Here is a 242,240-nt window from a genome sequence, read left to right on the forward strand (position 1 = left end):
AATAACTGCCTCACTATTATGTGGAGCTAAGGGGCCAAGCTAGAATTTGAATGTGCATCTTCTCATAAGATAACCAATAGTCTTTTTGTTACACAATAGTTGTCTCCTTATCCCCTATTTCCAACCACAGAGAGCCTTGGATATCAACTAAAATTTTTTTTTTACTAATTCAAATAGTTATTTTATTTACTTTTTAAAGTAGAAGGAAATATCCTCTTAAACTAGTTTTGTCATGATTAGTCTCATATGTTAAACAGATAAGGAATATTACATTAGATATAATGGAAAATAATTTATGCAATCCATGAATCAAATTGATAAAATATACAGTGGCCAGTTAACAGGTTGAGATGGAAAGAATGAATTGCTTTGTTTGCTTTTGGACAAACTTATTTCATAGTGAGGAAAATTAAATAAAAAGAGAGAGCAATTTAAAATAATATTCCTGATTATCATGCAGGAAAAGGTCTTAAATCATGCAATGTATTTTAAGAGTTAAATATTTTTCTTGTTCTTACACTTTTGCATAAGGAATTAGTGATCTAATACTACTAAGATTTTTTTTGATAAAACAAAAAATTTCAATCTTAATGATAGAGTTGATTAAAGTGACCCAGTCAACAATATTATCTGACATTTGTTTTACACTTATTAAGGCTAGGATTTGTGTTAAAGTACTAATGCAAGTCATAGCAAGCCTGAAGAGTTTGCCTTATTAGTTTCATTCTTGTTCAGAGACTTAGGGAGAGCAGTAACTTGCATGAGGTCAAAAATCATAAAGCGGCAGAGTTGGATTTTGAATGCAAGTTATTAGATATCAAACTTTATATTCTGAACCTCTATGCTCTACTCTGTTTATAATTACAAGCACAGTGCCTAGTACACAGTCAGTGTTCAATAAATAGTTTGTTGTTTAATGTCTTTTATATGAGTTAACCTATGTGACTCAGTTAGGAATGATTTCGTATGGCAATTCTTTCTTATTTAATTAACCAATTGGTTGCTCATAAAATTGAGTACAACAGCTGAAATATAATTTTGAACGTAATGTTATGATTTGAAAAATGTTATTTCCTAGCAAGCATATCCATAAAATTATTTTAGTGGGATCCATTGACACTCTTGAACTGGTATGGCCCATATGAACTGGAACTACGTATTCCTGTAAATAAAATCAGATAAGAGAAAAGAGAACTAAGGGCATAAAAAGAACAGAATCCAGAAAATTTCATTTCTGTGATTGTGCATGTAGGCTAATTTCTCCTGTGGTAGTAAACATCAGTGGTTCTTGCTCAAACTATGAGGACTGCAGACTGAAGGAAGGACTCTTCGGACACGCAAAGACCCAGGAGGCTCTAACTTCTTGTTGCTGCATAGCTCCCCCATCACAACATCATGGGAAGAGGGAAATAAAGACAATTTATATTCCTATGTCCTGTGTTTCAGCTTGTAATCGACACTCATCATTTCTACTTATAGTCCATTGGCCCAAATTGGTCATGTGATGCTGTATAACTATCAAGGCACTGGGAAATTAATTGGAGGAAGCACCTAACATTCAGAGGGCCAAGCAGAGCTTATCTAGTCATGTTTTTCAAAATGTGCCTCTTTGACCCCTGGGTTCTCAGAGGTGTGTAATGAGTTCTGCAAACAATAAAGTGTTGAGTTAAATTTATCATCTTTTATTTATTTATTTATTTTTGGTTGGGAGATCTATAAATTAATAGATCATGGAAAGAAAAGTTTTCCAGCTGAAAGAAACTGGAATTTTACTCACTTGTTCCACTTTTTCGTCTTTGAAGAATCATTCACTTAAACTGTCTCACCCGGAGGGTTGTCTTCACTAGCCACTGAACATCCTTCAAAGGCACATAACATGACATTATTCCAGGTTGGATTTCAGCTTCTTGAGTAGTAATATCAAGATGTTAGTCTAATATTTCTACTTATGCATTATGATTCTAAACGTGTTTATTTTCAGCAACAACAATAACAAAAATCAGAGGAGAGCTTGCATGCATTGTGAAGCAAGCACCACATTCTTTCTTTTAGGTCCTGTTTTTAGAATTCTTCCCAAAATTTCAAGCCCTGGAAGACAAAGCTTAAACTAAGACCATTCGCTATTTAAGTAGTTCTTGTTTATGTCAAAAGAGAAAATCCATACATCTTCCTCACCCTATGGACATTTTGGGTCTCTAATTACCAGGGTGATTTTTGTAAAGGAATAAGGTAGAACACTGCTCCAAAAAGAGCCAAATGCTATTAACAGGTAAGGCATGCTATAATATAGCATTAGAATTTATAACTTTTGTTCGATATTTACATTTATGTGCCCTTTACTGAAAAGACGTATTTTTATAAGATATTTTTCTTGAACCAGTGAATGGCCTCCTCCCACATCTGCTAGGTTTCATTCTAGGCCAGTCTGTGCACAGTTCTCACAAAGGAGTGGGCGGGGCTTCTGGGAAAAAAAAGCTGAGGATGAGAGAAACTGTAATGCACACCAGAAGTCCTTTTCCTCTTCCGATTGTAATGTAGGCTCTACAAAAATTGGCTACTCCTCTTCAGAGAGTTAAAAGGGAACCAAGAGTGTGGATTATGATGACATAAAAGGTACTCTCTCTCGGTGGTAACATTTTTTTTTTTTTTAGGAAAGATGCAATGCTGTTTAGTGTTAGGAAGACATGTTCTAGAGCCAGACTCCCTGGGTTCATCTGGCCTCTGCCACTTACTAGCTGTGTAACCTCGAGTAAATTGCCTAGTCTCTCCAAGCTCCATTTCTCTCATTTGTAAAATGGGGATAGTAATAGAAACAAATTCAATGCACTGGATTATTTTGGAAATAAAATAAGTGGATAAATAAAATGGGATTAGCAAAATTCTGGGCACATAGTAATTACTCAAGTGATAAAAGGTCATACTATTGGTTTCTAGAAAGTAGTAGGCATTTTGTCAAGAAAACACATAGTTTATACAAGTTCTATTCTTGTCAGTAACAATTTATAGCTATTTATTAAAATACCAAAAACTAAAATTTTAAAACAGAACTGTTTTTTTTTTTTAAATTATCCAACCCTAATATTAATGAAGAAAGATGGAAACATTTAGTCAAAAAACATTTTTGAAATAAAAGATACTGTGCTAAGGAAAGCCAGGTGTCCTGGTCCACTCCCATCTGCAGACTCCTGGGCTACTTCATCAACAGGTGTGTGGTCCCTGAGCAGAAGGCTCACCTGCACCTCATTTATGGGTGCTGTCCGGAGTCCTCCACAGGTGCAAAACACAAAGCCAGAATTCGACTTAGGAAGTTAAACTGTGAAGGATTACTCCCTGCTATGATCTGAATGTTTGCATCCACTGCTCCCTGAGCCCCCAGCCCCCAAATTCGTATGTCCAAATCTTAACTCCTAAAGTTGATGGTATTAGGAGGGGGGCCTTTGAGAGATAATTAGGTCATGAGGGTGGAGGTAACCTAAGCCGGATCAGGTGGAGGGAGAAGGAAGTGGAGGCAGAAGAAAGCTGATAAGTAGAAATAGTCAGTTGGGGAAACAGGCTTCCTGTGAAGCCGAAAAATAAGCGTAGTGGGAATAAATGAATGAGAGAGCTGGGACAGTAGGTGGCTTTGGCCAGAGGATAGACTGTCTTGATTTAAAATTTCAGAGGACAAGCAGTTAGGGGTGGAGTGACAATGTTTAAGTGTGGCCATGTGAGGGATCTCAAATTTCTGGTTAGGTGAAGAAACAGAATTCTGAATGTAGTTTTGATTATATTTTAATACAAATGTGAGATCACCTCTATGCAGAGCACCCTTGTGGAGGCAGCTATTGTGGCACATGTGATAACAAAAATCAACCTTCTTTTTCATTGTTCAAAGACATGGACACAGATTATAGCTTCATTTTTATTTGGTAGTCTGGAACAGAAAAGTTCATGTATTTACTGACAGAATTGCAGAACTAAACGGTGGTGCATTCTTTTTTAAAGCAAAAACTTGTCGGGTAGCACTCATCTTTACCGAGCAGTAACAAGGAGATAAACACTAGCCCAGAGTGTTTGCAAATTCAACCTAAGTGTATATAATATGCAAATACAGCGTTTCACTGTGGGCCTCAACTGCTTAGGAGGACACACCTTCCCTGAGGACACGCCTGCCTTATTTAGCGGAACCTGTCAGGCAGATTACAGCCTATAACTCTCACATCTGCTATGGACTTCTTACACTTTCTTCAGCCCCTTCAGTCTCCAGACCTCTATGCCTGATAAGCTAAGCTACAAGCTGCTAGCTAAGCTTCAAAATCATTGTATTAGTCTGGAAGAGTTAATGTACTCTAAAGTACTTAATTTTCTCCTAGGGAGTCATCTGCTTGTTGGTAGGAAATAGATGACTAAGCAATCATTATCAACCTCACGAGATAATTCTAGCAGGGGAGCAAATAATCCAGGGGACAACAAGCACTACACAGCTTACTTATTGTGAAATAAAAGAGACAAGTAGCATTTTATCGAATATTAGAGGACACATCATGATATCACTGATCATTCTGTTATTATTGCTATATATTTCCCCTGAATAATGACAGAATTTCTTTTCTGGATTTCATAGTAAATATTCTAGGCATAAGTCTTAAGTAACTGAGCCAAATGTTATTTGTCTTGACATATCTGTATTTCTATCCATTAATAAAAATATCTCTTGAACTATAATTACAAACACCTTGAGTCAAAAGAGTGCTTTTACCTTCATTAAAATACAAATCAGTGCATCAATGAAAATACATTTACTGAATATGCCTTATAAAGAAAGTGCCATCCTAGACGTGGTAGAGTGTGGAAATCAGTGTAGGACATGATCTCTGTCTTCTTAGATCTTAGAAAGCTAATTATTTTACTCATACTTTTAGGATTAAACATGTTTACAATAATGAATTAAATTAGTAGAATTTAATAATTCCAATTGCTAGTTAAGAATCATATTGAGAAAAACAGACACTTTCTAGAAATCACTATTCAATATATTTTTAGAGTCTAGTCTTTTTCAAAATAGAAATTTAAATATATTGCCATCATGGTGAATTAATATACAGTTTTCATTCAAATGACATTACTTCTATTTAGTTTTGATGCAGTTTTGAATGAACCAAATTCCACCTTCTTAAGAAATGCCTCTTCCTGATCATTTAAACATCTTCTATGAACCATGTAGTCAGTGAGAGTGATGTCAGATTCTTGGTCTACTCTTGAGACCACATATATAAGTGCCATTTGGACATTTTCTTGAACCAAATACTAAAACGAGGGTCAGCAGCATGTTTTAGTCAAGCTCAGGTCTAGGTGCTGCCAGGCTAGTGGATAAGGGGCAGTCACTCCTCCAGAAGGCCCTGGCCCTCCTCAGCCCCAGAAGATCTCAGTTTTCTTTGTTTATATTCAATTCGGCATTGTCCTTCTGGCTGCTGGACACCCACCAAATGGAGAGAACTCTAAAAGGAGAAATGCAGAAGGAATATAGAAATTACAGACAAAAGTCGATAGTTTTAGACCTAAAGTTTATTCAATTATAATGATCCCTAAAAGGTACGGAGTTTATATTTGGAAGACTGGAAGTGTTTGCTTGATGAGTTTCACATCAGCAAACATCAATTTGAGCCTTCTATTCAAGGAACAGAAAAGAAGGGAATCCCTAACTCTTATAGCAATTCCTTCACCGTTTCATATGCCCCGAGGCTACGGGCCTGCCACCCGCCCTTCATCTTTGTTTGGCTAAAGAGGATACCACATATAAGGCTCTTTCTACATTTCTGGGGCCAAATTGTGACACCTCATTTATAATTGGATTAGATCTTTATGCCACATATTATAGATGTTTGAAAAGCAACATGGTGTTGGTGAAATGAACCACCATTATACGGTACTTAAGATCGTAATTTCCAAAAGGGTATTTTGCAGATTCTATTCTGATTTCTTTCTTCCTAGTCATGAACAACAACAACAAAATGAATGTGTGTGGAAGTGAAGGGAGGTCAATTTATTGCAAATAAAATGAAGAGGCTGTTGAGGCTTGGGGAGCTTAAAAAAGAAAAAAACAACAACCTGTTCTGCCAGCATTGAGGGTTGAGGGGGAGATGGGAAGTGAGGAAAGAGAAGGTTGATTCAATTTTAGAACATCAGTCACCTTTAAATGCAACAGGCCACAGAATGGGCTCCTGAGCAAGGAGAGTCTTAGGGGAATTAAAAGAATGAGGGCAGGGTTTCCATGGACACCTAGAAACTGCAGCCACAATTTTGTGTCTATGAAAAGGTGTGCATTTTTCTAGAAGTAGAATCCTTAGGTATTATGAGAATTTCTAAGGATCCATAGCTGCATCCCCGCTCCCCCGACAAAGTGAAACAGAATAAAGCCAACCAACCAAGTAAAACCCCCATTGTGTTAGCAAAAATGTGTTTGTTTTTGCAAGAGAATTGAAGTTGGTATTGTTATGAATGTTCATAGTAAAACAGCTCCCATTGCAGCATCAAGACCCTGCTGCCCAATCATGGATCTTGGAGAGCTTTGTAATGTTTCCTTATTGTTTGTTCTTAATGGGACAAAACCGAAATTCAGTTAATTTCTTACTATTCTCTGAGGTAAAATAAAACACTAGGATGTTGCAAAATTAAACTAGGGATTCTCACATTTGATTTTTTGCTACGATGACCAGTATATTGCTTTCGGGAAGCTGATTTCCAAGTCCAATGATCTCCCTGCATGTGACAAAAGAGTGTTCAGAACGTGCCCTGGCAACCCATCTCCTCTCATAACCTACAAGAGCTTGGTAATTTGAAGGGGATTTACTGCAGTTTTTGATAACCTCATTTGACAACTTAGTAAAACAAGCCCAATAATTAAATAATTTTAATTGATCTTTCTCTTTCAGAATAAGAATTATGTAATGAAATACCCTTTGAGATCCTGAGAATTAACTTGCACTTGTACTTTTGACAAACTGAGATATCATTTCTTCAAAAAATGTCCTTAGTAGTATCAAAACAGAAATAGGATGTATGTAGACTAGTACAACAAATACAACTAATACAATTCTTAGCAAGGAAGAAAGTGTTGATAAAAATCCTGCCTAAAATTCTAGTCAAAATTACTGATCTCCAGGGTTAGGTGTCACATGGTTTTGATAAATGTCATCCTCCTGATCTGAAAAGGCATTTCTGTGTCCTCTTGCTGGTGGAGAAAATAGTTGAATGCTGAGTCAGTCCTAGGCAAAATTGTGACATCTAACTCAGGGAACAAGAACTAGTATTTGATGTCCGTAAAGCATGACCCTGATCTTCATTTTGCCAACGAAACTATACTCGGCTGAGAACATTTGTGAAGGGTATTTCCCTTTCATTGTAGGATTTTGAGAGCTCTTCATGATTTAGTTACTTGTACTTAAAATAGAACTGTGAAAGGAATCAAAGTGCTGAAAAATGCATATTTGTGAGTAGTACAATATTGTCTGTGTCACTTATGTGCTTCCATAATTTCTATTGAAAAGTCACCCAGGAGTTTTATTTGTCCCTCCATACATTAGCCTTATTATATCAAGTGTAAATCAAAGCACTGTGCATGAAATTCTATGTGAATAGTCCTGAGATTGAAATACTTAATTTTGAGCTTCACTCTCAATTCAAATAGCACCTTTTATCCAGTTTCCAAAATGACCTCCAAACATTTGGAATTAAATTAAACTTCCCCCTTTTTTCTAGGACAGTGGTCCTCAAAGTATGGTATCCATACCGGTAGCATCAGCAGCACCAGAATTTGTTAGAAATGCAAATTCTTGAGCCTCTCTCCAGACCTATAGGATCAGGAAATCTAGGGGTGGGGCCAGTATTTTGTGCTCTAACAAGGTGCACAGGTGATTCTAATGCTCTCATCCATTTGAGAGCCATTGGTCTAGGAGAACAAAACTACAGAAACACAGAAGAGCTAAATTGTTAGAAAATTCAATGGTCAGAGGTCAAAAAAGGTCATGGCCTTTTCATTTTTCTTCACGGTGTTTTTGTTGGGTTAATTTTCTTCTATTTTATTGCTCTCCAAATGGACCAAGAGCTATGACTTGCCTCCAAAACTGATGGTCCACTTTTGGACCTCCAGACATACCTTTCTAGGGAAACAAGCCCAACATCAAGGCCATGTTTATTTAACCAGAAAAACGGTTTAAAATTGGTAAATTAATAGAAGAGCTCCTAACACTAAGGAGTGGAAACACTGCTAGCAAGTCCTGGTCTGTGATCAAAGGGCACATAGATTAGATCTGGAATTAAGGGAGTATTTTCTCACTGGTTCAATGTAAGGCACCTGTTAAGATCAGGCCTAAGTGATGTAATCAGTAGCACATCCCTAGTAATTAAAATCAAGAAGTTAAAGTTTATATCAAATTTGAATGTCATACTTTTCAAAATTCTGAAAACACTTACCTGTTTTGGCAATGGGTCTAGAAGTCTACAGTCATAATAATAAAATAATAAAATAATACATGTTTCAATCTCTAACAGAGCAAACCACCTGAAAGAAAAATACAAAATCTTTACTGGGTTGTGAAAGATGCATAAATATCTACCAATAGAGAATATCTAGAAAGTAAACATATTTCAGAGCAAATATGCTCTTCTTTACAATATAAATATTTACTATTAAAAGGATAGAGTAAGGAAGAACTTACTCTTTTCTTTTATAGGCACACCTCATTTAACTGCATTTTACAGATGTTGAGTTTTTTACAAATTGAAGGTAAGGCCCTCCACCAGCAAAAAGATTACGACTCACTATGTTGTGATGGTCTGGAACTGAACTTGCAATATCTCTGAGGTATGTCTGTATAAAACTGTCTACTCATTAGGTAGTTGAGATGATCACATTGCTTAAAAATGTATGTAACATGCTTAGCCAGTAAAAGTACTTAACTCTCTTAGGTTTAGATCTGTGCTTTCCAATATGATAACCATTAGCTACATGTGGTTATTTATATTTTAAAAAAATTAAAATTAAACAAAAAAGTTCAGTTCCTCAGTTGTGTTAGCCATATTTCAAGTGCTCAATAGCCATATGTGGTTACTGGATAACTTACTGGACATATTTATAACATTTCCATGATCTCAGAAATTCCATTGGATAGTCTTGTCTGATCTAGACTCTTATTGCCCACTGGAAATTATTGCCTAAATGTTCAATAGGCACCTCGAACTCCCCATAAATTATGTACCTGTTCTACTGCATTAGTTTACCACCTACTTCCTAAGACACATACAAATACAAACTAAAAAACTGAGAAAAATATAAATGGAATTCTGCTATTTTTTTTCAACCTAGTGGATTGTTTTGAGCTCCCCTCAGGGTATGTAAACCATTTAGAGGTCATAGCCCTTAATGAATATAATTAGTCCCACAGGTTAGAAAACTGGAAGTCACCAGAGACTCAATCCTCTCCATCACCCTCCATAACCAATTAGGCACTGAGACTGTCTGTTGTATCTTCTAAATACTTCTCCAGTCCCTCTCCTTATTCCTTTACCTCCAGTGCCTCTGCTACTCCCTATGGTTCTTCATCATTTATTTCCTGAATTATTGAATTAGTTTAGCTTTCAGATTGGTCTCTCTCCTTCCACTTTGACTCCCTCCACTCTATCCTTCACTCTACCACTTAAGTGAACTTCCTAAAACATAAATTGATCACTGTATTCTCATGCTACACACACACACACACACACACACACACACACACACACGGTCAATGCTTCTCATTTCCTTCCAAATACAATACAAGAATAGAGACAGCCCTTGAAGATCTTCCCTCTAGCTATTTCCCCAATAGTTCCTCTTTGAAACCCATGTCTTGTCACATCGTATACTCCCATGTTCCCTGAATGGTGATGCTCTCTATTCCAAACTCTTTGTCTGAGGCTCAATCTTCTCTGGAGGCACTCCTGATCACTTGCTTCTGGACTGAGGTGCCCTTCTTTTCCACTTCTGGGGCTCCTTGTGTACATCTCAGCCATAGCATCTATTGAATTATGATTGCTTATTAGCTATTTCTCTCACAGAAGAGGAATTGCATTGTTGGCCTTAGCACAGTGCATAGCACACTACTGGTACCTAATAAAGTTAACTGAATAAATGAATACATGATGGAAGGTCATGCCTTTTATAAAGCAGATTCAATTCTTTGCCTTTTTCAGTCTTCTTTGTGTTTCTGTGGCACTTTACACATCCCTCAACTCAGCGGTCCCCAACCTTTTAGGTACCAGGACTGATGCTCCTATGAGAATCTAATGCTAGATGATCTGAGGTGGAGCTTAAGCAGTGATGCTAGTGCTGGGGAGCGGCTGCAAATACAGAAGAAGCTTCACTAGCTCTATGGCTGCTCATCTCACAACAGGCCACAGACCAAGTACCAGTCTGTAGCCTGGGGGGTTGGGGACCCCTGTCTCAACTGATGTCCTTATCCTACAATCCTTCTATAACCTACTATATTACAATTAATCGTTTGCCTGTCTGTCTTCATTTATATACTGTAATCTTCACAAAAAGCAGGAACTATGTCTTATTTATCTTTGAATCCTCAATGTTCATTGATTGAATGAGTGAATGAATATAAATGATCTAATATTCATATATTAGATAATTAGGTTTGTTTCCCACTGGTATTCTTGAAGCATCTTGGCTATATTCTATTTCAACTGAAAACTGGAACACAAGGGTGTTGTTATAACCCACTTGGATCAATTCTTCATGACTATTTATGATGCAAATTGAACCCTACTTGCTTGTAAATGCTAAAGATAATTTATTCCAACAGAATTTACCTGGCTATGAAATCGAACACACCTAATCTTAACTGATTCAGTTCAAATTAAGCAGCAATTCCAAGAAAAAGTAATTTCGCTAATTTGTGTACAGGTACAGAATTTCTCATACCTAAATTTTTGTCAATCTTTTTTACAGATTAGAACTTCCACTTCTGGCCAGGGTAGAGTAATAGAAGTCAATGTTATCCTTCTGCTTTAAATAATTCAGAAATTGGGCAAGATTCACAGTGTTGGGTGGAAATCTCAAAAAAAAAAAAAAAATGAGGTGAGCTCTATGCCTGCTCCAGTTTACAGCCTATAGCAGTTTCCAGGTAACAGTGCAAAGAGAGAGCCCACACAGACCTGATAGTCTCACTTAATTAAGTAAATACAGATCAAGGTTCAGACAAGTTAAAGAGGAATAAATGTCAGAGAAGAGGGAATTTCACAAGAGTGCTCCAGAGAGCTACACAGGGGGTTCTCTGGGTATTTGGCTGAGTACTGATTTCTGCACGTGGGAGAAGAAACTACTGAGGCTGGAGAAGGAAGATGAAAAAGAAAGCTAAAGAGCACTAGGCTGCTGGATAATGCCCAGAGGTCACATAAGACATGGAAGTCTGTGTTCTCACAAGATAGAGTGGAAAGATCTTTCAATACATGGACCATTGGATAGAATCCTTAAAAGGGTATTGCCTTAGTATGAAATTATAGCATCTTAAATTAAATGCCACCCTGCATTTACTTTAATAAAGCCAAGAAAAATAAAGCCTAAAGCTAAACGAATATAGTAAAATCTAGTACCCATAACACTTAAAATTTATGTTTTATATCTCTTAAAAAATTACCAGGCCTGAAGAAGCAGGAAAATATGACACATAAGCAAGAGAAAACTCATTCAAAAGAAACAGAACCAGAAATGATAGATATTGGAAATACTAATTAAATATACTCCGCATGTTCAAAAAGGTAGAAGCTGGATGAATTTCTAGCAATAAAAAATATATATCTTCAAAAATAATATACTGGGATTAACAGAAGATAAGACACTGCAAAAGAAAAGATAGTGAAACTTAACAAACAATGGAAAATAGCCCAAATTATGAACATAGATTAAAAAGATTGAAAAAAAAAAAAAAAGAAATGAACAGAGTATCAGTGACCTATAAAATAATGTTAAGCAGTCTAATATATATGTAATTTAGAGATGCAGTGGGAGGGGGAGAAAAAATATTCGAAAAATAATATCTGTGACATTTCAAATTTGTGAAAATTGTAATTTACAGATCCAAGATGCTCAATGAATCCCAAGGAGAATAAATATAAGGAAAACCATGCCAGGGCAAATCGCAATCGAATTACTAAAAATAAAAGTAATAAAGAAAAAATCTTAAAAGCAGAAAAAAGCACATTAAATAAAGAAGAACAAAATTAAAAATGATCACAGGCTTCTCATCAGAAAACACTAGAGCCAGAAAGAAGACAACAGACCGACATTTTTAAAGTGTTGAAAGAAAAAAAAAAAACTGTCAGGGTATGAAGAAAAAGTACCAGTATTGTTCTTTATAATAATGCACTACCATGAGAGAGGCCAGTCTGGATAATTTGGGGGTAAATATTTAATTCCCTTTTTATGGGTTTAGATACCATCTTGAAAAAATAATTGTTTTGAGGAGATATGTGAGAGAGAAAGGAGAGGTAGTGAACTGACAGTCAACCGTTCAGTACAGAATATGAAGAATAAACATTTGGACATATCTTAAGGGAACTGGACATGGTGTGCCATCACGAACAATTTTTGAAAAGCTCAAGTCCCAAGGACAACTGTGAACAGTACTGCTGAAAGTCCCCGGTGTTATTCTATACTCATACTTTGAGAAATGTACTAATGGAGGAAGGAAGATGAATCCTGGAGTGAAATTAACTCCTTTGGGAAGGGGCGAGGCTCAAATAAGAATGTCTGCTCTGGGGCTATTTTGCAAAAGAGAAAAGCACATCCCCATGTACAGGAGTAAACATTTAGGAATAGGGAAATTTCTGTTAAGTGCTCAACTTAAATACTTTTCTCCTAGACTACAGAAAAAGAAATATTTTATGTAAAATTTTAATATTTCTCTGCCATGCTGTCATTTTTGGTACCTCAAAAATTTAGTCAAATCTTATGCACTTACACTGTCTTATGTAATAATTCAGTAAAAAATAGAGAGATGATAAAATGACAGGAAATGTGATGAGCTTTACTTTCGCCCCTCTGTTGGAGATGGGGTGAAAGAAATAGCACCCCGTCTTCAGTGAGGAGCTGGGAGTGTCGTAAAAATTTTAGAATATCAAGGGTCAAATTCTGAGTGGACAACTAGAGTATGGATGTAAGACACCTGCCTTTCCTCTCTACTCTCCCTGGAAGAGGGTGACATTTATGGAATAGCAAACTGACACTTAGGTTACACACTAATAAGATCATTCATTCATTCAATATTGAGTATATAAACATAATAAGATCTCCTTTCATTACTTCATTCAATATTTATTGAGTATCTTTATGTGTTGTATACTCTTCCAAGTGCTAAAGTTACAGCAGTAAATGGAAACATGCATGTTCTCTTGCTCTTTTCAATGCTAGTAGAGAGGCAGTAAGCAGGCAGTAAATGAGTAAATGAGAAATGCATTTATCAAGAAAGAGAATAAGTATAGAATAATATAAATATTATATTTATATAAATATAATATAAATAAGACAAGAGAAAGAGAAAAGGAGTGATGGAAGAATGGGCTAAAATATTTTAGATAAAGAAGGTCTCTCTGATGAAGTGACATTTTATACAGTTTTCAAGTGTACAATTTAATAATATATCATCTGTATATTGCATTGTACATTCACTATCCTATGTTCAATCTCCTGTCACCACATATTTGACCCCATTTTCCTTTATCTACCTGTTATTTTTAATTTCTTATATCACTTGTTATTTTCTACTTTATTCTATGGTGATTTGTGTACTTGTTTGTCTATTAGATCATAAGCTTTGAAAGGCAGAGCCCATATTGACTCATCTGTGTACACCAAAAAGTATATTAAAATTGTTCAACAAAAATATGGAGTACAACTGAGAGACCTAAAGGCTATAATTTTTACAAAGCAGACTTAGAAAATATAGCACATATGGAAATAGGACCTGAATTGCTCAAAAAGCTATGGAATTTAGTGTGTGTACATGCTAGAATATGTGCACATAGGTGTGGGTGTTCGGAAGACTTTATCGCTTCTCTGGGGAGTAAATTTCTAAAAGAATATTTAACTGGAACTTAAATTCCTAAAAGTGAGAGAGTGCACCGTATAAATATTTGGGTACAGTATTCCATGCAGAGGAATTAAAAGGAGCAAAAATCCAGAGGAAAGAGAATGAGGAACAATGAGTACAGAAGCTAGAAGTCTGATTAGAAAACCAGTATGACTTTCCAGATAATATAAAGTGGAGACTTGGACCAGGAGGGTAGAAACAGCCATGAGCCATGGTCAGAGTCTGGATATACTCTGTAGAACGGGCTGATGCTTGGCATTACAGATGTGAAAGACATAGAGTCAAGGATGACTACAAGTTTTTGACCTGAGGATATGCAAAGATACAGCTGGTATTTACATCAACACTAGAAAAGACTGAAGGAAGAGCAGGTTGAGGAATTGTCTTCCGGATCTCACTTTTGGACCTGTTGAGGAGAGCTTGTTATAGACCAATACCTTGGAGATATTCAGTGGAGATGCTGCATAGAAGCTGGGTAAATGAGCTTGGTGTTTAGGAGAAATTCATTCGGGGATGAACATTTAAGGGCTACAAATATAGAATCATCATTATTCAGACAATTATTTAAAGCCATGGGACAGGATGATATCACATAGGGTGTGAGTAACAGATCTGAAGAGAGGGTCCTGGGATACACCAAAATTCGGAGGTCAGGAAGGAGAGGGAGATGAGCAAAGGAGATGAATAGCCAGAGGGATAGGAAAACAACAAGAGAGTGATGTCTCCAAGGCTCTGTGAAAAAAGTGTTTCATGGAAGGCATGAGCCCCCTATCATATGAAAGGGGCCAAGAGTACCAACACGTGAAAGTAGACATTAAAGTTCCCACTTAAATAAACTAACCAAGTACTTAGCTCCATTCCTAGAAGTAAATCAGATGAGATTACTCCTTCAGATAACTAAGCTGACATTTTGTGTTCAGTAGAATAAGCAGTGACTATCCAATATTCAGTGTTTACCTGGCAGCACTAGGACAATACTGGCTAAATTTACATTTATGAATGATAAAAGTTTTATGGTTTCCACTTTATTCAAACAAATCCTATTTTCTTATCACTTCTTTTAGCACTTCTCTAGCTCGACCTTGCTACGTCCCAGGGCCCAGAGCACTTCACGGAGCTCACACCCTTGGGGTAAAGGACCCCGGCACTCTTCTTCTCAAGTCCCTAGTGGCAAGGCACCGCACAATCAATACAGACAACAAGCAAATTGATGCGGCAGGGTGGGGGCAGCTCCAGTGGAGAAGGCACCTAGGCAGAGGGAGAACCTGTTCCAAGGCACAGACTTAGAAGTGGCCCTCGAACAGCTAGGGGCCTGCAAGTCGTTTACTCCCTGCAGAAGGTGAGGTGATGAGAGGTAGAGATGGACAGAGCAAGAGGAGCTGGTTCGGGCAATAGACAGTGAAGGGACTTTGATCCTGAAAAGTGCTTGCAGACCTAGTGAATAAATTGTACATATTGAAATATACCTGTGTGTGAGAATGAAGTTTCTTTAAGCATTATTGTACATAGGAGGCCCCCAATAAGTACTTCCTCGATCATGCAAATGAGTATTGTAAATGAGACCAAAGTTTTGAAGTGATTGACCAGTATAAATTTAAACATTTTAGAAATAATATGTATATTTTGATATAAGAATTAGAAATACTGTTTATCCATTCATTAAACTAGTTGTCCACTAGAATCTGTAAGAAAGCATTTCTTTAACTAACTCTATGTCTTGTGATGTTCTTAAAAATTACAAAACTGCATTTCCCTTAAGTAAAACTATAATTCAGGCTTTTGACACATTTATATTATATATCAGTGAGGCTTTAACATTTTTCTTCTTTTATTTTATGGTGTTAACCTAGTTTAGTAGTTAAATTAATGAGTTATAAAATAGTATTAATATTGATTTCGCATTCTAAACATTTTGATATTCTAGTTAAAAATGAATAATATGGCTAATAAAATAATACTTGCTAAAAATCTTATTTTCTCTCAATCGAAATGGCAAAATTACCTCAATTATCCACTAAATAAAGTTAATTGTTTTGCAATGGCAAAAAAACTAATTGTGTTTTCAAGCCTTTATCATGTTACCGAATTTTGTTCAATGTCTAAATCTGAAAGGCTAACATATACGTACTTGTACTGTGAAAAGTTTTTTTATGCCAAAGAAATGGGCTTCATAGATTTCTATTTTTATAAAAGTTCCTCAGAAGTAAGCTGAGCTATGTTCATGTTCGGATTGTTTTCTTAATACTACTTTTGATGTCAAAACAGTGAAAATAATGAAGCTTATAATTTATAACAGATTTATTTTTTACGCTTACAAGAACAACATTACACATCTACAAATACAGCTCATTAAAATATTAACATGTTGAAAATTCCTTAAATACTTAGTACTTGTGGATTTTCCCCACTTGTAAATAAATGTTAAGGGAACGTACGCAGGTACTGAGAACGCAAAGTCTGGCAGAACACAGACTCTAGTCTCACTCTGCTAGTAATGTCACATTGCTAATAATGCACGTGGAGTGATGCAGAAGGTAACAACATAAGATAAAGGTGGAAACAAGACGGCTACGGAAATTTGGAGTCTGTAGAGAGCACTCTGACTTGAAATAATCAATGTTGACTTTATGTGGAGAGAAACTTGAATTAGACCTTGACGGAAGGACAGGCTTCAAATAAGTAGACGTGTTTAATGAAGGTATTCCTGACTCAGCAGATCGTGTGAGCAAGGGGAGGAATGGACACTTTAGTTAGGAGATAGAGAGTAGACCCTTTGGGGAGAGTGTTCAAGAGGTTTGGAAAGGTACAACTGGCATCAGATTTTGGAGAGCCTGGAGTTCTAGGTTAATGAGTTTGGTCTGCAGGCAGTCATGCCAGAGTCTTAACATGAGAATGACACTCAGAGATAATAATTTAAGAAAAATTAATCTATATGTAGTAAGATAGATTGGAAAAAGAGGTAATAGAGCCAGGGAGAAAGGTTAGGAAACTATGACATCACCTAATGCAAAGGCACAAATGCCTGGTTTAGGAGGTAGGAATGGACGTGGAAAGCCAAGAAGAGGGAGGAGTAAAGGGTGACTCTAAAAGTCCAAGCGTCTAGGAGAACTGTGATGCAGTGAAAAGAAACAGAGAGTACTAAAGGAACGAGAGGATTAGGGGAGATTAATGATTTTAACTTTAGATGTCTTGATTTTGAGACTGAATCCCTCTCCTGAAGTCACCGAGGGCAATGCCAGCACGGGCTGGAAAACTGCCACTGTTGCCAGGAGCAGGGGCTCCAAAGTGTATCTGCTACCAGCTGCAGCTTATGAAAATAGAATGATCTCGCCCTGGAATTCAGAGAAGGCAGCATACAGACATACTTTCACAGGCATCCTTCACTGAAGTATGGCTATCCAAGTTAAAGGGGAAATACTTTTCCCACAACCTCATCCCCCTAAGAAATCTTTTGGGTAAATATAATCAATTTTGTGGCAGGAGACAAAATAGTCTAGACCAGTGGTTCTCACTTTAGCATCAGAATCACATGAAGGGCTTGTTAAAACACAGATTACTGGGCCCACTGCTAAAGTTTTTGATTCAGTGGACCTGGGGACGGACCCAAGAATTTGCATTTTTTTCAAGTTTCCAGATAATGTTACTAGTGTTGGTCTGGGGTGAGATTTTTAAGAATCATTGATGTAGAGGACCTTGACAAGGAGAGAAGTGAAAAAAATAAGTTATAAGATAATAGTTTATCAAACCTTTTAGTTTTAGCACACAAAATTAAAATTAGAAAGAATATTTTAGCTATACCTGAAACTATGGCTAGGGTACCAAACTTTTGATTGGGAATGATGGTGCGGGCATAATCTGATCGACTGATTAGGTAAATGCTGATATTAAATAAGGCAGGGGGTACCCAGAATAACATGGGAAATTAAGAATGGAATAAGGGTAAGTTAGAAGAGAATGTAAAGAAGAAAACACAAGAGAAAGAGAAGGTAAGAGGAGAATATTTAGAAGGGAGAAAGGAGGTAAGAAAGTAGATTAGAGAGTAAAATGGAAAGGACTGGGGAACCTCAGCCTTTCTTAATCTGAGATATTGTTTTCTATTTTATTGGGAAGATTAGAACTGACTCCTAGTGGGAGGGCAGCTCTGAGATCACTGTTTTTCAGAATTTCAGCCAGCACTGTTCCAGTGGTGATGCTACAGCTACTCCTCCTGGAAATGAAGCTTCTGTATGTATGAGCTATGAGCTAGAAATGTGGATATTTCTTTTTAAGCCTTCCTATTCAAGAAAAGAGCAAAGAATATAATTGACATAAGATCACGTATTCACCAAAGAGAAATGATCTCCTTGTATATTTTAAATTCCAGACCTTCCAAGAAAAATTTAAGAAGTGACATTTACTTTTGTTTTGTGATGTACTCAAAGTAAATGAAACCCAGCACCTTTACAAAGCACAAGGTATTAGACAGCTGTTAACTGATGTGGTTTGTATATGTTAATACATTATTTTATAGAATTTAATAAATCTTGAGAGAAAACTTTTTTTTTTAAAGGAAATTATATTGTGTGAGATGCTTTTGGTAGCAAGTGACAGAAAACCCACTAAAGACTGATTTCTGTATTGAAGGGAAAGCATTGCTAAATGTATCTGAAAAATCTAGAGATGGTGTTAGTCTCAGGTGGAGATCACCCCAGCAGCTTGCTGATATTATCAGGAAGACAGTTTGCCCCTACAACTCTGCTATATGGTACCAGCTTAATCCTCATACTGTCTGCATTTGTAGTCTCCAGACAGCTGTCAACAGTTTCTAGGACCAGGTCCTTCCTTATTCATATCCTACAGGGAATGGCTATTTTTGACCCAGAAGTCTCAACAGAAACCTAGTTAGTTAATCATACTGCTTAAAACGTATGCCAAGACCTAAATCAGTCATTATAAAAAGGGACGAAGGGGATAGGGATGGGATGTGAGGACTGGCTTAGGGAACTTCCGGTCCTCCGCTGATACAGCACAGAGAGTGGAATCAACAGTTATGGGAAATATTGTGATATGGTCTGATTTTAATCTCAGTCCCCTTTTCCTCAGAACTAAACCCTCTTTCTGCAGACACTTATTCAAGAGCAGTCACTGAGTTTGATGAGGAAAGAAAGCCCATCATAAAAAAGGCCAGGGGTGGGAGGAGATTCCCAGTCCAAAGTCTCCTTTCTTTCTCTCCGTATTGAAATCCTGTCCAGGTATTGTGTGCACCGTAGAGGGGCTGGAGATTTATTTTATAAACAAAGGAAAAGAGCTTTTTCTGAAATTTTTCTCAGAAATGAACATGTTTATTTTAGAAGCACTTTGGCCTATCAAAGTATCAAAAATCACTCTTGAATTGCTTTTTCTGTTCTTGACAGACTTAAAATCTTAGCCTTATAATGAAGTGTCAAAATGAAATGACTGAGAGAGTAATGATGGCAATTTTGCCAGTGGTTTCTGTGCTCCTTTGCATGAGTCACTGCTTCTTAGTAAAGCAGAAAGAAGAGAGAAGCATGGCAAAAATTAATAAAGAGCTCTGGCTGCCTGGCTCAGAGTCTTGGAATGAACCACATGAACCCTGCCCACCCTCGTCCTAACCCTATTATTTTCCCTCTAGGACATGTGCCCACCATGGTGAAAACATTAGGAAACAATTATGTAAGTAAATACAGTTCATGCAATTCTATTTAACAACTGGAGTTGAGGGGCTGCATTTGTTTATGTAACAAATTCCTCAGAATAAACCAAATTTGCAACTTTTCATGAAATCTATAGGGATCTGGTTGGCTCACTCCTCAAAAGGGATCAGCTATCTGTAAGTATAAAAGGGAGAAGAGCTAATTACAGTACTTCCCAAATACAAGATTGTGCAGAGGTATTTTATTGAATAAGGCACAATGATTAGATTACCTTTTCTTTAAAATAAACATACAGAAACAACTGTGCTCAGGGCCTCACAAACCCCAGTATATGGTTGCTTTGCTACCATGAACATGTTCTTTCTTCTATACTGTTTACTGATTATTCTCATCTAGGCCCTGAAGCTCCTCCCAATGCCCCTTCCTCTGAACTCCTATGGCAATTATAATGTACATGAATCGTCTGGCAGTTCTCATGTGCCATCTTATGCTGTTAAGTAGGGCTTGTTTTTCATGTTCCTACATCTCATCTCCCCAAATACATTATATGCAATTTAGGAATGTTACATGTCTCTGAATAGCCTTGGTGTTCAATAAAGTGACTTGAGGGAATGGACTTTTTCATCTCTTATTTTGTTTTCCAAGGTAACTCATAGAGCCCTACTTTGACATACAATATACCCTCAATATATTTATTAAATGAAATAATAATCATATTAATAGTAGGTGCTCAAGAGATATTTATTAGGTCAAATAACACTACTGCTAATCTATTAGCAGGACCTATGTTGGAATTATTTTTCCAATAGTTGTGTAATTCAAGACAAGTCCATGACTTTGTGACCTAGTACTGCTCTAAGATACATGTGAGACTCAAACACACAAAAAGGTGTAAATCACAGTTTCTATTCCCAAGGAATCCACGTTTCATTTCCACATCTCAAATACTGCAGCCTTACTCTTCTGCAGCCTCTTCTTATCCAAGCATGTCTTGTAAGCGGGTCAGTCTTGCCAACAATCAGAGTGATTGTTTTACACTGGAATTTAATCTCTATCAATTAGCACAGTGATACAGCCAACCAGGCATCCTCTTGCATGGATGGGAACCAAGGAAAATCAAGGTTGTTGGCTTTGGTGTACATTTCAGTGGGTGGGTCTAGTAAGTATATCCTTTTCTGATAAGATCATCAACTCTCAGAGACACCCATACAACACTAGAAATCCCCTGTCCTATTCCTCCATTTCAATTCATGGTTTAGGAGAATGTCCACGATAGTGCAACTGTTCATTTTGTATGCTACTATTGCTGAAGAAGTCTGGTATTTCATGCTGCTTTCTCCTGTTTGTTTTTATACAAAACTACCACTCCTCTAGCAATAGAATCATGGGATGGGACGCATTTCCTTGCTATGTGTACCCAGGAGCTTCCCAGCTCCAAGGAAGTGTCTCGCAAGGGGTTCTTCCTTCAAATGTACTTTCAGAACTCCCCTCCCACTATCCTGAGGAGGAACTACGCTTCTTTCACTTGGATTTTTATTTGGAAGCTGGTGAAAGCACCTAGTGCTTATTTTGCAAATTCAGCAAAATCTTCCGTGTTCGCTTGTGAGAAGGACTCTTATGCTGCCTCAGTGGCCTGGTGACAGCTGAGAGGCCATAAGACTATGTTCATGACGAACTTTGATCATCAGCTAGTTTATAGGCAACTTTCTCTGACTCACTTGAGTATTTGATACATGAGAAAATAAATTGGCTTCTGGTACATAAGCTAAGAATGGGCACAATTATCCTGAGGATTGTGCTAAGGATTTGTGGTATTAAGTGTTTAGTACAAAGATCTATGTTAGTATACATGGTCTAAATAAAGTCATATGTTTTTCTGAACAATTTTGCTTGTCTGTCTTTAAAAAAGATGTGTTTCATGGGTTGGCTGTTTAAAATAAGTAACAGAAAAATTAAGGGCTTTTAAAGACAGCAACTCAATAGAAAACTACACTAAGGAGGTTTTTTGAAAAAAAAATTAAGTCATATTTATTCAACATCATGTTTAACCTATAGATTTTGGTTATATGATATATATTTTTCTATACCTCAGACTCAAAAGTTTCCAAAGGAAAACTTCACATTTCCCCCTAAACTTGCTGTTGTTCCTGATTTCTCTACTAGTACCGTCTCTTCCAGTCACCTAGAATCAAAGCCACAGTCTTTCTCAAACCCTTCCTTTCAATGAATCCCCATTTCCACTCATTTTCCAAATCTGGAAAATCCCTTTCGCATGGAATTTTAGCATAACCATATATACATATTAGTCTTACCCCATCACAGTCCATTATACCCAAACCCTTTTAACACTTCACTACCTTGTGAGCTGTGTAACAGCTCCCAAATCAGGTATGAAGGAGTATTCCCAATTGGGCCAATGTACCTTTTCAGTCTTTCTTCCTGCTACCACTAGTAAAGCCATATGCCCTTAACTTACATGCCCCTATGGTTAATGACCCTTTGATCACCGTTTCCTCAGTTTGAAGTTCGTCCAACTCATCCGAGGCCACTTTCTCCAGAAAATCTTCTAAGATCACCCTGACCAGATCTACCCTCTCTTGAATCACCACAGTGTGACTCATCCTGCATTCCTTGCACTTAAATAAGACATCATCTTTTGGGGAGCTGAGAACATGTCTTACTCTTGTCTGAAGCTTTTGCAGTACCCAGGACACAGTAAGAGCTCAGTATATTAAAAAATGTACAGTTTCTGTATAAACAAGATACCATTGATCAAGCTGCAATGTCACGGTTCCCTCTATTTTATCCATTACTCTCAAGCTCAAGCAAATGTCTGTCAGCTTCAAAAGATATCACAGTAATTTCATAACAGCTCCTCTTAGAAATAAGAGTCATCCATTGACCACTGGCGCAAACTACAATGCTTCACTGCTAAGCATTTCAGTCTTTGGTTTAAAATATCTCTAGGTCAGTTTCAAAGATGATCACAATAAATTCTGTAGTTCCAATTGGAAATATATGCAAAAGAACCTAAAAAAGTACTATCCGTTCTTTTTAGAAGAGCTACTCTTACAATATTGGTACTTAATAGATGACAAAAACAATAAATGTGTTATTAGTTTTAGAACTGCTTCTCTAAAGTAAAAATCATGTAAAAGGCAGGTCTTTTGGGGTTTTGCTATTACTGTTGTTTTTGTTTGCTATACTATGCCCCTAAAATATCTGACACTCAATTACAATGTTCAACTTTGGAATTTTCTCATGGGGATGTCAGCATGCTTTCATCTCTAAACAATAAATCTTTCAATTAAAACTGCCTTAAAAATAATTAACATTTATTTTGTATACTATATATTATATTTCATTATTATCAATATAAATAAAAACATTTATTTATATAGCTCCTTAAAACAGATGATTCAGTGATACCAAATGATACACATGGGCCAAGTTCATTCCAAAGTTTCTGCTTGAATAAATAAACATTAAGTATCTCTCATTAAACGGTGAACACTTGCCCTAGAACAGGGCATCACACTGAAGAGAAGTCCTCAGTGGCTGATTAACTTAGCTATAAAAGGTACCAAAGGAAGGTTTTTATAGAATCAAATGAACCCAATAAACAAAACCACCTAGTAAGCTGCTGCTATGTTCCAAGCTAAAGATATTCTCTAATCCCAACAAATGCCCATGCTAATTTTATAGTTAAAGAAATATTACACTATTATTTTTATCTTTAAAAAAGGTAAAATTCAAACCACTTTGAATTATCCTTATAGATAAGCTGAGCATTTGTAACATAAGCCCTGCTTTCACCTGGCAGCTAGAATTGTAATATTTTGTTCTCATGAGGTCTCCTATCAAAGCCCCTTTAGACATTCACATGTATACAATGCACGATACCACTGCCCAACCTAACAAAATGTGGTCTCCTGGTTTTCCCTGTAGTTTGATAGTAAAGAAAAGAAAGAGTAAGCCAAAGCTTTCCCCCTTTGCGCCATCATCTTTCCATAGACTTTCTGGATAAACGTGGCCCAGCTGTCTCACTGACCTTCCCGGACATTGGTACTTCCCGCTTCCAAATGCCATGAAGCTGTCCAAGAAAACATGCTTCTCTAAATTTGCCTTTTTCCAGCGTTCCTGTGGGAAGAAAACATTTTTTTTTTTTTTTCCAAATCGGTCTTATATAAATAAGCTCAACTTTATTTCTCCAGGCTAAAAATGACCTTGTACAGCTAATCCTTGCATATAAAGTTGCAGAGTTGTTGGTAATTTTTCCCAACCTGTTATTAATATCAGCCACGGTTATGTTTTTGGAACGTGAATAAATAAAAAAAAGTTTAAAAAGAATTCTGTTAAGTGGTAAATTTAAATGACAATGTAAATCAACCACAGAATTGACCTTAGAGAGGAAGAATATTTACAATAAGGCCTCATGCTCCATCATAGAGCTGCCCTCGGTAATAAATTTAGTATTAAGATGCTGAGAGCCCTGCCACTGGAGAAAGTCTGGGATGCAAAATGAATACATCTGGATGCCATTTTTGACAGTTTTACCTAAAGGCACAGAACAGACTAAATAACCTCTTAAAATTCTGTTCAGCCCTGTAACTCCTCAATTCTAAGAAACAGCAAAACACAGTCTTAATTTGCTTTATTTTTAGTTTTTATACTCCTTGGAAACCAATAACAGGAACAATTGCCTGAAGAACGTGATATAAATCTTCTATCAGAATCAAGCATATTTACTTTTAACATGCCCTGCTGGTTTCAGCTAAAAATTTATTTTAAAGTTGGTGAAGCTTATTCCAAAAACATTTCTATCTGGCTTGTAAATGTTATGTCATCAATATTGCAAATTCAATCTGTACTTTGTAGTCTTAGTTACTAGAGAACTTTGGCTATTTAAATGACACGGTCCTAGTTAATTTATGAATTCATACTCCTGGCATAAAGAGAAATTAAAATCAAAGGACAATATATATTGAAAGAAAGAACTTACAGGTTTGAATGATTCAGGTTCAGGAAAATACTTTGGATTCCTATGTAGCCAAAATGGAGATAACATCAACAAGTCACCGGAAGGCACAGTATAATTCTAGGATAGAAAAGTTGGTTCCAAGTCATTTTTTTGAAATCTACTTTAAAGAGAGTTTGGGTCATTAAAAATAATGCTACAATTATATTGTGGAGAAGCCATATACATTTTATAATAATGGCAAAAAAAAAAAATCTCTTTCCTGGATGGATAGTTTCTATTTTGCAACTTAGAGCAATGACTGATTTTTAATTCAGATGATTAGTTACATGTACATATAAATCAGATTACGCAAGGGGGAAAATATTAGATAAATGTGAAGATTTTAGAAACTGGTATGAGTGCACTCCAATGCAGTTTTTGATGTTCAGTATTAGGGATTGTGGCAAATGTCCTCGATAATGGAAACCACAGTGGGTCTCCAAGCTGGAGCAGAAAGATCTAAGTCTGAGACAGGACACTGGCCAGGGGCAGCAGGCATCCTGTCCCTGGAGACACTCATGATGGTGTCACGGCAAGGACAGTAAATTCTTTGTTTGTTTGCTTTTTCGCTCTAGCAGCAGCTGCTAAGGGAGAAAGAATATGAAGACAACTGGTTCAGAAGACGTAGGACGAAGCAAGTGTTGTGTATTTGGCTTTATGTTTGAGGATAAGCAGTGTGATTCTACAAATAGCAGAGTCTGCATGATTTTTCTCCATTCATGTTATAATAGGTTTTCGTGATATATAACCTAGAACTAAAAACCATTTCATAAACTTGCCCTTACATCACCATGCTCAGAAACCATAGGACAAAGAGTTCTCCCATGGCGTATGATCACTAGATAGCTACCAGCTGCACAGAGGTGAAGCCCTTTTCTTAGTAACTCCCATCTCCACTCATCAGAAGTCATATCCATTTTAACTGCATAATTTTGAACTGTCCTCAGGACACTTGCAAAACACTAGCCGCATATATCTAGAATTAGCACCTTAAAATTAAAAACATGTCTTTTTACGGTAGCAGGGAGTGGAGTATGGGGAAGGAGGAGTCATCATTTTTTAACCCGGGAGAACCCCTGTTAGCTCCAATGGGAGATGAGTATTGTTTGAGTGGTAATTTCAGTACCAGGAGAACTGGAGAGAGTCAGATCGAAACCTGGGAAGCTAGTGATGCTTTTGCTGGTGCCCTCTTACTTATGAGATCCAAATCCTGTGTATTGGTTCTACCTCTTACTTATGAGATCCAAATCCTGTGTATTGGTTCTACCTCTGCTGGAAATGAAGCTAGAGAGGTCATGACTGATTCTGAAACCAGCTGGAGAGAGTCCTGATATGTCTGGGGCAGGGCAGGAGGCAACCCTGGGACAGGCCTCCAGTCAGGACAACTGCTGCCCTTCGCTTTCTTCCCCATACTCCTCTTTAGTGGTTGTTGACCTATGATTATGACTTGGAGGTTACTGACTGCTATAGCTTACAAAGTGGGCTAGCAAAGAAAGACTTCTAATGGAGCCTCTGTAACAGCATTAACATTAGCAACAAGGAGGAGAACAGAAAGACATTCCTGCTGCAGCAGCAAATGCTAGGCTGACGAACAGTGTAAAGGAATTTGAAGGCTAGTTGTATCAAAGGAACCCTCTGAACAAAACAGACATGATCATGTCCAATGGAAACAGTCCCTGAAAATGTCTACATGACAGATGAGGAGAAAGATTAAGAGGGGACAAACTAGTCATAGGACCAGAACATGGATCATTAGTAAAGGTAAGTCACACAACACAAACTCTGGGTTGCAACTGCATCTCTCAGGTAGACAGAATTGAACCTGGCCAGCTTACTTCACAGAGATACTATGAGTCCAAATTAACTTCATCTGCTAGTCCAGAGAAGAAGCATTCTTGAAGAGGGAAGGTATGGTAGGACTCTCTGCTGTAACTCAAGAAGGATGCTGAGAGCAAAGTGGGTATAAGGAATGGTGAATCTTGAAGAGAAAGGAGGAGTCCTATAAAGGCAAAGCATCTACAAGAGAAGGTCCAAAGCACAAAGCATTTCTCCTAGTACTTTAAAAATGAAAGAGTATATTCTTTTATGTGATTAAAACATATCTCTATAAAATTTTTGAAAAATTCAGAAAAATAAAAAAAAAACTAGAAAACAACCGGAGTGCTGATAACAAAGACAGTCATCAATCGGCTAGACTTACTTCTCTTCAGTACTTTTACCTAGTAAGTTTAGTTTTTGTTGGTGTTAATGTGTTTTTAAATATAGTTTATATTCTATCAAATAATTTTTTAATCTTATTTTGTTCACTTAATATTATAGCATGATATTTTTAAATTTTATATTGTATACTCATGAATAATTTTCTCTCCAATGGATAATGAGTCTTTCATTGGTTAGATTAAACATGATTAATTTTATCATTATCTTTTTTCTTTAATAAATAATGCCATCACAAGCATTTTCTTCCACAAAGCATTTTTCATGTAAATCTTTTGACATAGATGTTCAGGAAACATAAGATATAAGTATTTTTAAGGCTATTAATACATGTTACTCAATTTTTACTTCAAATTTTGTAGTAAAATATGTTTGTAACTACAATATTTGAGAGTGTCAATTTCATTGCCCTCTTAACTGCTAACCTGATATTTTTAGTTGGTTATGTGTTTGTTGTATGTACATTTTTTATGTTATTTTCTTTTATAAACTTTTTGTGCTCATCATCTATCCTCATTAATCTATGTAATATTAGTACATTACTTATTAATCTGTGAATCCTTTAAACATTAAAATTATTTACCCTTGTGTTGTACACACTGACATTTATTCTTAATTTTTGGTTTACACTTAATTTTGAGGTATACTTAAAATAATAAGACATGTTAAATTGTGATATGATACATTCAAAGTTGTTTATTGGCTTTGTGGTTTTATTGATTAATCCTAAACTTAGAGAGCCCTCTTCTCTCTACAGTAGTGGCTGTCAAAGGTGGTTTAGGGACTTCTGGGAGTCCCCAACACTTTTTCAGAGGATCTGTCAGGTCAAACATCATTTCTGGGGAAAAGACACATTCAAAGTGTAGGATAGATAGACCAAAGGATTTTAATGGAGCTGAGTACAAAAAACTCACTGATATATTTTCAGATAGCAACAAACTTTTTAAAAAGTACCACTGCTGAATTTTCATGTAGCATCAAGGAATAGCCACAAATATCTGAAAAAATCTGAAAAATATATTGAAATACCCTTTCTTTTTCTGGCTACATGTCTAAATGAGGCTGGATTTTCTTCATTGCCATCAATGAAAAGAATTTATCTCAATAGCTTGATTGCAGGCACATGTGTTGTAATCAGATATCTTCTATCAGCAATGCATTAGATTTGCTAAAATTTAAAATGATGCTATTCTATTTTTTTTGAAAATAGTTATGTTTTATAAAACCATGCTATTAATTTAACGTGATAGGTTTCTTATTCTTTTTAAGTGAATTACTAAATATTTTAATAATTTATTTCAGCTTTAGTTTCTAATACAGTAAGTATTGATAAATACAACTCCCATAGACAAAAGCTCTTTGGGGTCCTCAATAATTTTGAAAAGTATAAAGAAATCCTAAGATCAAAAAAAAAAAAAAAAAAAGTACCCACTTTTAGCCAGTATGGCTAACTCATATAGTAATCTCTTCCCTCTTCATTGACTTATGAGAATTCATTTACACTTTAAATTCTTATGCACAAGGGGTTTTGTTTCTTTGTCATCTATCCAGTCTGTTCTATTGACCTGAACATCTGGTCTGACACTACTATCATGCTATTTTAATTGCTGTAGTTTTATAATATGGTTTAATACCTAGAGAAGCTAATTAACATTCCTTAACTATTCATATTTTTAGTACTTCCTTATTTATTCTTTCCTGAGTATTCTTGCAGATTAATTTATAGTAAAAATATGAAACTTTGAAAAGAGTACAGGTAGAAGTTTATGAGTTTTTGAAAGGTGGCATAATAAAAAGAAAGGAGTGGAGTAAATAAAAGAAAACAGGGAGTGTTTGTCCATTTTTAATTTATTCCAAAAAATATAGAAAAGCTGTAGTTATGGGAGCAAAAATAAACAATGATGCCCTGTTCAGACAACACTACAGAAGAACAGTGGGAGAATATTTCTAGCATTCATAGCAAGAAAGCTTGACCAGTTGTCCAATAGGAGAAAAAATATGAACCTCTGGCGAACCCACATAAAATGTTTTCCATAATCCAAATTCCTGGGAACATGTTAGCATGTTCAGCAAAGACATTCCACCTGTTTTAGAAAATACATGAAGCTTAAATGGACCAAGTTAAGTGAATTTATACTATAGAAATAATTAGCAATGAACACAAATATTTAGCTTTATGGAAGTTCATCTTTATGCTGTTTATAATAGTGAAAAAATGAAAGCCACATACATATTCAAGAATAGGGAACTGATTTAAAAATGTATATTATGTCCATGTATTAGATTATTATGCTGCAATTCAAACTTTAAAAGCAGGTTATGAAAAAATTAGATTAGTATGACCTCGACTGAATTTTTAAAAATGCACACACTACAGGAAAAAAACATCTGAAATTATAATAATATCAATGTGTTTACAGTAGGTACCTCTGAATTGTGAGAGGATAAGCAATTTTTAATTTCTTATTTCAGCTTCTTTATATTGTCTCCTCTTTTTTTTTTTAAATTACCATGTATTATTTATATAGTAAGAAGAAAACTGTGCAGGTTATTTTTTTTTTTAAAGTTGAAGTCTCATCTCCACAGGGAGAAATTCACAGTGATTAATTTGGGCCTCTCAAGATGAAAAGCTGTGTTTATAAAAGAAATAATAAGTATAGGAAACATGGTAGCTTTTACAAATATTAAGAAAATACTGTGAAAAATAGTGAAAGGAAGTGCCGGAACATTCTTGGAAGATGGCGGCCTGAGCACATGTGTCTGTGGTTGCTCCACCACGAAGGCAGCCATCACCAGCTAGTAGGGCTTGGAAGGAGACTGAACAGATCTGAGCCTCATGTCCTCTAGGAAGAAAGTATGAATGTGAAGAATTGGATGGAAGAGACTATTTATATTTTAAAATAATTTATTGATTCATTTTGGATATCTATTATTTTTAATTAAAAAAATTTTACTGGGAATCTGTATATGTTGCACCTATAAAATAGTTCAGTTTTGTTAGAGGATTATATGTTGTGAATCATAGATACACTTATACTCTTGGACAAGTAATCCACTACTGAAATAAAATTCGAGAATAATTATTGAAAAAGAAAATGTACTCTGCACAAAATGCAAATAATTACCACATTAAAATAACCACAAAAGAAAACAACAGGCAATAATTAAATATTTACATTATCAAATCTATGGATTATTTTGTGGGTATCAAAATAAACATGAAAACACTCTAGATACATGAAAGCGAAGAATAATGCTATAAACATTTTTTAAATGACAGATTTACACTATGATGAAACATAGATCAATGTATTAATGTCATAAAGGATAACACGGGATAGTTGTAGTACGGTTAAGGAGGTTGTGGGGTTGTACATGCATGTATGCATGTGTGTGTGTTTGAGCATGGATATGTGTGCATGTATGCATGTGTGTGTGTTTGAGCATGGATGTTTCCTTTGGTAATGTTGTTGAAATAAGTAAAATTAATTTTGAAAAACTATATGATGTTAATAGCCCCAACAAAAGTTACAATATCCTGTAGTGGAACAAAATCCTGACAAAGATATAAGGTTAAAAGCTCCCTCAGAGCTACTTGCTTAAAGATAGAGAAGGGCTTCAGCGGGTGTACAAGGTAGTGGAATATAGAGAGTGACTGAATCAGTACCAATGTTGAAGCCTGACCAGCAAACAAGTGAGTCGCATAGAAATTTTATAGTGAAAAACATTTGTGCCAATACCTTATGGTAAAATAAAAATATAAGGAAGAAGGAAATCAACTGAGTTATTGAAAACAAAAATGAAATAAGCAGGAAACTAACATCTGCCCTGTAGAAAACTCCTACTGTTAGAAGGGGGACAAAGTGGGGTACATAAGATAGGCTTCAGGTGGCAGTACAGTAAAAGATAAAGAAAAAAAGGGTGACTGCAGTGTGGCAAGAGATCCATAAGGACAAAGTAGTATTTATTTGAAGGAAATAGTATAGGGTAAAACTAGAATCAAGCAGAGAAAGATAAATGAGCAGCATAAGAATATGCTGCAGAAGCCAAAAGGAGCACAATTTTGGAAGAAGTGCATTATATTGGCTGGAAAGTGGGGTGTGCATAAAAGTTCTTGGTTTGTGTCTGGGAAGAAAATCTATTTATGTGACAAATTAAAACTTTCTTATTAAATTATGCTGTAATGATCTCATATATTTAGCAAAATGAAAGAGGGGAAGCCAGGTGTTAGGTCTGAGATGAGGGGGTACAGAGCAGCCATATATGTATCATGGCAGGCAAAACGAATTGGTTAAAGAAGCACAAGATGGAATGTGTGGAACCCACGAAAACCATGCTGAAACGCATAAGAGAGAGAATAAATTCAAAAGCATTTATTCTACAGAAATTCAGATACGGGGATCCTTATGGTTTTTTTCCCTCCCTGTTTTGGTCATGGGCATAGTTAGAGATGAAACAGAAACTTTATATTTCAGGGTAAAAAATAACTTGAAGAATTAGACCAGAAAAAGGAAAGGAGAGAAAAAGAAAAAAATTAGGAGGAAAAAGAGGAAACTATACTGCTGATTTTATTGACTGGTTTTCATAATAATGTAGTAGGAAGAGAGGAAGAAAGAAGAGAAATGAGACGGGGGAGGGTGGAGGAGAGAGGAAAGAAGAAAAAAAGGCATATGAGTGTTTATGAGAAGGGGATAGGACAGGCATAAAACACCTTTTAAGAGATTGTCATGGCATAGAAAACAGACAAGCCAGTGCCCCTCCCTGAAAAAAATGTAATGAGAGCTACATTATTAGCAGAACAAATCAAACAATGTATAAAAAGAATTATACACCATAATCATTTGAGATTTACTCCAGGTATGAAAGGCTGGTTCAACACTCGAAAATCAGTAAATGCAATCCACCACATCGACAGTTAAAAAAGAAAAAGCGTATGATTCTATCAATTGACGTAGAAAAAACACAGACAAAATCCAACACCCATCCATTATAAAATTCTCAGCTAATCAGAAATAGAGGGAAATTTTCTCAACTTGGTAAGGAGCATCTACAAAAAGCCTATAGCTAACTTCATACTTCATGGCGAAAGGCTAAATGTTTTCCCCTTAAATCAGAAACAAGGCTAGGATATCTGCTGTCACTACTATTATTAACCATAGTACTGGAAGTTAGAGCCAGTGCAATAAGGCAAAAAGAAGAAATAAAAGGCATACAGATAGGAAAGGAAGAAATTACAATAGTGTCTATATAGAAACTCCCCAGTAATCTACAAAAACACTCCTAGGACCAATAAATGAGTTTAGCAAAGTTGCAGATACAAGGTCAACACAAAAACCAACTATATTTCTACAAACAAGTGATGTACAATTGGGAACAAAAACTTTTTAAAAAAACACTTACGAAAGCTTCAAACTAACTGAAATATTTAGATATAAATCTAACAAAACATGTATAGGATATGCATGTTTAAAATAATCATTAAGACAGCAATTGGCAGATAAACTACTGTTTTGTAATTCAGGTAATTATCTACTAGCCAGAATATAAATGAAGCTCAATAAAAGTTTGATAAAAACTATAATAATATTCTGAATAATAAATATATTGTTCTATTTAATTGTACCAAGTTGTTTGACTATTTCCTCTCCAAGCATATTCTTTTATACTCCTGAAGTAATTAAGAATTTGATTATTTAAAAGCAAAAATGGTTAAAATCCATCCCACTAAAATTAAATGCTACATTTTATGTAAAATCAGTTAAACTAACAATGTCTTCCCTGAGTTCAGCAAGTTGCAACTTTTATAAAACTTGAATTTTTTTTTGTCTCTTTTGTGTTGTACTAAATTTTTCTGGTTTGAATTCAGAAATCTAAAGCTGTGTACTAAAAAAGCCCACAAGAGTGGAGGGCTGACTAAATGTGACCTATGTAAATAATGCAGACTTAAATCAAATCATTCTGAAAAAATATTTTGTTCTGCCTGATTGATTCCTCAGATATTAAACTGGAGTTCTGCCATGTGCACATACCTTTCATGGTATGCTTAAGAATTTTCTCCTACTTTACTGGTGGAAAAGACCTCTCCCCCTCATTCAGTCACTGATCGCTAATATCAGTTGTTATTATTCATGACGTTCCTACCTTCTGTTCCCACATCTGTAATCTGTGACCTGAAACTTTCTTCCAGTTATCCTAAAGAACTTTCCTCACACATGAATTCCTCAACCTAGGACTGCTCAGGAACACTTGGTTGGTTCAGCACAGAAGAAACTATCCAATCCACCTGCTTGATTGAAATAGGATTATATTAATTCCAATACAGAATTACATAGCCAAAATGATTATTAGAGGATTGTGTCATAGCTAATAAAATAGTCACCAGGGGACAAATATCTACACTAACAAAATGTTGCTTCACAACTCTTATCAGTATCCTGTTTCAGGGTCATTTCGTGCTTAACGGAACTTAAGGAATTACCTAATAATATACGGGCAAAATATACACTTAAAACCAAACCAAAGCTCACCAAAATTTTAACTGGTTTCAGCACTTTTCTAGTAATGGCACCAGGGGCTCTTAAACGAGTGGTTTCCAAAATACACCATCTAATTAGAGAGAGTTTCTTCAAGTCATCCTCAGACACTTTAATCTTATCTTTACCTGTAAAGAGAATTAAAAAAGAAAATGAACTTAAAGAGGCTAGAAAGTGATTTTAGATAAGCTCATCAATATAGGTTAGACACTGCCTCTGACAACTAGTGTTAGTATTACTATTAGTTTTTGCATACCAAGTTTAACTTATTGCCTTTTTTAAAAAAACCTTTTAAAAAAAGTATGGCATAAAAAACTAAACCAATGTTGATTACTGTAACATAATAGATTGGTATCCATCCTTGGTTCTCACAGTTCTCTCTCTATCAAATGACTAAGTCCTGGTCAGAAAGGTGTACAATTTTTACTGATTTCATTCTTTCTCATCCAAATTCTCATTCCACTTAAGGAAACAGCAATAAAAGATTGACATCAAAAACAAAAAGTAAAAGATCTGAGAAGCCGCCTGGCTTACTTCTTCTATCTCTTCCCTGCTGATTCATTTTCAATTTTGCTCTTGTTTTCTTTTTTAATCATACATTTCAGAAGGCCCCCTAAAATGATAAGAAAAGGGGTGATGAGGCACATGTATTTGATCTGGAATGATGATTCTTCTGAACATAGGTGCATCAAAGATTCCTAATGTAACATGAATACCTCAGCTAATACTTAGACTAAAAGCACCTGAAAAAAAAAATTAGGATTTTTATAACCACAAATACGGTGAGGGCTTTCAGTCGAATTAGACAGTTTGGTTAATGGCATTTCAAGTAAAATGTTTGCATTCTAAATATTACTTTAAACAAGTTCAGCTTTCTATTTGTTTTTGACCCATATTTATTTAATAAAAGTCAACAACATTGTCAGTTTAATTAAGTCGACTTTCTTATTTGCTTCCCAACTGTCTTGGGAATGAGCGGGTGAAGAATGGAATGTAGGGACTCCATCCATGTCTCTCTTTGACTCTGGATGAGGCTTGTTCTGAAGCAAAACTATTTTTTAGGAGAAGGCTGGGTGTGTGCTTCCTGGGAAACTCTGTCAGTACGTGTGGAATTCCTGGGGAGTCAGAAAAAATGTCTTTGGTTAATGGAGTCTGGGAATCAGGGTATTTGAACTCTGGTTCTACTAATGCTCATAGGGGTGTCAATACACCCCATTAAACTTGAGAAATTCTTGAGCACAAAGCCGGGAGCTGAGTTAGGCTCTACCAGGGCTACAATAATTAAGGCATTCTTGCAATATACTCAGTCTAGCAGGAGGTAAGAAACGAGTACATAGTTAAGTGGTATACCACACACGCAAGGAAACTATTCTGGGAGAGGTAAGATATTCTGAGATACTTAAAGCAGAGAGAGTTCATATCCAACTAAAGATAAAGCAAAATATTCTGTAAGTACCTTTCTCTAAAACTACAAATATAATGAGTTCCTTGCATATAGTAAGCCACAGTAAATATATATGAACTAACGAATTGTCCAACTTCAACATGGGGAAATGAACGAGTGGATATTTTAGGCAAACAGAAGAAGAAGAGCAAGGCTCTGAAAAAGTTTGGGCATGAGTAATAATGAAGTTTCTGACATCCTCTTAGAAAAACAATAGATTTCTAAAAGAGTTCTTATTAGACAAATGAATTATAAAGTACAAAATATTTTGTTTTATATAATATAGAAACAAAAGCTTGTTTTGAGTTGAAAATAATATTTAAAATCTGTTATAACCTACAAATGTATGAGAGATGTAGACTATATTTGGAAAACAAATGTTTTGATAAAATATTTTTAGTTTCTCAAATCCAAGCATGACGTGGGAAAAATAAGGTAGCATTCTTGAAGTAGACAAGAAAAAGAAAAGGGAATATGCTAAGTTTTTAAACATCTTTAGGTTAAAGACCTTTCTTATTATAACTCTTAGAAATGGCTCTGTACTCATACTGTGCATATTTCAATGCACATCTGTGATTTGTTCTTCCAGCATTTTGACTCTAAAATTAGAAGGCTCCACTTGGAAGAATGCCAAGGTAATCATCAAAAGGGCTAGAGCCTAATGTCAACCAGGATCAGTATAGAAGACATCTAGGAAGGAAACTATGGGTGTTCTGGGGTAAAATTAAGAAATTATGTGTTTAACTCATAGCATAAATGCAATAAAAGTCAAATCGAATCTCAGGATATTTGTAACCAAATAAAAGATGATTCTTATGTTCGGAAATAGCAAGAAATATTTCTAAAATATATATAGTTTGGGGATACCACAGGCATGATGGCATGCATAACACAGTAACTGTAAATTATATTTGTTCATAATGTACAATAGATTAAAATTCTATTATTTTGCCATTTATTTACTCAATAGAAATTTGCTTCATATCACTTATGTGCTAGCCCAAGCATGGGTACTGTAAGAGACAGGAAGAGAATAATACTAATTTATTGACCCTCTAATGTCACAAATACTTTGGACCACACTATTTATTTCTCATAACTACCTGTCAGCTATAGAGCCTCAGAGAGGTTACCGTGTTGGAGCAGACAAACTCGAAAGTGTCAGAGCCGTCTACAAACCTACATCTACATTGAAAAGCCTTACCCTTGTTCACTGTTCCTATCGCCTCCCCTAAGAGGAGAAAGGAATGAGAAAGACAGTTATTGCCTTAAAGGAGCTTGGATGCAAGGACACGAAATGAAAATCCAGATATAAATAACCATAATATAAGTTTCATAAGAGAGGATTCAAGTGTCAGTGGTGTTCATCTCCTCTCACCTAGGGCTAGAATTTCAGTTAAGCCTGGAAGAATGAGTGAGACTTATCCAGGCAGAAGGAAAAATAACTTAAATACCAAAATTAATCATAAAAATAAAAAAATAAGATTTCTTAGACTTAAAGAAAATACACACAAATCAAAGAGAATCACCAAAGTAAGTCCTTCTTTGAGAAATAGCTCCTATGGTTCCTTAATATTTAAGCCCCTTCTCCTTATGCGCGCACATGAGTGCGCGCGCGCGCGCGCGCACACACACACACACACACACACACACACACACACGCACACACAGTAAATAAATCAATTCTGTTTCTATAGTCCTAGAGTAAAATTACATGAAGATTTAACTAAGAATTTGGGGGCAATAATTAGTGTTTTGACAGAAAAGAAGGAAAACGGTAGGTTATTCGTTGAGTCATTCAGACCTTTTGAGATAGAATTCTGAGGAGACTGAATTAGAAGGTGAAGTTGCACAGTGGGGTTGAAAACTGAGGAGGCCCTGTGCTTGCCCACAGATGAAAGACAGGGGTATATAGTACCAAGGGGCACATGGAAAGATGAAGAGATGCAAATAATAAACTCTGTGAAATTTAATGAGTGCATTCCCACACATTCCATCATTTCTTTCTTTCTAAAAGCATGGATTCTCAGTTCTCTTTTTTGTTCTATGCTGTGAAGTAAGCTTTCTTTCACAGAGGTTGCCTTTTCTTATTTGTAGATCAGTTTCTTTAAAATATTTAGAATTAAAATATTTGTAAACAGTCATAGTACACATGAAGAACAAATCTGGGATAAAAATGCATAACCAAGTTTGAAAATAAAAAACGGAGTAAATAAAAAATATTTACTTCCCAAATTTTATAATAATTTATTTTAAAAGTAAAATCAAATAATAAAAGTTAGTGTTTAAATTGTTATTAAGGAAATTATGTAATAGCTTTGAAAAAAAATACAGCATTTCTATGACTTCTAATCAAAGATAATGAAACAGTGACATCAATTGCTGACAGAGAATAAGGGCAAAAAACTAGTTTTCAGGCATATATTCTCAACCACAGACCTTAAGTACCTGAAAAACAAAATCAGTTTTTAGAGAACAAAGTTAAAGAGAAATAGTAGATAAAAATTTATAGTATGACAGAGGGGAATAAAGGAGTACCTTACGTTCTTCCCTTTATTTCAAGAATTTAAAAAAATTTTGGTATTTTAAGTAATGTTCAACAATTCAGTTAAAAAAAAAAAATTATACCTTAACTTCATTCCAGGAATATTTTCAACATTGCTGTTTTCTTCTCAGAAGAAATCTATATTCACTGAAAAATGTTAGCACATCTCAAGTAAGAGGAATTGAGTGGCTAAAATGCCTTGAAGTAGATCATACAATTTACAATAGGTTTTATATCTCAAATGACCCTATAACAGTTATTTATAAGTAGTGAGAGTGTGCTGGTTACAGATTTCTGAAAATTTTCAGTGAGATGAAGATTTGTTTGTTTATTTGTCTCCCAAATGAGAAAAGCAAAAAACTCCTTTCTACAATTATTCTCTTAAATTTGAAAAGAAATACAGTGAAAATGATCTTTGATTATTACAAAAGAACATCAATTTTAAATTTCGATGAAAAGCCCCAATGATTTTTCCCTCCTTCAAAATGTATTTCTCTCTCTCCCTGAGTGCTAAGAGGTAGTGAGAGAAATGCCTAGAACAACAGTAAACCAGAATTCTGAAAGAGAGTAGCAGAGAGAGGAAGAGAAGAAATGCCTCAAGAATTAGTGAGTAAATAAGATTGCAGAGATAGGTTAATTAAGTAAGGGACAGATCTGAGGTACTTAATTATTCTAAATAATAAGACACAGATTTTTCCTAATGTGGCAAATTATATTTTAGGCCTGGACCTTCTCTATTGATATCAGTAGGTCACAGATTAAAAAGATTTAAAAGTATGTCAAGAAAGGGAGAGGTCGTTTTGCTTTGACGAAAGGAGAGAGTGATGGAGAGGTTACTGGGTAGTGAGGCCTGAGGAATAAACAGGGCTTTGCTTGTGTAGGAAAAGTTGAACTTTGTAAAAATGCAGCCTACCATGAAAGAGTCCTTCTTACTCTCCTCTTTCTCTCCTCCCTACATTCTTGCCTTTTTCCTTTTCCCTCTTGCAAAATGCCCAGATCTTTCTGCATATAGCAGAGGGTGACTCTGGATTTACTGCCTCTGAAGGCAGAATGGGAATTTATTGGGCACCTAAAATAATTAGGGAGGAAATGCAATTTTTTGAGAGAGAGGGAAGGGGATGGAGGGTGGGGAGGGGAGGGGAGGGGAGGGGAGGGGAGAGGAGAGGAGAGGAGAGGAGAGGAGAGGAGAGGAGAGGAGAGGAGAGGAGAGGAGAGGAGAGAAGGAAAGGGAAATTAAAGAGTAGAATGAGTCCCTGTTAGTTAGTTATGTCCTGCTGCCTCATTCAGATATCTCACAAAACCTCTGGAATGTGAAGGGGTTGATAGGAGGCCCACACAGGCAAGCTCCAGAGTTGAGAACACATAGGTGAAAGATATTTCCACCCTTCTTGAAAACACAATGTTCGCCCCTACCATATCAAGCAAATTGTAAACTTACTATGCTGAGAACCTTCAAAAACTCAAATTTCGAAAACAATATTTTGTGTTATCTCCCCAATATTTCTTTAATAGAGAAAACAGATGTACCCTTTGGGGTTTTTTTCTTACAAAATATTAACTTCCTTTCTTACTGGACATGTACATTATTGTACAAGTTCTGTGAGACAAAATTCTGTGAGAAAGATATTAAGTTAAATTTATAGAAAATTCAAGAGCGAGATGAGAGTAGATGAAAGATTATAAGTATATGACAGCCTATGAAGTTAAAGCCTTTTTAGTTCACTGTTGTTTCCTATGAATTTTTTATAGGTAGAATCTCTCCAATGAATGCAGGTTTCTAGAATATTAATTCATTGCAAATGTTGACAGTTTAGGAATTTTTGCCTCAAGAATGCGAAACGGAATGGAACAGTTACTTTTTTCCTTTTATTTTTTTTAGTTTTGAAATAAGACTGATTTTGCTTTTTGTTGGCAAAAGGTGAACAAATAAGGATCGTATTGATCAACTGTGTTTCCTGTGCCAACTATGTTCTCTTTTGTTAAAAGCAGCGTTATAATCAGCTTTATGATACGGTAGGGCAAACCTGGCCTTACGAGTTTATAGTTCTAATAATTTCGATGTCTAATCACATCTATTCTTCAAAAAATGTTTAAGTAATTTAGTTAATTTCCCCTGCCCCCCAAACTGGAATTCTCATTATAATTAAATGTATATTAATTTTAAAAGTGTTGGCATTTTCCTGATATTAAACCTTCCCATACAGAAAATGATACGCTTTTTTATGTTGCTTTTTAAAAAATACATGTTTTCATAAAATGTTATAATTCTTCCACACGATTGTATCCCAACTGAATTTCTCTAGGCAAGAGAAATACCCGTTAGATGACTAGAAAGGGCAGATGTAAACAGTGAGGAAGGCTTAAAAAGAAGCTTAAGGTATTTGTGGTGGAGACAGACTGGGGAAAGCAAAGAATAAGCCTGGGGATTTCCCACAGACTCCGAATATGGGTATTAGGGGTTTAAGGATCATAGCTGCAGGCTAGCAAGCCACATCTTCAACCCTTCCCCTTTAAACACTAGCTTCTTCCAAATACCTCACATATTTCTGAGCTGCCAGCTCTGGTTCTTCTGACTTTCCAAGGGGTGGATTTGGCTTTTTGGCATTAGAAGGATTTAGAAAAAAAAATTTTATTATCAAAGACACATATTCCTATTGTTGGGAAAGGCAGTCCCTGGTGCACAGTCTTTCAACCCGACTCAATCACATGAAAATGAGCCTTCGGCCTGGAACACTTCCTTACCAGGAGATAAAGCACCACCTACACTATGGGGCCCGGTTTATCATCTTGTATGGGAATATCTTTCTTTGTTTCAAGCACAGTGAGTACTCTTTTGCCTCTGCTTCAAGTGTGTGCAGCATATGGTACCTGACCAATTCCACTGTAATAGCTGTCCTCTAATGGGAGGGAACAGGCTTTCTTTCATTGCGGCACGTGAGTACAACATTGTTCCATCCAGAGTTTCACTGCATTGTGTTTTCCTTGGCAACTCTGTTGCCCAGATGCAGTGACAGAAGTATTTGGAGTCCTCCCCCGGGACTGATATCCAGTGCCTGGTACTCTGCCTGACACTTATTGATAAATTATAAGCAATAATCTTTTACAGATAGACTCTGCTCAGCTGCTTCAGTTTGGCCTTCCTAACTACAGAGTAAGTATGAAAGAGGCAGTGATAACTGTGGATTAAGAAAGATACCAAGGACTGCAATATTGCTCGGAACAGGTTATTAAGACCGATGGAAGACAAGAAGTTAAGAATCGACGGACTGACCCTCCCCACTCGTTCTTCCATCTGTACATGCAGCTATAAAAATATAAGAATCTTGTTCTATCATTTCGAGAAAAGTTTAATGCTACTATATCAAGTCAACAATGTTAGACTGTCTTCTGAACAAATAATACCTCACGCTACTTTCAGAAATACTTCTTTCATATATTAAAAAGAGGTATAAATTTCTCTATTTACAGGAATACAAATTAAGACTGCTTTATAATCATGACACTTTTTAAAGAAATAAAGAACATAAGACTATATTTATAATAAAAGATGAGATATTAACTAAACCAATCAACAATGGGAAGATAATAAAATGTAAAATAAATTTTGATCTAGAAATATCCTTTATTTATAAAATCTGCATAATGATTCCAAATTTGGATTGTGCTCTCTGGAGAGCTGTTGGCCCACCTTAAAGACCTTAACCTCAGTAGTTTCTAAAGAGGAAAACGTAATCCCAATGGCTGAATAATTCTCCAATAGAATGCTCAGAAAAAAGAAATGCATATGAATGAAAAATGTAGAGGATGAATCAAGCAGATTAACAGTACTGCGCTGGGGTGAAACAAGAAGCGCCAGCATAGGACCTTCTCCAAGCTTATAAATTTCAACAGGGATATCAAATAATCTACAGCTATCAAAGGTATCTTTTCTCTCTTGTTGAAACTAGGCAATAAAGGAGGAGAGAGTGATTTCACACAAAATCTCCCAAGACATACCTCAGGGTTAAAGGCAGAAAGTGGTGGTGGAAATGTGGCCTCCTGGGAAATCTCTCATGGGCTAGATATCATACATGCAAGCTCTACCTCGCTCTCTGTGTCTAGGGTAGTGGATTAGAGAGTAACAAGTTATCATTCTCAAATGACACCATCTTGGTCTTTAAGGCCAAGCAGAAAAGAATATAAGAAAAGAATCATTTCAGATGAAATCTACATTCGTAAATACTTTCTTAAGTAATCTATGTATGCTCTTCAAGGTTGGTGAATAAGAAGTAATTTGTGAGAAGCTCCAGCATAATTTAATGTTTTCTGCATCCATTCCAGGATTTTAAAAGCTGGGCAACCAAAGGAAATTGAGACTATGTGAGAACTTTCCTGTACAATATGCTATCGCCTCTAAAATCTCCATATTAGGTTCATATTGTCAAGCAACCAGTGGGAGTGGAGAGAATTTTTTTTAATAAAATAACTTTCCTCTGTTCATAACTCCATTGGAGTACCCTTGGCTCTGCTACTTGATCTCTTTAAATATTTTGGTGAACATACAGTGAGTGCAAAGAATCTATCACAGCCACAACTCTGGCTCTCAGCCATCAAGTCCCCGCAGGCTAAAATGGAGTAATGAGAGTGAGCTTCTTCTGATGGCTGGAGTGACTCGGGTCTTTGATATGCCATAATGGAGTCCTCCAAAAATGTTATTGGTTGGCAAGATGGTACTTGGAACACACCCAAGTGGACAGAAGTTACATACAAGTTGTAATATGGGTAAAAAAGAACATCAGCATAGGATCTGAGCTTCACTTATACTTGTTTTTAATTACAAACAGAGACAGAATCTTTTCTTATTAGCATATGGTGAGTACAGCCATCTGAGTCAATGTTACCACGTAATAGCACCTGGCTGTTTGACTGTGTTGGTATGTCCCCAGTCAGAATTGTTATTAAATCAGAACAGAGTGGTACCAAAAACATTATTGGTTGGTTCTGAGTAAATTTTCTCTTTTATCCAAAATCACACAATTAGGAAGTAACGGAATTGAAACTCATGAATCAAATTTCTAACTCTAACCTAATGATAATAATGCACAAATCATGACTTTCTGTAAGTATGAATCGATTCTACGCACGTGCATTTCTATTACCTAGCTTGATTCACTGTAATTAACAGAAAAAGGTTCATTATTCTTTTTTTTTAAATATCTGCACAATAAAACCGGATGGCCAAAAAAATATTGTGCTGTATATGCTACCCTACATTAAAAAGAATAGGTGGACAGGGCCAAATACAACCAATTAAAAAATTCAAGTGCATTTCTATTTGTTTTTAAGACACAATGACCTTCTGCTGGTGGTAGATACTCACAGTGAGACCTTGAATTAGAAAAGAACATTACTTTAAAACACAGCCTAAACAGGACCCAAATGTTAATGCCTGGGAGTGCTTTATGTCAGTCACCCATGTATAACTATTTATGTTGTGTTTATTAGTCTTTTACAATCTAGTAATCCTTTAGCACTTATGTTGAAAAAACAAAGTATAAAAAAGCTAAAAATTCAAGAAGCAACTAAATATGTACTCCTATATTTTAACTAAAATTAAAAAGATAAATAAATCATAATGGTAGGTTAATGAAATACTACGTAGACAAATTAAAATGTAGATATGTAAATAAATAAAATAGAATGTCATAACATATAGTTTGATGTTAAAATAAAAATCTACATAACTTAATTTTCCTCTTCAGCTCTACGGATACAGCAATGTTCACTGTATTAAGAATAGATCAAACCCTGTAAGAAAAGGAAGAGGTTTAGAAAAAAACATCTCTTTATCAAAACACAAAAAACAAAGTCTGACTGAACTATCAGTGTGGATTTTTCAATAAACAGAACATAGGTATTTCATAATTATTGCACTGTTTATTAAAATTGTCCATAGTTCATACAATGATGAAGTTTCATGAGAAAGATAAAGAGAGGTCACTGTACTTGGTCTGCTTTCATAGAGTCTGCAAGTAAGAGGTCACCTCGCCTAGGAATAAGAAAGGGACATATGTATATACATACACGGATATACAGATACAAAAATACACAGTTATATTTATAAAATGTATTCATATTTATAAAAATATATTTATATAGTAATATAATATATATACTTATTTCTTATACTCACATATATAAAAATATATATTATATTATCTATACACACATTGATATTTGTCAGTTTTGGCTATGCAATATCTGAACCATGTGCTTCAAGAGAAGCTTGCTACCATCACAGAGAGGAAAAACTCCAGAGACTTGCTTTCCTTGCCTCCTTTGATGATAGGACATTACCATAAAAACAAGACTTTGTCAGTCAGATCTACCAACCCAAATTTTGAATCAAGAGTTAGTGATGAAAAGAAATAGAGACCAAAATAATTTTTCCCTGGCAGCAACTGCAGTGTTTGCATGACGACGTGTCTGGGGACCCGGCTTCATTCAGCATCCTGTGCCAGTCAGTGGCCACGATGTGTTTGGCATCAGTGGCAGTGTTGTACTGGCCATGCCAGGTCTGCATCCTGATCTGGAGCATTATTTCAGGCCATGCATCACCCATGCCTGGTTGTCCACCCCTCCCAGAAGTTCTGTGAACTGCCTACCAAACTTTTAATACATTCGGTTTCTGATTAAATCAGCCGTAGCTGGGTTCTGCTGCTGCCTCTAAGAAGCCTTGCTCATAAATTACACAATGAGTAATGTGGGAAAAAAGTATAAGGGCCAAAGTCCAGTGGTTGAGAAAGTGAAGGAGCCACAGCAGGGGAAGGGGCACAACCTCCAATGGTAATAGGAGGGGCCGGATGAGGGAGAGAGGAAACATCTATACAGATTTTCTGCTGTGATCAACGTGCAGTGAATGTACTTTTTACATATGAAACACCTATGGGGGCAGAAGGGAAGTCGGAAAGCCATGAACTTAGCGTTTCTTGTGTGATGATGGAACCTAGGAAGGACCAGGGCATATGCTTGTCATTAGAAGAAAGGAAAAGTCTCAGTGAGGATGCAAGCCATTACACTTTCTCTTTACATATCCTCTCTAAATATGTTATATCAAGTTATTTAGAAATGTGCTCATATTCTTCTCTGGAAAAAAATGCCACAGAAATGCTACCAACGGTGATGATCCCAGAGAATTCTGTGAGAACAGTGAGGCTGCACCTGCGTACTTGACTCCAACCAAGACATTTGCTTGTCTAACTCCTAATCAGAGGGTAGTCAAAGGTAGTTAGATAGTCACTCTGCACACAAAGGCAGGTCAGAACATCAAGGCCATGGAATCAGGCTCGGGCATATGAATATTACTCCAGGAATATTTTTGGAGTTACAGATGTTATGTAACTAGAGCTGTGGTTAGGAAGCTTAGTAAGGAAGCAACTCGGAATGGAATTAAGCTGGAAATTGGATCTAAACATCTTTGAGTAAAATTTTGAAACCAAGGAGATTTGCTAATTTGTATTATCGACTCTACAGTTAGACAAACTGGTTCAAATCATAGTTTTACCATTTACCAGCTGTGTGGTCTCGAGAAACTTATCTAATTGGTACTTTACTTTCTTTGTGTTTAAAAAAAGGGTAAATAATATCATTTAGAAGGGATGATTGAAGTTAATAAGAAAAGCACTTAGAATACAGCCTGGTACTTAGTAAGAGCTATCCGAGTGTTAGCTATTCTCATTGCTATTATTTTTATCCCCTAGGATAATATTAGCCATAAATCACCTCATGCTATATTTCTGCTGTACTTGAGTACCACTGCAAGACAACTAGTTTAAATAAAAGTAATTCACTTACTGCTGTAAACATTCTAGAAAACTATATTATTTCAAAAAATGATGATGACTAATATTTGGAAGCAGAAAGCTTGAAGTCATAAGAGTTACTAATTTCATGATATGGAAAGATTAAAAATTTCATACAACTGATGTAATTATATCAATTTTGGTCCTAGCTGAGATTTATAAAACACACACTGTGCTATCTACTTTATATTTGCTATACCCTCCTAACAAACCCATGAGACAGGCTTTCTTATTTTGCCATTATACCAAAGAAAAAACTGGCTTAAAGAATTTGGTAACTTGAATAAGAATATACCATTAGTAAGTGTCCCAGACTGAATTTGAACCCAGAAAATCAGATCTCAGCTCTTGTACTGTGTTTTCTGAGGTTATAACAGGCTATTGAAATAATGTATCATAAGTTAAAAGTAAAAAAAAAAAAATGACTAACTTCCAGAAATTGTACCCCAAAAGTCTGTAACAAACCAGATTTTCTTTATCAGATTCTCAGTGATTTGAGAATATACATTTCAGCCAAGATTAAAATCTAAAATAAAATCTTAGGCTAGAAAATGCTTTAGAGTTCAAAACCCTAGGGAAATGCTAGCATTCATTATTATTCATATGAATTCTTGGGTTTGCAACTACTCGGTGTCTCAAATTACCGATCAAATATTGGCTGAGACTAGGGTCTGGTAACTCAAAAATTACATTCAGAAAATATCTGTTGAGTAATTTTTTGGTTCTAGGCAGCTGGAGATACTATAGAGCCCAAGACAGATGTTGTTCCTGTTGCTGGAGAGATTAAGTTCTGGTAAATGAGGCAGAGGATAAGTAAATAAATATACTAAATATACTAATAAACAAATAATCATTTTGAAGGGAGTTAAGAGTGAGACAAGCCAGAGAATCACTAAAGGCAGGGTTAGGGAAAGTGAATTTAGATAGGGTAAGCCTAAAAGACCTATCTGAAGAAATAACATTTGAGCTGACTAAAAGATGAACAAGAAGAAGGAAAAGGTTCCAGGCACAAAAAAACTTACAGAATTCACCAGCAGGTACACATCTCCAAAGAAACAATGTAAATACTCCTCTTTCTCTCCTAACATCTTCTGTATACTTTCAAATCTGCTTTCATTGTTATGAGAAAGCACTTCATGAGCTTCCTTGAGAGCATCACGCACCACACCTGACTCATCTTCACAGCCCTGGTACTTCACACAATGCCTTGACATAGTGGGCACTCAAACTATGTTTGAGGGTCAAGTAAATGAATAGATGAATGCAGGGTTAACCCACATGAATCTGGAAGGTTTCCTAAAAGAAATTTAAAAACTTAGGTTCGGGATGATATCAGCAAAAATGGCATAGAAAGTAAGGAATCCAAAACTTGCCTCTTTAATACTAATGAGAAAACCGGTAAAAATGGTCAAAATCAATTTTTTCAGAACTCTGAAAATTAACCAAAGGCTTGTAGCAATTTGGGAGTGTTTATCTAAAAAAAAAAAAAAAAAAAAAATTGGATAGCTATAGCTCCACAGTAACTTTGAAAACCAATAGCCTGCAATCATAGAGAAAACCAGCCACTGGAGCGGCTAGAACAGGGTTGGAACTACCTTATTCTTAGAAAATTCTCATTAGCCGGTTTGTTTGGCAGCTCCATGAAAAATCCCACGGCAAGACTGTCTATCTGACCTGACCTGGAGCTTCTCAGTGGAAAAAGTCTTTTCCTCAGGGGTTTCGGTTAAAAAATTTTAACGGTAATTGTTTAACTTTGCAGCTACCTGAGGCAATAGATAACATTTGAGATAAACAATAGGTAAACAAAAAATATTAAAATAAAGAGCTAGGAAATGAGATGTCCTAAGGGCTTTGAAGAGATCTAGTGCATTGCTGAAAATATTGAAGGCCATGGACTTATTAATGTAGACGTGAAATTTTTCTCAACAAAATACTAGCAAATTGAATCCAGCAATATATAAAAATTATACTTTATTGGATTATACATCATGACTAAGTAGAGTTTATCCCAGGAATACAAGGATAGTTCAACATCTGAAAATCAATTAATGTGAAATATCACAATATAAAATAAAACATTACGTTAATTGAAAGAACCCAGACATAAAAGACCAGGTATTTAACAGTAGCTTCTATCCTTACACTCATTTTATAAGAAAGTTGGGCAAATGCTTGTGATGGGTTCTAAGGGTGAGTTTTGGGGCCAGAGAGATGCATTGTTAGAAATTCATTGAGGACTTCTCCAGAAAGGAAATGGTGATTTTGTGATAGAAAAGAGCATAAAAATGGGAAAACTGCCATATTGAGTCAGATTCTTCTTCAACACACTTTAATGTTTAAGGATCCTTTGTATGGGCACACGAATATCTTCCTTAATATCAACCTCCAAAAGTGGTCTCCTCTTACATCTATATTACTGAACTGTATAAATTGATCTGAACTGTTTTTATATAAATATGGCAAAAATTGTTTTACATTTATTTTTATAAATTGTTTTCAATTCTACAAGAGTCATAAACTGAAAGCGCTGAATATAGTAGAGCTACTGCACTCATACTTCTATTTGAAGGAACAATTCTCTGCCAGAGGAGGACAATAGGTTACAAAAATAAAGCAGAATTGGGAGAAAGGGGGAAGGTTTTATCTTTCTCCATTAAAACTGTGTTCAAGAGTTCAAGATTCATGCATTGTAGACATTTAGATTAATCCAATACTTGTATTGTGGCCTTGGGGTCAGATAGGTTTCCCACATTACCTCCACCATGACCCTCTGCACCTTTTTGCTTCCTAAAGACCAGGAATTTGGAGAGCCTTAAGTCAGGAGAAGGCTTTGGTAAGGAAATAGTAAAGGAGAATTTGTGACAATCAAGAAGTTATTTTTTGATTGACCATAAAGTAATTTGTAGACATGCAGGCATGCACATTTCCATTAGCTTTGTAGACGTAAGCTCCGTAAAGGCAAGCGGTCTTCTCTTATATTCACCATTGTATCTCCAAATCTAATTTGTTAACACTGTTGGTACTCAATGATTCTAATGCTCACCACATTTCTATGAGATGAGATCCAGTATCTGCTGATTCATACTCAAGGCTCATAGGTAATGTGGCTCAGATATTCATGTTGGTCAAGCCAATTTGCCTTTTGGTTTAATACAGTAAGAACCAGTCAAAAGTAAATTAAAAATTCCAAATAAAATATTTTCAGCAATGATGGAGAGGAGAGGTAACTGTTAATTGGCATTGGACCTTTTGTCCTATTATACTGTTTTCTTGCAAAAAAACCAAGTCATTTCTTATTCTTTTTATATCAGAATATACAATTTGACATACTAACATTCTTTTTTTTACTCTATTCCAAAAACAAGTCAAATTACACTGAATAAACAAGTAATTTAACAGTCTTCATTCAAGCTTATTCATGTTTTTTAAAACAGATGACAGCTGAACAGCTCAAATTTGATCCGAAGAAGTGAAAGGCAGCAATCCCTAACTGCAGTTCTAACCTCTGAAATCTCTAACTGTAACTTTGAAAATAATTCCATTTGTGATAAAATGTTACCTGATTTCCGTACTTAGTAATTACTGTTATGTAATATATGCATTATGCACCATATTATTTTTATAAAATTTGGAAAACCTTGAATTCCAAAACTGTGGACTTGTAGCTCAATTGAAGTAAGGAGCCAAGAAATTAGAAGAAAAAGCTCTGCAGATTATGCGGGGAAGTTAGGCAAATCACCACCTCTCTAGCATTTATTTCATCATTCGGAAAATAAGGGAGTTAGGCTAGATGACCTCTAAAATCCTTGACAGTAATTAAATTCTAGGATTCTGCCTGATCAATTTATATTCTGAAACACATAACAAATTACATTTAATTTTAGACCATGTTAAATTTCTACAAAATGATGGGCGCTTCCCTTTGCCCGTGATGTGTGACTCATATTATTAGATGTCTCTTCGATTATATAATTTAATTCAATTTTAGTACCTGCTGTGCCGAACACAGATGATATGCCTTCCATAATGGTCCTGTGGATGTTGGGATGAGAGAGGACAAATCCAAGTGTCCAAAACGCAATCTTAAGAAGAAAAACATGTCAAAAAATACAACCTTCTTTGAAAGTGAACAATAGCAAACTTAGCATTAGCCATCAACTGTTAAAAGAAGGGAAACGTTTAAATTTAACTTAATAGTATGTTAGTAAAGAGCAGTTTTGAAAACAACTAGATTTTACGAACAAAAGCGATGTTATTTATCTCTAAGAGGTCCAATTTATAATTTTATTCTGTCACTACAATTTCACTAATTGTTTACATACATTAAACTATCTTTACTAAAAAATGGGAAAAATGGGATAATTTTTACTAATATACAATATAAAATATTGTATAGGCATACATTAAATATTTAGAAACAACAAATTGCACTTAAGAATATTAATCTAAATCCAACATTTTATAAGATTTAATTACCTTTAAATACAAATGAATTAGAAAATCATGTATTCTGCAAATGAAGCATGGTAATTAAGCCCCCAAAACTATACCTAAAATCTCATAAACTAAAATTTGAAAGTACTCAATATAAAAAATAGCGTTATATCACACCCTATGGAACACAGGGTGCTTTCAGGTTTATAGGGTGTGAATGATGTATGCTTGCAAATTCTCTCTCTACACCAAACAAAAGTATTTCAGATCTTCCCTCAGTGTAGTATTATAAAATAAAATTATACTGCTACACATCTCAAAATTTAGCTTTCCACTAATTCAGGTAAATGTTTTCACTTCTATTTTTAGGTTACACAAGAAAAGAAACCCATATAAAATCATTAAAAGAAGCTTGGATTTCCCTTTCATTTTTTTTCGGTAAATATGTATTGTGAAAGAAATTTCACCTAGTAAAACGAGTTCTGAAATGACTACTAACTACGACAATAACCACTTTGTATAATTTAAGTCTCTTTGTCTCTTTTGTGAAGTAATTTAGGTACCTTAAAATAATCCCAATACTCCCCTCTGTGGTCAAAAGAGGAAGAGCAATTATCTGAAAGGGAAGTGTTCTCACCAAGCCAAATTCTGCTTGTTTTCCCCTCTGTGACATTAAACTGATAGTGCAAGGATAAATGTGGTAAACCAAGGCCACTACAATCCTGCTTTCTGTGGAGTTTTTCATATTACGAAAGAATTACCCTAGAGATCTTTTGTGTTTTTTTTTTTTTTTTTTTTTTACAGAAATAAGATGCTCAGAGAGCTCTCTTCTGTATCTCCACTTAGGCCATTTTTACTATTATATATAGATGGAAATGCTGAACTATGGTATTTAATTAATAATCACTCCATACTCAATTCTTCTTTCTAAAGAGTCAGAGATCATGTTGGTGGGGGGCCAGGGGGCGGGGAGCAAAAATCTTAGTAGTACACCAATATTTTAGTTACACAAAAGAGAGATTTGGAGTTTTGTGTGCTTAATTAGAGTTTGAGAGGCCCACTAAAATTGGGTAATATTTACTCTTATAGAAAACATAAAGAATTTAAACTTTAAATTGCTGTACAATGGTGCTAGCTCTTATTTTTAACGCCTCTTTTCTTAACAGATTTCACTTCTAAAAATCTATATTATTTTTGACTTTAGAAAACCAAATATATTTTTAAAATAAAAGGCATATAAAATAGAATAAAAAACAAAAAGTTTATATACATTACTGAATCAACAAACAGAAATGAGTGACCTTGAGGTCTTTGTACAACCACATTTGAAAAAGGAGTTAAAAACTGCTCCTAAAGGTACCAATTAATATTTTGCCAAAGGTGTCGGTCAAGTCCATGGTGAAGGCTAGGCAAAAAAGAGAAGAGCCACCTGGCTCACTGAACTTCAGAAGTAGCCACTAGAAAGCCTTTCCATTGTTTTGGAGAGGCGATAAGGAACAAAGGTGATCAGGGACAGAGAGGAAAGTTCTGCCTTGCTGTGTCATAGAAAAGATGAATTGAGTATGTTCTTCTGCATCACTTAGTACTCCATTCAAAAAAAGATTTAACAAGTATTGATGGAATCTATAACATGTCAGGTAGTCTTCTACAAATCGTGGTAAACACAACTTTGTGTAAGACATAATTCCTGCCCAAAGAGCTTCCACATCTAGTTGCGGATATGAGATATACTCAGGAGGAAAAAATATGCTAAATGTAGAGGGAATGGGAAGCACAGACAATAAATGCTGTGAGAGTTGAGGGTGGGATGGGATCGGGGCGGGTAACCATTGAAAGTGTTTAGAGAGCTTCAGAGAAGCAAATAAGAAAAGAAAATTGTCAGGTTTGACACTAGACTTGCAAAAGTGTTCTTGAAATGTTAACTTGCCAATAAGAAATTTCTAGGAACTTGGAAATGGTTTCCCTGTAGACGTAATTTCATAAATCATGGTTAATATCTTGGGCCAGTCCACCAAAGCTCACCTAGGCCATAACGGAGCTCCCTAGTGCCCTGTACTAAGCCCATATGAAGTCTGAGCTCTGAGTTCCATGGGCCTTGAAGCAGAACACAGAGTAGGAGAGAAGCTAAGAATATGATCTGGGTACCAAGAAAGGTCAGGCCCCACCACCTACACCTCTGGCAGGATTTTTAGTGGCTTTCTTGGCAGCAAAGGGAAATCATAGAAATCAGGACAGCAGTGGCCACTCTCACCCTGGGACATTTCAGTGGTCAAGTTTTGGAAGCCAGGCTGTTCATTATTAATGCACTATGGAAAATAATGATTGATTGAAACCATGGCTTTACTTTTTGTAAGAGAAGAAAGCTGACATTTATTAAGCACCTATTTTGTGCCAGGGACTGTTAGCCACTTTCCATTTATTACCAATATAATCCTTACAACTATGAGGTACATAGTAAACCTATGTTATAGATGAGAACACTGAGGATCAGAGAAGTTAAATAATTAGCCCACTGTCACTCAGCACTAGGATTTGGCTTGACCTAAAGCCTTTCCAGGGTCCCTGCCCACACATTAGCTGCCTCTTGGAAGTGTCAACAAGAACCAGTGAGATGGAACTTTCACTAATCATCAGATACTTCCTGTCTGAAATTAATGATTTAAATCCTTTCAGACCAGTGCCAGGAACGAATTCCAAAGAATTGACTTCCCCTGTGTCAGATAAATGGGGCTTTGTGTTCCTTTCTTCCGGGGACCTTTCTAATGAAATCTTGAAAATTAATTCTGTGACAGGAATGGCGACTTTGTTGCTGCTTTGGGAGTTGTTTTGATGTTTGCTTTTTAATTTTGCTATAGCTCAATTCATTTCCAAGACAACTATGTAAGGAAAAATCAGAAGTTAATATTAGTGGCACGTAAAGAAGAGAAGAGGATTAGTTAGACTATTTTTCCTTGCCCATGCCAGATGAAATACACATTCTAGTGGTTGACACACATTAAAGAGAACAGAATTTCTATTTTTGTTCTTTACCCAGTAAGTTTTAAAACAGGTTAAAGGAAACTACATTATTGGTATTTAGGAAACTTTAAACCCTGATCTTCATAAGAGGAATGAGAAATAAATAATATGTAAAACATTTTCTCTTTGTTAGAAGAAAAAGAAGAAAAATGACTACATCTATCATTAGAAATGGTTTGCACGTTCCTGTTTAGTAGAAAACAAATATATAAAAAAGGTTACCCTTTAATTTCTCAGATAATACAAGTGCAGCTTAGGCTAATGTGAAATCTTCCTGACACAGGAAACCGTGCGCATCGAACACGAAGTGGCAGACAAATCTCGTGACTTTAATCTAGTTGAGAACAGCTTTAAAAAGAAACAGTTAAAAAGTCTCCGCTATCTTTAGTAGTATTCTGGTTCCAGTGTCACCAGCTCCACTCATGGGGAAGCTTACGGGACAGAACATCAAGCAATACAAATGAGAATGGTGCACAGAAAGAGAAGAATACGGGGGAGACAAATAACTGATACTCATCAGGTAACAGCTAAGTTTGTCTCAAATCCTCACAACCACCTTGTAGAGAAATGAGAGTTATTATTAATAAGTACCCAAGTCTTAGGACCACGCTAGGAGTTTCATTATCCCATTTTTACTGATAAGGAAATGGAGGCTCCGAGTTTAAATTATCTTCATGAGATTCTATAGCTATGACTGGAGATATCTGGATTCAAGCCCAATTCTATCTGAAACTATCCATTTACCTACTCTCTCCCCCAATAAAAGTTAAGGGTCAAGCCTTATTCATCTTGGCAGCACCAATACTGAAAACATTGCCTGACAGAGAAAGTATTCCATAAGCAAGTATTGTCATAACTGACCCCAAAGTACAAGCTTTTCCCTTAGCCCATGATATGCTGCATTTCAGAGACAGAATTAACTTCAGATCGCTGCTTTGCCTCCTCTGTGATCTTACCAGATTTCATTATGCATCACTTTTGTGTTTCTATCTTACAAACAATTCCATTAGTCTTTTTCTACCCCCATAATGAGTGAAAAGACTGAAAAAAAAAAAGAAAAAAAGAAAAATGAAGAAAAAAATTAAAAGTTCATAGACAGACATGTAACTCTTACTTTACTAATATACTTACAGGGACAGCATTGGACAAAGAAGCCCAAAGTAGTAGAAGCCCATAATTCGGACTTTCCTCATTTGTTTCCGTCTCTATCACATTCAGCAAATCCTGCATTAATGTCTGTTTAAAAGAAATAAATATTTTCGAACCATAGCTATGTGACAAAGACTGATGTTAATAAACGAAAGACCATGCGTTTTTCTTTAATCTGAAAGAGATTATTTCTGCCACTCCTAGGTTTGCAGTTTGAGTAGTGTTAAGACATTTACATAGTTCTCATATAGTAATTAGGAGTAGGCACTCTGGAGCTCAACTCCTTACTGCATTGGTTCAAAGCTTGCCTTAGCTTTTTTGTTTTTTTTTTAAGACTTTATTTGTTTAGGTTTACAATAAAATTGAGAGGAAAGCACAGAGCTATACGATATAACCTTACCCCCAATACATGCATAACCTTCTCCATTATTAACATCACTCAGCAGAATAGTACATTTTTCACCCAGGACGAACCCACATTGACACATCATAATTACCTAAAGTCCACGGTTTACCTGAGGCTTTACTCTTCATATTGAACACTCTATGGGTCTGGACAAATGCATAATGACATATATCTATCATTATAATTCAGTCACATACTGAAGGACATCTTGGTTGCTTCCAAATTTCGCCAATTACGAATAAAGCTGTTATAAGCACTGTTTTTGCTGCATGCCAAAATTTGGTAGATAGTGTTTTCATTTTCATTTATTTCAAAATATTTTTAATTTCTCTTAAGATTTCATCTTTGACTCGTGTATTATTTAATCTCCAAGTGCGTTGTTTAATCGCCATATGTTTTGGGATTTTTCTTTCTGTTACTAATTTCTAGGCTAGTCACATTGTGGTCTGAAAGTAGATATTATATAATTCCCAGTCTTTTAAATTGTTAAGGTGTATTTTATGGCCAAGAATGAATAGGCAGAGCAAAATGGATTTTTCAGGGCAGAGAAAATACTCTGCATGGTATTGCTTAGAAGGAAATTTATAGCATTGAAGTACATATTAGAGAATAAGAAAGATCTAAAATCAATAATCTAAGTACCTTAGGAAATTGAAATAGAAGCAAATTAAACCCAAAGTAAGCAGAGGAAAAAGAAATAATAAAAATTTGAGCAGAAATCAATGAAACTGAAACAGAAAATCAATAGAAAAAAAATCAATAAAATCAAAAGCTGGTTCTTTAAAAAGATCAATAAAATCAATAACCCTTTAGCCAGGCTAAGTGGAAAAAAAAAAGAAAAAACAGATTGGTAGTATCGGAAATTAAAGACAGGACATCATTACAGAGCCCATGACAATTTAAAAGATAAAAAAACACTGTGGATAAATCTGCCCATAAATGTGATAGTCTAGATAAAAGGAACCTCTTCCATGAAAGACACAATCTGCCAAAACTCTCACGAGAAGAAACAGATGATCTAAATAGGCTCATATCTATTAAAGAAATTGAATCAATAATTAATAACTTTACCAAACAGAAAGTACCAGGTCCAGAGGGGTTCACTGGTAAATTCTCTAAAATCTCTTCTAGAGGAAAGAAATAGAGAACTTCCAACCCTATTCTATGAGGCCAGCATTACCCTAATTCCAAAGCCAATGGCACTGAAAGAAAACTACAGACCGCTCTCTCTCTCATAAACTTGGATGTAAAAATTCTCAACAAAATATTTATCATGTATTTGCCTGTTGGTCTTTCCAGTCTTGGGGGTTGTGGTTTGCCCTGTATCTTCTCTCTTTTATGGTTGTTGATTTTTCAGTCTGTTCAGCTTTTTACTTGTTAGGATGAAGTGGTGACTTCTAAGAGTCTTACATGTGGGACTGAAACCTGGCTAAGTTATTTAAGAACTGGGTGACCAGTTTTGTTAAGAACTGAGAACTTAAAGCTCTCAGTGTCTCAGTTTCCTTATCTATAAAACGATCATAATTGGTACCAACCTCATAGGATTGTTTTGAGAATTAAGTGAGCTACTTAAAACAAAACTTGGTACATATTACCAATGACAAATGTTATCTTTTTTTTTTTTCCTTTAATAAACCTCTACTCTTAGAAACATGCAAGCAATGCAGAAAAACAGATCTCTGGAGCATTCAGTAGAAAACCCTACCCTTGTCTACCATGCAGATTCTCAGCCTACACACAATGGGAGAGAAAACTGCCACTATACTATACTGCCCCATTAGAGACAAAATCCTTAACTCCTGTGGATTAAAAATTAAGAGAATTGCTTTGCACCGTAATGTAGTAGTTTTGTTGCCGATCCTGTAATACAGAAAACAACTATTAAATCACTATCAAAGAAAATTAATGATAAGAGATTGTTGCTGTTACTTACTCAGGCATGTAATATTTCAAAAGTGATTAACCACTTTAATCCCAGCTTTCTGGTTTTAATAATCCCCATTTTTCTGGGTATGAAAGTTGTTATGAAAAATAAATGATTTATGAATTTGTGAAATGTGTAACACTATCCCTGGCATGGAGTAAGCACCCCATAAATGTTAGCGCTGTCTTATGTTATTGTTTTTGTAATAATAGACTAACAGAATTGAAAATAGTTCAAGTATAAATTTCATTTAAAGCTGGTTTCTAATTCATACTTATAAAGTAAACTGTTACGACAGAGTTTATACCTCATGAAAAACCCTATAGATGTATTTCATTCTTTTGCTATATCATTCTGTAAATAAAAATACTAGTTTAATAAATATATGTAGAATAACATGAAAGAAATCATCACATTTGATGTTTATGATGTGACAAAACATATGTCTAATATTTTTTTTAAAAACCCAAAATGAAAAACTTCTTTCAGTATTCTGTTCAACTAGGCCACTGAAATCCATGTAGTAGAAGACAACAGAATCCTTTTTTTATTTAGCATACATTTTTTTAAAATGTGGGTATAAAACCATAAGTTCAGTGTGAACACTGCTGGAGGGAAACAGAAGCAAAATGCACAAAAATGAAGTTAAACTGCTCATGAACGTTCACATTGGATTGTCCCAAAGTCTTAAATACTAATCCAGCTTCAGCAAAGTTCAAAATGTGTTTTATTCAAATAGAGAGTCAGAGCACCTATGATTAAAAATGGCTCATTTTTTCAGGGTAAGAAAATAGATGCTACTGTAGAAGTATCGCTGGTAGGGAGTTGTAGCTGGGGCATTAAAAACCTTTTTCTTAGGCTCATAGTTTACAGATCTTAGTACAGCTTTTATACACATGTGGCTTTATCCCTAAGTCCTGGAAAATAATACAAATGAAAATACATGCCTGTCAGAGTTTGTGAAATAGAATCATTAGTTTGTGAAATAGAATCATTAGCTGAAATATAGTTTGTTAATGACGGCCTCCTGGTATCACTTTTTATTCCCTTTATTTAGGGGGAAGATACCTAAATAGTCACACATTCTTTTTCCTCGGGCTATCTTCCTCTGCAGTGTTGAGCCGAATTGTTTATAACTCTCACTATAGTAATGAAAAACAAACCAAATCTTTTGATGCCATCTTTAAATACTAAAAGATCTGAAGTGATATATTTTTAAACGATAATAACAATGATAAAGTTTCAGGTGGTCCTTACTAAGTTCTAAGTGCTTTACAAACATTAACTCATTTAATCTCCATCACTCTATGAGGTAAGTGACCCAAACAAGCCAAAAGATTAGGAATCGGGCCCAAGATTATACTATACTGATGACTCGATTTGAGGCCAGACAGTCCAGACCAAATGAACTCCAGTCTCTGGTTCTCTCTGGAAAATCAGATCATTATCAAAAACCCCCAGAGATTTTAATGAGCAACCAGGGCTGAGAACCATTCATTAGCAAGTATTGGAACCATCTGCAGGTTGCTTGGCTCCGCCCCAGAGTTTCTGACTGTATGGTTTCCAGGGGATGCCAATACAGTCAGTCTGGGGACCACCCCTTAAAGAACCACATATGTAGGACACTTAAGACTCTGACTCCTAGTGCCTAGCTTTTTAAATTATACCATACTACCTCCTTGCATGTGAAGAGAGAAACTATTGGCATCAAGAATGAAGTCCACTTTGTAGTGAAGAGGAATTTTCCACTCAAATGGTTAACCTTGTAATCAGCTCTCTGTTCTGCTTCTGTAGACATGCTTGCCACATAAGCCGAAGGACAGGGTGACCTCAAGATCAATTGAAGACTCACCCTCCCCTTTGCTTGTTCTGACTAGATAACAGATATATTGCCTGCCTGAAAACCTCATGTTCTATAACTGCCTGTAGCCCATAGCAACTCCCGCGGTGCATGGTTTCTCGCAAGTCTGATTTTTCTGCAACAGTAGTGCTTTATTATCCTTGCCTAATTGACCATAACCCCCACTGTCACTGTTGACATAGGCAATTGTACAATATATAAATAAAGAACTTCAGAACTTTGAGGCCTCAGGCATTTCTTATAGAGAACAGGATTAATACCTATCTCACTGTTGTGATGATGTAATAATAAAATAATGCACGTAAGTATGTCTAATACCAGTGCTTGGCACAAAAATTGTATCTAATTAATCTCATGGTTTTTAACAAAATATACTTTTAACAATTACAGCTTATTACTATCTTCAAGTCATATATTTTATCAGGAAAAAAAAAAAGCTAAGGTATACTTACCATGGAATTATCTTTTTCAGATTTATATGTTTTTATATCTGGAATGTTTTTCTCAAAAAATGCTAGAAGCCATCTTTTGGATTTTGACCAGTTTCTAAAGGAGAAAAAAATATGTGTATATATTAATTTGAAAGTACTTTTGGAGTAACAGGTAACACTATAAAGAGGAAATGTCTATGGAATTACAATCATTTCTCCAAGTTTCGTTTTCATTTTCAGCTAGAATTTCATAAGAGGTCTACCTTCACTTATTAGTTCACAGGAAAATGGTACAGGGGCAAGGCAGCCACACTTTAGTGTCTTTTGCTGATGAATGTTTGAATTCTTATAGGATTGGCATATATAAGAAAAGAGGGCCCACAATCTCTTGGTGTACTTTTACTCTGGCTGGTTGTTAGTTACAGAAGGATGAAAAACTAGCATGGGATCGATTGCTGGGTTAAGCCAGGTAAACCAAACTGGCTATTATCTTTTTAATATTCTCTGACCATTAACCATGTGGACCAACTGCCAAGAAATCAAAAAATCATGAGTTACTCAGCATTCAAGCCATTTTGTACACAACTATCTGAGCTAACTTTGAGAAATGCATTTGACCACACCCACTTTTGTCTCAGAGAGAATTAGGACATCTGATTCTGAGACTAGCCACCCTTGATTTAACACAAATCCAAACTGTAGTAATGAATGTGACAAGGATGTAAATTGGATAAAAGGCCTCAAGATAAATTCATTTCATTCTCATATTTATATTCTCTCCCACCCCCACCCTCTCTTTTTTGCTCCTCAAATTTTTTTTTTTTACAAAAAGGAAAACATGCATATCTCTTCTCCTGTTCCTCCCTCAATTAACACACATACCAAAAATAATCTGGTCCTAAGGAACAGTCCTCTCTCTTCACTTAAACTGCCATTATATCTACTTAGAACAGGGAAATGAGAGATGTATGAATTGCTGAGAGGAACTTGGTCTACGAATTAATTATAGGAAACAACTACCTTAGAAGACATTCTGGCATCTGGGACCCATGCTCAAAACCTTCATCATAAACTTGAAAATACTGATGGAACTCCATGATTTTCCTCTTGTTTGTGGGAAACAAACCTTTTTTAAAGAGTATATTCACACTGACTGGATAAAGGAGATGCCTACAAAGAGAGAAACACATAAAAAGTCAGACCAAATGTTCAAAGAAGAATATAAAATCAGAATACAAGAGAAAACATTATTTAATAGCTATTTCTAAGGGGTAGATAACATGACAAAATCTTTTGGGGAAAATCACTCTTAAGAGGTTTCAATATTTGCCTATTCTCAAAATGACTAAGGGGTAACTGAAATTATAGTATTTATCAAGTTTTACTATAAGTGAATAAAATGATTACTGTGGCATACTCAAGTTAAAAAAAATCAATGATTGTTAATATACCCCAGATTAGTAACACTGAATACTGTTATTTCATTTTTATTTGCCATCTTTTTCTCTCCAGAAAATTTTCAGGATCTTCTTTCCCCAAAATTTCAAAAATATCTGAGAATTTTCTGCTTTTTTTTTGTAGGTACTGGGCAAGCTAAGAGTTTGGCTGATTGGTTGTCTTTTTCTTTTTTCTCTTTTTGGATTGCTAACAAAATATTAAATGTTGTTCTGTTTTATGAATCTAAACTGTTAAATCCTGCCTTCGGCACCCCAGTATCCCACTGAGGTGGAAAAGTGCCTAAGGTAACTTCAATTTCCCACATCACCTTATGCACGTGAGGAATTTTTCTCATGGCTCCCACACCCAGCCCTTACCTTTGCCAGAAACCTTCATAACATGGCTTACATGTGCTACCTGGCTCCCTCTGCCACCCTTTCCTATCTCATCTGTCTCTCATCTCAGTATCTCCCCTCTAAGAGGACTCTGCGCTAAGGGCCACACTGACTTTGCCTCAGCCAAACTTTCGTGTCTCACAAACATCTCCTGGATGCTTGTCATCTACTTGTTGATTCTATCCTCTCCCTTGTTCTCTCAATATCCACTTGGAATAATCATAAATTGCACTGAATGTCTCATCAAAATTATGATGGATGCATGACAATTGTAAGACGTATATCTCTATGTGTGTGTGTGTGTGTGTGTGTGTGTGTGTATACATATATATATGTACATATACATATACACATACAATTGTATGGAATGACTAATAAAGAAATGACTGCAAATGTATTAAAATGTATTGGTTTATTTGTCCACCATAAAATTATAGAGCTAAATTGCAACCTGACCATTAATTAGAATTTAAAATATTAACATAATCTCTCAATTGCCTAGTTAGGTGCATTTCATTAATAGACCAAATAATTTTTGAAGTCCAATGTATAGGCTTCAATGTTTTTTATTCCAAAAGAGTAAGATGAAATAATAGTTATGTATCTATTTACCTTACTAAGTTGTTCAGGTCTATTGTCCCATGAGTGCCTAAATTCTCCAGTTGTTCATGTAATTCTTCAGTCAGTTGTCCAGCAAATTGACATAGGTTGAAAGTCCCTAGTTTCCCTTTCATCATGATATAAAGTTTCTCATGCAGTGCAAAAAAGATATTCTTTGGGATTGATGCTATAAACAGAGAAAACCATTTTCAAAAGAAGCAATGATTCTTTGCAGCAAAGAATGAAGCAACATACTTTTCTACTACTTTTGGTTAGTAGGGAATACAGCCAAAGTTCATCAGATATATAAAATAACCTTCTGTGAATAAAACTAGATGAATATTCAATGTATGCTGTGAGATAATAAAAGTCTGTAGGGTAATTTAAAGGATGATCTATAAGGCCTCTGGGAAACACAAATCTAGTGATCTTATTTCCATATTTAAAACCTTTCATTGGCTTCCTATCCTTAACAAAGTTTACAAAGCTTTCTTCCAACTTCCTATCTCTCTAATGACATGTCCAGTCCTCCCAACCTCTAAATGTATATTTCAGGTATGTTGAAAACACATACTTTTATAGTTCCCAGTATTTTTATGAGCTGTTCTATCTGCTCAGAATGTTCTGCTTGACCAATCTTACCCCACCCCGACACACGCACACTTACAAGCCCTAAATGTCTCCTGCTAATTTCTACTTCTTCTTCAAGCATCTTCTTGAATATTACTTCTACCAGGAGGCATTTCCTAACCTTATTAATAGTATCAGCCCCACTATTGTTTTTATATTAGTGTTCATGATTCCTCCCTTCCTCAATATACACTCCTGGCTGTGTTGGCGTAGTGAACGTGTTAGTATTTTTTACTCATTCTTCCTTTACATTCTTCTTTAATACTGTTTAATTTCTTCAAAGTGACTTCTTCAAAAAATAATTTTAAAATTTTCTATTTCATCATCCTTTTATGTATAGGTAACATTTTATGTAGGTTCATTAATAATTTTTAGATACTCTGGAGCATTTATCCTTTCTGTATCAGGGGACTATATGAGAAGAATGAGAAGATGTCTCAATAGTAAATGTTAACATATTTTTTTGTTGTTGTTAAATAGAAATGTTTAAACATGAAAATCTCCAGGGAAAGGACAAGTATAAACACTGATAAATTCCACACACCTGATACGTGAGTAAGTTGGTATATTTTTCTGAAGGGATATGTAGCCTTACAGATCAAGAGACTTCAAAATATTTATATTCTTTGACCTGGAATTCCACAGTCCAAATATCAAGAAGTACTAAATAGTGAAAAATTTAACCCACACATTGTGATTTTCAAGCAAGCAAGAAGAAAAAATAATCATGCTACTGATCACTGACAGCTTTTAAAATGTTTTTTTTTTGTCTTAATTTCAATAAAATGCATGAGAGTCTATATGAAAGAAACCTAAGAAAGTAGCAAAGGGAAGCAAAGAGAAAAAAGCCATAGACAATAGAAGCAAGCACAGATATTGTGAAAACAAAAAAGAAAGAAAGAAAAAAAACAACCGGGCTCAAAAGGAAGCAGCTCTGTATTCTTACAAGGACAAATGGCCTCAGCATGCATGTTTGTGGCCTGGGAAGAAATACAAGCGGTCACACTGGAAGCATGCTGACCAGTATAATCTGACAGTCTCTGAGGAAAGAGAACTGGCGGCAGGGCACCCACATACCTTAATAGCCTATGGAATATGTCAGGAAATGCCACTAGTAAAGGGCTTACTAAGCAGAGGAATTCTACTTTCAGGGAGCAGAGTAGCAACATGTGATCAAGCCAAGAGCTACAGCCTGTAGAACATTGTACACACAGTAGCAGAACAGTTAGTGGCATCTTGGGAGCTGTAACAATACAGATTCCAAATATTTTCCACAGAAAACTTCAGTGAGGTAACCTCATCTCTAATATGTCTAATTAAGGTCTAAACGTATTAGGCTGACAATATTTTGTTTTTCAGTGACTGAACTCATTATATACTCTTTTCTCCGTCCACTCCTACTCTAAAGAATAAAATAATGGGGACTTACCATTTTTGATAAAAGAGTGAGGATTGAATTGTTACCTAAAGCTACTCTTGGATTCCAATGTTGTATTTCAAATGAACTATCTGAAAATATTCTTTACCTGTACGATAGACGGGATTTTGCACTGCTAGTTCAAAATTTACTTCTTTGGATTTTAGAAACACATTAATTCCCTCTTCTTCAGTAACAAAGGTCATTCGGGTTCCCATAGCAAAGACTGTAAATATTGGTCCATACTGAAAAAAACATAAAATACAGATGACATAAGTAAGCAATTCTGATAAATAAGTTATAGGGCCATGAGTTATGTTCAAGACAGTGTTTCTCAAGAATCTCAATGGTGAAGTTATAGTTAAGAAAAACATTATCATTATGTATAGTAATTAATTCTAAATTTTGACTGATTTAGCCAACTATAAATTATGTAAATCCTAATTTATTCTGTTCTAATACTTAACCTTCCTTTTGATTGTTATTATTTACTTGTATCCTCTTTTCTCGTAATGTGAATAATAATTAGAAATTATTAGAAATTATATCAAACTGTGATATTTGAACATTGTTTTCAAGATTTAGTAGGTTACAAGCAACCTATTGCTCAACTTTATTCAAGAAAAAGATACAAAATTGCTGACTGCTTTTACCATAAATCAGGTCATTCAACAATGTCTTGCAATCCTAAAAAGTTCTCTAATGTGCTTCTCATTTTCCAAAATGATTATTTCACCTGTACAATTTGCCTAACCCTCTCCGATGTGAGATAGTGTTTCTGGTCTATAGGTCACTGGGACAATGGAAGCAATCAAGTAAGAGCACTCTCAACTTCTCACCACCAAATCTTACAAGGTACACACATTTGCACCCATTCTTCATGCTTCCCCTTTGGTTAACAGGTGGAGGGTCCTGCCTTGTGCAATGCCAAGAGTCCTTTACTTCTGTTACAGATTCCACACTCTCTTACCTTCTCTTTGTTCTACATTTATGCCTCTTTCTCCTACATTATAAGTTTTGCCCTGTCTGTTAGATCACTCTTAGTTGCCTATAAACATAGTCTAGTGGGGGGCTTAATTTCAGGGAGTCCATGACTTTGTTGGGGTAAAAATATATCATCATTTTCATTGACCTCTAATTGTAATTTAGCATTTTATTCTATTATGAATATAGACAATTCAGCACGATCATATCCATGAATCAATGATCAAAAGAACCCATTATTCGAATCAACTATATTTTCTTAGATTCTGTGTCAATTGGCATCCATCCATCACAGAGGCAACTATATATTAGCTGCATTTTCTTTTTGTTGATGCTTTGGCATTGACTGCCCTACTACCAGGGCTAGCCAATTATTAAAGACAGCAAAGGGCTCGCCCAGCCAGGAGCACACTTTTCATAGGCAAAACAATCAATCTACCCCCAACTACCTCCTTACCTAATTCTCAAGCACCAAGCCAATATTTCTGTGGCCCTAAATCATCCCAGGGCCATATATCAGGCAATGAGAGACCACCCATATGGCCCAAAGCCCTCAGGAATTATTCAAATTAGCCAATCCTAAATTGTTTACTCTGCCCTCTCTTGCCTTTCTTGAGGAAACCCCAATAAAGGCTCTGACCTAGGCTTTTTCCTATCTTCTGATTCCTGACTGACACTGGCACTTTCTTCTGTGGCTTTGCATGGCATGCAGTGACCCTCTCAGACCTATGAGTATAGTAAACTTCTTCCTTCCATGCTTCATTTTCATTTCCCACGTGGCCACAGTGACTTTACCATACCACATTCAAGATATACATTCTTAAAACAATGACCTGTATTTTTATGTCCCATTACAGCTATTATAATTACCTCTAAATACCACTTATGCTCATCACTAATTCACTATTACAATAATTTCTAGGCCTGCCATGAAATGGCACAAGATCATTCCCAAGACACACATTTGGGCACTATCAGGCCACTGTGGGCTCAATAATCTCAAGCTACCAAATAGTGAAGTCTCGCTTTCTTTCACTAGTGATCCAGACATCTACAGTGCTTTCCAATATTCCTTCTCTACAATTGTTTGTCAATACTTAGAAAAAGATGAGTAGTTTTCATTGTTTGTTAAAGTTTTGCCTAAATAAGAATTCTGAACTTTCCATGAGAAAAGTGTCCTTTTGTAACACATATAGGCACTCAGGCCACAGTGTAGAACAGCCAAGTTCAAACATACTAAATGATTGAGATAACTGCTGACAAGTGGTATTTAAAGTAATTTATTGCAGGATGGCTGCACAGTGCAAATGATTGTGTGAAGTGTTATAAATTCTCTAACAATGGGCTTTTTGTTTTATTTGCTTTCCTTTTGTTCTCATTTTTTGTGCAATGTTAGCACTCTGAATGTTATGATATAAAGGCAAGCATATGCACTATGTCGTGGAAGTGGTGCTTGTATTTTTTCCTTAAGCTTTTTATTTTGAGATAACTGGAGACTAACATGCAATTCTAAGAACTAATACAGAGAGATCCCATGTACCCATTACTCTGTTACCCCTAGTGTTAACACCTGGCAAAGCTATAGTTTATCATCATAATTAAGTTATTGACAGATACAGTAAAGATACAGAACATTTCCATTACCACAAAGATACCACATATTTCCCTTTTATAGCCACAACCATTTTGTTTTCACCTCCACCTCCTCCTTAATCCGTCAACTACTAATTTCTTCTCCATTACTGTGATATTGAATTTCAAGAATGTTGTATAAATAGAATCATATAGTATGTAAACCTTTGGGATTGGCTTTTTTTCTCATGACATTATTCACTTGAGATCTATTCAGATTGTCGTATGTATGAACAGTTCATTCCTTTATATTCTGAGTAATATTTCATGGTGGGGATAAACAGACCATAGTCTGTTTAAACATTGTTGAAGGACATTTGTGTTCTTTTATGTTGCAGGCTATTACACATAAAGTTTCTGTAAACATTCACGTGTGGGTTTTTATGTGAACATAAGTTTTCATTTGTCTAGTGTAAGTGCCCAGAAGTATAATTGCTGGGTCATATCAACCACCATTTCCATCAACAATTTTACTGTTTTACATTTCACATTTCCTTTAACAATATATGAATGATCTGGTTTCTCGGTATCCTTACTAGCATTTGGGTATTGTCACTATTTTCTACTTAGTCATTTTAATAAGTGTAGTGATTTTTATTTGTGGTTTTTATTTGGCTATCCCTAATTGCAAATGATGTTAAACATTTTTTCATGTGTTCATTTGCCATCCATATATGCTTTTGGGTAAATTGTGTGTTCATGACATTTGCACATTTTTAAATTGGATTGTGTTTTTTCTTTAATTTTGAGTGTTGAGAGTTCTTTATATATTCTTGTTACTAGTCCTTTGTTGGATATGTGGCTTGCAAAGATTTTCTCTCAGTCTATAAATTGTCTTTTCACTCTCTTAACTGGGGACTTTCATGTTTTAATATTTCTATTTAACAAATAAAATGTTAATATTTACTCTTGAGCCAGCCTCCCATTCCTCTCACGTATTCCCCTACCATAGAAAAGATGAATATGCCAGGGCATCTAAAACTTATTTTTAATTGACCTATGTAAAATGTAAACTATACATAATATGATGAAATACAAATTTAAAAAGATAGAATTGTGTCTTTTAGTAGCAGCAGCTATTGAAGAAAGGCAATGAGAGCTCAAGTCTGAAAGTTATTTTTTTGAAAAAGTTACTTTGAAGAAAATAAAACAAAATTAAAGAAAATATAAAGAAATAAAGAGTTTTTTAAAAAAACGCACTCATGCTCTCACTACCCCAACTCAACCAAGAGTATATTGTGGAAGGAGCATGAACAAGAATATAAAGCAAATAGTGAGGCTAAAGCTATTCATGGGGTTAAGAAGCCAGGCAGCTGTTTTTCATTGTATATAACGAGAATATAAATCCGTTTAAAGAAAACTGTTTTTTAAAGAAGATGGACTTCCAATTTTGGTAGTGATACTGTAGGAACATCTTTCTGAATTGTTTCACTTTTTTTCCTGGAAACCACACAAAACCACAAAGAGAATGAAACGAATACATGGACAAGCAACAAACTACTCTTAACAATAAGAAAACCAACTACAAAAGTGTGGTCTATGGCACCTGAAACCAGCAGAACTGCCAATGGAAGCTCTCACAGTGTAGTGGGGAAATATGAGAAATGTGCAAGGGATTCAATAATGGAAATGCTCAGAAATGCATACGCTAAGATAGGAGAAGGCAATAAATAGAGTTGGAACCATTGTGAGATGGACTAAAATAAACAGGCCATGGATATTGGAGGCGGTAGCAAAAGCTCACACAGAAACTATTCAGAGGGGTTCTAAAAGAACCACCTTCACAAAGTGAAGGGAACACCTGAAAAGATAGGATTTGGGTCTCTTAGTAGCAGCAACTATTGAAAGAAAGTAGTGAGAGCTGAAGCATGAAAGATTAGATCTGGAAAAGCAGAGGACCCATGGATGCACGGAGGCACTATTTTTTCACTGCAGCAAGAGAGGATGGAAAACTTAAGTTGAGAAACCTGGAAGAACTACCCCAAACACAAACCTCCTGTTGACAGCTGGTCCAAGACAACTCAACTTCTTAAAATATAGTTAAACAAGTGGGAAAAATTTAGCACTATAAGAAAAATTCTTTAAAAAAAAAAAAAAAAAAGAAGTGAACTTCCTGATAAAGAAACTGACTAAAAATATTTTGCCAAAGAGTACATGGAACTTGCAGTGCAAAATGATTGTTGTGAATTTAAAAAATTAATGTAATAATTGCAGCTGTAAAGAAAACAAACAAAGGAGAAATATAAGAAACTATACAAGAAACAGCTAGACAAGAGAGAAAATGGGGAAACAAAGGAACTCAGGAAATGAAGAGACAATAAAGACATTTCTAAATAAAAGACATGAAGCACAAGGGAGAAGCACCCCACACACAAAAAAAGGAGTCTATGGAAAAGAGCGTATAGAAATATGAAAAATGAAAAATATAAAGTTGAAATAAATATGTGAAAGATGAAAAGAATTGCAGGGGAAATGACAGCTATACAAGACAGGCAAAAGAGACTCCAACTGCTTAATTCAACATCTTCATTTGGATGTCGACATCTCCAACTCCTACATATCTAAAGCTAAACCCCCCTTTCAATGAGTTCTTGCAATCTCGTCCATCTCACTTGATGGCATTCTAGTTTTCAGGCCAAATTTCTTGAAATCGCCTTTGAACTTTTTCATTCTTTTACACACCATATTAAATATGCCAGTAAATCTTGTTTGTTCCACCTTCGAAATATATCCAGCCATTTCTCAGATTTCCACTGCTATCACCATTGTCCAAGCCACCATGATCTCAAGCTTGAATTATTGCAATAACCTTCAAATTACCTTCTTTCTTTTACCCTTGTGTCCATGTTTTTAACAGAGCAGCCAAAATGACCATTTAAAATTTAAAGCAGACCACATCATTACTCAAAACACTCAAGTTTTGCCATTTCACTTTAAATTACAAATGCGTTTACACTTTGAATCTGATAATTTACAGATATACCTGCACGTGCAGGAATGACATTTGTTGCTACATTATTTATAATAGGAAAATAAGAGAAACAAACCATGTCCACCATTAAATGACTGTATAAGTGAACTAGGGTTCAGGGGATACACTGCAGCTTTTAAAACAAATGCAAATGCTTATGCTTCAGTGTACAAAGTGGTAGAACCAGGTGAGCCAAAGATCTCACTGGTAACTAGGAAAATATGCATAAATTACGAAGATCATATTTTTAAAGGTATCAGAGAATTAGGGAAACAATAAGAACTAAGTGGACTAAAACTCTGCAAAAAAGAAAATTGTGCAACAGTGAATAAACAATAGGTCACTATTTACTTCCATGGTGGTATCTATGAAATCTGGGTATAGGGGTGAAGGTCAGGACTGAAATAGGCACCTTAAAAAAAAAAAATCTATAGCTAACATTATACTTAGTATTGAACACATTTCACCTAAGATTAGGAAAAAGACAAGCTTGTCTACTTTCACCATTTCTATTCTACAATACATTAGCGGTCCCACTGATCGTAATAACACAAGAAAAATAAATAAAAGACATAAAGATAGGAGGTGGGGGAAGTAAATAAATTTCTCTTTGCAGGACATAGTGTTTATGTATAAAACTCTAAGAAATCTACAAAATAACCACTAGAACTAAAAAGTGAATTTGGCAGGGTCAGAAGATACAAATTTAATACACACACACAAAAAATGTATTTTTTGTGTGCCAGCAAGATACAATTAGAAAACAAAAGTGAACACAATTTTAACTATGATAGCCTCAAAAATATAAAATACATAAGAAAAAAATTAACAATCACGGTCAGGACCACATCTCAAAAAACTACACAATATTTCTGAAAGAAATTAAATAGCTAAATAAATAGAGAGCTAAACAGCAAGCATTCATACATTAGAAGACTTAATATTGTTAAAAAGTGTGTTCTCCCCCAATTTTTCTATAGATTCAACAAATTTCCCAAATTCTAAAATTTATGTTCAAATTCAAATTCAAATAACTCTTGGATGTCAAGGCAATTACAAAAAAAAAAAAATGTGGACAACTTTTACCAGCTGATTTAAAAAACTACAGTATTTTAGATGGCAAAGTTAACAAAGGGGTGGCATATAAATCAGTGGAACAGGATAGAAAAAGTAGAAATAAATCTACACATGTATGGTCAACTAAATTATGAAAAGCTGTAAAGGCAATACAATGAGGAAGGGAAAGTCTTTCAAGAAAGGATACTGGAACAATTGGACATCTAGACAGGGAAAAAATGAACCTCACTCCTTACTTACACCATACAAAAAAATTAATTCAAAGTGGATCACAGACCTAAATGTAAAATGCAAAACTATAAACTTTTACGAAGAAAACATAGAATAATCTTTGTGACCTTGCTTGACCTTCTTGGACAAATTTGTAAAAATGTTCCCTAAAAATTAACAAAATTGTATGCCTAAGGAAGACTGGAAGACAAAGGAGAATTTCCTTTAAAGATACTATTTTGCATCTATCAGACAGGCAAGAATTACAGTTCCCAGTGTGGGCCAGGATATGAGGAGCTAGGCAATCTGCTACATTCAAAGAAAAAGTGTTTATTGTTACGTCCTTGTGCAAGGGTAGCACAATAATATAAACAACTTAAATGTTCATGTTCTTTGGACACTTCCACTTTTCAGAATTTACTCTGGGGAAACAATCAGATAAGTGGAAAAAGCACAACCACACAGTACATCCACATACACACAAGAATGTTCATTGAAGCATTGGTTGAAATAAAGGAAAAAATGTGGCAGTATCTTATATACTATTTTTGCAAGATATACTATATTTAAAAAATATTTTAAGGACAAAAACGTCTACTATGACTACTAATCTTAGAGTGCAGTGAAAATGGATTTCATCACCATTAAATAACACTAGCTGAAATTACAGCGCCAGCTAAATTTGTTAAGACCAAGTTTGCAAACAATTTTTAGAACTACCTCGTGTTAACAACGATTTGGATAAGAATTTCTTACAGGTCTTCATAAATTGAAATTAATTGCATTATATTTCTTTCCCAATTATTGCAAGCGTTTAGTTAATATGCATACACAGGATTTTTTAACCATGATGAGGTAGTTAGCATTTATAATCTTTGCTTCCAAAAAGTCAGTTAGTTGCAAGCTGCTTTATATTTCATAACTGATAAAAATCTATCTCTTTTGAAAAACCTTGCATAAGACATAGTTGTTGGCTGTTAGTTGAGAAATTTATAAAGGACAAGATCGTTTAATTGAGGCAGCAGGTATGTTCCCTGTGTTCTAACATTACACTCGAGATCCGATGAAAGAAAATAAGGGAAACATTACCTTCTTCGGAAACCCCAAAAGCTAAGACCACATACCTTGATCCTTGCCTTCTCTATAAATTCTAGAGGGGCTTTCCCAAATTCAAATCCAGCTCCAATCCAAGGAATCCAGCCCCTTATGCACGGGGGTCCACGCAAGTTCTTCCACTGAAGTAATAACAAAAAAGCAATGCAACCTAGGATTATAATCACGGTTGGGAAAATTAGTTCCATGTTTTTGTCCAGCGTCTTGGAGAATCAGAGAAGGAAAGTCCTGCTGCCGTAGCACTTGTTCCTTCCCACTGGAATAGGGAGCAATCACCGGACCTCTCAATCTTTCTGCGGCAACTTTCGTAGCTTCCTCGGCCTTCTAATTGCAGTCTCCTTTTCCCGCCCCAATTTTTAGGTGACTTTTGCAACATCGCTCCCTCCCACCGCTAAATCTCTTTCAAGTCTTGGCCAACCGGAACAGAATGCAGGAGCTGGAGGCAGTGGGCGAGTGGGCGGGGGGAAGCCTGGGAAAGGGCTCGCGCTGTTGCCATAGCGGCTGAGGGCGGTGGCTCTGCGGGCACCTTGCTCGCAGCCAATCAGAGAATGCGACCTGAGAGGCGCGTAGCACGAAGGACTACATTTCCCAGAATTCTCGTGGGTTCGCGTTGTTTTTCAGCTCTCAGTCCGCTGGCCCTCTCAAGCGTGAGGCTACTAGGAAGGCTGAGGGTTCGCAGGCCCGCCTGGCCGAGCCGAGGGAGGGACATGGTGTCCGCCGCGCCATTCGTCAGTTGAAGAGGGGCCGCCCTGGCAGGGTGGCAGGCCAGCCGCGGCGCGGGGCGCCGGCCAGAAGGGTTGCATTGTCGTCCTGTCCTGCTGCTGAATGTCGGTCCCAGAGGATGAAGAGAGGCTTTTGCCGCTCGCCCAGAGATGGCCCCGAGCGAGCAAGTTCCTACTGTCCGGTTGCGCGGCTACCGTGGCAGAGCTAGGTACCCGAGCGCCCACCCCTGGGCCTCTCCGGCGAGTGGCTGAGGCGCCGCGCCGGGTGGTGGTTGCGGGGGCGGGGAGTGGTCGTGCGGAAGGGACTCGGAGATGGCTAGGTTCCCCGCTCTGTGCGCACGCGAGGTTGCGCCCTCTTTTCCACACGTGTCCGGCGGATGTGGGAGCGACCCGGCAAGGCCAGGTTCGTGAGGAGGAGGGATTGGAGGTCACTAAGGTCTTTGCCTCCCAATTTCTTCGTCAGAGGTGTGCCATTGTGCCTGAACGTGTACTTTTAGAAGCTTAATGAGCTGCCATTCCTCAATGGGAGCGATTTTTTCTTTAGTGAGGATGCTGTTTTTAAAAACTCAGTCTACGTTTCATCCTTATTGAAATAATCTCTGTGATGTATATTCTTACAGAGCCTCACTATATCATTGTCTTTAGGGTCCAAATTGTGGACCCAACTTGTGGGACCCATCGTTTATTGAACATCTATCTACTCACCATCTTCCAGCTGACCTCTTTGAGCTTAATTCATCTATACTGTGTTTGCCTTGCAGGATTATGAGCAGTCAGTAATATATAAATGCTAACTCCAAGGCAGGGCAACCATTAATTGTGACATTATTATGATTACTGGAGATATAGTTTAAAGACCCAGCCCTGACCTTCTTACAGGCTGGGAGATTGCAGAGACACATTTATATTGGTGCTTATTATAATGAAGGTATTATTAAGTATCTTAAGAGTATAGAGATGGGCAGTTACATCTCCATGACCAAGTCAGACAAAACGTAAGAGGATGATAATGACCTTGCATGAGCAGGTAGTGTTTCTTCCAAGGGTTTTGTGAGTAGAGTGCCAATGTGTTCCTTGGGAAGCCTTCACTGTGCATTTTAAGATTACTCTTTCATTTTCTTGTCCACTTAAAACAAACAGCAACAGCTCTGATGTGTTATTTATAAATGTTTGTCCTGTTCTAAAATGAATTTATTTTGTATTTCAAGCAGAGCCAGCCCTTTGTGCTCCTCCATTCTTGCCCTTTGGGCCCTCTGATTTTTTTTCTCTCTCTCCTCACAAATCTGAGAATTTTTTTTTTCATTGTTTTTACTGAAATACAATTGACCAACTTTAAAAAAAAAAAAGCAGATTGCTGAATGATTAGGTATATTTCCAGTTTTGTTTTTTAAACCTTGATGTTTCCCCCTGTGACCAATGGCTTTTGTAAAGGAAAATATCTTCTGTTAAAAATTTGTAGAGAATTGTTTGGGGTTGGGATGGGAAGTGGGGAAATCAGAATATGAGATGATTTTGAGTGCAAAACAAGTTAGGATCAGAACCTGAAGCATTATTTAAGTAACTAGCAAGAAAATCAAAATTATTTTGAGAAGTATAACCTGTGCTAATATAGAGACTTCTATATCTTATGACTTCAGGTTTCATATTTCAATAAATCATTGCTTGAATTCTCTGTATGTAAACTACTTCTGTTTTAGGGAAAAACTATCAGCAAGATATTTACATTTACAAAGACCTGTGGTAAGATTTACTATTCTCTTCCAGTCACTGTTTTCCCTTGGAAAAAGGGTAGCTATTGTTTTGTATGAGTTGGTAGTCATTGAAAAGACTTATGTAATGTCAGTAATGTTCATGAACTTATCTGAACCTGGTTATTTCAATTATTCGGGACATTGTGTGTATTGTTAGGAACTAGATCTTCCTAATGTGGTCCTGTTTCAAAGTAAAAGGTCTATCTCTAAAATGTAAACAGTAGAAAAAAATTTTCTAGTACAGTTGATACTTGTAAAGAGGCCATGCATAAAACTTATCAGTGCAGGAAAAACAATATATGCCTTAATTGAAAAAAATTGAGCATGCCACCTTGTATATAAATGATGACATTATAAACTCTATATTGCATCTTCTATATCTCAAACATCCGGTCAACAATTCATCTGCATGTGAACATCACCCATGAAACTATAGAATTCAGCTCCATCCAGCATTTATTAATAACCTACCTAGTATAAATAGCACAGTATTCTAAAAGTCACATTGGATCTTAATCATGGTTGCAGTTAAGAGGACACCACAGAATATGGATACCTGAAATTATTCCCATTAGAAAGAAAGCAAAAATTATGGACAAAAGTAGATTTTAGACTGAAATTTCTGAATAAAAGGAACCCTAAAGTTGTCACTTTTTTTCCCCTGGTGATCTGGGGGTACTCTGGGACAGTGATTAATGAATTTGGGAGTACATAAGTATCAACTGATTTCTGACTCCCCCAACCCCCATCAACCTACTAAGAATCCATCGGCCATGGGGCTAGGAAATTAGCAGCTCTTGATAATATCCCTAGCTGAGTCTGATGCATTCTAAAATTTGAGAACCACTAATCTTGTGGTGACTAAAATATTAGTCTTATGATTTTAGAATTTTAGAATTTTTGTTTCTCTGAATATTGTGGGTTTCCCCCTCGTTTTGTTTCTTTGTTGTTGTTGTTAGCAACTTTTCCCCTGGATCTCACAAAAACTCGACTCCAAATGCAAGGAGAAGCTGCCCTTGCACGATTGGGAGGCAGTGCAAGAGAATCTGCTCCCTATAGGGGCATGGTGCGCACAGCCCTAGGGATTGTCCAAGAGGAAGGCTTTCTAAAGCTTTGGCAAGGAGTGACACCCGCCATTTACAGACACGTAGGTATTTATCTTGATTCTGGCTGGTAAGTTTGTTATGAGTTCTGAGTTTGTCTCCTCTGCTTTTCTGTTTAGCTGTATCCAAAAAGCAGTTAGTTTTTTCTACTAAAATGATAGATGAATATATAGTCTCTTAAGAAGAAGAAAACTAACTACCAATTGTAATTAAGGAATTATTGCCTTAAATTTTTAGAAATGCATACAGAAGTATTTAGGAATGAACTTTCTTGATGTCTGTAATGTACTTTAAAATATTAAGCAAAAGCAATGAAGCAAATATGGCAAAAATGTTAGCAATTGATAAATATCAAGTATAGATATAGAGGCAGTTATATTATTTTCTCTACTTTTTTGTGTGTTTGAAATTTTTTCTAATTTTAAGTTTAAGAAAGAAAAAAAACCTGATATTTTTCTCCACTTCAAAAATATAAAATTTAAATTTTTTATTTTTTTTGAAAATTAAAATACAATGCCAAATCCAGTCTCTGTCCCATCCGTTAGAGAGTAGGATACTCTGAAAGAGAACAAGGATGACTGTCTAATGCAACTCTGTCCCATCCGTTAGAGAGTAGGATACTCTGAAAGAGAACAAGGATGACTGTCTAATGCAACTTTGGCGATAAAGTAAATGCAAAGCAGGTGATTTTTTTGTTTCAGTTCCCCAGGATACCTAACTAGTTTTGTAGGCCTTTGGTTACTCTTAAAGAAAAATAGTTGTAACTACACTACAGCAAATGAGAATACTTTTTTGCTCTGCATCCCAAGTGGCACTCACAAAGATAGGAGTTGCTAAGTTTTCAGCCCTCTGCGTAGGAGAACATAAACTTGGCTTCAAAAGGTAGGACAGGTGTGGCATTTTTCTCCTTTACATTCATAGTGTTTCCACAAATATGAAGGAATTCTTGGTCAGAAAACTTTTAAGTACTAATATTTACTGTCTTATTTTTAAAACTTCGGTTCTTTAGATGAGGACGTTAGAGTGTATTCATCAAGAACTGTCTAGAAGTATTGTTTTAGTACTCAGTGTTTTTGGATATATTAAAATACTTCATCAAACTTCTTAAAAATAAAGAAAACCTCTCTATATGAATATCATGTAGTTATTTTAATAATTTTTATTTCTCACCTTTTTAAAACGTTTTCTATTTGTGAATTTCACTTCTTTTTGTGTTTTGTTGACCACCATATCTAATTTTACCATTAAGATTAACTTCATATGTTTGACATTTGACTGAAAAATTACCATACTATAATAAATTATTCAGTGAAGTTATATATGTTTATTAAATGGAAATGCCTGCTATGAAGCTCTCTTCTAGGGCATATGGAGTAATGAAAACTTACCTTGAAAAGCTCATGGTCTGATGGAAAGAAAGTCAAGTTAATCTCTAATTAATATGATAAATGCCATGTTAGATGTATGCCTGAGTAGTTCTTGTGCAAAGGAAAAGACAGCACTTCCTGGAAAAGTAGTTCTCTTAATTGAGTCTTGAAAGACTAGGAGGAGTTAGCAAAGCAGAGAAGGGAGAATCCATTCAAGAAAGATCAGACAGCATGTGAGAAGGCCTATGGCTGAAAAAAGCACACCACATGCAGAGAAACTTCAAGAAGTACATGTGTCAGAAGCATAGGGTATAGGAGAGAAAGACACAGCTAGAGAGATCGGCTAGGCCAGGTCAGAATGCTCTCTCGTTTTATTAAACATAGCTGAGTTTACCTTTTTAATCTGTTTGACACAGTGTATTCTGGAGGTCGAATGGTCACATATGAACATCTTCGTGAAGTTGTGTTTGGCAAAAGTGAAGATAAGCATTATCCCCTTTGGTAAGTTTTGTTTTGAAAATATATGCTATTTTCCTTAAGGCTTTAATGTTTATCCATTAGATTTGTATAAATTGTGCATTTATACCAAAATTGCCTCATGTTAAAGGCTTAAAATAATATTTACAATATAAATTCAAATGATCGAGCATTTATTGAACATATATGCAAACACACAAGTACATATGTATATAAAAATTGTCTATATATGTTATTAATATTTTAATATTAGGAGAATTCTTATAGAATTCTTTATTCCTTTTTATACTGAGAAATCCTGGGCTTTAGAGCCATATGGAGATGAGCTCGAGTCAAATTCCTGATTTACTACTATGTAACCTAGGTAAAGCACTTCACCTTTTATATCTTCAGTTTTCTCAGATGTAGAAGTAATACCTACCATCAGGTATCTGTTTTTGTAGGATTAGATGCGATGATGAATACAAAGTATATATCACTTACAACATTTATATCAGAAACAAAGGTTATATAAATAATATAAATCTTTGTTAGAGCTACATAGAACTGTAAATCTAAAAATATATAAAGAACACAAAGGAAAAATAGGGAGTTCATAAAAGAAGAAATACAAGTGTTCATTAAACATGTAAATCTTCAAACTCACAAGTAATCATGGAAATTAATTAAAACTTTTAACTATTAAACTGTTAATGGGAATGTAAGTTACTATAGCCCTTTGAAGCATAAAGTACCTGTTAATTTTTATTTTTTTATTTTTTTATTTTTTTTGCCTACAGCATCTGGTATGCATAAGTGGTCTTCTAGCCAAGTACTAACCAGGCCTAACCCCGCTTAGCTTCCGAGATCAGACGAGATCGGGTGTGTTCAGGGTGGCATGGCTGTTGACTTAAAATTTTTAAATTTTTAAATTTGTAATTCTTTGACTCTTTCTTTATGATTATAATTCAGAAATACTTTTACCTGGGCATAAAGCTATACATATACACAGATATTGGCTATAGCAGTGTTGATAACAAATTTTTTAAAATTTAACTAATTTGAAAGTAGTTAGATAAATTACAACATATACAGAGAAACATAGCTTTGATAGAATAAGGAAAGTTTTATATGACTAACATATAAAGATATCTATAATATATTTTCTGGGTTAAAAAAATCCAAGTTACAACGATAAGGGCAATAAGCAAAATTTCACCTTCCAGGCAAAATCTCTTGGCCTTGTTTTTGAAAAATAGTAATGTACTAAGCTATACAAATTGTTTTCCCAGAGTTAATGATGGAATAGATTGCATTTGTAATTCCCTCCAGAAAGGAAAGGAATGAGTAGTTCAAAGAAAATACTTTACTATGAAGTCAACTCTCATGGTATCTATCAGTTCATAGAGAGCTGCTTCATTTTAAAAAACAATCTCATGATATCTTTTGACCCGGTCAGAACAATTCTGTTAGTAGGTATTTATTGAAAGATTATGATATGCCAGTCTTATACTTAATATGGAGGCTGGAGTAATGAAAGACATATCCCTGTCACCATTGATCTCACTGTAATAGAGACAGATGCCTAAAGAATTAGAATTATGTAGCAATTACAGAGGAGATAGTGGTTATGTGATTCGCAAAGAGAATTCTTTGTGCTCATTACTGTGAGGAGAAACAACATTCTCTCAGGTCGTGAGTGTAGATTAATACAAGTTCTGTGGAAGACAGTTTGATAGGACCTATCAGTGTCATGTAAATGTTCACATTTCTCAGTGAAAAGTTACTCTGGGCCATAAAGTTGAATGCTTTTAAACTTTTTTTTTTTCTAATGAGGCAGCTCTCTATGAACTGATATGAGATAGCTTTCAAGATATACTCTTAGGAAAAAAAGCAAAGTGCAGGATAGTATGCAACCTGGCATTCTACATGTATGCTTTTAAAAAGTAATACATGTATGTTTGTGTGCACAGACTGTCAGTTGTAACTTAGTGATAAGACTGTGGGCTCTATACTCAGGTAGCCTGGAATTACATCTGGGTTGTACCACTCAGTTGTCTGATTGGAGCTTTTGTTTAACCGCCGTATGCCTATTTCCTCATCTATAAAGAGGAAATACAGTAAAAATACAGTAGTAATAATGTCATAGGGTTGATATGAGAATTAGATGAGGTTTTTAAAAATGCTTAGAAAACTGCCTGACATAATAAGCATTCATTAAATGCATCCTTGTTATCTCTAGAAAGGCCTAAGAAACTAGTAATTGTGGTTGCCTTAGAGGAAGAGGAGGGGAAAGGGGGTTAGGGACCTTTTTTTACTCTAACCCCATTTGAACCTTTTCAAATATTGTTTTGGAATAAAAGGGGGAAAAAATGCCCTTTCCCTCCGAGACTAAGTAATCTAGATAAAAGATAACTGGGGCCTGGCCTGAAACAAGAACAGCTGAAATGGAAAGAAGAGGAGAGATTCAAAGCCTGTTTAAGTATTATAGCCTAGCCTTGATCACTGTTGGTTCTGGAAGGTGAGGAGAAAGAAGAATCTAGGGAAAGAGTTTCTTCAAAAAGAGAAAAGTTTTTACCCCTCACTCCCTGCCCAATATAGTAATTTGTAAAATTCGACTTACCAGTCTTTGTCTGCTAGACTGATTACATCTATGCTGCTTTTATTCTGTGGTCAGAATTGAACTGCAATTAAATTATTAGTTCAGATGTTTATATCTCTGAAGTAACTGCCATTCCTTTGACTTTCAGGCCATGTAAGGCCTCTGAAATTTCAGATTTGAATTTCAACTCCTTGGAGTCCTTTAACCTTTCCATCTCTAAACAAATGAGCCATCTTCTGTGATTTGTTTGGGTCTCTTCCTCACTTTGTCTTAAATCTCATGCATGGGCTGTACCAGCTTGTTCTTATTAACTGCAAAATTTGTGACATTAGTAATAGCCTTTAAAAATGTATCTGCTTTTCTAATTAGGAAATCAGTGATTGGAGGGATGATGGCTGGTGTGGTTGGCCAATTTTTAGCCAACCCAACTGACCTAGTGAAGGTCCAGATGCAAATGGAAGGAAAACGGAAACTCGAAGGAAAACCATTGCGGTAAGTTCTCCAGTCAACTGATACCTTTCCTTTCCCCTATGTCACCGTCATATTTTGAACATTTACTTAATGGATGTATGCATTTTTATAATTCAGCATTTGGTGAAGACATTAATTCTAACTCTTTTAATTTGAAAGTTGTATTCATTAAGAGGAGAGCTAAGATGAACCTTTTCTCTGTGATATGGTATGCATGTTTTTTTTTTTTTTATCAGATTATGTGCTCCTTTTCCCAGCCAAGACTGCTTGATATAAAGAATTTGATCATTGTAATTTTCCTTGGTGTGAATTTCAATTTTGTCATTGGGCCTTGGTGTTGTGGAAGTCACTAAACATTTCTAGTCTCTGTTTCTTTGTCTTTAGAAGAGGCCATCTCAAAAGGTTTGCAAGATAGACTGCCAGGCTCATAAGGTACCCAAAAGCTTGGTTTCTTTCCTTTTCTATCCAGGAGAAGGGAAATAGCAAGGTTCATCTTGCAAATTGTTCTCACTTCCCTCTCTATTCCTGCTTCTCCTGTTTTCCCACGTTTAAGTAAGTTTTAAAATTATGCCTCTGTGATATTAAAAACTCCTCTGTATTGGCATATATCATCAAAGTCTGCCTTCTTTCAAAGGGCTTCATGAGCAACAACTTTTAAGAATACGACTTAGCCAGTTACAGCAGGAAAGGGGTACAATTGTGAAGACACATAGACTCCTCCCAGGAGGAAAAGTACAGGGTGCTTTGTGCTGAGTTTGTAGGGGTCTGTTCCTCTGAAGACTGCATGTCTGCGGCTGAGCCAGAGATGAAGGAGGATTTGGGGCTTCTTTTGGGAGTTCACCGCTGACCACTGCTCTTCACCCTGCTACTCTTCTACCTGACTCAGAAAATGAGGTTTGGGCTGCAGCAGTCCAGGCTTCCCTTAAGCCTTTCAAACAGGGAAAGAGCACACATCACAGAGGAGAAAAGGGAACCATTCCGAATTAACCAAGTATTCAACAGAATCCTAGGGCCTATTTTGTCATTTTGTAACAATGTGTAATTACTAAGTAGCAGAGATGTATTGTTGCCTTCGTTGGATACAGAGAGCTATGAGGATTCTGGGATATCTGAATTTTTAACTTATTGCCTCAGTATTTTCCCTCACTCTGTCTCTAATGTCAGAAATTTTTGGTTTGCTGTAATAAAAATCATTGACTGTCATTGTAAAGAACATGAACTTTGGGATCAGACAACCTGGGATTCAAATCGTCTTTAACATATTTTAGCTCTGTAACTCTTATCAAATTCCTTAGCCTCTTTAAGGCTCAGTTTCCTCAGATGTAATTGGAATGTAATTTGGAATAATAATATACACATCATAGAGTTTTCAGCAATAAAATACCTCTTATCTATGTTAAAGAAGTCTGGTGTTCAATAAGTGCATGATAAATTTTAGCTGCATTGACCATCATTAATAGGCATAACTTCCCATGTAGCACAATAGCAATTATTCATGACCAATAAATATGTCATATGATCTCTTTGAGCAAACAGGGTAATACCTGAGTAAAAGCTACACAACTAGTAAGTGGTAGAAGTAGCATTTGACTCCAGGTATTCCTAACTACATAAAATCCAGACTTTTATATCAGAGGTTTGCAAATTTGGTTTATGGTTCAGCACCACTATTTTAATCTGTGTACAGAAAAATGAGCAAAATAAGGATAAGATAGTAAATTTTCATAAAGGCAAAAGTGTTCAGTTTTAAAATTTCTCATGATAAAGCTGTCCTTCCTATTTTTTGATCTAAAAATATCATCTCTTTTATGAGATTATGTGGGGATCAATTTTTTTAATGTTACTTAGTGAAATGACAAAATTTTTAGGTCTCCCACCAAGTAAAATGAACCCAGAGGTCTGATAACCACTGTTCCCTCCGATAATTAATTTGTGCACGGATGCTATAAAGTATCAAGAAGAATTTTAATCTGTTCAAAAATATGAGAAGAATATGACACAGTTTATAAAGATTTCCACAAAAAATATTTAATTAAATGTTGGCCATTTTTCTGAAGGATTATTGTTTATCTAGAAATTAGATTTTTGTGGATTGCTTAATAATTTCTAACAATTCTGGATAATTATTTCTAATAATTAAGATGTTATTTTACTCAAAATCATAACAGCTATAGGTGAAGCTTACCCAATTGCATTCTGTACATAGGAATGCATAGTTTTTACATTTCATTATTATCTCCTTTAGATATCGTGGTGTACATCATGCATTTGCAAAAATCTTAGCTGAAGGAGGAATACGTGGGCTTTGGGCAGGCTGGGTACCCAATATACAAAGAGCAGCGCTGGTGAATATGGGAGGTAATGGAAACTTTATTGATTTCTGAGAAGCCTAATTATCTTAATCATTATAAGTACTCACATTAGGGAAAATGAAAACCTTTCATTATTTTTAATAACATATATTGGCAGTAGTCTTTTATGTTGTCACATCATATTTGAGTAATTTCCCTAGAGCATTTTAACTCTTTTTCTACAGTGATGTGTGAAGGATTTCCACAAATAATTCAGTTGCGACAGTAATGAGACCAAACTATTTCTCAGGTCTCATCTCCACCTCACACCTTCTTTTAAGATTCAAAAGAAATTCATTGTCAAATAAATAAACATTTAAGCCTTCTTTTTCTTTCTGATCCCAGATTTAACCACTTATGATACAGTGAAACACTACTTGGTATTGAATACACCACTCGAGGACAATATCATGACTCACAGTTTATCTAGGTAAGTGATTGTTTTAGTTTTAGGCTCTATTTTTTTTCCCTCTCTATCACCATTTCTTTCATATTTGGCACACATTCTAACTTTTTATCTCTTTTGATTAGGAATCTAGTGATAACACACTTAGAGAAAGGTGATACATTAATAGAGAACAATTTTCTTAAAGTTCGTTGAAATTAAAATAGGAAGATAGAGACAAAGTTGTAGAATGTTGCAGATTAAACCTCCCCAAATATTTGTACCTTGGTGAGACCCTCCCAGGGTCACATTCTGATAGTGGATTCTCCAACTCAATTCAGTAAATATTTGAGGATCTTTTATGTTAAAAAGATACTGTGCAGGGCCTTGTAACTGGTACAAAAGTTTACCAAGTCATAAAAAAAGACAGTTATAAAAACAGTGGACAGTAAATGCTGAAAAAAAGTGACTAGTTATTGTAGAGTTCAGAGAAAGGAGAAGACAAACCACTTGGAAGGGCCTACAAAGAAGGTAGAATTAGATATATGTTTTGAAGGACTGTTTGTGGCTCTTGACAGAGATAGGAAGATGAGCATTTCAGGCAGGAATTGTATGTGCTTTAATCTCTTTACAACACAATTTCAAATATCCATTAGAGTGAATTGTTTTATAGATGTCTAGTATCTTTAACATTATAGTGATTTTATTTAGCTTCCGATCTTGTTTGCACACCCTAGAACCCATTATGCTATTTAGACTACCCCAAAAGTGTATTAATAGTGTCAAACCAGTGATATTTGGAGATATATAGATATAGATGTAATTATGCTGAATTCAGATTCACCTTAACTTAATATTCCTAGAGTGGTTTTCTGTCATCCCTCCTTTTTAAAAATAAGTATTATCTTAGCGTTGCTAGGGCAATACTTTTGTATGTCTTTGCTCACTGTTATTCCCATTCCAAATTCCCACTGAGGGGTGATCACAGTCTGCACTGTACTTTTTCTATCCAATAGTCTAGCCTTCTCTTTCATAGAGAAAACTAAGGATCTTAGCCCTTCTTCCATTTTTACCTCCATCCCAATAAACATTTATTATATCTATAGTCACTCTTACCTTCTTTCCGCCACTGTCCTTGTGTGTGCTGTTCTGCGTGTGAGACATTCTTTCCCAGTCACTACTTGTCAAGTCATCAGGTGAAACTTTCTTATCTTTCAAGATGCTTATCTGTTCCATTGTTATGCTCTACTCTAGGAACAGGTTATATTCAAGTCTGCTTGAAATTCCGACAGTGATACCTGTTTGTCATTGTCTTTCTACCCAAATGGTCTTTGCAATCCCACACTTTGAACCTACAATTCATGAATTTCTTAGCAGGTGTAAGTCTGCGTAATGTACACTACTCCACTTCACAGATATGTCTTTTTTAGAAAGACTTAAGATTTCCATCAGTATATATTCCAGTCCTAATCTGAAATAACTTACCCTTATTCTTCTCTAATTCAGTTTTTGAGAAAATGAAATGATTGGTATTTGGTTCATTTTCGAGCTCCACCCACTGGATTAGGTCTTTAAATAGGTTGGTATATGTGGTATTATGAGGTAGCTCAGAAGTTGCTAACTATGAACTCTTAATTAGGTACAGAGTGCTATGTGATCTTAAAGTTCAGGATGCTGTGTCACAGAATGTAGTGAATGCTCATGGAGGCTTGAAGGGGTTTGCAGCTATACAGAGCGCTTTATACAAGCTGTCAACATCTGAAGAAAAGGGAGTTTGATATGAAGAAGAATGATAGGAATGGTGTAAGCACCGAACTATGCAATTAAACGTGGTGAAAATGGTATCTTGTATGCTATGTATGTTTTAGTAAATTTTAAAAAATGGTGTGACTAAAATGAAGTCCTGGGGTAAGGCAGGAACAGTAGAAAACTATGGCCAGGATTTTAGTGAGATTGGAAGGCAGGTGGCAAGGTGTGTTAATAAAGGAAGCAAAGAAAAGTTGAGGAGTTGAATTAATGGTTGGAAAATTATATAGAACAAGAAGACCAGGATAATCCCCTTTTTTAAATCTTGAGACTGTTGAGAGGTAAAACTGCAAAAGGTCAGTCCACACTATATGAAGATTATACATAAGCATGATTATTTAGTTGATCCTGAAGAGTATTGCTGATTCTGATACAGTGCTGATGGAATATTTTAAACTAGTCTTGTAGAGAGCCATTAGGTCTCCTGGAGACAACAAAAGATTTGCCAGTTACTCTCTGTCCATTACCTCTTTAGCTGTGTCCTGAGCCTTATTTTGGGGTATTACTAGCAAGGAATGATAAATGTCAATAGCAGCAATGGCAACACCCATTACAAGTAGCTTGGCAAAATTGATGTCCCTGTTACTGCTGTGTCTTCTCACCTTGACTCTAGATGCCATCTTACTTGAGGCGTTTTAAATACATTATTTGCTCTCTTTTTTCAATATTTATTTAAATTAATATTATTTAAATAAGATTTAAATAAATAATCTCTAATAATCTCTAATATTTATTTTTTTAAAAAGTCTAGCCAGATCATACTATGGCCTCAAAATAATTTGATAAGAAGAGAATGAGGCCGTTGGCAGCTGTGTCCTAAAGTCTCTATGTGACAAGTAGGGTCCACAGTTGCCGAAGGGGGTCCTTGATGTGGTTAATACGCAGGTAAAAAAAAAAATCCTCTAATAATCAATTATAAGGGCTACCCACCTTTTAAAAAGAGTTTATTAATATTACACTCTGATAGAAATAGTTTCCACTCTTGCCACGTGGGTATAGCTGAGTTGGCAACCAGCATCTCTGAAGTAAATGAACAAGTCAGAATGTACTGTTTCCTTCCAGTCTATCAAGCAAAGAGGGAGAAGCTGTGTATCTGTTTTTTTACCCTGCATCTTTTCTGTTCCTTACCTTTTGATTAGTTTTGTGTGTTTTTTTTGATAAATAGCTTTAGAATTTAGGTGAATTTTGTGTTAGTTGAGATGTTTTTATGTGAAAATATGAAGGTATGTTAAAATCAGTGATATTGAACTTTGAGTTTCAAAGAAGCTGAACAAATAGGAAATAATGTAAAAAGAGCATTAGTTTGTATTATTAGAATATATGTGGCAAAACAATACATTCTTTCTGTACAGGTAATGCCTGTCATGTGGACAGAGACCCAAGAAAAGTTATATGCATAGTTGGGTCATTTGCTAGAACATGTAAATAGGTTATATGGGTTCCCTCTCTTGAATTCAAGTAGTTCTAGAGTGATTTTTCCTTTGAATTTTAAATCCTGACCTGAAAGAGGTAGAGTCTAGGTACTTTCTGATATGACAATTTAGAGTAAGAGAGTATGAAGATTCCTAATGCAACTTCAACTTTCCTACCACAGAGCCTTTAGAGATTTCAAAAGCCTTGGCACAGAATTCAGTGGTCGTTATCTTTGTGAGGTATTTGATATGCCAGAAGAACATAAAAGCTTTATGCAATTTTTCTTTCTAGCTTTCCATTAGCCAAACTTAAGCTCTTCTTTAGCCTCTCATGGCCCCAGCTTCTGGCACTTAGACCTTCTTCTGTTTTCCATGATTCAGGTTGACCACCCCTTTTCTCATCACATGCCTTTCTCCTGAAAAAGTTTAAAGAAGTTAATGAGTTTTCTGTTTATGGGATTTTGATCACGTTCCCATATTGCTTCTCTCATGCCTACATAATGAACTGCTAGTGGTTTTTAAACCTTTCAGTTATTCTTTTACGCACTCTCGATTTACTCTGCAGTAGGCTGACCACATCCATTTTGTCTCTTTTGTGTAATGAACAAGATGCTTTTTTCAAGAAAGTGATTAGCCTTGTTGGGTAAAGAAAGGGGGATGAGCAAAAACTCATCAGACTCTGTACCTGAGCATAGATTGAAAGAAGAACAGGAATTTTCAGTTATCTGGGGCATAGGACATTCCAAATGAAAATTAAAAGCACAGAGGTGTTAGCATGGTATATAGAGAACTACACTTAGTTGTATTGTTAGAGCATAATGGGAAAAGAGAGAATATCTAAAATAAAATCAAACTCCTTAAATAGCCTTCATGGGCTGATCTCTGCCTATTTTAGTCTTTCATCTGGCTAGACTCTCACTCTTCAGGATACTGCAGCCATGTTGGTTGCTTTCTGTGTCTTAAACACACCAAGAGTATTCCGAATTCAAGGCTTTTACTGTGCTCTTTCTTCTGCTTGCAATACTCTTTCTCCAGTTCTTCACATAGATGCTTCCTTCTTGCCAGGTGTCAGTTCTGCTGTCACCCCAAAAGACTATTACTGCCTGTCACTAAGTTACTCCCTATCACATTACTCCATTTTATTTTTTTCATACCACTTATCGGCATCTGAAATTACTCATTTCTCCTCTACTTCTGCCCAAATAGAGTGTGAATGCCTTGAGGACAGGATCTTATCTGTCTTGTTCTCCTTCTAGAAGAGTACCTGCCACCAGTAGGTGTTCAATGTATATTTATTGACTGATATTCTTTTGTTTTTCTTTTTATCTACCTCTTTAATGAATTAATTTAACACCAATTTTAAGCTAAAAGAGCATTATTATAAAGAATATTATAGTAATAATATATTGTGTTCTATTCTTTTTAAATATTAAATTCCCTTTTCTTAAAATTGAGCAACTGCTACATATTCTCTTTCAATTTCACTTATTTGTATCTATAGTTTATGTTCTGGACTGGTAGCTTCTATTCTGGGAACACCAGCTGATGTCATCAAAAGCCGAATAATGAATCAACCACGAGATAAGCAAGGAAGGTAGATAGAAAGTCTTCAGTGTCTGTGTGTCTGAATGTCTATAATAACATTTTCTTTAAAGATGTTTCCCCTACTTATTCTTAATAGAAATGTATTTATGTGTTTATGTGTTCAACCAGGAAATTATTTTTATACAATTACCTGCACTGTGCCATTGGGGAAATAAGCTAATTTAACAATCATTATTTAGTCACAAGATATTTATTGTGACTTTATTGTTTTCAAAGAGTTTTGAAAACATACTCTGCTGGGAACTTAAAGTATTTTCTTCAGAAGCTCATGACTTACATAATATGGAAAATTTGATTTGATATAAAACAGCGTGTTCTCTCTGGAAGCAATCAGGTAGAGTGAATTCTGAGCATAAGACCAAGGGTGGGATAAATCAGAAGAGTCAACCTTGAAAATATCTTTAAACTCAAAAGAGATGATATATAATGTCATTTCGTTCATTGTTTCTTTATAATGTTGATGAGATAAAATAGGAACTTAACTCTTGTTTATATCAATTAGCCTATGGTACAATTGGTTTCATTATATACATCGTTTTGCATAAAGTTGCAGAACCTATCGATGACATTGAGAACTTACTGTATATAGAACCACAAATATTATTTGTCCTAAACTAGCAGAAAATATTTAATTTATACTAAGTTTCTTTCGGCTATTTTTTTAATTAATATTTTATTTATACATCTGTTTACACACAAGAAATTTAACAAAATTGTCTTCTTTCCTTTTTAGGGGACTTTTGTATAAATCATCAACTGACTGCTTGATTCAGGCTGTTCAAGGAGAAGGGTTCATGAGTCTGTACAAAGGCTTTTTACCATCTTGGCTGCGAATGGTAAAGTTAGGTCTTTCCTTCTTCTGTTTTTGTTTGTACTGAAGTTACTTTTAATATGTAAATACTTTCCCTTTTCTCTTCCGGTTTTTGGCATGGCCTTGTTCCCAAACCTCATTTCTGTCTTTCTTTTTTATATTTCTTCCTGTTTTCTTTTTACCTCTCCTCAGAGTTCTATCACCTTCTTTGGTAGATTAAGGTAAAGTAATTCACTTACATCCAAAAGTGAATAAGGTGACATTCTGTTATTATGAAGCCAATAGATAGATTTTCTGCATGCAATGTGAGGCTTTTAGTAGTCCATTTAGCCAAAATATCATAATTTTGGACAGGTATACAGGTTATATACTAGAGACCATTCCTATGAAAATGTTACTGTTTCAAACAAAATTTGTTACTTTGATGGCAAATGTCACATTACACATTAATATTTATTACCACAAAGCTCTGCTTAGTAAGAAAGCATTATGTCATTTTTATTTGGTTTGGATGTTTTTACTGAAGTGAACTAAGATGTAGAATTAAATATTTAAGCAAAATAAAACAAAGTACTCAAGTATTTTGTAAGTTAAAAAATATTTTTTAAAAATGAATGAGTTGTGGGTTTAGAAATTCAAACAATGAATACCTTATACAATATAATATAATATTAGTTGAGAACCTACACCATGCAGTGTTGTACTCAGTGTCTGTCTTGGTGCTAAAGCTTCTAGTCTAGGTGAGGACACACATTGAATAAGAAACTCGAAGTGATGACTAGGAGGGGTAATGTGCATGGTAATGTGGAAATACATAGCAAGTGAGTACAGTCTAGGCTGAGAAATTAAGAAAATCTTCTTGAAAAACAGACTTTTGAATTGAGATTTGAAGAATGAGTATGACTAGCCTCATAAAAAGGGTAGAAAAGAACATTCTTGGTAGAAGGAATAGTTGGAATGGACAGAGAACATAATGAATTCGAGGAAACGAAGGAAGCCCAGCAGGCAGGCCAAACAGAAACATAGACGAGAACAGCACAGGGTGAGGTCAGAGAGAGACAGAGACCAGATCAGGAAGGGCCATATGACCCATAACAGTGAGGGCCCTGATATATTTGGAGAACTACAGAAAATTCATTATGGCTGGAGAATAAATAGGGCCTCAGAGTGGGGCACTGGAGAGAATTGTAGAGAAATACTTAAGGACTTATTTGAGAAGGACCCGGTGAGCCAAGTTTCATAGTTCACATGTAACCCTATGGTTAGCAAACAGCTGCTTAAACATGGGAACGATATGCTAAGATTTGTTTGGGGACAAGATTACTTGGCAGCAATATAGAAGATACATTGAAAGCTAAGATACAAGAAAGGAGGTTTTGACAGTGGTCTAGCCAGGAGATGATTGTAGATATGGAGAGAAGATAAATTCTAGGGACATTGATGGTTAACTCCACAGGACTTAGTAACTGATATAGAATGTGAGAGAGAAAAAGAAGGAAATGTGACTTAGGTTTCTAGTATGGGTGACTATTATATATGGATGGGTGAAACTATTGATGAAAAACAAAATCAGGGTCAGGAGGAGTGAGGGGCAGGGAGAATATCCAAAGACGAAAGAATACTGAGACCACTTAATTGACCCATTTTCTTTTACATGAGACCTAGGAAGTATAGATTACAAAAAAATATGAGTATTTAATGTGTAACAACTACGAGACTAAGCTCTTTACACATGTAAATTATTGTTTATAATCTTACAAAAACCTCATAAAACAGAGTGTTATCTTATTTTTCAGATGAGAAAACCATGGCTTAAAGTATAAGAAACTTAAGTTCATATATCTAGTATATGGCAGAGCTAAGAATTAACTACAGATCTGTTCAACTCTAAATTCATATTCCTAAATAATGCAGTATACTGAGTTTCTCAAGACCCTACAGCTATAGAAGTTTTAAAAGAAAAGAGTGTGTAGTGATGGAGAGATATTACCAGAGAAAGGCTGGGTAACAACCAGAGATCATTGCCTTATTGATTTGCCATAGTGCATGATCCTGACTTTAGAAACCTGACTCATGAGCATTTCCAAGTAAATTGGCCTTACAAATACAGATTCATTTCAGCTGAACTCATTGAAATTGATAAGCAGACCTCTGTATCACCTCATTCACACTGAGAAACACACTTGGCAAGTGATCCAAATGCTGAAGTCCTCTGGACAGAATTCTTCTAAATTTGAGCTATATGGGGAACCAAGTTTAATCAGAAGGTTGCTTGCTGAACACAGAAAAATAACAGGAAGAGCTTATTTGAAAAATTAATACTTAAGAATATTAAACCAAGAGCCCTTATGTGTCTAGCTCCACAGCAATAGGCATATGCTTGGCTCACTTCATTTGTGGTTACAAGAATATGGTATCATCACAGCTTCACATTCTTTATTTTGTACAAGTCTTCATAGATTTAAGTCACCAAGATGTGATCTCCACTAGTAAACTCTCAGTCTACCAATATAACATGCTTAATATTTCCAAACGTATATGATACACATATTATTTTATAAACTCTCTAACCAAATATGGTTTACATTCTAATTGCTTAACCCTATTTCTATAGATTGATTGAGTTTCTCTCTGGTCAATATTACCCATCACCTATAAACCACACCAGATAGGAACTGGATTCAAGACACTGTTTCTCTGATAGTTGCTTATGGTGTTTACTCTGTGATTTCCCCCTGTGTGTTTAGCATTTAAATCTTCTGTTGATGAATAACTCTCATCTCTTTATATATAATTCCCTTTGGTACAGTTATACCTTCATTCAAGTTAGTTAAGTGTTTTTGAGCTGGAAGTTCTTTTCTCTCTTTGATATGAATTTTTATATCCATTTTGTGATATAGCAGGTGTTGGTTTTGTGACCTAACTCCCAGAGGATAACCTTTCATCTTCACTTTGAAGTTCTTAAGTACCTCCTTCTCATGGTCTATATACAAACGACATGTAGAGGAGCCCAGCCTAGGATTCAGGCATGCTGAGTTCGAGCCTTTTAGCCAGTAATGTTCAGTAAAAAGAACCCTGGGATGGAAGCCAGAAGCCCACGGTCTAGATCCACAACATATAAAAGGCTTTTGATTGTTAAGCCTCAATGTCCTCATTCATCAAAAAAGGGATATCAATACCTTTCTTTTCTACTGTAAATTGTTCGGAGAAATCTGTGAGAAATATAAGACATGAAAAATGCTTTATAAGTTATAAAGTAAGTACTTTCAAAGGCAAAATACCAAAATGTTTATTTTCAGCCTAGGTGTATTCAAAATGACTTCGTCATTCAAAGATGTGTATGCATATATGTAGAATATTAATAATTTATTTGAAATATGCACTAACTTCTTTGATTAATCTTTCAGACCCCTTGGTCACTGGTGTTCTGGCTTACTTATGAAAAAATCAGAGAGATGAGTGGAGTCAGTCCATTTTAAGCCCTTAAAGATACATTGTTCAGTATCGTTGAAATATGGGCATCTACAACACCACCCCCCTATTATTTCTACCTCTTTAGGAAGACACCTTACTCTACAGAGACTGTGATTTATAGGGGGCAGCACTTTATTTTTCTCTGGAAACCCAAGTTCTCTTTGACTCCTCTCTATATTCAAAAGTAATCTGGTTGGATCACACATGGCCACCTGATTAGACCCAGCAGAGCACTTTCTAAAGAAGAATGGAATCCTGACCACTTACCTTGAGAGATCTGACCTTTGAGATGTTATTCTATGATGAAGAGCCTGCTTAGAGGAGAAGTAACTGAAGGGAGACAGCATCTCAGACCTGAAGTAGACAATAGGAATGGGGAAGACTACATGCATACATGCATGCATGCATACATACATACATACATAATTGCAAAATAGTGACTAAGAAATATACTTAATCTATTATGTCAGTATTTTCAGTTGAAATTTGATAATTCAATTTTCTGTTTAAGTGCACATACTGTAAATTAAAGACAGGTGAATGAAAATTTATGAATAAACATTTTGAATTTTCCTAGTGTTGAAGGAAGTTAATGTATCTTTTATTCCCAGGTGGATGAAAAAAAATTAAATTGAGATGATGTTTGGATTTCAAGGAAAGCTGCTTTCTGTCAGTGCTGTTAGTTAGAGTTATGTTAATTGGTTAGCATTCTACTGCACGTTCTAAGGACTTCCTGACAGCTACAGACTTTGAATCTTGGTGAAAACAAACAGTATTTACTTTATTATATATCCTGTTACAACTTGGATTTATTGCTAGCTCTCAAGAATCGTCAATATATTAAAAATGTAACTTGCCAAATTAAAGTTCAGGTGGATAGATCTTTTTTATAAAGCAACTTCTGTTATAAGGTTTTTAGTGGCATTTTAAAAGCAAAGCTGAGATGAAGTCATCCTTTCTTTCTCATCTTCTTTCCTAACACTGAGAGAGAGAGAGAACTCTGAAATCATACTAAAGCTGTTTCTAGCCTGAATCTTATTCAGTTTGGCAAAGCTTCCTGCCTAAAAAATAATAAGTATAAACTGCCCATGGTATACAGTTATACTTCCAATCCCCAAATCACATCCATTTTCTAATTCTAGAAGGGTGAGAGATTTCTTCAGATTCACCTATATACCACCTGCTCCCCAACCTCTGACAGTAGGCATTTCTGGATGGAAGGCTACGTTTATGAGTAGAGTCTGTAACTGTCAAAATAGGAAAGCTCAGAAAGCTTATCTAGGAAAGGCAATGGAACTGACCAAACGATTTGTTATCACAGACATGGATGATGTTGATCAGAAAAAAGTTTACAAGTGCTTTGTGGTTGTACTTACGCATAATCACTGCCATTTAAGAGGGGAAATACACTTTAAATTATATTTTAATGTGATATACTAATCTGCAGTGGCTTATTGTTTTTCCATAGAGTTGCATAATGTGGAATTTAATCTCAAAATCGTTAGGTGGTGTGCTTTTCCATTGCATTTGTCGATCTGTGTGAATTGAGTTGTTAACTGTATTTAAAATAAGGTTATGTACTTAAATTCCCAAGTGTTCTGCATTGGAACCATTTGGGGAACTTTTGATTTTTTTATGTTTTATAATATTTAAAATTAAGTAAAGACTGAATCAAAAGAACTATATGCCAACTGGACTGTAAAAAAATTCCTTAGCCTTATTCTTTGAGGGACTTGGGGTGGGAAAACATTACTTAAGTACTGAGACTCTTCCTTGGTATCTGGATTCATCATGAATAACTGGATTTTTTTTAACCCGAAATGACTCCTTGAGATTATCTGGTTTAATGCTTTCATTTTACATGTTAGGAAACTAAGGTCCAGAAAAGTAGAGTTGTTCATGTTCATACGTTACTTAGTAGCAGAACCAGGATAAAAATACACATCTTCTAATTATAACTGACAGCTATTGTACAGATTTTTCTTTATGACATTTTCCTGCTTTTACATGTTAAATGAATTTGAATTACCTTTAACATAAATTTTAGAATGGAGTTACCATGCTTTTAGCTTGACCATTAGACCCCCCATAATCTGATCAAATCTTGTATATTCAACATATATAGCCCATCATATTCATACTTTTCCAGTGAAATCGTATTTATTAATGTATCTTGGGACTTTATTTTTACCAATGTGAAATTATCTTGTTCCTCTTCAAAATAATCAACATTTAATAAAATGGAATAAAAATTTCAGGAATTTTGTGTCCATACTGAAAGACCTAACCATTTCACTCTCACTTTACATACTTCTACTATTATATGTGGTATTTATCTTCAGCTCAGTATTGGTAACACTTAACGTCTGAGTTTCTTTTGCTTAACCTCCACATTTTTTCTCTTCTCAAATGGTTTTTTTCTCATTAAAAATATATCCATTTTTATTTTTAATTATATAGTTATTCTTTGTATGCATAAGTGAATTAGCATATATATCTAAATAAAGAGTTTACATTTCCTAAATTTGCTTTTAGCAAGGAATAATGTGTCTTTATCAAGAGCTCCAAATCCTATTTGATCATAAATGACTAGTGATAAGACTATGTCTTGTTTTTATAAAAATCTCTACTCTCATTAGTAGCATTTCTTTGCTGTTAGGCACTCAACAAAAGTTGATTACAGATACATATAACATAAATCAATTAATTTTGTCTTTGTTATTTTAAGAATATGACTGTTGTAAGATTAGTCTGAATTTTTTTCCACTTTGCTGAAAAAAGGACATAAATTCAGGGAGGTTTTAAATGTAAAAATAAAAATGTGCTATTCTGTCATTTTCGAAGTTGTATGCACAGTCATTTATTTACAATTGTAATAGTTATGTATGGTCTTCTCTGTTGATGAAAATAGATTGCCTCAGGACCTCCTTGGGAAAAAATGTTTAATACTTGTGGTTAAAAAAAAGGGAGGGGGTAAAAAATATTCAATTGTCCCCAGTTAAACCAGGACTTATTAAAATGATTACCAAATAAGTACATATTATTATTAAATGCCAGATAATATGGAAGAAAGACAACATGGATTCTAAAGATCTTTATCCTATTTTGGGTTCTGCTTCTGACAAAGTAGTATAACTATGATCAAGTCTCTTCACATCTTTTGATTTCTGTTTATAAGATGAACTGATTGAACTCTGGAATCTTAAATAGCATATACTTGGAGGGGGGCCACTATATTGTTGCCATGTGTGCAAAATAGGATTTAAAAAGTTTATTGGGAATTTTTTCCTGGACCTAACTAATTTCTCATATTTCAAGGTTGAGAAAGCTTTATTCAGGCCTTAAAGTATAATTTTATTACTTTAACCTTTTAATCGCTGGCCCATCTCACTCAGAAATCCACAGAGTAGCAGTCATCTTCCTTCAGACAGCTCTGGGTATGTCACCCCATGTTCTTCAATCAGTCCTTCATACACACACAGTAAAAATCCTTAATACTATACTCAAGCACCTCAATCTGACTCCAACCCACTTTTCTAACCTTTGCATTTTACTGCATAACTCTATTCTACCTCCTCTTAAATGCATTGCTCACATATTTCTCTGGAGACGCTCTTGGCTGCTTCTCACGCAGTGTTCGTGCTGTGCTCTCCACCTTTCTTTCCATCACCACCACCCATTCCTCTTCAGTTCCATTGGTTAAATCTTACTTTACTATCTAGAATGATCTCTTAAGACTTCAATATCTTCAACACCCCACTCTCCCATTACTTCTACTATGGATATACATCTATGTACTGATGTGTCCTGCTTCCCCTATACAGAATGAACTGCTTGCAAGCAAGGACCATCTGCTACATCTGTTTCTCTTAATACAATTCAAATAGATGCTAATTAGAAGGTATTTGTTGAATTCAGAGATGTTTGGGGGGTGGAGAGAGAAAAATATTTAAGCGCCCATGATTTAAGTCATGTTGTTTTCCTCCTATCTTCAGAATATTATGTTGGGTCAGTAACACTCGACTTCATGAGATTCTTTATTAAGTGCTTAAGTGCATTTTCAAAAGATTCTATGTATTTAAATGTAATTATAATATTTAAGCATTCATCACTTTAATAGCTATTCCACAAAAATCTAGAATTTGATAGTTTTAAGTAATACAAAATATTTGAGTAGTTGATTAATAGTTAATGAATATGTGATGAGTTTATATTCTTCATTTTAGAGTGTATACAAAAATATCACTGTTTTGGCCTTCATTGATACCATACAGATGTACATTTTACCCACTCAAGTGTTCCATTATTTCTGAATTTTGAGGAATACATGATTATTTTTCTCCCCCCATACTTTACCCCCAACAGGCTGCTGTGATTGTCAACAGCAGCAGGATCCACTTTGAAGGTTTGATAAAAGTAGATGAAGATGCCTAAAGATGTCTGTTTGCTGAAATGTCTGATAACAAACAGGAGGATATGTGAGTAAATATGGTGCACTCTGATTTTTAAAATGTTTTAAGATGCCTAATTGGCTGTTAAGGGTTTTGTTTTGTCCTGGTATATTTTTTAGTTACGATGATAATAAATTTAGAGATGGTTTTTAAATCTTAATTTTTACTTTTCACAAGTGAAATAGAAACTGGCTTAATTTAGGATGTTAGATTTGAAATATTTATATTAGCACAAAGGATGCTCATACCCTGTCACTATATATTTATTAACTTATAATAAATCTAGTTCTGCTATTAATCCATTTCTCCCTATTAATCTAGTTCTGCTCTGAATAAAACAGATGGATAACTCATAATTAGATTGATACACATGCTCACTGGCTGAGGATAAAAGAGGAAAATAAAATTGGAATTATTTTAAACATTGGATAATTAGTCTCTTCTTTTTGACATCATGTTCCTACTTTGATTTCCATGATCTTATTCCCTCCTGTCACTTATATTTTTCATTACTACCTTTCAGTCTATATTGGCTGTTTCTTTGCTGCCAAGTCCTTAAACTTTGGTTCTCACGGTTCTGTTCTTGGCCCTCTTCTCAATTTTACTCTCTCTCTAGGAAGAGCTATACATTTCTGTGATTTAAGCTACCACACTAGTTAATTCTCAAATACATAATAGGTACTCAACATGGTAGATGTTACCACTACCTATGTTTCTAGTCCTTAATTCTCAAGCTTTAGTCATGTTTTCTTAATTGCCAATTATACATCTATACCACGATGGCCCACAGTCCTTGTGAGCTCTACTTTTCCAATATTAAATCACTCTTTTTGTACAACTCCTTGCTCCCTGACCTTTAAAATCTGCATTTCCTCCAGGATTCTCTGTTGCAAGACACAGCCAACACTGCAGCCAGGAAATCTCAGGACATCCTTAACTTCTCATTTGTTTTCTTATTGTCCAAAGTGCTTAAATCCATTTATAAAACAGAAAACTACATGTCAAAGTCTCTTATGAACATAGATGCAAAAATCTGTAAGTACCACTTTACACCTATGTGGATGGTTACTATAGAAACAAAACAAAACACAGCAGATAACAAGTGTTAGTAATGAGGTGGAGAAATGGGAAACTTTATACTTTGCTGGTGATAATGTAAAATGGTACAAGTGCTATACAAGACAATGTGAGAGGATCCTCAAAAATTAAGAATTATCATTTAATCCAGGAATTCCACTTCTAGGTATATACCCAAAAGAATCGAATGGGACTTGAACGGGTATTTGTACACTAATGTTCATAGCAGCATTTTTAAAATAGCCAAAAGGTGGAAAAAGTCCAAAGGTCCTTTGATGAATGAATGGATAAACAAAATGTGTGTGCATGTGTGTGTGTGTATATATGTGTGTGTGTGTGTGTGTGTGTGTATATATATATACCATTGCATGTGTGTATATATGTATATCTCATTGTACATATATACACATATATATAATATTCCATTGTACATACACATAGATATGTATATATACAATGAAATATTATTCAGCCTTAAAAAGGAAGTTCTGAGACATACTACAATGTGGATGAATCTGGAAAACATTACGTTGAGTGAAATAAGCCAGACACAAACGGGCACATCTTGTATGATTCTACTTTTATGAGATAACTAGAGTAATCAAATTTATAGAAACAGAAAGTAGAATAGTGGTTTCAAGGGGCTGGAGTGGGGAAGAATGAGTAGTTAGTGTTTAATGGATACATAGTTTCAATTTAGGATGATGAAATAGTTCTGGAAACGGATAGTGGTGATTGCACGATAATGTGAATGTACTTACTGCCACTGAACTGTACATTTGGAAATGGTTAATATGGTAAGTTTTATGTTGTGTATATTTTTATACAATTTAGATGTAAAGATATATTAGCAGATTTAATTCAGCATTATAAAAAGGATAATACATCATATCTCAGTGGGGTTTATCCCAGGAATACAAGGTTAGTTCAACATTCAAAAAAAACCACTGAACATAATTCACTCTGTTAACAAAAAAAGGGGGAAAAAAACTTAATAGAATATAAAAAAGTATATAAAATAAAATCCAGTGTCTTTTCATGATAAAAGTTCTCAACAATCTAGCCAAAGAAAGGAATTTCCTCAACTAGATAAAGGGATCTAAGTAAAACCTATAGCTAACTTCACACTGGTGAAGACTGAAGGTGTTCTCCCTAAATCAGGAACAAGACAAGAATGTCTGTTCTCCACATTTCTATTTAAAACATACTGGAGGTCTTAGTCATTACAGTAAGGCAAGAAAGAGAAATAAAAGGCATGTCTTCATCGGAAAGGAAGACATAAAAACTCTTTATTCATAGCTGATATAACTAATAGGAAATCCCAAGGACTATTTTTTTAAAAACTACTAGAAATAAGTTATCCTTTGCAAAGTGACAAAATATTAGGTCAATGTACAAAAATAAATTTATTGCTATAGCAGTGAAAAATTAGAAACCTTTTTTTAGCTAATATTTATAGTGACATCAAAACCATGAAAATCTTAGGGATAAACCTATCAAAATGTATGTAAGACTTGTTCACTGAAAACTCAAAACTCCTAAGAGAAAGTAAAGACTTAAGTAAATGGAGATAAACTGTGTACATGGATTGAAAAACTCAATAGTCAGTTCTCAAATTCATTTTTTTTTTCTGCAGAATTTGACAAGCATGTTCTAAAATATGTACGAAAAAGCACAGACCTTGAATAGGCAAAACAATTTTGAGGAAAAAGAACAAAGTTGAAGGATTCATATTACCTAATTTCAAAATTGACTTTTAAGCAGTTTGTATAATAATTAAGATAGTGTGCTGTTGGCATACATACACACACAAAATACAGAGTCAAGGAATAATCCCACTTACATCTGGTCATCTAATTGTTGGCAAAGGTGCCAAGGTAATTTAATCAGGAAAATATAGTCTTTGCTACAAATGGCACTATAACAGTTGGATATCCATGTGCAAAAATAAAACAAAGCCCTCAGTCCTTCCTTTCACAACATTTACAAAAATTAATTCATAATGGATCATAGACCTTAATACAAGAGCGAAAATTATAAAACATATAAGAAAACAGAGTCTTTTAAATCTTGGTTTAGGCAAAGATTTCTTGGGACACAAAAAGTAATGTATGTGAATGTTTACAGCAGCTATATTAATAATTACCTAAAATTGGAAATAACCCAAAACATCATCCAGTGAATAAATGTATTATGTCTATACAACTGAAAACTATTCAACAATAAAACTATTGATATAGACAACATGGATAAATTCCAAGGCATAATGCTAAGTGATGGAAGTCAAACACAAGAGGCTACAAACTATGGTTCCTTTTTATATGACATTCTGGAAAAGGCAAAACTATAGAGACAGAGGTTGCCAGGAACAGCTCAAGAGGGAGGGAGAGAATAGAATGCAAAGAGACATGGGGGTACTATTTGGATAATGCAAATATTTTATATTTTAGCTATTATGGTATATATACATTTACAACTAACATTTGCATATTTGTGGTGATGTGCACTTACATTATATACAACTGCATACTGTATACAAATGTTTAACTTTACATTTGTCAAAACATCCAACTGCACAAAAGGGTGAATTTTGCTATATGTAAATTATATATCAATAAACCTGATTTTAAAAAAAAATTAAGATTTTTTAATCTTTAAAAGAACAAGAAAGTTTTTTAAAATTTTTATTTTATTTATTATTACTAATAACTATATTATATGTCTACTGTGCTGGGCCCTTTACCTATTTTGGGTCATTTAATCTTCAGAATAAAGTTAAGTAAAATTCTGTTGTTATAGATGAAGAAACTAAATCAGAAAAGTTCATTGTCCATGTCGCCCTGAGATGAAAACCAGAGACTTTCAAAATCTGATGCCTTTGCTTTTTCTACTGTTTTGTTGCATCTCAAATATTTATTTAATGCTAACACATTAACTGTACTTACATTAATTCATACTTCAGAGCCATCCTATATGGTGCATCCCCTTATACTCATTTTCACATGCGGAAATGAAGATAGATAAATAATCTTGGCTTGCTCTTTCTACTCTATCTCCCTATAGCAGCATGTGTATGTGTGTTTGTGTGGTCTAATAAAACTTCAGTTGTGGACACTAAAATCTGAATATCTTAGAATTTAAAAAAACTTTAAAAATATCAGATTCACATAAAGTTGCAAAAAATATACAGGGAAATCGATGAACCTGTCATCTGGTCCTCCCCAATGGTAACATTGTACATAACTGTAGTACATAATCAAAACTAGCAAAGTGATATTAGTGTAATCTAGTTTCAGATTTCACTAGTTTTACAAGTTTTACAAGCACACACATGCGTGTGTGTTTGCGTCTAGTTCTATGCAATGTATCACCTTTGTGATCTTCATGTAAACACTACATTCAAGATACGTAAGTTTCATCAAAGGCTCTTTCATGCTACCCCTTTTATAGCCACTTATCCCCTCTCCCCTCATCCCTAACTCCTGGCAATTAATCTAGTCTCTATTTCTATGCTTTTAAGTCAAAAACATTATATAAATGGAATCACACAGTATGTGACCTTTGGGGATTTTTTTTTCACTCAGCATAATTCCCTTGAGAACCTTCCAAATTGTTACATGTTTCTATAGTTCATTTCCTTTTTTATTGATGAATTGTATCACATGGCATGGGCAGACCACAGTCTATTTAACCATTTACCCATTAAAGACTATTTGGGTTGTTTCCAGTTTTTGGCTAATGGGAATATAGCTGCTATTAACAGTGATGTACAGGTTTCTGTATGAACATGTTTTCATTTCTCTGGGATAAATGCCCAAGATTGCAATTGCAAGGTCATACATACGGCAAATACCTACTGAGTTTTTTGCAAAATACATTTACATTACCATTTTACATTCCTACCAGCAATACGAGTGATTAAGTCTTTCCACATTCTGGTCAGTGTTGATGTTATCACTATTTTCCAGTCAATATCTAGATTTATAGTGATACTTGATTGTGGTTTTGTTTTTCCTTAGTGGCTAATGATGTTGAATATCATTTCATGTTCTTCTTTGCCATCTGTATGTCCTCTTCAGTGAAATGTCTCCGTATCTTTTGCCCATTTTCAAACTGTATTTTTTTTTCACTGTTGAGTTTTGAGAGTACTTTACATATTGTAGATACAAATCCTGTGTCAGATATATGGTTTGCAAATATTTTTTCTTCTCATTCTCTTTACAGGGTATTTTTCACTTGAATAATTAAAAAAATATTTATTGAACAGTAATTGTCTAAGCATCTTTAAACAGGTCTAGTCAGTGTTGTGGAAACTATAGACTTTAAAGTGTACTGTATTTCTGCTAGAGTTCTCTATATAGGGAGGTCTAAGCTAGCACAGAACAAATATGACATCTGTTTTGCCTAAGTTCTTTGCATCTTGTTTTCATAAAAATATTGAAATAACTCATAGTCTCCCACTACCTCTCAAACACATTCCCTCACCTTATCTTTTTCTCTTTTAACTCTTAAATATTTGTATTAGAATAAAGTTATTTCCTTACCATTTCTGAAGCCAAGGGCCTCTGAAGCCTAATAGGAGGGAAGTTTTTTATTATTATTTTTTTTAATTTTCTGTGTAACTCAAGATATTTTGCTTAATAAAATATGGGAACTATTTAGCAGGAGCTTAATCTCCACAGTGCAATGGTCTGATTTTGTTTAGTTCCCTGTCCAGAAGCAAAGGAAGACAGAGCAAAGTAAAGATACCTACCCCAAACACAGAAGAGGTGGGACATTGGAAATATCTGGGAGGATGAGAGGAAAGGGCTCTGTCTGACCAGGCCATAATGGCCACATGATACACCTCGACATCTAGGATTAAAGGGCCTGAGCCATGAAAAGAGTCTGGGGACAAGTTAAATAGAAAGCAGATAATATAAAAGGTATGTAAAACTAGGAAATAATTCTGCCCGGGTGAATAGTAGAGTAATGAGGAAGAAACATTTCAGCTAGATCTTGCTAGATGTTTTTAAATCAAATGCTTATTCCGCCCCCCCCCCCCATGATGAATAGGAAAAATTAGAGATAATATGGAAAATAGAATTAAATTTTTAAGGATGAGTTTGTCAAGTAAAAGTCTTCTTAGAGAAATCAAATTCATTCTTTCACTTATTCATTCAGCATGTATTTATTGCCTTAATCCCATGCTAGATCCCAGGAATGCAAGAAGCAGTTTTTTCCAAATGGAGCTTTTAAGCTAGTGGGATGACAAGGTGATCAAAGGTAATCTTAACACACTGAAAAATTAAGCTAAGCACAGGAGCCCTTGGAAGCTCATGGTAGTGTCTAATCTGGATAGACTGAAAACACTGAGATTTACACTGTTAGGCCGGGGTTATATTAAGTACTGTCTTGATTTTATCCATACTGTATTTGATACTTCAAAATGTGAAGGCGTGAAATGGAAGAGTGTGAAAAACTATGAGAAACTCCGATGAACAAAGATCTAATGTAGAGATATTTCTGGGAGCTACTCATAGTTTGCCTCCACTTTTCCATTCCATTCCCTTCGCCCTGCCAGAGAGAGTCTTCTAAGGGTTACTTTGGTAAGATTTAGGTGAGGGGAATAAAACAAGAGTCCAGCCAATAGGCCGTATGCCACAGTAGATATAGGAAGAATTCGAAGTCATGTTTCATTCCTCAACCTCCTTTCATGAGTCCGTTTCTGGCCTAGCTTTCTGAGTTAATGAATAAATGCCTGCAAAGGTGGCGTGCCACAGTTAGTAAAACAAAACAGCAAAAGAACTACCAAGTAATTGTGGGGAAAGAAGCATGAAACAGTCTTCATATACTCATGCTTTAACTAATAACGCTATTAATTTAGATGATCAAACGGGTTCACCTTAGAATCGGCAACTTGCTGGAGAGCAAAACAGTGAGCACAGTGAACCCTCTGACCTGTAGAGAACATTTGCACCCCTCAGCCTGGGACCTTCTGAAACCTCTGGCTCTAACACCCAGGAACCTGCCGTTGCCTCCTGCCCATTTCCCCACGGGCTAACATTGTGCCTGGTTCAATAGGCTCATCAGTATTAGCTGGATAAACGAATAGGAAGTACCTTTCTAGCTTGCGCCTCCCCACAGCCCTTGGCCAGGCCTTCACGCTGCGTCTTCCAGAGTAGAAGATGCTCTGAGGAGAAACCGACTGTGTCCCAATCCTGCCCCCTTCGGCCTCCTGAACGGCTCTGGAAGCCCCTTTTGGCCTCACGCCACCCCTCGGCCCACCTCTCGGCTGCCACCACACCCTAGCTGGGCTCCCCTCCGCCGCCCACACAGGCCCGCGGCCGGAAGCGGGGGCGCCACGCGCGGCAAATGCCTGAGCGGCCGCGCAACCGTGGGCCCAACCGTGGGCGGTTGGTCCCGCCGCCGGGTCTTACCAGTAGGCGCGAGTGCCGGGGACCCCGCGTCGGGTGCATTTTGGAGGGGGCGCCTCGGGAGCCCTTCCCAGTCCCTCTGTCTCTTGAGCCTGGTTGGTGGTGAGTGCCTTACAGTGGCGCTGGGGGTTTCCGTGGGAGGTGGCCCGGCCGCACCGCGCCACGGAGATGTGCTCGACGCCCGGGCTGCCGACGCCCGGGGCCTCGCTGGTTCTGCGCGTGTCTTTCGTGGACGTGCATCCCGAGGTGATTCCCGTGCAGCTATGGGGGCTGGTGGGCGAACGGAGGGACGAGTACCTGAGGCTGAGCCGGGAGATCCAGGAAGCAGCGGCCACGCGCGGCCCGTGGGCCCTGGGCGGCGCCTCGGCCTCCCCGGGTGAGCTCTGCCTGGTGCAGGTGGGGCTCCTGTGGCACCGCGGCCGCGTAGTCAGCCGGCAGGCGCAGGAGAGCCGCATCTTCCTGCTGGACGAGGGCCGCACCATCACGGCCGGCGCGGGCTCGCTGGTGCCTGGGCGCAGCGAGTTCTTCCACCTGCCTTCGGAGGTGCTGGGCTGCGTGCTGGCCGGCCTGGTGCCGGCGGGCGGCGGCGGCGCGGGCGGGGGCGAGCCCCAGCACTGGCCGGCCAGCGCCATGGACTTTCTTAGCAACCTGCAGGGCAAAGAGGTGCACGGGCGGGTCCTGGACGTACTGCTCCTCCACCGCCTGGTCCTTCTGGAGGTGCCTTCTCTGTTCCAGCAGATGCAGGAGCTCGGCCTGGCCCGGCAGGTACCCCACAGTCTCTTCCGCTCGCTGCTCAAGCGTTATCTCTCAGCGGCCACTGGTGGCATGAGCTCCAGGTCCCCCGTCTTCCAGCGAGTCCTGCCCAAGCAAGAGCAGTCTGGTCTGGATTACTTCTATCCCCAGCTGCAGCTGGGCGTGACGGAGCCCGTAGTGGTGACCCAAGTGTGCCATCCCCACCGCATTCACTGCCAGCTCCGGAGCTTCTCGCAGGAGATCCACCGCCTCTCTGAGAGCATGGCCCACATATACCGGGGCTCCCCGGGGAAAGGGGGTGAGAACTCCACCAGTGTCACCTGGGAAGAGAGGGAAGAGAGCCCGGACAAGCCTGGCTCTCCATGTGCATCGTGTGGATTGGATGGACATTGGTACAGGGCTCTCCTGCTTGAGACTTTTAGGCCTCAGCGCTGTGCCCAGGTGCTTCACGTAGACTTTGGCAGGAAGGAGTTAGTGAGTTGCAGTAGCCTGCGCTACTTGCTGCCTGAATATTTTCGAATGCCTGTGGTGACCTACCCGTGTGCTCTGTATGGACTCTGGGACGGTGGTAGAGGCTGGTCTCGGTCACAGGTCGGTGACCTGAAGGCACTGATACTGGGTCAGTCTGTGAATGCAAAGATTGAATTTTACTGTTCCTTTGAGCATGTGTATTATGTCACCTTGTATGGTGAAGATGGGACTAATCTTAACTGTGTATTCGGAGTACAGTCCTGTTGCCTGGCTGACCAATTCCTTCAGAGCCAGGGAGTAGAGGAGGAGGAGGAAGAAGAACCAAAAACAGCTCTTCACTCTCAGTCTCCTGCTGAAGAAGTGGATGAAGAGCTTTCACTCCCGACCTTAAGGTCTATTGGGTTAAAGATGAATGCGTTCTATGATGCCCAGGTAGAGTTTGTTAAAAATCCTTCTGAGTTTTGGATTAGGTTGAGGAAACACAGTGGCACCTTTAGCAAGTTGATGAGGAGAATGTGCAGTTTCTATTCCTCCGCCAGTAAGCTGGATGGTGTTGTTCTGAAACCGGAACCCGATGACCTTTGCTGTGTCAAGTGGAAAGAAAATGGCTATTATCGGGCTATGGTCACCAGATTAGATGACAAGAGTGTGGATGTATTCTTAGTTGACCGAGGTAATTCAGAAATTGTGGACTGGTATGATGTAAGGATGTTACTTCCTCAGTTTAGACGGCTACCAATATTGGCTCTGAGGTGTACTCTGGCTGATATTTGGCCTTTGGCAGAAACTTGGAGCCAGGAGGCAATTTCCTTTTTTAAAAAGACTGTACTCCACAAAGAATTAGTTATCCATGTCCTTGATAAGCAGGATAATCAATATGTTATTGAGATTCTTGATGAATCAAGAACAGGGGAGGAAAACATCAGTAAGGTAATTGCTCAAGCTGGATATGCCAAGTATCAGGAATTTGAAACAAGGGAAAATATTTCTGGACGTGCCCACTCCCCAGGGCATGTTTCAAACCATTTCACTGCAGGGAATAACAAAATATCTTCTGCCAAGAAGGTAGAAGTAGAGCAGGAAGCCAAGAGAGAGAATGAAGCATCTGTTTCAGAAGCTTTGACTGACACAACAGTTGTTGCAAATGTTTCAACTGGACTAGTTGTACAGGAAAAGGAGAAAAGAGTGTCTGTTTATCCTCCTCTTATACAGAATTTCTTGGAAACTAAACCAGGCTCTTCTTGTAAAGGAGAGCTAGAAGTTGGAAGTACAGTAGAAGTCAAAGTGTCATATGTTGAAAATCCTGGCTATTTCTGGTGCCAGCTGACCAGGAACATGCAAGGATTAAAAACCCTAATGTGTGATATTCAGGACTATTGCAATGATGCCCCTACTCCTTACCAGGGAGCTACTACCCCCGCTTGTTTGGCGCTACGAACAGTAAATGGAAAATGGTCCAGAGCTCTAATCAGTGGGACACAATCACCAGAGCATGTCAAAGTAGTATTTGTGGATTATGGAGATGAAGATATGGTATCTATGAAGAATATTTATTCAATTAGTGAAGAGTTTCTCAAAGTTAAGGCGCAGGCTTTTAGGTGCAGTCTTTATAATTTAATTCAACCAACTGGTCAAAATCCTTTCATTTGGGATGAAAAGGCCATACAGGCTTTCAGTGAATTTGTAGATAATGCGTGGGAAGACAATCTAGAATTAAAATGCACAATATTTGCTTTGGCATCGATACACGATAAAGAACTGTTTAATGTCGTGGATTTGCTAACGCCCTTTCAGAGCGCATGCCATTTTTTGGTAGAAAAGGGACTTGCAAGACCAGTTAAACTTCAGAAGGCTCTGGAGTCCTCTGTTCAGCTACATTCTTACTACTATTCTACTCATGATATGAAAATTGGAAGTGAAGAGTCAGTATATGTAACACATGTTGATGACCCTTTGACATTTTATTGCCAGTTGGGAAGAAATGCAAATATATTAGAACAGTTGTCATGTAATATTACACAACTAAGTAAAGTTTTGCCTAATGTAAAAACGTCTCCCTTGATCCGTGGAACCTTGTGCCTTGCCAAGTATACTGATGGAAATTGGTATAGGGGGATAATTATAGAAAAAGAACCAAATAAAGTCTTCTTTGTTGATTTTGGGAACATTTATGTGGTAACAAATGATGATCTGCTTCCAATACCTAGTGATGCATATGATGTCTTACTTTTGCCCATGCAAGCTGTTAAATGTTCATTATCTGATGTTCCTGATCGTATACCAAAAGAAGTTACAACATGGTTTCAGGAGACGGTTTTAGATAAGTCATTGAAGGCTTTGGTTGTAGCAAAAGATCCAGATGGAAGACTGATTATAGAACTATATGATGACAGTATTCAAATTAATGCTAACATTAATGAGAAACTAGGGCTACTTGGTTACAAAGGTGGAGCAAGAAAAAAAGTAAGTGAAATACTCTCTAGAGTAGAAACTCTTGAAGTAAAAAAGGAAAATATAAACTTGTCACCTAAGGCGTATTTAAGTAAATCAGTAGAGAACAAATTATGCAATATGGAGATCTTGGGAGAGTCATACAAACCTAAGATCAGTTCAGCATGTAAAGAACTCAAACTTTTGCAGAGTTCAACAAAGACAAACTTTGTCACTCAACATCAGGAATCTGTGGGGAAAAAAAACAATCAAGTATCTTCATTAACAACAAAAAAGAAAGAAGAAAGTTCTGCTGACTCACCACCTTTGAAAGCTACAAAACTAGAAGCCACTCTTTCAGAAAGGAAAACAGGAGATTCATGTAACAAAGATTTGCCTCTAAAATTTTCTGAGTTCCCTCAGAAGACTATAATGCCTGGCTTTAAGACAACTGTATATGTTTCTCATATAAATGACCTTTCAGACTTTTATGTTCAACTAGCGGAAGATGAAGCCGAACTTAATCATCTTTCAGAGAAATTAAATAATGTTAGTAGAAGGCCTGAATGTTTTGCACATCCACATTTGCAAAGAGGAGATATAATATGTGCAACTTTTCCAGAAGACAATTTATGGTATCGTGCTGTGGTCAAGGAACAACAACCAAATGACCTCCTCTCTGTACAATTTATAGATTATGGCAACGTTTCTGTGGTTCACACTAACAAAGTAGGTAAACTTGACCTTATTAATGCAGCGTTACCAAGATTGTGCATTAACTGCTCCTTAAAGGGACTTTGGGTTCCTGAGATTTTAAACTGTAGAGAAATGATGCATTATTTTTCCCGAAGGACAGATGAGGCTCAAATAAAATGTGAATTTGTTAAATTTCAAGACAGATGGGAAGTTATTCTTGCTGATGACCATGGTATCATAGCAGAAGATATGATTAGCAGATTCGCTGTCAGTGAAAAATCTGAAATAGGACTTTCTACCCAAATAATTAAAGGGACCTTTTCAAAGTCTGTCAAAAAGACGGACATCGACACTTCAGTATTTCTTAACTGGTATAATCCAAAGATGAAACTGATAAGAGCTTATGCCACAGTGATAGATGGGCCTGAATATTTTTGGTGTCAGTTTGCCGATACTGAGCAACTTCAGTATTTAGAAGTAGAAGTACAAACTGCTGGAGAACAGGTAACAGATCAGAGGAGTTGTCCTTGTATCGGAGACCCTTGCATTGTGAGATACAGGGAAGATGGGCATTATTATAGGGCACTTATCACCAGTATTTGTGAAGATTATCTTGTATCCGTCAGGCTTGTGGACTTCGGAAACGTTGAAGACTGTGTGGACCCAAAAACACTCTGCGACATTCCCTCTGAACTTCTGATGGTTCCCATGCAAGCCTTTCCGTGCTGCCTGTCAGGATTTAATATTTCAGAGGGTATGTGCTCTCAAGAGGGAAATGACTATTTTTATGAAATAGTAACAGAAGATGTGTTGGAGATAACAATATTAGAAATCAAAAAGGATGTTTGTGATATCCCTTTAGCAGTTGTTGACTTGAAAAGCAAAGGCAAAAGTATTAACGATAAAATGAAGAAATATTCTAAGATTGATATTAGGAACAGTGATCTGCCCTATGAAAAAAATGGCTCAGAGATAAAAAGGGCTCTTGGTTCTCCTAGTCCTGATGTTGGACTTAAGAAACCAAGTAGTAAAACTGGACAAGAGAAAAGACTACATGTGGAAGCACAGACAGATGAGCTCTCCGAAAGAATTGAAAAAGACTTAAACATAATTGAAACCAAAGCAAATAAATTCTACAACCCTGACATTGATAACATTTTTGAAGCTTTTGAAAACCCATGCAAAGATAAAATTGGCCCTGAGGTACTGGAAGGTAAAGTAGAGTGCCATTTGGTTGACAAACCTAAGTTCGATAATAAATACCGAATTACAGGGTTTAATACATTATTACCACAAGCTTGTGAAACAAAAGAGAGATTAGAACTTAATTCACTTGAGGTGGCACTTTCTCCTGATGAATCAAAAGAATTCTTGCAAATAGAATCCATTGAGCTACAGCATTCTCTAGTTGGGGATGAAGCAAATGAAGAGCCAGTCCTCGAGCCTCCAATGGTGTCTCTCCCCCAAAGCTGCGACACAGAAGCCACCCTACAGCCATTTACAGTGCAACTTCCCCTCACCTGTGAAGCTGAGAAACAGCCAGAACTAGAATCACCTACAACCCAGGTGTGTCTAGATGACAAAATAAAAGCTTTGTCTTTAAGAGTTAGTCAGAAAGCCCAAGAATCCATGTGTGCTGAGGACACAAGAAAGTCCAGTTGTGTGGAATGTTTTGATGACCAGCATAGGTTGCCATTGCATCTACATGGACAGAATTGTGATCCCAAAACACAGATTGAAATGAATATATATAAAGAAGAATTCACAGAATATAAAAACAGAGATGCCATTTCATCGTTGACTTCTTTGTTCCCTGAGGATGAATCCAGAGATGGCAGGAAACACAGCAATGCTCTACCAGCTTATGTCTCAGGTGTGTGTATTTTTTTCTTTCACTTTCGTTTAAAGTTTACTTAGTGTGTTTCAAGATTACTTACTTGTCTTAAAGAAAAGAATAATTCTTACTTGAATTTTTTAATTAATTATTATTATTATTATTTTTTGCAGAAAAGATTAAAACCTGAAAAGAGAATTAGATTTGAATGATATTGAGAACATAGGGAACTTAACTTGTGAAATCAATGTAAAATACTACTTTATGTGCTGGGTAAATGCTGAATTGTTTTGTGTTTAAAATAGAATGCTTAAAATTTGTCTGAACACGTTAAAATGTTACTAGAATATCTTTAAAATCAAGAGGCTATGTTTTTTAATAAAACAAAACAAAATAAAACAAGTATTCCTTTGCCAAGCACTACTGCATGCATGAATTTACAGTAGGAATCATTTTAGCAGTTTTCAAATGTGACTGTTTTGTTTCATGCATATACACTGCCATTCATTTCGAATCCTTAAAAGAAAAAGTAGATTTAGGTTAAAACGGTTAACTTTTCTATAAATTATTTTTACTGCCTTTTTTTTTTTGGCTACTTAATGAGATTTAAAAGTCACATAAAAATAGGTAACTTTTAGGTTTTTTATAATCAATGTTGGACTTTTTAAATGTCGATTTTTATATTATTAAATTTGAGCCATTGTATGAAACAGAGGAAACAATAGACGAAGGAGAATAAAAATCACCATAATCCCACCACCAAGAAACGAGCACTGTCAGTGCCTCAGTGGACTTCCTTTCTGCTGTACCTCACACTCTGTTCTGTGTATTTACATACAGTTTAAAAAGCTAAATAGAGATTATACCATCTCATAGTGTTCAATGCTGTATTTTAATCCTTTAAGTATGTTTTAAAAATATTTTGATTCCATAGTATGCCATTTTGTGGATACGTAATTTATTTAAATATCATGCTAGATTTTTAGTCTTTATTATTATATTTTAATGATAAGTAATAGCTCTGTGATAAGAGTGTCTGCTCACTTGCACTATGCTGCTGCTTCACTATAGAAATGGTTGTTGTGACCATACACCACACCACATGTAGCGATAATAACCGGCTTTTAGTAGTAATTTTGAATGCTATGAGCAGACTCACATCCTTAGAAAACACATCACACATGGTGGCGTTTTTTGAGGAAAGTTTTAAGGAATTATATGGGGAGGGAACCCTGGAAGAATTTAAAATTGAAGAAAGGTGGCAGACTTGGAACATGTCATACAGTGCATGATACTAATTACATAGGAATAGTAAAGGCAGATTAGGAAAATGCTTTGTTTGTGTATCTATCATTAAGAGGTATGCACTGAGTCCTTATTCAATTTGGCAGCTCAACAAGAGAACACCTACACTCTGAAAGGATTTACTGTTGGATCAAAATGTGTTGTGTGGTCAAGTCTAAGGAACACATGGTCTAAATGTGAGATTTTAGAAATAACTGAAGAAGGCACAAGGGTAAGTAAAGTTGAAGTACTTTATCTCAAAATGTACTTGCAGACTACTAAGGAAATTTTATTAGATGAGGAAATGCAATTAAACATGTTCTCCCTGCTCATTTCCCTTGATGAATTGATGCAGTGCAAAAATTGTTTTATTTATTTATTTAAGTTAAATTTATTAGGGAGACATCGGTTAATAAATTATACAGGTTTTAAGTGTACGATTCAATAATATGTCATATGTATATTAACTGCATTGTGTGTTCACCATCCAAAGTTAAATTTCCTTTCATTACCGTATATTTGACCCCCTTTACCCCTATCTACCTCCGCCCTATCTCCCCTTTTCCCTCTGGTAACCACTAAACTGTTGTCTGTGTCTATGAGTCTCTGTTTGTCTTGTTCGTTTGTTGCTTTCAGTTTTTTTTTTATCCCACATATGAGTGAAACAATATGGTTCTCAATGTTTTGTGTCTGACTTATTTCACTTAGCATGATCATCTCTAGATCCATTCATGTTGTCGCAAATGGCACTATTTCATCTTTTCTTATAGCCGAGTAATATTCCATTGTATCATTATAAAAGCATCCTAGCAAGAAATCATCATAAACTCTTTCACCCCCTTTACCACTGAAATCCTATCAGTCACCAAGTTCCACACTTTCCACTTCTTACCTCAGTTAAAATTTTTTATATCTAATGCCACTGCCTTTGTTAAGTCCCTCATTTCACAATCAGATTACTCTAATAATCTTCTATTTGGTTTACTTTTTCCGGTCTTTCTTCTATTCATTCTCCACACTGCCAGTGTGAAATTTATTAAATGCAAATCTTACTACATCATTCCTGTGTGTAAAACTTCTTGGGGACTTTCAGCGGACTGTGTTTCTCCTGTGATCTGGAAACCACCTGTATCAGAATCACTTGGTGTGTTACCTAAATATTAGATTTCTAGGCTATGCCCTGGCTGACTGATTAGGAATTTCTGGGGATAGGAGCAGGACTGCGCATTCTTATACCATTAAAATTTGACAACTGCTGGTCTGGAATAGAAGAGTCAAGCTCATTAAAGATTTAAAGGTCCTCCAAGATTTATGTGTCAATGTACCTCTCTAGTCTTAGGTCTTACTCCTTTGTGTTGTATGCCTTATATCAGATGAACATCAAAGTGCTTGATTTCTCTCATATATACTATTTTACTTAGTTTTGTTTTTTTTGATGTATCTAATAATGTAGTTCCGTTTGCCTATATTCTGTCCCCTTCACAAAATGGTTCATTTCTGCTTATCTTTAAAAGATTTTCTTCAGTTATTGCTTCTTCCAAGAAATATTCCTTAGCATTATATTCTAAATCTCTCCATTTCTTCTCCTCAACCCCCTAAAAAAGCTGTATTCCTATATTTTTATATCTCCAGCTGCAGAAGTCTGTATTTCCTATGTTGTATTGTATTTATCTGCTTAGAGGTCTATTTCTCCACTAAATTTTAAACTTATTGAGATCTAAATTATATCTATTTTGATCTCTAGGCAAGCTCAAGACATGTTTTTTGAACTAAAGTACCATTGAGTTGAAATATAAGATTGAGATTTAATAAAATCATTTTCATTGCCTTTTAAAGTATTTCATTTTAAAAGGAATTGGTATAGTACAAAAATCAGTTAAATATTTGAAAACTACCAATGTTTATGAAAATTTTTTTCTTTGGTAGGTTTTGGACCTTTCAAATGGTATAGAAGAGATAGTGAACCCTGAGAATGTCTGGAATGGCATACCCAAATTGGATAAGAGTCCATCTGAGGTATGGAATTATATAAATAGTAATTAATGAGAGCATTGTCCCTCATTTTGAAAGGTGGTGAACTATTTCCAAAGCCATCGTGTTTAGAATAACGGAGAGGGAAAAAAAAAAACTAATATTGTAATAATAACAATGAAAAACAGCAATAAAAAATCAATGTTTCTGGCTTTAATGCTCATGTCCCTTTGAGCAAACTAGCTATTAATGTTCTTTCTACTCCTTAATTTTCATTTTGGGATTTCGAAAATGAAAATTGTTTGGTGTTCATGACCTTTGTAAAATACATTTGATGCAGAAAATCTGGAAAAATGGCAAAGTTAAAAAGGAGAAAGTATCAATCACCTGTAACACATTCACCCAAAGATAAATTGGTTGATTAGTTTGGTTTTGTTTTAAGGTTTTTCAGTTTATATGGAATATAAATATATTATCTACATATTTTGAACATAATTCATTTCACTCTACATACAGTTTTATATTCTGTGTTCTTCATTTAAGATTATAAGGTGGGCAGTTTTCCATGCCAATATGATATGTCTGGGTGTTTGAGTCTATCCTCTATGGAGTTTGTTGAACTTCTTGCTTCAGAATCTATGTCTGATAGTTCTATATCTGGCCATCTCAAGGTTTGCTTCTGGTTGTCTTGAGAAACGATTAGTTTTTCCTGGTTCTTTTTATGTGGAGTAATTTTGTGTTATACCCAGAGTGTTTTGAATATTATGTTGGAAGACTTAAAATCTTCTAGAAATTTTTTTGTTTTGTTTTCGCAGGTGATCAACCGAGTTAGGTTCATACCACAAGTTCTATCTCTTCTGTGTTTGTGGTTCCAATGTCAGTTTAGTTTTCAAAGACTTTGCTGTGATATTCAGATCTGTGCAGGACATAAGCCACTTGAGTTACTCTGGAACTCGGGCAGTGGTTTATATAGTAGTCCAGGTGTTATAGACTACTTCACCTACTTGGTTTTCTTCTGTATATGCACAGTTCAGGGGTAACCTTGGGACTTGTATCAGTTCACATACAGTAGTAGGGATTCAAATTTTTCATTTCCTTTCCTCTCTGATACATCCTCAACACTTTAAGACTGCAGGGGTCCTTTTTGATCCAGCCGTGGCCAGGAGACCATTTTCCTGGTCTCTTGGCCAGGAAGCATGTTTCTACCAGGTTTTCCCTTTGAGCTGCCATTAGGTCTGTTTGAGCCTGCTTTTGGAGTAAAGCAGATAGAGAAAAGAGAAAAAACAAAAAACAATCTCCCTGCATTCTTTAAATAACAGAGGGCCCTTTTCCCAGTTCCACAGCCAGAATTTTCTCTCAGATTGTTAGGTGCCTGCACTGTGACTACTGTCCCCAGACAGTGACTGCAGCTGCTCTCGGGATAGGGCCAAGAGGGAAAAAAATAAAGGAATTTTTTTTTGAAGTGATTTCTCATCCATTCCCCACTTACTAGCAGTCAGGGGCCTCTTTTCCCAATCCACTGGCTAGAAATAAGAGATTTCTTTCAGAGTTTTGCTGTACACTCTATCTGGACAGCTCTGATTTGGTCCAACCTCAGGTCAAAACTAAGATACTAAGAAGGGAAAAAGGGAAGGGGGAGAAACCTGTGTAACTCACCCTGCTACAAGTGATTATTCAAGTTTGTAGTTCAGCCCTCATTCTGCCTGTTCCTGTTTACTTTCAGAGTCCACCAGTAGTTCGTTTTGTACTTTAAGAATTTCTAGTTCTAATTAGCATGATATTAATGGTCAGTAATTTATTAAACCATTTGGACATTAAGGTCGTTTGGAATTTTTCACTATAAAAAAAATCATTGAACATCTCCTTTCATGTTCTTATGTGAATTCTGATTTTTGTTTACTTGTCAAAAATAACAGCCAGCTTTAATTGTGTTGCATTAGTATTTACTAAAACTTTTTCATTCTGACCATTTTAATTTATTAATTTTTAAGACTCCATAGACAAATACATAGATCTATACATATAGTATTCTATTTGGGTAAACTATACCTGCCAAATCAAAGAGAGCCATTTAAGATGATTTAAAGTGTTTATAAAATAATGTAGACACAACTACCTCTGGCTTTAAGCTAATTAACAAATATAGAACCTACTTAACAAGAAAAGCTTTACATTTTTATTTTGTTCTTAATGAGATTTAGGTGATCCTTTCCTCAAATTTTTTAAAGAACATTTGATTGATCGGTTGGTTGGTTGATTGATTTAGCATTTTATTTATTTTTGCCTTCCCCTGCCCTCCCCTGTGGTAACCACTAGTCCATTGTCCATGTCCATGAGTCTCTGTTTGTTTGTCCTGTTCATTTGTTACTTTTAAGTTTATATCCCACATATAAGTGATAATTTTGTGATTTTTAATCTTTTCTGTCTGGCCGATTTTGCTTAGTATGATTATTTCAAGATCCATCCATGTTGTTGCAAATGGTAGTATTTTATTTCTTCTTATGGCTGAGTAACATTCCATTGTATATATGTACCACAGCTTCTTTAGCCAAGCATCTATTGTAGGACACTTTGGTTGCTTCTATGTTATGACCACTGTGAATAATGCTGCTATGAACATCGGTGTGCAAATATATTTTCGGATATGGGATTTCAAGTCTTTGCAGTAAATACCAGTAGAGAGATTGCTGGATCATATGGTAGATCGATTCTTAGTTTTTCGAGGAACCTCCATACTGTTTTCCATAGTGACTGTACTAATTTGCAGTCCCACCAGCAGTGTATGAGAGTTCCTTTTTCTCCACATCCTCTCCAAAATTTGTTTTACTTGTCCTGTTGATAATAGCCATTCTAACAGGTGTGAGATGATAACTCATTGTGGTTTTGATTTGCATTTCCCTAATAGATAGCGATGTTGAGCATCTTTTCACCTATTTGTTAGCCATTTGTATGTCCTCTAGAGAGAAGTGTCTGTTCAGGTCCTCTGCCCATTTTTTGATTTGATCGGTTTGTTGTTGTTGTTGTTGTTATTGATATTGAGTCATATGAGTTCTTTGTATATTTTGGCTATTAGGCCCTTATTAGAGGTGTTGCTTGCAAATATATTTTTCCATTTGGTTGGTTGTCTCTTTACCTTGTCGATGGTTTCTTTTGCTGAGCAGAAGCTTTTTAGTTTGATGTAGTCCCATTCATTTATTTTTGCTTTTACTTCTCTTGCCTTCGAGGTCAAATTCGTAAAATCCTCTTTATGTCCAAGGTCTTTGAGTTTAGTTCCTATGTTTTCTTCTATGCATTTTATTGTTTCAGATCTTAAATTCAGGTCCTAAACCCATTTTGAGTTAATTTTGGTGTGTGGTGATAGACAACAGTCTAGTTTCATTCTTTTGCAGGTGGCTTTCCAGTTTTCCCAGCACCATTTATTGAAGAGGCTTTCCTTTCTCCACTGTATGTTTTTGGATTTTTTGTCAAAAATTATTTGCCCATATAAATATGGGTTTACTTCTGGACTCTCGATTTTGTTCCACTGGTCCGTGTGTCTGTTTTGCTGCCATTACCATGCGTTTTGAGTACTGTTGTTTTGTAGTATAATTCGAAGTCGGGTAGAGTGATGCCTCCAGACTCATTCTTTTTTCTCAGGATGGCTTTGGCACTTTGGGGTCTTTTGTGCTTCGGTACAAATCTAATGATTTTTTGTTCTATTTCTTTAAAAAGTGCCAATGGGATTTTGATGGGGATTGCATTCAATGTGTATAATGCTTTAGGTAATATGGTCATTTTAACTATGTTGATTCTTCCAATCCAAGAACACAGAATATCTTTCCATTTCTTTGTGTCTTCTTTGATTTCTTTTAATAGGATCTTGTAGTTTACATTTTATGGATCCTTCAATGTTTGGTAAGATTTATTCCTAGGTATTTTATTCTTTTTGTTGCAATTGCAAAAGGAATTATTTTTCTACTTCTTTTTCTGACACTTTGTTATTAGAGTATAGGAATGCTATGGATTTTTGAACATTGATTTTGTATCCAGATACTTTACTGTATTTGCTTATTGTTTCTAATAGTGTTCTTGTGGAGTCTTTAGGGTTTTCTACATAGAGAATCATGTCATCTGCAAACGATGACAGTCTGACTTCTTTGTTTCCTATTTGGGTGCTTTTTATATCTTTCTCTTGTCTGATAACACTTGCTAGGACCTCCAAGGTTATATTGAATAAGAGTGGCATTTGTGGACAGCTTTGCCTTGTTCCTGATCTTAGAGGGAAGGTTTTTAGTTTTTCACCATTAAGTATAATGTTGGCTGAGGGTCTGTCATATATGACCTTTATTATGTTAAGGTATTTTTCTTCTATATTGATTTTGTTAAGTGTTTTGATCATAAATGGATGCTGTATCTTGTCGAAGGCTTTTTCTGTATCTATTGATATGATCATATGATTCTTATTTTTTGATTTGTATATGTGGTGTATCCCATTAATTGATTTGCCTATGTTGAACCATCACTGTGCCTCTGGGATGAAGCCCACTTGATCGTAGTGTATAATCTTTTTAATATGTTGCTGTATTCAGTTCGCTAGTATTTGGGATTTTTGCAACTGTGCTCTTGAGAGATAATGGTCGGTAGTTTTCTTTTTGTGTGTTATCTTGACCAAGTGTTGGTATCAGGGTAATATTGGCCTCATAAAATGAGTTGGGAAGTATTGCCTCCTCTTCAATTTTTTGAAAGCTTTTAAGGAGAATAGGTATTAAATCTTCTTTGAATGTGTGGTAGAATTCACTGGTGAAGCCATCTGATCCTGGACTTTTACTTTTTGGTAGGTTTTTGATGCTTGTTTCAATTTCCATACGGCTGATCGGTCTATTTAGATTGTCCAGTTCTTCTTGATTCAGTCTAGGAAGGTTGTATTTTTCTAAGTACTGGTCCATTTCTTCTAGGTTATTAAATTTGGTGTTATATACTTTTTCATGGTATTCTTGCATGATCCTTTGTCTTTCTGCAATGTCAGTTGTAATATCCCCTCTTTCATTCCTGATTTTGTTTACTTGTGTCCTTTCCCTTTTTTCCTTTAGTGAGTCTAGCCAGGGGTTTGTCAATTTTATTAACCTTTTCAAAGGACCAGCTCTTTGTTGCATTTATTTTTTCTATTGTTTTGTTCGTTTGTTTGTTTGTTTTCAATTTCATTTGTTTCTACTCAAATGCTGATGATTTCTTTCCTTCTGCTGGCTTTAGGCTTCGTTTGTTCTTCCTTTCCTAGTTATTTAAGATAAAGCGTTAGGTTGTTTATTTGGGCTCATTCTTGTTTTTGGAGGTAGGCTGCAATGATATGAACTTTCCTCTTATTACCACTTTTGCTATGTTCCAAAAGTTTTGATATGTTGTACTATCATTATCATTCATTTCTATGTATTTCTTGATGTCTCTTTTTATTTCTTCTCTGACCCAGTTATTCTTCAGTAGTATGTTGTTTAATCTCCATGTATTTCTGGTTCTTTCCGCTTTCTTTTTACTGTTGATTTCTAGTTTCAAAGCATTTTGATCAGAGAATATGGTTGGTGTGATTTCAACCCTCTTATATTTGTTGAGGCTATTTCTGTGTCCTAGTATGTGGTCAACCCTTGAGAATGTTCCATATGCACTAGAGAAGAATGTATAAGCAGCTGTTTTAGGATGAAACACTCTGTAAATGTCAATTATGTAATGTGTCATTTAAGGATGTTATTTCCTTATTGATTTTGTGTTTGGATGATCTATCCATATCTGACAGTGGGGGTATTTAGGTCCCCTACTATGATAGTGTTTTGGTCTGTTTCTCCCTTTAGTTCTGTTAATATATATATTATATATTTCAGGGCTCCCAGATTGGGTGCATAGATATTAATAAGTGTTCTGTTTTCTTGGTGATGATTCCCTTTATCATTGTGACATGTCCCTCAGTATCTTTCTTTACATTTTTTTTTGAAGTCTATTTCATTCAATAGTAGTACCACCACTCCTGCTTTTCTCTGAATTCCATTTGCTTAAAATATCATTTTCACCCTTTCACTTTGACTCTATATTTGTATTTAGAACTGAGGTACGTTTCCTGGAGGCAGCATATGGTTAGGTTTTGTTTTTTGATCCAATCTGAAACTCTATGCCTTTTTATTGGCGAGGTCAGTCCATTTATATTTAGGGTGATTATTGAAATATGAAGTCTTCTTATAGCCATTTTATTTTTTGCTTTCTGGTAGCTTGGTGTTTCCATTGCTTCCTTGTCCTTGTGTTTGTGTTTTCTTTATTTTGGTTGCCTTTTGTGGGTTTTCCCTCTGATCCTTCTTTTTTATGTTATATAGTTCAGTTCTCAACCTTTGGCGTGTGGTAACCATTATGAATATGTAAAGGATAGTTATATATATATATATATATATATATATATATATATATATATATATGCAGTCGTCCATTTTCTTTTGTGTGTGCCTTATCTCCATCCCCCTTTGTGAATTTGGATCTTTGAATCTTCTTATTTTCAGTCATTGTTGTCTCAATTTGTCCCTATGTATGCTGGACATTCATTATTATCTTTCTACAGCAAATCTCTTCTTTTCTTTTAAAGCTTATTATGCCCTGTTTCTAGTAAGAGTTGCACTCCTCTGCTTTTATCAGCCTGGTAGTCACCTATTCCTAGTTATGTAGTGTTTGTTTGTTTGTTTGTTTTTGTCCTTTTGTTTTAGGTAAGCTGACTCCTCTAAGTATTTCCTGTAGTGAAGACCTCATAGTAGAGAATTTCCTCAATTTTTGTATGTTTGGAAAGGTCTTTATTTCTTGTTCATATGTAAAGGAGAGCTTAGCTGGATACATTATTCTTGGCTGGTAGTTCTTTTCATTTAATAGTTTGAATATTTGATTTCACTCCTTTTTGGCTTGAAAGGTTTGTGCTGAGAAGTCTGACGATTATCTAATGGGTTCTCCTTTATGTTACCGTCTTCTTTTCCCTGGCTGCCCTTAGGATTCTGTCTTTGTCATTGATTTTTGATAATTTTAATATAGTGCATCTTGATGAAGGCCTGTTGTGTTGAATTTATTGTATATTCTATTGACTTCTTGAATTCCAAGCTCTAGCTCTTTCCTTAGTTGAAATTCTTGTCAACTATTTGTCTGGAAATCCTTTATAATACTTGCTCATTCTACTCCCCTTAGATAATTCCCATTATTCTTATGTTTCCTCTCTTGATGGTATCAGCAGCTAGTTCTTGTATTTCTATTTCATTATTTTTGATTCTTCGGTGTCTCTCTTCTTCCTTCTGATTTATTTCTAGATTTCTGTCTTCGGTATCACTGATCCTTTCCTCCATTTGGTCAACTCTATTTCCCAAGCTAATTATATCACTTTTCAATTCTTTATCTCCAGAAGGTCTTTTCGGTTATTTTTGAGGGTTTCATTCTCCTTGCTTAAGAACTCATTCTGCTTATCTAGTTGTTTTTTCAATTTCTGAAATTGCTGATATAATTCTTTTTGGATCTTAATGAGTTTTTTCAGAAGTGGCACTCTGAATTCTCCGTCATTTAAGTAGCATATTTCTATGTCTGTAAGCTTATTTTCTGGAGACTTTTCTCTTTCTTTCTGAGATGCCTTGTCACCTTGGTTGTTCATGGTGTTTAATGGACTATTTGTCCACCTGGGCATTAATGGAGTGTATTCTGTTGTTTTTCCAGAAAGAAGATTTATTATACAATGGTCCCTATCCTGTTGCAAAGAAGATATTTCTCTTTTGGTTTCCAATAGGTGACATCTAAGCCTCTTGGATCTCTGCTTTATATAAAGTCTTAATAATGTCTTTTTTTCCCCTTATAAATGTTTAATCACGCTTGCTACTCTCAGTCCCAGTTCCTGTCAGTGTTAGCTACAGTTTTGGTAGCATTTGCTCAGATTCCCCTGGGGTTCCACAGTGATTGGTCTCAGAGGATGTGAGGGGAGGGGCCCTCTGGTTTGGAGGATGAGAGCTGCGGCTCAGCCTTGGTTTTGCAACCACGGTTGTTAAAAATCAACTGTTGTTTCTCTATCTTCCTCGCTTTTCTGCCATCCTGCTTCTCTGCCTTCTGCCCTGATGACTGGGCACTGTCCCCAGCTATGTGAGCTCACGGCAGTCTCAGGCAGGACTATTCAGGGAAGACACCACACCTTCACCCTTCCCCCTCCTCCTACAGGAGCTATGGTGGCTGCGAGAAGCAGCTTCTTTGTTTCACCCAGTCCGCTGCTGAACACCCCGGATTCTGACCTGCAGTGGGTCTTTTGTACAGATCGCATGCTCAGAAGTGCTGGTGTGCAGTTTTGTGGGGTTTTTTGTTGAATTTTAGATGCTCAGCTTATTGTTTCAAGGGGAGAGATCTGGAAACATCTCTTACTCTATCATGTTTAATCTAATCTCTTACCTTTCCTCAAATTTAAAGAAACTCTGGTTTTCTTTAAAAAGTGAAAATCATGAGGCATTAAATTATGAATGACTATTTTGGGGGAATATATCAAGTCACTATGATCCTGTGGTCTGTTACATTTTTTTAGAACTTTTTTTCCATCTGAGCTACTTTATTTGATCACGAGAAAATGTTTCATGAATACATTTCTGTTTAGATATCAGGCATGCACATGATACTATTAAGTGTTGAAAAGAATTTGGGAGAACTGTTCTTCTTAAGTCCTTAATAAAGCATCTGTGGCTCACCATGGATAATATGTTTGAAAAGCAGCCTCTTGAACAATGTACTAAACACCAGAGGTGTGGGAATTTGGGACCTCAAAAATAGAAAAAGGTACTTTATCCCTGTGTGGAATACTCCAGTGGAGATGGTCCAGAGAAATGAGTAAATCGAAGAACAGAGAATATATTTCACGTGATCCTTCATATTTTAAAGTCTTATTGTCAAAAGGATTGCTTTTTGTTGTTTATACCATTTTCTGGCTTATCTGTTGTCCCCTTTCTTATTTTAATTATTTTGTGCCTATAATGAAGAACCAGTCAAAATCCAAAAGTTCTTTTTGTTAGGCTATATTCCAAACAGTGGATGATACCACAATTAAAGGTAACTTCTGATTCTAAAATGAAATATTTTTTTCAACCAGACTGCCAACTCTTAAAAGATATTGCTATGGCCATGCCACCCTGAACAAGCCCGATCCCATGGGAGACCACCTAGGAAGACCAGGTGTTGTAGGCGTAAAAAATAAAAATAAGAGATTGTAAATTGACAAGGTCCCTGCAATCTATGAGGTCAACCAAGGATTGCCTCACCTAAATAAATAAATAAATAAATGAGGGGGGCGGGGAAAGATATTGTTACCCTGAATCCTCAAGCAAAAATGGTTTATCGATTTCTTTGGATGGTAGTACTAGGGGGGCAAAAAACACTTCAGTTAAAAGTGATAAATGTGCTTACAGGTATAAAAATCCAAAAAGAAGATTTCTTGAAATATTATAGGAAATTTGTTATTGATTGAATTCATCTTTAAAGTTAAATTGTAAATCTAATAAATTTATATTTTTAATGATTTTCTCAGTATTTCTCTATATGAGCTTATAATGAGCTCACATGTTTAAGTGACCTATGGAATTTATTTCTGGATTTTTAGTTTATCTATATGATAAAATTCAATTTGTTGGGAGTTCCTGGTTATTGCATGATTATGTTCATAAGTGGAATTGAGGCAAATTGAGAATGAAATCAGCTCTTGGTGGCTGTAATATTATGTGAAAACTACATGCTAATCATAGAAAACAATGGACTAACTGGTTATCAGCCTTGTTAACATCATTCTAGTAAAATACAAAATATGCCAATTTCATAATCTTTTAGAGAAACTTTGAGAATAGGTAGAGTATGAATGCCAAAATACTAAAAAGAAAAAAAATATTTCTGTAGGAATATTTCTGTGTAGTAATTAGAATACTCAACTGTCCCCGTCCCCATTTTTTAGAGACATTAAATGTGTTGTGGTAAGCAATTTTTTTTTTTTATTTCTTTATCAACTTGGAGTTTTTCTCTTTTTGTTTCAGGAAAGGGCTCTGGAGGTAATATAAGTTTAACCATGGATCAATAGATGTGGCCAATCAGAAGCTGCTCTTAAACAAGTGACATCTTATCCAGACCAAAAGAGCATTTGAGCGAATTGAGAGCATGTAATCACAAGGTGTCATTTAAAAAAAAAAAAGCTATGTTATGTATTGAAAACAAAATAGGTCTCAGGTTGACTGTGCAGTGTTTTTATAGTGGTATTGCTAGATATATGGATCTGAGATCTTTTTCTTTGAATGTGTTATGTTTCTAGTCAATTGGGAGGATTTGTTTTGCTAACCAATTTGCTAACATGTTACTCACATTTCTAAAAAATGATTTTGGTTTCTTCTAAATATTAAATTGAAATAGAAAATTATAGGTTTATGACAAGTATATTATACAACAGTACTTAGAAGGATGGCTTTGTACCTCCTTCAGAATTTTTGTTTTGTTTCTGAAGTCTTGCCTTGTCTGTCTAGTAAAACACTTGATTAATATTTTGTTCAAATTTGGAAGTATTCTGATATGACATAATATTTGAATAAAGTTTATTCTTAAAGGTGTAGTGGTCACATTTCATTAAAAAAGAAATAGAATTCTGGATTATCTGTGGTTGTGGACTATCTGTAGTAACAGAACCACAATTCTATAATTAGGGGAAACATAGTAATGTTTAATGTTAGCTCTATGTTTTCAACACTCACCTAATACTTTAAATGCATTTTCCTATTTAATCTTCAACTCTAAGATACATTAATATTATCCATATTTTATAGGTGAGAACATCGAACCTCTTTGAAGAAGTTAAATACCTTACCAAAGCCTAAAGAGCTAGTGAGTCTCAGAAGCTTGATCAAACCTGGACCTATCTAACTTTCAAAATCCATGTTTTTGAACAGGATTTTGTATAGGCAGTAGTAGGTGAAGTACAGATCATGGCTTTGGGAAACAGATCTTAGCTGTTTACTGCTTACTAGACATGTGACCTAAGCTAGTTATGTAATATCTTTAAGGCTCGATCTTCCTCATCTGTAAAATAGGATAATAAAACTTTCCTTGCAGTGTTTTTAAGATTAGAAATACTTTATGTAAAGTAACTGAAAAGGAGTAGGCAGTTGATATTGTCTTCTTTTTCCTGAAAACTCAATATGTACTATGTTAGACATTTTTTTTTTTTTTTTAACCTTAACTCATTGGACCCTTTCAGCAGTTATTTTCTCCTTTCGGCAGCAGCATGTGACACCAACAAAGATTTATAAAGAGGTGCTATTGAATGGGAGGGACATCGATACAACTGGAATGGTTATCCATTTCTAAAATGAGTAAGGAAGTTTGCTACATGAGAGCAGTGAAAAGATGTGTGTATGGAACATTATCAGACCCTGAAGCTTGATGGGAATAGTGAGAATTAAGAACCTTAAAAGCTGGCTATAATTCCAATAAGTAACAAGGAGGGGATTTTGCTTTAACCATGATTAAGGTAGACAAGTGTATTGCTTGTTCCTGAGATAATAAATAGACAAGTTTGGCTTATTCATGTCGGAGATATACTTGTGAATTACTGGGAGAAAAGGTCAGAGAAGATGCATTAGGGCCAAATTATAGAGAATCTTCAGTTTCAGGCCGAGAAGTTGAATCTAATCCTTTATTTTAACTTTTTAAATAGAATTGGCTACAGGACAGGAGAAAACAAATTTCTCAAAATGAGTGATTTTGCACCTTAAAACATTAGGATGAGCTTAAAGTGCTCAGTCAGAACACATAGTTACCTAATAACTGGGCAAAAGAGATAGGAATGGGATAGTTATAGTTAACTGGGCTTGCTTACTAAGTAGTGTTTATCCTTGTTTACACAGGCTTAATTAGACTTAATGATGGAGAATTCATAGGAACAAGACCATATTTAGACCAAAATATACTTAATTAATCAGTGGCATAAGTTTTTATACCCCTTGAGAACAAACAAACACACACATTTTCCTTAACTCCCAGATGTATAAGTGCATAATTTTTTAAGATATCTTTTTTACCTCCTTTCATTGTACTAGTCTACATCTACTACAGAATTAAACACTTATTAAACAAAACTAAGTGGAAAATAAAGTAGTTAAAAGAAATTCTGAATGTTTCCTTTGTTATCCTTCCCAGGCTCTGGGTGAATAGCTAATTTAATGTGTAAGAGCTGACATCTCTGGCCTTTCTTATGTACTTTTCTTTAGCAAGTAGAGTCCACCAGAGATACGCCATTAAAGTAAACGCAAACAAATCACCAACTTTCTTTCATTTGATTTAATCTATGCTTTTGCCTTTCTCCAGTATTTTTACCCTTGTTCACTCCTCATTTAGTCATTACATTCAAATTGTATAGTATTACTAATTCTGAGGTAAAGCAGTGGCTTTATTATCTGCTTGATCTAATTTTTCTTAACATGACCAAAACTCAAAGGGCAGTGCTGCCAAATTCTACCTAGAATACCATTTTGCTAAAACTAAATTCTACTGTTCATAATAGAAAAAAAAAAAAAAAGACAAGAAAATCCATTTTTATTGTATTTTTAGGGAGTGTTACATCATTGCAACATGGTTTCATTGGCATTGTACCTGTTTTAATATCCTTGTTCATTAAAGTCATGTAAAAACAGTTATGAACTTGGGCACTAAAAATTGATCATTTTAGTAAAAGTAAAATTTCAGCTGGTATGATTTTTATATACATCAGTCTCCCATTATATTTAAAGGAAAACAGAGTATAGAGAAACTTCACTCACTATTATGGTATAATCTACATTTTAAAATATGAATTCATTGAGAAAATACATTAAAATCATACATGTACACATTCAGAGATTTTAAAATAAGACTTAAAAAAGCACTTTTAATCTAAATTCTTTTTCTCTATTTCTGTAGAGTTCTGTAGAGTGACCTAATGGTTGGTTGTGTCAATGTTGGTCCCTGGAATAAGATTGTCATCTTCTCCTTCTATCAAATAATCCCACTGATCAAAACCTTTCTGAAGTTCTGTAAAATATAAAATGTTAATAAACATTAAACTTTCGAGAGCATTAAACAGTAGAGCGCCACTAGGTGGCATCATAGCATTGCAAATTATCTAACCTGTTTGATGATCATGGAGACGAGCTGCGCTGAGCTGCTGAGTTGCTGCCTGGCTGCTTCAGCAACTGATAGCTTTAATAAGCAGACTTACCGTGTGGTATGTAGTATGCAGCAGAGCACAAACTTCTGATATTTGGTTTAAAACTGGTTTACTGCTACATTAAATTGTAAACCACTGGAGACTGTCAGAATTTGACTAATGCTGTGTTAAGATAGTTTTGTTCTGAGGATCATCTGGTTTATTTTATCAAAGAATGTTAGTTTCTTACCTAAATGCTTCTGTAAGAATGCTAGTGAAGCTTTGTTGTTAAGATCAATAACTACTTTTGCATCTATTTCTCCTTTTAATGTTACTATGTATCCAAGTATTGTGGCCTTTAGCAAAGAGATGTCAACAAAATTCAGATGGACTGCACCCCTGAAAGAGAAATGAGACATTTATAAATCACATTGTTTGATAAAGTTATTTTTGTAGTTAGGGTGCAGGAAAGATACTAGCCTGGTTGATTTATTTACCAACAACCAAGGAGACAAAACTTACTGATTTGATCTCCTCAGATATGAACTTGAGAGGTCACAGACTGTTCACTTAGAGATCCTAGAATATATATTATCTTCCCTTCTAGATAAAAATTTAAAGATTCCTATCTTGCTTGGCATCTTGTCTTTAGAAGAAATGATTCCAGCATTTTAAGGGACTAGAATATAGTCAATTTGAGTAGATGAAATGTGTTATGTGTTGAAGGGCCCCTGAACTCAGAGCCAGAAGCCTGCTTGTTCCGTTACCACCACCACTTAACTTGATATCTAGTTGATGTTAATCAAAAACACTTTGGATTTAAGCCTTAGATTAAGTATATTTAACAACAACAACAACAACTTTCCCTTGATTTATTTAAACTGTAAGCACCTTACAAATACCACTCTACTGCATTTTAAATTCACCAATAGTCTACCATCAAATAGGATGGTCTTGTTTAATACTCATTTTCTATTACCTCTGAAATATTCAACACTTGGTTTCCTTGCATTTTTTCTTCTTCGTTTCCTTGACATTGCATTTTCCCCTTTTTCTATATACTTTGTTTTTTACTGGAACTTCACCTAAATGTAGGCCTTTCTCAAGGTTCTATTCTCAAACCAATTCTTTTCTCACTTTGCGGTCTCATCTACTTCAAAGGTTTCATCTATGATATACAGAGTCTATACTTTTCCAAACATCCAAGAGATGTTTGTGGCCAGACATCTCTACCCGGATTTCCCAGGCTGACGTTAAGAAACTCCAAGGTTAAAACACATCTTTTCAACCCCACTCGGTGCACCTCTTCCTTTTCACTTTCCTGCTGCTTATTGGCAAAACACCATCCTTTTAGTTATCTGTACTCAAAACAGCCGCCTGAGTCGCGCTCACTCTTCCCCATATGCCCATCAAAACTTGAGAGTCAGACGCATACAGGTAGACACAGGGTCATGAGAGAGAGAGAGAGAGAGAGCAAAAGCTGGAATGCCATCAACAGTAAGGGTACTGACTGAGAAGAAGGGAGGGTGGGCGAGAAAGGGAGGGAGCAGCCTAATGAAAGGAGAAGCAGGAAAGAGTTGGGTTGTGGTATCTAAGGGAGGAGAAGTAAGGGTAGTCAGCAATATTGAATGAATGCAGAGACACTGCAAATGGGCTGCTGGGCCTTTTAAATCCTCAGTAGGTTCAGCTTCAGCATACTGGTGGGGGTTCAGGAAGCTAGACCACAGAAGTCAAGAGTAAATAGAAATAAGGGCACGAAATATTAAATATAAGCTATTATTTCAAGGTTTCTAGCAGAGAGGAAAGAAAAAAAATAGAGTGAGAGCCTAGTAGGAAGTAGGGTTCTCTTTCTGTACTATTTCTCTTATAGAATTAGACTTGCTTATACAAATAAGCTAAATTAAAGTCCTTATCTAGACCTACACTTGCCATTTATCTAAACTCTCTCGCTCTTGATCCTTAAAGACCCAATTCTACTCTGGCCTCCTCCAAGCAGTCTTTTTGAACTACCTCAAAACCTTATTGGGATTCCTTTTTCATGCCATGATATAAGCACATTGCTGATGCTCAAGGGGACCCCCGTTATAGTTTTGGGGAGTTTATAAATTCATATTCTTTCTAAATAGGTGATCACATGGCAGGTCTCAACAGACGATCTGACTTCTTTTCTGAAGAGTTCATAGTCTGGCCTGATGATGGAATACTTCCTCGTTCTCTGGCCTCCTACCCTGCCCTACCTCCTGTGTAAGCCTGCTCTTGTGTTTACATAAAAGTAGTATGTATCCTGGTGCAAGTTGCAATTGTCAGTATATGAGCTACTCAAAACATTTGCATTTTAAAAAGAGTAAGTCTAAATGCACTTAGAGCCTGAGATTTTCTAATAGTCTCCCTTATTGAAAGGCTAAACAACAAATTCGATGATTCTTTGATGGCTACCCAATATTGTCTGCTGATGTTTATCCAAGTTTCAAGTTTCTGCTTCAGATGATGAAATAAGTCAGTTACTTTTACTTACCTGATTGTAATCATTTTTCTTTCTTTACCAGGTGAGTAGCATTTTTTCATTTTTATGATATTAGCACGATATTGGAAGTGTTCAGCGTTGATAAAAAAGAGGGGCTGAGAAAAACGGGAAAGTACTTCTTCACGCAGTGGAAACATCCATGCATCCACGGCAATCCCGCACCTGGAGATATTTGTTGATGACGATAAAAGAAGGCCGGTTACATACTGAGCGACATATAGGGCTATTGTCCCTGTGTTTCCAGACCTTCTGACACTCCACAGTCTATTTATTATATTATTATACCTTTTTTAGAGTAACAGTTGGACCCATTGCTTTATATTTAGAGGTGGGTGCTTCACCTGGCAAAGTGGGCCTCGATGAAAAACATATGGGGTATATCACTTGAAAATGTAACTATTTTTAAAGTAAGTTTATTCTATGTTTCTTGACCTTTTGGGCACCCTGTTTTATTTGCTAAATGGATGCAAGGAGAGAATTCCCTTACATTGAAATGTGAGATGAAATTTTACAAATGATCCCACCCTTTTGATATGGGTGGCCCTACATGATCTCATCGGTCTGGGATGAAGTAACTCAAGAAAGAATACTGGAGTCTGGTCCTGTCTCCCACCTAAATAACTATGTAATTTCAGACCTCACTCTAAATTAAAGATGAAACAAAAATAATTTTAAAATGCTCTGCTTATTGGGATAGACTATAAAATGGCAACATTATTATCGCAATCATTATGTCGCAGATCAAATGTGGCTATAAAGATAAATATCCAAATAAAAGTGTTAAGGCCTCAAAAAGATAAGAATGGTGAGGGAAAATCAATAGGGGTGGGGAGCATTTTTAATCGCGGTAAAAGTAGATGGTTTATGCCTAGGTTAATTCGCATAGTGTAGTTTATAGAGGCAAAAGAATAGATTTGTAAGCCTCAAAGGATCCTTTCCTTCCTAAGAATTTGGTAAACTTTTATCTCACATGGGTTATCACTCCCCTTCTTCCACTAACTTACTGTTCTTTCACTTTACCTCATTTTCTTACCTGAATCTCTGGTCATCATGAAGAGCCTGAATAGTTGTGGCTGCACCAAAAGAATGTCCCATTATTGCAATTTTATTCCTATCGATAGAGTCCTATGTGAAAAAGTATAATATGAATTCATAACTATCTCATAGTTTGTTAGAATAGATGAAATGATTTTGAGAATCATACAATCATTATTCAATTAATTGGCATAACTGTGTACCTTGATTTCTTATTAAAAATACACACACATGGAGGGATAGAGGGAAGATGGCGGACTAGGTAAAAGCAGGGTTCGTCTCCTCCCAGGATCACATTGAAATGACAACCAAACTATAAAATAACCAACGTGGAGAATCGCCTGAAGTCCAGCTGATCATAACACCTACATCTGATGATATAAAGGAGCCACACTGAAGCCAACAGGAGGGGAGAAGTTGCAAATCAGGCTGGACCTGCACCCATGGGTGGTGGAGGAATTCCGGGAGGGAGACCAAGGCTGCAGAGGCTCTCCCGAGGGAGACAAGGGTCCTGGTCTCATCTGCAGCCTCCCCAGCCCAGGGTCCCAGCCCAGGGAAGAGGAGATTCTAGTAATTCTAACTGTAGAAACTGGAGGGGATTCCGGCCATCTGAGTGAGAAGGAGGGCAACTGAACCCCCAGATGTCCCTTTGAAGGACCCACGTAAAGGCTTTCTGACCTGTGGACACTCACTCGGGACACTGGCGGTGAGTTAAAGGCTCACCCGGGATTCATTCTGTAAAGGTCTCCATTGCCTGGCGTCTGAACAGGGGCTGGAAAGGTGGCCACCATTGTGCCTTAGTCCGGCTCCCCTGCTGGGCAATCTACAAACCTCACCAGCTTGACTGTGTAGACCCTTCCCACAGGGCCATTAGGAACCTCTGATCTGAGAGCAGCGTTTCTAATCCCAGCAACAGCAGCCAGCTGCTGTGAGCCACATTTCAGAAACAGGGGCAGGCAGATCGCTGCTGCCATCACAAACTTGGGCAGATAGTGGGGACCAACGAGCTAGACCCAGACAACAGTTGGTCTTGCTGTGAGCTGGGTCTTCTGCAGGAACTCTCAACAGTTACCAAATTTGCAGCAAGAATGAGGCTGAATTGATCTGACTTCCATTGTCTCTCTGAGACCCCACCCCACCCTATCCACAAATTGCCCTAGGGAGGCCATTGACAGTGAACTGCCACAGACCTGCTCTTCCCCTTCCCTGATCTCCTAATCCACACAGGCAACAACCTTTGGCTGGCGCAGGGTGGGCACTGCATAGAAATCAAGGGCAGGCAGACCTTTGCTGCCTACAAGAGTTGCAATATTGTGTCCAGGGAGCACAGGGGTCTGAGGTACTGCCCTTGACAGCAGCTGATCTCACTATGATCTTTGTCTACAGCGGGAAAGCCCAGACACAGAAGTTGCAGCAAAACTGAGGCTGTTTTGGCTGAACAGACCTTGTCTCCCTGAGATCCCACTTCACCCAAGCCACAAAGTGCCTGCAGCCCATTGACAAGCAGCCTCTTGTGCCCTGCTTGGCTCTGGGGTTGAGCAGTTAGCACGAGCAACAAGACCTTGGCTAGCGCAGGGAGCTCATTTCGAAGAAAACGGTTGTGGACAGACCACTGCTGCCTGAACGAGCTGCGATATTTCTTAAGGGGATTATAGGGGGCTGTATTTGCCTGATGGCCTTTGATTCCCTGAGCTTTGCCCCATCCAGTACACAAAGTGCCTGCTGCACATTGATAGGCAGCTACCTCTGCTCTGGGGTGGCACATCTGGGCCCAGTGTAGGCAACAGTTGACCTTGCTACATGTGGAAACTAGTACAGCGAGCCACAGAGATAGCGAGGGCATGTAAACTGACACTACGGGGACAGGGGAAATCTACTCACTAGACCCAGGAGACTCCCAGGGTCCCTGCACCACCCAACATGTGTATCACCTAGAGGCTCATCCAGTTTCAGAGATTTACAGGCATCTTACAGGCAGTATCAGGACTTGAGAAGCGCTGGTCCCTCTGCTAAAGTGCCATAGATCAGGGACGAGGGGTAACCAAGTGCTGCCTACAACGATATTTCTTCCACTTACTTATAGATCCATCATAGACAACAACCATCGGCGAATAGCCCTGAGCAATCCAAAGCAGCAGCTAACATTGGCCTATGAGGGAGCCCCTCCCAAGGGGTCACAAAACTAATGCATCTGGAGGCTGGTGCCAGACCACAATGGAGCAGCTCCTGACTAGTTCCAGCAGTGATACACACAAAGGGTAGTTGCAACAAGTGCACAAGTCTGCTAGGGCAAATCTCACTCAGTGGGATCAGCCCCCCACGACAACTCTTATCCTAAGGGTGCAGCCAAGTCACACAATTAGCCTAAACATTAATCTTACCCACTGATCTACTAACAACAATAAAGCCTCGGTAACAGAAGATCACACACAACCCACACAAAGGTCACGTCCAGAGCTCCCAGCACAAGAGATCAGGGAGGGTGTGCCACTGGGGCACACAGGACACCTTCCACATTAGGCCATCTGACCAAGGCTGAGAGATGAAACAAATATTCCTGACACATAGAAACATAAACAGAGAGTCTAATAAAATGAGAAAACAAAGGAACTTGCCACAAATGAAACAACAAGAGAAAACTCCAGAAAATAAGCTGAATGAAATGGAGGCAAGCAACCTACCAGAGACAGAGTTCAGAATAATGGCTATAATGATGCTCAACGAAATTATGGGGAGAATGGATGAGCACAATGAGAACCTCAACGGAGAGATAATAAGCATTACAAAGGACATAGAAACCATAAAAAAGAACCAGACAGAAATTAGGTATACAATAATTGACATCAAGTATATACTAGAAGGATTCAACAGTAGATTGGATGAAGCAGAAGATCGAAACAGTAAATTAGAAGACAAGGTAGCTGAATACGCCCAATCGGAACAATGAAAAGAATAAAGAATTTTTAAAAAGGAGGATAGTTTAAGACACCTCTGGGACTATGAAGTGTAAAAATATCTGAATCATAGGAGTACCTGAAGAGGAAGAGGGAGAGCAAGAGATTGAGACTCTATTTGAAGAAATAATGACAGAAAACTTCCCTAACTTGGCAAAGGAATTACACATACAAGTTCAGGAAGCACAAAGAATGCCAAACAAGAGGAATTCAAATGGACCTACACCAAGACACATCATAATTAAAATGCCAAAGGTCAAAGACAAAGAGAGAATCTTAAAAGCAGCAAGAGAAAGGAAGCTGGTTACTTACAAGGGTATCTCCATAAGAATGTCTGCTGACTTTTCAGTGGAAACTTTGCAGGCCAGAAGGGAATGGCAAGAAATATTCAAAGTTATGAAAAACAAGAATCTACAACCATGGATACTCTATCTAGCAAGGCTTTTGATCAAAATAGAAGGTGGGATAAAGAGCTTCCCAAGCAGAAAAAAACTTAAGGAATTTATCACAAGCAAGCCAGCATTACAAGAAATGTTAAAGGGTCTTCTGTAAAAAGAGAAAGAGTAAAAAAGAAAATAGAAATAACAAATATGAATAATAAAATGACAGTAACAATGTACCTATCAGTAATCACTTTAAATGTAAACGAATTAAATGTTCCAGTTAAAAGACATAGGGTAAATGAATGAATAAAAAAACAAGACCAATGCATATGCTATCTACAAGAGACCCACTTCAGATCAAACGACATTCACAGACTGAAAGTAAAGGGATGGAAAAAGATATTTCATGCAAATGGAAGTGAAAAGAAAAGCTGGGATAGCAATACATATATCAGATAAAATAAACTTTAAAACAAAGGCTATAATAAGAGAGAAAAAAGGGCATTACATAATAATAAAGGGATTGATAAATCAAGAGGATGTAACCCTAGTAAACGTATATGCACCCAGCATAGAAGCATCTACATACATAAAGCAGTTATTGACTGACATAAAAGGAGAGATCAATAGTAATACTCATAGTAGGAGACTTTACTACCCCATTGACACCAATGGACAGAGCTTCCAGGCAAAGAATCAACAAGGAAACAATGGACCTAAAAGATACACTAGAACAGATAGACTTAATAGATATTTTCAGAGCATTTTACCCCGAAGCAGCAAAATATACATTCTTCTCAAGTGCACATGGAACATTTTCAAGGATAGACTGCATGTTAGGACACAAAACAAGTCTCTGTAAATTTAAGAAGATTTAAATCATACCAACTGTCTTCTCTGATCACAATGGTATGAAACTAGATATCAACTACAAGAAAAAAAAGGGAAAATACACAAATACATGGAGGCTAAATAACATGCTACTAAACAATGAATGGGTTATTAATAAGATCAAGGAAGAAATCAGGATGCCTTGAGACAAATAAAAATGAAAACACAACAACTCAAAATATATGGGACACAGTAAAAACAGTATCTAAGAGGGAAATTCATAGCAATACAGGCCTACCTCGAGAAACAAGAAAAAGCTCAAATAAACAATCTAACCCTACAATTAAAAGAACTAAAAAAAGAACAGCAAACAAAGCCCAAAGTGAATAGAAAGAAGGAAATAAGAAAGATCAGAGCAGAAATAAATGAAATAAGAGTCTAGGAAAACAATACAAAAGATTAATGAAACCAAGAGCTGTTTCTTTGAAAGGATAAACAAAATTGACAGACCCTTAGCCAGACTCATCAAAGAAAAAAGAGAGAGGACTCAAATAAATAAAATCAGATATGAAAGAGGAGAAATAACCACAGACTCCACAGAAATACAATCATAAGAAAATGCTATGAGCAATTATACGCCAACAAATTGGACTATCTGGAAGAACTTGACACATTCATAGAAACATACAATCTCCCAAGACTGAGTCAAGAAGAAACTGAAAATCTGAACCGACCATTTACCACCAATGAAATAGAATCACTAATCAAAAACCTCCCCCAAAACAAAAGTCCTGGACCAGGTGGCTTCATAGGCAAATTTTACCAAACATTCAAAGAAGAATTATCATCTATTCTTCTCAAACTATCCCAAAAAATTCAAGAAGAGGGAAGGCTCCCTAACTCCTTTCATGAGGCCACCATTACCCTGATTTCAAAACCAGGCAAAGACATTACAAAAAAAAAAAAAACTATAGGCTGATATCTCTATAAACATTGATGCAAAAATCCTTAATGAAACATCAGCAAACTAAATCCAGCAATACATTAAAAATATCACACAGCATGATCAAGTTAGATTTATTTCTGGGATGCAAAGTTGGTTCAATATCCACATTATCAATTAATGTGATACACCACATTAACAAATCAAAAGATAAAAAAATCTTATGATCATATCCATAGGTGCAGAAAAAGCATTTGACAAAATCCAGCATCCATTTATGATAAAAACTTTCAGCAAAGTGGGAATAGAGGGAACATATCTCAACGTAATAAAGGCCATTTATGACAAACCTACAGATAACATCACACTCAATGAGGAAAGGCTAAAAGCATTTTCCTTAAGATCAAGAACAAGACAAGGATGGCCATTTTCACCACTCCTCTTCAACATTGTATTGGAAGTCTTAGCCACAGCAATAAGACAAAAAAAAGAAATAAAAGGCATCTGAATTGGAAAGGAAGAAGTAAAACTCTCGTTATTTGCTGATGACATGATACTATATATAGAGAACCCTAACGATCCCACCAAAAACTGTTAAAACTGATCAATGAATTCAGTAAAGTAGCAGGTTACAAAATAAATATTCAGAAGTCAGTGGCATTTTTATACATCAATGATGAACTTTCAGAAAGAGAAATTAGGAAAACAATCCCGTTTACAATTGTGTCAAAAACTATAAAATACTTGGGAATCAAATTAACCAAGTAGGTAGAAAATCTGTTTTCGGAAAATTATGTCATTGGAAAAAGAAATTGAAGAAGATACAAATAAATAGAAGCATATACCCTGTTCATGGGTAGGAAGAATCAACATTGTTAAAATGGCCATACTACCCAAAGCAATCTATAGATTCAATGCAATCCCTATCAAAATACCAATGGCATTTTTCAGAGAGCTAGAACAAATAATCCTAAAATATATGTGGAGCCATAAAAAACCCCAATTAGCTGTGATAACCTCTTGCGAAAGAAGAACAAAGTTGGAGGTATCGCACTACCTGATATCAGACTATACTACAAGGCTACAGTAATCAAAACAGCATGGTACTGGCATAAAAACAGACACATCGATCAATGGAACAGAATATAGAGCCCAGAAATAAAGGTAAACAATAACAACAAAAATAAACAAATGGGACTACATCAAACTAAAAAGTTTTTGTACAGCAAAGGAAACCATCAACAAAACAAAAAGATAACTGACTATTTGGGAGAAGATATTCACTAATGATATGATACATCTGATAAGGTGTTAATATCCAAAATTAATAGAGATCTTATACAACTCGACAGCAAAAAAACCAAACAATTCAATTAAAAAGTGGGCAGAAGACCTGAACAGATACTTCTCCAAAGAGGAAATACAGATGGCTAACAGACATATGAAAAGATGCTCAAGGTCAGTAATCATAAGAGAAATGCAAATTAAAACCACAGTGAGATAATCACTTCATACCTGTCAGAATGGCTATCATCAATAAATCATAAAACAACAAGGATGAGGAGAAAATGGAACCCTCATACATTGTTGGTGGGATTGCAAATTGGTACAGCTGCTATGGAAAAGTCTGGAGGTTTCTCAAAAAATTAAAAATGGATATACCTTTTGACCCAGCAATTGCACTTCTGTGTATTTATCCAAAGAAAATCAAAATAATAATTTGTAAAGAACTATGCACTCCAATATTCATAGCAGCACAATTTACAATAGCTAAGATATGGAAGCAACCTAAATGCCCATTGACAGATAATTAGATAAAGAAATCATATATACAATGGAATATTACTCAGCCATTAAAAAAAATGAAATCCTACCATTTGCAATGACATGGATGGACCTAGAGGTTATTATGCTGAGTAAAGTAAGTCTGACAAAGAAAGGTAAATACCATATGATTTCACTTATATGTGGAGAACAAAAAGAACAAACTAATCAAAAACAGACTCATAAAAATAGCGGACAATTTGTTGACAGACAGAGGGGAGTGGGGTTGAGTGACTGAGAGAATAGGGTGAAGTTTTAAAGAAGTACAAATTTGAAGTCGATAGCTGGGCACGAGGATGGGGAGCACGGCACAGGGAATGCAGTTAGCATTAATATGATGGCTAAGTGGAGGGCCAGGGGAGGGAGGAAGCAACTAGAGGAATCATTTTATGAACAATATAGATGTTTAATCAATGTATTGTATACTTGAAAGTAATTTAAATAAATAAATTTATTTTAAAAATACACACATGTATAAATAGACATATATAGAATACACACAAATATGTATATATAAATACATGCGCACGCACACACGCATATATTAAGCATTTGTAAAAGTTCAGAAGTGAACTGAATGGTCTTCCTAGTCACCTAAACTTAAAATGTCAACACCAATGCTGAATTCTCCCTCTCCCCATTCCATATTTATTAGTTTGTTCGTTCCATGACTATTTATTGGTCAGTTGTTCTGTGCCAGGCATTGTAATTCACTTTCAGTGAGCTCACAGTCTTTTAGGGAACAAAGAGATACAAATGCATGATGCAAATACAATAGAGTGGTGCCAAGGAGGAGATAGAATAGATAGTCATACTCAGTCCAGGGCTGGGCAGTAGGGTCCAAGAAAGCTTCTCTTGGTGGAGGTGATGACTAACTTGAGTTGGGTTAAGCAGGACTTAAGGTGGATGGTATGTCAGGCCAAGGGGACAACATGTACAAAGTCATGGAAACATGAGAGAGAGTGGCTGGTTGAAGAACTGTGTCTGGAGAACAGACCATCGTCTTCTGTTCAAAGTACTTCTAGTTCTCTCTGTTCCCTATACTCCATCCTCCACACCATTTTGGAGTCCGCTTTGGTCTGATATTTTTCCACCCTTCCCAACATTTTGTCTAAAACTTTTGACCAACTTTCCAGGATCAATGAGTCCAACAACATGCAGAAGCTATCCAAGAAATTCCAGTACAAACCAGCAGTATTAACTTGAACCACATGAAATTGCCATTTTCGTAGACTGACTGTTGGCGATTTCATGTATAGTTCAACCCAATGTACTCCTCGTTGCTGTAATATTTTACCTGTAATTTTTTGAAGCCTTTTATCATGTTTTTTTTTTTCTGTATTACAGCAAAAAAGCAGAAAAATAAAGAATAAAGAACTATGGGACAAGGGAAAAAGGCTTTTTTGGCTTACCGTCAGTTGTTTCAGATCAAACTCTATATCTAATACATTCTTCATTGGCTTTTTGCAATCAGTGCAGAGAATATAATTGAGAGCTTGGGAACACTCCTTTGCTCTTTGCTGTACCTAATATGATTATTAGAAGAAGGAAATGACAAAGTAAAAAGTTGCAACATTTATTTTAAAGTTTATGTAGAGTTTACATGTGGGGAAAATGGTCAGTTGCTTTTAAACTGGAAATGTCTAAGAAATTAATGATTAGAAAACAACCTAGCATAATGACACTGGCACCAGCTTTGCAGGTAGTTATAGCTTAGTCCAAATCCTGGCTTTGTTGCCTACCTCCAGTGTGACCTCAGATGATTACTTAACCTCTCTAAGCTTCCATGCATTGTATAATAATGCTTATCTCAGTGAAATGTGATTGAGATTAAATGCAATAACATAGGTAAGGTATCTACTTAAAAGCTTGGCACAGGGAAGAAACCAGTGTGCTTTATTTCATTTAATCTTCCCAACAGCCGTGTTAGAAATATACTGTTATTATCCATTATTTTGTAACAGAGTAAACATGGAAGCAAAACAAAGAGAGTAAGTACTTGTCCAGGATCACCCACTGTTAAGTGATGGCGCCAGGATTCAAATGCAGAAAGTTGGATTCTAAGGCCTGGACTCCTAATACTATTGTATAACCCCCTCTCTGAAAAGTAGTCTTATTTATATTGCCTGTGGCAGGGGGGAGGGACTCTATGAATTTATTTTGAGATTTTAAAATTAGAAGTTCTAATGCAAAAGAATTCTGTATATTTGCTGTAGCTCCCAGAATCTTCGTTTGTTTTTACTATGATCCAGGTATTTCATTAAGGGAATGTTATTATTCAGAGAATCCTCTGATAGATCTTTTGGTACTGCGAAGTACAAGCGTGAGGAACACAGCTTGCCCTGTGTAAAGTTAAATAAGCAAATGTCACCATTTTGCATATTCCTTTTTCAGTCACCACAACACCTCTACTCTTACTGCAGTGTACCTGCTCATTTCGCAGAGTCTCCTCGTCCTCTCCTTGTTTTAGAGTTTTAAAATAGAGCCAAGTCTTATTCATAGTTTCTGCTGCATACTGGTCATTGAAATAGTAAGTTGCAGATGCTGATTGGTCTCTACAATATAAACAGAATCAATTACTTACACTTCCTCATCTCACCCACGTTCCTCATCCCCATTGTTGATCTCCCCTCACTCAGTTCTTTCTTTCTTTTCTTCATCCACAGCACTTTTTTTTTTGTTTTAAATCAATGAGGACCCAAAGGGATCTCTAAGAAAAAGGTATAATTTTGAGTAAACTCGACCCATAATATCTTCACAATTCTGGGAAGCAAGATTGAAAACTCACTCCTGGAATCAATTCCTAGTACTGTCACTTACTAGCTGTGTGGCTTTGGGTCACACAGTAGTACCCTTTCTCAGTTTCATTTTCTTCCTCCTTAAAACAGTGGTACTGGTACCCATTTCATAGGGTTGTTATGAAGATTAAATGATGGTATATGACTATGGCACATGATAAACACTCCAGAAATGTTAGCTGTTTTTTTAATTCTTGACAATCTAACTCAGTCTCCTTTTTTCTCATGATGTAATTATAGTTGACAATCCAATCAACAGCTTTTATAAACCTTTAAGAAAGTTAGAGCCCAGTACATATCAGGTGACATACCTGTGTTCTACAGCAGCAACTATAAACCCATGAGATGCCAGGTCAATGCCAATAGCAGAATAAATTGTCCTTCAAAACAAAAAGAGGGAAGCATTCAACTCCTTGTCATGATTACAAGGTGGGATTCACTAACGAACCTGGGCACGTGGAGACTGTCATGCCCCCATAGTAGTCCCCAGGGTGAAGCAGAGAGCTATGGTTCTCAAAGGATGGGTGGGAAGCTTTCCCCTTGGGGGATAGATATTTCACAATGTTTAGAGGTGTGTTTTTATTAGCATGAAGCCAGGGAGGGTGCTACTGACATCTAGTGGATAGAAAGACTAAACATCCTTGCATAGGAAGGCCTACACAACATGAAATTATTCAGTCCAAAACATCAATCATACCAACGCTGAGAAACCCTGGTGCAGTGATTATAAATACTGCCTTTGAGAGTTCTGAGTTTTAATTGTGATTCCGCCGCTTACCAGCAACATGACTTTAGGTAATTATAGTACTGAATTTTTGTCCTTACCTGTAAAGTGAGGCTATTAATGCCTTTGCTTTAGGAGAGTTGTAAGGTTTTGATAAGAGTATGTATGTGGGAAGGCGGTACAGTGTGGTTTAAGAGAAAAGGACCTGCAGTCTGACCAATGCGTTTGAATCCTGTTTCCACCACTTCTTAGATGCCTACTTAGGGTAAGTCACCCGTTTTACCTCTGCCTTGGATTTTTTTTTTTTTTTATCTGTAGAAGGGTGATGCTATAATAATACAGTACCCAATGAGATTATTGTAAGGATTAAATAAGTTAACATCTTTTCAGTACTTATAATCATGTCTAAAATTGGGTATTACTGAACACATATTAGCTGTTGTTTAAATGAGTGGACAGGGTGAGAAGTTGAAAAAATCATGTGCTAAGCAACTGCATTTATAACCCCTTCCTAGGTCTTCATTCTGCACAGTCTTTTTATATCATGGATTCAATAGAAAATGTCCATAGAAAATAAAAAGGAGGTAGGTAGAAACTATATCTTCTACTCTTGGAGATGTAAGACCGACTCAGTAAGAGAAAATGACCTAGCACAGAAATCAGCAAGCCTTTTAGTGAAAAGCCAGAGAGTAAATGTGTCCAGTTCTATAGGCTATCTATTACTTGTCACAGCTACTCAACTCTGCTGTTGTAAGCACAAAAGTAGCTATAGACAATGTGAAAAGCAAATGAGTGTGGCTGTGTTCCAATGTAATTTTATTTATGCAAATAGGCAGGGCTGGGTTTGGCTCTGGGGTTCTAATATGCCAACCATAGGCTAGACTACAATTAAAGAACTGAAGATAATTTCTTATTGCAGATGCTACCCAACTTCTTTCTCTCTGAAAGCCACCTTTTCTTTTCTGAAAGTCTTATAGTCTTCTGAGGTGGAAGAAAGGGAGGAAGCAGTGTGAAGACAGAAGTAGAGAGGGTGAGTAATTATGAAAATGCACCACTTAGATATTATGCCATAGAAACTATAGTTGACTAAAGACCCCACCCAGCTGCTGCCCCTCTGGATCCACTACCACGTGACAGTTTCCAGTGCGTCACTCCCAGGGACTGGGCAGTGTGGGTGTAACGTAGGCCCATTGCTGTGATTCGCACAACTTCTTCGATGAGCAACTTTGGGTCAAGCACGCCCTCTGCTGGCTTGGCCTGATCTTTCTTTGAACCGTGCTGTAGCCTGGTATTCTTCATACCCAGTCCTCTGTTTCTCATCTCTTTCCCAAGTGTCCAACCTGAATGTTGTCTGAAGGCTCTCTCCATCTTTCTCCGTACCTTCCCCTCTCTCCTTCACGGGCATTTCTCTCAATAAATGTCTTTCACAGATAATCTAATCTTGGATCTTGGCACTATTTCTCAGAAGCCCTGAACTAACACAGTGGATAATTTTGAGAGTGTAAGTATTATAATATAGAAGGATGACAGCCAAAAATGCAACACCCTCCCTTCTCTATTGTGAGGCCTATCTCCATGAACTGCATGGAGGAAAAGACAGAGCTACGACTGATCGACAGATCACATTCAACTCTTCAGAAACCTCAACTCCTCTAGAACAGGGGCCAGCATGATGCTCCAAAATTTGATTTTCCTTTTTTGGGAAAAAACACGTTTGGTTATTGATCCCTAGATCAATAATTGTTCAACCTCTCAAACTTTACCTGAATGCGCCAATACCATGAGAAAAAACAATTAGTGGATATTTTTCACCAGTTCTCAGACGGGCATTCCAGTTTGCAGGAGTTGTCAGTGAACCTAGACAACAATGGAAGATTATAAACAGCATTTTATCTGACTTTAATGTTGTTGGTTAATTTAACCTACATCTCCTTAGTATAAAATCCTGTCCCATGAAATTCATATTTTTATGTACTAATAGTAAATTCATTAAAAAGTTTCCTACTAGATACACACCAACCCAAGACCTCGACCATGTGTTTTTTCCTAGGACCATAGGATCATTAATTATCAGTCCTCCTTGCCAGCTCTGAAACTAATGTGACTTTTTTTTTGTTTGTTTTTTTGTTTTTTTTTTGTTTTTTGTTTTTTTTTTTTACTTAAAAGTGTTCAGCAAGACTGGTTTTTATTACCAATCCCAAGTTTTGGCAAAACGTTGAAGGCAATGTTCAGAAACCAAATTACTAATAAAACTCAAGAACATTACACTGAAACCCAGAATCTTCTAATTGGAGACTCCTCTCGTTTTAACTAGTTTGTGACCAAGAGAAAGATGGAGAGACCATTGGCTTCGTATTCAGGTATGGCTTTGCGTACAGTTCTGCCATTTACTAGTTATTGATGTTGAGCACATTAAGAGAACTCTCTAAGCTTCAGATTCCTTTTCTGTAAAATGAAGGAAATGATATCTATTTCACAGGGTTTTGTGATAATTGTATTTAAGTAGGTAACATATGTAAAGCACCTATCCAGTCACATAGTAAGGGGCACAAAAAAGAACAAGCACTGTCTTCTCTTCTTTCACTTCTCAATTCTTATTCTCATTATTATCGTCAATGATTGTGTTTCATTTTTTCATCTATAAAATGGAGATGTGATCATGAAGAGTGAATATGATGATTGCTACAGAAGTCATTTATAAGTTTTTTGAGCACCATAAAGATGTGTAGTTACAGAATTTTCATCATTTCTATAATAAAAGGGCTTCTCAGAAAACTCCAAGATGTTTAAAATAAATGCCAAACACTGTAGGTAATTTTGGTAGGGGGGAAGGGGTGAACTTTGAAGATATAATTAACACCAGCTGAATGGTAGTGTCTGGTCAAACAGGTAAGGTAGGAAAAGTCGATATTAGTGAAATGTAGACAACTGAAGTGATGGCTCCATGTCAGATTGTCTTAGGGAGAGAGTCTGGTCCCCTGGGAGTGGGTGATGGGAATGAGAGTAGAATCTCCTCATTTATGCTAAGTAAGAAATAAGCTTTAACTCCTCCGTTTTGGATCTGGAGAATTATGGTGGCTTCTACTTTCTTTCTCTTTTGCCCTACTTTAGAAGGCACTTAAGTACAGAGCCATGTGGGATAGTAGTCACATCAGCCCAGCTGATTATTGTCCCCCCCCCCCATAGTATATAAGAAAATAAACTGAAGATCAGTCATTGAGAGATTTAGAGCCAGTCTGAAATAATACTTTTATTCCCTCCACTCATCCCATCATATTCAGAATGGACCAAATGAGAACCCTTGATTTGCTGATAGTTACCTGGCCTTTGGCCTTCTAAGAAATACGTTCTTTCTTTGTCATCCTAGGAGAAGTTTAGACTGGAGAAAACCTACTTTAGTCCTTAACTGCCTGAAACTCTTGCTGTTTTCAAAGCTTTCTTATACTCTAGAACCTACAAAGCAGAATCAGCAGAAATCTTACCATAAAAGAAGTTCAAAATTTTTCCCATAAACCAGTGCATTCCAAGATATTTACTAGTACCAAAAAAATATTCTTCATTTGGGATCAAGAGGGTTTCAACATACTCATCATCTTGGGATGGATAATACAAACGCAGGAAGGTGCTCTGTAGAGGAAAGAAATCAATGTACTTTTAGTCATTTCTTAAACAGATTCTAACAGCTATTTTGCATATTTAATTAGTAGGGACCCAAATACTTCTATTGTTCATGAAGAGGTCCGGACAACTTTTTAAGCTGCTGTCATGACTGAATACAATAGAAAGAGAAGAGAAATAGAACAATATATTCTTTCTAAGTGAAAAGAAAGTATGAACAGCCCTGTTCCACCCATTAATGAAGGGGAAAATGGTAAGTTAATTAATCAGATAACAGCAATGAGATGGGGAAGCAAAAGTCTTTCTATGAAACAATATAAATGGCAAAATGAGTCATTCTCAGGTGAGGGTAAGGTCAAATTTCAAAACCTCTAGCCATAGTCAGTATTACAATGTAAAGATAAGTGGTATTAATCAAAGCATTACCTTATTAGTGTACTCAAACATCAAATCTGTACAACCAACAGAATAAGGGCCACTTCCTCTGGGGATTTTAATTTGGCCAAAAAGTGCAGCACCCATCTGAGCTTGTATTTTACTGACCCATGCTGAAAAACAAGTAAATATTATTTCACTTATTATCCATTTACACCCCAGACTTTATTACACAAAGAAAAACCAACAGAATCAAATTTCTGCCCATAGTTTCTGGCCTCCTTCATTCCTTTACTAATTAGTAAAGACAACAAGTAATTAGTGAGGGCCCTGCTGTTAGCAAAGTCTTGTGTGGGGAAAAAGATGGAAGTAGATATTGCCCTTCTCTCAAGGCATTTAGGACCATCACCTCCTAAAACTCATAGCTTGTCCCTTACTTTCTGTTCCGATCTAGAGCATATTAAAGACCACTTCCTAAATTTGTTTTTCTTAAACATGAAGCTATTTCCATTGCTACTTGAGGCTCGAATATGTCTTATCTTTCCAATGTTTTGGGGTTGAAATATGTTCACAGGCACATAACTCCCAGTTTCTGGAGCTGTGTAAGAAAGACCCTCCGTGCTCTGGAAGTCCTCTGTCTCATTTTCTTTCCTGCTTTTCCCCTTTAATTTATCTCTCTTCCATGTGCTCCAGTGCTCTCGAGCTACGCATTGGGCTGTCTGATGCCTCTGCACCTTTGTAAATGTTATTCACTGTGTTTTAAGTCCCTGTGGCAAATTCCTATTCAACCTTTAACATTTCAATTTGATGTCAGGTCTTCTCTGAAGCTTTCTTTGATCCCCCAGTTTTAATTATTTTATCCTTAATATTAAATCAATTCCTCAAATATGTTTCTATCATTCTTCCTATCATATTATAGTAAAATTATGCGTTTGCACACTCTGTCTCCTACAGTAGTCTCGTTCTTCAAGAGCTATGTCCATGTCTTTGTATCCTCAGATCTTAACAAAATGTCTGGCACATGGTCAGTGTTCAATAAATATTTGTGCAAATGAGCTGAACTAAGTTTTTCACTGCCACTGGTTTCTTGTTTTCATCAAATGCCTCATAGTATACATTCTTTTACCTACCCACTCATGAAACTTTCTCCCCCACCAGTACCAAAACCCTTCAACACACCTGCGGTTTCATTTCACCTGTTCTCCTCCCTTATAACTCTCAGTCAAGTCCATATTTAATTTCAAGATGGTGAGTGCAAATATCAGTATATTCAGACTTTTACTCTTCTAGATTCAGCTTGCCTGCTACTTTTCTTCTGTCAAACTGTGAGTTGATTACTCTGCTAGACAGACACTTTTGTGCTTTCTATGACATTCTGCCTCTGCTACTGACACCTAGAACTATGTTAGGTACAGCACCTGCATTGATATTATATGACATCACCTAGAAAGATTTTGAGTCATGCGAAGAAGCCCATTTATATCCTCCACATTGGTGACTAATATGTGAAGCACCTGCCAGTGATGAGCCTTTCAATACATAAAGCCTTGCTACTCAGAGTCGGTCATGGACCAGCATTGTTGGCATCATCGAGGAGCTTGGAAATACAGGATCTCAGGCTTCACCCCAATCCTACTGCACCAGAAAAGATGTGCTTAATAAAGTTTAAGAAGCATGAGGCTAATGTACCAGGCCACCTGGACTGACACATGGGTCAACAATTTACAGTCAAACAGTAGGAAGTAGTTCCAAAGAAGGTAGGGGATGAGATGAATGGATCCTGGATCTTGGAGCCAAGTGATCCTATTTTGGATTTCAACTGTACCTCTTGTTGGCACCCACGAGGCTAAGTAATTTACTCCTCTCTCTTACCCTTATTTGTAAAGTCAGAATAAATGCACTAGACCAGCATGTAGGACAGTTGTAAGGATGCTATGATACAGATGTTAAGTGCCTAGCATGGAATATAACATGTAACAGGTAGACAACTGATATTATTTGTCCCTTATCTGGAGTTGGTTAACTCTGGTTACCCAAATTTAAGCCCTTGGAGGAGTTTTAGTTGAGCTAAACTAAACCATATCATTTTCCCTTCAGGCAGATTCAACCCAAGGCATTTCCTCAGAGATTAAAGTAAAAAACAACCATACCTTTTCATGTAAGGCTAACATTTTAGGGTCTATTTTGAATTAGAAAAGGCTTTTTCTCTCCTATTTAAGATAATCTACTGAGCCATGCTTTGCGGTGTGACAGAGATACATCAAGTCCAGTAGGGGAGTAGGGGACAGTAGAGGAGTCTATACCTGCCTTTTGTTTCTGTAAGGAGCACCTTGTGTTCTGCTGTGCCCTTTCCCATAGGCAGACATGGTGTGTGTGACCGTGAAGAGGTTGAGGGGGCGTGGGAGACTCTGTTCAGAGTTTGGTGAGCAGCCCAGAGAACCCACAGCTGCTTTGAAACACTACTTCTGGAACTAGGAGTTCAGTTCTAGAGCCATGGAAGGGTTCCAAGTTGCGCAAGGTTCCCCTTGTGAGGTTTCAATTCCACTTGTGGTAACCTTTTCCAATAATAGAGGTATGCCCTAGTTCTCTAAAACCTGCTCGACATAAAAGCCCCCTCACTCAACATTCAGGAACCACAGGTCAAGATGGAGCTATAGGCCCACTTTCCCACTTTCTCCAGGAACCCCAACCCCTGAGAAAGTCTTAAGAAATTCTGAACTGACCCAAGTTTGGGTGTAGACCTACAGGGCCCTGGTGACTAGCTAGGGGAGCCGCAGAAAAGATTCGCTAGCCTAAGGCTAATGTGGTCATGGTCCTGGATTTCCTGTCCTCTGACCATTTATCAGATTCATCGTGATGGAAGAGGCAGGGAAGAGGCTTGTCAGGTTGAATGGCCACTCTCTAGATGATAAAATTTTGTACTTCAGAACTTATGCCACTTCCTGTTTTTCTTCAATTTTATTTTCTTAAAAGCATTGGAATACTCAGTATGTTATTAATTTTTCTAATATTTCTGGGTGGAATTCATTTTGTCAAGTATTCCTGATATTTATTTCTGGGTTTGGAGATGGAAAGTATACATGCTAGAAACATTACATTCTCTATATGGCTTTATGTCCTCCATTAGCTAATAAGCTATTTCTACATCCATATTTATAAATCTTTTACCTGCATAATCATGTTTTCTGTGTATTCATTTAGTAAGAAGAATATGATCATCTTTTATTTTAGTATTTTATTTAATAAATTATTTCTAATAATTAAAAAAGATGCATTCATTTTTGAGCATTTGGAATGAGTAGGGTATTAGGCCCAGTGCTGGAACTACAAAGACGAATGAAGCAGTGTCCCTGTCCTCAAGTTTCTGCCAGGCCAATGACAGCTTTCCAGTAATTTTCAAACATCAGGGAAAATAAGAGATGAAATTCCCACCCTGTACCAATAAAAAGTGTGTGATGTTAATGTTTCCTCGTTGATAATTTGTTCATTGTGTAAAATATTACTTGTTTTCAATCCATGCAAAAGATAAGAACAATTAATTTAATTAGGCTGCAAGCCTTGAACCTGATTGTGAATCCTTTGGCTTGGTAACCAGTGTATCACTGATGACTCAGTTCCTGGTTAAGTGTTGTTGAATTAATGGACGTGTGAGATATTTTGTCATTTTCTTATGCAAACATAGATTAGATATAAGATAGAATCCCTCTCCTACTGATGAAGTAGTATAACAATTATAAGGGTTATGAAAGGTCTTTTGTAAATGTTACAGTAATAAGTTACCTATCAAGACTGAATAACTAGATCCAGAGGGACCATATTTATCCAGGTGCACAGGTCTGTGTGGATAGACAGTATGACACCATTCTGAAGTCACCTACACTACTCACCTGAGGAGAGTGGATAGAAAAGTTCATAAATCACAACCCTCTGGGATTAGGAGGAGTTCACAAAGCTCCAAAAGCAATCTCTTTGCAATAAACATCTACCTTCTTAGTGATGGTAGATGTATCTGACTATAGATGGCTGTTCCACTCTGGCCACCACTTCCGGGCTTGTCTAGGCCTTCCTCTCCTCTCCTTCCCTCCCACCACAGGGTAAGAAAGAGCAAGCGATACAGTTTATTCTCATCTGGAGTTCTTTAATGCCTACTTCTCCCTGTCAATAGATAGAAAAGGTTCTTTCCCTCTGGATCCTAAGCCCCTAAATTGCTTGAACAAATATATCTCTTACCTGATGATTTAATATGTGTAACAGGATTTAGGTCTTGCCAGTCAAAAGTATGAACCAGTGCGAAGCAGCTGCAGAGGCAGAAAAATGCATGCAGTTTGGGAGGCAACATCTTGGGAGCTGAGCAGTGGTTTCAGATTAATCTTCTTCAAGAAGATTATTAAAATAAAAAAAAAACATGGATAAAGAGGACTTAAATAGTCAGACAAATCAATGATATTAGGTACTAGTAACATGATTTTACATGTTATAAGAAAGAAGACATTTGACAAAAATGGAACATGCATTTTCTGAAAGGCGTGAAGGTGGCAAAATCCTTGGAAATCTGGTCTGTAGGGCATAGAAATAACACTTTTAGTCTGTTTTATTGGGCTCTTGGTAACTAGTTCTCTAATTCTGTAGCAGTGTAGTTTGGTCATAAAGAATAGCATCAAAATATAATAATTATAACAATTATATATCATAATCATAATAATATCCATAGGTATATCTAGCACACAGTAAACACTGAATAAGTTTTGACTAATATTTCCATCATAATTATAAAATGATCATTTTGCTACAACTGCGGTTATATTTTTGGTTATCCTATAATTCCACTACACCGAGAGCTTCCCAAAGGCAGAGGTCAGGTCTTTATTGTCCCCCGTGCCTAACAGAGGGCCTGGCATGCTGTTGGTGTTGAATAAATATTTGTAGAATTCATGAAAGAATGTTTGTAGTCCAAGAAATATAACGTAGAACTCATGATAATAATACATGATATTACATCTGGGCTCACCCTATATCTTAATGGCAAAAAACTATCTCGTATTTGTGCATCACCTTTCCCCTTTAAAATTTCCTTGCCTTGACTTTTTGGGTGATGGAAATGGACCAAGCCATCATTATCTTTCACTTGAACTTTGGCAATAACCTCGAACTGGTCTCCCTGCTTTTAGCCTTATCCCTATAGTCTATTCCCAATAGTAATGAGGCTAACCATGTCACTCCTCTGCCCCAAATCTCCAACTGTCTTTATATGACACAGACCAGAAGTCACAGACCATAACGTCACCTACAAGGCTCTACATAGTCTGTATTCAACAGATTCCCAATCCTACCCCCAGCCGCTCTCACGTACTCATAGCAACCACACTTGCTTCCTTTCCGTTCACCAAATATATTAGGTACTCCCCGCCCTTCTTTGGAATCGTTAGAAGTGTCTCCTCTTCCAGGAAGATTCTTTGCCCTGATACCCAAGTGACTGGCTCCCTCACTCCTAGGTTTTTGCTTCCTTGTAACCTTCTCAGTAAGGGCTTTCCTATTCAATTTAAAATTACAATCCTTCTCTACACTTATCTATGTCCTACCTCCCCACCCCCAACACACTTCATTTTTCTCTGTAATATTTATCACCAATTAATTGTCTCTAAGCATTATTTGTTAATTGTTCATCTTCCTCTACTAAAAAGTCAATGCTGTGAGTATAGGGCATTTTGACTATTTTTTCCCCCTACTGTATTCCCATGACCTAGAATAGTACCATCACACAGGAAGCACCAATCAATGCCTGTTCAGTGAATGAATTCCAAATCCTAAGCGTTTCCAATGCAAAAGCTTACTAACATAGACTGAGCCAAGTTTAATAATCCATGTGAGTATTGGGCTCACTGATACCCGTGGGGTACTAACTAGTTGGTATAGTTATTCTGCAAGGAGATGTAAACATATGGCGCAGATAACTAGTGCTCCTGAGTATGTATGTGCTCCCCTACTTTTCTTGTCCTTCTTTGTGGCTGGACAGGGTCATGGGGCTGATTTCTGATAAATGGGAATTAGAAGGGAAGTGGTTGGTCTAGGGCACTTAAGAGTCAGTATTATCTTCTCCATCCTTTCCTTTCCCTGATGTAGCAAATTTAGAAGCCACATGTGGTCTTGAGATGAAGGAAGTCCGTCACTAAACAGAGACGAGCCCCTGCTAATTCATATGGCCTTTCATGAGAAAGTCCATATATTGTGTGAAGCCATAAAATCTCCAGGTTAAGCCCTTATTGCATTATTGCAGCACAGCAAGGCTTAATCTGACTAATATCACATCTGCAGCCATTCATTCTATGGGTATTTATTAAGCAAATACTACATTACCCTCTGCTATGTCAACTGTTTTGGAAATACTGGAGGATTTGACACATCTTTACTCTAAAAGAGCTTATAATGGGGTTTCTGAGATAAGACTAGCACATGTAATACAAGTAGATAGCAAATTGCAAAGACATTAACAAATTCTTAAATTATATGGTACAAATCCTCAGGGAAATGGGAATTCAAAAAGAAAGTTTTCAGAAGAGACAGAGATGTAATAAGGTCAGCTCTTATCACATAGGTTGTAAAAATCCAGATAAGTTGCTAGGAAAATTGTCACGAGCACTAAGCTTCTTGGGCTACTTATAGAATGACTGTATTCTCTTATTCTATATATGTCTTCATCAGAAAAAGATATGTATAGTTTAACTCCTTAGATTATTTAAAATTTTAGTTGATTATATTTTATTTTACTTCACTACTACTTTTATTTTTATTATAAAGTCAATATATGATTTCAAAAATTTAAACATGATAGTAAGAAAATAAAAATTGAGTTGTCTCTTCACTGATAATCTCTTGCTAACAATTTTTTTCCACATGTATTTCTATGCTTGAATACAACAGACACACACAAACACACTCAGATATGTAAATATACATATACATGTATAAATATATAGTTTTAAATTTTTTATTTATAAAACTTCATACTCTAATTCCATTTACATTTTTAATATTATAATGTTTTAGATATCTTTTCATATGAGTACATGGTAACATAATATGTCTTTTTATTTTAAAATGGCACTTATGAGTTACTCGAAAGAGTTTGTTCACTAAATGAATACTGCTGACACTTGAAGGCTTCTTATGTGTCAAGCATTTTACACAATTCCTGGCACATGTTATCTTTATTCAATCGTGACCAAAACAATATGTGAGGGAGGTTTAATTATTCCCATTCCACTGATGAGGAAATTGAAGCAAGGAGAGTTTAATCGACTTGTCCTAATTATACAGCTACACTTACTGGAGGCAAGGCTTAAAACTAGAATGTCTGAGTCCCTACTTTTAACCACAACATACCAACATTGTGCAGCAATTCCTGAGCAGTCTAAAACTATAATCTTCTAAATTTAAAAGAAGAAGGAGGAGGAGGAGGAGGGAGAGGAGGAGAGTAGGAGAGGAGGAGGAGGGGGGGGTGGAGGAGGATCTCTGCTGCCTACTCCTCCTCCAAGCCTCAGAACTCCCCATAAGCCTCATCCGCCTCCCCGCCTCAAATCCGCCCCTCCTCCGAAGAAGAAGAAGAATTATTATTTTAGTGATGCTAAAGTGTTTGGGAACTCCCTGGATTGAGAAGATGACATAACAAAGAATTATTCATGGTGGCCAGGACATGGGACAACCAAAGAATCCGAGAGATAATTGGATATAGAATATGTGATATATATATAGACAATAAAATATTACTCAACCATAAGAAGAGATAAAATACTGCCATTTGTGGCAACATGGATAGATCTAGAGATTATCATGCTAAGCGAAATAAGTCAGAAAAATTGAGAACCATATGATTTCACACATATGTGGCATATAAAACTGAAAACAACAAACAAATAAGACAAACAAACAGAGACTCATAGACACAGACAATAATTTAGTGGTTACCAGAGGGAAAGGGGAGTTGGAGATAGACAAATAAGGGTGAAAGAGGCGAAATATACAGTGACAGAAGGAAATTTAACATTGGGTGGTGAACACACAATGCACTATACATATGACGTATTATTGAATTGTACACTTGAAATTTGTATAATTTTATTAACCAATGTCACCCCAATAAATTTAATTTAAAAATTACATAGAAACAACAACAACAACAACAACAACAACAACAACAACAACAAGAGTTAGAAATTGTTCTCCAAAGAGAAGAGACAGTCTCATTGTTTTTCGTTCTAATATAAATGTGGAGCAGCATGCTAAAATGGTTGGAAACTGCAGAGTACTGTATATGAATCCAGGGAAATAGCTACTGAATTGCAATAGAAGATGTTGAACTAAAGTCAGGCTACCTGCTTGCCAGCTTCCACCACTACTCCTCTGTTATACTGTCATAACTAGGTTTTCATCAAATAACATCATCCACAGAAAGTGTTTACAGGGTCATGACACAGGCCTTTAGAAAATTCCACCCCTGATATATACAGCTTATGACTGGAAAATCACTCATGATGAAGATGAGAAAAAATGGAAGACAAAGTGAAATACATAAAGAGATCAACAGCAATTTTTAGGAACACTGACCCAAAGAAGTTCAGCTTGCCCACAGCACCTTGGTATTCATCACACATTCCCTATCAATAACCTCAGGAAGAATGAGAGACAGCCAGTTTCTGGCAGGGCTTCTCCAAGTCCTCCAAGAAGGACTAGGGTGCTTTCCTTCTCCATGATGCCTACCAAACCAGTGCCAAGGCCATCACCTTTGATCATCAGAGTGGAATTAAGGCCAGGTGAAAAGGTACACTCAGGTTTCCAATCTGATCTCATGTAAGTGACCAAAGCTCTTGAGGGAACTTTGGATACATTGATTCTTGAGCCCCAGGACTTAATGGCTCAGAATCTTCATAAAGCAGTTCCTGGCATCTGCATCTTAGCTCTCTAGGGATTCTGACACTGCCAACCCCCAATTTAGTATTTGGAAATTACTGTGATTAAATAATAGGGTACTGTTTGTGAAGAGTTTTTTCACCACCTTACCATATGTGCTATCTGATCTCATCCTCAAAGTAATAATCCTCTAAATTATTTAATGATTGGCTGATCCATTCATTTATTTATTCATGTTTTCATTTATTCAATCTTAAGAGTGCCTATGCATCAGTCACTATATTTGGGATAATATTTGGATTTTTAAAATAGGTGTGATTTTTATCTTCAAAATTCCCAGCAGAGAAAGAGACTTTCAAATAATCATAGTGAATGCTATAACAGATTATTTACAAAATTTAATAGAAATAAAGGTCTAGTGAACATTTAAAAAGCTGCAAATTTTAGCACCTCCATTTATCAGTTTGAGGGATGAAGATCAATGAAACAGGAAGGCTATACAACCTGCCTGAGATCATACAGTGAGCCTTTGTCATGGGCAGGACTAGATGGCAAATCGTTCTCCTTTTGCCCTGGTGTACTGAGTGATAAAAGGACCAAAATGGGATCTCTCTCCTCTCTCCATCCTTCCCAGCACCACAAAATGCATTGCCTTTCTCTCTGTCTCTGGTGTGATTTGCGAGATGAAAAGATATGCCAGGACTGTCAACAGCTGATGGCACGAAACAGCTGTGTTCAAAGCAGTGGACCATCATCACCAAAGTTTCTCTGCAGCCAGGAAAAGAAGTCTTCTCTGGGCCTGGCTCCTCAAGAACACCAAAGGAGAAAGCACGTCCCGTCTCAGTGAGCAGAGGCTCACCTGTCTGGGTACAGTCAGGACATGGGCCACTAGTAGCACAGAAGGTTGCCACCTCTTTGCTCTGGCAGCATCCTGCACATAGCCCCATTCCATTCAGGCGCTTTTCCGCCTCTACCGCAATTGTCTGTTCACAGAATTGCTTTGCTCAATAGCCCATGAGCTCCTTCAGGGAAAGCAATGATCTTGTTTGTCTTTTTATTATTATCACTTAACAAAGGGCTTAGAATATAATAAGAATTAGGAAATGCTTTTTCTCAACCTTGAAATACGAGTTAGCTAGAAATGTATTTATATTTGAAAACTAAGTCCCTGAAAAGTCTCATCTTTACTTTGAACATTTAGCACTGGAGAATCAAAGGTGACAACAATAAAACCCTTGACACAGCAGTCTTTATTATCATAATGTAGGAAAACCCATTACCACCATCACCAGTCAATACAACATTTTTTAACTGGTCAGACAGAGCAATAACTGGTAATCCAAACTCTAGGAACATAGGACTTACCTATTCTTTAACTGTGCAAAATTTACTAAAGCAAAGTCAGTAATTCTAGTGGAGTATGAATAGGCACGCTAATTTTTTGGAAGGCAATCTGGCAAGACTTTAATTGATCATATCCTTTGACCTTTACATGTTTCTGAGATCAGCACACAAAAACATCTTCTACACAAGGAGATAAAACTCTAAAACTATAATGCATTACAGTGTTTATTTCTACTGTTTTTATAAAAGCCAACACACACAACATACACACACATGCATGGAAACCTTATAGATGTTGAACAATAAGAGAATATCACCAGTGGGATTTTAATCAGTTATTAACATGATTTTTACAAAATAATTTTTGATAACTTAGAAAACCGTTTACGATGTAATTCTAATTGTAAAATGAATATAAGATTGCCATATAAAAATTCATACAAAGAAGATATGTTTTGCATATCTTCCAATAAAATGTATCGCTTTACTAACAAGAAATAATTTTTAAATGATATTTAAAAGTATGTTTAGGAAGAGTTTGTATGACAATGAAAAATGTTTATGTTTAATATTAAGTAAAATGTTGTATAGAGCTTTATAAGAATTACCTGTGATCCCAGATAAATAAAAAAAGAGAGAAAGGAGGAAGAGAAGGAGAAAGAGGAACAAAAACAAGAAGAAACAAAATAAATATAAAGGAATAACAAATATTTACAAAGTTTATCTTCTTTGGAGAGTTTTGTATAGTTAGAAACTAATTTTTTATCCTATTTTTCTCTTTTTGAAAAATTTAAATTTATGAGAATATTTACATTAAAAAATCAATAATGTTTTAAATAGTAAATCCTGAAAATCATTTTCTTAAATTTTGGCTCCTTGTCCACTAAGTAAAATATCATCTTGGCAGATAAAGACCTTTAAATGAGAGCTTAAAGAACGCATCCTATTTAAATACATTTAAAAGCTGATATCATCTTTTTGCCTTTCTTCTGTGAACTTTCTATCTACCACTGAAACCACAGTTCTCTACTTGTTCTTCGAATCTCAGCTGAGATCTCCATATATACTACCATGACCTCTGCTATTCCTATTTTCCCCTATTTGTCCGTCACTATTAAATTCTCACCAGGCATCATATCCCTTTTGAAATAAAAGATAGACCAAAACGATAAGTAAAATGTCCATTCTCAAGTTGAGAATTTGAATCAAGAGTTAATGAATAAATGATAGTAAAACCCAGTCTTGGCAACAGATTAGGGCAAGTTCCTTAACTCTTCTGTTATTGTTAAAGAGAAAGAAAATGTTCTTTCATAAGTATCAGTGCTCTATCTTTGTCAATTTTTTTCTGTTTAATAAGGAAGAAATATTTTTTTTCGGGTATATGGCAAGCAGAATAATGTTACTACCCCGCCTCCCAAATGTCCATACCCTAATCCCCAGTACCTGTGAATGGCAAAGGGGAATTATGGTTGATAATTAGTTGACTTTAAAATAGGGAGATTATTTGGGAATACCCGGGCAGGCCCAACAGTAATCACAAAGGTCCTTAAAAGTGGAAGAGAGAGGCAGAAGAGGAAGTCAGAGTGATTAGATGTGAGAAGAACTCAATCCACCATGGCAGATTTTGAAGTGGAGGAAGGCGGCCATAAGCCAAAGAATGTGGGTGGCCTCTAGAATCTGGAAAAAGCAAAGAGACGGATTCTCCCCTAGAGCACCCAGGAAAAAATGCAGCCCTAAAAAGCCTGATTTTAGCCCAGTGAGACTTCTCTGTTAGACCTCTGACCTACAGAACTGTAAGATAATAAGTTTGTGTTTTCTTAAGCCAATACATCTGTGATAAATTGTTACAGCAGCAATAGAAAACTAATACAGAGCATCTAAAGTTATAGAACGAAACCAGAGAGCAAATAACAGACCAATTTACTTTCAACTGAAGTCAAGGAAAGTGATTTTAAAAATCTCAAAATTGACCAAATACCAAACTGAATGATTAAGAAGATAAAATCTGCTTTGGATATTTTACAATAGGATGAAAGTAGGACATTGTCAATCTTCCAGCCCTGATTTCTAAGCAGTTTATTATTACTTTTTTATTGTAGTATCTTTTGTTGTTATTTTATGTAAGTGTTACATAGTCATTGTTTAAAAATCTGAAAATTACAGAAAAGTATAACTCTGAAAGCTCAGATCTCTATAATTTTATACCCATTTCCTTCCCTGCTCAGGAACTAGTGGAAACCTCTACTCATAATTAAATGAAGGTGACCTCATATAGTTTTCCATAAACAATATTTTTAAAGCAACTATACCCTTGCTTGATAAGGAGACAATATTTACTTCATTCTGAAACAGGCTAAAGGCAGCTAGAACATCATCCTGTAGTATTAATTCTTAACCACAAGAGATCTGGCAATGTCTGGAGACATTTTTTGGTTGTCACAACTGGGAGTGGAATGTTACTGGTATCTGGTGCTAAATATCCTACAACGCACAGGACAGTCACCATGACATAGAACTATCCAGCCCCAAATGTCAATAACACTGAGATTGAGAAACCCTGGTCTAAGGGATGCAGGTGAAATCATACCCTTGTTTAATAAGGAAGAAATATTATTTCATTCTGAAACAGGCTATAGGGAGGCAGATGCTTGTTCAACATAAGGAAGAACTGTTTAATAATTAGGCAACTTGTGATGTACAGGTCACAATGTAGAGTGTGTTCTTTGTCATGAAGAGGATTCAAACAATGCTAAGTGGTCTCCTGCCAGGGGCGCTGAAAAAGGGATGGGTTCATGGGTATAGTTGGACTCTGAGATTCCATCTCTATCTAAGAAATGTGATTCCTTTTAAAAGCATCAGCAAAATTTTCCTATTTCATGCATGTTAATATTGAAACTAGGAAAGAGAAAAAGAATACTTAATAGATATTATGTTCTGTCTACCGTATGAGAAATTTAGTCTGGACATTATCTCAAATGTGTAACCTTTAAGTGCTTCTGTAAAAATGTCAAATGCTTCTTTTCTTGGGCACAGTAGATACAACTCTTGTGTAACCATTTCACAACAATCTAAGAAAGGAGATAAAGATCAAGAAAGCAAAATAAGAAGCAGTTTCCTATTGTAGGAACAATTTAACAAAATGGCCATTTATAAGTACGAGTTCTTACCAGATGCAAGGAAAATAAAATTAATTGACCCTACCTAGATTTTGAAAATCGGAACTTATCTGCATCCAGTTGAAAAATGTCTGGATATTTGGTTCCCTATAAAGCTTTGACAGCATAAATATTAAAAGTTATCTAAGATCACTGGGCCGTTTGATACTATACTTGAAACATGCTGGGATATTCCACACCAGTTAAACCACATTTCAGAGAACTAGTAGGACTTTAGGGATTTTAATACATGAAAGTTTAATCAAATGAACAGAAAGCCAACAACACCAGACTAGTGAGGGAATAAGGCAGCAAGTCACATGAGGAGCTGTTGAAGAAACCAGAGATGTTTACTTGGGGAAAACCCATGACAGCTATGCTAGTTTTATGGGAAAGGGACTAGTTCCATTTGCACCCAGACTATAGAACTTGGTTTTCAGAAGCTTTACAACAATTACCATATTCTCCATATAGAGGAGAAGTTTAAGTGCAGGCCTTGGGCTACCAGTGAGAATTCTGAAAAAGGGATTCCTGCAAGAATGAGGGTGAAAGTGGAATGGACAGGCTAGATAAGCCCAAACCTGAGGTTTAATTAATATCAGAGGTCTATAAGGTCCAGTTAGGCAACTTATATGAGTTAAACAGGACCTATATAATACAAAAAACAGTGGTGGGGACTTGGCAAACCGGACCATCTGAAAAAGAGTCACATCACTCTATTCCAGCGGATTGTTGTCATGTAAGAATGAGAGCTCCATGTTACTAAGTCTTCTGCTTTATTTTTCAAGAAAAGCTGAAAAACCATTTTTGTATGTAAAATCTACTGATTAACAAAAGAAAGCAGCTATTCAACATTGCAAAACATGTAATTCGAACAGAATAGATTAGTGGCTTCCAGGAGGAAATGTAATCTCTCCCTTAAAGATGCCCCAACCACCTTCAACCCTACGGGACAATGATGGTAAATACGGTAGAAAAGACCGTACAGATCTCAGAATGAGTCACATTTTGTCTGCAATTTGGATCACCCGACTGGCCACTTCAAGCTGAAATTCAGACACATCGACCAACAAATAATTAATGGGGTCTGGCAAGTGAAGGTAATCGAGAGACTGTTAAGTCACTAAGAATTCAATCTTCCAGTTCACACCATGTAAATGAGAAAGGGCTTCCATTTGCTTCTAAACAGAGACATCTCCTTATCGTGAGTTGTGGATCAAAATGACACAGGAAAGAGAAATAGGGTTGCCTCATTGTGGCAGTCAGTTGCCCTGTTGCTGAGGTCATCCCTATCCCACTTGGTAAACAATACCAAAACTCTTCCCTGGCCCTCTAAAATTTAGTTAGTGATCAACTAGGGAAGGTTCAAGAGTTTCCTATGAGAGAGATTGCTCCGCTAAGGGAAACAATACTACTATTCAACTCTGGTTCACAGCCCTCTCCAGAAATTCCTCTGCCACATACAGATTTTCAATTATTGACGGATCTTTCCCCTCACAAATATAAGTGCACAATCGTATCCAGGACAGAGGCAAAGGTGCTAAGTCTTTTTTTTTTTTTTGTATTTTTTTCCAATTCCAAGCTTCATATATTCTAGTTTGAGTTTTACCTGATCACATTCAACTTTTAAAAGTAAGCTGGCTATCAGTTTAGCATTAATTTTATTGCACTCTATGATGGTGTGTTCTATTGGTAACTCCAAGTTAAGATTTGCCAATGCTTTCAACAGGGAAAAACATTTTTTATGTATAATAAATTATATTAATTAAAAATAATAAGCTAAAAAGACACTGAAATTTATTATAAACATTTCAAAAATGATGTACAGGGAATTCAAAGTAACACAATATTACAAATAATGATAGTAGTAAAATCTTTCATTACCCTTAAAAGCATATTCACTGGCTTATTTATTTTTACAAGATAAGTGGGCCAGATGTAGCAATGTCATCTCCATTAAATAGATGGGAAATTTGAGAAACATTAACTTTTCACTCAATCCCCCAAAACAGCTCTGCCCACCTACTGCTACCACCATCCATTAGATCATCAGCAATAAACCTGGAGATGATCTCCTTACTTGTCTCCCCTGCCACCATAATCTATTCTTTACATAGCACCCAGAGTTATCTGTGGGGAAAAATAAATAAATAAAGCTATCACATCACGCCTCTGTTTTTGGCTTTTCAATGCAGGTAAAGCCCCAACTGCTTACCTCAGCCTATGAGGCCGTTTAAGCTGGCTCCTACCCCTCAACCTCACTTCTTGGTTCCTCTCCTCTCACACCATACTCCAGCCACACTTTCTTCCAACCAAGCCCAGAGCACAGCGAGCTCGTTCCCAGTTTGCCTATGGCTCTCTCCGCCGAAACTGTGTGCCCATCTCATGGGGAGTCATCTCAAGGCCATCTCTCAGAAAAGTATCTCCTCAAAATTCATTCCAAGAAAATGGGTTCCTCCCACCTGTTCAACACACACACACACACGCACACGCACACGCACACGCACACGCACACGCACACGCACACACACACCCCACAATATTATACCACAGCTCGTCGCCGCTCCGGGTCTCCCCCCTCCAGCGCGGCGCCAGACCAGCCTGGGTCGGGCTAGCTCCGCACCTCTCCCCCGGCTCCCGCCTCTCCCTCGCGATCCCTCCTCACCGCCGCGCTTCGGTGAGCTGCTCTCAAGAACCGGAGACCCTGAGCGAGTTCCGCTGCGCACTGACGCGACCCGCGCGGAACCCGACTGCCACTCGCTGCCAACACGTTGCGGCCTCTGTCAGCTGCCGTCACTTTGGCAGCTGGGCGGCAGGACAGCCCGGGTGTGCGGCGGGCAAATGGGCTGCAGCAGGCTTTGCCCTGGGTCCGCCCCGCGCGGTCTTGTCGCCCTACCCTCGCCATCCCCCGCGCTGCAGGAAGAGGGGCCGGGGTGGAGCGTGTGGCCGGCCAGCAGCCTCGCACAAACAGGGGCAGCTTGGGACGCCAACACTCTCCCGAGGAGATGCCCGGGGTCCCGCATCCCGGACCTGCGGTTAACTTATTCCGCCGTGGGAATGGATCTAGACAGCGCCTACGGAGCGTGCTGTGCCTCGATTCTTACCCTGATCAGACCTGTTGCCTATTTAATTTGTCCACACCAAACCAACCTTGCTTGTTTCACTAGATTCCCTCTGCTCGAATCTGTAATTCGATAAGCCCTCTGCATTTCGCATTTCTGTGCAAAGATTATAGATAGATTGGACACCAATTCAAAACAATTATGTGGCATGTGCTCTGGATTGAAAGGCCGGCCACTGCGTTAGTTTCATTTCTCCGTGGAGGTGCACTGCCAGGCAATCTGGAAGAGAGGTTATGACTGCGGAGTGGTGGTGATGTAAGAGGGGCCAGCCACAGCTCAGTTTATTGATCTCAGATATTTGGGTTTAACTGAAATCCCTTCCTAAATTTTGCAATGCTTCCTCCTCAATCTACTTTCTAATGAAAACATAGTCATTAAAAGTTTCCGTTAGAGACTAGGGAAAGATTTTTTGAAATGTATGTCCGGTGTTATTAAAGTTTATATATTTTTTAAATAGTGACTTTTGGTTTTGGGCAGGTGACAGAAACGTAGATAAAATTTATTTTATTTTTATTCTGAGGACTGCAGTAAGAAGGCATGGGCTACAGCTAGTTTCTCCGCCACATGTTAGTGGTTCTCAGTTTCCTCATCGTTAACATAGAGATGATCAAAGTACATTAGTTAGAGGCACTTTGTGAGAATGAAATGTAAATGCATGTGAAATGGTTAGGATGAGCCCCACATGATAGATAATATTAATATCTAATATTAATATCTTTTAAGACAGTGACTTATTTAAACCTAACAAGATGAAAATTTATATTAAACAGTATCAGCCTAATGACATTTCCCTGTACTATCTGAGATAACCTGCTATAAAACAAATTGCCCCAGAATATTACTTTAAAAGGGTACTTATGCTCTACCCAAGAGATTTCTAGGCCTTCTTCCCTTTGACCTTAAGACCAGATTAAGAAGCAGAAGACTACATCACACCCAAAAAGATGGTGGGCTTTGAAAGTAGATCTTGAAGGCAAATATGAGATATTTTATTTATTTCTCTCAAAACCAGCTCTAAACTTTCTCCCATCATTATCAGATCATATTCTCTGAGGCAGTCATGGTGGTTGTCATTTAGTATATTAGTGCCTTGAAAAGATACTCAGTGTAGAGTAGCTGGGTTTAGCAAACAAAACTACAGGACACCCAGTTAAATTTGAATTTCAGATAGACAAGGAAAAAATTTTGGTGTAAGTATGTTCTTTGCAATATTTGGAATATACTTGTACTAAAAATTATTTTTGTTTCTCTGAAATTCAAATTTAACTGAGCGTACTGTATTTTATCTGGCAATTCTAGTCCAGTGAAATTAATAAAAAATTAATTTAAAAATTCCAAAAGGATGAGAAGACAGCAAACCATATAGATTATAAGGTGACTCTGATATGGGCTTTGTTTTAATGTCATGTAGTGAGGAAAAGAAATAATGTTCTGGTGTTTATAAGCCAATTCTTCATTGAGCTATTTTATTTTTTAATTCTCACTCCCATTTCCCATCAACACAGCAGTGCTTATTTACTCTTTAATGTGCACAAAAATGATGACTCTCCCTTTCAATGAAGAGATTAGTTTAAGTAATAATAATGTACTCAATAGTGTTTTCAATAGTATTCATTAAGGGCCAGATGTATGCCGGGTACTATTTCAAAGATGAATAAGACACAATATGTACCCTGAAGACTAAGAAAATAACAACATGGAGTGCTACCCCAAGTAGGTAAATGCAGAGGACTGTAGGAGTTCAGAAAGAGAGTTGTCCTTCAAAGGGACAAGAGTCAAAGCTGCTCTTGATGCACAAGATTGAAAGAAAAGTGGCTCCAATCCAAATGAGCAGAGGAGGGAAGTTCCAGGATCACAGCTGTACTGAGGGCTGGAAACTAACACATCGTAACTGGAGCAAACTGAAAGAAAAAATGGAATTCGATAAAACAGAAAGAATGGTTGGAACTTAGAAACCCTTGAGCCTGTTAGAAGGTGACAGAATGAAAGGAAAAAGATTAAATTACTTAAATTTAAAATAAAAAATTTAAGTTAAAACTAGGAACTTCCAGGTGGAAGACATACCAGGAAAAGCATGATACGAGTGTGTTAAAACCTAAAATGGATTGATTTTGAGTTATTTAGTGGGTGGTACCTAAAAAGAAGACTATATTTAAACCTGAAATTTAAGAATACACTTCTCAAAATAGCCCAGAGAAGAAAGTATGATCAAACACTCCACTTGACTGTGGAGAACAAGATTCATGTAGTTTAATAATTGAAACATTGCTTATTGGTTTTCAAATTTTAGAATACCTCATAAACAAGCCAAAGAATAATTGATTATGATCATACACCAGAATGTAAATGTGATTAACTTTTTTTTTTTTTAATGTAAAAGTAAAGGTAGGAAGGTAGGTAGGCAGAAGGAGGTAGAAGTAGGGAGCAGGGTGGAGAAAAGATTGGGTTACTTAGGGTCTCATTTCAGTCAGTGGAGAGTCAACACATACTGTCTGTAGTTGGTAAAACAGGAAAGGAAGGTCCAGATACGTAGTAGCTTTGCAGAGCAGGGAGCAACAGGAGGGCCTGGGAGGAGAAAAGACCAGTATGTAGGTGAGCTAGGAATGAGATAGTGCCGAAGATGATACACCAAGAAATGATAATATAGTATACCGTTTTGGAAACACAGAGATAACCACCAGTTATCTAAAAACAGAAATCACTTAGAATGATTCTTTTTGGGGAATTATACTGGAATTGGGGTGGGCTGTGTTGGGAGACTCTGTCTTTTTTAGTGCTTTAGTACTATTTAACTATTTGGAGTATGTGCATGATTACGTTGATTAAATATTTAAAACTTCTTAAGAATAAAAATTTGTGAAAAAGAAGGCTTTACCAAGATAGTGCCTTTCAAGGATGAGTAGGAGAGTATCTGGAAGAAAGAGAGGGAGAATATTCTATAGAATGTGAAACTGCATGAGAAAAGGCATGGGGAGCGGGGAAGGTGTTAAAAGTGAACAATATACCTTGGGAATATCGATTCTCCACTGTGGCAAGAGCATCGGGTATATAGATAGGATGGAGCAGAAGATAAGGATGAAAAGATGAGTAGGGTCTTCCATAACAGTCTTATGAGTAATGCAACGGAGTTTTCAGTGTGAGCTTCCTAAAGACAGGAACTTTGCCATTTTTATTAGCCTACATTCAGTAAGGAGCCTAGCACACAGTAGTTGCCCAATAAATGTTTTTTGAATGAATGAAAAATGTCTTGGGGACAATGAGGAATCATCAAAATTTTTAAGCAGAGCAGTCGTACTACTTATTTTTGAAAGAATTTTGTACTGAAAAAAGGTGAATTAAGATTAGAGAAATCAAAAGCAAGAGATGAATTAGGAGTCTATTAGGACAAAGGTGATGGTATAAAACAGAATCGCGACAGTGAGAATTGAGATTGGAAGATCTACTTGAGGAATATTAGCAAGGCGGAAATGGACATGAGGAGTAAACAAACAAACAAAAAAATAGGATGTGTCCAAAATGGCCCTGGGATTTCTAGCGGGGGAAACCAGGTAGATAATGGGCTATTAACTGAGAAAGGAAAACAGGGAAAAAGAACAGGTTGGAGAAGTGAGTTAATACGTGCAATTCTGTGTATATTGAGTTTAAAAGGCCTGAGAATGATATTTTTTTAAATTGTGGGTCTTGAACCTTTAACAATTTATGAAATCTACCTGAGAGTCAAGACTAGTAGTTTTTAACAAAATGGACAGGATAAATTTTAGAGTGTATCGTGTGGTAAACTTAAGTGTTATTTCATAGAAATTTTATTTCTTCATATGTAGGTATGTACATAACTGATCTAAAATATATTTTCTACCACATGTCAAAAAAAAAAAAATGTTTGAGAGACTTTGCCCCTGGATACCAGGTAGAACAAGTGGTGTGTGGAGTCACACTACACCTGCTTGAGAGAGCCACCTGTGCACATTGCTTTCCAACTCTGTATTCAGTGACTTCAAATAGATATCTGGAAATCTGTAGTGGGGTCTTCATGTCACAGAGATCAGCAAATACTAGAAAATTGGCCTTTAACCCTCTATAGTGAGCTAGCACACCTCGGGGGAACCACCTCATGGGTAGTTAGTTATGCATGTCTGAAGCCCAGTATAGACCTGGCAGAAGTTATGTGGAAGTGAAAATGCCCAAAGTATTTCGGCATTAAGAGTTGGCCATTAAGAGTTTTTAGAGAGGGCAGAGGTAGAAGATAGAATTCTAAAGAACATCACATTTGTGGAAGGTAGGAGGAAGAGGAGCCACTGAACAAAATTGTGAAAGGTTGGTCAAAGCGAGAATGGAAAATGGTAGATAGAAACTCTACAGAAGTCCAGATAGAAGAGGAGTTTTAAAAGGTAAATATGATCAACACTGTTGATTGAATAGAATGGATAAAGATGGAAGAAAGAGCTGAGGAATTTAGCAATTAGGAGAGCAACGATAACCCCTGAAACCAATTTTAGTATAATTGAGGGCTAAAGGCAGAGAAGATACAAAGACTCCAAGTGTAGACTACTTTTGAAACATTTTATGAAGATGAAAGGAAAAAGACATGGCTGTAGCATAAGGGAGATAAAGCGCGAGGAAGGTGAATATCTGAGGGATGGGCATGAAATCCACTTGAAGATGTCAAGCCTTTAGAGCCTCATGGTGGCTGGAATTCACTCCATCGTGGAATTAATCTGTTGATGTACTTTCCCCAGTAATGTTTGCTAGTCCAGGAACAAGACCAGAGAGGATGGTTACTTGGGTTTGGAAATGAAGAAAGTAGATTAACCAAAGGCAAAGAAAGTGAGGGAATTGATGGTAATTTGAAAAGAAAGAATTTTTTTTCTAGTTAAGGTATAATACATTTGTATTATTAAAAATCTAAACAAAATGACACAAAATAAATAAAAATACAAAATGGGGCTGTCCCCATAACCCCAATTTCATTAGGTAATTATTTAACAATTTGGTACATATCTTCCAGATACTTCTCCAGATATAAGTGTAGTAATTAAAAGAGCTGAGTCAGATAGACCTGGGTGGGGTTAAGTCAAGTTCTATTTTTGCTAGCTCTAATGCTAGCAAAATTACATAGCATTTAAATCCCTCAGTTTCCTACTTCGTAAGATAGAAATAATAATAGCATCTATATCACAGGGTAGCAGTGAGGATTAAAAGGGATCATGAATGTAAATTGCTTAGAACAATATTTGGTAAGCAGAGTGAGCACTTGAGATGTGTATACACACACACACACCTTGAGATGTATACACACACACACATACACTCACAAATATACACGTATGTGTATATATATACATACACTTATTGGAAAGAGAACTCATATATATGCACACATACATACATACATAATACAAATAACCAGGAAGAACTATAAAATATTGGTGATTCGAGTGTGTTGGATGAACTTACCCTAGGCAGAGTGACAGAAATGGGAAGGTAGAATGTCCTTGTCAGAGAATGGAATTTGAAGCACAAGACGTCAGACAGGTGAAGCACAGCCAGAGGACAATAGCCTCCCAGATTGTCATACCTCCAAGTTTCTAAAGTGGACAGAAGGTAATCATTCCAAAATTTATTATCCAATGCCAGACTTTAGCCTTCATTCCTTTTTGGCAGAGTCTTAATGCCTTTTGTAGACTTGATTCTTAGAGACGGGAATGATGGACATTACAATCGACTTGTTTGTATGCATTCAGTAACTGGGCTCCAAGATCTGGCCTGCAAAACTGGTCTCCAAGATGTTTTTCTTGTTCAAGTCTTTGGTAATACTTCTACTAACATCATCAAGATACAGGAATTTTATCTTGATACAAGACTTGACAGGTTTCTCTCAACAGCACTATGACTCACAGTCACCCACCTCCTTCACCTCCTCCCGGAGTTTTCGATTTTACACACACAATGTCATCAGTTCCCTCCTGCCTGTTCCTACTATTTATTGTCTTGCTAATCAAAGTCCCCCAAAGCTCTACTTTGACAAGTACAAAATATTTCTTTTATTACACAAGTTATACATGCTCATTATAGGAAAAATGCTGTTTAGCTAAGACAAATTCAGTGTATATCATTTTAAACTTTTCTTTACAAAAACAAGTACATGAATAAATACCGAATTTTTGGTCAGTTTTAGAAGATTATAATATTAACATTTTACCAAGCTAATCAATACACAACTGTAGTATCAGTTCAAAAGACTATAAAATATTTTCTCTTACTGGTGGAAATGTGAGTTATTTATTAGAAATTTGGGTGGTTTATAATTTTTAATTTTTAAATAGTACTTCAGTGAACATTTTTGCAGTTAAATATTTATGCATGTTTTAAATTATTTCTTTGTGATAAATCCCTAGAAGTGGGTTTCCTGTCGAAGTATATGCATTTTTATTGCCTTCTAACTCTTTCTCCCTCCTTCAGACTGCCCCTCACCCCAGAATACATTACACCTTCTTGTGGTAAAACTACTTCTCTAAAAATGATGGACTTGTAACCATTTTACTTCCCCTTTCACAAACTGTCAACATTTCTCATTGTACAAAGGGAGAAGTAGAGTCCAGATATCCTGACATGACATTTGTGGCCTTCCAGGAACTGAATTCAACCTCCTTTTCATATAGGTTTCCCACGTTCACCTTACTTTACACTCATCCATTCTGGATTCCACTTTGAGGTATTACTCACTTTGCTGGTAGAATTCCTACTTCATTGGTCCAGATCTCAGTAGGAAGCAAGTGGCATTCTCAATCTGGATTATTTGATGAGCATTTGATTATTTGATGACTGTTTACCAAGGTGAGAGTTGAATTTGGGGAATACCAAAAGGCATAGTACAGGGACTCTGAGCAAACAACAGCAGAGAGCCCTTAACACCCATGGACCTGAAAAAGCAAGAGGAGATAGCAATGACTGGGGCTCCGTGAGAATAATTCTACCTAACAGGAGCTGTGACTTCTGCAGCAAACCCCTGACAATCAGGCAGGAAGCCAACACTAAATATTCCAGCACCATTTTCCTTCCACCTTCCAACCTTGTGCTGGAAATTGGCCAGACCCAGCAAGAAGTCAGAGGGCACTGAAGCTCATGGATATGGTCGCTACAGGTAACCATCCTCTGAATAGTGGAGAGTGGATCTAATGGGACAAATGGAAGATTTCCAGCATGCTTTAAAGATTCTTACATGTTAAGTCTTCAAGCGTTTAGTGCTTCTCTTAGAGCATTTAATATATATGCATTTATTTCTTTTCTTTCTTACCATCTGTCTTTTTCTTTGGACTCTAAGCTCAAAGAAGAGAGAAATGGTGAGTGCCTTACTTTTCACAAGGCCCAGTACAGTATCTTGCAGGTAGAAGGCATTCAATAAATACATGTGGGAAAAGAAGTAGGAGAGAAATAGAGGGAGAAAAAAAAAGGGGGGGTAGAGAGAGAGAGAAGAAAAAGGAGGAAGAGGAAGAGGGGTGGGCAGTGGAGGGCGTGGGGGTGTGGGGGTGTGGGGGAGGAAGAAAGTCTTTTAAACCCACATCATCATAAAGATAAGAAATGCTTAGAGTAAGGGAACAAAAGAGGAGGCAAAGAGAACGCTTCCTCCCTTCTTCTCTCTCTCCCTTCCTCTACTCTGTGCCAGATGCGTTATAAATTATTTCAACTACTAATCTTTCACAGCCCTATCAAAAAGATGTTCAAATTTTATTTAATTGGTAAGAAGAAAAAAAAAAGAGGCTTGGCAATGTTAAGGGCCTTGCCCAAGATCTCACAGCTGGTTCTGAATGTGAGGGGCATACCCTGTCCCCACTGCTCCATGGTAGATACCAAACAACTTACCACCACAGTGTCATGGGGATTGGCAGTCAGTTTTTTCAATTTGCATGTTCTTTGATCAACATGTTATTTGGAAAAAAAGTCTGTTAGGGACCAACTTGAACTACAGAAGCAAACTGAAACTGCTGACCAGTTTCAGTGCAAAGCAGAAGGGCAGTCCCCAGGTCACCAGATGGTCACTGCCTAGTGCAGCTAATGTTGATTGATGGGCTTTAATGAGGAAGGAGGGGTCAGTTTCCATGGTGTGAACACAACAGAACTCTGGAGGCTAAGATGCCCTGCCAGCACTGAGCACCTCAATTTCAAACAAGACAGTAAGTATTTTATATTACTCCTGTCTTCAGATATTTATTGCAGTTTTTATGGATCATTCATATTTATTAGAGCTTATAATTACTGGCTAAATTTTTACATTGAGACACCTGTACCAGAAAGATAGAAATTCAAGTGCACTTAATCAAACATACAGGGATTCATGTGAAGGAAAATTTGCTAAATTTTAGTAGTCAGTGGTAAGCTAGTGAATTGCATATGTTGTCTACAAATAAATTTTTTATTTTTTACAGAAAGTATCTAATTAATAGTATCATTTATTTTTTAAACAGCTTTATTGAGATATAATTTACATACTATAAAATTCATCTGTACACAATTCAGTGGTTTTAATATACTCAAAATCGTGACAGCATCACCCTCCACTATCTAATTTTAGAACATTTCATCATCCCAAGAAGAAACACTATACTTCTTTGCAGTCACTTCCCAACCTGACCTCATTCCAGTCCTAGGCAACGAATAATCTACATTTTATCTCCATAGATTTGCCTGTTCTGTACATTTCACATAAATGGAATCACATAATATGTGGTCTTTTGTGATTGGCTTCTTCCACTTAGCATATTTGCAAGATTCATCCATGTTTTGTCATGTATGAATATCTTGTCTTTTACATATACGTTCATCCATTAATGGACATTTGAGTTGTTCCTACTTTGGGGCTATCATGAATAATGCCACAGAAACATTTATGTACAAGCTTTTGTGAAGACATATGTTTTCTTTTCTTTTAATTATATACCTAAGATTAGAGTTACTGGTTATGTAATAACTATATTTAACCTTTTGGAGAACTACCAAACTGCTTTCCAAAGTGGCTGCACCATTCTATACACTTACGACAGTGTATGAAGTTTCTAATGTCTCTACATCCTCACCAAGACTTGTTCTTGTTATGATTTGTCTTTTTGATGATAATTATCCTAGTGGGTGTGAAGTGATGTCTCTTTGTAGTTTTGGCTAGTATTTTCCTAATGACTAATGATGTTGAGCACATTTGCATGTGCTTATTTGCAATGTGCATATTTGTTTTGAAGAAACTTCTGTTTATTTTCTTTGATGATTTTTAATTGAGTTTTTTTTTTTTATCGTTAAGTTGTAAGAGTTCTAGATACAAATCTCTTATCATACATATGATTTGCAAATCTTTCTCGAAGGTATCATTTACAGAACAAAAGTTTTTATTTTTAGCAAAATTCAATTTATTTAATTTTTTTTTAATTTTGTTGCTTGTCCTTTTATTGTTCTATCTATGGACCTTTGCCTACCCCAAAGTAATGAAGATTTAGCTCCATGTTTTCATTTAACAGCTTTAGTTTTAAGACTTATATTTAGGTCTGTGATACATACATTTTAAGTTTTGTATGTGTCATGAGGTAGAGGACCAATTTCATTCTTTTGCATGTGGATCAGATTGTGTCAATATCATTTAAAGAGGCTATTTATTCCCCCATTGAATTTTCCTAGCACTTTTGTTAAAAATCGATTGGCCATAAATGTAAGGATTTATTTCAGGACTCAATTCTATTCCATTGCTCTTTATGTCTAGCCACACAGTGTACTTTGTACCACACTGTTTTGATTACTATAGCTTTGTAGTAAATTTAGATATCAGGAAGTTTGAGTCCTACGGTGTTCTTTTTCTCAAGATTGCGTTGGCTATTCTGAATCCCTTGCATTTCCACATGAATTTTGAAGATCAGTTCATCAATTTCTCTGTAAATAAATTTAACTGCCTATTGAAAAAATCTACTTAAATTACAATTTATTCATGAAAAGTCGTGGAATTTCCTTGGAATGAACTCAAATGTGGAACAAATGGAGTTGATTTAAGTGTAAACCTGATTAAAGTTTTGTGTGAATGGCAAATATAAAAAGGCTTCCAGAAAATGAGTCTAAATATGGTTTGGCTTTTCATGATACATGTAGATTAGAAACACTCTAGTACTTCTGTTTACCATTTTATTTTATCATTGAATGCTCCAGTGTAAGAGTTGCCTACAAAATAAATAAATAAATAAATAAATAAATAAATAAATAAAAATAAAAGCCAAGCCAAAAAGATAAAATGCGTCCTGTGCCATCTTCTGTTGTTACTTACTATATTGGTACTGAGCACCCCCCACTTCATGCAAAAGGGCATGTCCTTGTCTTACATACTCAGAGATGCCAAACCACTTTGGACTGAGGTTCAGGTTCCTATTTTTTAAAATTAATTTATTTATTTAAATTCATTTCAGGTATACAGTACATTGGTTAGACATCTATATAGTTCATAAAATGATCCCTCTAATGGCTCGCTCCCTCCTCTGGCCCTCCGCCTAGCCATCATATTAATGCTAACTGCATTCTCTCCAGGTACCTATTTTTTAAACCCATCAATAATTCCCATGGAGACCTTCAGTGAAGAACAGCTGTTACAGCCCAACTGCCTCTACCTTCAGGTCTCCAGTTCTCTTCTCTGCTGTCTTTTCCCTGTTGTGTTGCTTCTCAAAGTGTGGTTTATGAACTAGTAGTCTTTGTGGGGACTTATTACAAATGTGGCACCTTGGGCCCCATCCCGGTCCTACTGAGTCAGAATCTGCATTTGAACAAGATCCCAGATGTTGTATATACATTAAATGTTGCTAACTATTGTCTGTGGGGCCAAATATGGCTCCTGCCTGTTTTCATAGGCTTATGATCACCGCCTATGGTGGCGGGTTTCATTGGGCAGGCACTGTGAGCCTGGGAGAACCAGCTGCAGTGACTCTCTCTGCCTCCGTTCCCCTGTCTGCTCCCAGCACTTGCCTCCTGAGTCCACCGCTGTACCTAGCTGCTGCCAATGACCCTGCTGGTCACCACCTACACTTTGGGGACTTTACTGCTGGCAACTGCTGGGCACTGATCAGTGGAATTGCAGTCCCGTCAAGTCACCTTGCCTCATGGCAGCTGTCAACTTGTGATGGGCATGCTGAGATCTGGGTATTACTGGGGCAGAGCAAAAGTGACCATCCTATAGGCCAGGCCCCTCCCCATTGGGCCAGTTTCTCTTTGCCTTGAGAATGTCTTCAGCTGAATGTCTACTGAGTTTTCACCTACCACTGACAACCCTTCCTCTCCCAGGAAGGCCCACCCTTTGTAAATAGGGAAGGAGTTTTTCTTGTTACATAACAGCCTTGATTTTTGCCTCTAAGCCTACAAAGACTAAAAAATTTCCTATCTAGACTCTTATAAGAAAAGTCTGTGGACCCTTGGTCTACACATCAGAAGCAGGGCAACTTGTACTTGGCATAATGTACTTTTTTGCCAAAGATGTGCTGTGCCTCATGGATTCCTTCACCACTGTCAGTGCCCAAGATGTCTCTTATTCATCCTTTTGGGACCCTGCTTAGGTCATTTTCAAAGAAAAGTGCCTTTGCTTCCTAGTTTTGGTGAATAAGTCTTTCCTTCTGTCCTCAGAAAATCACCACCATCATAACACGCAGGGCATTGAATATTAATTATGTTATTTCCTCCTTGTCTTTCCCACTCTAGGACTGTCTTCATGGTTCCACGTACATCAGACTCACCTGGAGGATTTACTATAACACAGATTGTTTCTCCCACCCCAGTTTTTAACTCAGAAGGTCTGATTTGGGGCCCAATAATTTGCATTTCTAAAACTTCCTGGGTCGTGCTGCTGCTACTAGGTCACAATTTGTATGGTGGACTCCAACTTCTTGAGATTTCAAATTAAATGTTGAGACCAAAGAGAGAATTCCAATGACCCCTTCTCAAGTGACTCTCTCTTCATTTTTTTCCCCTCTATCTCAGTCCCTTATTTTTTATATCTGTAATTCTCAATCTCTTTGATCTCAGGACTCCTTTACATTCTTGAAAATCATTGAGAACCCCAGAGAGAGTTTTTGTTCATGTGGATTATAGCTGCCAATATTTACCCTATTAGAAGTTAAAACTGAGAAAACTTTAAAATGTGTATTAATTCATTTGCAAAAATCATAATAAGCCAACACACAATAAGATAAGTAACATTTTAATTTAAAAATAGCTATACTTTCTAGAACAAAAATGTGAGAAGAGTGGCTTTGTTTGACTTTTTTTTTGGTCAACTCCTTTAATACGCAGCTTAAAAAAAGACAGCTGGAATCTCATATCCGTTTCCACATTTAGTTTATTCTGGTCGAAGTGTTCAAAAAAAATCTGGTTTTACAAGTATACGAAATTGGAAAAGGGAGTATTTTATACCCTTTTCAAACAGTTGTGGATATTTTTCTTTGTTATTACACTAAAACTGGGCAAGGGGTAGTGCTTTAAATGTTAGCTGGAGTCAGAAATGATCTCAGTGTGCTCTTCATATTGTTTTGGTAAAAATCCATTGGCTTTTTCTGAATGGATCTCTTTATTCATGCATGATTTTGTAATAACATACAGTTGTCATACCAAAAATATTGGTTCACAGAGTTATGCAGATTTTCCAAATGTTGACACATTTTATTATGCAGTATTTTAAAATCACTTGTATCAAATCATGTAATCAAGGGCAAAATTTAACAAAAAATAATAATGCTTATTGCCTTAGTTTCTTTACTGAAACTAGCTTTTTTTTGTTTGTTCGTTCGTTCATTTGTTTTTTTAACTGTGTGTGTGTGATGGTGAAGAATACCACGACTGCTAGTCCAGTTCGATGTCACTGCCACTGCTGCCTTTCTTTATTTTGGGCACTAGAAATTTTTCTACACCATGTCTTTTGAATCATCAGGGCAATTGTTAGTACAGTGAACAAGGTCAATGACATTTTAATATTATGAGAGCAATTTTATGAAATTATTATGAAAATAATTTAATACTATGAAAATAATTGTAACTTTATGGGTCCCTAAAAGAGTCCCAGGGATTTCTAAGTTTCTATAGGCTACAATTTAAGAACAGTTGTTTTACTTCTTAATGTGTAAATAATTTTTGCCATTTAATTTATATGTTTATATTTTGTCTATCTTCTGAATTGGTGTGACAATAGTATTTAATTTTCATGGAGGATATGTTCTGTATCCAGTATAGACTTTTCACATTGATCATCACCATATCCTCACAACAACACTGACAAATTATATCTATTTTACAGATGTGAAAGGTAAGGCACAGAATTAAACAATTAGCTTAGAGTAACACTACTAGCACTTCAGAGTTGGAGTAGGAAATAGCACTGGAAAGTGTTTTGAGGCCAAATAGCAAATGCCAGCTCATGAATTTTGCATATAATCCTGTAGACAGAAGAGAGCCATTGATAGTTTTTGAGTGGGAGACAGGCGTGCACTAACTGTAGTAGCTAAGATCCAAATATACACTCAGCAGAACACACAAATGAAGCAACCCTGATTGAAAATTTTTGAAGTAAGAAAGAAAGCACATGGCAAAGAATCTTATGGAATCACTCACTAGGAAGAAAAAGTTGTAGACAATTTCCTAAGTGGCATATTTTTCCCATAGTTGTTTTTCATCATGGAATTGACCAAAATGGCAGACATGACAAAGCTCCATCAAGCTGTGGCTGCAGGGGACTACAAGTTAGTGAAAAAGATTTTGAAGAAAGGTCTCTGTGACCCAAACTACAAGGATGTGGACTGGAATGACCGAACCCCACTTCACTGGGCTGCAATCAAAGGTGAGTGGGCAATGCCTAGGTAGAATCTATCCCCTCGAGGCCACCATTCATGACAGCAGCCTGTATGTAGCAGAAAAAAACATTTCTTGGGAGCCAGATGGAACATTTCAATCATGCAACCACTACTGACTAGTCGTAGCACTTTAAGCAAGCTATTTAATGCCTCTAGGCCTTAGTTTATTCATCTAAATAATGGGAGTGATAATGCTTCCTTGGAGTGTTAATGTGAGGATTCAGTAAGATAATGGATGTACGGTTCCTAGTACATAGACTGCTCTCAATTAATATTAGTCTCTGCTCTCTTGACTTCTAACAGGAATGGAGTATCATTCCTGTAGTAGGACAGAGACTTTGTCTATTTCTTTGTTGTGTCTGCATGCCTAACATTGCTCAGTTATAGACTTGGAGAAGGATAGTGGCAATCACTCAGCCAATGGTCTTGTGAAGGCCTTTACCAATAGAACACCAATGAAGAACGTTAAGTAAGAAAGTGCTATAGCCAACTTTGCTTTTTAAAAATTTGTTTTGGCTTTTATATGGAGAATTGGATTGGCAGGAAGCAAGACTGGCTTCAGAACAATCAGTTGGGAGCATTTTGTAGAAATTTAGGTACAGTGTCACAGTAGCTACACTGGAGAATCTTTTAACGAGCATTTGCTATATGCTAGGCACTATACTATGTTATATCATTTGTATTTCACAAGAACTCATTGAGATAAGTGGTGATATCTTTAATTTACAAACAAAGAAACTGAGCCTCAGACATCTGTTTCTTATCTGAGGTGTATAGTTAGCAAGTGATATTTATTGTCAGGTATGAACTTCCATCTATCTGGCTAGAAAGCCTGTGCTATTATCTGTGCTAGCTATAATGTAAGTGGGACTTAAATTATTTTTATTGAGGTATAATTGAAATTTAACATTATATCAGTATCAGGCACAACATAATGATTCGATTTTTGTATATATTGTGAAATTATCACAATAAGTCTAGTAACATCCGTCACCATCCATAGTTACAAAATCTTTTTCTTGTGATAAAATCTATTATCTTAACAACTTTCAAATATACAATACAATATTATTAATTACAGTTGTCATGCTATACATTATACCCCCATGGCTTCTTATTTTATACCTGAAAGTTTGTACGTTTTGACCACTTTCACCCATTTTGCCACTTCCCCCAGCCCAAAACTATCAATCTAATCTGTTCTCTGTATCTATGAGCTTTATTTTTGTTTTCTGTATTTTTGGTTCCACATATAAGTTAGCTCATACAGTATCTATCTTTGTCTGATATAGCATAATGCCCTAGAGATTCATTCATATTGTGACAAAATATAAATTTTGTTAAATCAACATTGAGAATGCCAAAATCAGAATGCCTTATCAGTGCTAGCACAGGTAGGTGTAAGAGAAAACAAGATTTCCAGGGGTGGCCTGCAGGAATGGGCAAGCAAAGGGTGTGTCCTGGAAGGAGTATTGGGAATAGAAGGTCCCAGGCCCTGGGTTGAGAACAGGGTTCATAAGAGTGAAGGTGGAGCACTGAGTCCCTCATTAAGGAAAGGGAAAAGGGGAGGGGATGATGCTAGGAAACCGGAGGGGACTCAAAGGCAAATGTCTTCCCCTCTTGTGTGCTCCCTAGACGAGCGCTGGCCTTTGGCCAGCGGAGACATTTTAAACTCAATTAACCTCCTGTTTCTTCTTGGTATCTCTAAGGTCATATGGAGGGGATGCAACTCCTCATAGAATATGGAGCCAGGCCCTGCTTGGTAACTGATGTGGGCTGGACCCCAGCTCATTTTGCAGCTGAGTCAGGCCATCTGAATGTGCTCAAAACTCTCCATGCTTTGCACGCCGCCATTGACGCCCCTGACTTCTTTGGAGACACACCAAAGAGAATTGCACAGATCTATGGGCAGAAAGGTTGTGTGGCTTTCCTGGAGAAGTAAGTTCCTTTCATTTCCAGCTATAGAAAAGGTAGAGAAAAGGTTGTAGAATCACTTCCCAAAATTCAGGTTCATGTGCCCTATGAGCTAGTAAGCCAAAACATTGAGACACTGGTGCTTGGAGATAGAGAAAGGTTTATTCAGTTTGTCCAAAGTGAGAGGATGGGAGAGCAAGATCTCTCAAATTCATCTCTCCCAAAAAGCAAAAGTAGAGAGTTTTTATGGAATGGGGGTTGGGGGGCGGGGGTAGGAGGAGTTCCAGGAAACTGAGCGAGAAGTCTGTGTTTCTTTAGTCACAGGTGACACTTTTTCATATAAGACTCCCGGGCGTCAGCGGCTGGTCACAGCTACCTTGAAGACATTCTTTCCTTCTTCAAAACAAAAATTCTCCTCGAGATCATGAAGTTATCTCTCCAAACTGCTTGGCAAAGAAACAGTGCATCTGCAACACAAAATTATACTATGAGGACAAAGGGTACTGGGTTGAAAAACCAAGATTCTGCAAAATATCTCATAAATGTGTATCTGTTACCATTAAGGCAAAAAGCAGAAACTAGATGTCTTGTGACCATCGTCATGATTTAAGCTATCATTGTTCTGTGCTTAACTAGCTATACTTTTTTGTTATCTCAATCAAAGTGTACTTTTACACATTTCTCCTGAAACTTGCTTCAAAGGCAATCCTTTAGAACATGACTAATTAACACACTTTCTTAATCTTTGACCATAAACTACTGAACAACCAAGGCAACTGAAACATTTAGTTAAAGCCTATACCTACATCCTAATTAAGAATTAAATTATTTAATTCTAGTGGCCAAAAATCCTAGGGGGCATTAAAATCACAAGGGGCTTGACTACAAAATAAAAGCCTATGATCAAGGTCTTTGCCAACCAAGTGATCTCAGGTCAATGAAAATGAAACGAGGAAGTCCAGCCAACTATTGTTTGAGTTTTTTTAAATTAATTTTTCATTGAATCGACTAGTGTAGGGTGGAAACTATAGTGTTTTAGTTATGTAAAATGTATTGTTTTTAAATCATACAGAAATTATAATTTTATAATTATGCATTATTATAATTTTAAAAACATGGCATATAATTATTAGAATTATTATTTTAGGTTATATGAAAATTATGTCAGATAAGAGAGATGGGGCACCAAGTTCCAAAATGGGACATGGTTCAAGATTTATCATTGTACAGTGTCACCTCTCATCCAAATTACCAGGGAGAGTCTTGCTAAATCAATGGCCTTATCTCAATTCACATCTTTCCTCTACCTAATTTGGTATTTGATAATCTTGAAACTCTTCTCTCTTGCTTTACCTGATGTTATTCTCTTTTAGTTCTCCTTCTACCTACATGACTATTTCTTATGATTTTGTCCAAGCTCCTATTTTTATATGCTTTTTAGGTGCCGAAATTCCTCCAGGTCCTGTCCTTGATTCTCCTCCGCTGACTTTCTCTGAGTAATCTCAGCCCCTCCCTAGTGACCAGTAGATGGATGTGCATGATTCACACCCTGGCATAGCTGAAGTGGGAGAGGAGTGCTTCCTCAAAATAGTCTGGATCGCTACACTGCTGGGGAAAGTGGGCAGATCATGCTGAGCAGACAAAAAAAATGCATCACATGTAAGTCATTTCTACTCAGCATCATCCCCCACAAGGAACTTCTCTTCTGAGAGTAACCGGGATTAGAGGGGAGAAATTCTGGTTGAGGGAAAATTAATTTGGACCTTGAAAAATAGTTAAGACCTGGCTAATGGAGGAGGGAGAAAGATGCTGATTGTAAGGGAAGGCACCAATTTGGAAACTATATATGTGAGGAGGTGGAAGGATAGTGGAGGAAGGAGCGGCCTGACTAAGCAGAGCATTCACACTGAGAGAGGTGGAGAAGGTCAGGGTGGGCGGGTGACCACAGTGAGCTAGGCGAGCATATGAATGTGAACTCATCAGGAGCCTGACAAGCTGAAATGGCTATTTCAGCAAAGTTACTTCTGCAGGGTCTGAGGCAACAGTGGTGCTGTGCAGGTAGGATTGGAGGCACTTAAAGACTGTAGGCGAGGAAACCACGTAAGGAATTTCTTAACACTTCATGTTGCAAGTAGATGAGCTCCCAGGCCAGGATGATGAAGGGGAAGGAAGTAAGAGAGCTTCAAAAGAAGCCTAGACAGTATTTGACAATTTTTTGAGTATCCTAGGGATCCTGTCAGAACAAATCAACTTTTGGTTCAGCCTCTCTAAGTCATATATCTCTAGTTTAACAAATACTTTGGAAATCTACTATGTGCATGGCACTGAACTAAATGCTAGAAAGGATTTAAAGATAAATCAAACACAGTGCTGGGACATCAAGAAGTTCTCTGTCTGGGAGACAACTTCTTTACACAAATAACTATTACGAGACAGAAAGTGCCAAGGGGCATAATAGCAGGGCAGAGGAGGGACACTGAGTGTTGAGAGGTACACTGAATGATTGTGGTTTGATTATTGAGAGGTCACTTCCAGCTTGTTGGGAGCATAGGGGCTGAGGAACCAGCAGGTTTGCTATCCGCTCAACAAAGCGTGCTTTTTATAATGCTTTACACTTAAGATACTGTTTGCCCTACCTGTACCATCATCTATCCTCTAAAATTCCATTTGTCATCATGTTGGCTAAAGTTTTATTTCTGTGAAGTGGCTTTCACTGATGTCTTTCAGCAAGTCACACATTCACCTTTGGCCTCTTATACAAAAGGCACATATGTACATCTCCCATTGTCCGTGTGTGTACAATAATCTGTCTATCTGTCTGTCTGTCTATCTCATCTGTAATTATTCTTTACACAAATCATCAATACATACAATACATATATGATTATAAGTAATTTCTATTTTCTCTCTTATATGTTTCTGTACTTTTAAATATTTTTACAGTGAACAGACATGGCTTTTATAATTAAGAAAAAATACAATTAAAAAATAAATGAAGGAAAACAGCCTCCTGATAATATGCTGTTCACTCTACTAATGTGAGCACTTGAAGAATTAGCAGTGCCTTCTTCAAGCTAAGTGCCTAACTGCCTTTGATTCTGTCAACATCTCACTCTGAGCACATCATTTTTCTCTACCTCCAAGCAGTTTCTTCACTGTCTGAGACCTCCCCATGCATAGCTTGGAAAGGCTTGATCGAACCTGGCCCTCTGAGGTGCCCAGACTGTATGCAGAAGGCAGGAAGAGAGGCCTATTCCAAAGCCAGGACAGGCCCTCCTTCCTGCTCTTCAAGGGCTGTTCTCTTCCTCTTTCCTAGGGCCGAGCCTGAGTGCCGGGACCACCGCCGCAGGGCCAGACAGAAGGGGCTGCTGCTGGATCAGTGGGATGAAGACTGGCACGCCAAGAAAAGGGAGATGGAGCTGTCTCTTCCTTCCTTGAATCAAAACAGTACTAAGACAAAGAATAAAAAAAGCCATAGTACAAAAACATGTAAAATAGTTCATTAATAATATTTAATATTGATTACATGTTGAAACCATAATGCGATGTTAATGGTAATGAGATGTTAACAATCAAAGGCAGTTAGGCACTTAGCTTGAAGAGGGCACTGCTAATTCTTCAAGTGCTCGCATTTGTAGAGCGTTCCGCATATTATTAGAAGGCTGTTTTCCTCCGTTTATTTTTTTAATTGTATTTTTCCTAATTATAATGCTTTGGATGTTGGGTTAAATAAAAAACATTATTAACATATATTTTACCTCTTTCTTTTAACTTTTAAAAAAATTGTGGCTGCTAAAATGTCCTTATTGAGTTCTCCTTTCATCCTTATTCTCATCAAGACATTAAAAGGAATACACTTCTTCTCCTATGAATTTTTGTATAGTATTCGAGAACAGGAAGAGGGTATAAAAATCACTTCTCGGTATAAAGAATTCTTTGCCAGGTAGAATGTGTACTAAGCGCTCTATGTATTTATGTCTAATCTGCATGACACAGCTCCAAGGTAAGTATCATCCCTGGTTGAAATCACTAACTAAAGTTCTGAGAGGTTGAGTGACTTGCCCGAGGCCACCTGGCTGATCTTGTATAGCCTTTAAAGCCTGCCTGGATTGGACGGAGCTCTACCTCTTGCAGCTTCAGGAACTCTGATGGGGTGCTTAACTGCTCTAATTTTCCTGTCTGTAAATTGGGGAGAATACCAGTGCCTATTCCACACACAGTATTGTGTGGACTAAATGAGCTAGTGTATGTTAAGCATTCAGTACAATGCCCTCCACATGTTATCGAATGTCAGTTGTGGTGGTGGTGATTATTTTCACAGCCTTCATTGTCCCAGATGAGTAACAATGAAGAATGGCTTGCCAGCAAGCATTAGCATCAGTTCAGAATGAGAATTTGGGAACAGTGTTCTCTCTAAGTCCATTAAAGCCATGAATGAGTGCGCTCACCCATTTTCTGGCCCCTGAGATTAAGCTCTCAACCAAATAGCCTCATGGCTCAGGTTACTTCATGTTGACACCCCAGGCTTATCCCTCAAAGAGTGCATACATAATAATAGATGACCTTCATTTGTCCTGCTCACTCTGAGGTAATACTCAGTTCATTTCAGTACGGCCTGTGTAATGATTTGCAGCATTTGAAGGGTCTGGTATTTGGGGTATTCATCTGCTCTCTCCCACCCTCATAGTGTGCTGGCTGGAAAATTACTGTTTGGCTATCACCATAACGCTCTAACACTAAGCTTTCTGCTTCTGTACCCTCTGCTTGCACAACCAACCTGTGGCTTGACAGTTAGTAAAAAGAAGAAAAATAGACTGTGTGTTCAAACAGGATGAAGAATAAGGGGTTAGGGCTTAAAAACCCTCTACCTCTACATTACGGGGTGCTTAATTTGGGGTCTGAGTACCCCTGGCAGACCCAGCTGGCTGAATAAAGAGTGTGTTTCCTATAATTCACTTATTTCTGGTGGTCCATGTGTCTATCAGGGACTTGTGGCTACAACATTTCGAGGCTTCAGCGAGATCTCAGGGAATGGCCCTGAGATCTAAGAATGGACCGGCCTAGCCTCTGAAGCGGTTTCTGTCTCTGTTATGGACTCAAAGGGGTGGCCACCCTGAGACATTCCAGGGCCCTTGAATGATGTGATGGGGTCAATGCAATCGTCAAAGACGCAAACTTTAGGATGCACTCTTCGTTCCTGATTCCGCTGGGAATTTCCGAGGCCTCAACTTCTGGATAAAAAGGTACCTTTCTGTTTCTGTTGACTGGTTATTGGGGGTCCGTGGAGAGACTGGACACAGTCATATCTCCTGGACCATGGCCGAGCCACGGGACACTGCCTCCTGTGCTCTGTTATCGAGTTCTGTCTGTTGTCTTTTGGTCTTGTCTAGGTTGTAGGTGGCAGACCTCTCAGGGTCCACCTACACCCAGTAATTGTTCTCGTTGTTCTCGTCTGAGTGTCTGTCTTGTGTCTTCTGTGCAAGCGATGAGGGGAGGCCCAAGTTCACAGAAGACACCCTTGGGGTGTTTCCTGCAACATTTCAAAGAAGGGTTTGTAGAGGGAGCTGACTATGGCATAAAGTTTTCTGCAGGCAGACTAAGAACATTGTGTGAAGTTGAGTGGCCGTCTTTTGGTGTAAACTGGCCTCCAGAAGGTTCTTTTGACAGGGGTTTAGTGAGGAATGTTTGGAAGATTGTCATGGGAGACCTGGGACATCCTGATCAGTTTCCCTGCATTAATCAATGGTTAAACCTTGTTCAGAAACCCCCTCTTTGGCTCCGCCAGTGTGCCCTTTCTCTAGGGGCACAAGTCTTAGTTGTGGCCACCCTGAAACATACGGCAACCGAATCTCTAAGACAGCCCAGTCCCTCAGTCCTCCAATCTCTACCAGAGGACAGTGATCTTCCCCCACCCTATAATCCAGGACAACAGAGGCCCAATAGCACCGTCTCACCTCCTTGGACATGAGCAAGTAACCCCTATGGGCCTCCTGCTCCTTCTCTGGGAGGGGCATCAGCTGATACCACCACCCCAGCCATCCTCCCCTTGTGAGAAACACCACCCCAGGGACATCACACAGACAGGACCTTTATGGTTTACGTGCCTTTCTCAACTAGTGACCTATATAACTGGAAGGCACAGAATCTGCCTTTCTCTGAAAAACCCCAGGCATTCATGGGGCTCTTAGAGAGTGTCTTTCAGACTCACCACCCCACCTGGAACAATTGCCAACAGCTTCTAATTACCCTCTTCACCACGCAAGAACGCGGACACATTCAGGCCAGAGCACAAAAGATAGCTGCGGGAGGGAGGAGAGTTGAGGAAGCATGGGAACAGATTGAGGAAGAATTTCTCTCCACCCACCCAGACTAGGGACACAATTCTCAGGCAGGGAGAATGGCATTAGATCGGTACCACCAGATTCTAATTGGAGGAATTAGGATGGCTGCTCGTCAGCCAACTAACCTTTCTAAGGTAACTGAAGTTATACAGGGACCTCAGGAATCCCCCTGAGCATTTCTTGAATGACTACAGGAGGCATACCGGGTATACACCCCCATTGATCCTGAGGTCCCTGAGAACCAGTAGGCAATTAATGTAGCCTTTGCTACTCAGGCAGCCCCTGATATCTGGTATAAATTACAAAAATTAGAAGGTTTTGCAGAGATGAACCTGTTGAGATAGCCCAGAAGGTATTCAACAACAGGGAGGCACTGGATGACCCCAAACGTATGGCTAAAATCCAAAGCTACTGTCATAAACCCAGCCAATTTGTTGCCAGACCCAGACCCCGAGACTCCTGTTCAGGACTGCATAGATTTTATTGACACTCTGTGTTCCTTGCAGCCAGACCTCAAAGACTTCCCTCTGCCTAAGGCTGATGAAGTTCTGTTCACGGATGGGAGAAGCTTCATGCAAGAAGGAAGAAGGCACGCTGGGCCAGCAGTTGTAACTCTAACTAGCACCATCTGGTCATGAGCTCTTCCCCATGGACTTCTGCTTAAAAGGCCAAAGTAATTGTCCTCACTGATGCACTAAGATGGGGAAAGGATAAGGCAGTCACACTATACCTTGACAGTCGATACTCCTTTGCCACTGCACAGGTATGTGGACCCATCTACAAGGAAAAAGGGCTTCTGACTTCAACTGAGAAGAACATCAAAAACAAGGGAGAGATCTTAGCCTTACTCGAAGCCATATAGATGCTTAAGGCTCTTGTTCATTGTAAAGGGCATCAAAAAGGGAATAGTCTCGAGGCTGAGGGAAACTGATGAGCCGATGCAAAGGCAAGAACAGCGGCCACAAGGCCAATGGGTTCCTCACCACATCTACTGTTGTCCCTTACCCAGAACTGTCTCTGTCTCCAATCTATACAACAGAAGAAAACATATATTTTCAAGATAAGGGAACCACTAGGAACCAACAGGGGTGGTGGATGACCCCGGATGGAAAAATCAAGCTCTCACAGGCCCTTGGAAGGACTCTCCTCCACCAACTACACCAGATGACACACCAATGGCGAAGTAAGATGCTCCAAGCTTTAGACTCCTACTTTGGCTTGTTAGAAGGGAGAAGAACTGCAGAGGAGATTGCCTCACGATGCCCGGCTTGTGCCCAAGTTAATCCAAAGAAGGAGAAGATAGAAGAACCTAGGCATAGGGAAAGAAGAACTTATCCAGGGGACCACTGGGGAATAGATTTCACTGAGGTAACCCCGACTGTGGGGGGCTACAAATATTTACTTGATTTTATAGACACCTTTTCAGGATAGGTAGAGGCCTTCCCCACCAGGAAAGAGACTGCCTTAGTAGTTACTAAGAAACTACTACAAGAAATCCTCCCTTGATTTGGTCTCCCCGGAACTTTAGAGTCGGATAACGGGCCAGCCTTCGTAGCAAAGGTATCATAACAGTTGGCTAGCTACCTAAATTTGCAATGGAAACTCTACTGCACCTACCAGCCCCAAAGTTTGGGCCAAGTAGAGAGAATGAATTGGACCCTAAAAGAAACATTAGTCAAGTTAGGATTAGAAACTGGTGGGACCTGGGTAGAATTTCTCCCCTTCGCTCTTCTCCAAGCCAGGTGTACTCCATGTATAATCGGATTCACCCCATTTGAAATTTTCTTTGGGAAACCCTCACCTTTAGTACCTAGAATAGAAGATGAGAAAAAGGCAGAACTATGTAACCTTGTCTTACTTAAGTCTTTACAGGCCCTTCCAAGTGTACAGGAGATTTGGTCCCGGGTTTGTGCTGCCCACTCAGCCCTGGGGGACAGACTTCCCCATCAGTTTCAGCCTGGGGACTCTATGTGGATCCAGAAGTTCCCTGCCAAGGGACTAGAACCCAAATAGAAAGGACTCTACACTGTCCACCTGACGACGCCCACTGCAGTTAAAGTAGACGGCATCCCATCATGGATTCATCACTCCCACGTGAAGGCAGTGTGAGAGTGGACAGCTCAGGAAGATAGGCCTTTAAGACTAAGACTCAAGCATACATAAGTCTAACTCTCTGTTTCTTCCTTTTTCCCTCTTCAGCCCAGGCATTTGACCACCCACAACCAGAACCAGAAGGAGCATTAATAACTATGCTAATGACAATACACAAGGTCTTAAATAAGACCACCCCAGACATAGGACAGGATTGCTGGTTGTGCCTAAACCCCAAACCCTCTTACTATGTCAGGGTAGGAACTCCCCTAAAGTTAACTGAGCTCAGCAGGCTAGAACTTCAAGTCTATTCACTAGCAAAAGTAATCCTTTAAAATAGAAGAGGTTTAAATTTATTATTCTTAGAACAAGACAGATTATGTATGGCTGTAGGTGAAACCTGTTGCTTCTATGCCAATAACTCTGGAATAATCAGAGAAAGTTTACTACTAGTACAGAGAAATTTAGATGCCAGGGAAAAGCAAAGACTAGAATCAGATAACTGGTTTCGTAGGATGTTCAATTGGTTGCCATGGCTAACAACCCTCCTATCTGCTGTAGTTGGACTTATAATCCTCCTCCTCCTCTTGTTAACTTTTGGGCCATGTTTCCTCAATTTCTTGTTTACATATATAAGGAAGAGAATAAATTCTATTAAACTTTTAGTAATAAAAAATAGAGGCTATGAGCAAATTCTGCATGAAGAATCTTGGATTTGATTTTCTGCTAAGGCCGGTGGGGAATGTGGTGGCTGGAAAATTACTGTTTGGCTATCACCCATGGGAACATAATGCTCTAACAATAAGCTTTCTGCTGCTGTATCCCCCTCTTGCACAACCAACCTGTGGGTTGACAATAAAAAGAAGAAAAATAGACTTGTGTGTTCAAATAGGATGAAGAATGGGGTTTAGGGCTTAAAAATCCTGTACCTCTACATTTTGGGGCTGCTTAATTTGGGGTCTGAGTATCCCTGGCAGACCCAGCTGGCTGAATAAAGAGTGTATTTCCTATAACTCATTGATTTCTGGTTGTCCATGTGTCTATTGAGGGATGGTGGCTACAACATTAGGTAGGGAGGGATTAGCTATTTATGTTACTGTGTAAGAGGCAAGGGCAGCATTATAGTATAGAAAAGACAGTGGAAGAAGAGAGAAGCCATTCTAGGTTTGACTTATCAGGGAAACTGACTCTGTGACTGTGGGCAGTACTTCTGGGACAGGATCCCTTACCCGTAAAACAAGATAGAACCAGATCTCCAAGATCACATCTAATGCCTGTAAACAAAACTTCCACTGGACTCTTCTCAGGAATTAAACAAGTTTTATTCTAATATGATTTGCAAATCAGAGAACATAGCCTTCAGGATAAAGTGAAGCTGTGTGCTCTGAGGTAGGAAAAATAAGGCAAGGATTTTTAAAGTATGAGTCAAGGGATGGATTTCTAGGAAAACAAGACCATGATCTATGTCATTCATTTTCTGATTGATAGGGGCAACTGGACATTCAAGAGTAAATGGACTCAATGGTCAGCAAATGGGGTTATGAGATAAGAACAATGGGTCGTTTCAGTTGACTCATGTCAGCAGATAGAGTCATGGGATATGGTCGACATTCCAAGTAATAAGTTATGGTCAGCAGAAGTGGGGAGAGGTCACAAGGCCTGGGCAAACACCTCAGTTTCCCTTGTGGTCTGCAAAATAAACTAGTAAAACAAGTTTTATGGTGAAAGCAACAATGCAGCAAATGCAGTTCGTCAGGCAGACAGCATTTAAGACTGCAAAATGACCTAGTCACTTGTCCAGAGTCAGAGACCAAACTGCAGAAGAGTCTGGAGATTTGGTCACAAAATTATGATATTAGAAGCCTCAGGCAGAGTCTGAGATCTTTAGCCCTGGGCTGACTAACAAGTCAAGATAAAGCAAGATGTTGTCCTTTATTGATGTAAGAAACATCCAAACATAGAGAGCATTTTTACAAGTTTATTTGAGCCAAATTGATGACAATTTCCAGGAAGCAAAATCTCAATGGATTGAGAAAATGCTCCAGAGAATGGCAATTTTACAGCTTATTTTATACAGCAGACTAAAAGGATGAGAAATAAGAAGGTTTATTTTGAAATCCATTAGTGGTAGATCAAGGGGGACAGGAGAAAGCAAAGCAGGGAAACTCCAGGATTGGGTAAGAAGGAAAATCGATTAACACACACTTCTTTTTCATTGGTGGGTACAGCACATAGAGATAGTATTCTGGCAATGAGATAGCAATGAGAGTTTTTGTGGTCTCTGCTCTGGTGCTGGCAGTTGTGCCTTGAGGAGTCTGGAATAGATTACTCTGACATTTCAAAGGTATGTTATCTTAGATATAAAAAGATAATAGAGAGGTTTGCTTAAAATAAAGATCGACCTTTGTCAAGGAAACCTAAGGCCTAGGACATGACTAGGCCTTGACTTTTTTGTAGTTAAGAATTTTTATGTTCAGACCATCCTATGTGGTTACTTTCGGTCTCTGAGTTTGTAAGGCCCATGATGCAGGCCTTCCCTGAACTTGTCAGGTTTATTATGTGGCAGACCAGCTGGCTAAATAAAGAATGTGTTTCACTGATTTCTGGTGGTCCGTGTGTCTATCGGGGGCTGGAGGCTACAACAGAACTTGGATTAGAATCACACCGCCAGCTTCCTGGGTTTCCAGTCTGCATATGGCAGATCGTGGCCTCTGTAATTGCATGAGTTGATTCTTCAAATCTCATAAATCTCCATATCCTACTGGTTCTGTTTCTCTGGAGAACTCTAATACAGTACTGATCACATTCTCTGATTACTTATTCATGTCTCTGGGCATATTTACCTAGCATATCAGAAGGGCTTTAATGAATGTTCTTTTAATGGCATTATTGAACACCATGCATTTTGAAGGGCAGAATCAGAATTATAACTCAAAGTCATACTTCCAATAGATCAAAAGGATAAATAACATTGTATATTTCGGTGCCTGTCAGCATAGCATTAGGTTTTTATTTTGGCCAATGACTCTTTGAATTACATGGAAATCTTTTCTTGGCATGGAAAATTTTTATACCTTATTTTTAAAAATTAATATTTACTGAACAGATTCTAAAAACTGTACCACGGAACAAAGTATTCAGTGTCTATCTCCATGGAATTAAAGCAACTAGATAGAAACATGTAAAAGGCAATCAATAATCTTATTTTTTGGTATGTATATTATCAAATAAGGTGGTGGAATTTATTTTTTCACAGCATGAATTATTTGGCGTTATTGAGAGAGAGTCACAAATAGCTTCATTCTGACCAAAAACATTGTTAAAGTTTTTTTTTATTGGTGTTTGGACTTCCATCCTTGGTTTTATAAGTAAGGCCAACACTTTGCTTTCTGTTTCCATCCATTGGCAGGCAGTGTGCCCTTAAAAGCCCTGGGATGAGAAACTTCATGGGTGAAGATAAATAAAAACACCAAATAGCAACAACAAAAAAAGAATCAACTAAATCCCATATTTCATGCTGAACTATTATGTAATATTTAAAATGATCATTCAGTTCATCTTCTTTTATTATGGCTTGGGAGATAATACTATCTCCACTCCCGAGTTTCTCCCCAGCATTTTTGTAGTTAAGTGAAAAGATGGCAAATCCGGAAGGTAAAGCGATTAAACTGTGAATTAGAAGTCTCTCACGAAGGAGACTCTTAAAGTCACTTTGGTCAAGAATAACATTTACATAGGGTTGCAATTTTCAGAAAGTATTTTTGAAAATCAAGTTAATAAAGAAATCAAAATTATGAAGCATAATAGAATATTTATATATCTGACCCCTAATCTAATCTCACTTTTGAATCCTCCTCCTCGTACATCCCCAGTGCCTGCCAAGGTGGGCTGCTCATTATCTGGTAATTCCACACTGTGCTAGGCAATGTTTCAGACACATTACTCTGTCTGCTCAATAATTCTTTATGGTAGCTGCTATTATAAGTGAGGACACAGGAGTTGAGAGTAATGACATAATCTGTCCACATCATACAGCTCACAGGGGCCAGAGTTTGAGTTGGACTTAAGCAACATTGCTTTACAGCCTGGCCTCATAACCACTGTAATATCCTGCCCCTCTGCATGGGGCCCTGGTTCCTGTTGTCTCTGCTAGATACCTTCCATCTTTTTTCCTGCATCTCCAAAACTTATTCCTCTTTCAGTGTTCCCCTCTGCCAAAAAGCCTTCTCAGATTTAAGACCCATACTATCTAGCCCTGCTTTGAGTCCTAATTGAATTAATTAATATATAGTTTTCTTTTTCTCCTAATTAATTCATGGATACCACTTTAAGCTTGGTCCGACTTTAAACTCTCTAACACGCAAAAGCTCTGCCTATACTTCTTTGGTTTCCCCTATAGGCCTAAACATGATGCTAGTAACATGTAATGCCCCATACGTATTTCTTGACTAAATTGGAGTCACTAGTATTTTCTATTTGAGGATGAAGAAAGATCCGCACCCCACTCCCTCATCCCACAAAACACACTGAAAATAACTTCAAAGAACCTGTGCTGGAATATTTAAGAAAGGGTTTTCTCTGCAACTTAGAGGAACTTGCCCTTTCTGTCCTTAGAAATGAACACAGTTTAATTTGAACTCACATTACTGAGCTGGTTGCCATGGAAAATAATAGAAGCGTCTATTTCCTGGGCATTGACCACGTACCAGATGTTTTGTATCTTCAACACATCATACTGACCCACTAAGTTAAGTATTTTTAGAGAGAAATAAATATAAGTTTTGAGATGCTATTTGTCAAAATCAATCAATAAATTACTAATACAGTGCTGCAGACCGTATCTGCTATATTTGAATCGTTCAGCCCATTCTTTTATACAGTTCTCTTAGCTGCCTTTCTTTTTTGATTTAGCTGAGTTCTTGGGTTTTAACCATCATCCAAACTGTTCCTTGGCAAACTACTTGACATTTCTGATCTTGGTTTTCTCTTTTATAAAGATTGTTTTATAGTCGACATGATTATTTATTTAGAAAATCTCAAAGAATCTGGAAAAATGCTTTGGAGCTGATTAGATCATTGGATTGCAAACATACCACTGAGGACATTGAAAGAGTTTTATTTCAAAAAAACTAACAGAAATCAATTGTTCTTACAAATAAGACTAACCTGGCCAGTTCAAAAAAATTTTGCTTTGGTCTGGAAATATGTCAATTCAGTTAGATAACTCCAATTCTTTTATGTTAGAATGACTATTAAACTTCAAATTTGATGATTTTTCATGAATAAAAATTGGATAACCCTACAGAAATTAAGGTTAACAAGAGAGTACTGTGAACAACTCTATGCTAACATTTAGGAAATGGAAAAAAATCTTCAAAGACACAATTTGTCAAAGCTCGCTCAAAAAAAAAAAATAGATAAATAGTTCTATGTCTATTTTTAAAAATTGAATTTGTAGTTAAAATTACCCAAGAAAGTCTATGGCCATGCCACCCTAAACAAGTCCAATTCCATCTGATCTCAGAAGCTAACCAGAGTCGGGCCTGGTTAGTACTTGGATGGGAGACAACCTAGGAAGTCCAGGTGCTGTAAGCAATCTGTGAGGCCAACCAAGGATTGCCTTGCCTAATATATGAACAAACAAACAAACAAATAAAATCATCCAAGAAAGAAACTTTAGGCCAAGATGGCTTTACTGGCAAATTCTACCAATGATTTAAGGAAGAAATAATACCAATTCTACATAAACTCCTCCAGAAAATAAAAGATGAGGGAATATTTCCCAACATCTTATTCCCAATATTACTCAGATAACAGAACTAGACAAAAACATTTTAAGAAAACTAAGGCTAATATGCCTCATAAACACAGATGCAAAATTCCTTTACAAAACACTATCAAATTGAATCTAGCAATATACAAAATATATACAAAGATAAATACATCATATTAGGTAGTTTTTTCTCCCAAGAATTCCAGGCTGCTTCAACATTCAAAAATCATTTAAAGTAATTCACCATTATCAATAGACTAAAGAAGGAAAACCATATGATTATCTCAATAGATGCAAAAAAAAGTATTTGACAAAATTCAATAAAACAAGATGAAAACACTTAGAAAACTAAGAAAATCAACTTGGTAAAGGCCATCTATTAGAAGAACTGTATCATAATTAATGGCAAAAGTCTGCATATTTCCTCCCTTAGATTGGGAACAAGACGAGGATGTCTAATCACTCTTATTCCACAATATACTTGAGGTTCTGACATGAAATAAGACAAGAAAAAAAAAAAGGAATGTATATTGGAAATTAAAAAATTAAGCTATCCCTATTCAGATGACATGATTGTCTATTTACAAAATTTCAAATAATCTGCAAAGAAAGTTATTAGAGCTAGTAAGTGAGTATAGAAAGATTAAAGGATGAAAAGCCAATTAAAAAAAATCAGTCTTATTTCTATATACTATCAATGAAGTTTTGGCAACTGAAAAATGTAAAAAAGTACCATTTATAATAGGAACAAAACCACATGAAAAAAAATTTAACAAAATATGAACAATATCTATATGCCAAAAACTATTAAACTAATGAAAAACATCAAATATCTAAACAAATATCTCATTGATTGCAAGACTTAATATTGTTAAAATATCGATTCTTCCCAAACATTTCTGTAAATTCAGTGAAATTCCAGTCAAAATCCCATCAGGAATTTTTTCACAGCAATCGACTAACAATTTCTAAAATTTATGAAGAAAGACAAAGGAAGTATGTATATAATAGTCAAAAAAATTTAGAAAAATAACTATGTTGGAGGATTAACACTATCTGATTTTGTTGGGGAAAAGATCATCTACAAAGAGGCACAGGTAATTTTTTAGGGTAATATAATTTCTCTATACCTTGATAGTTGTGGTGATTGAATGATTGTATGATACACTAAAGAGTATAAATTTTATCATACATAAATTATACCTTAAATACTTTTTTATAAGAAGAAAGAATTAAATATTACTTAATTCATATACTGAGACAAAGTCTTTCAAAATACCAGATTCAGGAGAGTTGAGGATAGAAATGTTAGCAGTGAGTGGTCTTTGCAGTTTGAATATTATTGATTTTATAAAAATGCTAAGCTACATAAGATTTTGAGAAATCTTCAGAACTAACTTGCAAGGAGCCAACAGATATTAGATGGGGTTTTTTTTTTTTAAACAAAATTGTTGAGGTACAATTTACATGCCATAAAGTGCTCTTATTAAGTGTATAACTCAATGATTTTTAGTAAACTTACAGAGTTGTACACCTAGCATTACGATCCAATTTTAGCACATTTTTATCATACCAAAGAGATCCTTCCTGACCATTAGACCCAGAATAACGTTTGACCAAGTATATGGGCACCCCATGGCTTAGTCAAGTACACACAAAGAATTAACCATCCCAAGATTAATAGGAAAGATAATAACTGGGGTGCTATTTTATAAAAGGGATATCTCCAAGGAGAGGACATTTAAACAGTGTCCTAAATGAAGTAAAAGCAAGAAGCTGTAGAGGAAGATCATGTCAAGCAAAGAGAACAGCAAGTGCAAAACCCTGTACCTGGGACAAGTTCAGAATATTCGTGCTACAGTAAGAAGCCACTGTGACAAGGATAGGAAGCAGGTGTGTATGACGGGAGACTGCCTCAGGGAAGGAGTTGAGGTTGGAGAAGTAGACAGCAACAAGCTTATGCAGACCTCGTGGACCAAGGCAAGAACGGGACATTTCATTTTTAAGGGTTATGGAAAACTACCAGAGACTTTTAACCACATCTCTCTGGCTACTGTGTTGAGAATAGGCTGTAGAGGGGCAAGGGTAGAAGCGGGAACATGAGTAACTGAAGTTATTGCCTTAACCAAGCTAGAGATGATGGTGGTTTGGGCTGCAATGGCTATGGTGAAGGCAATGAGAAGCACCCATATTACAGACATACTTTGGAAGAAGAACAGAAGACCCAATTGCAGGGTGAATAGACAAGATAATAGAAAATAGACAATTGCTCAGGATGTGCCCCATCAACCCTTTTCACAGATCTTAATTATACTTGATGACAATTCAGCTTTCACAGAGGAAATCCTTTTGCTGGGGTGGCCTCTGTCAGCTGATTATTTTTCTGAATGGCTATGGTTGTACCTGTTCTTCTGGAAAGTTGCTCTTGCTTTATTCATCACTATATACATCTCTCTGTTTGCCAGGGAAGCTACCTCTGTACATGCTGCCTTCACTAGCTCAGTTTTACTTTGTGAGCAATTTTTGGCTAGGTAAATATCATAGATATGTTTATTTTGTCTTATTTTTCCAAAGAACTAAAACGTTAGCGGGGCATAATTTACGTAAGTCAAAGGCATAAAGGTTAAGTAAAAAGTCAAATGTATACCAGTGAAGTCTACACCCTACATAGGATTAGAACATTCCCATAGTACGTGAAAGTTCCCTCATGCCCCTTTCCAGGCAATCTCTACCATCTCTGTTCCCCTAACCTCTGTTCTGATATCTGTCACTGTCATTTAGTTGGGCCTCTTCTTGAACTTTATATAAAGAAACCATTAGTGTGCATTCTTTATTCTCTGGCCTCTTTCATTCAACATAATGTGTTTGAGATTCAACTATGTTATTGACTATGTTGGTAGTTTGTTCCCTGGATGAATTTAGCACAATTTGTTTATTAATTCACCACTTGATGGACATCTAAGTTGCTTCTAATTTGAGGCCTTTATGATTAAAGCTGCAATGAAGCATTATTTACAATAGCCAAGATGTGGAAACAATCTAAATGTCCATGAACAGATAAGTAGATGAAGAGAATATAGTATATGCTGACAATGGAATACTATTCAGTCTTAAAAAGGAAGGAAATCATGCCATATAAAACAACATGAATGAACTTCGAGGATATTATGTTAAGTGAAATAAGCCAATCACAGAAAGACAAATATTGCATGATTCTACTTATACGAGATATCTGAAATAGCCAAACTCATTGAAGCAACTAACAGAATGCAGGTTGCCAGAGGATTGGGGCAGAGGAAAATGGGGAGTTGCTATTCGATGGGAATAAAGTTTCAATTACACAAGATGAATAAATTCTAGAGATCTGTTGTACATCACACCTATAGTTAACAATACTGCATTATACACTTAAAATCATTAAAAGCGTAGATCTAATGTTAAATGTTCTTATTACAATAAAAAAACTTCAATGAACATTGAGTGCCTGACTTTTATTTACACATGTTTTTATTTTTATTTCTCTTTGGTAAAAAGTTAGGAATGAAACTACTTGGTCACAGGGTATGTGTATATTACACTTTATCAGAGTTTTGCTTTATATTTAATTTTCATGCATGGGAAGCCATGAAAGCCATTGGCTAGGCATGTTCACTTAAGGACTTTCATCTTTAGGCCTTAGAAAGAAAGTAACATGTGATGATAATGATGAAGATAACGATGATGAAGAAAAGAATCATGATATGGTTATGTTTTTGTAGTATTTATCATAAACAGCTTTCTGTGTATTAATTTATTAAATCCTTACATCATATACAGAGGTAGGCATTATTATCCTTATTTCACAGTTGAAGAAACTGAGACTCAACAGAAGTTAATTCCTTTCTCAAGGCCACTCTAACCCATATTGAAAAAGCCCATGCTTTTTCTACTAATTCCACAACCTCATATAGGAACTTCTTCTCACAGACATCATTTCTTACATCTTCTCATGGTGCCCTGACTAGCCTTCTGGGTGGCTGCTTTGCCATTCATGAGACTTTTTGAGTCCTCTTTGGTGTCCAGTTTGCTTGACAGCTGCTCTCTGGTGTCTTAAGTGCTAACCTCATGTTTGCCTGCCTACAGAGTCCCTTTGACTATCAACTTGTTCATCCTTCCACATGGACGCCACTAAATCTCCAAACCCTTTTCTCTTCTCTTCTCTTATCCCTATCAACTTTGTCTCACCCCCTTTATCACCACAATCTCTATCACCAAACCCCATTATAATTTACCCAAAGCCCATAAATGGGCATCCTTTAATCAACTTTTGTCGATTAAAGTATTTCATTGTTTATGTGAAGAATTGTGCCCAGAATCGTTTTTGTAATAAAAAGGTTTAACTCAGTGACCTTATTTTGATAAAACCACCATATAGCATAAAAGGTATGATGCTGTTGAGTTTAGGCTTGCTATTTAAGTGGGTATCTTTTCACTGTTTGATGGAAATTTCAAGTAAATAGATTTCAAAGAGAAAAAGAGGATCTTTTTATGATTTCATTTCACCTTTTTTCCTATAAATATCTAATTATAATGAACATTTATCCTGAGTCCTGATTTTCCAGCAATGAATTTCTGTCTAATAACAATAAACTACATTTAGATAGTGTTTCAAATCATTTTCATAAACTTTAAATTAATCTCCATAAAGCCTCCTGATATCAATCAAGCAGAATAATTGAGAAATACGACCATTAAATAGGAACTTGGTAAGTTAAGGAATTGAGGATTCTCTCTAGTGTTGAATAGAACCTCGAGTTTAGCTCCGTACAAATTCATATATCTCATCACTCCAATATCACAGGTAAAACTACAAATTCATCATTTGTGGGACACTTTTTAAAAAATTTTGAAATCAGTATGTCCTAACAATTATCTTTTGAAATATCTAAATAAGTTACAGACACATTTTAAAGGGCTTGTAATCCTATCTTGGCTGGAATTGCCCTGAAATTTAAGAGAATGATTTCTGTGACACCAAGGCTAAAATGTTCAATTTGTTAGAAAGTGGGCGCCCTCTTGTGGACCATATAATACCAAAGAAAGACAGATTTCAGTCAGGAAGTACTAAAGTCTAAACATAGTCCTCACTACTGTACACACTGAATCTCTTTGAATTATAAAAGTAAATAAAATCTTAGAAGCAGAGGGTAAGTTTATTCATTAAAGACATTATAGAACCTTAGAATTTGAGGTGTTACATCATCAAGGTGTGACATAATTTTAAAGATAATAAAACCAAGGCTCAATGACTTACATGACTTGTCCTCAAACCATAAAACATCATAAATCTGAGGTACTGCTGAGAATTTAAGGCTTTTAATGAAAATAGTATTAACATGCTGAGTGTCCCTAAAAGACCACATAGAGATATGTGTCAAGAGAAATATATACACGTAGTATGGTAAATATAAGATCTTTTAGTAACTCCATACTGTACTTCATTCCTTAAACATTCTTGAAGTTTCTCATCCTACACAGAGTGAATTGGTGGAGAAGATAGTTAGGAGGATGATACAGTTGTAGAAGGGAGTGACGGGATGGGATGGGGGCTACTGGGAAGCACATGATTCTGAGAGGTGGTCATGAGGGTGAATGCACAGAACTTATTGAGATGAATTGCTATGAGAAGGGAGAGGCAAGAATGGTTTCTAAATTTCTGGTTTGGGGCAATTGGGTGGGTGGTAACTGAGATAGGGAATATGAGCGCAAGAACAGGCTTCAATAAATAAATGATGGCCGAAAAGTGAATAGCTGTGTGTCTACATGTTTTTTAGGATTGAGACACATAGTCTTAAATCTTGTGTGTGTGTGTGTGTGTGTGTGTGTGTGTGCGCGCGCGCGTCCTTATGGATATTTAATTAATAGCGAGAGAATTAGAGAAAGTACCTGGCTTGCAAGTGTTGATGAGATTCAAAAGAAAGATTTAAGGGCATAATGGAGGTTTTGTTCCCTCGTAGAGAGTTAATTATTGCATTCTTAGTGTCTTTGGTTAAAGAAGTTCAAATTGCCTTCACATTTCTGAGATGTGTTTTCAAGGGCGGGAGAATTGAAGACCTTTTGTACTTGCATTTCTTAAGAAAAAAATAAAACAACTCAATATATTTTGACTCAGCAATTCTACTTATTGAAATTTGTTCTAAGGCAATGACCTGAAGTATATATAATTGCAAATGCAAGATATTTACTGTAGCATTGCCTATGATAAGCAAAATCAACAGAAAATAACCTCTATATCCTCGACATAGGCTTCGTTAGTTAATTCAGTATATTCATTGAATGGAATTTTATGTAGTCACCAAAAAGCATGTTATTGAGGAATATCTATCAACATGGAAAACATTTGCAAGCTAAGCTGTAAGCCTGATGTAACTAATGTTTTTTGTGAAGAAAAATAAACATGAGGAGAAAATCTAAGACATACGCCATGATGCTAGCTGTGGTTATTTCAGGTAGTGGGATTACAGTTAGCATTTTTCCACTACATTTTCCATTTTTTTGCATTGAGTAACTATTGGTTGTGAAGATAGAAAAATTTAATAAACATTACTTTTGAAAAAGATGAGGCATCCAAGTGCCTACAGTGTTTTTGCTGGGTCTCTGTTGGTGAAAGCCTGTCGTTCAGCACCGATGAGCATTCTTGAGAAGAATAATTTAGAAAAAAATCAATGACATTTCAACTCAATGACTCCTTGAAAGTTCTAGTGGTCAAATTTCAGTGGATAAAAATTTATATCACTATATGCATATATTATAATAATGAAAGAAAACAGATTACGTGTCAAGAATGAGATTCATGATTTTTCTTTTCTTTTTTGTATGTTTTTAAATTTGAAAATTATTTCAAAATGAACGTGTTTTAATGTTACAAACATTTTTTTTTCTGGCCCAGTAAATGAAAAGGCCAAACTGTCAGGAAAAGTTAAATTTTAAGGCCTTGAGGACAAGTAATGTGCACTATTCTTGGTTTCTCTCTCAGCGTGCAATGTGGTCTCCAGTGTATAATGGTGACTGGATCAAATACTGGCTGGATGGTTAATATGTCAAGATAGATTATCTGCGCTACTCGTGTTTCTTCTTAGCATGACTAGTCTCAAAATTGGTAACATATTAAACTATAAAATAAATAAAATAGAATAAAAATTGGTGGCATAAGAGCTGCTTTCAGAATTGAAAAGAGAACATTTCTGCTTCTTCAGGAAAATAGCCAGCACTGAAGAGATAAATCCCTGGATGAGAATCAAGGAGCTTTTCTAAACTCACAGACAACCATCGATTGCCTCTTTTGTTCTGTGACCAGGCTCCATGATCTACCCTCAGCATTTGTCTCTCATCCAGCCCAACAGGGCACATGGACTTGTTAGTAATGTAGGGATGTGTGGTCATTTGCAAAAGAGCTTCAGAAGATGATGTTTTCGACTGCTCAGCCACTTAAGGGTCCAAATTCAGGAGCAGATGGTGATGTCGTCTCTAAACCATTCTGACCCAGTCTCTGAAGCTGCCCTTCCTACAAATCAAAAACCAAAATGTTATAAAACTTACCAAATTAAATTCACTCTAGACCTCTAAGAATTGAGGTAAAATGATTTTCAGTGAGAGAACAATAACAAATAAGTTACATATTTACAAATCGTTTAATCCATAGTAAAGACTTTCTCTTGTACATTTGAAATTCTCTTGACATAGAAATAAAAGTGAGAGAAGAGTTCTCATTAATTCTATACTAGAAAAGAAGAAAATAAAACATACATTCAGTTTTTGACTTCTGTCATCTGGTATGTCAGTGGAAGAGATAAGATATGTACCTCAGGGTTACTAATTTTTTAGAATCAGCTTTATTAAGTTGCACTCTATTGAGGTGCAACTTGCATACAATAAAAATTAATCAATTTTAAGTGTACAATTTCTTGAGTTTTGACAAATTTACAGAGTTGCGTAACCACCAACACAATCAAGATATAGAGTATTTCCATTATGCTCAAGTTTCCTCTTGTTCTTCATAGTCAACCTACTTCCACCCTAACCCTGGGCCCTGGCAACTGTTGATATGGAGTCTATTACTATAGTTTTGCCTTTTCTAGTATTTTATGTGAGTGGAATCATACAGCATGTGGTCTTGTATCTGGCTTTTTTCACTTAGTGTAATGCTTTTGAGATTCGTTCATGTTGTTGTGTGCATCAGCAGTTCATTTTTTTTTTTTTATTGCTCAGTAGAATTCCATGGTAACAGTATTCTATTGTGTATTTTATTCTATTCTAGCAGGAGTCTATTGTGATCTATGAATATGTCACAATTTATCCATTTATTTACCTGTTGATTCATCTTTACTTCAGGATGTGCTAAAATGCTCGTATGTACTTGCCTCTCCATGATGTTTACCTCTGTCTAAACTCTATGAGGGCAAGGGCAGCATCTGTCTGATTCATGGCTGTTTCTCCAGTGCTTAAAAAAATGTCTGGCACAGAAGATGCGCTTAATAAAAATTTTATGGATGAATTCATAGATGAGCAAATGAATCATCAGCATACTGTGTTGTTTTAGCTAATAACTGAGAATGAAGACTGCCCTGGAAAGAGAACCACATGATTAAGCTAGTTTCTCTGCTTTGATATTTTTCAGGTTCTGGATACTATATATAAAATCTCTGAGCTTAGTCTTTTATAAAATGAGAGCTGTGATTTTTACCTTATGAGAATTAAATGAAATAACTAATGTAAAGCATTTCATACAGTGTCTATGAGATAATAAGTGGCTAATAAGTCATCTGGTCATTATCATAATAATTGCTATTTGAATAAGAAGAAATACCACTCAAGGTAGGGAACTTTGTAGGGGGTTATCAAACTGCTCATCCCAGAAATTCAGCTGAAAAACCAAGGTGCGGCTGGTTTTCTTCCTTTCCTATTATGTAAAGTCACTTAGCCCTTCTATTCACATTTCGTTAGTGACTGACATTCCTGCTTGAATGTTTATGCAAAGCTCACTAGTGTATGATATGTGGCACTGCATTGAAAAGGGGCTGCCTCTGTATTCTTCTCATTTTCACCATTGGTAGTTAGAAAATAAACTTATGTTTAAAAATTTGATTTATCATGTGAGTCTAAACAGACCTGCTACTAATTCAGGATGAATTCGTAGCTGGTCTATTTGACCAATTACTCTTAGATTTTCCAATAGTGCCCCCCACACAACCTACCTTCCCCTTGTGCTCAGAGTTCTGTCGAAGTGTCACATAATGCAACAAACTGGCCCAGAACGAAGCTGCTGGCCACTTGCATAAAAGAATCAGTTGTACCAAAAACAATTTAGTGGTTTTTCAAAAGGCAATGGGATTACAACTCCCATTTGTTTTCTAAGAGGACTGGGCCTCTTGTTCTCTGGATCAAGTTACACGTGTGACTTACCATCATCTTGCTGCCATTAAATGATGTTAAAACTGAATGACTTCTCCCAGGACAAAGAAAAATTCCCAAACTAAGCAACACCCATTCTTTGTCCAACACCACTTCTTTCAGAAGAATTTCATCTGTCCATGCTTGCTTCACCCCCAGACTGTAGCTTTGGCATTATTCTCTTTGACTAATGCTGTCTCCCTCCTTAAAACACTTTAGGATCCAAGAATCCTCATATGACCAGGAAGGTCTTTATATCTAACAATTAAGTGTCCCTTTTTCAATTTAAGCCTGTTTCCTTGCACCATAACTTCAAGGACAGTAGTGTTGAAATAAATTTCAAGGCCTAAGATAGAGTCACTTTTGTGCAGGGTGCCATATCAGCATATTGAACTTTTATGATCCCGTAAATGTTCTGCTTGACCAGAAAGTAGATATATCCAGTATATAGATACCCAAATGCCAAGCCAACTCCAGACTCTGTATAGTACTTATTTCCTTGTTCCTTAATATTTCTAAATCAGATTAAATATGCAACCGCAGTCAGTCATGCCCTGTTCTGTGTTGGTGCTTCTAACTCTCTATAAAACTCACTCTTATCCAAAATCCCTTGGGATGAGTTCTCCACCACTGTAAGGCATGGTACTCCCCAACCCATGGATTGTTTTCCCTTGAATAAAGAACATCACACTTATTACTCAGTTGTTTTAGTTTTGTCATTGATTGTAGAAAATAACTAGATCTCTTCTTTAGAATCACCTTTCCTTTTGGAGAAAAGCCCACACCACTTGTGTCTCTCATTTACTCAACAATCCCCATGTGTTTTTTTCCAGATGCCATGGCCCCACTGGGCTTCTTGGGCAGTGATGACCCTTGTAATTAGCAGAGGTTAAAGATTTTCCTAAAATCAAGAGGTGATCTTATAGCTCTTAACTGAGTCAGCTTCTAATTCGAGTACTCTATGAAGGTTCAATAAACAGGAAGAGAACTGGCAAAAAATGAAGTAAGCCACTTGTCTGATTTTTCCCCACATCATGAAAGATGGTGACACTGGGGTAGATACAGAAAATGAACGTGGACCTTGCCCAGCAGAGTGCATAATCTACCTTTTATCTCAAAAGCCATAAACCTTTCAAACCTAGGGTTTAAGGCTCCAGTCTCATTCACTTGATATCCTGTGACATGGAGTGCCTAGGATTGCAGATATAACTGGTAACTAATTAACACCTGCTATCAAGATCATGAAAGACAGTCATCGGGGCCAAGTCGTGTCTGCTGAAGACCTATGCTCCCAGCTTCAAGGGTCCCGCTAAACAAGGAGAGTGCTGAGTGAGCTCTGCATCCTTACTACCTGTCTTTTGCCAGGAGATAGTGTGTGTAGATAGAAAGACCTGTAGTTTATTGAACACTTTCTAGGTTTCTGGTACTTGTGGTTTACGTAGGTTATCTCATTGAATCCTTACATTAGCCCCATGAAGTAGGCACCACTACCCATTTTATATATGAAAAGCTAATGCTCAAAATGCCACAGCTAATGAATGGTGGAGATGGGATTTAAATACCTGCCATCTGACTCCAAAGCTATCATTATAGTATATTGTTCAGACAAATTTTAGGAGAAAGGGAAATATAAAAGCACATCTGGAGGCAGAGGAAGGTAGAGAGAATTAAACAGCTCTATTACTGTCTTCTAAATACTAATACCTGAGATTTAGTAGGGAACAGGACCAAAGCAAGTGAGGGAGCAGAAGAAATGTTCCTCTACCTTCCTAGGTTCTGCCTGTCAGCTGGCCTAATAATTAAATGGACATGAGACGGATTAACAAGAGAAAATAACCAGATTTAATTACATAGGTACACATGGGATTCTCATGTACATGAGTGAGTCAGAGACCCTACATGCATGAGAGGTTCCAAGACAGAAAGAGAAAATGAGGTGTATATATATCCTGACCTAAGGATGAAGAAAACACCCTGGGGCCTCAGAGGGTCATTGCAGGACAGTTAGAAGAGCAGAGGTTCAGTAATTCGTAGTTTGCCCTGCCATATAGATAGCTCAAAAAAGGTTATCTCTGACCACCTATTATGGGCAAGGCCCTTAATTCAAATTCTTTAAGGGAGGGGTAAAAGTTTCTCAAGAGCCTGCAAGGTCCTGCTTGCCTTCAGCTCAAAATAATTCATATGCCAAGGTGATATGTTGTGGGGAGGCCCGTTCTGAAACCCCACATAAGAATATTGGCTTTTTCTTTAGAAAACAACATAACGAAGTCCTAAACCCCTACGTTTTGTCCTCCAGAATAACAAATATTGATTTTTGTTATAACTGTTTCAGATTTGAGAAAAATTAAACAATACATTTAAGAAATAGGACTCCCCTGTCTCTTCTACCCTGATATTTAGAGCCAATTATTATTACATTGATGTTTATCAAGTTCCTCTCCACTCATTTTTTAATCATAAAGATTATATTTACTGACTTAAGCCATTTTAGCTGTTGAGCAAATTCATATTATTTTGAAAAACACCGCTGGTTTTCAGTGGGTAGAGAGGCTGGGAGATGATTTCCTACACCCTCTTTTACAACCTGACCAACAGGGGCTGTGGGGAGACGGAAGTCAATCATAGACTTCCTGTGCCTGTCAGAAACCGTATACCCCTCCCCCTCTCTCCCCCCTCTCCCCCACCCCCTCCGCCCGGGCTGTCAGGCCTCCTGTTTTACAGTTCCAGAAGCCCCACTCTCTGCCTCCAGAAAGACTTTTTCTGACCAGAAGTGATCCTCTGGCAGCAGGCCTGGCCCACCTGCCCCAGTGGGAGGTTTGAGGTGGAGATGTGCAGGCTCTACATATTGAGGGTTACTCTAATATCAAAGATTCTTATGCCTCATGCATGCAAAAATAGGAGGGTGTGTAAATATATGTGGTACCGTACTGGGGCAGGTAGAGCCCATGGTGCACATCTCTTCCCAACACTGCATTTAGTTACATAGTGTTGATCATGGTAGGAGTATTTACATCCTAGAAATCAGCAAACACTACAAATAAAGGCTGTTTTTTTTTTCTTTCAGAGAGTGGGTTGTTAAACACTCATCTGCACATGACTGAATATACCCCATAATTTTTTTTCTTCTAGTATAAATTCATTTTCCAATTCTTTACTATTACCAAAAAATACCACAATAAATATACAGTAACTTGTGTACATATGTGTGAATTTCTTTAGGGTATATATCTAGAAGTGGAATTTCTAGCTTATATAATATCTATGCACATTTCAATTTATTGGATAGCATTAAATTGCTTTCCATCAGCAGTGTTAAAATATCTTGTTTCCTCATGTTCTTGTTAACACTTGGTATTGTCAGCCTTTTTCATTTATGGCAACCTGAGCTTGAGGTTGTTATTTTAATTGATATTTTTCCGATTAGTTATGAAGTTGAAACTTTTTCAATATGTTTATTGGTAATTTGGGTTTTGTTTTGTTGTATTTCATATTTACATTTTTTTGCTCATTTTTCTCTTAGATCATCTCTCACTTTTTTCTTATTGATTTATAGGAATTCCTTTATATACTCTGGATAACTTACTCACATTGAATTATATGCAGTATCAATATCCTCTTTCATCTGTGGCTTGTCTTTTAACTATGTTGTTGTGTTTTTTTGTCATAAAAAAGTTTAAATTTTGATAGTCAAAATTATGATTTCTATTGGGTTTTTGTTTGTTTGTTTAAACAATCTTTTCTGACCTCAAGGTTAAAGGAATATTTTTTTCACATTTTCTTTTTCAAAGTTTAGATTGCAATATTTATGTCCTTAATCTACTCATAATTTGTTTTTGTGAATGGTATGAGAATTTAATTTTTTCTCATAGGGAAATGCTATTGTTCTAACATCATTATTGAAAAGACCAAATTTTCCCTTTTGAATTTTTGCATATATGAAATCCACATATATGCTTGCATCTGTTTTGATACTCTATTTCATTCTACAGATCCATTGTTTTTTCTTTTTTGGCAATATTACACTCTCTACCATAACTTAATAAAAATTCTTGCTATACTGTTTGGACAGTTCTTTTCTCCTTGTTCTTCCTCTTCAGATTTTACTTATCTATTTTTGGAGGTTTACTCTTTTGTGTGAATTTCAGAAAGTTTGTCAAAACTTTCTAAAAGACCCTGTTAGGATTATTATTGGAATAACATTAAATTTATAGCCTAATATCAAAATAATGGCCATCTTTATTATATCGACTCTCTCATCTATGAATGTTTATAGATATAAATATATATGTAAATGTGTGTATAGAGAGCTAGATAAAAATTTTTTATGTCCTTTAATAATTGCCTTATAAGATTTCCATAAAAATTTAATTCATTTTTGATTAGATTTAAGTACTTCAAAATCATTTTATAAATTATTTTTATTTCTACTGCGACACTGATCTTTTGCCTCTTACATGAACAGTTATTGCTGGTATATAAGAATGTTATTGATTTTTATATACTTGCTTCATTATTAACTTTTTCAAATACTTTCCTGGCCTCCGAATCTTGAGCTTTTATGTTAAACTTAGTATTTGTCCTCAAAAGGGTCAATGACATTTTCATTGACTACTTTTTTTTTTAGCTCTATAGTACATATGGAAGGGTCAAAGTTTGTAATATGACAACCAGGGCAAGGTCCAAGAGGCATTTATCACAAGCTGTCTTTGCTAAAATCTGTTCACTTGCAACAATGGCTTGGACTAGGTCCACTTGCATTCTCTCATTCATCCTGTTTTTTGTTCACATAGCAGCTGTATCGGTAAGTAGAGTTCTGCTCTTCTGGGTATTTAGAAATATTAATTCTAGTATATGTTATCCATTTTCTGTATTTTTTTTTTCAGATTAAGCATCTTTCTAAAGGAAATGGTAAGGATCAATCGATATGCATAGAGAGTGCTTCTGAGCTTTCTCACTTTTGTTCAGCAAGACTAGTAACGATTTTCTCCCCACTTTTTAACAGTAGATGATGCACATTTTGATGAACAGAAGGACATTTTGAAAATCAATTTAGGTGGGTTCAATTTCTGCATTATGAATGCCTTGAAATAATTTTAAATCCTGTATTAGAATTGCTTAAAAGCTATTACCTTCATAACATAGTATTGGATAACTTGGGGGAGGGGGAAGTATTTATTTGTGCTTCATTAGAATTTGCATTTTCTGACAAATGGAAATGTGGAAAGAGAATGATGGTTAGACCGGATTTTCTAGAACCAGCATGTGCTTAATGGATCTAGAAATACGTAATAAGATTTTTGTTTATAAGTATTTAATTTTGGCAGTTTTCATTTTGAAAAAAATAAGGAAAGAAAAAATGGATGATTATTCTGCTTGCTAAAGAAAAATAGAAAGAACTTGCATATGGTTATATTAAGTGAAGGGAAAAAAACCCAGTCCCTCTGTCATGTTTACTACCAACTGTTTGCTTGGGACTTAGAGAAGAGTGCAAAGGTGTTTCCGTTTCGACATCTTGTCCACAAACACATTTCTCGAAGAAATCCATCGGTCTCATTCATTACTGAGAGGAGATAGGCACTGAGTTATCATCCCTCTTGTTCTTCTTTTGTCCTGCTTCTAAAATGAAGGAGAAGCCTCTACATTCTGGGTGTTGTTGGTTAGGATTGGTGGGAAACAAAGGTATTCATGGTCGTAAACACCTGTAGTCTACAAAAGCTATAAGATGTGACAAATAAATTGCACATTTATTTGTCAAATCTTATAGTGGAGTAAGTGCCATTTGCATTTTGCAGGAAGGGACAGGAGGCTTCTTGTGATTTAGGTGGCTCGCCCAAGATCACGGTGGGCAGTGATGGGGCTCACCTCCAGGCCTCCTGACTCATAGCTCAGTGCTATTCGAAGACAACAAAACTAAAAAACTCGTGCCTAAAGGTTTAATTTCGTCTGCCTTGTCCCATTTACAGGGAAATCAGCCTAACTGATATTTACTTGGAAAAGCTTGGGAATGACTGCATGGGCAGAGTAAGATAAATGGGTGAACAGTTCCCAAGGCTTTAGAGTTAGGCACCAAATGATCTCTCGTTTGAATCAGGCAGTCAAGGTGTAGTAATTAAGAGGATCTGCTGTACTTTAAAACAGTTTGAGATTACAATTAGAGTTTTCCTAATCTTATCCTTATTTATCTAGTAAAAATAGTTATTTTACCTTAGAGCCATTTCTTACTCTTCCTATCTACCACTACCTCTGAACTGCAACCCCAGTGAAGAAATTTTACCATTTAGATTTTTTTTCTTTTTAGATGATTTCAATCAAGCTATTACGATTGATTGGATTAGCCACATAGCCAGAAATCACTAATTTTGGGGGAGGGAAATCATATAGAAAAATCAGTCACTTTTTTTTCTTCTTTCCATGACTCGTGATTCTGATTTAAACTTTTCTGACCCAGGACCTGCTCCTCAGTCTTTTTCATTTCAGTAAATGCAATTTCCTCCTTCTAGACCTTCAGGCTCAGACCTCAGAGTTGCCCCAACTCTTTTCTTTCATACCTTACACACCTTCTTTCAGCAAATGCTGTTCGATCTACCATCAAATTATGTCACGAGTTATGACTTTTCAGCACTTTCTCTATTCCTGTCCTCATCCAAGCCATCTCGTCTCTGGCCTGGTCTTTGTGGTACCCTCATAACTGCTCTTCCTGTTCTGTCTTCACCCTGTACAGGCTATTCTTCACAAAATGAGAACACTTTGATTATCGGTCAGGCCATGTTACTTCTCTGATCCAGTCTTCCAATTGTTGGCTAACCAGCGTTGTTGCTGACATCTCATTCAGCACAAAATAAAGGTTACGGAGCCTGGATTCACAAAGCATGGTCCATAGGCCAATATCACCTGTACCACCTAAAGGCATTTTTTTAGAAATGCAGCATCCTGGGCCCCACCTGAGACCTACAGAATCAGAAGCTCGATTTTGACAGACCCCAGATGATTACTATGTACACTAAAGTTTGGTGTGATCTGATTCTGGCCAGCTTTATGACCCCATTTTTTATTACTCTCCCCCTTACTTACTTGAGCTCCCCAGTCACCCTGACTTCATAACTATTCCTCTTTATAAGTGGCTTTCGGTGTGTGGTCTGCCAACCACAGGATCAGCATGACCAGAGAACTTGTTAGAAATGAAATTCTCAGGCCCAACCCCAGACTCATTGACTCAGAAGCCCAGGGGATAGGGCTCAGCAATCTGTGTTTAGCAAACCCTCCAGGAGATTCTGACTGTGACATCTGGGAAGCACTGCTCCAAGGCAACAAATGCGTACTTTTGCTCATGACAAACCTGGGCAAGAATGTGAATAGGCCAGAACACAGTACCCCTACTGAAAAGGAAGTTCAAAACCTGGGTCCTACCTCTGGTAGGACACTGGTGTCATTACTATCTGTTGTTAGTTGTGCTGCTCTCATATACATAGGTTAGGGTAATGGAGATTAAGAAAATCTAGAAACTGTATGAATGAGGAAAGGGGTGATACAGGACAGCCTTAGTTGCTTGGCTTTAGAGCGTATCATTGTTTTTTCATGGGAAAGAGCAAGATTAACCCATTTACCTAGGTCAGGAAGAAGGATGGTATAATAATAGAAAGGGTTCTGGATGGGGCGGTTGGGAGATCTAAGCTCCGGTAGCCACTGACCACCTAGTACATCGCTTCCTGTCTCAAGATTCCATATTTCATACCCTGAAGCATGAGAGGTTTAGAGTCAATAATCAAAAAAAAAAATCTCTCCTAACTCAACTCTTTTAAAATTCTTGGACAAAGTTTCTTGTTCCAAAAATGAACATGGAGGATATGACAATATATGATATGTATTGGCTATTTACATCAACTCAGAGGGAATATTTGCATTGTTTAAAAGAGTTTCACTGCATGAAGATTAATAACTAAAGATTTACAATGGAAAAAATAAATTTTATTATGAGAGATGGCTTTTAGTAATGCTCATTTAACTATTTTTCTCTTTTCAAAATCCACATCTAGCTGCAGGATTGAACCTCTTTCAAGGAGACATCCTCCTGCGGGTGAGTACCTGCCAGTGACATAGTGATGTTCCTCAAGACTAGCTGAGCCATAGGACTGTGAGCCTCTGCTTGGTGTTGAGCTCCGGGATGGGCTCGGAGGAGGAAGCGAAAGAATCTAATCCAAAATCTGGACCCACAAGTACTCCCACTGTGGTTAGTGGTGAAAAAATCAGTTTAAAAATATTAGCAAATGGCCCAAAAGAGTTTAGAATTATTGAGTTGCGTGTCCACCCAATTTTCCTAATAAGTAAAGAATGAGAGAAAAAAAAAAGAGCACCAGTATATTGAAAGTGGCTAATTCAGTTTCAGGGACTTGCGGGTCTTATTTATTTTATTCTTAATAATTTCTCTGAATTTTTCAAACTGTTGGTAATGAACTATCACTTTTATATCAGAAGACAAATGCTACTAACTTGTTGAATTATGTGACAGATTATTTGTGGGGTGAGAGTTTAGCGGAGGAGACCAAAGAAGCTTTGAGGACTAGCCTTGCTAATTGTCTTTGCTTTGTTTTCACAGAACTCGAACTCCAGAAATGCCCTGAGAAACCCGAACACCAGGTGGCAGTTCCCCATCCCTTACATTCTGGCAGACAATCTGGGTAATACAAATTGTTCTTAATTAGGAGCTTTGAGTTTCACTCTTCTCCCTCTGCTGCCTGCTGTTCACTGGCTTCAGATCGGAAGTAACCACCAACGTATCAGAGGGTTTCCAAATCCTGACCTTTCTTTATCTCCTCCAGTGAAAGGAATGACATTACATCAAAACCAGCGCTGCTTCACCAGTTTGAGATACAGAGTATCAAGTAATAATTTTAAAAAGGCAGAACATATTAACATGTTAATAAAACCAGAAGCACTGTAAAGAATAAAAGCCCGATAAAATATGATTTGGCAGCATAGCAATGAATATCTTCACTTTAATAGTTTGTTTATGTGAATCTAAATATGGTATGAGGATACTATTTTCAGCATATTGATCTTCCCTTTTTGTTATAACACTTATATAGAAAAATTTTAAAAACACGTTAAGCAAAAGAAGGCAGATACAAAAGTAGACATACCATGTGATATTATTTTTCTGTAAATCAGTTGTAAATACACATTTTTGAGAAATAAAAAGTCTATATTTTACATGGTGGTAGTCCTTGTCCCTCAGTATTAATAAATTCTATTCTTTTATCTCTCTTAAGATAAAGGACTGTTACATTTTATTCATTGTTAGAAGTAACTCTTGGTGTGAATAAATAAATATTAGAAGCCACGTGTAGGCACTGGCTAACCTCAAGCAGCTGACTGATAACTGAGCAGCCACAGTGATACTTGGCCTGTGAAGCCCATCTGGGTAGACTGAGGAAGATTAGAGAGGAGAGGGGAAGCTAGGACAAGACCACTCAATGGGCTGCTCAGCTGCCCCTACTCTTGGGAGATGTCAATTTTCCATCAGTATTATTAGTGCTGCCTCCGATCCCTTTTCCAGAAAAGAGCTAGATATAAAACAAACGCTGATGTTGTCAGTTATTTTATGGAAAATTGAGCTGAGTTGTTTTTCCCCAGTGTTTTTCCAGTACACTTGCCAATTAATGGACCACTCATATTTATTGGGACATGACTTGAGAAACATCAACTTTAAAAGTTGGTTTTTTTTTTTCTGCCATGACAATTTGTCTTCCTGTTTGTCACACCTGCGCTACTTCCTCCTACCAAGACTTATTGAATCTCTATTATGTGCCAGGCACTGCTGCCTTCACCTGATATTTTATTTACCTTTCACCATGACTCCATAAGGTATAAGTTAGTGCTTCTCAGACTTTAATGTACTAAGGGTCGACTGAGGAGCTTGTTAAAACTCAGAGTAGGTCAGGGGTGGGGCTTGAGATTTGGCACTCCCCCAGGTGAAAGCTGATGCTGTTGGTCTCCTGGCCACAGCCAGAGTAGCAAGATCTCTTGAGCAGCAAGGTAAGTGAGAGGTTAATGGAGAGCAAGATTGAAGACAGGTGGCCTGGAATAGGTAGAAGCAGTAAGGATACAGTCGTAGTTCTCAAGCAGGTCCACATGAGAATCACCTTCAGAGTTAAAAAAAAAAGTTCAGATACCTGTGCCCACACTATTGCAAAAAGTAACCATACTAAATAGAGTTCAATATTTGTGTACAATTTCTTTATTAAATTTACATGGAGTAAAATATACAAATCAGTGGATTTTGATAAAGGCCTAAGCTTACGTAACACATACTTCCATCACTCCAGAAAGTTCTATATGCTTGTTTCCAGCCAGTCCCCAACCCCACTCCCCAAAAGAAAACTACCAATCTAATTTTTTTCTCTGTGGATTAGTTTACCTAATTTATAACTAATTTATAGATAAATAACATTACACAGTATGTCTACTTTTGTATCTGGCTTCTTTTGCTTAACATGTTTTTAAAGTTTTCCCGTTGTAGATCAGTAGTTAATTCTGTTTACTCTTAAGTGATATTCTTTCGTATGAATATGTTGCAACTATTTATCCATATTTCTGTAACTGGACATTGAGTTGTTTCAAGTTTGGGCTGTTATGAAGAAGGCTGTTGTGATCATTCCTGTACAAATCTATGTGAATATGTTTTTAATTGATCTTGGGTAAATGTCTAGGAACAAAATTGCTTGATCACATGGTAAATATATGTTTCACTTCATAAGAAAATCCCATTCTTTATTCTCACTAACAATGTACAGGTGTCCCATTTGTTCCACATTCTCACTAATATTGGTGATGTTAATCTTCTTAATTGTAGTTATTCTATGATTGTGAAATGGTATGTCACTGGGATTTCAGTTTAAATTTCCCTAATGACTAATGATATTTAGCACATTTTCATGTGCTATTGGCCATTTGTGTATTTTTAGGGAAGTGTTTATTCAACTCTTTCATGATTTTTTATTGTATTATTTGTCTTTCATTATTTGTAGAACTTTATATATTATAAATTCCTTTGTCAGATATCTATGAATATTTTCTCTCAATCTGTGAGTTGTGTTTTTTTAAAGCACTTTATTAATTTATTAATTTTTTTCTGAGAACCAGCTTTTGACTTGTTAACTTTTCTTGCTTCTCTGGTTTGTATTTTGTTGCTTTCTGCTCTTATCTTTTTTCTTTCTTTGTACTTACATCAGGTTTAATTTGTCCTTTTTTTATATTTAAGTTGAAAATTTATATCATTGATTTTAAATCTTCATTTTTCTAATATAATGCTATAATATGACATCTAAAGCTATACATTTTATTTGAACTACTGATTTTACTGTTTTCCATATATTTTGATATGTTGTATCTTTATTAAAATTTACTTTAGATATTTTCTAATTTCTGCTGTGATTTTTAAAAATCCATGGGTCATTTAGAAGTGTTTTTAAATTTCCAATATTTGGAGCTCTTCTAGATAGTATATATTGATTTCAAGTTTTTGTTGAGGTCAGAGAACACATTCTATAAGATTTCAATCTCTTGAAATTTACCGAGACATGTTTTGTCATCTAATATATAGTCTGTCTTGGTGAATGTTGCACGTATACTTGAAAATAACTTGTGTTCTGCAGTTTGGGGGCACATCATTCTATCAGCATTAAATAGGTCAAGGTGATTGTTGGTGTTGGTTATATATTAGGTATCATAAATATTACATTTTAGAAATTCTGCATTCTGTTTTTCTCCTCTGAATAGTATTAATTTGTGTTAGAGCAGTAAATTACTTACTAATCATCTTGGATTTGTGGAGGTTTTGTTTTGGTTTTGTCCTTAGTTCAAAGCAAATCCTTTTGTGCTGGGATATAATCATGGCCTCTCTGAAGTTTCAGTGGACTGCTCAAGAGTTTTTCCATCCCCTCTAACTGACGTTACTCAAACTACAAAGTCTCTCTCCACTGTGGTGGGAAGCAGTTGAGATATCTGTTTAATTTAATCAGTCTTTGCCTGCTACTTTCCACTAAGTTCCTTGGAGACCTCTCCCATTCATGCAAAGTTCATGGGTCAGACAAAGTTGGAGAGCTGTTTATACAAAGATTTTGTAACCACCAGTCCTCAATCATGGAGCTTTACTTTCCAAGATTTCCTCCCTTGATTTTCAGCTACTCAGGCAATCCCAAAATCTTCCCTGTAATATGTCAAGAAAGCACAACTGCAAATTTATGTTTGAGTCCTCTCTGCCTCACACTGAAAGAATTGGGGCATGTCCTCATGCAAAAGCTGTATAAATATGAATCTTAATCAATGATATTTCCTCATTTCAAGAATAAACTCTCCTATAGTTTCTCCATTTTAGTTATTTTACAGTGCATTCAAAGACTTTCTTTTCTTATTTTTCCCCCAAAGTTTATAGTTATTATCTGCAAGAGAGTTGTCAGATTCAAGCTCCTCCACCATTAACAGATCAAAAATTCTGTCGATGGCTTCTTAAACTGAATATAATTAGCTATCCTATGCTCATCGTCTAATATGTAGAATCATTAATATCTGAAGTAAACTCTTCTCAAACTAATTGATCCAGGGTTAAAGAAGACTAGTGAATTTAAAATCTAACATGATTGTTTAAGACAGAACTATGTAAAACTTATTCTGCTGTCGCAGTGTGAAGAACTGAGAACTAGGAATACAATGAGTCAAAAGGAAAGCTCCTTCTTAACAAGGAGCTAACAATGAATATCCTGAGTGGAGCAGACCACCTGCATAAAGACAATGTACAAAATATCAAGTGTGGCTTTCAGAGGAAGCACACTCGGGATTGGCTTCATGGTGAAAAAGGAGGCTCCAAATAGGCTTCAATTCCTTTTTTATTATTTCAGATAATGTTGGAACAGTTTTTATAAAATTATTGTATAATTGCTTGATTCCCTTTTTATAACTTATTCAGGTATGAGGAGGTCAGAAACGATGTGATTTTGAAATTAACCACTCAGTACTCTATTTGGCTTGAGAACAACAAAAGCAACATAACCTTATTGACAGCATGATTTTAGTAAAATCAAATGTTCTTTCCTTACACTTTTGTGAAAACTAAGTTGTCTTGGGTACATACCTTCATATTAGAGATGTCACTAAGAAAGAATAGGTAAGAGATCATAAAAATCCTCCAAAGTTTAATTCATGCTCTCGTTGTTTTCTGTTGTTATTGTTTTTGTTTTTGTTGTTGTTTTTAACATTAATTAACTGAGGATTCCAAAGACTATTTTTATAATGACCTTGATATGATCTTATGACATCTGAACTGTGAAGTCTCCAACTTGGTAGTTTATTAAATGAAATAAGAGCCGGAATAATATGAAACAAGTAAATAATAAACTGCCAAGCATTACAAATTCTTTAAGAGAATGCACAAAATCAAATGTGCAGGAAATACAATTTAATTTTATATGACTTAGCTTTATTTTTAACTTAGAGACCTACTTCAGTGAGTTAATGGGAGAGAAAAATCGCAAAGTAAACACACGTAAAGTAAAACATAATCTCCATTCCTCTGGAACTTCTTTCTTCCCCGTCCCATCCTTGTCTCATGCAACACCAGGGTGTGAGCATGTTAGGTGAAAAAAAATAAGATATTTGATCTTTGGTCATTGGTCCACACACAGTTCACCAGTAGGCATCTATTTTTCTTGTCTCTTCACATCCATTAGACTTCTACTCCTTTGTTTTCAAACTTGAGTTATAGCAATTTTTTCTAAGGCTGTCTGTAGTACTGCCTGTCTAGCCCTGCCATCTTCCCAGGGGTCTTGCAAAGAAGCAGAGTGTATGTACTAATATGTGCCATATGTACTAATGCTTTCAAAGTCCACAAATCTCTCTACATTCCACTCTTTTTCCAAAACGAGGGAATATCTTTTTAAACTGGGATAAGGAACATTCTCATTGCCTCTCTCCAAGGTACTTTATCTATTCATCAGTGTGAATGAAAGCCATGTGACTCTCATGAGGCAAAGCACCCAGAATTTCTACTTGAATAGGGAAAAAGGAAAAAGGGAAAGTGGAGAAGTTATTTTATGATTTTGTTTAGCTGCATACACATACATACATGTATTCTTATTTTATAGTTATATTTACATTATGTATTTAGAGTATGCAGGTGACATTTATGTTCACAAATAAATTTTCAGTCTTAGTTTCCAAGGAATCTATTTACTGCCAAAAAAAAAAAAATCTATAATGGACCTCTGTGAATTTCATGTGGTAGCATGATTTTATCTAAACTGTATTATGTACATTATCCAAGATCTAAATAATGCACATTGATATTTTCACTCATTTCTGCAGAGCTGAATGCCAAAGGAACTATTCTCTATGCCTTTGAAATGTTCCGCCTCAAGTCCTGTGTGGATTTCAAGCCCTATGAAGGAGAGAACTCATATATCATTTTTCAGCAGTTTGATGGGTTAGTATGAAATTTTATAGAGTGTGAAAATTGTATATCTTTTGGTTTATAAAAAGTGACATATCTTTTTCAAAGGCTAAAAGAAGAAATTGGAAAGAAACTAAAAGCAAAATCAAATCTTTCATTGCAAATTTTTAAATTATATAACATTTTTAACATATTATATAGAGAATGAACTGTTTGTATACTTCTGGGTCCCAGGGAGATTTATCTCAATTCTTTTCCTAAGTTTAGGTCATGTTTCAAATTACAATACTTATTAAAATATAAATTACACTCTTTATGTACTGTTTTAAGTTATGGTACTCTGTTGGCTGGACCTTTTTGAAAAGTTCTAGACATAAATTAGCCCTTTATAGTTATTCATTTCTAAGAAGAAATAATTGGTGTGTGTGTGTGTGTGTGTGTGTGTGTGTGTATTTTTTTTTAAAGCCCATTTTCTTTTATTGTGGTTGTATCAACCAACCTGGGCAGATGAGGTTGGAAGCAAAGCTATCATCTGCTGTCACTTTGTATGTTTGTTTTTTCAAGCCCAGCCTGGAGGCATTAGTTCACACTGCAGTTCCCTCACTACCTCTAAGTGTTGTCTGGATTTGGTTGTCAAGTTCTGATGGTGGAGTTTTGTTTGTTTGTTTGTTTGTTCTTAGTTTCAATTATACAGTCCATTGGTTAGAGATGTATATAATTTATAAACAATCCCCCTGATTGCTCTTTCTCTCTTCTGGCTCTCCACTTATCCATTACATTAATGCTAACTGCATTTCTCATGCCATGCTCCCCATCCCCGTGACCATCTATCAACTACTAATTTGTACTTCTTTAGCCCTTCATCCCTTACTCCCAGTCCCCTAACACCTCTTCCCTCTAGCCATCACTAGATTGTCCTCTATATTTGTGAGTCTGTTTTTGATTAGTTTGTTCCTTTTGTTCCTTAGATTCCATATATAAGTGAAATCATGTCATATTTATCTTTCTCTATCTGACTTATTTCACTCAGCACAATAACCTCTAGGTCCATCCATGTTGATACAAATGGTAGGATTTCGTTTTTTTAATGGTTAAGTAATATTCCATTGTACATGTGAACCATAACTTCTTTATTCAATCATCTGTTAGTGGGCATTTAGTTTGCTTCTATATCTTGGCTATTGTAAATTGTGCTGCCATGAACATAGAGGTGCATAGATCTTTACAAATTATTGTTTTGGTTTTCTTTGGATAAATACCCAGAAGTGCAATTGCTGGGTCAAAAAGCATATCCATTTTTAATTTTTTGAGAAACCTCCAGGCTGTTTTCTATAGCAGCTGTAGTAATTTACAATCCCATCACCAGTGAATGAGAGTTCCCTTTTCTACACATTCTTGCCAACACTTGTTCTTTGATTTATTGATGATAGCCATTCTGACAGGTGTGAGGTGATATCTCTCTGTGGTTTTAATTTGCATTTTTTGATGATCAGTGACCTTAAGCATCTTTTTATATGTCTATTGGCCATTTGTATTTCCTCTATGGAGAAATATCTGTTCAGGTCTTCTGCCTATATTTTTAATTGGATTGTTTTTTGTTGTTGTTGTTATTATTGAGTTGTATGAATTCTTTATATATTTTGGATATTCACTTCTTATCAGATGTATCATATGTGAATATCTTCTCCCCTGATGATCGAGTTTTTATTAATCATGGATGGATAACAGAGATGAAGAAGAAGTCAGCACATGATTCAGCCTCTTAAGAAAAAAGTATGCAAAAAATAGCAGTCAAAAAGTAAAATTCTGATGATTACTTAAATACAAATTAAGTATCTTACTTAACCTGCATATTTTCTTAGCTCATTCTTTTATTTATTAATATACTATTATGTACCAGGAAGTATGCTAGTTTGTAAGTACAAAGAACCATGAGATACAGTCATAGACCTCACAAGGTTTACCCTTGGCAAGTGGGGGTGGTGGAAAACAACAGGTGACTAGTTCTAATATGCTATGGCAAGTGCCATGGACTATAGAACAGAAGCAGAACCTCTAACATAGTGCGAGGTAAGTGTCAGGGAGAGTCATGCTGAGCGTTGAAGATGAAGAAAGAAGGATATAGAAGCAGAGGAGGGGGAAGGAGAAATGGGAGTGGGAAGAGAATGACAGTAAGATAAAAGAGGGAGGAAGAAGAAAGAGAAGGAGGAGAAGAGAGAATGAGAAGAAGAAAGAAAAGAGAATAAACATGAATGGAAATCTGGCTTACTGGGAAAACTCATCAAGTTCAGAATGTCTGAAGCTTTGCATGTAAGTGGCAGAGTGATGAATGATGGAGCCAGGAAGATAAACAGGAGCCTGATAATAAGGAGCTGTGTGTAAGAGAATTGACTCTTATGTAGAAATATGTTCAATTTTCCATTTTAGAAAAATTACTCTAGCAATAGAATTGAAGTGGGCAAAACTGGTGGCAGGAGACCAATTAAAGGATGCCTAGGAGAGAAATGAAAGGAACCTACACTAAAAAGAGACAGTTGAAATAAAGAAGAGGAAATGGATTTCCAAAATATGTAAAGAGATGGACTCATCAGAAACTAGTGATTAGTTGATGAATTAGGAAGAGAGAGGGATCAAGGATGATTAACAGTTTTGATTTGAATGACTGGTGGCTGGTAACCTCATTCACTGAGATTGAGGATACTGCCTGGAGAATCAATGTGGGGTTAGGATAGTGAATTTGTTTCTAGACGTGTAGTTTATTGTTTGAGGTTTTTGTGGGTCATATAGATGGAGGTAACCAATATTTATTTCAACAGTGTTTTTCTATGTGAAAGGAAATCATTTAAAGTATACCTCATGCCTTGCCAACACCACAGATTTGAGAGGTTTTCTGCTTTTGACTTCTTTGTCTTATCCCTTGGCAACCTCTGTGCTTAAAGAAAGTAGCAAAGCTTTTAATTATTCATTAAAAAGTTCTGGGAAAAAATCCATTTCCTTAACACTTTTTTTCCCATTCTTTAACTACAATTTTCTGTGTGTGTGTGCGCGCGCGTTTGTATGTATGTGTTTGTGTGTGTGTGTGTGTGTGTGTGTGTATATATTTTTCTTTTTTTCCAAAGAGAAATAAATTGTTTCTCTTAAAATAAAACAAAGTCAAAATAATCACTTTCTAAAAGGTCTCCCTTTCTCAGTAAGATTTTCTTGTTTTGTTTGTTTGTTTGTTTTTGTTTTTGTCTTTTCTTTCAATTTGTAATTCAGTCCCCAGGTACCTGATGAAGGGGTAGGTCAGCTTTGAGGGACACCAGTAAAACCTGAATCTGGGGGACTCATCATCTGTGTCCAGGAGTTGTCTCTTTTACATTTAAATTAGAGGACAGGAATAAGGAAGGATAAAGTTTGAAGCAGAAGCTGACCCAAAGTGCCCCAAATTCTTCTGGTTCTTTGAAGGTGGAAGTTAATTGGACTCTTTCAGAAAGACAAGGTCAAAAATTCACAAAGTGATAGAGTTATAAAATTTTTGCAACTTATACCTTTTTGTTAGGGAAGGGAGGTTTAAAAAAGAGAGAAATAAGTGATAAAGGCATCATCTGGATTGTGGATATTTTGCAGTGTAAACTCTGATTTTATAACAAAATTCTACTGTCAGAAAGGCAATTTGATCATAGAAATACTTGCACAAGTTGGTACATTTACTAAAGATCATTGAATTGTACACTCAAAATTGGTGAATTTTATGGTATGTAAATTATGTCTTAATAAAGTTGTTAGAATATAATTAAGATCCATCTTTAAGGAAAGATCAAACCCATTAGCTTTGAAGGTATATTATACTAACAATCTTGAGGAAAACAGGTAAGACAGTGTGACTGTCACCAAGAAACTTACAATCTGTCAGTAGCATTTAAAACTATTGACAAATCTTTTATTCTGCTGAGCACTGATTAGAGTATAGATTCTTGCTCCACAGCTTAAAGCAGATAAGGAGACAATTTGTGGAAAGATTCAGGTTTGCTAATAAAGATGGAAAATAAGATTTATATGCCATGAGGAATTTAGAGTATCTGCCAGCAGTTTCTGAGTCCACCGTTTTTTGAGGGAGGTTATGGGTACTCCCTGCCTGGAGTCCTCCAGAAACATGAGGCAGCCCGATGATCTGTGCTGTCAGTAATGAGGCTCTTTTCATTATCATAAAATTTACACCTGCTCATTATTGGAAATTTGGAAATTTGTGACAGAACAAAGGAGAAAATTTAAATCAACCACAGCCACCACTCAGAGATAATATTTTGGTATAAAAACTATACTGTTATTCTTTGGAATGCCATATGGGGTTGTGGAAGTGAGAGGAAAGATGCCAAGTTTTACTTCTTTCTATCTGATACATTTTTAGGATTAATTTGCTATTTTTGTAATAGACCATCATTTTTAAAGAATGTTTCTTATTTAACTAGTCTCCTATTGTTGAACCATAAGCATATAAGAATGTTAGTGATAATTTCTTTTTAATATCAAACCTAATTTCTTTCTAATTTGTGTTCTGAAATCCTTTGAATTGTAGCCACCTAAGAAAATTTTCCTGTCTCTTCTTTATAGGTGCTGGTCTGAGGTTGGTAACCAACACATCGGACAGAACCTTTCCATCGGCCTGGGGTGTGACTATAAAGCCATCATTGAACATGAGATTCTGCATGCTTTGGGATTTTACCATGAGCAGTCAAGGACTGACCGGGATGATTATGTGAAAATCTGGTGGGATGAAATTCTTCCAGGTGTGTACAAACCCAAGGTGGATGGGTGGAATCTTCATCATTTGTAGAAACCAATGCTGGGATAACCAGGCCAAATCTGTATGTGGGCAGGTGCTTCAGATACTCCAGTGGAGATGCAAAATACAAAGAGGATATGACATGTTGACTTGTCCAGTAGACTGCAGATCTGATTGTACCTGATCCCAGATAAGGGTGTCAGGAAATGGCGTATGTGGGGAGGTAATTGAAGGTTAATCAGAAGTCTTTGCTTTTTGTTGAAAATATATCTAAAATGCTATCTACTTCCCCATCTTAGTGAGTAAAATAATTTAGTTCTCCAAGGATGACAGGGTCATTTTTCTGGATGTGAAATCTCATATAGCAACTAAAGTTTTAAATTGAATTTATGATGACTTGATGACATACTCAAGATTTTTTTGGTGCTTTACCAAATTAATGACAGGTGTTTAAAAACAAAACAAAGCAACAACAAAAATGAATGCTTTTGTTTGAAATTGTACCCCCAATTCTGTCAATTCTGGCTAATGGTTTGAGTTCTGGTTTATCAAACTTTATTGGCCTTTTCTTTCTCCTTTTTAAGCATCACTCTTCTTTGGCCCCCAGCTTATATTATACACATGATAACACAGTTTTATTTCTCATATTATCGTACAGTTATGTTATTCTAATAATTTCAATGTTCTTTAATTTTGTTAGAATTCCTGGGACACTATCTTCCTTAATTGCTTGAGGCAACTAAGTAGAGTGCTTCAGAGCAAACTAAAACATGATTTATCAAACAGTTTCCTGATGTGCTGGGAAAAAAGTCAATGCTGTATTTCTGAAAACACCTAATTTTTAATTAGGAATTAGTTCAGGGAGTGGAAAAGCATTATTTTTGGCAGGAATAGAATTAACGAAACTAATATATTAGAAATATCTTCTTACCACAGATGGTTTTCATAAAGCAAATAATTGCCTTGTAATTATCTGGGTTTTTTTTTTCTTTTCAGATCCCAATTTCATATATGAGTTCATTTATTGAAGTGCCTTTCTAATAATTTTACTTGAAAAGACTTGGAAGAACTGGTCTTACTTTAAAATTAAATATGACTCCCCAAAAGACTTTTGCTAGAACTAGCGCATTTTGGAGTAGGATGGATCAGTGGTTCTAACATGAGGATGGCTAATCATATCAAAGTAACCTATGGGGTTTCTCAATCTGTTTCCCTCTCAGTATCTCTTATTCTGATATTCCTATGAATGGAGTGCTGGTGGAAGGAGGTAAATGTAAAAACCTAATACATTTACCAGGATTGGACCCATACACACATTTCTATCCATTCTACCAGCTAGAGGCTGAATGATATTCTTCTCTGCCTCACAGTCCAATCTGGAGAAATATTAGAGGGTATTCACCCAGATATGAAATAACAGATGAAATTTAATATATTTATTTCTCAGGGTAATTGCATTATAGCTGGGTCTATAGAGGGGAAAGGACAGTGGGGTCATATAGGTCAAAGAACTTTATCTATATTTGCCTAGAGGCCTGAATTTCTTACCTTCCCATATATATACTTGACCTAGCTGAAACTTAAGTGAAGAAGCAGAAAACATTCACATTTTAAGTCTCAAAAAACACAATGCTTAGCATTTTAAGATGGCTTTAGGCCAACAGAGTTCCCCTTTGTCAGAGGAAACTGACACATTTGCCAGGATAATTTGCAGACTTGCTCAGCTCTAGGTTGTGCATGGGTCACTCGACACATATTTGCTCCTCTCTGATCTCTATTTTCATCAGGTATAATTCCATATATTGAAGTTGCCCACATCACTGAAGAACTGTTCTCAAATGAGACCTCAAATCTAGTAAGATCATAAGCAAGGCATTATTATTGCACAGGGTAATTTATGAATTTTATTGCCTCTTTCTTTAGTTGATCATAATCTTATTGTTTAACTGAAGAAGACACTGTACTGGCAATGAAGTTCTCTCCCCAAATCATTCTCCATTTCTCAACTTTGTATTTTGTTTTCTGGATCTGTTTCCTTCTTCCACTAAAGAAAAAACTTCTGAGATCTAGCAGGGGTTTGCTAACCATTGCCCATGGGCCATGTCCATTTTCTTTTGTAAATAAAATTTTATGGGGACAGAGCCACCCCCATGAGTTTATGTATTGTCTGCTGTAGTGCTACAATGGCAGAGTTGTGACAGAGACCATATGGCTTGCAAAGCCAAAAATATTTTCTCTCTTGGCCTTTACATAAAAGGTTTGCTGACTGACCTCTGTTTTACCAGATCACTCCTTTTCCAAGGCTCACAGTTGTGAGTTTGCTGAAGACAGAACCATCCCTGTTCTGTTCACTGCCAGGGGCCACCACCTACCTACCACAGCTCCCAGTAGATAGTGGGCATGACAAAATATAGTAAATTTAAAAAAATTAATTATTCGAAACATTTGTTTAGTAAAGTATTCTGATAAGGATACTTGAATAATAAAGAATAAAATGATCTATTCTAACCTGATGATTTTATTGAAAGTTAAGGAAAACATACCATACCCAGTGAGTCAATAGGGCCTTCATTAAGATGCTGCCAAGAGTCACCAGGAGATCCCAGACCCAATCCCCAGTCCTTGTACCACCTTATGCTCTTCCCAATTCTACCCCCTTGACTGACATTCTGGGACCAGGTGCTCTGGAAGAAGTTACTTTCCCCTTTCCCTGTTTGGGTCATTTATTTCTTGCAGTCCTGTCTCACTTTTGAAAATGCTTTGATCCCTCTCAAATTAAGTCCCCATAAAATGCCCGTGAGTTGGGATGATAAAACATCAGTATTCTCATTTTACAGTTAAAAAAAGGTCTTGATCAAAGGGGTTCATTGACTTTTCCAAAACACTTGGAGACTCTCTCCAGCACCTGCTGGACCACCCACCAGGTTGCACCACACTTCTTCAATGCTAACTGTGGTTGTGTTTGACAGACAATTACATTTTCTTCCCTCTAATTGTTAAAAGCAACTGGATGGGAAACAAGAAAAGAAGAACCTGAAGATGAGAAGTTATGACTGAGAGAGTTATGAGCACTCTCATTCAGTTTTTCTATCACTTTCTAAGAAGGAAATTAAAAATCTGCAACTGAAACAGTAAATTCCTGATGGCTAGTGGATTAAAAGATCATCCGATTGGTTTCTTATTTCAGCATTTCACAGTGTAGTACGTATGATCTTACTTGGGCTAATGTCATAAAAAGATTTTCCTTTCTTATTTTGAAAGGAAAGTCAATTTTCTTCTTCCTATTTTATTTTTTCTATCTATGAGGCTATTTCTGAAACAGAAGGATGTGAGCCTTGATTGACAGGATGCCCAGTTCTGTCCAGCTGCTTACCTTTTCCTCTGTCCCTCAGATTTCCTTTTCCTAACATGTGGGAGAGCTGGCCAGGTACAGCTCTTGGATGGATGCTATTAACAAGATATATCAGTTCTGAATATTTTCCTGAATTCGGAAATTCTGTTTTCTATTATTTAGAACACCTGTTCCCACTTTGATATTTTTATCTTCTCTTTCGTAATGCCCCACACACACATTCGTTTATTTATTTATAAAAGAATCTTTGGTTTAAATATATATCCAATAATTTACATGTGTATATTAATTATAACGTATATTTTAATATTCATTATTATAATTGTATATACCATTATATAATGTAGTAATATTGACAGTTAATATTAGTTAATAATATGTATTAATTTTATAAGCATTATGCTAATTAAGAAATGTTAAAATATGTGTGTGCATGTGTATATATGTGTATATATATATACACATTATTTCTTATCTTTTTTTTTGTCTCTGCTTGAGAATCTAGTCAAAAAGAGTAGGATGGGGAAATAATATGACTGAAAAGAACCTGTGGATTCTCTCCATGACAGGTTTCGAGCACAACTTTGACACCTATGATGACAGCGTCATCACAGATCTCAACACGCCCTATGATTACGAATCTGTGATGCACTACGAACCTTTCTCATTTAACAAAAATGAAAGTGTTCCTACCATCACAGCCAAGATCCCTGAGTTTAATTCCATCATTGGGCAGCGCCTGGATTTCAGTGCCATTGATTTGGAGAGGCTGAACCGAATGTACAATTGTAGTGAGTACCTCTGGGGCTGAGGGTTAGGTCCGCAATCCTCAACAGAGATTCTCCAGCCCTGTAGGTTTCCTGTACACTTTCCTTTACCCTTCTTTCATCTTCTAGTTAAGGGAAATGGACAAACTACATAACCTTATTTCTTTATCAATGGAGTAAAAAATTATAACACCTATATCACAAGATGGTAATGAAAATCAATTATGTGTTTGTGTTTTGTGAAGTGAAAGTATTGGAGCAATTTAAGGAGCAGTGATTGTCCAATTTCTTTAGCTTCCTTTTGAAGGGTGTGTCATTATGTAAAGCTCAAGATAGGTAATAGGCTTGAAAGTATTTTGTAGCCGGCAAAGTTCTTTACCTGGGATAAAGAATTCCTAAAGTAATCTAATGCTCAGAGATGGGATGTTTTCTAAAATGATCCCACTAGTTTTCAGAAATACATTCTTTCATCCTCTTCCATGTGTGTGTACAGAAGATATATTAAGTACAAAGTCCAGGGTTATAGGGACCTTGTTCTTGATCTAAAGGAGTTTGTGGTTGGTGTTTATAGCAAAGCGCCATGGTAGGGTTTTTTGTTGTTGTTTGACGATGACTCTGCGAAGTGGGTAGGGCTGCATCTATATCAGCAAGTTCTATAATCTAGTGGATGACAGTAGGATTTGCATTTGAGAAAAAGTCAAGAGAAGGAAAGATTCATGATCCTGTTATATCTAAACAATGAACTCTTAGTAGCCCAAGACATTAGGTATTTGGAATGAGATGCCTTAAATTTTTAACCAGACAACAAAAATGTCATTTGCAGCTACAACTCACACACTTTTGGACTATTGTGCTTTTGAGAAGGCAAACATCTGTGGGATGATTCAGGGCACCAGAGATGACGCTGACTGGGTCCATGAGGACAGCACTCAGTCTGGACAAGTGGATCACACCTTGGTGGGACAATGCACAGGTTGGTGAAGGTATAAAATAAACACACTGAGATGGTTCATCAAGTTCAGTGGCAACGGCAGCCAGCATGACTTGCTTCAGTCAGGATGTTAGTTATCAAACCCAGAATTCTGAACAAGGACAAAGGACATTTTTCTTATCTTTATTATTAACTCAATAAAAAGGCATCCAGGTTCAAAAGGAAGGTGCGCTTAAATGATGACAAAACTGATATGGTTGCTAATGTATGACTTTGTAAATAATGATAATGTATCTAGAGCCAGACATGACTTTGTAAATAAGGGTAATGTCTCTAGCACCATGCCCTCCAATAGAACCATAATGCAGCCATATGTATAATGTAAAACTTTCTAATAGTCACATAAAAAAAGAAACAAGGGAAAGTCTCTCTAATAATATATTTTATTTAACCCAATTTATCTAAAATATTAACATTTCGATGTGTAATCAGTATAAAAATTATTGATGAGATGCTTCATACTTTTTTTATACTAAGTATTTGAAACCTGCTGTGTATTTTATGCTCACAGCACACCTCAGTTTGGACTGGTCACAGGTCAAGTGTTCAATAGCCGTATGTGTTTGGTAGCCACTATACTGGATGGCACAGCTTCAGATAGTTCCTATGTATGGTTTGTGTGTGAAAAAGCTATAAAGTCAGACAGACCTAGGTGCGAAATCTGGCTTCACAGCTTGCTAATTGTAACCAAAGGAAGTTGTTCTTATTGCTGTTTTTAAAGTCTCTTTTTAATAAGCCTTTCTGATCATCAAGATGTTGATACTTTACAATGAGGATAGAAAGAGATAATGCATACAGAACCTCTAGTTGCAGAAAAGCAGCTTCACTCTTTTCTTCATTTTCCCTTTCTCACCAAAGTTTCCATATATGAGTATATTCTAGCGCTTTTTTATTAAGTGGCTGTCATTGAAGTCATCGCAACCCTATTTGAAAGCAGATGGAGTTATAAATTATAATTGCTTTTTAGAGACTGGACTGTGGGGAAGTCCCTTAGTTCATGCCCATGTAAGACTTGGTTTGATTTCCTTCTCAAAAGGGACTCAGCTTGTCACCCAGATGTCAGGTCGCCAGGGAGAATGTCAGAGGTTATAAGCCATTGCCACTCTTCCTCTGGCCTTTGCAAAGGGTAAAAGTCTCTGTCACACATCAGATCATTAAACATATAATCTCAAGTATCCAAAAGCTAATCTAAGCCCAAAGTTCTCATTAAATTTCTATCGTAGCCTCCAATCCAATCTTTTCTGTGGGCTTGCTTCTAGGCTAATATACAATTTCCAGCTAAACAGAAAGGTGACCTTCATGTGATAAAAACCTGTCGGAAGAATTTCTAGCACCTTAATAGGAAAGGAAAGAACCACACTCAGAAGAAATATAATAATTTGTAACGCAGAGATCTCAGACTAGTAAGTTCAAGTATTGAAAAGAACATACAAAAAATATATAAATTTTCTTGATATAACATTAAATCCATTATAATATCTTTAAGCTTTGTGGAAAGCTTATTTAAACATCTATACTTGCAGCTAATATGAAAGGCACATGCCCCATGTGAGAGGCAGGACGAGGCAGGGAAAATTATTGCCCCAGTGCCTGAAACAGTTATAGATGCTCATTTCGTTTTCATTTGTTGGATGTTTTGAGTGAAGCATTTAGTAAGAAGTTGAATTCTGGTGTGCAGTTAAATGACTTCTTTACATGTAAGAATTGTTTATTGCACTTAACTTTGAAAAGTGTATTGGTTTTCCAAGTTACATTTGTTTAGTAGCCTGCTTGTTTGGAGGTAGGGAGATTTTTGAAATATCTGAGTTGGGCAAAATGTAGACACTTTCCCTCCTCCTTTTCAGTGTTCTTTGAAGGTTTTCTTTACATTCAGAAAAAATCTCCAGTTAGTCCCTAACATGCCTTGAATGCCCTTTCTTATGACACAGTAAAGATTAACCTTTACCACTGATAATACACCCAGATATTAGGTTAGACACAAGTGAAATTGAGCCCTGAACATTGTGGATGTTCAAAATTCAGTTTCTAAACCTCTGAATCCCAATTTATTACACAACTAGAACAGTCCTTTTCCTTAGAATGAGTCTCTGTTTTAAACAATAAAGTCAATAAAGAAAATAGAATTCATCTTGTTGCAGAAAAATCAGAGTAGCGAGAGACCAAGCACCACTCAGAGAGCTGGAGAACTCAGATTTATTATGCCAGAGGTCCCAGAAGACCTAGTATTCTGAAGATCTGGGCCCTGAGCTCAGGGGTAACCTTACTTTTATATAGGGCTTAACAAGCAAAGGCAATGTCTGTTATCTTGACAGAACAAGCAAAGGGGGATACATCTATTATCTAGACAGGATGAGCAAAAGGGGTGGGTTAGTCTTCAGTTCATCTCAAGGTCACCCTGCCCTTCAGCCTACACGAATTACGAGGTTAGCCATTTGAGTGAAAATTCCTCTTCAATCTCACAGACACTAAACTCCATCAAACTTTGCTTAAAGCCCATATTTCCTTAAGTCAGAGGTCTACATTTCACAAACTTGGAAAGGTCAATGAAAAGAAGCAGTAGAGAACTGCAGCTTTAGCCAGTGAGTCTGTTCGAGGGGACAAACAAGACGTTTACTGACAAATAACTTTCTTCCTATTTTCTCCAGAAGAATTCTAGCTTTAGTTATCTGAGTAATGGCAGTTTTTACTATTTCACTTCACCCTGAGAAGAGGGTATTCTGGGGTTTGGGCAGCCACAGATGGGATGTTGGGTGCTCTCTCCACAGATGCTGGCTACTTCATGCACTTCAATACAAGCTCGGGGGTGGCAGAAGAGGCAGCCCTGCTGGAATCTCGGATTCTTTACCCAAAGAGGAAGCAGCAGTGCCTGCAGTTTTTCTACAAAATGACAGGGAGCCCTTTGGATAGACTCGTCATCTGGGTCAAAAGGGATGACAGTACTGGCAACGTTCGCAAGCTGGTCAAGGTGGAGACCTTTGAAGGTACATAAAAGCATTGATGCAGTGACTGATATGGCTTAAAATTTGGAATCATGATCCTTCTCTTCCTTTTCCTTCCCCTCGCCTTTCACCTTTCCTTGCCTTTCTTTGTTCCTGTCCTTGTCATCCCACTCTTTCTCTTCTTTCTCCTCTTCTTCACTTTTCTTCCACCTCCTTTATTCCTCTTCTAAATGCTTAGCATAATGTGTGGCATGTTTTAATCACTCAGATATTAGAAGCAGCATTGACAGTTTAGGTGAGGCTGAAATACACTTCAGTTAAGAGGCCAATTAGAATATATAAATCCAGTTTTCACTAGAAGTTTAGAATAAGCCAGGACAGAGAAAATAGGTGATTCAGGGGTGGAGACTGGAAGATAAAAGAGAAGCAGGAATTGATGCTGCTGGAGAGAGAGCGGTTAAATAGTTGACCAAGTGTTTTTGCACCTGTTGCAGAAAATGATACCATTATATCATGCTGAAGTAAACTCAAAACCTACTTGTGAAGTTGATGAGAAATAAGCCATTTTTATGTATTAACCTCATAATAATCATTTACATATTACACCCTACTTGGTGTAATTTCAGATAGCCTGAAGAAGAGAAAAAATTGGATTCTAGGGAGTGAGTCCACTTTGCGTAGGGGAGATCCAGCTTGTCCTGTAAATTATCATCTACTCCAGAGCCTTCCATATATCTCTCTGGCATCACGTCACCGGTTGGACTATATTAAATTGCCATTATTTGAATTTTGGATTACAAAATGACTCTTTTAAAAGGTTCAGCCTAACACTTGGGTATTCAATGCAACATTAGGGGTTAGGGATGTATTTATACCATCAAACTTAGGAGAAAACCCAGAACTTGTGAAATTGAATAATAATGGAAAAGAATTTCACAATTAAGATTTAAATATAAATTTTAAAATAAATCATAGTGCATCTTTTTTAAAGCTGCTTTTCCTTACTAGATATGTGACTTTAGGGAAATTCCTTAACCAGTTTATAGCAGTACCCATCTCATAGGGTTGTTGCAAGGTTCGAATAAAATAATTCATGTAAAGTAGTTGGCACAGTGGAAGGCTCATAGTCCGAGCTCAATAAATGTTGGCCACAATTGTCACCAATCTTATTCTCTGTCCTCAGGAGCATCTGACCAAAATTGGAAAATTGCCCATGTGACACTGAGAGAAGAGAAGAAATTTCGCTACCTTTTCCAGGGCACAAAAGGTGACCCCCAGAACTCAAATGGGGGAATTTACCTAGATGACATCACTCTTACAGAGACCCCATGCCCCACGGCAGTTTGGACAGTACAGAATTTCTCCCAGGTCCTTCAGACCACAGTTAAAGGAGACAGAATCCAGAGCCCTCGATTCTACAGTTCAGAGGGATATGGTTTGGGGTTGACCTTATACCCTCATGGTAGCAACTCCAGTAGCTCTGGCTACTTAAGACTTGCTTTTCACCTGTGCAGTGGGGAGAATGACGCTATCCTGGAGTGGCCAGTGGAAAACAGACAGGTGATAATGACAATACTTGACCAGGAGCCTGATGTCAGGAATAGAATGTCCGCAAGCATGACGTTCACTACCTCTAAGTCACAGACATCTTCAGGTAAGTGGTTCTAACAGCTGTCCTACAGCCTGGAGGGCCAACAGATGTGATTTTCATCTGTGTAAGAGAGATTAACATTCCTCTCACATTTCCCCCTTGGCCATATCAATAACATGGTCATGTTGAAGTATTAAGTTAAAATTTTCAGTGTCATCTTATCTTCCTTCTCTTTTCTGAATTCCCTGATCAAGTATAAATTAAAGGCTCACAATGCACCAAACTCTGTGGTAGGTACTTAGAATACAAGCAAATTGGGCAGTTCCTGCTTCATGGAGCTCAGTATAAATGAGGAGACAGATACTGCTAATCATTTATCAGATACTCAGAATTTGCTAGGCTCTGTGTAGAACTAACGCACTGATCCTAAAATATTACTCATCATTAATATATTCATGAAACCAACTTGCACCAATAGGTAAATCGACAAACTATTTTTTTTTCAAATGAAGAGCTTTAGGCCTGAAAAGGAAGAAGCTGTAGCTGTTCCTCCCTCTTCACTGAGGAAGTCATTCAGTAGTGAACAATTGACCATTCAGGGCTCTGGTTCTCTGCCCTTCTCCTCTTTCAATTTTGAGTTTTTATTCTCCTGGAAAGAATAAATAACCTGATTTTCAACAATTTTTTTCTAATTAATGAAGCTCTGCATGCTCATTAAAGACAAATTGGAAAGTAAAGTATGAAGAATTAATGTGATTTTGTGTTACCTACAACTTTGCAGCAATAAATAACTCTGTCGTCTGGGACAGACCATCCATTGTGGGATCTTATGACCAAGACTGTGATTGTTATAGAAGTATCAGCTTGGGCTGGAATAATTTCATCTCCCACCAAATGCTGAAAAGGAGGAGTTTCCTTAAAAACGATGACCTTATCATTTTTGTGAACTTCGAAGGTACTTTTACTGATCTTCCTGAAAAAAATAATTGTATCCTTTGGGTGTTCTGCTGATTTTCTACTGATTTTTAAGTATCTTGTGAAAAGTGGGATTTGTCTGTCTTTTGAGCACTAAGGGGAAAAAAAGTTGTTTCTGATGGAACCATAGTTTACTCTATTGCAAAAGGACTCATATCTTTAATTTAACAGTCTTTGGGAGAAACTAAAATTTTGTGTCATCTTTTTTGATAATTTATCAAATATGACAGTTCGCTTACTTTAATTTAGTTTCAATCAGTCTATCCATGTTAATTTCGTATTTCTTTTTTTCAAGTTAAATAAAAATATGATTGAATTACTTTGAAAATAAAAATAACAAGTTAAATAAAAATATGATTGAATTACTTTGAAAGTTGGCTGGGTTCAAAGCCACTCTTCCATATCTCTAAAGGTGACATCCATGAGGGATAGAGGCCACCCAGAACTTTTTCCAAGAGTGGAAGAGAATTATAATCAGATAGTAACTGTAGATCTTCCTCACCACCCTTTGTCTATTTCCTCAAGATATCACTCACCTTCAAAAGACTGAAGTTCCCACTAAAGACACAAGGCTGACTCCTCGAGGCCTCGTTCTCCAAGGCCAAGAGCAGCGGACCTCAGTGGAAGGTTCGGGAAAGGCCTCGTCAGAGAAAGCCTTACCTGGCAGTCTGGGCCAGGGGCAGCCCAGCCGACGGAGGCGGTCAGTGGAGAACACAGGCCCGTTGGAGGACCACAACTGGCCACAGTACTTCAGAGACCCCTGTGACCCGAATCCTTGCCAAAATGAAGGCATCTGTGTGAATGTGAAGGGAATGGCGAGCTGCAGGTAAGCCCTGCGGCTGGAGAGGCAGGTGGTGAATCAGCAGAGGTGAGCACAGTATTTGCTTAACCTGGTTAAAGCCACTGTTCTCAGATTAGGGCAATGAATCCATCAGATAGTCACCTTACACATGGCTATCCTTGACTCCACAAATCTGTGCCCTGAATCAGTAGGGCTTATGCTGCCAGGGCAGAGCAAAGGTCTTGCCAGGTCAGAGGAGTCCCGAATCTCCTGTCTCTTGACTTTTACTGCTTTCCAACCTCTGCATCATCGTCAAAAACATCTTGAATGCGGGGTTTTTAAACTTCACCACAGCCTCACAAATGATTCAGAGCTTTTAATTCAAGTCCTTTCTAGTTCATGACCTGTCACAGTGAGAATCAGGACCAACCTTACATCTTCCCTGACTGCCAATGTTATTTATTATTATTATTTCTATTGTTTGTTAGTTCTTTTGTACTATGATTATAGATATGTTATCAATAGTACTAATAAGAATACCTGATATTTTTGGACTGCTTGCTGTGTATCACAAGCTCTCCTGAGCAGTATATATGCATGATCTAAATTATTTCTCACAGCCACGCTGTGAGATAATGACCTATGTTATCTCACCATTTAGTGCATAAGGAAGTTGAAGTTTAGAGAGGTTAAGTAATTTGTCTAAAATTACCCAGATGGTGATTACTGGATCTAGGACTTGCAACCAGTTCTGTCTGCACAGTTTGCTATAAATTTACTAGTTCTTTTTGTAATGTCTTTTTGCATAAGATATGTTATAATAGGATATATGCAATAACAAAAGCATCAGTTTCGTTTGACAGAATAGTAGCAGACGTAGCAACAATTACGTTTGGCTGAAAATATCTACATTTCTTCTAAGTTCTTTTCAATGTCCGCTTTGTTTCTTCTTTTTCTGACTTTTATCTTGAAATAATTTTAGATTTACAAATACATTGCAAAAATGCTACAGAGTTCCCCATAACCTAATGTTAACATTTTACATAACCGTAGTACAATTAGGAAAGCCAAGACATAAATGAACATTAATGAAACTCAATGCTATTAACAACAGTATTAACTAAGCTGTAGGCCTTATTCCAATTTCCCAGTTTTTCCACCAATGTCCTTTTTCTGTCCCAGGATCCAATTCAGGATCTCTAATATTACTTTAGTTTTCATGTCTCCTTAGCCTCATTTAACCTGGGACAACTCTTCAGTCTTTCTTTGTCTTTTATTACCTTGACACTTTTGAGGAGTAGTGGTCAGTTATTTTGTAAATTGTTTCTCAATTTGGGTTTATCCGATGCTTTCTCATGATTATATTGAGGTCGTACATTTTGGGCAAGCATAGCAAAGATGAGATAAGCTCTTCTCAGTGTGTCATGTGAGGGATATTTGATGTTTATATGTGTTACTACTGGTGATGCTACCTTGATCACCTGGCCAAGGAGGTGTCCGCCAGGCTTCTCAACTGAAAATGTATCATCTCTCACTCTATAATTAACATATATCTTGAGAGAGAGATTCAGAGACCATGCAGACATCATACTTCTCAAATCCTTACCCATCATCACTGGTAGATCCCGCTGGAACAATCACCACGAGAATATTTTAACCGTGATTTTCTATTTCTCCACTCTCTACATTCATTAAGAGAAATACTTTTAGAAAGAATAACTGCCCCACTCTCCCAATTTATTTATCTATGCAATTATTTATTTGTATCCCTAATAATTCACATTTTAGTAGTGCCAGTATTTATATTGTTCCAGCTTTAGCCTTTGGGAGCTCTTTCAGATTGGCTTCTGTGCCCTTTCAACTCATCCTAGCCCTGGAATCATTCACTTTTCCAAAGGCCCTGGTTCCTTTTATTGGGGAATCCTTACCTTGTTTCTTCAGGGCCCTGTGGCCATAGGTCTACAGCTCTTTGCTGATAGGTCCTTGAATACCAGATTTCAGTATATGCCCCGGCTGGCTTCATCCTTCTCAAAGTAAAGAAGGCCAGGGATTTCCACTCATGTGTCAGCCTCCAAACAGCCAAATGATCCCTCTCTTACAAACCTGCAGCTTTGAGTTTGTGGAATAAGCTCCCCAAAGGTAACACTAGAGAATATAATTAACCTGTGTTAGGAGGGGACTGGATCGGAGAAAAATTGCACAAACTTTCTATTACTCAGTGATTTTTAAGAGGCTAATTTTGGGGCTAGAGATGAAGCCTTCAAAGTAAAATAGTTCCAGGATTAAGAAAAGAAGGCTTTGACTTCTGTGCATCTCATTCTACTCTGTGAGTAGACCTTGTGACAGGAATGTTATTTGACACAAAGGCTAGAATTTGTACGATGAAGAGATGAAACACTACCCTTAACTACTTGGTTCTGAGATTAGTTGATCTTTATACCAAATAATATCTTTTGAAAAAACTCCAGGGGATAGCCATTATGTGCCAACTGTGTGCCAAACATCTCACTTTAGAGTAACACTTTAATGGGTATTGCCTAGAAGTTTTCGGGCTCCAACTAATGCACTGACCCAGACTCTCTCTGAAGAATTTTCACTGTGTCTTATCATCTGAGCTAGTGTCAGGCAGCATATTTTTTCAGTATCCCAAACCTTCGTCCTGAAATTTGTGCATGCAGGCCAAAAGTACCAAGTCCAGTTATAGACCTCCAGGAATAGACTTCATGTGTGAAGCACTAACCTCGTGACCTTGAGCAAGTTATTTAACCTTGCTATTGAGTGAGGATGTTGAGGATGGCCCGATGATAACTACCACCTCAAAGGGTTATTACAGGATTAAATGCATTGACTCATATAAAGCACTTGGGATTGGGCCGGGCATATGGAACTGCCATTATTGATGTGTTGGTGCTTGTCGGTGGAAAGTGCCGGAGGCTTTGATGGCTCCCACACACACCCACCCCTGTGTCCTGTTCCCTCAGGTGCGTCTCCAGTCATGCCTTCTTCTACACAGGAGAGCGATGCCAGGCCATGCAGGTGCATGGCAGCGTCCTGGGCCTGATGATTGGCGGCACGGCCAGTGTGGTCTTCTTGACCTTCACCATCATCTCCATCTTCTTCCAAAGGCCCAAGCAGTGACCCTCCAGCTGGCATTGGCTAGACCAAAGAAACTCCTTCTCCACTCACACCCTCCATTTCTGTGCTGAGCGCAGTTTGGCGTGGTTTTTATCAGCCTTATTTTAAAGAGGCCTCTAAGGACCAAGGCCTCTAGCCTCTTGTGTGACCCTTATGGTTTTTCTGCCCCCAACGCTCATATGGTTCTGTTACCCTGCTATGTGCCCCGAATGTATCTAGCGTGTCCTGTGACAGAGTTCAATACACTTCACTGTAAATCACTTGTTTAATTGACCACCTTTCCCATAGACGGTAAGCCCCACATGGGCAGACCCCCATTTACCGTGCCGGCTCCAGTATCTGGAAGTGTGCTGGGCTAGCATTTGTGGGCCTTCAATAAAAGTGAATGAATGAACCAATAATTGAATGAATTACTACAAGTTTCTATCTGTAGGTAAGATATATACAATAAAACTCATACATCATTTGTATTAGAATCAGATACTCAAATACGTGTTTTTTTTTTTATCAGGCACAGTAGTGTTATTACTCTTTGAATGTCTTGTGTATTAAAGGATTTCAAATAAAGATTCTTCCTAGTAGCAGAGCTTCACAGCATTTGCTTTTCACCTCTGATTCTAAAGAAAGCTTTTTAACAGATTTAATAATATATTTAGTCAGTAACTTCTGTGTGTCCAGCATTATATGGAAGTTCGTGTATATGTGGAAGGGCAAGGGGAAAGTTGTCAGAAAGCTCTTTCTCAGATCCTTTAAGTTTTCAAGTATATTTTATATGCTTATCAAGTATAAAATTATTAACAAACTGAAAGTATTGAGTAGAAGAGAATTTTGAAGAAGTATTTTTAGATATACTTCCTTTCCGCAGTTCCTAAGGAGATAAAAGCTATCCGGGGCAAGAAAGTTCCAAGATCTACCAAATCAAAAAGAAAAAAAAAAAGCTGAGTTTCCCATTCTCATTCAGTACAAGCCCCATGGTGAGCTGGCTCTGGTAGTTTACTCAAAGAAAATGTTTCAAGACTGAACAGTCCGGGCTTTAGGGTGCCAGGTTTCCTAAGTATACACTTTGCCACTATCTGGAAACTAACATGAGGGGTTTAATGCAGAGGTGTGAGGAGTTTGTATCAGGTGCAAATAGCACCACTCAGGCACTGACCCTCCAGGCTGAGGTGTGTTGGTGTCCCCAGGAAAGCTGGTTAGAACACAGATGGAGAGCCCCACCCCCAGGGGGTCTGATTCAGTAGGTCTGGGGTGGGGTCTAAGAGTTTCCAGGTGATGCTGATGCTGCTGGTCTGGTAGCCACACTCAGAATCACTTTGATACCGTGTGGAAAATGGGTCTGGAAGTCACGCACCCTGGCTGCAGGCTTGGACTAACCATCTAACTAGCTGTGCAATTTTACTATAATTGCTTAAGCCCTTGGTCTTTAGTTACTAATCTGTCAAATGAAAGTAATAGGTGACTTCCTCCTCTCACCTATCTTAACACCTATAGGATGATGGGTAAGAACATATTTTAGAGTTAAAAATGCATAAATTGTGCTATTAAATCTTCAAATTGGATGAGAAGCTCTTCGGCCATCCTATCTCCAAAGAACAAATTGGAAATCAACTCTAGCTTTGCTTCTCCATGTGCTTCAAAGCTTGCAAAACCACAACTGCCGGCACAACTGTGGGCCCGGAGAAGGTCATTCCCTCCACATTCTGTCAGTGTCCTCCCTAAAAATGGAGCTCCAGGCATTATTGTCACTGCTGTTGTTTTTCTTTTATTTTATTAGAAGGACAGGTGCTCTGGGCCACACCTGGTTTGGGCCTGCCAGGTTCAGAGAAAGAGGTCCCACCCCAAACCAAGGATATATCTTTACACTAGTTTTCTCTGGAGGAAGCAGAAGCCCAAATTTCAAGCGTAACCTAGTATTTTGATCTAGTACTATAAATTAAAACTACTAGGTCAAGATAATGATAAGGAGGCGATAGACTGAAGGTCAAACATTTCGATATTTCTCTGTAGGTTCTCAGCTCCAGCATCATGCCTACTACACAGGCCATCTCTCTTGATGGATTAAGAACTTGGATCATCATAGATCAGACATTATAATCACTTTGTCTTTGAGCCTGAAGCCCTGGATCATTCCAAGATGGTTAACAGATATTTTGTTCTTTTGAGGTGTGGGGGTGATGATGGAGGAGTGGGCATGTGTGATGGAGAGAGGGTAGAGAAATAAGTATTTTATTATCTCTAGGCAGTGTGGGATTTGGGATTTAGAAGAGCAACTTGAAAAAAGTGGGAATTCCCTGGTCTTACATAATGGGAAGGAGACAGAGGAGTTCAAAAGTCTGAAAATGTTTCATACCTTCCCTCACCTAATACTTTGCCCATATCCCTCTGGCTCAATTTCTTCTGTGAACTGACCTGAGCCAACTTTGCCATTAGCAAATGTCAAATGATTTAGGTAATGTCTGGAGCCTCTGATAATTAGAAGTGGGTAGAAACTATAACCTGTCTTCTTCACAATGTTAAAATGAATCGAGATTCTAAAATTCTTCCACACATTCACATATTATTAGCTATCAAGCCCCCAAAGTCATCCAACCTGTTTTGTAAATGTACTGAAGCCTCTGTTCTGTGTTTTTAGGCTCCCCAGAAAAAAAAAAAATCCAAGGTTAAGAGTGTATTCTAGGCATATGCAACCAAATAATCTGAAAGCCAGGTTCAGATAACTGTCTGCTACAGAGTCTCTCAACCTTCACACTGTTGATACTTTTAACAAGATATTCTTTGTTGTGGGAGCTATTCTATGCACTGTAGGATGTTAGCAGCACCCTGGCTTCTGCTCACTAGATTCAGTAGCACCACCTTTCCAGTTATGACATTCCAAAATGTCTCCAGATATTGCCAAATGTCCCTAGGGGCAAAGTCATCCCTGGTTGAAAACCACTCATCTGATGGAATAGCCAGTGGACTATTCCATTAAGTGTGAGAGGTCAGGACCAAATAGAGTTTTAGTCTAAAATTCTACACTAAAATTTAGTCCATTGGGCCTGCCAGAGTTTTGTACCTCTAGCTGTTTGATCACTCCACTTTTCTAATGCAAAGATCATTTCTAACATCCTTTATACTAATAACAACCCCTCGAGTGTGGCTTGACATAACAATATATAAAAGTTTTTTCTGTAGATATTTCTTCAGAACAGACTTTTGATTAAGATCCTTCAGTGCCAATCACCATTGTGTTTCAGTGTGCTTTGACTACTATCTAACTTCCCCTAGGTGTGGAATATAGTCAACCTGCCCACTGTACTCAGCGTCATATTGATATTGATGTTTTTATAGGGAAACTGCAGACAATCTAACACTTCTCCCTTCCAAGCTTCTCCTTCCTGATGAATTATGTTATCTGCTTTATGGCTTGAAGGAAACTTAGGGATCCTGAAGTTCGACTTTTATATTTGAGTAAACTGAGGTGATTCTAGAGAGAACAGGGGCCAGAGGCAGGTCAAAAGCCACTTAATAGCAAAATCTAATATCTCTTTTGATTGCCAGGGAAGTTTATTCAAATCAGTAAGTTTTTGTTTTTGTTTGTTTGTTTTGAGAGGGGAGGTATGAGGGTAGCTATGAAATGTAGACTAATCTTTACCTAACAATTTGTAAAGACTGTGCTTAATTCTCTTCATTTAGGATGTCATTTTGTCTAATTAGTAACCTACTCACATTTTCATGTGTTCATGAATATGGCTAAAACAGCTCTCCTATGTTAGTTAATATAAACACACAATACACTTTTCCAAAATCACCAAAAAAATTAATTTTCAAGAAGACTACTACATATATCTTGTAGCTATGAGTACTGTTTAGGAAACTATTGCAAACCCTAGTGGTGGGGGTTGTGGCAGGGATAGTACGGCGGATGGTGGTAACCCGTAATGGGTACCGATGTGGAAAAAATGTGCAAAAAGATTTGATATGGGTCGGGCAGCCCAACAGGGTATGTGTGTGTGTGTGTGTGTGTGTGTGTGTGTGTGTGTGTGTGAATACACATGTGAGTATAAGAGATGGGACAAGATAATGAAGACAAGACCTATCTCTTTCCACCTTTCACATTTGCCAAGGGCTGGTCCTAGAATTCCAGAATAGATTGAGACATGGCTTCATCTGGGTCACAGCTTCCCTCAGGGTCTAGACAAAATTAGGACAATTTGATCCATGTGTGACTCAATGGAATCGCCAGTAATGTTTAAAGATTTAAAGATGTCTATCTGGTCAAGAGAATAAAAGGAGAGTAGATAACTAGAATCATAAGAAAGGTATGAAAAGAAGTGGGAGGCAGGAGAGACATTCAAATTATCAGCCCCAGGCAAAAACGATCACCAATATCCATTCTCTCTATTTATTTTTTGATAATAATATCTCCAAGTTTTAGCTGATCAAATGGCTACCCAGAATATAGTTTATACTCTTCCCTTCCCTTGCAACTAGATGGGACTATGTGATCAAATTATGGCTGATGGAATGGAGCAGAAATGTTGAATAACAGCTTCTGGGAACTTTCTTTAAGAAGCCTCGGTGTACAAACCTTTAGGTACTTCTTCTGTCCTAATGACTGATAAGAGCACGTTATGGCCAGAGTGAGAATTGCCATGTGGGGCTATGCAGTGACCCTTGGAAGAGCAGAACAAAAAGATAGACATTGCTACATCCCTGAGAACAACATAGAACAAAGTCTGCCATACCAGTCTTGGTCTTCTTATCAACACATTTATGTGCTAGAGATGTAAACTTGTAGTTTAAGTCCCTGTTATTTTGAATCTTTATTGCTCACAGAAAACACAGTCCTCACTGATATGATGGTTTCTGCAGGGTCAGCACATGACTTGGACTCAGTCAATCACAATACCTTACCCAGCCATATATGCACATATGGATGGGGAAGAGAAGACGTGTTCTTCCATTTAGATCTCAATCTATGGTTCACAAGCCTTGTAGATTTCTTTCCTCAAAAATCTGTCTCAGAATAAAACAAACACACAGAGAGAGGCAGAGCCACAAAAAGGAGAGGGAGAACTTGAGAACAACTGTTTGAGCTTCTAAACCCAGCTGTACCTGAAGGTGTGCCAATCGGGTAACTTTCCCAGTTATGTGAGCTAACGTCCATTCTTCCTTAAATTAGTTTGAGCTGTGGTTCTATTTCTTGTAACAGAGAGAGCCTTAACTGACTCTACTGCTATAGCAGCATATAATTGGCTCATCTGTAGAGGGGAAGTAATTAGATTCGTTTCAGGACTAAATATGATTTTGTATTACATAAGATTACCAAAGCTGAATTGAGATGCAGACCCTGGGAAGTTAACCAGGCTCACTCATTTGTTAAAGTGACTTATTCTCCCCTTCTGGCTTCATAATGGGCATGAGTTAAACACAAACCTTGGTAATATATTTAGAATATCATGTATCTTCAGGGTTCTTTTCAAAGACTCCTAATCATGAATTAAATGTGAAAATGTGGAGTATGCATATCTTTTTATTCTGAGTAGAGATTGTGTCTAAATCTGTGTTCTGTGGTACAAAATAATAATGGATAACATCATTCAACAATTACCATGTGCCTGATACTGGTTTGTGGGGTTTGTAAGGATAACTCTTCACAACACCCATGAAAACTGTCATTTTTTTTCTCCCTTTTTGTGTTGTGGAAATTGAGTCACAATAGAGTTATTTTACCCAAGGTCACAAAACCAAGTGGTGGACCAACAATTGGAAAGCACAAGATCTGGCTCCAAAATCCACACTCTTAACGCCCTCTGTCTACTTGCTAAACCAGTTGACAATCGTGCTGAAGACAGCTGAATGTGTCCACCCCTGCAAAGTGAAGCAGAGACTTCAAATAATCCAAGCAGCCAATCAGCGCTGCTTTGGTCCACATATGTCAAGGGAATCCATGACATAAACAAGTTTGTTAGGACAAATGTCTCACTTTTTCACTGTGTTTAAACACAGCCTTAGAAATACTTCATTTCTGGGAAGTCGTATTTTCCCCCTTTGTGTCTAAATGACATCCAATAGTCTGAGAACGCTTGATAGATCTTTGGCAAGAACAAAAATAACACCACCAGTGATTGGAACCTCATGGAAGCTCATTTGGATGAAGACAAAAGATGAAAATGACAAGTACAGTCAAACTGCTCCATTTGGGAAATCAACGAGGTGGCTAATATGAGGTCTGCTTTCTATAAAGCAACACAACAGGAGTTCTTCCACGCTCCATCAGAGACTGAAAAAGGAAGTGGGCCAATTCTGCAGTTTGCCAAGAACACTGGTCATTATGTTCTGGGCTGCTCCTAGGAGAAACGACTAAGCGAGATTAAAGTTGGAGATGCGCTAACTTCACCCTTTCTGTCACCATCGCTCTGCCTCTCTCATTTTGTGTACTCGGAACTCTCCCCACTAGGGGAGTTTACATGCATCATGTTGCCTCCCTGGAGCAGCAATAGAGTGAGGGGGTGACATGCACAAGTTCTAGGTGAGACTCTGCATTTGACATCTGGCTCTACCATTCTTGAGTTATGTGACCCTGGGCAAGTTATTAACCTTTCTGTGCTTAGTTTATTCATCGGTAAAATAAAAAGAAAAAGGATATTTACTCAACCTGGGTTTGCTTTAAGACTTAAATGAGATCATATACATGAAGAGCTTAGGGCAGCTCCAAACACAATAAATGGTAGTTAACATAGTTAAACAATCACCAGCCATTTCCATTGCAGGGTCAATTTCATTTCATTTGCTGCATGCCTGTCTCAGAAGTTGTTGTATGTTAGCCTCATTCCTCCTTGAGATGTTTTCTGTTAGAGGAATGTTCAGTGTAAAAGAAAACGGTATGAGAGATATTTTGAGGAGTTATGAGCAATATCCTAAGGCATATGACTTTCTCCCACAGTCAGAGAAGTTGTCTGCTTCATTATTCAAGGCCAGGTCAGCTTGTCCGTCTGCTCCGAGGGTCAGCCTTCTCAGCAGTTGGTGCCATTTGCTTCTCCTGGGTCTTCTGGGATCACACTTTGGCCGGCACAGCCAGCGGCCTCCTCTTCCATGTATGTCCCAAGGTTAGACTTACCAACTGGCCTCAGCTGCGGCTGGTGTGTCACACAGCCCTGGGACAGCTGTGGCTTCAACATGGATTGAAAAAGAAAATCCAGCCCAGCGGTAGTTTTTTAAAATTTAATTAGAAAAGGAATAGGACCATCCCAGTTCCTCCTTTTATAGATATGTTAATGAAGTTTTGGAAACACCGGAAACACCGAATGTACCCATTTTGCTTCCTCAAACTATCTTCCTGACTCCTGTTTGGAGAATGGAATCAGGTGATTTCTGGGACTGCTTTTAACTTTGCCTTTGGTTCCACAAATAAGTCAGTGACGGAGGAAAGAAACATAAGGAGGGAGCTATCCCAGCTGGTTTAATCTTGGAAATGGACATGTCCCTGCAGATCCATCTTGTTCACTGAAACTATGTGACTGAAACTCTCGATCTCCCCATTTCCTGGTTTCTGTCAGCTAGCAGGCCTTGATTTCACCTTCATTCTGTTCATATACCCCAAATTCTTCTCTGCACTCTGCGCCTTGAGCCTTGGTTGGAGGTTCTAACCAGGGGACCCAGAGGAAGCGCTCCTCTAATGACCACCAGGTGGCGATCAAGCCTCAGGAGAAGCCAATATCTGTGATCTGTTGAGTGGGTGCCCACCCTGGAGGCCAGCTGTCACTCATTAGCCCAGTTGGAGATTTCTGTCAGGACCGCTCTGACTAGGACAGCTGTGAGAGAGTTCTTGGGGCATGAGAAATGCTCGCAGTTCCAGAGAAGCAGTAAATGGACGTACAATTTTCCTTGGTTAATCAAAATCAAACACCTCTTTCCACCACCACTGTGGGTGGGGGCCGTTTGGCAGGGTGGAGAACAGAGGATGGTACCAATCAAAATTGGTTTCAAAAAAGGCCCAAAGTCATTCTTGGAGTGTGTTGTTGAACATCGGAAGTGGGCTGTAGCAGCACTTTTCCCATGACTTACCCAATCAGTTCCTGTTGCTTTTCTTGCTAAGAAAAAGCCTCTTTTTAAATTTTTTTTCTGGATTCCTGGGTTTGTTTGGTGTTTAACAGCCACCAGCATACTTTGTTTGGGACTTGGCTCTGAATTAAAGAATAAAAACTCTGGGTTGTGAACGGGCTCACGTATTCCCTACCCATGGTCCCATTTATGCAGGGAGAATAATTGTGACCTTTCAGTTCTCCATCTCAAAGTTTACAGATGGGAAGGAAAGAACAGGTGTCTAGAAAATCATTTAAAAAATACACAAGAGAACTGTATCCAAATCGTAGGAGACCTCACACAGGAAAATGGCATTTGGAAATAAATAACAGGGCTCTGACACGGGGTGGGTGCAAGTAATTATGCCCAATTTTCCTTCTTTTTTTTCTCCGTCTGTCCATTCTTTACTAAGAGTGCAAGACTTATGGGAATTATTTCCTCTCTAGAATGTGCTAGAAGGTAAACTTAAATATCCACCTATACAAGACATAAAGAAAGGTGGTGCGGAACCCTAGTCTTCTGAGGTTGATGAATAGGAAGTAATCGGGTGCTTCATCACTGCCGCACTTTTTCAGTGCCGCTGA

General features: G+C 36.9%; 6 protein-coding genes and 1 pseudogene across 18 annotated transcripts; 4 read left to right on the plus strand and 3 right to left on the minus strand.

Annotated features, from left to right (window-relative positions):
• Positions 1–3,887: 3,887 nt before the first annotated feature.
• On the minus strand, positions 3,888–71,671 carry LOC107517800 (24-hydroxycholesterol 7-alpha-hydroxylase). 2 transcript variants are annotated; one of them, XM_016158933.2, is made up of 13 exons: positions 71,069–71,671; positions 63,180–63,315; positions 61,036–61,210; positions 59,612–59,761; positions 58,613–58,706; positions 53,952–54,056; positions 49,360–49,450; positions 33,533–33,666; positions 24,771–24,866; positions 23,820–23,908; positions 8,452–8,539; positions 6,670–6,738; positions 3,888–5,477 (listed from the first exon to the last, which is right to left on the minus strand). In XM_016158933.2, the coding sequence occupies exons 1-13, from the start codon at positions 71,243–71,245 to the stop codon at positions 5,361–5,363; spliced, it is 1,521 nt and encodes a 506-aa protein (XP_016014419.2). In that variant the 5' UTR covers positions 71,246–71,671; the 3' UTR covers positions 3,888–5,360. The 2 variants fall into 2 exon arrangements, with proteins under 2 accessions (XP_016014419.2, XP_016014420.2); XM_016158934.2 differs by lacking the exon at positions 6,670–6,738.
• Positions 71,672–71,706: 35 nt separating this feature from the next.
• On the plus strand, positions 71,707–97,210 carry SLC25A27 (solute carrier family 25 member 27). 5 transcript variants are annotated; one of them, XM_016158936.2, is made up of 10 exons: positions 71,707–72,182; positions 73,477–73,519; positions 74,490–74,681; positions 76,417–76,501; positions 79,428–79,550; positions 81,775–81,887; positions 82,226–82,310; positions 86,985–87,077; positions 87,822–87,924; positions 95,739–97,210. In XM_016158936.2, exons 1-10 carry the CDS (start codon positions 71,883–71,885, stop codon positions 95,805–95,807), a joined length of 1,206 nt encoding a protein of 401 aa, XP_016014422.1. In that variant the 5' UTR covers positions 71,707–71,882; the 3' UTR covers positions 95,808–97,210. The 5 variants fall into 5 exon arrangements, with proteins under 5 accessions (XP_016014422.1, XP_016014423.1, XP_016014425.1 ...); XM_016158939.2 differs by lacking the exon at positions 95,739–97,210 and adding an exon at positions 91,307–94,212 and having other exon boundaries at positions 71,878–71,988; XM_016158935.2 differs by lacking the exon at positions 95,739–97,210 and adding an exon at positions 91,307–94,212 and having other exon boundaries at positions 71,883–72,182.
• Positions 77,248–77,366, minus strand: LOC118604196 (annotated as a pseudogene).
• A 159-nt stretch (positions 97,211–97,369) lies between the features above and the next one.
• On the plus strand, positions 97,370–123,351 carry TDRD6 (tudor domain containing 6). Of its 2 annotated transcripts, XM_016158941.2 has the most exons (4): positions 97,370–109,540; positions 110,893–111,017; positions 112,712–112,801; positions 122,788–123,351. In XM_016158941.2, exons 1-4 carry the CDS (start codon positions 103,486–103,488, stop codon positions 122,809–122,811), a joined length of 6,294 nt encoding a protein of 2,097 aa, XP_016014427.2. In that variant the 5' UTR covers positions 97,370–103,485; the 3' UTR covers positions 122,812–123,351. The 2 variants fall into 2 exon arrangements, with proteins under 2 accessions (XP_016014427.2, XP_036074392.1); XM_036218499.1 differs by lacking the exon at positions 112,712–112,801.
• Positions 123,352–124,345: 994 nt separating this feature from the next.
• On the minus strand, positions 124,346–160,175 carry PLA2G7 (phospholipase A2 group VII). 5 transcript variants are annotated; one of them, XM_016158946.2, is made up of 12 exons: positions 159,999–160,175; positions 148,161–148,300; positions 143,982–144,103; positions 143,420–143,564; positions 141,701–141,794; positions 139,525–139,593; positions 138,844–138,970; positions 137,828–137,941; positions 129,479–129,570; positions 128,437–128,607; positions 126,172–126,320; positions 124,346–125,806 (listed from the first exon to the last, which is right to left on the minus strand). In XM_016158946.2, exons 2-12 carry the CDS (start codon positions 148,267–148,269, stop codon positions 125,712–125,714), a joined length of 1,287 nt encoding a protein of 428 aa, XP_016014432.2. In that variant the 5' UTR covers positions 148,270–148,300; positions 159,999–160,175; the 3' UTR covers positions 124,346–125,711. The 5 variants fall into 5 exon arrangements, with proteins under 5 accessions (XP_016014432.2, XP_016014430.2, XP_016014429.2 ...); XM_016158944.2 differs by having other exon boundaries at positions 148,161–148,303; positions 159,957–160,175; XM_016158943.2 differs by lacking the exon at positions 159,999–160,175 and adding an exon at positions 159,882–159,991 and having other exon boundaries at positions 148,161–148,303.
• Positions 160,176–168,418: 8,243 nt separating this feature from the next.
• ANKRD66 (ankyrin repeat domain 66) lies at positions 168,419–183,829 on the plus strand. 3 transcript variants are annotated; one of them, XM_036218523.1, is made up of 6 exons: positions 168,419–168,626; positions 172,165–172,256; positions 174,118–174,292; positions 176,015–176,243; positions 179,536–181,462; positions 183,067–183,829. In XM_036218523.1, the coding sequence occupies exons 3-5, from the start codon at positions 174,130–174,132 to the stop codon at positions 179,723–179,725; spliced, it is 582 nt and encodes a 193-aa protein (XP_036074416.1). In that variant the 5' UTR covers positions 168,419–168,626; positions 172,165–172,256; positions 174,118–174,129; the 3' UTR covers positions 179,726–181,462; positions 183,067–183,829. The 3 variants fall into 3 exon arrangements, with proteins under 3 accessions (XP_036074416.1, XP_016014438.2, XP_036074411.1); XM_016158952.2 differs by lacking the exon at positions 172,165–172,256; XM_036218518.1 differs by lacking the exons at positions 168,419–168,626; positions 172,165–172,256 and adding an exon at positions 172,268–172,407.
• Positions 183,830–204,585: 20,756 nt separating this feature from the next.
• MEP1A (meprin A subunit alpha) lies at positions 204,586–233,592 on the plus strand. The gene is made up of 14 exons (XM_016158916.2): positions 204,586–204,654; positions 204,737–204,761; positions 204,856–204,906; positions 207,887–207,927; positions 208,447–208,528; positions 214,209–214,326; positions 218,887–219,062; positions 222,980–223,201; positions 224,001–224,150; positions 226,934–227,149; positions 228,291–228,761; positions 229,480–229,653; positions 230,199–230,499; positions 233,436–233,592. Exons 1-14 carry the CDS (start codon positions 204,586–204,588, stop codon positions 233,590–233,592), a joined length of 2,253 nt encoding a protein of 750 aa, XP_016014402.2.
• Positions 233,593–242,240: the final 8,648 nt, after the last annotated feature.

This window comes from Rousettus aegyptiacus, unplaced genomic scaffold (assembly GCF_014176215.1).
Source record: "Rousettus aegyptiacus isolate mRouAeg1 unplaced genomic scaffold, mRouAeg1.p scaffold_m13_p_1, whole genome shotgun sequence".
NCBI classification, from domain to species: Eukaryota; Metazoa; Chordata; class Mammalia; order Chiroptera; family Pteropodidae; genus Rousettus; species Rousettus aegyptiacus.

What these genes read in the sequence shown, in the direction of transcription:
- LOC107517800 (XM_016158933.2), bottom strand. Translation starts at nt 71,245, where the DNA reads ATGGAACTAATTTTCCCAACCGTGATTATAATCCTAGGTTGCATTGCT. An exon ending in AAATCCCGTCTATCGTACAG is followed by an intron (nt 61,211 to 63,179) that starts GTAAAGAATATT and finishes CTCTGTTTATAG; the next exon opens with CATCAATCCCAAAGAATATC. An exon ending in AAGTACCAATGTCCGGGAAG is followed by an intron (nt 8,540 to 23,819) that starts GTCAGTGAGACA and finishes TTTTTCTTTCAG; the next exon opens with GTGGTTTGCTCTGTTAGAGA.
- SLC25A27 (XM_016158935.2), top strand. Translation starts at nt 71,883, where the DNA reads ATGTCGGTCCCAGAGGATGAAGAGAGGCTTTTGCCGCTCGCCCAGAGA. An exon ending in CTCGAAGGAAAACCATTGCG is followed by an intron (nt 79,551 to 81,774) that starts GTAAGTTCTCCA and finishes TATCTCCTTTAG; the next exon opens with ATATCGTGGTGTACATCATG. An exon ending in CCACGAGATAAGCAAGGAAG is followed by an intron (nt 87,078 to 87,821) that starts GTAGATAGAAAG and finishes TTTCCTTTTTAG; the next exon opens with GGGACTTTTGTATAAATCAT.
- TDRD6 (XM_016158941.2), top strand. Translation starts at nt 103,486, where the DNA reads ATGTGCTCGACGCCCGGGCTGCCGACGCCCGGGGCCTCGCTGGTTCTG. An exon ending in TCTACCAGCTTATGTCTCAG is followed by an intron (nt 109,541 to 110,892) that starts GTGTGTGTATTT and finishes TCAATTTGGCAG; the next exon opens with CTCAACAAGAGAACACCTAC. An exon ending in TGGATAAGAGTCCATCTGAG is followed by an intron (nt 112,802 to 122,787) that starts GTATGGAATTAT and finishes TTTTTGTTTCAG; the next exon opens with GAAAGGGCTCTGGAGGTAAT.
- PLA2G7 (XM_016158946.2), bottom strand. Translation starts at nt 148,269, where the DNA reads ATGTTGCCTCCCAAACTGCATGCATTTTTCTGCCTCTGCAGCTGCTTC. An exon ending in TGTTTGAGTACACTAATAAG is followed by an intron (nt 143,565 to 143,981) that starts GTAATGCTTTGA and finishes TTTCCTCTACAG; the next exon opens with AGCACCTTCCTGCGTTTGTA. An exon ending in ATTCTTACAGAAGCATTTAG is followed by an intron (nt 125,807 to 126,171) that starts GTAAGAAACTAA and finishes TATATTTTACAG; the next exon opens with AACTTCAGAAAGGTTTTGAT.
- ANKRD66 (XM_036218518.1), top strand. An exon ending in TCACTGGGCTGCAATCAAAG is followed by an intron (nt 174,293 to 176,014) that starts GTGAGTGGGCAA and finishes GGTATCTCTAAG; the next exon opens with GTCATATGGAGGGGATGCAA. An exon ending in TGTGTGGCTTTCCTGGAGAA is followed by an intron (nt 176,244 to 179,535) that starts GTAAGTTCCTTT and finishes CCTCTTTCCTAG; the next exon opens with GGCCGAGCCTGAGTGCCGGG.
- MEP1A (XM_016158916.2), top strand. Translation starts at nt 204,586, where the DNA reads ATGGCTTGGACTAGGTCCACTTGCATTCTCTCATTCATCCTGTTTTTT. An exon ending in ATTTTTCAGCAGTTTGATGG is followed by an intron (nt 214,327 to 218,886) that starts GTTAGTATGAAA and finishes TCTTCTTTATAG; the next exon opens with GTGCTGGTCTGAGGTTGGTA. An exon ending in CAAGGTGGAGACCTTTGAAG is followed by an intron (nt 227,150 to 228,290) that starts GTACATAAAAGC and finishes CTCTGTCCTCAG; the next exon opens with GAGCATCTGACCAAAATTGG.